The sequence below is a fragment of the Ranitomeya imitator genome, chromosome 5 (assembly GCF_032444005.1).
Source record: "Ranitomeya imitator isolate aRanImi1 chromosome 5, aRanImi1.pri, whole genome shotgun sequence".
Classification (NCBI taxonomy): domain Eukaryota; kingdom Metazoa; phylum Chordata; class Amphibia; order Anura; family Dendrobatidae; genus Ranitomeya; species Ranitomeya imitator.
Window position 1 is genome coordinate 560,301,027 of NC_091286.1, and position 283,237 is coordinate 560,584,263.

General features: G+C 45.1%; 2 protein-coding genes across 3 annotated transcripts; one reads left to right on the plus strand and one right to left on the minus strand.

The window, feature by feature from the left end:
* Positions 1-60,374: 60,374 nt before the first annotated feature.
* On the plus strand, positions 60,375-142,308 carry SGPP2 (sphingosine-1-phosphate phosphatase 2). 2 transcript variants are annotated; one of them, XM_069727663.1, is made up of 5 exons: positions 60,376-60,704; positions 110,307-110,465; positions 129,865-130,044; positions 136,517-136,606; positions 140,497-142,308. In XM_069727663.1, exons 1-5 carry the CDS (start codon positions 60,468-60,470, stop codon positions 141,037-141,039), a joined length of 1,209 nt encoding a protein of 402 aa, XP_069583764.1. In that variant the 5' UTR covers positions 60,376-60,467; the 3' UTR covers positions 141,040-142,308. The 2 variants fall into 2 exon arrangements, with proteins under 2 accessions (XP_069583765.1, XP_069583764.1); XM_069727664.1 differs by lacking the exon at positions 110,307-110,465 and having other exon boundaries at positions 60,375-60,704.
* Positions 142,309-144,916: 2,608 nt separating this feature from the next.
* FARSB (phenylalanyl-tRNA synthetase subunit beta) lies at positions 144,917-231,201 on the minus strand. The gene is made up of 17 exons (XM_069727662.1): positions 231,074-231,201; positions 230,329-230,384; positions 228,111-228,265; positions 226,248-226,320; positions 222,494-222,609; positions 221,890-222,040; positions 221,641-221,749; positions 219,534-219,604; positions 219,388-219,449; positions 216,349-216,400; positions 215,793-215,854; positions 214,453-214,660; positions 206,909-206,989; positions 206,721-206,813; positions 202,780-202,897; positions 188,139-188,291; positions 144,917-145,141 (listed from the first exon to the last, which is right to left on the minus strand). The coding sequence occupies exons 1-17, from the start codon at positions 231,129-231,131 to the stop codon at positions 144,990-144,992; spliced, it is 1,770 nt and encodes a 589-aa protein (XP_069583763.1). The 5' UTR covers positions 231,132-231,201; the 3' UTR covers positions 144,917-144,989.
* Between the last annotated feature and the right edge of the window lie 52,036 nt (positions 231,202-283,237).

A 283,237-nucleotide genomic window follows, 5' to 3' on the forward strand; every position in this document is an offset into this window, starting at 1 on the left:
GTTGGGAAAGGGAGATGGCAGCCATGAAATTCCTTCCGTTATCACTCACTACCTTGCCTGCCTCAAGATCTACAGTGCCCAGCCACGACTGCGTTTCTTGCTGCAAGAACTCGGACAGAACTTCCGCGGTGTGTCTATTGTCGCCCAAACACTTCATAGCCAATACAGCCTGCTGACGTATGCCAGTAGCTGCCCCATAATGGGAGACCTGGTGTGCAACAGTGGCAGGTGCGGATGGAGTGTTTGTGCGACTGCGGTCTGTGGACGAGCTCTTGCTTCTGCAGGAGGACGAGGAGGAGGAGGAGGAGGGGGTGCGAACGGCTACAGACAACTGTTTACTAGACCGTGGGCTAGGCAGAACTGTCCCAAACTTGCTGTCCCCTGTGGACCCTGAATCCACCACATTTACCCAGTGTGCCGTGATGGACACGTAACGTCCCTGGCCATGCCTACTGGTCCATGCATCTGTTGTCAGGTGCACCTTTGTGCTCACAGATTGCCTGAGTGCATGGACGATGCGCTCTTTAACATGCTGGTGGAGGGCTGGGATGGCTTTTCTGGAAAAAAAGTGTCGACTGGGTAGCTCGTAGCGTGGTACAGCGTAGTCCATCAGGTCTTTGAAAGCTTCGCTTTCAACTAACCGGTAGGGCATCATCTCTAACGAGATTAGTCTAGCTATGTGGGCGTTCAAACCCTGTGTACGCGGATGCGAGGCTAAGTATTTCCTTTTTCTAACCATAGTCTCATGTAGGGTGAGCTGGACTGGAGAGCTGGAGATCGTGGAACTAGCGGGGGTGCCGGTGGACATGGCAGACTGAGAGACGGTGGGAGATGGTATTGTTGCCGCCGGTGCCCTAGATGCAGTGTTTCCTACTACGAAACTGGTGATTCCCTGACCCTGACTGCTTTGGCCTGGCAAAGATACCTGCACAGATACAGCAGGTGGTGCGCTAAATGGTGGTCCTACACTGCCGGAAGGGATGTTGCGTTGATGACTAGCTTCATTGGCCGAGGGTGCAACAACCTTAAGGGACGTTTGGTAGTTAGTCCAAGCTTTCAAATGCATGGTGGTTAAATGTCTATGCATGCAACTAGTATTGAGACTTTTCAGATTCTGACCTCTGCTTAAGGAAGTAGAACATTTTTGACAGATGACTTTGCGCTGATCAATTGGATGTTGTTTAAAAAAATGCCAGACTGCACTCTTTCTAGCATCGGATACCTTTTCAGGCATTGCAGACTGAGCTTTAACCGGATGGCCACGCTGTCCTCCACCAGGTTTTGGCTTTGCCACGCGTTTTGGGCAAGATACGGGCCCGGCAGATGGAACCTGTGGCGATGTTGATGCCTGCTGCGGCCCCTCCTCCTCCTCTGCTTCAGAACTGCTGCCGCCTGCACCCTGTTCCCCCAATGGCTGCCAATCGGGGTCAAGAACTGGGTCATCTAATAACTCTTCTTGTACCTCCTGCGCAACTTCGTCTGTGTCACCGTGTCGTTCGGTGGTATAGCGTTCGTGATGGGGCAACATAGTCTCATCAGGGTCTGATTCTTGATCAGCACCCTGCGAGGGCAATGTTGTGGTCTGAGTCAAAGGACCAGCATAGTAGTCTGGCTGTGGCTGTGCGTCAGTGCACTCCATGTCAGATTCAATTTGTAATGGGCATGGACTGTTAACTGCTTCACTTTCTAAGCCAGGGACGGTATGTGTAAAGAGCTCCATGGAGTAACCCGTTGTGTCGCCTGCTGCATTCTTCTCTGTTGTTGTTTTTGCTGAAGAGGACAAGGAAGTGACTTGTCCCTGACCGTGAACATCCACTAACGACGCGCTGCTTTTACTTTTACCAGTTTCACGAGATGAGGCAAAAGAGCTAGAGGCTGAGTCAGCAAGATAAGCCAAAACTTGCTCTTGCTGCTCCGGCTTTAAAAGCGGTTTTCCTAATCCCAGAAAAGGGAGCGTTCGAGGCCTTGTGTAGCCGGACGACGAACCTGGCTCCACAGCTCCAGACTTAGGTGCAATATTTTTTCCCCCACGACCACCTGATGCTCCACCACTACCACTACCCTCATTACCAGCTGACAATGAACGCCCCCGGCCACGACCTCTTCCACTAGACTTCCTCATTGTTTTAAAAACGTAACCAAACTAACGTTATTTGTTGCAGTCACACAACTTACACGGTGAGCTATAACTTCTGTATGATTTAGCTACCCCTTTACAGGTTGGTGAGACCACAGCGAAAATCAGGCCCAATGTTACACACTCTTTTTTTGGTGGCTGCAAATTAGAGAGATGCCCCACACGCAGGACTGTCACTGAAGCACAAATGTTAATATTAATGTCACACTATTATTTTTTTTTTATTTTTATTTTTTTCAGGAACACTTTAGAAACCCCCCAAAAAAAAAAAAATAGATTTTTGCAGGGAGAATTTAGAAAACAAATGTAACAAACTATATGCTTTCTATGGGCCACTGAGTGAGAGATGACGCACACAGGAATCAGGAGTGGCACACAAGCCCAGAGGCCAATATTTTTCTACCAATGATTGATGGAGTTATTTTCTCTGGTAGATTTTGGAACCCAAATCAAGGAAAAAAAATGTAGGCTTTCTATGGACCACAATTGGAGAGAGAGAGAGAGAGAGATGGCACACCCAGGAGTCAAGACTGGCACACAAGCAGAAAGGCCAATATTAATCTCCCACTGTTTTTTTTGGTTGTTTTTTTTTTTTTTTTTTTCAGGGAGACTTTAGAAAAAAAAATAATAAAAAAATATGATTTTATCAGGAAGAATTTAGAAACCAAATAAAATAAAATGATTTTTTCAGGGAGAATTTAGAAAACAAATAAAACCAAAAATAGGCGTTCTATGGCCCACTGACTGAGAGATGACGCACCCAGGAGTCAAGACTGGCACACAAGCAGAAAGGCCAATATTAATCTCCCACTGTTTTTTTTGGTTGTTTTTTTTTTTTTTTTTTTCAGGGAGACTTTAGAAAAAAAAATAATAAAAAAAATATGATTTTATCAGGAAGAATTTAGAAACCAAATAAAATAAAATGATTTTTTCAGGGAGAATTTAGAAAACAAATAAAACCAAAAATAGGCGTTCTATGGCCCACTGACTGAGAGATGACGCACCCAGGAGTCAAGACTGGCACACAAGCAGAAAGGCCAATATTAATCTCCCACTGTTTTTTTGGTTGTTTTTTTTTTTTTTTTTTCAGGGAGACTTTAGAAAAAAAAATAATAAAAAAAATATGATTTTATCAGGAAGAATTTAGAAACCAAATAAAATAAAATGATTTTTTCAGGGAGAATTTATAAAACAAATAAAACCAAAAATAGGCGTTCTATGGCCCACTGACTGAGAGATGACGCACCCAGGAGTCAAGACTGGCACACAAGCAGAAAGGCCAATATTAATCTCCCACTGTTTTTTTTGGTTGTTTTTTTTTTTTTTTTTTTCAGGGAGACTTTAGAAAAAAAAATAATAAAAAAAATATGATTTTATCAGGAAGAATTTAGAAACCAAATAAAATAAAATGATTTTTTCAGGGAGAATTTAGAAAACAAATAAAACCAAAAATAGGCGTTCTATGGCCCACTGACTGAGAGATGACGCACCCAGGAGTCAAGACTGGCACACAAGCAGAAAGGCCAATATTAATCTCCCACTGTTTTTTTTGGTTGTTTTTTTTTTTTTTTTTTCAGGGAGACTTTAGAAAAAAAAATAATAAAAAAAATATGATTTTATCAGGAAGAATTTAGAAACCAAATAAAATAAAATGATTTTTTCAGGGAGAATTTATAAAACAAATAAAACCAAAAATAGGCGTTCTATGGCCCACTGACTGAGAGATGACGCACCCAGGAGTCAAGACTGGCACACAAGCAGAAAGGCCAATATTAATCTCCCACTGTTTTTTTTTTTTTTTTTCAGGGAGACTTTAGAAAAAAAAATAATAAAAAAAATATGATTTTATCAGGAAGAATTTAGAAACCAAATAAAATAAAATAATTTTTTCAGGGAGAATTTAGAAAACAAATAAAACCAAAAATAGGCGTTCTATGGCCCACTGACTGAGAGATGACGCACACAGGAGTCAGGAGTGGCACACAAACCCAGAGGCCAATATTTTTCTACCAATGATTGATGTAGTTATTTTCTCTGGTAGATTTTAGAACCCAAATCAAGGAAAAAAAATATAGGCTTTCTATGGACCACAATTGGAGAGAGAGAGAGAGAGAGAGAGAGAGAGAGAGAGAGAGAGAGAGATGGCACACCCAGGAGTCAAGACTGGCACACAAGCAGAAAGGCCAATATTAATCTCCCACTGTTTTTTTGGTTGTTTTTTTTTTTTTTTTTTTTCAGGGAGACTTTAGAAATAAAAATAATAAAAAAAATATGATTTTATCAGGAAGAATTTAGAAACCAAATAAAATAAAATGATTTTTTCAGGGAGAATTTAGAAAACAAATAAAACCAAAAATATGCGTTCTATGGCCCACTGACTGAGAGAGAGAGAGAGATGGAACGCTTAGTACTGGCACACAAGCCCAAAGGGCAATATTAATCTCCCTTTTTTTTTCCAGGGAGAATTTCTGAAACCCAAAAAAAAAATAAAATAGGCTTTCTATGGCCCACTATTTGTGAGAGAGATGGGACGCTCAGGACTGGCACAGATGGCACGCTCAGGACTGGCACAGAAGCCCAGAGGCCAATATTAATCTCCCTTTTTTTCTGGGAGAATTTATAAAACCAAAAAAATATTTAAATAGGCTTTCTATGGCCCACTATTTGTGAGAGAGATGGCACGCTCAGGACTGGCACAGATGGCACGCTCACAACTGGCACAGAAGCCCAGAGGCCAATATTAATCTCCCTTTTTTTCTGGGAGAATTTATAAAACCAAAAAAATATTTAAATAGGCTTTCTATGGCCCACTATTTGTGAGAGAGATGGCACGCTCAGGACTGGCACAGATGGCACGCTCACAACTGGCACACAAGCCCAGAGGCCAATATTAATCTCCCTTTTTTCAGGGAAAATTTATAAAACCAAAAAAAAAATTAAATAGGCTTTCTATGGCCCACTATTTGTGAGAGAGATGGCACGCTCAGGACTGGCACAGATGGCACGCTCACAACTGGCACACAAGCCCAGAGGCCAATATTAATCTCCCTTTTTTCAGGGAAAATTTATAAAACCAAAAAAAAAATTAAATAGGCTTTCTATGGCCCACTATTTGTGAGAGAGATGGGACGCTCAGGACTGGCACAGATGGCACGCTCAGGACTGGCACAGAAGCCCAGAGGCCAATATTAATCTCCCTTTTTTTCAGGGAGAATTTATAAAACCCAAAAAAAAATAAAATAGGCTTTCTATGGCCCACTATTTGTGAGAGAGATGGCACACTCAGGACTGGCACACAAGCCCAAAGGCCAATATTAATCTCCCACTGTATTTTTATCAGGGAGAATTTATACACCCCACAAAAAAAAATACAGAAAAATGAAAAGGCTTTCTATGGCCCACTATGTGAGAGAGATGGCACACACAGGGATGGCACTCTAGCAGAAATGCCAAATTGCCAATCTTAATCTCCCACCAAAAAAAAAAAAAAAAAAAAAACAGGGAATGTCCTACAATTACTATCTCCCTGCCTGCAGTAATCTCAGCCAGGTATGGCAGGCAGCTACTATCTCCCTGCCTGCAGTAATCTCAGCCAGGTATGGCAGGCAGCAATAAGGAGTGGACTGATGCACAAATGAAATAAAAAGTGTGGACAAACAAAAAAGATAGCTGTGCAGAAAGGAAGGAACAAGAGGATTTGTGCTTTGAAAAAAGCAGTTGGTTTGCACAGCGGCGTACACACAGCAATGCAGCTATCAGGGAGCCTTCTAGGGCAGCCCAATGAGCTACAGCGCTGAGGGGAAAAAAAAAAAAAAAAAAAATTCCACTGTCCCTGCACACCGAGGGTGGTGTTGGACAGTGCAAATCGCTGCAGCACAAGCGGTTTTGTGGTTAATGGACCCTGCCTAACGCTATCCCTGCTTCTGACAAAGCGGCAGCAACCTCTCCCTAAGCTCAGATCAGCAGCAGTAAGATGGCGGTCGGCGGGAACGCCTCTTTATAGCCCCTGTGACGTCGCAGACAGCAAGCCAATCACTGCAATGCCCTTCTCTAAGATGGTGGGGACCAGGACCTATGTCATCACGCTGCCCACACTCTGCGTTTACCTTCATTGGCTGAGAAATGGCGCTTTTCGCGTCATTGAAACGCGACTTTGGCGCGAAAGTCGCGTACCGCATGGCCGACCCCGCACAGGGGTCGGATCGGGTTTCATGAAACCCCGACTTAGCCAAAAGTCGGCGACTTTTGAAAATGTTCGACCCGTTTCGCTCAACCCTACTTGGGACCACTTAGCAACAGTCCAGTGCTGCTTCTCTGCAGCCCAGGTCAGGCGCCTCTGCCGCTGTTTATGGTTCAAAAGTGGCTTTACCTGGGGAATGCGGCACCTGTAGCCCATTTCCTGCACACGCCTGTGCACGGTGGCTCTGGATGTTTCCACACCAGACTCAGTCCACTGCTTCCTCAGGTTCCCCAAGGTCTGGAATCGGTCCTTCTCCACAATCTTCCTCAGGGTCCGGTCTCCTCTTCTCGTTGTACAGCGTTTTCTGCCACATTGTTTACTTCCAACAGACTTACCATTGAGGTGCCTTGATACAGCACTCTGGGAACAGCCTATTTGTTGAGAAATTTCTTTCTGGGTCTTACCCTCTTGCTTGAGGGTGTCAATGATGGCCTTCTTGACATCTGTCAGGTCGCTAGTCTTACCCATGATGGGGGTTTTGAGTAATGAACCAGGCAGGGAGTTTATAAAAGCCTCAGGTATCTTTTGCATGTGTTTAGAGTTAATTAGTTGATTCAGAAGATTAGGGTAATAGGTCGTTTAGAGAACCTTTTCTTGATATGCTAATTTATTGAGACAGGTTTTTTGGGTTATCAGGAGTTGAATGCCAAAATCATCAGTATTTAAACAATAAAAGACCTGACAAATTTCAGTTGGTGGATAATGAATCTATAATATATGAAAGTTTAATTGTAATCATTACATTATGGTAAATAATGACATTTAACACTATATGCTAATTTTTTGAGAAGGACCTGTATATTTCATACAGAGCTAGATAGCAGAATAGCCGATAATTCATTTGTCGGCTTTTGCTAAATCATTACAGAACCCGAAAGGATATGACACATGGTTTACATGCAGTAAACCATTGCATATCAATTAGATTTTTATATATCCCTCACTAATAATGTTAGTAGTGTGTGTGTAAAATTTTGGAGCTATAGGTATTAAATTGATGGATTAATTCACGGAAAAAATTGTTGTGGGCTCCGGCTCAATTTTCTCCGCCAGAGAGGGAAAGCCAGTGACTGAGGGCAGATATTAATAGTCTAGAGAGGGACCATGGTTATTGCCCCCCTCCCCCCCGTGGCAAAAAAATCTGCCCCCAGCCACCCAAGAAAAGGCGCATCTGTAAGATGTGTCTATTCCAGCACTTAGCCAAGTAGCGGTGGTATGTGGGGTAATAAGAGGTTAGTGTCACCTTGCTATTGCAAGGTGACATTAAGTCCGGTTAATAATGGAGAGTTGTCAATAAGACACCTATCCATTATTAATCCAATAGTATGAAAGGGTTAAAAATGCACACACATTAAGAATAATGTATTTTAATGAAATACACAAAGGTTTAACTTCTTTATTGTGTAATGTGTGTAAATGGGTTAGTAACTGGCTTAGTGATAGAAAGCAGAGGGTGGTTATAAATGGTATAGTCTCTAACTGGGTCGCTGTGACCAGTGGGGTACCGCAGGGGTCAGTATTGGGACCTGTTCTCTTCAACATATTCATTAATGATCTGGTAGAAGGTTTACACAGTAAAATATCGATATTTGCAGATGATACAAAACTATGTAAAGCAGTTAATACAAGAGAAGATAGTATTCTGCTACAGATGGATCTGGATATGTTGGAAACTTGGGCTGAAAGGTGGCAGATGAGGTTTAACAATGATAAATGTAAGGTTATACACATGGGAAGAGGGAATCAATATCACCATTACACACTGAATGGGAAACCACTGGGTAAATCTGACAGGGAGAAGGACTTGGGGATCCTAGTTAATAATAAACTTACCTGGAGCAGCCAGTGCCAGGCAGCAGCTGCCAAGGCAAACAGGATCATGGGGTGCATTAAAAGAGGTCTGGATACACATGATGAGAGCATTATACTGCCTCTGTACAAATCCCTAGTTAGACCGCACATGGAGTACTGTGTCCAGTTTTGGGCACCGGTGCTGAGGAAGGATATAATGGAACTAGAGAGAGTACAAAGGAGGGCAACAAAATTAATAAAGGGGATGGGAGAACTACAATACCCAGATAGATTAGCGAAATTAGGATTATTTAGTCTAGAAAAAAGACGACTGAGGGGCGATCTAATAACCATGTATAAGTATATAAGGGGACAATACAAATATCTCGCTGAGGATCTGTTTATACCAAGGAAGGTGACGGGCACAAGGGGGCATTCTTTGCGTCTGGAGGAGAGAAGGTTTTTCCACCAACATAGAAGAGGATTCTTTACTGTTAGGGCAGTGAGAATCTGGAATTGCTTGCCTGAGGAGGTGGTGATGGCGAACTCAGTCGAGGGGTTCAAGAGAGGCCTGGATGTCTTCCTGGAGCAGAACAATATTGTATCATACAATTATTAGGTTCTGTAGAAGGACGTAGATCTGGGTATTTATTATGATGGAATATAGGCTGAACTGGATGGACAAATGTCTTTTTTCGGCCTTACTAACTATGTTACTATGTTACTATGTATGTTACTATTACACTCTCAATCCAAGCGAAGCCCTCGTTCTTCTGTAAAAAAAAAAAAGATCCAAAATATAAAAGGAACAATATCCCATACCTGTCCACCGTACAGTTAAGTCCCACGCTGCAATCCATCTCAAAGGGTTAAATAGTTTACAACCGGGAGCGATGCTAATGCTACCGGCCGGGCTGTAAACCACGGAGGAATGAATTAAATGCTGCGTGCGCAGCCTCCGCGCTTATCCGGACATGAACTCATTAGCGTGGGAAAGTTTCTGCACATTTTCCCATGCTGTCAGTTCATCGCGGGTCAGGCAGGGAGTATGCACAGCCTCAGTGACGTCAGCGGTAGTCACTGAGGCTGCTCAGTCACTCCTGCCCCAACACTAACGGTTGCTATAAAATCCTAAGAACCTTTTTACTTGTCAGTCTTTGCTCCAATAAAATGAATGAAGAGTCCTATTTTACCTTATACAATGGCTTGTAAAAGTATTCACCCCTATTGTTTTTTTAACCTATTTTGTTACATTACAACCTGTGTTTAAATATTTTTGTAATCTGATTTGTGTGTGATGCATCAGCACTAAATAGTCTAAATTAGTGAAGTGAGAAAAATATAGGCATAAATTAAATTTATGGGATTGAATACCTAAAAATTGTCATGTGCATATAAATTCACCCCTTTTGCTATGAAGCCCCTAAAAATTTTGGGTGCAAGCAGAACCTTCCTAAGCCACATGCTTAGTGACAGAACGTCCCCCCATTGACACTTCCACCTCAGCTGCCTCTAAACTTTTATCACTGACTGCCTCCTTTGGCCTCACTCAATGGTCCTCTGATGCCACTCACAAAGATAGCCACACGCTGGACCTCGTCTTCACCCGCCTCTGCTCCCTTACTAATCTCACTAAGTCACCCCTCCCCCATCTGACCACAACCTACTGACATTCTCTTCCCTCTCCTCTCCTAGTGTGCAACCCCCACCCACAAACTCACTCACCCTCGCAGAAATCTCAAACACCTTAATTTACAATCACTCTCTGAGTCCCTTCTCCCTATTACAGACATAGCCTCCCTTCATGACACAGATGCTGCTGCCACTTTTTATAACACCACAATAACAGCAACGCTCGATTTGGCCACCCCGCTCATGCATAGCAAAACCCATACACTCAACAGGCAGCCCTGGCTGACCAGCCTAATGAAAGAACTGAGATGGGCTTCCAGGATCGCTGAGCGGAGATGGAAGTGATCCCGCTATGCCGACCACTTCACTGCATACAAACAGTCCCTTGCCAGCTTCAAGTCCACGCTCAGTGGCGCAAAACAAACTTCTCATCTCTCATATCCTCCCTGTCTCACAACCCTAAACAGCTTTCCTTCACCACTTTCAATTCACTACTCCGTCACCCGCATGCCCTCCCTCCCCCTCATTTCTGCTAAAGAATTTGCCTCTTTCTTTAACCAGAAGATCGATATGATCAGAGAAAGCTTTGATACAGCATCCAATGCCCCTCTTAGCTGCTCAACCCTGTTCCTCCAAAACCAGCTTCTCCAGCATTGCAGAACATCAGCTCTCCACCCTCCTTTCAAGATCACACCTCACCACTTGCACGCTTGACCCACTCCAGTCCCATCTCATCCCTAACCTTACCACGGTCTTCATCCCAACCCTAACACACATCTTCAACCTCTCACTCACAACAGGTGTCTTCCCCTCATCCTTCAAACATGCCAAGATCACACCCATCCTCAAAAAGCCCTCCCTCGACCTATCCTCTGTGTCTAGCTATCGCCCGATATCTCTTCTCCCTTATGCCTCAAAATTACTGGAACAACATGTCCACCTTGAACTGTCCTCCCACCTCTCCTTCTGCTCCCTGTTTGACCAGTTACAATCTGGCTTCCGACCCCATCACTCAACTGAAACTGCCCTAACTAAGGTCACCAATGACCTACTAACTGCCAAGAGCAAACGACACTACTCTGTCCTCCTTCTCCTGGACCTGTCTTCTGCTTTTGACACTGTGGACCACTCCCTTCTGCTACAGATCCTCTCATCTATTGGCATCACAGACTTGGCCCTATCCTGGATCTCGTCATATCTGACAGACCGAACATTCAGTGTCTTCCCCCCACCACCTCCTCACTCCGCCCCTTGTCTGTCGGTGTTCCTCAAGGCTCTACTCTAGGACCCCTACTCTTCTCCATGTACACCTTCGGCCTGGGACAGCTCATAGAATCCCACGGTATGCAGTATCATCTCTACGCCGATGACAAGCAGATCTACCTATCCGGACCTGACCTCATCTCCTTACCAAAATCCCACACTGTCTGCCTGCTATCTCGACCTGCTTTTCTGCTCGCTTTCTAAAACTGAACATGGAAAAAACAGAATTCATCATCTTTTCCCATCTCACTCTACCCCTCCACCAGACCTATCTATCAATGTCAATGGCTGCTCACTTTCCCCAGTCCCACATGCCCGTTGCCTCTGGGTGATCCTTGACTCTGCCCTCTCTTTCAAGCCACATATCCAAGCCCTTGCCTCCTCCTGCCATCTCAAACTCAAAAATATCTCCCAGATCCGGCATTCCTTGACCGCGACACCACAAAAACACTAGTGCATGCCCTTATCATCTCCCGCCTTGACTACTGCAACCTCCTACTCTCTGACCTCCTCTCTAGCACTCTGGCACCACTCCAATCCATCCTACACTCTGCTGCCTGACTACCTGTCTCCCCGCTATTCCGCAGCCTCTCCCCTATGCCAAGCCGTTCACTGGCTTCCTATCGCCCAGAGACTCCAGTTCAAAACCCTTACAATGACATACAAAGCCATCCACAACCTGTCTCCTCCATATGTATGTGACATGGTCTCCCAGTACTTACCTATATGCAACCTCCAATCCTCTCAAGATCTCCTTCTCTACTCCCCTCTCATCTCTTCTTCCCACAACCGAATCCCAGACTTCTCCCGTGCTTTCCCCATACTCTGGAAATCTCTACCACAACACATCAGACTCTCACCTACCATAGAAACCTTCAAAAATAACCTGAAGACTCACCTCTTCTGACAAGCCTCCAGCCTGCAGTGATCCTCAAACTACTGAACCGCCGCACAACAAGCTCTACCCTCTCCTAGTGTATCCTCACCCATCCCGTGCAGACTATGAGCCCTTGCGGGCAGGGTCCTCCCTCCTTAAGTACATGTGTCCCTTGTTTTTTGCTCATGTTTAATTGTATTTGTCTATATTTGCCCCCTTTTCACATGTAAAGCGCCATGGAATTTTTGGCGCTATAAAAATGTATAATAATAATGCAACAGGTGGCAGACTCCAATCTGGCCATTTTGTTGCTGTGCTTGTGTTGGTGTATTGGTGCTTTGTTGGCAACATGTCAGACACACTTAGGTTCACCCCAACTGAGTGTGTTCTATATAACTGGGTTTTGTCACACCGCTTTGGGCAGCCATACTTACTGATAGTGGATCCGAGGAGGAGGAGACGAATGTGGGTCCATCCGCTTTTGAGGCAAAGCCTCAATAAAGGCCGTTTCCACCATCTCTATGCATCTCTTCGGACACATCCAGACAAGTTTTACCAATATTATCGCATGAGCCTTGCCGCCTTTGATCTTTTGTTGGAGACAGTGCGCTCTGGGATTACCTTTCAGGACACCAGGATGCGCAAATGTATATCTGCTGAGGAGCGTCTTCTCCTTACGTTACAGTATGTCTTCCTCCTCCTCATACTCTATGTTGATGATGTGTCTCTAAATGTCTTATCTAGTTCTGCTTACCAGCTTCTGTTATTTTATACTTAATATATCTCAGATCTCTACTCTTAGTAATAAGAATATGTTAATAATGTGAAATTCACATAGCCAGTGTTAATTTTTTTAAGGTAGTGATAGCTGGCTTGTTAGTTCCGCACAGTACTTGTGTTCTGTATGAATTGTTTAAAACCTTGAACCAGTTTTAATGTTTTTTTTAAACATTTGTTTTAGCTTCCTTAGAACTGGTCTATCATATGCAGCACTCCATCATGAATTTTTGATTGTGAGGTCTACAATCTGAGGCATAGTCCGGTCTACTTGTTCAGTAACCTGGTCCCGACTTCATCAAGTGGTAATGCCTGAACCTAAGATGGAAGACTGGTTGCGGATTGCCTGGGGATTTGAAGAGCACTGCCAATTTCCCAATTGTATTGGAGCCCTTGATGGGAAGCACATCCGTGTACGTAAGCCGCCGAACTCAGGGTCCCAATTCTATAACTATAAACAATATTTTTCTGTAGTGTTTGCTCTGGTTGACAGTCACTACAGGTTTATAATTGTAGACATTGGGGCCTATGGGAGAACTGGAGACTCTAGAGTCTTCAATTCTTCCATTATGGGTCGGCGGCTGTGCAATAACCTGTTGGACCTACCATCACCTTGTCAGCTTCCAGGCTCCAATCAAGATTCTGTGCCTTACGTCCTTGTTGCAGATGAGACCTTTCAATTAACCAGGCATGTAATGAGGCCATATCCCCGTCGAAACCTGGACCACCTGCTTAGGATCTTTAACTTGCGCCTATCACGTGCACGGCATCTGGTGGAGTGCGCCTTTGGCATTTTTTGTGCCAAATGGCGGTCCTCCATTCAGCCATTGAGCTGAGTGAAACCAACGTAAATTAGGTCATTAAAGCATGTGGTCCTACATAACTTCACCCAACTTCATGAATGCTAATCATCTGATGGTGCTGAAGGTGTGTTTGGCAATGTGGATAGGCGTAGACCACATGTGATTCCTCAGCATCGTCCGCTTTCCGGACTGAAAGTATGTGATATTTTCACTAATTATTTTGTGACACCTCAGGGTGCTACTCCCTGGCAAGAGCATGCTGTATCTATGTTATAAGTTTAAAATGTGTATATAAATATACTTTTTTCATTTAAGTTGTGTGTGCTCATTTGATTTATGTAATAGATGTTTTTTATTTTCATTTTGTATCTTGTATTAATTATTGTAAAAAGAGACAAAAATTGGAATTTTTAATTTTTTTTATAAAGCTAAAACATAACTTTTTGTGCTTAAAGGGACACTGTCACCTGATTTTGGAGGGAACAATCTTCAGCCATGGAGGCGGGGTTTTGGGGTTTTTGATTCACCCTTTCCTTACACGCTGGCTGCATGCTGGCTGCAATATTGGATTGAAGTTCATTCTCTGTCCTCCGTAGTACACGCCTGCACAAGGTAATCTTGCCTTGCACAGGCGTGTACTATGGAGGACAGAGAATGAACTTCAATCCAATATTGCAGCCAGCATGCAGCCAGCGGGTAAGGAAAGGGTGAATCAAAAACCCCAAAACCCCACCTCCATGGCTGAAGATTGTTCCCTCCAAATCCAGGTGACAGTGTCCCTTTAAAACCATATTTAAGTCATATGGCTTTTTTTAGCCATAGAAATTTGGCCATACCATTTTTTCAAATGTTGTAAAACATAACAATGAAACATAAACATTATTTTGCTATAGCAAAATCACATATCAAAATATATTATAAATTATAGAACGTTCATTGAGGTAATGGCGGGAGTCCAGCCTCTCTTGCTGGCTTTGGTGTCCAACTTGCCCTTCACCCTGTGTGGGTGCATAATCTTGGCCATGATGTATGTTGATGCCAGGGTCAGATTGGTGAGCGGCAAAGTGTTCATAGGGAAAATAGAGATTAGACTCCTGGAGATTCTGGAAGCCACGTGACTCATACCCCCCCCCCCCCAATATGGCCATGTTGTCCAAAGCCAGGCTGGGACAAACCTCCAACACCGGGTCTGTACAAGTGGCCATATTGGGCAGGTTGGTTATAGGATGCCATTTGGGCCTGTTGTGCCCAAAGTTGGTTTTGGGGGGGAATGGGTTGAGGTGTAGGCACCCGTGGAGGAGGTGCGTCAGATCCATATTGCCCATGCACTTCTGGGTTTGGGTTAACTCAGAGCAGGTTACAGGGTGACAGCTGCCACCTCTCCAAGATCTGAAATACCTCATATGGGGTATTGGGGGGTGTGCATGCATATATGAGGATCTGTATAGATCCTCGCACACATAACCTCACCTCACGGGGTAGGGGATGGAGGTACTGGGCCAGACTGCGGGAATATGCCTCCTCACCCTCATGCTGGGCAGCCCTGGACAGGTAATTGAGCAGCCCCGTGTCAACATGCCTCCTGGTATCAGAGGCAGGGATCTCTCGCCTTCGTCGCCCACGGCGGGATATGACAACAGGCTGGGGGGAGGCCTCGAGAGGAACAGTAGGGCTGCTGCTGTTGCCTTGTTCATCAAGGCTGCCATGTGCTGCTGCAGCTGCTGGTCCAGGTCCTGTTGCAGCTACTGGTGCTGGTGCAGGTGGAGCTTGGGTGATGCAGCTGCAAGGCTGAGAAGATGGGCCAGCCACATCTTCACCTTCCCCGACCGGATCAATAATGGCCTCGGAATTCGACCCTGTCTCCCTCTCAGTGAGGTTGGACTGAGTTCTGTTAGGGAATTTAATTCTGCAATAAATTTTTTTTAGACATATGACCCTAAAAAGCATATGTGTAATGTGGTGTGATGTATGTACTTATGGTCTGAGATCCATAATAGGAGCCAGAAATGCCAGGCGGTCAAAATATATGTATTTTCTCTTGGTCGGTACTGCATCTCCACTCCTGGGCCGCTGCTGACGTTCCCGCCTATATTGGTAGCGGATGCTGCGCCAGCGTCTCAACATCTTCCACTGCAATGACAGACAATAATAATGTATGAGGACATTGCGCACACTGGATCCACAAGTGTATTGACATTTTACATAGTCATGTGGCCTAGTAAGGAGTAATTTATAAACCTAATCTATATTACTCATAATGGTTTAAAAAACAAACAATAGGTTTTAAGCGGATAGTGTGAAAACGTGTTATTTAGTGCAGTTAATATGATTTTAAAAAACATGAATGAACTTCTAATTTGTTGCTGTCCATCACGTGGACGGTCTGCAAAATCGCCAAAAAGTAGCCCACAGATCCTCCTCCATGCCGCCTCTTTTTTGGCCCGGTCGGAGTATTGTGCATCCCTTTAGTCCCAAATTTCAGGCCTTTCTTGGACCAGAACGATTAGCATCTCTACATTTATGTATGTAGACATGCTGCAGGACTCCGTGGAGGCGTTCTTCCGGGATGTTTGGAGCAGTTTTTGAGCTAATTAGCGTGTCTAAGCTTCCTGATAATTGATTGGCCCATTTCCTGTCACCTGGAAAAGTCTTGCGTATTTCTTGCAAGTCACACTAATAGTCCGTGTGTAATCCGTATTTTTCTCGCCCCCATAGACTTGCATTGGCGTATTTTTTGTAGGAATACGCTGACAAACGCAGCATGCTGTGATTTTCTCAGCCCGTAAAATACGGCTGAGAAATATACGGCTGATGGGTGCTGCCCCATAGAGAAACATTTGTCCGAGTGCAATGCGTTGTTTTTGCGCCTCTCACTCGTCCGTATTTCTCTCTAGTGTGACCCCGGCCTTAGTGTCACATGTCATGTCTATATACGCACCTTTTCTGAAAGGCCACAGAGACAACGACACCATTAACCCCTTCACCACCTTAGGATTTTCATTTTTGCATTTTCGTTTGTTGCTCCCATTCTTGCCAGAGCCATAACTTTTTTATGTTTCCTTCAATATGGCCGTGTGAAGGCTTGTTTTTTTGGGATGAGTTGTACTTTTGAACAACACAATTGACTTTACCATACAGTGTACTGGAAACGGCAAAAAAATCCACGTGCGGTGAAATTGCAAAAAAGGGCAATTCCACAATTGTTTTGTTTGGTTTTTTTACCATGTTCGCTAAATGATAAAACTGACCTGCCATTATGAATCCCCAGGTCATTGCGAATTTGCAGATACCAAACATATAGGTTATTTTTTTTACTTAAGTGGCGAAAAAATATCCAAAGATTGTAAAATAAAAAAATTGGCGCCATTTTCTGAGACCCGTAGCGTCTCCATTTTTCGTGATCTGGGGTTGGGTGAGGGCTTATTATTTGTGCACCAAACTGACATTATTGGTACCATTTTGGGGGAGATACGAATTGCAATCTCATGATCGCTCATTCTACACTTTGTGTGGCACAATTGATCATCAGCTAACAATACCGGCCACGGGGCACTTATACTACAGTAGATTTGCAATGACATGCAAGGGGATCTCTCCTGCAGACCCCAGGTTGTCATGTGAACCCATCAGTGTCCCACGATCAGGTGACGGTGAGCTGATCGATGGTCGTGGCTTGTGACATGCATCCAGCGTGCTTATGTTAAATGTCGCTGCCAGAGATTGACTGCAGCATTTAACATGTTAACAGCCGCGGGTGGATCACAATTCTGCCTGCAGCTGTTAGAGGCACGTCAGCTGATCAGATCAACTGTCATGCGTCTGATAAGATGCAGGTTGAGCGCGCTGGAGCCCGCATCAAAAGAGAAGGAGGTCAACTGACGTACCTGTAAAGGGGTTAAGCAACAGGCACCACTAACCAAACAACACAATGAAGACAAATGAGATCTACAAACAAGTCTGGGACAAAATTTTTGAGAAGTACAAGTCAGAGTTGGGTTATGGTTCTAAAAAAAACAAAAAAAAAATATCCCAATCTCTGATGAAGCCCCAGAGTACTATCAAATACATTATCATCAAATGGAGGGCCGCCCACCAAAAGTCTGAGTCCCAGCAAGCAGGACATTAATCAGAGAGGAAGCACAGAGACCAAAGATAACCCTGAAGTAGCTGCAGAGTTTCCAAGCAGAGACTGGAGTATCTGTCCACATGACCACAATACAGTACACTCCACTGATATGGTCTCTATGGAAGAGTGGGGAGAAAAAAAGCCTTTACTTACACACAAAAATTGGAAAGCTCATTTTGAATTTGACATGTGGGAGACTCTTCAAATGTATGGAGGAAGAGCCTGTGGTAAGATGAGACCAAAATTAAACTTTTTAGCTACCAAGGTAAATGCTATGTCTGACACCAAACCAACACAGCTAATCACCCCCAAAACACCATCCCTACAGTGAAACATGGTGGTGGCAGCATTATGCTGTAGGTATGTTTTTTGGCAAAAGATGGCTCTACAAAGTACTGACTTTAGGGGGGTGAATAGTTTTCAGTTATTTTGTCCTACTTGTTGTTTGCTTCACAATAAAAAGAAAACCAAATGTTCACAGTTGTAGGCATGTTAATTACATGAACTGATGCAAACCCTTAAAAAAACAGCAAAATTCCAGGTTGTAAGGTAGCAAAACACGAAAAATGCCAAGGGAGTGAATACTTTGGCAAACCACTGTGTCTAGCAGGCTAAGTTACATATCTCTTGTAATAGTTCAGCATTGTATACCTAATATCAATACAAACCAAAAATGCACACAAAGCTCTATCACTTACACCAGACATATAGGAAGTATAGGTCAAGAGTATTCTTTGACACATACTTCCAAAAGAAGGTTACCAAGTGTTATTGCTACATATGATGGGAAAAGATATGTTGATGTATATTGACTTAGTGTGTGCTAAAAGGATATTATTTCACCACCTAATCTGAGAGCAGCATAATGTAGAGACAAAGACCCTGATTCTAGCGGTGTCACTTACTGAGCAGCTTGCTGTAGTTTTCATAAAATCACTCTTATCAACAGGAGATTATCACTAGAGAACTAGTAAACCTGCTTCTATGTAGTCCTCCATATTCCTAAGCACTGTATAACCTCGCCCCAACCATTGATTGTCAACTTTTTTGCCTATGCACAGTGTACACAGAAAGCTGCCAATCAGGGGTGTGGGCGGGGACTTACAGAACTCGGCATTCAGAGAATCGGGAGATCTGCAGCAGATAAAACAGGAATGTTATCAAAACTGCAGCAAGCAGCCCAGTAAGTGACACATCGCTGGGATCAGGGTCTCTGCCCCTACATCATACTGCTTTCAGATGTAGTAGCAAAAACCTGGTGACAGATTTCCTTCAACCATACTGTCCCTGTCCAGTGTATGAAAGCCATATGTATTGCCTACAGCTCTGCGGCTTACAATGAACTGTCACAATAAGGTTATGTTATTATTATTATTTATTTACAGTATATAGCACCAATAATTCCATGGTCACATGTTATGTTCACACAAAACTACGAGTATTTCAGCTGGAAAAATGTTCCTTGTTTGGAAGAATTTTTCTTTTCTTGTAGAGGTGTTGAAGAGTTTTGAAAAATCCTTTTTTAATTTTTCAAACATTTGCAGTCTTATGATTTGACAGTTCATAGTTTAGAGAAAATTCCATAAGGATTCTCTTCAAAGAATTGGCATACACTTTTTTTTTTCTTTACCAGCAGGTGTTGTTCAGAAACTCTTCATAAAAAAAATTCTCCATGTGAACAGCAAAGTGGATTTCCCATGGTAATGAGTAGAAGGGTATTCTGAGCGGTTTTCAAGTGGTTTTTGGGAAAGATTTTTTCAGCACAATCCAAGGAACTTTTATATAAATAACATTTTTAAATTGACTGTTTTAAGGCAGAGGGGCATATTAGCATAGTTTTCCATGAACTTCTCTAGTGTACCGCAATAGTAATGTTATACGGAGGTGTTCAGGATGAATTGTCCGGCTCTGAAGAGCAAGCCACTCGTAGTGACAAGTGAATCTATAGAGGCCTTCCTAACCCCGCACAATGCACGTGAATGAGACCTTGACCTGGCCGGTTTGAAGACTCATGTTTTCACTGCTTTGAGCACAACACTTTGAGGAGCTCTTTGGTAATTAAGGTGGAAATCAGGAACTTACCAAATAGCCTTGAATCGGGGTCTTTATACTATTAGAACAATGAAAAATGTGACTGAACTGAATAACTTAACCTTGTATTGGGGGAAATAAAATTATTTTTATCGTCACTTGTGTTATTTCATATGTTTGTTTGGGGAGTAGCGAGGAGAGAGGTGGATTAGCCGGGTAGCAAAGTTGAGGACAGACTGGAGCGTTGCAAGAGAGTTAGCGGGGAGGCCACAGAAGAGGGTGTTGCAGTAATCGAGGCAGGAGGGCATGCACAACAGTGTGGGTAGATTGTGGGCTGAGGAAGGGACGGATTCTGGCAATATTTTTGAGTAGGAGGTCACAGGAGGTGGCAAGAGTTTAGACGTGCGGTTTGAAGGACAGGGCAGAGTCGAGAGTTACCCCGAGGCAGCGGATTTCAGGTGTGGGAGAGAGCGTGTTGCCGTTTGCCATAATAGATAGATCAGGTAGGGGGGATAAACGAGATCGGGAAAAGATGATGACTTTGGTTTTGTCTACATTGAGTTTTAGGAAGCGAGAGGTGAAGAAGGTGGATATGGCTGACAGACACTCCGGGATTCTGGACAGTAGAGAGGTGACATCTGGGCCAGAGAGATAGATCTGAGTGTCGTCCGCATACAGGTGGTACTGGAAGCCATGGGACGTTGAGTTGTCCTAGGCCAAGGGTATAGATGGAAAAAAGTAGGGGCCCTAGGACAGAGCCTTGAGGGACTCCAACAGAGAGAGGGTGGGATGAGGAGGTGGTGTGGGAATGGGAAACGCTAAATGTGCGGTCGGAAAGGTATGAGGCAATCTAGGACAGGGAAAGGTCTTTGATACCAAGGGAAGAAAGAATCTAGCAGTAAGCAGTGGTCGACTGTGTCAAAGGCAGATCACAGGTCGAGAAGGAGGAGGATGGAGAACTTTTAGTTTTGGCTGTAAGTCATTAGTAATTTTTGTCAGGGTAGTTTTGGTGGAGTGATGGGGGCAGAAGCCAGATTGGAGGTTGTCAAGGAGAGAGTTAGATGAGAGGTGAGAGGAAAGTTGAGCATGGAGATGCTGCTCAAGGAGTTTTGAAGCAAATGGGAGCAGTGATATGGGGCGATAGCTGGGCATAGCAGTTGGGTCAAGGTTAGTTTTTTGAGGATGGGTGTGATGGTGGCATGTTTGAAGGCAGAGGGGAAGGTACCAGAAGAGAGCGATAGGTTGAAGAGATAGGTTAGGGCTTAAATGAGCATGTTAGTTAGGTTGGGGAGCAGGTGGGAAGGGATGGGATCAAGTGCACAGGTGGTAAGGTGTGATTTGGAAAGGAGGCGAGTAAGCACTCCTTCAGTGATGTTGGAGAGGGAGGTTAATAGGGTAGGGCAGAGGTCTGGTATATGGAGTGGTTGGGGTGGTGGAACAGTAAGGGTTTGCCTTGTTTGATCAATCTTGTTTTTGAAGTAGATGGCAAAGTCCTCGGAAGAGATGAGGGGAGTTGGAGGTGGAAGTCATGGGCGAAGGAAAGAGATAAACGTACTGAACAGTTGTTTTGGGTTGTAGGATAATGAAGATACAAAGTTTGTGAAATAGGTCTGTTTAGCAGAGGTGAGGGCTAATTTGAAGGCAAGTGTAGCTTGTTTGAAAGCAGTGAAGTCGTCTGGCAGGCGTGTTTTCTTCCAACGCCGCTCCATGACCCTGGATGCTTGTCAAAGTTTTTTGGTGACATTGTTATGCCAGGGTTCCCTCACTAATTAAGGTTAATTAGTTGTTGGAAAAATGAATACGCCCCACATCAAAAACTAATGCATCTAGCATTTTGTATGACCCCCAGAATTTATAATGACAGCACCAAGTGTTCTAGGCATGAAATGAACAAGTTGGTTTTGTAAAGTGCCCAAGGGAGGTAGTCGTGGGTGAGCTGCTGCTCTCACTCGCTCTGGCACTCTACAGACAATACATGTCCCCGTCCCATTGTGCTGCTGTGTGTGGTGTGCATCACACTTCAGGCCTACAGGCCTGCATTGGTTCTAGGTTTTCCTCTTCTGGAACCTCAGCAGCAATGAATTCAGGGGACACAACTTTTACTTAAAGAATGGCAGACTTTACAAGCAGGCATACAGGATAAGCCTCAATGGATTGTCATCCTTCCTCAGGTACTGGACACAACTTTTGCCCTGGTTCTAGGTGATGGTGAGGTGTTACTCTTCTCTTGATCTTCTCTAACACTAGGAATTCTTCTCTACACTAGCAGTGCACCCAAATGCTGTGGCATCAATTTGTATAGCACAAAGGATCAGATGATAACAGCATCAAGTCCACTTATTGAAAACAGTGAAAATTAAAAAAAAAATGAAAAAAAAGTTCAAATCACCCCTTTCCTCATTGAAAATAAAGATATTTTTTAAAAGTCCACATATGTGGTAATGCGGCATTATGAAAGGTTAGATCTATCAAAATGTAAATGAAAAAAATTCAAGAACATCAAAATAGTTTTTTTGGTCTCTGCAATTTCACAAAAAATGCTGTAACAAGCGATCAAAACTTCAATCTATCCCAAAAATGGTATCAATAAAAATGAAGTCTCGCCTGCAAAATATAAACCATCACACAGCTTCATCAACCAAAAAGTGAAAACATTACAGATCTCAGAAGAAGGTGACAAAACCCAAGTTCTGATTTTTTTTTTCACACCTAAAATAATAAAAATACTGGACATGTTTGGTATCGCCATAATCATACTGATTAGCAGAATCATATTGTATGGTCATTTTTACCACAAAATGTACACTGTAAAAGAATCCCAAAATAACAATATCAGAATTGCATTTTTTCACAATTTGTCCCCACTTTGATTTTTTTTCCCCATTTTCCAGTACACTATATGGTAAAGTGAATGCTGTCATTTAACAGCAAAAAAATCAGTATAATCTAACTTGTTTTTCTCCTCTTTCAGGTTACATCGGGGGCTTATCTACAGCATTACGGAATGCTGTAGATAACCCCTGATGGCAGTGGCCTTAAGGTACCGTTACACTAACCTGGCCGTGATCGTTGGTAAGTCGTTGTGTGGTCGCTGGGGAGCTGTCACACAGACAGCTCTCTCCAGCGACCAACGATCAGGGGAACGACTTCGGCATCATTGAAACTGTCTTCAACGATGCCGAAGTCCCCGGGTAACCAGGGTATACATCGGGTTACTAAGTGCAGGGCCGCGCTTAGTAGCCCGATATTTACCCTGGTTACCATTGTAAAAGTTAAAAAAAAAAACACTACATACTCACATTCCGATGTCTGTCACGTCCCCCGCCGTCAGCTTCCCTGCACTGACTGTGTCAGCGCCGGCCGTAAAGCAGAGCACAGCGGTGACGTCACCGCTGTGCTCTGCTTTACGGCCGGCGCTGACAGTCAGTGCAGGGAAGCTGATGGCGGGGGACGTGACAGACATGGGAATGTGAGTATGTAGTGTTTTTATTTTTTTTACTTTTACAATGGTAACCAGGGTAAATATTGGGTTACTAAGCGCGGCCCTGCGCTTAGTTACCCTGGTTACAAGTGCACACATCGTTGGATCGGCGCCACACACGCCGATCATTCCCCAGCGACCAACGATCTCCCAGCAGGGGCCTGATCGTTGGTCGCTATCACACATAACGAGATAGTTAGCGGGATCGTTGCAACGTCACAAAAAGCGTGACGTTGCGACGATATCCTTAACGATATCGTTATGTGTGAAGGTACCTTTAGCTTATAGGCGAAAAATTGGGTGACAGATTCCCTTTAATATCAAAGACCATTTTTAAAACCTTTGTTAATGCGCTTTAAATTTTTCCATTCACTATATTTAAAATGTTCTAGAATCTTACAATTTTCATTCTGGCCTCTGGCCCTCATAATAGATTGACAGATTCTTTTCTCTATAGATTTGTTTTCATCAGTCATCATAATATCATCACAGACAGAATTACAATGTAAGGTAAGCCCTGTATGGGCGGCATGTTGGCTCAGTGGTTAGAATATGTTGGCACGATGTAAGCAAGCATAATACATCCATCAATGTTTGGTGTTATTAATCACACCATTGACAACAGGTGAGATTCACACCTCACCTTCTCCACCTCCCTGCACAAACTCTGTACAGATCACACAAGATTCCTAAAGTGCTCTCCCATAGAAGTCAGTGAAGCAGATGCCAACCATGGCTTTTTATGGTCCAGGTGACTACTGTAACGGATATTTCTAAATGCTATAAACCGAAGCTCAGACAACATGGCTGCCCCTATAGTCTTGTGCAGAAAATAAATCTAGTTTTAATCATTAAAATACAATATACTGTAGGTGATACGTTTCCGTTAATTTGAGCTGATCATCTTTTCTCTAATCTCGCACAATACATATTCTGTGCCACCACAGTACACTGAGGAAAATGTTCTCCACTACTATCACTATCATTCATTTGACTACGACCAGAGAATTCCTGCAGCATTGGAACCATGCATTTATAGCTGGCTTTTTAAGATTTGTGCCCCCTACTGTTTACAACGAGAAATTACCTAGTGGTGAATTTCACCAAGGTAAAAATGAATTACAAATTCCTCTATAAAACATAATAATTTAATTAATTTAATTCTTATAAAATCAAATTAAAATAGAAAAGTGTTGAAAAAAAGAGAACAAAGAGGGACGCTAATCCATGGTACATTCTCTTTTCTAGAAAGGTCTGAGAGATTTTTGGACATGGTATTTTATATATGTTTATATGCCCCACCTTGTTCCCCCTTGTCCCAGATCTATTAAAGCCAGATATTGCAAGTTCCTAGAAATGTATGCAACTGGTTCACTGCCCTAGAGCACATGGCACTGCATAGATGGTATGGTGGCATTCAGTGGCGTAACTACAAAGTTAGGGGCCCCGGTGCGAACTTCCAAATGGGGCCCCCCCCCCTGCAGCCCTGTCATACAACTCAATGTAACCCCCATAGAATAATGGCCACACATGATGCTCAATACTGTATAACGGCCACCACACATGATGCTGCATACTGTATAATGGCCACACATGATGCTGCATACTGTATAATGGCCACACATGATGCTCCATAGTGTATAATGGCCACACATGATGCTCCATAGTGTATAATGGCCACACATTGCTCCATACTGTATAATGGCCAGACAGTGCTCCATACTGTATAATGACCACCCACACATAGTGCTCCATAGTGTATAACGGCCACACAGTTCTCCATACTGTATAATGATCCCACATAATGCTCAATACTGTATAATGACCACAAATGATGCTCCATACTGTATAACGGCCACACATGATGCTCAATACTGTATAATGACCCCCCTCCTGTATGCATGGCTCATCTCCCTCCTATCCCATATACATAGCTCATATTACCCCTCCTGCATGCATGACTCATATCTCCCCATGTATGCATGGCTCATATTCCGCCCCTGTATGCATGGCTCATATTCCACCCCTGTATGCATGGCTTATATTCCCCCCTGTATGCATGGCTCATATTCCCCCCCCTCCCTGTATGCATGGCTTATATTCCCCCCTGCATGGCTTATATTCCCCCCTGCATGGCTCATATTCCCCCCTGCATGGCTCATATTCCCCCCTGCATGGCTCATATTCCCCCCTGCATGGCTCATATTCCCCCCTGCATGGCTCATATTCCCCCCTGCATGGCTCATATTCCCCCCTGCATGGCTCATATTCCCCCCTGCATGGCTCATATTCCCCCCTGCATGGCTCATATCCCCCCCTGCATGGCTTATATTCCCCCCTGCATGGCTCATATCCCCCCCTGCATGGCTTATATTCCCCCCTGCATGGCTTATATTCCCCCCTGTATGCAGGCTTATCTCTCCGCTCCTGCTCGGCGCGCCGGCTTATGTCCTCCTTCATCCCCCGTCCCCCCGGCCCTCATACTCACCTGTCTTCCCACTGCACGGCCGTGCCGACATCCCTCGCGCTCTGTCCCGACTCCAGGCGGCGGCGCCGGCGCAGCACCTTCTTCCTGCTTGTGCGGTCATGTGACACCGTTCATTAAGATCATGAATATGCGCATATTCATGATCTTAATGAGCGGTGTCACGTGACCGCTCAAGCAGGAACGAGCTGCAGTGCAGACGCCGAGACCATCGCTGGAGCAGGGTGAGTATTCAAGGCAGCGGCAGCGGCGGCGGCGGCGGGCCCTGGAGCGGGGGGAGGCACTGCCAGTCCGAGCCTGCCTGCCGGGCCCGGGCCCCTGACCTGCCGGGCCCGGTCGCACTGGCGACCGCTGCGACCGCGGTAGTTACGCCACTGGTGGCATTATTTGGAAACCAAACTGCAGTATATTCAGTGGCTGCATTTTCAGTCCGATCTGATCAAACATCACATTGCATTCAGACCAATGTTATTCTATGGGGACGTGCACATGTCCAAAAATGTCCTGCCTGTCCGAGTTGGATTTGATATTCAGATGGCATTTGGCCATGCAAGTCAATGAGTCAGAGAAAACAACGGACTGTACTTGGATGACATCTGAGTGTAGTCCAATTTTCACGGACTGACAGAATGGAGAAGATGGAGAATTTTTTTTTCTCCATCTTTTCCTCATCCGGGAGAATCGGATCAGCCTATGATCACTCTGATCACACTGATCAAAGCTTGATGAGAGACCTGTTACTGGAAATAAAACAGATCCTAATGTCTGTTTCGCAGATCCTTGTGTGACGCCCAGGAGACCGGGGTACCCAGCACCGGACCAATGGAGTCTGTCTCTTGAGGGGGATGTCACGGGTGGCTTGACCCGGTGCTGTGGCCTCAGGCAATGCACAGTGTAAGGGGTATCATGAGGGGACAGGCACTTACTTGATCAGCAGCAGGTTCTCCCAGCGGTGACGATCCCGATCCTGGATAGATGGCTATTGTCCAAATGAAAGACTGAGGCACTGAAACGTTTAACCAGTTTACTTTAACATAAAAGGATTTACAACCAGTCCTGTCACCGGAGTCTGTATGGGAACTCTGAGTTACTTTGACCCTGCCGGGGTCTTCGCCTCTTATTGTGCGCAATTTCTGTGTGGCCCTGCTGCTGTATGTGAACTGGCTGCCGGCCCAATCTGTCCCCTCCGGGTCCTGGTTCGACGGGCAACCCGAGTCCTTTTATCGGTTTACCCCCTCTGGGAGTACCGCTGAACTCTGTGTCTGTTGCTGCGTCCGGCCCTAGTGAAGCTGATATCACCTCACGTTTTTCCGGTTGCTGTATTATATATAATGAATACAGCCACGGATCCGGTATCCGTCTTTGCGCCTGTTCTGGGTAGTGATTAATGCTACCCGGTTCTCACAATGTCCTTTTTCTCTATCCCTCTTCTCCTCAGGCCGGTGATTTAGGCCTGGTAACAGTCACAGGGCTGTTAGAGATTCAACTGTATGACCTCTCACTTTCAGCTCCTTAGCCCAACTGCCATTTCTTCTCTCAGACCAGAATGGATCAAGGGGAGTCTCTGGAGCTCCCCCTTCTGGCCGGAGGTGGTAGTGCAGTCTTGCTATTTTAGTATTTGTACTTACTGTCAGTAACTATTTTTGTGGCAAATACCCCTAGGGGTGCCACATTCCCCCTTAGTTAAGAACAGTACTCCGGGACTGTGGGACAATAACATTTTGAAATAACAATTAATATGTACAGAGTCTTAAAAATGAAAAGTTACAAAAACCACTCAAGGAAACAAAAATAGAGTTCTGTAAAAAGTCACTTCAAATAGCGTCCATTAATACAGTTCTATCCTTGAAGGTATTAGGAAAGGCACTGTACTTAGTGTCCAGGAATTTAGTTCCATTTTTCCAACGGAGTTATCAATATAAAGTCTAAAGAAAGTTCAAAAAGAGCAAAAAGCAAAGTTCAAAAAGCAGTCTTTCCGGAGCTTTGATTTAGTGCCTCCGGGCTGATAAAAAGTTCAAAAATATGCAATAAGTTCATACAGACAAGTCTCTGTAGGCACTGGGCTTAAACGTTGCAGACTGATAACAATGACTATACTACATTTTCTGTTTAACTATATATGGCATAACATATATACAATTCACATTATGAGCTTTATAGTTGGTAATCTGCATACCTGGCCGGTAATTGGCCCTGGGTACTACGCTGTGATCTACGTAATAGCGGTATCTCTTCATGTGGTGTACTACTGTCTACTGCGGATGTAGTATCTGCCCGCTCTGCTAAAGATAATTCCATGACTATGGAGTTGGCAAGTCCACCGTGAATGAGATTACTCTGATCAGGAATCTGTTCTTCCTGGCCTGGAACCTCCTGTAGTACGGGGTCAGCCTCTTCCTGTCTTGGGACTTCTGGTATTGGGTTCGGTGTTGGGTAAAAGGCCACCATGGGAACCACTACTGCACCATGGTATGTTAGTAGGGTTTTGGGAAAGTCTCCTATACAGGTGTGGTACATTTCCTCTTCTTTTTCCTTTACTGGTTGAACCTGTATGGGTTGAATAACTTCTGGTTCTGGCTGGACAACTTCTGGCTCTTTCAATACTTCCGGACACAATTTAAGATTGTCTCTTGACACTAGTACAGATGTTAAGCCTCCGTTTTTGCTAATGAGACACATTTTAGGATTATCCATTCTTGTTGGTAAAACTGTGTAGGGTACGGCTTCCCACTGATTGTCTAGTTTATTGGTTCGACGATTTCTCTTGAGCACTTGGTCACCCGGTCTTAATGGGGTCGCTGGAGCATTCTGGTTGAAAGTTCGCTCTTGTCTTTCTCTAGTTTGCTGAAGGCTTCTTTCCACACTCTCTTGCACTTGGCGATACTGCTTTTGCCGTATGATATCCCAATTGGAGTCTTGAACTTCTGCGTCTGGTTTCAGAATTCCCATTTCTAGATCGATTGGTAATTGGCCGGGTCTTGCACGCATAAGGTAAGCTGGGGTGCAGTTGGTGGAGCTCACCGGGACATGATTATACAGATCCACCAAGTCAGGCAATTTCTCTGGCCATTGATTCCTATCTGTCTCAGGTAAAGTCTTTAGTAGGTCTATTACAATATGGTTCATCTTCTCGCATAAGCCGTTTGTTTGTGGATGAAAGGCCGTCGTCCGGATCTTTTTGCAACCATACATATTACAGAATTCTCTGAAGATCTCTGATTCAAAGGCTGTACCTTGGTCGGTGAGAACCTGTTCCGGATATCCATGGGGTCTATAAAAGTACGTTTGGAACGCTTTGGCTGCTGTTTTTGCTGTCAGATCTTTTACGGGTACTACTACCAAGAAACGTGAATAATGGTCCACGATGGTCAAGGCATAGACATAGCCGGACGGGCTTGGTGTCAACTTCACGTGGTCCATGGCTACAAGTTCAAGTGGTTGTTTGGTGATTATGGGCTGCAGTGGTGCTCTTTGGTTCTTTTGATCGTTTCTTCTGAGGTTGCACGGGCCACAATTTCTGCACCACTGTTCGATTGATTTTCTCATCCCGACCCAATAAAATCTTTCTCTTAGAAGTACTTCTAACTTTTTCCAACCGAAGTGACCAGCACCATTATGGTAAGCTTCGAGGACCATCTTCACATCTTGTTTAGGCACAATAATCTGCCAAACCAATTCATGTGTTTTCGGATTGGTGTATCTTCTACAGAGCTTCCCTTGATACAGGAACATTTTGCCTCTCTCTTTCCAGAGTTGATGCGTCTCTTCTGGGGCATCCTCATCGGGATATGCACTTTGCTCAGTCAACAGTTCCTTCACCAACTTCACAGCCGGATTGCTGTCTTGGGTGTCAGCCCATCTATGGTGTGCAAACGGATTAAAATTCACCTCTTGTTGTTTCTGATAGGTACTTGACTGATGATGTTTTCCCTTGGGACGATGGAAGGCTGGTAGTTCAATTTCTTCAAGCTCCCCCGTTTCCTCTTCTACATCTCTCAAGTGTGGCATCCGGGATAGGGCATCGGCATTTCCATTCTTGCGACCTGCTCGATACTTGATTATGAAGTTGTAATTAGATAACCGGGCTATCCATCGCTGTTCTAACGCACCTAATTTGGCTGTGTCCAGGTGGGTCAACGGATTGTTGTCAGTATAGACAATAAATTCTGCAGCGGCCAGATAGTGTTTGAAACGCTCCGTCACAGCCCAAACTACTGCCAGTAGTTCCAATTTGAAGGAGCTGTAATTTTCTGAATTTCTTTCAGTAGGCCGGAGCTTTCTACTTGCAAAGGCGATGACTTTCTCCCGACCTTCTTGCTTTTGTGACAGCACCGCTCCTAGCCCCACATTACTGGCATCGGTGTAGAGGATGAAAGGTTGATGGTAATCTGGGTATGCCAGAACCTCTTCTCCGGTTAGTGCCTTCTTTAGTTGTTCAAAGGAGTCTTCCCTTTCGTCGTTCCACTGAAAAGGAGGGTTTCGGTTTGAAGGTTTCTTCGTCTGCCCTACCAAGGTGTCTTGCAAGGGTGCTGCCAACTTGGTAAATCCTTTTATAAATCTGCGATAGTAACCCACCAATCCCAGGAATTGTCTCACTTCTTTTGCGCTGGTAGGTCTTGGCCAATCCCTTATGGCGCTTATTTTCTCGGGATCTGGTGCTACTCCCTCCGAACTCACGATGTGTCCCAGGTACTGTACCTTTGGCTTGAGAAGGTGACATTTGGATGGCTTGACTTTCATGCCATACCTGGATAAGGCTTCGAACACTTCTGCCAGGTCTATTAAGTGTTGTTCGTAAGTCTTCGAGTAGACGATCACATCATCTAGGTACAGGAGGACGGTCTCGAAGTTCTTGTGTCCGAGGCAGCATTCCATCAGCCGCTGGAAGGTACCGGATGCGTTGCAGAGTCCGAACGGCATGCGATTAAATTCACATAGACCCATTGGTGTGGTGAATGCCGTCTTTTCCTTATCTCTCTCAGCCACAGGGACTTGCCAATACCCGCTTGTTAAGTCTAAGGTGGAAAAATAATTAGCAGATTTCAAAGCAGTTAAGGACTCTTCTATCCTAGGCAAGGGGTAGGCGTCTTTATGGGTGATGTTATTAATCTTCCGGTAGTCTACGCACATTCTCATGGTTCCGTCCTTTTTTTTGACAATCACTAGAGGGGCCGCCCAGGGGCTACAGCTGTCTCTTATTACCCCGGCCTGTTTCATTTCCCTCAGCATATCTTTTGCACATTGATAGTGAGCGGGCGGTATGGGTCTATATCTTTCTTTTATTGGGGGATGGTCACCTGTGGGGATTGTGTGTTCTACCCCTTCTATCCGTCCGAAGTCCAATGGGTGTTTACTGAAGACTTGTTCATATTCCGTCACTAGCCTATACACCCCTTGTTTTTGATGGGTAGGTGTTGAATTTATGCCCACGTGTAGCTGTTGGCACCAATCCTCCATTTCTCCATCTGAGCCATTGCCTTCCACCTGACAGGTTGGTTCTAAGGGCTCAATGGTTGTGATGGCATTGTTGTCAACAGTATATAGCTTTGCCATTGTAGCATACCTTGGCAAAGTGACCTCTTCCTCTCCACAGTTCAAAAGTCGTACTGGCACTCGTCCCCCGTGTACCTCGACTATCCCTCGTGCTGTGAGTATAGTGGGCCTGCTGTCGGTGTACACTGGTTCTATTAAGGCTTGATAATCTCGTCCCTTAGTACCAATGGCTGCTCTACACCATACCAGCATTTCTGTTTTTGGTGGGATTACAATAGATGTTGGATCACTTACCCTCACACTGCCGATTTCTCCACCTGCAACTTCTACCTGTTGCCTTAACATCAATACTTTTATTTCCCTCCGGAGAACTCTCTGCTGGCAGGATTGGGCAGTTTCAGCAATTTGCTGTAAGACAGAAATGACTTCGGAAAAGCAGTTCTCTAACACATTCATTCCTATCAATACAGTTGGTTCACAGTTCCGCCGGTCAACATCAACAACAATTATACCCTGTTTCTTCAGTTCTACTTTACCAATCTTTATGGTCATCTCCCTGAATCCTAGTTTCGGTACCAACTTACCATTACTGGCCCATATATCTAGTTCAACATCAGAGGGCCCTTTATCAATATCTGCATCAGCCCAGTACCTCTTATAAAGGATATACGGTATAGATGAAATCTGGGAACCTGTGTCCAGCAAAGCGTTGAGGGGAATTCCGTCCAGCACGATAGGGATAATGGGTCGTCCTCCGATGTACCTGTCGTGCCAGGGTGTTGGGCCTTGAAAGTTCATTCCTGCGAAGCGGCCCGCATTCCCAGGGGATTCCCGTTTAAATCACAATCTCGTGCAAAGTGGCCCGGCTGCTGGCAACGGCGGCAAATGGGCTGTCCATCCGGTTGGTAGCGGTCGCGGGGTCGTCCTCTCCATGTCGGGTATCTCCGGGGTCTCATCCATGGAACATCCTCTCTACAGTTTGCCAACTCCATCTTGTGTCCTCTCATCTCCTGCATGGTTTTAGCCATTGAAGCAACAACATCAGCTAAAGAGTCAAGCTTTTGTTGAAGAGCCTCATTAGTACTGGGCCCCAGGGGCTTAGCAATGGCCCCAGACATAGCTGATGTCACTGGCACTCCCTGTTGTTGAGGTGCCTCTGCCAGCTGGAGACGTATAGCGCTCTCCTTTAATTGGGCAAATGTCAATTCAGGGTTCTTAAAAACAAGCATGCTCACATGCCCCCGGTGAGAAGGGGTGTAGAGTCCCTCAATAAATTGATCTCTTAGTAGTTTATCCGCTCCGGTGTTAAAAATGGGTTCAGCCAGTGTAAGTGATTTAAGGGCTTCCTGCAGGTTTAAGGCAAAGTCTCTCACGCCCTCATTAGCTTTTTGTTTGCAATTAAAGAATCGTATTTTAGCTTTGCTGCTGGCCGTGGTTTCAAATGTAGCTTTTAATCCAGCAAATATGCGTTCAACAGTGCCTTTTAGATCAGCTGCCCATGCTGTGACTTCTCGCTTAGCATGGCCACTTAACTGCATCATCAGGAGACTAACACGCTGAACTTCACCCACAGGGAACATGTCAAAATGGGCCAGCATCTTTTCTCTGAAATCGTCAAGGGTATTAGGCTCACCTTCATACATTGGAAGCCATGGGCCACCCGGGGTATATGGCATCAGCACCGGCATGATGGGCGCCACTCCTTGCACCGCTGTGCTACCGGACTCTCTATTGACACTCTGTCTTTCAGCTGCATTAGCGTTGCCGGGTGCTGCGGCGTCTCCGTGCTGCGACATACTGTGCCCCCTTAGTTAATCCGGACCCTTCCGGTCCTCCGCTTCCGTCGGGATAGTGTAGATTCGTTCCGCTGTGCAGCAGGATCGATTTTCCCCTTGCTCTGATGTCAGAGCGCTCAGCTTGGTGCTGCCCACAATAACACGCCCCCTGCTGCTCCCGCCCGCCGCGCGCTCAGTAATGGCGGATTCTGAAGTTTTTCAGTTAGACTGGGGCTCAGGTAATGGCGTAGCTCAATTAACAGTCTCGTGCCTAACGGTTATGAAGTGATTACCTCAGGGGATGGCGGCCATCTTTACTCCATTATAACCAATGGGGAAAAGTCACTTTCAATAGTTTTCAATGGGGAATGGATTTTTCTTTAATAAAGTCAATTTTCAAGATTTTTCATCCCAGTTTTCCCAGTTTTGGGCTCCAATCACGGCACACAATACCCGGTATACGGGCTGGCTAGATCCTGTTCGTGACGCCAATTGTGACGCCCAGGAGACCGGGGTACCCAGCACCGGACCAATGGAGTCTGTCTCTTGAGGGGGATGTCACGGGTGGCTTGACCCGGTGCTGTGGCCTCAGGCAATGCACAGTGTAAGGGGTATCATGAGGGGACAGGCACTTACTTGATCAGCAGCAGGTTCTCCCAGCGGTGACGATCCCGATCCTGGATAGATGGCTATTGTCCAAATGAAAGACTGAGGCACTGAAACGTTTAACCAGTTTACTTTAACATAAAAGGATTTACAACCAGTCCTGTCACCGGAGTCTGTATGGGAACTCTGAGTTACTTTGACCCTGCCGGGGTCTTCGCCTCTTATTGTGCGCAATTTCTGTGTGGCCCTGCTGCTGTATGTGAACTGGCTGCCGGCCCAATCTGTCCCCTCCGGGTCCTGGTTCGACGGGCAACCCGAGTCCTTTTATCGGTTTACCCCCTCTGGGAGTACCGCTGAACTCTGTGTCTGTTGCTGCGTCCGGCCCTAGTGAAGCTGATATCACCTCACGTTTTTCCGGTTGCTGTATTATATATAATGAATACAGCCACGGATCCGGTATCCGTCTTTGCGCCTGTTCTGGGTAGTGATTAATGCTACCCGGTTCTCACAATGTCCTTTTTCTCTATCCCTCTTCTCCTCAGGCCGGTGATTTAGGCCTGGTAACAGTCACAGGGCTGTTAGAGATTCAACTGTATGACCTCTCACTTTCAGCTCCTTAGCCTAACTGCCATTTCTTCTCTCAGACCAGAATGGATCAAGGGGAGTCTCTGGAGCTCCCCCTTCTGGCCGGAGGTGGTAGTGCAGTCTTGCTATTTTAGTATTTGTACTTACTGTCAGTAACTATTTTTGTGGCAAATACCCCTAGGGGTGCCACACTTGTTTCACGGTCCAAGCATAGACCATGATATATAGACTAGATATGGATCTTCTGACCCAAACTCAAAAGCTTCTTATGCCTATGTAAGGAGATGGACATATTGCCCATGATCGTCCTTGAAGACCCATGTGTTGCTGTGATTTGATGTGATGCATTATAATGTTTGCCTGTTTAATGTTTTGCATTGTCATGCGATAAAGCTGTTTCTGCCCAGCAACAGGTAGAAGCAGCCATCGATACAGTTAAGGGCTTGTGCGGTCTAAAATGATAATTCTGCCGTCACTCTGTGTGGATGCATGCTTATGAGGATGAGGATTCACCGGTTTCTGAACCGGGACTGGCAGGTACGTATGCGTTATACATACTCTCAGCCAGAACCCAACTAAAGGGTGCAGCTTTGCTCCATACACTTGTATTTAGTGAGGCTGCACCCACTGAACAACCGTGCCCACTGGAGGGCCCCGTCACTAGAGTATGCAAGTGCATGGAGAGAGGCCATGCTTACTAGTCAGGTTCTAGCCGGAAGTTTGCATAGCACATATGTACCTACTGGTCCTGGCTCAGAAACTGGTGAATCCTCACAGCATACAGTGCATGAGCTGGGGGGATTCATAAGTCTGCAGTCACACAGAGAGAGACTGCGGAATTGTCATTTTAGACCGGACAACCCCTTTAAGAGTTGGGACTAACCCAGAGAAGGAGGGGCTAGACCAGAGAGGACTTCTTGGAAGAGAGTCAGATAGGGCCTGGAGTGCATAGAAAGAGGACCATATTTTGGTGTGTCCCTAAAGTGAGAGGAGACCGAAGGAAAGAGAGAGCGTGATCTGAAGCAGAAGTGACTAAGAGACAGAATGATCTACCAGAGATTGGTTTGGGGAGAGGACGCCTAGGAGAAAGCCCCCGAGTAGCTTACAGCTCTTGAAGGTAACTGTCCTTGACAGGACTGAGTGAGATGAATAGATTGCCCTGAGCAAGAGTCCCGGAGCGTCAGCGCTACGGAATATAAGGACCGGCCATATTGGCACCCTGAGGAGAAAGAAGAAGAGTTGTAGTGAAGTAGTGAGAAACAATGGATGCCTACAGAGGACAAGTAGAGTAAAGAGGAAAGGTGAATATAATGAAAAATGAAAGAAAGAAACTGAGTGTAAAATGCTTTGAGTTGTAAAGGAAACGTTCGTAAGATTTTGTACGCTCTATCGCCTTTATATATTTCCTACCAAGTTCCTGTTCAGTAAAGAGTTAATTATTGAATGGTGGTCTCCCTCATTGATGTGTGAAACATCTGGTCCTGGCAAACCAGCAACATCAGTTACATGTAGCCTGCATGTGCGTAGCATCCTCACAGCATAAGTCCACACACCCAGCCAGGACTCCCACTTTTATGTAACGTACCAGGGCATGGAAGATGAGATCTTTGCCCACGGCCACTGTCCCATGCCATGATACGCACATATGGCTGTTGAGTTGGGGTCTGAAGACCTGCAGTCAGTCTGTGCCTCATGGTCCATACTCTGACCGTGAAACAAGGATGTGCAAAACTGGACTAAATCAAAATAAAGGATTACCATATATACTCGTGTATAAGCTGAGATTTTCAGCACAGCTTTTTGTGCTGAAAATGCCCCCCTCGGCTTATACACGAGTCATTGTCCAGGAAGCCAGCGAGGGAGTGGGAGCGGCGAAGCAGCGGCAGGAGTTGGATGCAGCGCCCCAGAGTCCTGGTCGTTGCAGTAATGTCGCTCTGCCACTAAGGGGAGTGATGTTACGTCTGATTGCACTAAAGAAGTTGACCTGACCAGGTATCACAGTCAAACACTACACTTCACACTCCGGCCACCAGGGGGAGAAAAGGGTTCTATGTATTAGGCCACTCCTCACACTTGGGTAAAACTGGGGGTTGGATAGGAAGAGAGAGAAAAGCTGACTGGGTTTTGCCCAGGTGACATCCTGGAGCAGAGGGTGTTGCGGGAAAGATTCAGGGGGGTCCCTGTCAGGGGTGGGATCCTGGCAGTGACCTAGCGAAAAGGACAGATCGTTACGGAGCCGCGCCTGCACTACCTTGCGGCGGCATCTTAAGGAAGGACACAAAGTGAAGTATATTGTGGAGAAGTGAGAAACGAGATCACAGCAAAAAGGCGATAGAACCAGTAGGAGTTGTGCCCCGAGATCGGCAACATCCTACTGAGGCGCGTAGCCGGTGGCCGGAACGCCGAGGAAGTATTGGGCTCCAAGCCTTACTTCAAACAGCAGCAGGACAGTTAATTATAGGTTGGCTGTCTCACCTAAATCACCTAAGCAGACATAGGAGGCAAATTGTGGGAGAGGGGCGTCTCTAGGGTCCCAGAATAACTCCAGGCCTACCCGTCATACGGGTGCGTCCTAGCCAAATCATTGGGGGACAGAGAGAGAAAGAACATCAGAACAAATACGACAGTTGTGAGGACTATCCCGTGGTGCTCAGCAGGGAAGGACTACAACACTCAGGCGCTAGTAGGTAGGCATTGATCTCCACCTGCAAAGGGAACTCTGGATGTGCCTTCGGACTGGCCGGTCTCAGCCAGCCCTGTTAGCAGTGCTCTGGATTGCGGATCCCGAAGTCTTCAGTAAAGAGGTAAAGAGACTGCAACCCGGTGTCCTCGTTATTAACTGCGCCTTACATCATCACCATCTACTCTACTGGGAAGCCCTGGAGAAACACTTCACCTGTGGGAAGGTATTCCATCTAGCTGCCATAACATCACCCCAGTGGACCCCTAAGCAGCGTCGGTCACCCTGACCGAATACCACAGGTGGCGTCACGAACACTTGACAAACTTGCACCATCTTTAATTGGGCGCCCCTTAGCAGGGTCACGGACTGGGTCGGGCCACCGTGACATCCCCAGAAGGAAGGGACCGAAGGACCCGGTACCGAGTACCCCGCGGCCCTGCATCTGGGGGCGATCCAACTTGGCGTCACGAACAGGATGTACTTAAGCCTGAAGAATCGGGTCATGTGTGCCTTGGAACTGTGTCAGAATTGTGCTTGAACTGTGATTTATTGCCAAGACTGTGTATTGCAAAAGACCGACAAGATTCCCGATGAGGAGCGCAGGAGAAGAAGAAGGGCGTGGAGTTGTGGGTGTGAGCAAACTGAAGAGCGCGAAAGAAAATGGCCGCCCAGTCTAAATATCTCTGTACCTTGAGGACGTGTCCATCAGCAGCCGAGATCCGCCTCCTGATCCTCAATGGTGGGCGGAGGCAAAGAAAACGAAACCGCCCAAGAAGAGGAGAGCGGGAAAAGGACAAAGAGGACAGCAGCTACGTGGAGGACGCCATGACAAGTCACCCGGAGCCGGAGCGTGGGGTTGGAGCAGGAGACTCCCCCAGCTACCCGGAGGAGGACCACGGCCCAGCCTTCACTGCTGATGCTGATTCCCTGCAGCTTGGAATGGAGGAGCTGATAGATCAACTCCTACAGCTGCAGGTGAAGACCAAGTCCTCACACCAGTTGGCGCCTGCGGGAGATCTATCGACGCTGATGCCACCATCGCGGAGCCCGTCACCATTGGAGCCCGCCGACACCCAGGACACTGTGGTGACGGGTAGGGACGCTGACCCTGCCCCAATGACCGGGGACCTGTTAGTGGGCCCTGTCGCAGCGCCACCTTCCCACAGTACTCATCGCCTCCAGCGCCTTCAGGCCACGGGTATGGAGCAGTTCCTAAAGGCCCCGATCGCGCCCACCACCCTGCCGGGTGAGATCTACGCTGAGCAGACCGTATACCGCTGGGTGAACCCCGGGTCGGATTTCATGGGGTTCCCCGGGGCCGAAAAGCAAGAGGGAGAGAAAGTGGAGGTCCTCAGCTGGGAAGAGTATCAGGCCCAACTTGCCCGGAAGTGGGAAGAAAAGGAGGCCAAATACCAGGCCCAGCGTCAGGCCTACGACCAGAAAGACCTGGCGGTCAAGGCCAAGGCCCGCAAGGGCCGCAGTACTCACCCAGCCCCGCGAAAGCAGGGCGAAGTCGTAACCTTCAGGCTCCGTGGAGGTTGGGGCTTTATTAAGGAGCCCGGGCTGTGCGCGGAGGTGTTCGTCAACCGCCGGGATGTAGAGTCGCATCTCTTGGAGGGACACCCTGACCGAGATCTTTACCCGGGAGACACCGTTACCTACACTAGACACTTCAGTGAGAAGGTTTGGTTTGCCTTAAATGTGCACAAAAAGAGAGACCCTGTGGTGCACCGGGCCAAGGCCCCAGCCCAACCGTCTCCTGTGGCGACAGTGTCCCCTTGCGGCCAGACTTCTGCGGTTACAAAGACCACCATAGTCACCCCGACATGTACAATCGTCAGGACCACCACCTGTACCGTCGCCACCTTTACCACCGTAGTTGCCAAGCAGTTGACCGCCGTGTTGACTGGTGCTCCAGCTGCTCCTAAACAGAGAACAGTGGGTACACAGACCCCTGTATGGAGTGAGGGAGCCCCTTATGTAGCACCTGGTAGCCGCCAGTGTCCGGCTGGGCTACCTCCACCTGTGCTACCCCCAGAACTCCAATAAACCTCGAAACCCCGAAAAATGTAAATAGTTAACTGTTTGTTCCTGCTCTTTTGCTGCTTAAACCCGTCTAGGGTTAACCCTTAAAGGGATCCCTTTGTTGACCCGGGATCCCTATTGTTTTACGTTTTTGCACAAGTTCATCATTGTTTCAAGAGACTACCGAATCATGGATGGTGAATGATTCACAAACTGTTCCTGTAAATAGTTTGCACCTTCTTAAAGGTGCTCTCTACTGGTTTTACAAAGAAAGAAGACTTTGCGAAGAAACTGTTCATGATAACGATGTGAAAGTTTCTATGGTCTTAAAGTTTATTACTGACTTCTTGATTATTAGTGCTACCTCAGAAAAGACTGATTTTCCCTCTTAAAGGGGAATGTTCACGTGTTGCACTTAAGTGTAATGTTGCCTTAAGAAAGTTAAAAAAGTGATAGAAACTGTTTAATGATGCTACTAGAGATTGAGGACAGGAAAGAGTTGAAAGCCGAATTTCAATCAAGTGAACCCGTAGGGGTTAGTGAGTCATTCTGAAAGCCATAGAGAGATGGTTGATAGATCTTATTCTGTGAATAAAAATTGAGCTCATAGATGAAGAGATGCAGTAGGCATGGGGGAGCCATGCATACAGCGACGTGACCGGGGGGAGCATTGCATACAACAGGGGGGCGCCACACATACCAGGACAGGGGAGCCGTGCATAGCAGGACAGGGATGAGGGGATAATGCATACCCAGCTTATACTCGAGTCAATAAGCTTACCCAGCTTTCCGTGGCAAAATTTGGTGCCTCGGCTTATCCTCAAGTATATACGCTAATATTGTAGCTTTTCCATAAAATAAATTAGCAAGGACCCTGCTAACCTTTGTGTAGTACTGAATTTAATACAATAAAGGGAAATAAACTGCAATATATAATACATAGTATACGTGCTGACTGATGACAAATGTGACATCATCACTGTGTGACATCATCAGTGTAAAGATTTATAAGGGGAGGTCACTGAAACTTAGTTTGATTCCCGGGAGGTAAAGGCCATAAACTTATTAAGGATTAAGGACACGCCTGCGCAAGGCAAGATTGCCTTGTGCAGGCATGTACTACGGAGGACAGAGAATGAACTTCAATCCAATATTGCAGCCAGCATGCAGCCGGCGGGTAAGGAAAGGGTGAATCAAACACCCAAAAACCCCGCCTCCATGGCTGAAGATTGTTCCCTCCAAATTCAGGTGACAGTGTCCCTTTAAATAGATCCCTTAGTCTGTTTCAGTCAGCTCCACGATCATGGGGAAGACTGCTGACTTGACAGATGTCCAGAAGGCAGTCATTGACACACTCTACAAGGAGGTTAAGCCACAAAAGTCATTGCTAAAGAAGCTGGCTGTACACAGAGTGCTGAATCCATGCATATGAATGGAAGGTTGAGTGGAAAGAAAAAGTGTGGTAGAAAAAGGTGCACAAGAAACCAGGATAACTGCAGCCTTGAAAGGATTGTTAAGAAAAGGCCATTCAAAAATTTGGAGAAATTCACAAGGAGTGGACTGCTGCTGGAGTCATTGCTTCAAGAGCCACCACACACAGACGTATCCAGGACATGGGCTAAAAGTGTCTCATTCCTTGTGTCAAACCACTCATGACCAATAGACAACACCAGAAGCGTCTTACCTGGGCCAAGGAGAAAAAGAACTCAACTGTTGCTCAGTGGTCCAAGGTGTTGTTTTCAGATTAAAGTAAATTTTGCATTTCATTTGGAAATCAAGGTCCCAGAGTCTAGAGGAAGAGTGGAGAGGCCACAATCCAAGCTGCTTGAGGTCAATTGTGAAGTTTCCAAAATCAGGGATGGTTTGGGGAGCCATGTCATCTGCTGGTGTAGGTCCACTGTGTTTTATCAAAACCAAAGTCAGTGCAGCCATCTACCAGAAAATTTTAGAGCACTTCATGCTTCCCTCTGCCGACAAGCTTTTTGGAGATGGAGATTTCATTCTCCACCAGGACTTGGCACCTGTCCACACTGCCAAATACCAGTACCTGGTATAAAAACAACAGTATCACGGCGGCGCAATGATACACTGCGGGAGCGATTACCTCCTGTCAATGTATCGCCGGCGGACAGATAGAGCAGTCACATCTCTTGATGTGACTGTTCTACACATGAGATTGCCATGGCACACTCGGTATTAAATGGACTACAACAGAAAGGTGAGTATATGTTGGTTTATTATTTTTGATTGTTTGCAGGAGACACCGGCATCGGGGATTAGGTGTTCGGTAAGTATGTATTTTGTATGTGAATATGTAAATGTTTTGATTTTTTTTTTACAATTGAACCCAAGCGCCAGATGCTGAGACTATTCTCCCATCATCGGCTCATGCTGTCTCTGTTTTATGTGACAAAACACATAGCCGGATGGGAGTAGTACTCCCTTCAGATGACGCCTGTGTACACACACACACAGACAGACACACACTGACACGCACATATTCTCCGCCCACATACACAGACACATGCACATATTCTCCGCCCACACACATATTCTCCTCCCACACACTCTTCCTCCTTCTGACATCATTTCCCTTTGACAAATTGCAGCGTTTTTGGCAGCAAATACACAGAAAATACGCAAACCTTTCTACACCTGCATTTTTGCTGCAGATTTGAGTGACTCAGTTGAAGTCAATGAGCCAAAAACACTGCAGAAACGCAAAAAGAATTGACTTGCTGCAGAAAATAAAATGCTGCAAATATGGACAAAAATGTACTGATCGTGGTACCTTGCTGTAATAACGTCCCCCATCTTGACCCCCATGTGTCTCATTCCTGGCCCCCATGTGTCTCCATCCAGGTCCCATATGTCCTACAATCCTTGCGCCATGTGTTCTCCAATCATGGCCCCATATGTCCTCCTACCCTGCCCTCTCCCCCATATGTTCTCCCATCCTTGTCCCATATGTTCTCCCATCCTGGCCCTATTTGTCTCCATCCAGCCCCCCACACACACACATTTCTCCAGCCTGCTACCCCCTATATTTTTCCATCCTGCCCCCATATATGTTTCCATTCTGTCCCCCATATGTTTCTATCCTGCCTCCATATACATATACAGTGCTGGCAAAAATTAAGAGACCACTGCAAAATTTCAGTTTGTCTGATTTTTCTTTTTATAGGTATATTTTTGAGTAAAATGTAAATTGCTCTTTTATTCTATAAACTACTGACGACATGTCTTCGAATTTCCAAGCACTAAATTTTGTGTTTATTTTCAGTAAAAGAGAAATGGTCAAAATAACAAAAAAAATGCAGTGCTTTCAGACCTCAAATAATGAAAAGAAAACAAGTTCATAATCATTTATAAACAACAATACTAAAGAGGGGGGGCTGTATGGGGCGCAGCTGAAAGGAAGCCCCCACATGACTGTGTTGCCATAGGGAGCAGTGCAGTAGGTTTTTAAAATAGGAGAAAGGGGTCCCGGGATTGGTAGAGTAGGATTGGGGGCGTAGATTTATGCAAAAGGGAGGTGGGGGCTTGGGAAAATGCGGGAAAAGGGGGATCAGTTACCTTTAGACGGGCGATGTGAGTGGACCTGCTGCCACAGCTACTCACCATGTCTACCGTGGACAGCTTGGTCGCTCAGCTTCGCCGGGAGGCTAGATCCAGGAGGGCCGAATGGCTGGAGGAGCAGCTCACTGGGCTGCTCGGCGACGGTGGGAGCCAGGACAGCGGGAGCCGGGGCAGCAGGACCAGGCGGACGAGGCCGCCCGAGAGGCTGTCCCCCGACGTTACACCGCGCGGCAGGCGCAGGCCGCGGAGCCCCTCCCGGGACCCTGCAGGGGCTGGGGGACGCGGCGGATCCACCTTGCCCGCCCCCCCCCCTCCGGCAGGAATCCACCTGGCGGCCCTGCCGACGCGAGGCGGCGCGGTGCTGGGAGAGCGGTGCAGACGCGGCAGGATGCCGGCGCTGCACAGGATGGCAGGGCAGCACTTCCGGTGCGGCCTAGCAGAGGGCGTGGGGGCGCCGCAGCAGTGGGAACTGCAGCCTCTACCCGCCGGGGAGCATCTCCTGCGGTGGCGGCAATGCAAGCGACGGGACGGTGGAGGAGCCCAGCAGCGGCGGCAGCATACACGAGGCAGGAGCCGGGGAGGATTGCGGCGGGTGCACCTGGATCCCATCCCCCCGGTGCACCTGGCTCTGGGACCGGACGGCAGAGCAGGTTATCGGGCAGGACAGCGGCGGCATCACGGCAGGGAGCGGGTCGCGGTCGTGCCGCAGGAGCGGCGTCCAGAGGAGACAGTCCAGCTGCAGGAAACAGAGGACCCACGGAGCCGGATAGATCCAGATCCAGCAGGAGGTCGAGGGACCGGTCGCCTTCGCCAGTCTCGGTCCCCCCTGGTGACGCGGAGGCCAGGGGCGCGGGCCTGGGGCAGATGAGCGGCAGCGACGATTCCGGGAATGAACATCGCGACGAAAGGGACCGGCAGGATTCAGGAAGCACGGCTGGTGGGGACACAGCACCTGCGCAGCCCCGTGAGTATATGTCCAGTCTTTTTCCAGTGCCGGGTGTTTCGGGTGTAGTTGAGAGGGGTGGGGGCAGTAGTGAGGTTCCGGGTGTTAGAGAGCTTTTAGCGGGTATGTCGCAGATTTTGCGTAGATTGGATGGGGGCGGGGGTAATTCAGTTGCTGATAGTGTGGGATCGTCGCCCGCTGGGGCTTGGGTGTCTGTTGCTGCGGGTGTAGCAGGGGGTGCGAGCGAGATTGCAAGCTCGGGTAGCGGGCCGCCTGCTTCTGCGGCTGGGGTGTCGGTGTCGGTGCAAACGGAAACGGGAAAAGGTGATACCGTTAAGTTAGACGATAGGGCAAAAGGCGAGGTATATGTGTGTTTTGAGGGCCCGCTGGGGGCCCATTTGAAGAAGGAGGTGAAGGAAAGGATTTGGAAAGACGAATATGTAAAGATTTTCTCTCTCCTTCCTTTAGAAAAATGTAATTTGGATAAAGGAAAGAAAGACGACAGCAAAAAGGAGGAGGAAGAAAAGAGGCGTTGGCGCCTTATTCCTCAGACGTTCGTTAGCTGGCAGCAGGCCTTTGCCATTCTAGCGATTGTTATAGGGGAGAAATTCCCCGAGAATTGCTCAGGCCTGTTTTGTTATTTGGATGCTATTGGAGAAGCACATCGTACCTACGGGGGCCAGGCCTGGCTGCGATACGATGAACAGTTCAGGCAGCGAAAAGCGGTGAGGCCTCAGATAAGGTGGGATCAAAAAGACATCAGATTGTGGTTGAAGGTGATGGCTCCGGTGCGATATGGGCAGTCCTTTCAAGGGGGTGGGGGGGTAGCAGTCAGCAGTCAGGACAAGGCGGAGGACACGGGTCTCAGGGCGCAAAGGAAAAAACGGGGACATGCTGGCAGTTTAACGAGGGCCAGTGCAAGTATGGCACCACCTGTAAATTTAAACACGTGTGCTCCCACTGTAACGGGGCCTCTCACAGGGCCGCTAAATGTTTCAAGAAATCACGGGGTAAGCCATCAGTGGGTGGCGGTCAAGGGGGTGACTCCGGTGAGGCTTCAAAGGATGGCCCCCTTTCTAAGTAGATACCCGGATGGTAAAAAGGCAGAGGTTATTAGGGATGGTTTTCTTGAAGGGTTTAAGATCCCTCACCCGATGCATGTTGTTCCTTTTTCTACAAAAAATTTGAGATCGGCTAGTTTGCATTCGGAGGTTGTTTCGGCTAAATTGGCAAAAGAGGTTGAATTGGGAAGAATGGCGGGGCCGTTTAGTTCGTTGCCCATGGCTGGCGTAATTGTTTCCCTGCTTGGGGTGGTGCCCAAGAAGGAGCCGAACAAGTTCCGGTTAATTCAGCACCTGTCGTATCCCAAAGGATCCTCAGTTAATGATGGGATTGTGGAGGAGTTGTGCTCCGTTGTTTACACATCGTTTGATGCGGCTGTTCAGTGGGTGCGAAAGTACGGGCCTGGGGCATTGTTGGCAAAAACGGACATCGAGTCGGCCTTTAGGCTTTTGCCGGTGCACCCGCAGAGCATTCCTTTGTTAGGTTGTTGGTGGGAGGGTGGTTTTTACTTGGATAGGTGTTTGCCTATGGGATGTTCGATTTCTTGTGCATTGTTTGAGACTTTCAGTACCTTTTTGGAATGGGTAGTGAGAGACGTTTTGGCCGTTCCTTCGGTCATTCACTACTTGGATGACTTTCTGTTTGTTGGTCCACCGGATTCGGCAGTGTGTGGTCATCTACTTGCTTCCATGGAATGGGTGGCCGGACAGTTTGGTGTTCCTTTGGCACAGGATAAAACGGAGGGCCCCTGCAAGGTCTTGAGTTTCTTAGGGATTCTCATTGATTCTGAAAAAATGGAGTGTAGGTTGCCGGATGATAAGTTGATGTTGCTTAAGCAAGAGGTGAGTAGGATCGGAAAATTACGGAAGACATCTTTAAAGGAGTTGCAGTCGTTGCTGGGCCGCCTGAATTTTGCTTGCCATATTATGCCAATGGGCAGGATATTTTGCCGCAGATTGTCCAGGGCGACGGCTGGAGTCCGGTCGGCTCATCATTTTATCCGTTTGGGTAGAGAGCATAAGGACGACCTTCTTGTTTGGCAACGTTTTTTGGAAGGCTATAACGGCAGGTCGCTTATTCAGCAGGAGGATCTGAATGCTTTTGATTGCGAGATCTACACAGACGCAGCGGGTGGAGTTGGTTATGGGGCCTACTGTGGAGGAAAATGGAGCGTTGGGGTGTGGCCTGAGGATTGGCGAAAGAAGGGGCTACCAAGAATTTGGCATTGTTAGAGTTGTTCCCTATTGTGGTGTCAGTGTTTGTTTGGGGTGACAATTTTCGTGACCGGCGAGTACGTTTTCATTGCGATAACTCGAGCGTGGTGTCCGTGATCAACAGCCTATCTTCTTCCTCCCCCCAGTAATTAGGCTGGTCAGGGAGTTGGTCTTGAGATGCTTGGAGTTGAATGCATGGATTTTGGCGGTGCACGTGCCTGGAGTTCAAAACAATATAGCTGACGCTTTGTCTCGTTTGCAGTGGGACCGATTCCGGGAATTGGCTCCAGATTCGGAGGCGGCAGGAGCAGCATGTCCTTTGCATCTGTGGCAGGTGGTTACGGAAGGGGAGGCCGATTGATCCAAGCTTCGGTGTCAACCAGGACATGGTCAGATTATGCGGCGTCATGGGCCATGTGGGAAAGTTGGTTGTCCCAATGCGGCTTGGCTGAGTCAGATAGCGACAGGACAATGGCGTTGTTGGCACTGGTAGGTAAGGTCGTGGAGTGGGGTTGGTCCGTGTCTAGGTTAAACAAGTTTATAGCAGGTTTGGCTTTCGGTTTTCAGCTGCAAGGATTGAGGGACATCACAAAAGACTTTGTTATACTGCAGGCGTTGAAGGGTTTTCGTAAGAGTAATTCGACTTTTGACAAACGTAGGCCCATTTCTTTTGGGATGTTGCAGCGGTTAGGTGAGGCCTTGGGTGTCATTTGTTCATCTCAGTTCGAGGTTGTACTGTTTCTGTTGGCCTTTTCTTTAGCATTTTTTGGTGCTTTGCGTCTGGGAGAATTGATTTCCCCGAGCAAGAACAGGTTGGGTGGTCTTTTGGCGGAAGATGTGGTTTTTTGGGACGGGGGAATTGCTTTTTGGATAAGGCGTTCAAAGACGGATCAGCTAGGTAGGGGAAAGAAAGTAGTGCTAGGAAGGGTGGCTGGTAGCGGGATGTGTCCGCAACGCTGTTTAGAGGCATATTGGAATTTGTCATCAGTCAGGTCAGGCCCTTTGTTGCAACACCAAGAAGGGGATTTCTTGTCACGTTTCCAGTTTGTAGCCATTTTGAAGAAAGGCTTGGGTTTACTGGGTGTTAACCCGGAAAATTTCGGCTCGCACTCTTTTAGGATTGGGGCCGCGTCCGAGGCCGATGGTTTGGGCCTCGGGCCGGAGGTGATCAAGAAAATAGGCAGGTGGAGTTCTAATCGTTACCTGTCTTATGTGCGGCATTAAATCAACGAGGCTGGAGGGAGGTGCGTTTTTTGCGTATTGTTAATTGTGGTTATGTTTTTCAGGTCGTGCCCCCTTTTTGGCGTGGATTGTCGGACACTCTTTCGTATATTGGGGCGCCCTCCGGGCTGATGCTCGTGCGAATGGTAGGCAACTGGGTTTCGGTCGTGAGGCAGTGATCTTCCGTTGGATGGGGATTCGTGGTATGTCGTGGCGTAGCTTCTTGCCGGAATTCTCCCGCGCCGCCCGTTTGGATCGCCCCCCCGGACATCCTGGTGGTTCACCTGGGGGGTAACGATTTGGGGGCAAAACCGGTGAGGGAACTCATTCGGGATATCCGTTACGACTTGTTGAGGCTGTGGGTATCTTTTCCCGGTATGCTGACGGTGTGGTCGGACATTGTGCCACGGAAGACGTGGCGGGAGGCCCGTTCCCATAAAGGGATTAACAGAGCTAGGGTAAAATTGAACAGGATGGTGGCGAGTTTTGTGTCCCGGAATGGGGGTATTGCGGTGAGACATTTCGAGCTAGAGGCCGGGGTAGGCAATTTCTGGAGGGATGATGGAGTGCATCTTAACGAGATCGGGATGGACTTATGGACGCTCGGTCTACAGGAAGGAATAGAAAGAGCTTTGGCGGTGGTGGGGCACTCACAAGCCTGAGGTGGTCAGGGCTGTTCGTGTGTGGTGGGGGGTGGGGTTCTTGGAGTTGGTGATGATGCTTATAGGGTTGATCTGGCTTTTGTTACGGGCTCTGGACGGGGTGTTTACCTCGGGAGCTTTGTGGTTGGTTTGCCCGAAATGGGTTACATGGTGGCCTCGAGCTCGTGGTTACGGCTGAGGGTAAATACGTGTTTTTGGTTAAAGTTTTGGGTAGGCTCTCTGCCTATTATGAGCCAGATTTTTTAGCTCCAAGAGCCCCCCCCTCGAGGTTTTTTACATTTACAATGTTTACATGTTGTTATTTATGTTTTTGTTTGTTAATAAAAATGGCCGCTGTGGCCAAATTATCCAAAAAGAAATTATTGTGGTGGTGTGTTTTTCTTGGGTAATAAACGGAGGTTTTAAGAGGGAGCAAGGTAGTTGGGGGTTGGGGGATGCCTGACGGAAAGCATCCTTTATTGGCCATACGCGGTCATGTTTTAACTCAGGAAGAGTTCAGAAATCAATATTTTGTGGAATAACCATGATTTTGTTTAATCACAGCCATCATGCATCTTGGCATGCTTTCCACCTGTCTTTCACACTGCTTTTGGGTGACCTTATGCCACTCCTGGTGCAAAAATTTAAGCAGTTATTCTTTGTTTGATGGCTTGTGAATATCCATGTTCCTCTTGATTACATTCCAAAGGTTTTCAATGGGGTTCATGTCTGGAGATTGGGCTGCCCATGACAAGGATTTGATGTGGTGGTCCTTCATCCACACATTGATTGACCTTGCTGTGAGGAGCATTGTCCTGCTAGAAAAAAAGAGTCCTCAGAGTTGAGGAACATTGCCTGAGCAGAAGGAATCAACTGTTTTTATTATTATCTGCATCTCAAAAACATTTCTAGAATTCGCCCTTTTCTTACTTTCGACTCTGCAAAAACTCTTACTGTCTCACTTATTCATTCTCGTCTGGACTATTGTAACTCTCTACTAATCGGCCTCCCTCTTACCAAACTCTCCCCGCTCCAATCTGTCCTGAATGCTGCTGCCAGGATCATATTCCTCACCAACCGTTGCACCGATGCCTCTACCTTGTGCCAGTCATTACACTGGCTACCCATCCACTCCAGAATCCAGTACAAAACTACTACCCTCATCCACAAAGCACTCCATGGCTCAGCACCACCCTACATCTCCTCTCTGGTCTCAGTCTACCACCCTACGCGTGCCCTCCGCTCCGCTAATGACCTCAGGTTAGCATCCTCAATAATCAGAACCTCCCATTCCCGTCTCCAAGACTTTACACGTGCTGCGCCGATTCTTTGGAATGCACTACCTAGGTTAATACGATTAATCCCCAATCCCCACAGTTTTAAGTGTGCCCTAAAAACTCATTTGTTCAGACTGGCCTACCGCCTCAATGCATTAACCTAACGATCCCTGTATGGCCTATTTAAAAAAAAACAAAAAAAACACAGAACATAATCAGGTTCCTCGCATCATGTTCTCATTCACTTTATGCGGTTAATAGCCCTCTGTGTCTGTACTGCTAAATACTTAGGCAGTTAAGTGGTTCATGCAGATTTACATGATCACCTGAGCCTTACACTATGGCTGGTCCGAATAACTATAGCAATTGTTACCATCCACCTCTCGTGTCTCCCCTTTTCCTCATAGCTTGTAAGCTTGCGAGCAGGGCCCTCATTCCTCCTGGTATCTGTCTTGAACTGTATTTCTGTTATGCTGTAATGTCTATTGTCTGTACAAGTCCCCTCCATAATTTGTAAAGCGCTGCGGAATATGTTGGCGCTATATAAATAAAAATTATTATTATTATTATAATATTATTATTTATTTATATAGCACCATTAGTTCCATGGTGCTGTACATGAGAAAGGGGTTACATATAGAGTTGTAGATATCGTTTACAGTAAACAAATTTACAGTGACAGACTGGTACGGAGGGGAGAGGACCCTGTCCTTGTGGACTTACATTCTATGGGATAGTGGGGAAGAGACAGAAGGTAGGGGCGAGGCGGCGGCTCTGGCGATGGCAAGGCGGCGGCTCTGGCGATGGCAAGGCGGCGGCTCTGGCAATGGCGAGGCAGCAGAATGGTTATTGCAGGCTGTAGGCTTTCTTGAAGAGATGGGTTTTCAGGTTCCGTCTGAAGGAGCCGAGGGTGGTGGATAGTCGGACGTGTTGAGGGATGGAATTCCAGAGGATGGGGGATATTCGGGAGAAATCTTGGAGCCGGTTGTTTGAGGAACGAATAAGTGTGGAGGAGAGTAGGAGGTCTTGGGAGGATCGGAGATTACGTGAGGAAAGATATTGGGAGATTAGTTCAGAGATATAGGGAGGGGACAGGTTGTGGATGGCTTTGTAGATCAGTGTTAGTAGTTTGAACTGGATTTGTTGGGGAATTGGGAGCCAGTGGAGGGATTCGCAGAAGGGAGAAGCAGGGGAGTAGCGAGGAGAGAGATGGATTAGCCGGGCAGCAGAGTTGAGGACAGACTGGAGTGGTGCAAGAGAGTTAGCGGGGAGGCCACAGAGGAGGGTGTTGCAGTAGTCGAGGCGGGAGATGATGAGGGCATGCACAAGAGTTTTGGTAGATTGTGGGCTGGGGAAGGAACGGATTCTGGCAATATTTTTGAGTTGGAGGCGACAGGAGGTGCCAAGAGTTTGGACGTGCGGTTTGAAGGACAGGGCAGAGTCGAGAGTGACCCCAAGGCAGGGCCGGACTGGCCATCAGGCAGTTCTGGCAAATGCCAGAAGGGCCGGTGGCAGTAGTGGGCCACTCGAGTGTGCCGCTGTCAGCACACTCCCCCCGCTGTCGGCACACTCCCGGCCCCGCATTCAACTATACCGGCGTCATAGATGCCGGTACAGTTGAATGCAATGATGGAGGAGAGAGAGCATCTGCTGTAGCTCTCTCTCCCATCATTCCCCGCTCTGCCTGCCGCTGACACTGTGGGTGCGCGATGACGTCATATCATCGCGCACCTGCTGGGTGACCGGACGGGCAGAATGCAGCTGCTGAGACCGGAGGCTGGAGCAGCGCGGGGCAAGAGGAAAGGTAAGTAGAGTATTTTTTTTTATTAATATTATTATTATTATTATTATTATATATCAATGAGTGATAGCTGGATTGTGGGGCTATTGGGGGGCTGCATTACATTCTATGGAGCTGGGCTGCATTATATTTTATGGTGGCTGTGCTGCATTACATTCTATGGGGCTGTGCTGTATTACATTCTATGGAGCTGTGCTGTATTACATTCTATGGGGGCTGTGCTGTATTACATTCTATGGGGGCTGTGCTGTATTACATTCTATGGGGACTGGCTGCATTACATTCTATGGGGGCTGTGCTGCATTACATTCTATGAGGCCTGTGTTGTATTACATTCTATGGGGCTGGGCTGCATTACATTATATGGGGCTGTGCTGCATTACATTCTGTGGGGGCTGGATGCATTACATTCTATGGGGCTGGGCTGCATTACATTCTATGGGGCTGGGCTGCATTACATTCTATGGGGTCTGTGCTGCATTACATTCTATGGGGTCTGTGCTGCATTACATTCTATGGGGGATGTGCTGTATTACATTCTATGGGGGCTGTGCTGCATTACATTCTATGGGGCTGTGCTGCATTACATTCTATGGGGACTGGCTGCATTACATTCTATTGGAACTGGCTGCATTACATTCTATTGGAACTGGCTGCATTATATTATATGGGGACTGAGCTGTAATGCTGGATACAGCTGTAATTATATGTTATATAGTCGTGTTACACTCCCCTCACTTCTTGTAACCTACAAGTGTACAAAGTTATTATACAGTCACCATGTGACAAGTGGACCTGTGTGACTTCAAATGCCAGGGCTGAATTTTAGCCCCTGTCCGGCCCTGCCCCGAGGCAGCGGATTTCAGGTGCGGGAGAGAGCGTGATGCCGTTTACCATAATAGATAGGTCATGTAGGGGGGATGCGTGAGATGAGGGAAAGATGATGAGTTCGGTTTTGTCTACATTGAGTTTTAGGAAGCGAGAGGTGAAGAATGAGGATATGGCTGACAGACACTTCGGGATTCTTGACAGCAGAGAGATGACATCTGGGCCAGAGAGGTAGATCTGAGTGTTGTCCTCATACAGGTGGTACTGGAAGCCGTGGGACTTTATGAGTTGTCCTAGGCCAAGAGTATAGATGGAAAAAAGTAGGGGCCCTAGGACAGAGCCCTGAGGGACTCCAACAGAGAGAGGGTAGGATGAGGAGGTAGTGTGGGAGTGGGAAATGCTAAATGTGCGGTCGGAAAGGTATGAGGCAATCCAGGACAGGGCAAGTTCTTTGATGCCAAGGGAAGAAAGAATCTGTAGCAGTAGGCAGTGATCGACTATGTCGAAAGCAGAGGACAGGTCAAGAAGGAGGAGGATGGAGAACTGTCTGTTATCTTTGGCTGTGAGTAAGTCATTAGTAATTTTTGTCAGGGCAGTTTCGGTGGAGTGGTGGGGGCGGAAGCCAGATTGAAGGTTGTCAAGGAGAGAGTTAGATGAGAGGTGGGAGGAAATTTGAGCATGGACATGCTGCTCAGGGAGTTTTGAAGCAAACGGGAGCAGTGATATGGGGCAGTAGCTGGGCATAGCAGTTGGGTCAAGGTTAGTTTTTTTGAGGATGGGTGTGATGGTGGCATGTTTGAAGGCCGAGGGGAAGGTACCAGAAGATAGCGATAGGTTGAAGAAATGGGTTAGGGCTAGAATGAGCATGTTAGTGATGTTGGGGAGCAGGTGGGAGAGGATGAGGTCAAGTGCACAGGTGGTGAGGTGCGATTTGGAGAAGAGGCGAGTAAGCTCTCCTTCAGTGATGTTGGAGAGGGAGGTAATTAGGGAAGGGCAGAGGTCTGGTATATGGAGTGGTTGGGGTGATGGAACTGTAAAGGTTTGCCTTGTTTGGTCGATCTTGTTTTTGAAGTAGGTGGCAAAGTCCTCGGAGGAGATGAGGGGAGTTGGAGGTGGCAGTGGTGGGCGGAGGAGGGAGGTAAATGTGCTGAATAGTTGTTTTGGGTTGTAGGATATTGAAGATACAAGGTTAGTGAAATAGGTCTGTTTAGCGGAGGTGAGGGCTAATTTGAAGTCAAATGAAGCTTGTTTGAAAGCAGTGAAGTCGTCTGGCAGGCGTGTTTTCTTCCAACACCACTCCGCAACCCTGGATGCTTGTCGAAGTTTTTTTGTGAGATTGCTATGCCAAGGTTGCCTATTGGTTCGTCGCACTGTGCCATGCATGAGAGGGGTGACTGAGTCTATGGCTGATGTGAGGGTGGAGTTATAGAAAGCAGTGGCACTGTCCGTGTCATGGAGTGAAGATATGGAGGACAGGGGTAGGAGAGAGTCTGAGAGTCTGTGAATGTCTAGATGTGCAAGGTTTCTGTGAGGATGTGGTAATGGCTGGACATGGGGGGCAGGTGAGGAGGACAAGGATGAGAAGGTGAGTAGATGGTGGTCAGATAGGGGGAAGGGAGAGGTTGAGAGATTAGATAAGGAACAGAGGCGGGTGAATATGAGGTCTAGTGTATGTCCGTCTGTGTGGGTGGCTGTGGAGGACCACTGAGTGAGTCCAAAGGATGAAGTAAGGGCCAGTAGCTTGGAGGCTGCTGGCTGGCTGGTGTCAGTAGGGATATTAAAGTCACCCATGATGATGGTGGGGATGTTAGCAGAGAGAAAGTGAAGGAGCCAGGTGGAGAATTGGTCGATGAAGGCAGTGGCTGAGCCCGGTGGTCGGTATATGACAGCCATTTGGAGATTGGAGGGAGAGTAGATACGGACAGAGTGAACCTCGAAAGAAGGGAGGATAAGGGAGGGTGGGGGTTGGATAGGGTTGAAGGAACAGTTTTTAGAAAGAAGGATACCCACTCCTCCACCATGTCTGTTGCCAGAGCGAGGAGTGTGGGTAAATTGGAAGCCACCGTAGCTAAGTGCTGCAGGCGAGGCCGTGTCAGGGGGCGTCAGCCAGGTCTCAGTGAGCGCCAGGAAGGAAAGGTTTCAGGAAGTGAAGAGATCATAGGCCATGTGGAGCTTGTTGCATATAGAGCGGGCATTCCAAAGTGCCCCAGAGAGAGGAAGCAGGGGGGGAGTCAATGGCACAGATTTTAAGTGTGAGGTGTTGCGATAGTCTCTAATAGTGTGAGAAGGATAGGGGTGAGGATTAGTGATGAATGAGGCGGGGGGGGGGCAGGAATGAGGGATGTGTTGCCAGCAATGAGAATAAGCAGGGAAAGGGAAACAGGTGGGTGAAGGAGAGTGATTGGCTTATATTATATTTTGGTGGTAGAGGTCTGAGGTTAGAGAGCAGGTCTGCAGATGAAGCGAGGTGGGGGGTAAGAGAGAGGGGGAGATAGTTATGTGGTTTGAGGGTGCAAGGGTATGGGGTTAGTGGAGGAGAGTGCGGATTAGTGGAGAAGAAACAGTGGGGGAAATGTGAGCATGGTTAAAGAGCAGGGGAGAAAAGGAAAGGCAAGTAAAATTAGAAGACAGTGTTTAGTCTTATCGTCTGGCTGATTTCTGGACTATTTCTGGTATATTTCAGATGACACACTTAAAATATGTCACTTGAAATTTCCAGTATAATCTTGTATGCGGCTTGATTCATACGTCCTTCACAAAGATTAACCTACCCAATTCCAGCCTTGCTGAAGCATCCTCAGATCATCACCAATCCTCCAGAAAATATCACAGTGGATGCAAGACACTGTGGCTTGTACGCCTCTCCAGGTCTTTGTCTAACCATTAGATGACCAGGTTTGGGGCAAAGTTGAAAATTAGATTCATCAGAGAAGATTTCCTTACTCCCGTCTTATATGGTCCAATCCTTATGGTCTTTGGCAAACTTCAGCCTGCCTCTCCTTTGCTTCTCATTGATGAAAGGCTTTTTTCTAGCTTTACATGACTTGAGCCGTGCCTCTAGAAGCCTGTTACGAACTGTTCTTGCCATGCACTTCGCCCAGCTGCCATTTGCTATTCCTTTTGTAGGTCACTTGATGTCATCCTGAGGTTGCTGAGTGACATTCGAAAAAGATGACGGTCATCCCGGTCAGTGGAGAGTCGTTTTTGCCCTCTGCCGGTCTGTAGCTTTGTTGTCCCCAATGTTGGCTGCTTGACCTTGTTGTAATGGACTGTTGTCTTAGGCTACTTTCACATTTCCGTCGGTACGGGCCCATCGCAATGCGTCGGGCCGATGGATGTGGTGAAATTACTGCACGACATAGGCATCAGCTGCAGTTTTTCAACGCATCAGCTGCCCATTCTGCAATCTGGGGAGGAGGGGGCGGAGTTTCGGCCGCGCATGCACGGTCGAAAATGGCGGACGCGTCGCACAAAAAAAGTTACATTGAAGGTTTTTTTGTGCGTCGCGTCCGCCAAAACACGACGGATCCGTCACACGACGGACGCGACGTGTCCCCATCCGTCGTGATCCGCCGCTAATACAAGTCTATGGGCAAAAAACGCATCCTGCAAGCACATTTGCAGGAACCGTTTTTTGCCCAAACCGACGGATTGCGACGGAGGACAAAAGACAGAAGTGTGAAAGTAGCCTTAGAAATTTTAAGGATGGATAGTAACATAGTAACATAGTAACATAGTTAGTAAGGCCGAAAAAAGACATTTGTCCATCCAGTTCAGCCTATATTCCATCATAATAAATACCCAGATCTACGTCCTTCTACAGAACCTAATAATTGTATGATACAATATTGTTCTGCTCCAGGAAGACATCCAGGCCTCTCTTGAACCCCTCGACTGAGTTCGCCATCACCACCTCCTCAGGCAAGCAATTCCAGATTCTCACTGCCCTAACAGTAAAGAATCCTCTTCTATGTTGGTGGAAAAACCTTCTCTCCTCCAGACGCAAAGAATGCCCCCTTGTGCCCGTCACCTTCCTTGGTATAAACAGATCCTCAGCGAGATATTTGTATTGTCCCCTTATATACTTATACATGGTTATTAGATCGCCCCTCAGTCGTCTTTTTTCTAGACTAAATAATCCTAATTTCGCTAATCTATCTGGGTATTGTAGTTCTCCCATCCCCTTTATTAATTTTGTTGCCCTCCTTTGTACTCTCTCTAGTTCCATTATATCCTTCCTGAGCACCGGTGCCCAAAACTGGACACAGTACTCCATGTGCGGTCTAACTAGGGATTTGTACAGAGGCAGTATAATGCTCTCATCATGTGTATCCAGACCTCTTTTAATGCACCCCATGATCCTGTTTGCCTTGGCAGCTGCTGCCTGGCACTGGCTGCTCCAGGTAAGTTTATCATTAACTAGGATCCCCAAGTCCTTCTCCCTGTCAGATTTACCCAGTGGTTTCCCGTTCAGTGTGTAATGGTGATATTGATTCCCTCTTCCCATGTGTATAACCTTACATTTATCATTGTTAAACCTCATCTGCCACCTTTCAGCCCAAGTTTCCAACTTATCCAGATCCATCTGTAGCAGAATACTATCTTCTCTTGTATTAACTGCTTTACATAGTTTTGTATCATCTGCAAATATCGATATTTTACTGTGTAAACCTTCAACCAGATCATTAATGAATATGTTGAAGAGAACAGGTCCCAATACTGACCCCTGCGGTACCCCACTGGTCACAGCGACCCAGTTAGAGACTATACCATTTATAACCACCCTCTGCTTTCTATCACTAAGCCAGTTACTAACCCATTTACACACATTTTCCCCCAGACCAAGCATTCTCATTTTGTGTACCAACCTCTTGTGCGGCACGGTATCAAACGCTTTGGAAAAATCGAGATATACCACGTCCAATGACTCACCGTGGTCCAGCCTATAGCTTACCTCTTCATAAAAACTGATTAGATTGGTTTGACAGGAGCGATTTCTCATAAACCCATGCTGATATGGAGTTAAACAGTTATTCTCATTGAGATAATCCAGAATAACATCCCTCAGAAACCCTTCAAATATTTTACCAACAATAGAGGTTAGACTTACTGGCCTATAATTTCCAGGTTCACTTTTAGAGCCCTTTTTGAATATTGGCACCACATTTGCTATGCGCCAGTCCTGCGGAACAGACCCTGTCGCTATAGAGTCACTAAAAATAAGAAATAATGGTTTATCTATTACATTACTTAGTTCTCTTAGTACTCGTGGGTGTATGCCATCCGGACCCGGAGATTTATCTATTTTAATCTTATTTAGCCGGTTTCGCACCTCTTCTTGGGTTAGATTGGTGACCCTTAGTATAGGGGGTATAGGGGATACAACATGACTCTCACTGTATCCCTCTGCTAGTAAAGCCAGAATTGACCCCTTCTTTTCCTCACTCAAGACTTTTCTTTTCAACTCCTTTGGCATGGTTAAAAGTTTTTTTTTTTCATTCCTATAACTTTTGGGATAGTACTAGCACTTGTTTTGCCATCCAGCTTGTCCTATTGCAAGATGATTGTGAACACCACAGCAGGGTTCTTTGTACTTTCCTTCGCTAAATAAGATTTGGTTCAGGTGATCACTTAATCAGAAGCACATTAAGTAGAATGAGGTGTACTCTGGTTGGAATTCAACTGACACTGGAATGGAATGGCTGTCAGACATGTAGAGAAGCTGATTTTTATAAAACTGTGCAGTGGTCTCATAATTTTTGCCAGAGCTGTATGTCATCTTTATCATGGCCCCATATATCTCCATCCTGCCCCCCGTATGTATCCATCCTCCCCCCACATAGGTTCTAGGGAAATGTGTAAATGTTTTGGCGTGGCCCCGTCAAAGTCCAGAGCTTAATCCAATTGAGAATCTGTGGCCAGACTTGAAGATTGCTGTTCACCAGAGGAAACCATCTAACTGGAAGGAGCTGGAGCAGTTTTGCTCTGAGGAATGGGCAAAAATCCCAGTTGTAAGATGTGGAAACCTCATAGAGACTTATCCAAAGCGACTTGTAGCTGTAATTGCTGCAAAAGAAGGCTCAAAGGACTGACTTTATGGGAGTGAATAGTTATCCACACTGACGTTTTCAGTGAATTTGTCCTATTTGTTGTTTGTTTCACAATAAAATAAAAAATCAAATGTTCACAGTTGTAAGCATGTTCTTTACATGAACTGATGCAAACCCTCAAAAAAACAGTGACATTTCAGATTGTGAGGTAGCAAAACACGAAGGGGGTGAATACTTTCGCAAGTCACTATACGTATACTTGGGAGGATGTTTTGAAGTGTTTTTTTTTCAGGATGCCATTTTTTCAGCGCCCAATTTATTTCCATAGGAAATTTTAAAAAATGAGGAAAGAAACCTCACCATGTATACTATAGGCACATTTTGCCATAGTGGTAGATTTGAAGGAGACTTTTGCATGGATTTGTTGCCATACTCTTTGCCAAAATATTCCATGTAGCCATAGATTAAGACCACATTCAGATATTCAGTATTTGGTCAGTATTAGGCCGGCCTCACACTAGCGAGTTTTACGGACGTATGAGCGCATAAAATACGTCCGTAAAACACGCATTACACACGGCCCAATTATTCTCTATGACCCAGCTCCTATCTGCCGTATTTTACTGATCCGTATTATACAGCTTTCTACGGCCGTAGAAAATCGCAGCATGCTGCGTTTGTCACCGTATTGCACAAAAAATCGCCAATGAAAGTCTATGGAAGCCAGAAAAATACGGATTACACACGGACCAGCAGTGTGACTTGCGAGAAATACGCAGCGGTGTTAGAGAGAAAAGCCGGCAATTCAGTGCGGTGTACAGTAAAATCACACTGACAGCTTACAATAGAATAGGTAGAATAAATGTGTACACATAGAATAGGTATATATATATATATATATATATATATATATACAGTATATACAGCAGAGGGCGCATCACCGCGACTGAAGGTAACTGCAGGTCATTGACCTAGTTTCCATTAATTCGCTGGGGTTTTACAGTCAGGAGCACAGCTGCATTATAGCAGAGCTCCTGGCTGTAAAAAAAATTAACCCCTTCGGTTAACATCGTGGGACGTGACAGATCCTCGGAAGGTATGTATATTGTTGGTTTATTATTTTTTCTTTGTCACAGAGCGAGGGTCTTCAGGTGGATTACCAGAATAATAAAATATTCAAACAACCTGTGTTTTTGTTTCATTAAAATACTTTTTAATAATGTGTTTGTGTTTCTTTTAACCATTTCAGACTATTGGATTAATAATGGAAAGGTGTCATAATTGACGCCTCTCCATTATTAATCTGGCTTAATGTCACCTTACAATAGCAAGGTGACATTAACCCTTCATTACCCCATATCCCACCGCTACACGGGAATGGGAAGAGAGTGGCCAAGTGCCAGAATAGGCGCATCTTCCAGATGTGCCTTTTCTCGGGTAGCTGGGGGCAGATGTTTTTAGCCAGGGGGGGCCAATAACCGTGGACCCTCTCCAGGCTATTAATATCTGCCCTCAGTCACTGGCTTTACTACTCTGGCGGAGAAAATTGCGTGGGAGCCAATTTTTTCCGCAATTTAACCCTTTAGCCAAATTTTGCACATACACACTACTAACATTAGTAGTGTGGAATATGCAAAAAAAATGGGAATATGACATGGTTTACTGTATGTAAACCATGTCACATATCATGTCGGGTTTTGGAAGGAGATCGCAAAAGCCGGCAATTGAATTACCGGCTTTTAAGCTATCTCGCGCTGGATGAAATATTAATATATATATATATATATGTGTCTCACTAACATATATATATATATATATATATAGCCAGTATTTATGTTTTTATTATTTTTTGAGCACATGGATCCCTTGTATATCCGTATGTCGGTTTTGCAAGCCTGCGAGAAAATCTCGCAGTACGGATGCCATATGGATTACATACGGAGGATGCCATGCGCAAAATACGCTGACACACCCTGCCTACGGAGGAGATATGGACCACTATTTTGGGGACTTTCAGCGTATTACGGCCGTAAATTACAGACCGTATTTTTCTACGCTGAGTGTGACGCCGACCTTAGAAAGCCAAAACCAGGAGTGGGCGATAAATACAGAAGAGGTGATGTGTTTCTATTATACTTTTCTTCTGATTGTTAAACTCTGGGTTTTGGCTTACAAATACTGATGTAAAATACTGACCAAATACTCAACATGTGAACATGGCCTAATGCAGGTGCATATCTGGACTAATATAATGACCTCTCCCAGCCCAACTGAAGGTCTCAGGACCCAAACTAGGAATTTATTATGCTGCCAGTTGAGTACATTAGACCCGTGGCCGTTATAAGAGCACAGATATTACACCCATATTAAATTGGCCTTTGGTCACTTTCACATTTTCATCAGTATTTTTAAGCTAAACCTAGACGTGAAGCCCACAGAAAAAAAATTGTCTAATGGAAACATTTGCAGCTGTTCTGAGTTCTGGATACTCTCCTGGTTTTGGCGTACAAATTTTGATGCAAAATACTGACCAAATTCTGCAGCGTGAACTTGACCTCAGGCTGATAAATTGCATTTAATTATCTTTTTAATTTTGATGAAATGCTCCTAAGACGATTGTAACGACTCATATACTAAACCTACATTATAATAAAAGTTGCGCAAAAAATCAAATGCTGTCAAACTTTAACAAGTCTCAGCAATTTGATGGTCTTGAAATGAAGTAGATGTGCCAGTTTGATCTGTATCTGACCTGCTCTGGTATAAGAGTAGAACAGGTTAGACTTGTCGCTACAAGGAGCTTAAAGAAGACAGTTGTTACCGCACTGACATATGTGAGGAAACCTTCAAGTATTTGGCAATGAATGTGTTACCGCTGCAGAATAATGTGCAAGGTGAGTAAGGTGTGTGCAGGCACTAGGACCGCCTTGTACACCTGATTCCCACGGTGTGTACTCTATGATGTATCTATGCTGATCAAAGGGCAAGGTAAGGTCTGGATCTATTCTGTTGCCTCCTATCCAGTTTCACTTACATAGAGCATGGCCCTGGCACTTCTGGAAACTCTACAGGACCATCAGCTGGTGGCCCAATTCCAAAGGTTTTGTGGTTTGACCCTAAAGCCAAAGGGTGAAGCTAATGGAGCAGCTTCAGGGACTAGCTCTCCAAAGAATCTTCAGAAAGGCAGAGAAAAGACTGCAGAGGTCAATGGTGTTCTCCAAGAAAATGGCCACAAGCCCCACATCAATGGATCATATACAAATGGAAGACATAGACAGGTAAGAAGAGGATCTTCAATGCTGAATCCGTGTTATATTGAGCTAAGGTGCTTCTTACAAATTGTGCAGACTATTCTGACATTGCACTTAGGTTTTGTAGCCGGCTTCTAACATTAGGCGCTGTGTCATTTTCCGAGTGTTGGAATGTCACCAGAGTGACTGGAGCCGGTTCCCTGCAGCCATCAGACGCTTATTTTATATTGACACATTTTGCTACTTTGTAGCAGACGTTGAGTCCTCGTGCCATGGGTGGGGCACAGCGGCAACCTTGGCTGAGTACTCTGTATCCTAAACAAAAGATATAACGAGGTTTGCTTGTTGTCGATCTCTTCGCATAGCTGTAATTAGGATTATATGTCAGCATAATAAACGGTGGCTCAGTCAGTTTTCCCACTGTAAATATTACTTCCTATATGTCAATAAGTAAAAGCGGATGTCTGTAAAATACTCCCAGCGACAAACTGCAGCTCCGGCCCTGTACTAAAGCCATAACAGATAAAGGCTTATCCAGTCTTAGACTTCTATCTGTAGTCACTCTAGGGGGCTGCAGACTTGTAAATCTTCACATCGTGCACACTGTGAGGATTCCCCGACACTGGGAGTGGTGGGCGCATGACCGCAAGTATGCAATTTGCCAACTATACATATACGGGCATCACTCAATGTACGGGCATCACTCAATGCAAGTATATTGAGTAAGGCCGGACACGTCTAGTCAGAACGTGGCTGGAAGTATGCAAACCACATACTTGCGGTGATATGACCACCTAGTGTCGGCATCGGAGAATCCTGACAGTGCGCAGTGCTCACGATGTGAGGATACACAAGACTGCAGACACATAGTTACTGCAGACTTGCACCCTAAGGCCGGACAAACCTTTTAAGGGGGGCATTGACCAGGTTCTTCATGTGTATCAGTTTTACAAAAAAAAGGCTACGTTCACATTAGCGTTTTGCGTGTTTGCGTCGGGCGACGCAGCGGCGACTCATGTGCCCCTATATTTAACATGGGGGACGCATGGACATGCGTTGTGCTGCGTTGTGCGATGCATGCGTTTTTTTTGCCGCAAGCGTCGGGCGCAGAAAACGCAACAAGTTTTGGTGCATTTTTGTTTGCGTTGTGCGTTGCGTCGCCGACGCAGCGGCGCACAACGCAAATGTGAACGTAGCCAAAAAGAGTTGGATTGTACTAGAGGAAAGAAATAACGCACAACCATGAGGTTGTGACCTATCAGCTAGTCACCTCATCAGTCACAATACGTGATGCTACATACAGAATATTGAAATTAGGCACCCACTGTCATGGTGAGATAACTGTCCAGAGGAGACATGCACAACAGATCCTGATGATTCCGCTATAAACACTTCCAAAACTGTTCAAAATGGCCTCAAGAAAAGAAAAACTCCCATAAGGGTAGGTTCACACATGCATATAAAAAAAAATATTCAAAGTTTCATCCAAGAGAGTGGGTAATTTTTTTTCCCTCTCCTCGCGTGTCATCATCACTTGTCATAATTTATAAGACCATTTACAGTTTCCTGTGATACAGAACTACAACGTATGGCCGGGGTCACACTTACGAGTTCAATGCGAGAAACTCGCATCAAGTCCTGGCACTGCCGCCGGCACTTGGGACCGGAGCATGTGACTCCATGTATTTCTATGCAACCGCACACTCCGGTCCCGAGTGCCGGTGGCAGTGCCGATACTTGATGCAAGAGACTCGCGCTGAACTCGCAGATGTGAACCCGGCCATACGTAATAATTGGATGCTATTCTGTGGCTCCGTATGGCATCTGATTTATTTTTTTTTGGGCACCCATAGGCCAGCGTCACACTAGAGAGTTTTACGGACGTATGAGAGGCGCAAAAACAACGCATTGCACACGGACCAATGATTCTCTATGGGGCAGCTCCTATCTGCTGTATATTTCTCATCTGTATTTTACGGGCGTAGAAAATCGCAGCATGCTGCGTTTGTCAGCGTATTGCGGAAAAAATCCACCAATGAAAGTCTATGGGCGCGATAAAAAAATGGATTACACACGGACCATCAGTGTGAATTGAGAGAAATACGCAGCGGTACTCGAAACTCGAGCGTGAGAAAATATTCAGAAAAATTCCCACACTCGAGTTCATATGAGGTTATGCCAGCAGGGGGTGCAGCACCGCAAGTCTAGCTAGCTACATTACCTGCTTTCCATTCATTCCCCAGATTTTACAGTCAGGAGCACAGCTGCATTAGCAGACTCCTGGTTGTAAAATTATTTAACCCCTTCAGATGGATTTACAGCGTGGGACGTGACTGAGCGCGAGAAAGGTATGGGATATTGTTGTTTTTTTTATTTTTCCTTTTTTACAGAACGAGGGTAGTCATTTGGATTGAGAGTATAATAATCTATTACAACACCCTGTGTATTTATTTCAATAAAATACTTTTTTCTAATGTGTGCGTGTTTTATTAACCATTTACTACTATTGGATTAATAATGGATAGGTGTCTTATTGACATCTCTCCATTATTAACCTGGCTTAATGTCACCTTACAATAGCAAGGTGATATTAACCCCTTATTACCCCATATCCCACCGCTACTCAGGAGTGGGAAGAGAGGCTAAGTGCCAGAATAGGCGCATCTTTACAGATGTGCCTTTTCTGGGGTGGCTGGGGGCAGATGTTTTTAGCCGGGGGGGGGGGGGGGAGGGCAATATCCATGGTTCCTCTCTAGGCTATTAATATCTGCCCTCAGTCACTGGCTTTCCCACTCTGGCGGAGAAAATTGCGTGGGATCCTACGCCAGGTTTTTCCACAATTTAACCGTTTGTTTTAACAGCTAGAGCCCCCAAATTTTGCACACACTCTACTAACATTATTAGTGAGGAATTTGCAAAAAAAAAGGGATATGAAATGGTTTACTGTAAGTAAACCATGCCTCATATCGTGTCGGGTTTGGGAAGGAGATAGCAAAATCCGGCATTTGAATTACTGGCTTTTCTGCTATCTAGTGCTGTATGAAATATAAATAAATAAATATAAATATATATATATGGTATATATTTTAGATGGTGGCCCGATTCTAACGCATCGGGTATTCTAGAATATGTATGTATATAGCAGCCACATAGTATACAGCAGAGGTCACGTAGTATATAGCAAATACTACGTGGCCTGTGGTATATACTATGTGGCTGCTACATACATACATACATACATACATACATACATACATACATACATACATACATACATACATACATACATATTGTAGAGTACCCGATGTGTTAATACAGGCCACACAGTATATAACAGTGGCCACGCAGTATATAACACAGCCCAAACAGTATATAACACAGCCCACATACTATATAACACAACCCACGCAGTATATAACAGAAACGCAGTATCTAACACAGGGCACGTAGTATATAGCACAGCCCACGGAGTATATAACACAGTCCATGTACTATATAACACAGCCGACGCAGTATATAACACAGGCGGCGCAGTATATAACACAGCCCACGTAACATATAACACAGGGCACGTAGTATATAGCACAGCCCACGGAGCATATCACACAGCCCACGGAGTATATAACACTGCCCATGTAGTATATAGCAGCCACGCGGTATATAACACTGCCCACGCAGTATTTAGCAGTGTGTGCACCATATCCCTGTTAAAAAAATAATTAAAATAAAAAATAGTTATATACTCACCCCCTGAGATCCAGCGAAACTCTGGCGATGGGCGCATGGCTGCCGCCATCTTCTGTTCCCAGGATGCATTGCTAAATTACCCAGATGACTTAGTGGTGCCGCGAGACCGCTAAGTCTTCTGGGTAATTTCGCAATGCATCTCTGGGAACGGAAGATGGCGGCCGGTGCGAGCACATTGTTGGACGACGGAAGGTGAGAATAGCAGGTTTTTTGTTTTTTTATTATTTTTAACATTAGATCTTTTTACTATTGATGCTGCATAGGCATCATCAATAGTAAAAAAGTTGGTGACACACAGGGTTAATAGCAGCGGTAACTGAGTGCGGTACCCGCGGCCCGTTACCACTGGCATTAACCCTGTGTGAGCGGTGACTGGAGGGGATTACGGAGCGGGCGCCGGGCACTGACTGTAGGGGAGGGACTAATCGGACTGTGCCCGTCGCTGATTGGTCGCGGCAGCCATGACAGGTAGCTGGCGAGACCAATCAGCGACGCGGAATTTACGGTACGGAAGTTGCCGACAGAAAGACGGAAGCACCCCTTAGGCAATTAAATATATATACACTTTATATATGTTTTCACGGATATTTGAGGCCATGGATCCAATCTATGTCCATTTTGCAAGCTGGCGAGAAAATCTCGCCGTATGGATGCCATACGGATTACATACAGAGGTTTACATGCGCAAAATACGCAGCCACACCCTGCCTACGGATGACATATGGATCACTGTTTTGGGATCATTTCTGTGTATTGCGCATGTAAAATACAGACCGTATCTCCCTACGCCTAATGTGACGCTGGCCATAGACTTGAATGGGTGAGTCTCATCCGATTTATGTGATAAACTAGCAAGTGCTACAACTTTTTTCACATGTAGTGCTGATTCAGTCAGTGAAAAAAAATTGCTTATCTGCACTGCCCCACTGAAGAACATTGGTCCGAGTGTAGTTCAATTTATTTATTTTTTTTCTTCCCTGAGTTCTGAATTCAGGAATGAAGTGGTATCTGCTTTAAAGACTCGTCATTTTTTTTAATGCCCCAGAAAAGTCAGTTTGAACATAGTCTTGCCCTATGTTCTTTAGTATTGTTGTTAATTCTGCCAACCTGTGAATAAAGAACACACAAACAGGTCTCTATTTCCAGATTTGCAACAATCCGTTCCAGTTTGAATTACAGCCTGACCATGAGGCTATGTGCACACGCTGCGGATTTTGCTGCGGATTGGCCGCTGCAGATTCACAGCAGTTTTCCATGAGTTTACAGTACCATGTAAACCTATGGAAAACAAAATCCACAGTGCACATGCTGCGGAAAAAAACGCGCGGAAACATAGCATTTCGCAACATGTCAATTCTTTGTGCGGATTCCGCAGCGCTTTACACCTGCTCCATAATAGTAATCCGCAGGTGGAATCCGCCCAAAATCCGCAAAAAAATTGCAGTAATTCCGCAGGAAATCCGCAATGCGGTTTACCTGCGGATTTACCAAAATCAGTCTGGAAAAATCTGCAGAGTAATCCGCAGCGTGTGCACATACCCTAATTGTTGTTTCTCTGGTTAGGTGTTATTGTGTTTTCTATTATTTTTCTTATTGGCTAACTCTTTATTATTATACCTAGACACACACACCAGAACTGTGCTCATTTACTTCTGTTCCATCCTTTGCAAGTTGCAAAAAAACAAAAAAAAAGACTCCAGCAAGTCTGGAATTGCAAGAAAATGAAGGGTACCTGCACACAATGCCTATTAGACGTGTGCGAACCTGACAATTTTTTATGGAAGAAGAGTCTTCAGGACACACCAGCGTCTTTTGTTCGGAAGCATCTTTTTCTGGAGTCTTCTCGGTTAGTTTTTGCAACATCTTTTGCATCTTGAAGTTCTTTTTAGCTTGTATTGAGCAAACTAGTGAAGAATGGTCAGTTTGTTTGTTTTTTCGTTTTAGCTGTTTGGCTTCTTTTGAAATCAGAAGTGGTGTTAACCCCTTCACAACCAAACCAGTTTGGCCAAATTTGACGTTCTGACTAGGGTTGAGCGAAACGGATCGGACAATTTCAAAAGTCGCTATATATATATATATATATATATATATATATACTTCAGCGCGATATAGCAGAAAAGCCGGTAATTCAATTGCCGGCTTTTCATTTCTCCTTCCTAAACCCGACATGATATGAGACATGGTTTACATACAGTAAACCATGTCATATTCCCATTTTGTTTTGCATATTACACACTACTAATGTTAGTAGTGTGTATGTGCAAAATTTGGGCGCTGTAGCTATTAAATTTAAGAGTTAAATCGCGGAAAAAATTGGCCAGAGTAGTAAAGCCAGTGATTGAGGGCAGATATTAATAGCCTAGAGAGGGTACACGGTTATTGGCCCCCCTGGCTAAAAACATCTGCCCCCAGCCACCCCAGAAAAGGCACATCTGGAAGATGTGCCTATTCTGGCACTTGGCCACTCTCTTCCCACTCCTGTGTAGCAGTGGGATATGGGGTAATGAAGGGTTAATGTCACCTTGCTATTGTAAGGTGACATTAAGCCAGATTAATAATGGAGAGGCGTCAACTATGACACTTATCCATTATTAATCCAATTGTATGAAATGGTTAAAAAAACACACACACAATATTGCAAAGTATTTTAATGAAATAAACACACAGGTTGTTGTAATATTTTATTGCACTCTCAATCCACCTAAAGACCCTCGACCTGTAACAAATTAAAAATAATAAACCAACAATATCTCATACCTTCCGTCGATATGTCCCACGATGTAAATCCATCTGAAAGGGTTAAATTGTTTTACAGGCAGGAGCTCTGCTATAATGCAGCTGTGCTCGTGCCTGTAAATCCCCAGCGAATGAATGGAATGTAGGTCAATGACCTGTAGTTACCTTCATTCGCGGTGATGCGCCCTCTGCTGGATGTCCTCATATGAACTCGAGCCTGGGAACTTTTCTGAATACTTTCCCACGCTCGAGGTCATATGAGGACATCCAGCAGAGGGCGCATCACCGCGAATGAAGGTAACTACAGGTCATTGACCTACTTTCCATTCATTCGCTGGGGTTTTACAGCCACGAGCACAGCTGCATTAGCAGAGCTCCTGGGTGTAAAATTATTTAACCCCTTCAGATGGATTTACAGCGTGGGACATGACAGATCATCGGAAGGTATGGGATATTGTTTTTTTTTTTTTTTTTCCTTTGTTACAGAGCGAGGGTCTTCAGGTGGATTAAGAGTCTAATAAAATATTACAACAACCTGTGTCTTTATTTCATAAAAAGACTTTGTAATAATGTGTTTTTTTGTTTGTTTTTTTTGTTTTTTTTTTTAACCATTTCAGACTATTGGATTAATAATGGAAAGGTGTCATAATTGACGCCTCTCCATTATTAATCTGGCTTAATGTCACCTTACAATAGCAAGGTGACCTTAACCCTTCATTACCCCATATCCCACCGCTACACGGGAATGGGAAGAGAGTGGCCAAGTGCCAGAATAGGCGCATCTTCCAGATGTGCCTTTTCTTGGGTGGCTGGGGGCAGATGTTTTTAGCCGGGGGGGGGCAATAACCATGGACCCTCTCCAGGCTATTAATATCTGCCCTCAGTCACTGGCTTTACCACTCTGGCGGAGAAAATTGCGCGGGAGCCCACGCCAATTATTTCCGCGATTTAACCCTTAAATTTAATAGCTACAGCACCCAAATTTTGCACATGCACACTACTAACATTAGTAGTGTGGAATATGCAAAAAAAAATGGGAATATGACATGGTTTACTGTATGTAAACCATGTCTCATATCCTGTCGGGTTTAGGAAGGAGAAATGAAAAGCCGGCAATTAAATTACCGGCTTTTCTGCTATATCGCGCTGAAGTAAATATAAATATATGGAGATTTCCCATTGACTTGCATTGGGTTTCGTGTTTCGACCGATCCCCCGGCCCCGACTTTTCAAGATAATCGGCCGATTTCACTCAACTCGACTTTTGAGAAAGTCGGGTTTTGCGAAACCCGACGCGACCTCAGAGAAGGAAAAGTCGCTCAACCCTAGTTCTGACCACTATCCTTTTGTGTGGCACTAACTCTGTAACGCTTCTACGGATCCCAGTGATTCTGAGACTGTTTTCTCGTGACATATTGTGACATATTGTATTTCATGACAGTGGTAAAACTTGTTCGATATGACTTGCGTTTATTTGTGAAAACATCGAATATTTGGCAAAAATATTAAAAATTTTGCAATTTTCAAACTTTTAATTCTTATGCCCTTAAACCAGAGAGTTATGTCACACAAAATAGTTAATAAATAACATTTCCCACATGTCTACTTTACATCAGCAACATTTTTCAAACATGATTTTTTTTTTTGTTAGGAAGTTAAAAAGGTTTGAAAGTTGATCAGCAATTTCTCATTTTTCCATCAAAATTTACAAAACCATTTTTTTAGGGACCATATCACATTTGAAGTGACTTTGGGGAGCCTATATGACAGAAAATACCAAAAAGTGACACCATTGTAAAAACTGCACCCCTCAAGGTGCTCAAAACCACATTCAAGAAGCGTATTAACCCTTCAGGTGCATCATAGAAATTAATGCAATGTGAAAGTAAAAATTTTACTTTAGCCCCAACTTTTGTATTTTCACAAGGGTAAAAGGAGAAAATGAATCCCCAAGATTTGTTGTGCAATTTCTACACCGATACCTCATATGTGAGAGAAATTACTGTTTGGGCATTTGGAAGGGCTCAGAAGGGAAGGAGCACTCAAAAATGGCTGGAATCAAGAGCGGACTCCATGACGCGTTTAGAGAGCCTCTTGTGTGCCTAAACGGGAAAAAACCTCAAGTAACAAAAAATTTTGGAAACAACACTTCTCATGGAACTTATCTAGATGTGTGGTGAAGACTTTGAACTTCCCAGTGCTTCACAGAATTTTACAGCGTTGATCTGTGAAAATGAAATTTTTTTTTTCACACAAAAATGTTGTTTTTGTCCCAAAGTTTTCATTTTCACAAGGGTAACAGGATCAAAATGGACTATACAATTTGTTGTGAAAATTCTCCTGAGTACACCGATACTCCATATATTGTTGAAAATGACTGAGGCCCAGTGCAAAGCTCCGAAGGGAAGAAACGCCATATTGGAGTTCAGATTTTACTGGTTTGAGAGTGACATTTCACATTGGCAGAACCCCTGAGGTGCCAGAACAGTGAGATTTTACAAACTACACCTCTCAATGAATTCATCAAATAGGGGTGCAGTGAGAATGTTGACACCTCATGTCCCTCACTGAAATTTATACCAGTGGGCGGTGAAGAAAGAATAATTACACTTTTACAGCTAAAATGTTTTTGCCCAAGAGTTTTCATTTCCACATGGGGAAAAAGGCCTCAAAATTTGTCACACAATTTCTGCTTAACGTGGCAATAGCCCATATGTGGCTGTACAGTACTGTTTAGCCACATGGCGAGACTCTGGAGGGACAGAGTGCTATTTGCCTCCTAGAGTGCAGTTTTTTCTAGGCACCCACATAGAGGAGATAATGACAAGCTTAGGAAGCTGACAGTCCATTGAGGTACATGGCCAGGTAACCTGATTGTCCCAACCTGACTTCTCTGAATGTCTCCATGGTGCCAGTGCCAAGAGACCTGATTGTCCCAAACTTGATTCTCCGAAAGTTGGGTTCAGTGATGGTTAATGGTGCAGATCTCTATTCCTCCAACTAGGGCTGTGGTCCCTTAAGCTGGCATCATGTAGAATTTCTCTGAGAAGAGAGGCAGACCCCCGCCACCGTTTAAAGTTCACAACTGTCCTTCAGGCCATCATTCACACTTCAAGGGGAAAGTGGGATGAGGTCAACTCTCATTGTTTTGAGTATTCAATCAATTTGCATAGTTTGTCTGTCAATATTTGCAGGTCAACAAGCTGCATTGACTTATAGACTGGATAATCAACTCATTACTAGCACACATCAATTGTTTAATGACCCTGCATCCCTGTCCTCCAAGGATAGCAGCACAATAAACTCTAGGAGCTTATATAATGGGTAAACATCAGCCCTTCAACAAACATCAATTCAAGAGTCAACATCAAGGCTCATATGAACAATGATGTCCCTGGTTTACAGCAACAGGAGCCAGAAGACTGCAGCATCTAATTTTTTGTATTCCTGCACTGATTAGAAGCACTTCACCTTCATATTAAACAGTGTAAATTTCCTTTAGCAGTGTAGGGGTTAATCTGCTCAGTTGAGAGCTCCTGGAAGCTTTCCTGCATTAAGGCTCAGCTGTGCACTGTTAGCCACTGCCATCGCCTAAATAAACTGGACCCTGGCTAGCACTCATTGTCATAGTTGCTTTTGTTGGTGGTTGTTATTGGAGAAGGCGTTTTGGATTTATCTTTGACTGTTCCGAGGTTTTGAGTGTGTGATAATTCCCTTTCTTCTCCTACTTTGGTTTAACCCCCATCCTCCTCTCCCCAATGCATTCCTCTGTTGTTTGTGTATTTTCCTTTATCCCTGTTCATATTAACTTGTTTGTCTGGTTGGTGTATTACGGTACACTACTGCTCTTCTCTTCCCTTAGTCGGGGAAGGATACAGATTCAGGGCGGATTCAGGAGCTAAGGCAAGGTACGTGGCCCCAGTATCTTCACCATCAGAAGTAATCCGAGGAACAAGACATGCTAAGTTACCCCTAGTGTTAGGGACAGGGAAGGAGCCCCTGGTCCTGAGACACCTGACAACAGAGTCGTGACAAATGGCTTATGTCTGAACTACTGGAAAATGTATCTGGCATAATTGAGAATATATTGTGTCGTCACAGGTTGTTTTTGACGTGACGATATCAAATATTTTTAGAAAACATCAGTGATTGTCTTACCGCTGTCTCTGACATCATGTCCTCCCTCTATCTGAAACTGAACCTGTCAAAAACTGAACTCCTCATGTTCTCTCCCTCTACTAACCTATCTTTGCCTGACATTGCCATCTCCGTGTGTGGTTCCACCATTACTCCCAAGCAATATGCCCGCTGCCTTGGGGTCATACTTGATTCCAAGCTTTCCTTCACCCCCCACATCCGATCATTGGCTCGCTCTTATCTGCATCTCAAAAACATTTCTAGAATTTGCCCTTTTCTTACTTTCGACTCTGCAAAAACTCTTACTGTTTCACTCATTCATTCTCGTTTGGACTATTGTAACTCCCTCCTAAACTGCCTCCCTCCTACCAAACTCTCCCCACTCCAATATGTCCTGAATGCTGCTGCCAGGATTATATTGCTCACCAACCGTTACACCGATGCCTCTACCCTGTGCTAGCCATTACACTGGTTACCCATCCGTTCCAGAATCCAGTACAAAACTATTACCCTCATTCACAAAGTGCTCTATGGCTCAGGCCCACCCTACATCTCCTCCCTGGTCTCAACCTAATACCCTACCCATGCTCTCCGTTCTGCTAATGACCTGAGATTAGCATCCTCAATAATCAGAACCTCCCACTTCCATCACTAAGACTTTTCACGTGCTTCGCCAATTCTTTGGAATGCACTACCCAGGTTAATATGATTAATCTCCAACCCCCACAGTTTTAAGCGTGCCCTAAATACGCATTTGTTCAGACTGGCCTACCACCTCAATGCATTAACCTAACGATCCCTGTGTGGCCCATTCATATAAGTTAAACCAAATTCAGGTTCCTCGCATCATGTTCTGATACAATTCATGCAGTTAATAGCCCTCTGTGTCTGTACTGCTACATACTTAAGCTGTTAACTGGTTCATGCAGCTTTACATGAACACTCGATCCTTACTCTATGGCTGGTCTGAACAACGAAAGCAATTGTTACCATCCACCTCTTGTGTCTCCACTTTTTCCTCATAGTTTGTAAGCTTGCGAGCAGTGCCCTCAGTCCTCTTGGTATCTATTTTGAACTGTGATTTTTGTTATGCTGTAATGTCTATTGTCTGTACAAATCCCCTCTATAATTTGTAAAGCGCTGCGGAATATGTTGGCGCTATATAAATAATATAATAATAATATGTGTTGTTGTTTTGTTTGTTTTTTTACATGAAAATACTTTTATTTATGGGTAATATATATTTTACATTTTTTTTGTAGTAATTTTTAAATTTACTTTTTTAGTCCCTTTATGTCACTTTTACTACCAGCAGTCCGATTTGCTGTAATAAAGCTTTGCAATGCACAAGGATTGCAATAGTCATAACTACCTAGGGTCACCATGCAACCATCGGGCCCTAGTGGGGGCACCAATCAGGTGGGAGAGGGAGCCCCCTCTTACTGCCTTCTAAATGGTGCAATCGATGTTCATTGGCTGTGAACTCCCAGGACCTGTCTGATGGCACTGCGAGCAGGAGAACTTGCTTGAGGTGCACTCAGACAGGGAATAGGAGTTCACAGGGAGACACTGAGCACACGCTGCTCAGTGTCTCTCCTGTATGACAGGCTGTATGGTTGCATCCTGCAGCCATGCAGCCTGCCATCTAGATATAGCAGAGCTAGACCCGTCATGGCACAAAATGGATAAGCAGCATCTCCGCGGAAAGATGAGGAATCTTGTTGTTTTTTTATTTTTAACTCTTTTGCAGATGACAAGGGTGTTGGTGAAATAGCCGAGGTTGTAAGTATGGTTTAATTAAGATTTATTAAAAGAGTCTGTGTCATTCTTTCAATTGAAGGACTTTATTCTGTGTGTGCGTGTTTTCACACAATGTGACTATGCAGTTAGTAATTGGGGTGTCTTATTGACGCCTCTCCATTACTAACCTTGGGGCTTGATGTCACTTGACAAAACAAAGGTGAAATCTCCCCCCCAACTATCACCCCACTTGCCACCATTACAGGGCAAGTGGGAAGAGTGAAGTTAAGTGCCAGAATTGGTGCATCTTAGAGAAACCCTTTTTCTGGGGTGGCTGAGAGCTGATGGTTTTATCCTGGGGGGGGGGGGGGCAGTATCTATGACCCCTTACTAGGCTATTATTATCAGCCCACAGCTGTCTGCATAGCCTTTGCTGGTTATTAATTATAGGGGGACCCTACGTCATATTTTTTTTTTTTTAGGGTCCCCCATTTTAATAGCCAGTAAAGGCTAAGTATACAGTTGTGCGCTGATATTAATAGCCTGGGAAGCTCCATGGGTATTAGCCCCTTTACAGGCTATAAAGATTGGTCCCCAGCTGTTGGCTTTCCCTCTGCTGGTTACGAAAATTACGCCACGCCATTTTTTCAGAAAAAATATATTTTATTAATATATAGTAAATATATATAGTAATAGTAAACCGCACATACACTGTACTAATTGTACTTGTCACAGACATCTGTATATCTACCTATTCTATGTGTACCTACTGTATGTAATCCATCTATTCTATCCTGTCGGCTCCTGCTGTTATTTTACACTACGCAGCTGCTGAATTGTCGGCTTTTTGTCTATCTATCCATCTGTGTTATCCATCTGTGTAATATATATATATATATTAGTGTTTCACTGTCATCTATATATCTATGTATCTATGTATTCTATGTGTATATATCTGTTCTATTCTAACCTGTGAGTCTGTGATTTTAATGTATGCAGCACATAAATTGGCTTTTCAAAGGACACTGGTGTTTAAAAATGAGACAGCACTCGCATGGTTCGAGTGCTGTGCAATTTTTTTTTTCTCGCACCCATAGGCTTGCATTGGCAAGTCTCAGCCGAGTTTCTGTGTCAATCGCAGCATGCTGTGATTTTAGGCTACGTTCACACTAGCGTTGCGCCGCCCTGCGTCGGCGACGCAACGCGCGACGCACGAAAAAACGCGCGCAAACGCGCGCAAAAACGCGCGCGTTTTGCGACGCGTGCGTCGTTTTTTGACCAAAATCAGACGCACAGAAAATGCAACTTGTTGCATTTTCTTGCGTCCGACGCTAGCGTCGGAAACGACGCAAGTGTCGAAAAACGCCACCCTAAAAACGCACGCGTCCCCTATGTTAAACATAGGGGCGCGTCGCCGCTGCGTCGCCGCTGCGTCGCCGGCGCAACAGCGACGCACATTGGCGGAACGCCAATGTGAACGTAGCCTTACACACACCCTGAATACAGCTGAGAAAATAAACACTGATGTCATGTGAGCTGCCTCATAGATTAACACTGGGCCAAGTGATATGCAATGTTTTCTTGCATAGCACTTGGCAGTATTCTAGGTAGTGTGACTCCGGCCTAATACTCCTTTATGAGGTTGAACTTTACATTTTTCTTGCTCTCTATGGTGTTCTTTACATACTGTATCTGTGCTAGTTGCATACTTTGTTGCAAGAGATAGTTTTACGAGTTTTTCGTATTTTATGGCCGATATTACTAGTTAGTGATTTCATGATGTACTGTAGGAACATGTAGTAAATTATGGTAATTTCGAAGTCCCACATTTATCTTGTCAATGGATCATCTGTTTATCAAGTCAAATCTAATGGTTTTTTTTTATGTGATCCTAATGAAGACATTGGAACTGATTTCAATCAGACTAGTATAGCGTACACTCGCTGAACGGCTCACTGGAATACAATGGATTGAATTGATTAAGAGGCGAAAGAGCGCATAATGAATTCGGTGCATCTTCAAATGGCGAGCACCTCTTTGTGCCTCACCATAAATGCTACTGCAGCACAAAGCACTGATATTTTTAACAAATTAGTTTGGCAAGTGTTGACACACCCACAATTGCTAATTTTGTGCAACTCTGCATTGTGCAAAACATTTATGACTTTTCAAAGCTTTTACCAGTTTTCTGGCATGAAAGCTTTTGATAAATTGGCACCAATACTTTATTTTACTATAGCGTTGCCTCTCCTGATGGTAGGGTTGATGTTATGGTTAGCATCATATTTGGAAGATTAAGGTCACGTTCACGTGTTCTGTATTTTGATCAGTATTTTACCTCCGTATCTGTAAGCTAAAACCAGGAGTGGAACAATCAGGTGAAAAGTATAATAGAAACACGTCATCACTTTTGCATTTTATACCCACTTCTGGTTTTGGCTTTCAAATACTGAGATAAAAATCTCACCATATACGGTACTCAACGTGTGCACATGGTCTAATAGGAAATGTCTTACACTTTTTGGGATTCCATAGAATAGAGGAAATCCTTATTTCTGTAAATAAAGAGGTTTTGTATAATGTTGTCATGTTGCAATGCCGCCCACCGAGTGGTCTCCTCCTGTCTGCCACATTCTAACTTTGCCAGAGGACAACAAATTGTCTCCATTCACATAAATGAGGATAGTGTTTTATGAGGCAGACGGCACAATATCCTTTTCACAATGAGATCTACAAGAATGTCACACACCATTGCATGGTAATGGGCATAGAACAGAGGCTCCATGATTGCCACACTCCCCTTGAAGTCCTGGAAGTCTGGTCTGGAATTGATCAGATGATGGCCCTCCTGTCTTTGTGAACTCACTCCATCTCCTTGGAGTGAATGTCATTTGGACATTTCATCTCGCTTGACTGAGGCGCCAGGAGTTATTTCTATTACAGTTTCTATCAGTTTCCTGATTCCGTGCTTGGTAGATTAACATTATATATTTGTTCAAAGTCATGGATTGTGCCTTGGGATTAATAATTCGGAGAGATTATAGCTTTATTATTATCATTATTATTTATTTATATAGCACCATTGATTCCATGAGAAGGGGTTACATAGAAATTACAGATCACTTACAGTAAGCAAACTAACAATTACAGACTGATACAGAGGGGCAATGACTCTGCCCTTGCGGGCTTACATTCTACAGGATGGTGGGGAAGGAGACAATAGGTTGAGGGTTGCAGGAGCTCTGGTGATAGTGAGACGGTAACTCTGGTAGTGGTGAGGAGGCTGCGGAGTCAGTACAGGCTGTAAGCTTTCCTGAAGAGGTGGGTTTTCAGGTTCCATCTGAACGATCCGAATGTGGTTGATAGTCGGAAATGTTGGGGCAAAGAATTCCAGAGGATGGGGGATATTTGGGAGAAGTCTTGGAGGTAGTTGGGTGTGGAGCGAATAAGTGTGGAGGAGAGAAGGATGTCTTTGGAGGCCCGGAGATTATGTGAGGGACGATATCGGGAGGTTAGTTCAGAGATATATGGAGGAGACAGGTTTTGGATGGCTTTGTAGGTCAGTATTAGTAATTTGAACTGGATACGCTGAGGGAATGGGAGCCAGTGAAGAGATTTGCAGAGGGGGAAAGTGGAGGAGGAGAGAGATGATTTAGTCGGGCAGCAGAGTTAAGGATGGACTGGAGAAGTGCAAGGGTGTTAGAAGGGAGGCCACAGAAAAAGATGCTGCAGTAGTCGAGGCTGGAGATGATGAGAGCACGCATAAGCATTTTAGTAAGTTGAAAGTTGAGGAAAGAACAGATTCTTGAGATATTCTTGAGCTGGAGGCAACAGGAGGTGGAAAGAGCTTGGATGTGCGGTTTGAAGGACAGGGCAGAGTTGAGAGTTATTCCAAGGCAGCGGACTTCCAGTACGGGGGGAAGCATCATGTCCTTAATTGCGATAGGTCAGGTAAGGAAGATCTATGAGATGGAGGAAAGATGATGAGTTCAGATTTGTCCACATTGAGTTTGAGGAAGCGAGAGGAGAAGGAGGAGAATATGGCTGATAGACACTCCGGGATTCTGGGCCAGAGAGGTAGATCTGAGTGTAATCAGCATAAAGGTGGTACTGGAATCCATGGGACTATGAGTTCTCCCAGGCCAAGTGTATAGATTGAGAAGAGTAAAGGTCCTAGAACAGAGCCTTGGGGAACTCCAACACAGAGAGGGTGGGATGAGGAGGTAATGTGGGAGTGAGAGACGCTGAATGTGCGGTTGAAAAGGTATGAGGAGATCCAGGATAGGGCGAGGTCTTTGATGCCAAAGGAGGAGAGGATCTGTAGTAGGAGGCAGTGGCCAACGGTGTCGAAAGCAGAGGCAGGTCTAGGAGGAGGAGTATAGAGTATTGTCTGTTTGCTTTGCCTGTAAAGTAGGTCAATAGTATTTTTGGTCAGGGCTGTCTCAATTGATTGATGGGGGCGGAAACCAGATTGTAGATTGTCAAAGAGCAAGTTAGATGAGAGGTGGGAGGAAAGTTCAGAGGACGTGCTGCTCCAGGAGTTTGGAAGTGAATGGGAACAGCGATATTGAGCGATAGCTGGACATAGCAGTTGGATCGAGGGTTGGCTTTTTAAGGATAAGTAAATAAGGCAGCACACTGCAGCGCTAGAACATGCAAACTTGAAATACGAAATTTGAACTGCATTACTGCACTAGAAATATGAAAAATGAGAGTGTTTAGCGCATAAAAATGGCCAATTTTATGTGTACCTGGTAGCCCCTTTACGGCATCTCTCTTATACCAGGTCCTACACTTGCCTTACCTCACTGAGAATAAACGTCTCCATCTGAATGGGTACATGTGAAACCTCTTCCTAGACTAAAATTCTCTCTCTGTGGAGGGGTATTGGACCTGCTGTAATTAAAACACCTGAAGCTAGGAGGCGGAGTGCACGATCAGAAGGCTAGAGAATACATTTCAAAAACCTGACCGGCACATCCAAACATAGACTAAGTGTGAACAGGTGCTGAACCTAGAGTCGCCAACTCGTACTCGTTTTGAAATGTATTCTCTAGCCTTCTGATCGTGCACTCCGCCTCCTAGCCACAGGTGTTTAATTACAGCAGGTCCAATACCCCTCCACAGAGAGAGAGAATTTTAGTCTAGGAAGAGGTTTCACATGTACCCATTCAGATGGAGACGTTTATTCTCAGTGAGGTAAGGCAAGTGTAGGACCTGGTATAAGAGAGATGCCGTAAAGGGGCTACCAGGTACACATAAAATTGGCCATTTTTATGCGCTAAACGCTCTCATTTTTCATATTTCTAGTGCAGTAATGCAGTTCAAATTTCGTATTTCAAGTTTGCATGTTCTAGCGCTGCAGTGTGCTGCCTTATTTACTTAACTATATACGAGTTGGCGACTCTAGGTTCAGCACCTGTTCACACTTAGTCTATGTTTGGATGTGCCGGTCAGGTTTTTGAAATGGCTTTTTAAGGATAGGCATGATTGTGGCATGTTTGAAAGTGGAAGGTACCAGAAGTTTGTGATAGGTTGAAGAGGTGGGTTAAAGATGGGATAAGAGTGGCGGTGAGGTTGGGGAGGAGATGGGATGGGGTTGAGCGCACAAATGGTGAGGTGCAATTTGGAGAGGAGAAGGCGACAATTAAGCTGCCCTTCAGTGATGTTGGATAGAGGGGTTATGGAGTTTGGGTATTGGTCTGGTTTACAAAGGGGTTGTGATGGTTGAACAATGAAGACTTTCCTTGTTTGGTCGCTCTTCTTATTTTTGTGTGTGTCAAAGTCCTCAGCAGAGATGAGGGAGGTTAGAGGAGGCAGTGGGGGGCGGAGGAGGGAGTTAAAAGGTTTGAATAACTGGGGTTGTAGGTTAGGGAGATACAAGGGTTGTGAAGTAGGCCTGTTTAGCAGAGGTGAGAGCACATTTGAAAGCAAGTGTTGCCTGTTTGAATGCAGTGAAGTTGTCTTGCGAATGTGTTTTCTTCCCACGCCGCTCTGCAACCCTGGACACTTGCCAGAACTTTTTAGTGGTGTTATTGTGCCAGGGTTGTCTGTTGATATGTCATACTCTGCCATGAACAAAAGGGGCAACAGAGTCAATAGCTGAAGCGAGAGTGGCATTGTAGAAAGTAGAAGCACTGTCTGTGTCGTGGAGTGAGGATATGGATGCCAGTGGTAGAAAAGTCAGCGAGCGTGTGGGTGTCTAGGTATTGTAGCGTAGCTAAAGGTTGTATAGTCAACGGGAGATATGTGTCACATAGGTGGCTTGTCGCTGTGACATAACCATGCCTATCTATGTGTTATGACCTGGTGGTCAGGACAACAATGGACCTGGTGGTTAAGAGCCAACGGAATGACCTGATAGTTACTGATAATAAAGGACGAGCTCTGGGACGTGGGAACTCTGCTGACCGCAATCCCTAATCCTATCAAACACACTAGAAATAGCCGTGGATTGCGCCTAACGCTCCCTATTCAACTCGGCACAGCCTAAGAAACTAGCTAGCCCTGAAGATAGAAAAATAAAGCCTACCTTGCCTCAGAGAAATTCCCCAAAGGAAAAGGCAGCCCCCCACATATAATGACTGTGAGTAAAGATGAAAATACAAACACAGAGATGAAATAGATTTAGCAAAGTGAGGCCCGACTTACTGAACAGACCAAGGATAGGAAAGGTTACTTTGTGGTCAGCACAAAAACCTACAAAAAGACCACGCAGAGGGCGCAAAAAGACCCTCCGCACCGACTCACGGTGCGGAGGCGCTCCCTCTGCGTCCCAGAGCTTCCAGCAAGCAAGACAACAATAAAAATAGCAAGCTGGACAGAAAAATAGCAAACCAAAGAAATACAAGCTGGAACTTAGCTTCTGCTGGGAAGACAGGTCACTGGAACGATCCAGGAGTGAACTAGACCAATACTGGAACATTGACAGGTGGCATGGAGCAAAGATCTAAGTGGAGTTAAATAGAGCAGCTGCTAACGCATTAACCTCGTCACATGTGGAAGGAAACTCAGAAACACCGACCAGAGGAAGTCCATGGACAGAACCAGCCGAAGTACCATTCATGACCACAGGAGGGAGCCCGACAACAGAATTCACAACATCTATGGGTGTTTCAGGACCTGTGGTAATGTCATAACCACATGTCTATTCATGTGATGGGTTCCTGGGTGTGGTTAGACCTATAAAAGAAAGGCTAATGTTTAACACAGGATGTATATGTGTGGAGGTGTTAGCCTCCAGAGTGTGTTAAGGCTCCAGGACTGAGCCTGAAGGACTGGACGCTTGTTTTCCCTTTTCCTGAGCTAAAGGCTATTTGTTTTCTGTTTTGCTATGTGGTTTATGGAGCAATAAACCCTGCGAACTTTTAATGGAACGTGCCTCCTGAGTGTCAGCCATCGCACCTGAGCGAGTGAAACCCCTACAGTATGCAAGATTTCTGTGGGGGTGTGCATGTTGCTGGACATGGGTGACAGGTGAGGAGGACAGGGATTAGAAAGTGAGTAGATGGTGGTCGGATAGAGGGAGAGGGGAAGTAGTGAAGTGGTGATATCTCTGACTTCACAATTTTTCCGTTGTGCATGTTGCATTCAGTTCTCCTGCTGGGTGGTAGTATTAATGCTTAATTTTGCCACTCTAGATAGCAATTCCTTTTGGGTACCTTACAATGCAATGTGCACAAATGCTTCTTGGTCCTGTGGAATGTGGTTGAAAACTGACCGTTCTGTTTTGACCAGACATAGATTTCCTCTTTATGTTGGCTAGGTGTGTACCTTGTACAAATTGTACAAATGCAGTATTTCCATTTTGTTTCTGTATAGCCTTGTACAGTTGTAAGGGGGGAAACTGGCCAACACTTACAGTATATCCTCTCCCCTAAAAGCCTTACATAGGGGTCCCTGGGTGTGTGTGATTGTGGTTCTGTGTTCAACACCTTCAGATTTAATTCTTGCACCAATTGCGTGACATCGTACCCCTTTAAAGTTACAGTGAAGAAACCAGAAGAGTTTTTCCTTTTTGCTAACAATAGTTAGTATATTAGTCCACTACTTGACTGGGTACAGATTGTGGAGCTGAGATGTTAGGTACTTCTGTTTACCCACACTGCAATTCACGTAGACATTATCTCTGGTACCTTCTTCCTCCAAGAACCCACACCCACGGGCGATGTGAAAATTGATGACATGCTTCTTGGTCTGCGCTTCTTCTGCTGTGAAGTGCGGCTTCCATTCGATCAGGGTCGGACATATCATTGGTGCAACCTGTGCAGCGGCATCGGGGCCCCAGAGGTAAGGGAGCTATTTCTACCTACAAAGCAGGTTCAATTTTGCATTTTTAGGAGCTCTTGGGCTGCAATGGCCCATATATCGTTCTTGCACAGTGGTCCTTTTCTGTCTGTGTTCGCCAGTACATTCCACCACCCCATTACAAAGGTGTGTGCCCATTTTTGCTCCCCTATCCCATCGTCTTCCTTGTACCTGAAGTCCAGGAGGTCCTTCAGCAGGCGGTGAGAAGTGTAGCATTCCCCAATTTACCTCGACATCCAGGGAATCCTGGGTAGGACTGGTGATTTCGGCTGTCAGTCTGGCCCTCAATGTCAGCCTTCTCTGCAGTAGGCGGAGTGTTCCTAGCTGGTGATGACACACTATCGCCATCACCTGGGAGTGTTAACACTGTGGTGACATCAGTGAAACTGGTCACAACTGTGGCTGACTAGGCAGCCAATGGGGTTAGTACTGACAGCCGGCTGCCCCCAAGGGTGGTGGTGTCATTCTTTGGCATGGATCTGCACTCTCTGATATCAAACCTCCACTCCATAAGTGAAGCTCCCTGAAGTCTAATCCGAATTCTGGCTGCGTGGTCTCACTCCACTGTAGCAGTACCTGTCCTGTCAGATTCGGTCCTCCCGCTGCTCTCCTTCGCTGCTCTCACCCCAGGGGTAATGATGTGTGCAAGGCCATGAGCACCAGCCTCGAACGTATCTTCAACTGATAATCTGATCAGTCCGTGCTCGATCTCGTCCCTCCTTGCCGGGAGCAAGAACTGACAAAAATGTGATGGAAGAGTGGCTCAGGTACATCCTGTATTAGACATAAAGGAGGGCCTCGTACACATTTTGTTCACATTGCCATGTAGTGGTACTTCTAGACTTATAAAGGCTATGCACCAAGTTCAAAGCCTGCCAAAAATTACAAGCAGGGTCATCCATAGACCCTTGAAGGCAATAATGGACAGATCTTATTCAAATATTGAAGATTAAAAACACCGTGTTGCTGTCATCTGGTGGTGTGAAAAAGTTGGGGCTAATCCAAGCTTTGTTCATTTTTATCAGAGTGAGCCTGTCAGCACTTTCTGATGACATGCGAAAGCACCTGTTTTGACACCCCCAGCCGCACCAAAAACCCGCTCAGTCAAGACTGTAGCAACAGGGCAGCACAACACCTCCAAGGTATAGAGGGATCGTTCATGCCAAGTTACCAGCTTAGAGACCCAATAGCTGAAGGTTGCAAAGGAGTTAGGGAGTATGCTGGTTTTGTCGGTCAAGTATTTCTTGACCATCTTTAAAACTTTTTCCCTCCCTGTCAAAAATACCCGGTCATCAGGGCCTGGAGGCTGTGATGGTGTCATGAAATTGGCCCAGGCCTTTCACAGTTTACTCCCGCCTCTGTTGTGTGTCTCTCTTGCCTCTCCTCCTTGGTTGAGCAAGGAAGCTTACCCCGTGCCACTAGCGTTTGTCTGACGGGAATTTTTCCAACATATTTTCCACAATGGCCTTTTGGTATAGCACCATTTTAGTAAACTTCTCCGCCTCAGGAAGGAGAGATGTAAGATTCTCCTTGTAGCATGGTGTAGCAGGATGAACAACCATTACTCTTTTTGGCCAAGATAACTGTAACATGAGGGTCACAGGAAAGGCAGTGGTACATAAAGTCTATCATATGTGCCAAGGTCCCTACAGCCAACACTTCCCTGTCTACACTTTGATAACTGCTCTTCATCTCCTCCTACATCTCTTCCTCAGCCCATCCATGTAAGAGAGACAGGACGAAGCTTGTGTGGGTACTAGCCTCAGTTGCGGTATCTGCCAGCTCCTGTTACTTACCTCCACCATACCCTCATTGTTGCCCAATCCTTGCTGAGCAGATGAGGTGAGGCTGGGCTGCGTAGTACCTGTCTCATGTCTTCCTCCATCTCCACGTGGTCTGCATGCAAAGCTTCATGTTTGTCATCAACGACTGTTTATGTAGAGACAGAAGCCGGATTGTTGCACTGATGATGGCATCATCGCCGTTCACCCTTTTTGTGGAGTCCTGAAAGTCTTGGAGAACTGCACAAATGTCAGACATCCATCCCCACTCTTCAGCTATGTGCGGAGGCTGACCAGAATATCGATGGGCGTGTTGGAACTGGTAATCCACAACTGGCCTCTGCTGCTCACAAAGCCTTGCTAGTGAAACTGAGGCCAGGGAGGTAGTCGTGGTTGAGGGTGGCAGTACTGGCACAACCTGGCCCTCCGTCATATTAACACATTGTAAGTCAGGGTCCATTCCACACTACCGGGGTTCCTTTTCTTCCAACACGACACAATGACAGTCAGAGTTCAGGGTCATCTTCAACATAACAATTTTACTCAGCTCGTCCAGATTAGTCACAGAAACAGCACAAGAGTCTTCACAGAATATCACCATTCCGTTCCCTGTACTGCCCCTCACTCCTCCAGAAATATCCGCCGATGCCACAGCTTCCTGACTGGTCAGACTAACCCACTTCAGAAGTTCCCCGTCCGCTTCCCTTTCCAAGGGTGAAGTAGAAGAATGGCTCTTCCATTCCTTACAAGGCTGTATGACTCGCACATTAAGGGTTGTTCCCACGAAGTTAGCTGCTACCATCTTTATGCTGCCCTGATATTCCTCCACTACTGTGTGACTGTCAGCTCTTAGGCCCTGGACCGCTGGGCTCTTCTGCTTGAACGTTCCTCTGGACATGACTGTCCTCTCCCTGTTCCCAGCTCACACTAACTCCAGGAAGCTCCCAACTATTTTCCTAGCCTCTCCTAACCAGACAAAATCCTATTGGTCTAACTAATCCCTATTCTATTCTACTGTGCTCCCCCTACTGGTCTAAGTTCTACACTATCCCTATATCTTTACAACACATGAACATAAGTACAATGCAATACATAATATATAAACATTACATGACATATGAAATATACCAGGGACATATGCAAGGAGGGCAGGGCATTAAACTGGCCCCCCGCACCCCTTACACCAGCACGTGCATTGTGGAGCTCCAGCACTTGGTGACATTGCACACCAGTCGGTGAGCTGGCACTTGCATGCACTGCTGCAGCACTGTCAGAGCTGTAGCAGCTATAGCTGACTTGCGGAAATGGCCGCTGATGTGGTGTACATTGACCAGAAGCTCTGGCAAATATGGGTAGGTTTTCAGAAACTGCTGAACTACCAAGTTGAGTACGTGGGTCAAGCATGGTATGTGTGTGAGCTTGCCAAGCTTCACAGCCTCGCTGCACAACCAGGCCTGGTGGTAGTTTTAGTGGCGAAAGCCACAAATCTGTCTGGTATGTTATTCCTTTCAAGAACTGTGCCATGGTGTGCGGTTTTTATCCTAGACAAATTAGCTTCCGCAGAGCCTGTTGCTGCTTCGCTGAGGCAGTGCTGCAGAGCTCCCAGCTGATGTGTGCTCTGTGATAGCACATCGGAGAGGGAGAATGAGCAGGAGGGGGTGAAGGAGGTGGTGGAAACCTTCGAGGAGCCTATCCCAGTCCCGTTCATTCCTCAAGAAGGGTTCATCCAACACTTCCTTCTTGGATCAGACCCACTGCATACCATCGATGTTGCCCCTCCATTTTTAGGATCGTAATCCTGGTTCCAGCGGTCAGCTCTTGCAGCCTTCGAGGCAAGTGTTCCATTTCAACTGCCTGCTGGTAGAATGAGATATGATGACTCTTCGATGGATCCCCATCTCCGCTGCTGTTCATACAAAACCACCTCACCCAGGATGACAACTTTAGGTATCTTGCGGCTAAAAGGCCCGCTAGCATTTTCTCCAGCCAAAGTCCAGGCTCGCCTGCTTGTCTCTTTCGACCAGCCTAGGCCCCTAGTTCCTGGATCTTGACTTTCCCATCCACAGTCCGCAAGAACCCCAGTGGTGAAGGCTGCGGCTTGGGTTCTGGCTGTGGTGGTTCTGGGAAAGTGGCCGGTTCTGGACCACAGGCTCCTGCCACCTGCTCTGTCATGCCACCTTGGTGTGGCTCCAATATTCCTCCAGTCACTCCTTCAAGAGTTTTGTGTGTTTTTGCCATTTTTATCACCAACAAAGCATGTTGCACTGTGTAAAATATGTTCGAGTTCCTGCAGCTGCATGTCTAACGTATGTTCAACAGCCGCAACGCATGCAAGGATTGCATGTTTGTTTGCAATCCCTGTATGTGTTGCAGCTGTCAAACAGCTACAAGACATGCATCCGTGGGTGCCCAAAAATATTGTTCGAGCACGCCGAAGACACTCGATTAGCACATGAGTATGCTCGGATAGCACCTTATCCGAGCACGTTTGCTCATCACTAGTTGATAGTCATCTTCTCCACATTTTACACAGTTAAAGGACTAGTGAGTCTAAAATTGTAGGTACGGTACTTAAAGGGGTAATCCAGACTTGAGACAAAAGTTTACAGTCCCTATATGACTGGCTGCCAATTCATAAGTTTGTTAATACAGCCTTCCTCACAGACATACAGTAGGTTTCCTATTCTCCAAATTGTAGTTGAAGAATGCATTTTGCCATCCTCAGGAGTGGGATTCAGATGTTCTCTGAGATGGTTTTTAAACTGATGGTCAACTGTGGTACAAGTAAAAAGCAAGTCCTCTGCTATCAATAGTACTCACATCTTTTAAAGGGAACCTGTCACCACCAAAATGGAAGGTGAGCTAAGCCCACAGGCATCAGGGGCTTATCTACAGCCTTCTGTAATGCTGTAGATAAGCCCTCGTTCCGATGGGCATCGCGGTCCGGTCCGGGGCCTACCATTTTCTTACGATGACGTCCTCTTCTTGTCTTCATGCTCTGGCGCAGGCGTACTTTGTCTGCCCTGTTGAGGGCAGAGCAAAGTACTGCAGTGCGCAGGCGCTGGGAAAGGTCAGAGAGGCCCGGCACCTGCGCACTGCAGTACTTTGCTGTGCCCTCAACAGGGCAGACAAAGTACGCCTGCGCCGGAGCATGAAGACAAGAAGAGGACATCATCGTAAGAAGATGGTAGGCCCCGGACCGGACCGCGATGCCTATCGGACCGGACTGCAGCGGTACCGCCCCTGGGTGAGTATAATCTAACCTCTTTTTCTCATCTTTCAGGATACATCAAGGGCTTATCTACAGCATTACAGAATGCCCCTGATGCCGGTGGGCTTAGCTCACCTTCCATTTTGGGGGTGACAGGTTCCCTTTAACCCCTTAGCGACCGCCGATACGCCTTTTAACGGCGGTCGCTAAGGGTACTTAAACCACAGCGCCGTTAATTAACGGCGCTGTGGAAAAAGTGAATAGCGCCCCCCAGAGTCGGATTTTCTCCGGGGTCTCAGCTGCCGGGGGTAGCCGAGACCCCAGAGAACATGATTCGGGGGGTTTTTAACCGACCCCGCATTTGCGATCGCCGGTAATTAACCGTTTACCGGTGATCGCAAAAAAAAAGCGATCTCTTTTTAATTTCTCTGTCCTCCGATGTGATCGCACATCAGAGGACAGAGAAAAGGGGTCCCAGGTAGCCCCCCAATACTCACCTATCTCCCCCGATGCTCCTCGTGTCTCCCGGTGGGCGCTGCCATCTTCAAAATGGCGGGCGCATGCGCAGTGCGCCCGCCGGCCGGCACCGGGAGAATCTTTGGGGTCTCGGCTGCTGGGGGTAGCCGAGACCCCAAAGAACATGATCGGGGTCGGTTTTACCGACCCCTGTTTTGCGATCGCCGGTAATTAACTGTTTACCGGCGATCGCAAAAAAAAAAAAGTAAAGTGTAATTCTCTGTCCTCTGATGTGATCGCACATCAGAGGACAGAGAAATAGGGGGATTCGGGGACCCTAGCATACTCACCTGTGTCCCTGGGTCCTCCTGCTGCTCCTGCTGGCTGCCGGGGAAAAGAAAATGGCGGGCGCATGGCAGTGCGCCCGCCATCTGTCTCCATCTGCTGGCCAGCAGGAGAACAGCAGTTGGGGCTAAAATTAGGGTTAGGGGTAGGGGTAGGGTTAGGGCTAGGGTTAGGGCTAGGGCTAAATTTAGGGTTAGGGTTGGGGCTAAATTTAGGGTTAGGCTTCTTTCACACTTACGTCGGTACGGGGCCGTCGCAATGCGTCGGCCCGACATACCGACGCACGTTGTGAAAATTGTGCACAACGTGGGCAGCGGATGTAGTTTTTCAACGCAGCCGCTGCCCAATCTATGTCCTGGGGAGGAGGGGGCGGAGTTACGGCAACGCATGCGCGGTCAGAAATGGCGAATGCGACGTACAAAAAAACGCCAAAACACAACTGATCCAGTGCACGACGGACGCGACGTGGAGCCATCCGTCACGATCCGTCGGCAATACAAGTCTATGGGCAAAAAACGCATCCTGCGGGCACATTTGCAGGATCCGTTTCTTGTCCAAAACTACGGATTGCGACGGATGCCAAACGACGCAAGTGTGAAAGTAGCCTTAGGGTTGGGGCTAAAGTTAGGGCTAGGGTTGGGGCTAAAGTTAGGGTTAGAGTTGGGATTAGGGTTAGGGTTTGGATTAGGGTTGGTATTAGGGTTAGGGTTGGCATTAGGGTTACGCTTGGGATTAGGGTTAGGTTTGGGATTAGGGTTAAGGTTAGGGTTGAGATTAGGGGTGTATTGGGATTAGGGTTAGGTTTGAGGTTAGGGTTGAGATTAGGATTAGGGGTGTGTTGGATTTAGGGTTTTGATTAGGGTTATGGTTAGGGTTGTTTTGGGGTAAGGGTTGTGATTATCGCTAGGGTTAGTGATTAGGATTATGGATCAGGTTGGGATTAGGGTTAGGGGTGTGCTGGAGTTGGGTTGGAGCTAGAATTGGGGGGTTTCCACTGTTTAGGTACATCAGGGGGTCTCCAAACACGACAGCCAATTTTGCGCTCCAAAAGTCAAATGGTGCTCCCTCCCTTCTGAGCTCTGCCGTGCGCCCAAACAGTGGGTTACCCCCACATATGGGGCATCAGCGTACTCGGGATAAATTGGACAACAACTTCTGGGGTCCAATTTCTCTTGTTACCCTTGTGAAAATAAAAACTTGGGGGCTACAAAATCTTTTTTGTGGAAAAATATATATATATTTTTTTTTTATGACTCTGCATTCTAAACTTCTGTGAAGCACTTGGGCATTCAAAGTTCTCACCACACATCTAGATAAGTTCCTTGGGGGGTCTAGTTTCCAAAATGGGGTCACTTGTGGAGGGTTTCTACTGGTTAGGTACATCAGGGGCTCTGCAAACGCAACATAATGCTCGCAGACCATTCTATCAAAGTCTGCATTCCAAAACGGCGCTCCTTCCTTCCGAGCTCTGCCGTGCGCCTAAACAGTGGTTTACCCCACATATGGGGTACCAGCATACTCAGGACAAATTGGACAACAACCTTTGGGGTCCAATTTTTCTTGTTACCCTTGTGAAAATAAAAACTTGGGGGCTAAAAAATCTTTTTTGTGGAAAAAAAAAATATTTTTTATTTTCACGACTCTGCATTCTAAACTTCTGTGAAGCACTTGGGCATTCAAAGTTCTCACCACGCATCTAGATAAGTTCCATGGGGGGTCTAGTTTCCAAAATGGGGTCACTTGTGGGGGATTTCTACTGTTTAGGCACATCAGGGGCTCTCCAAACGCGACATGGCGTCCGATCTCAATTCCAGCCAATTCTACATTGAAAAAGTAAAACGGCACTCCTTCTCTTTCAAGCTCTGCGGTGGGCCCAAACAGTGGTTTACCCCCACATATTGGGTATCGACGTACTCAGGAGAAATTGCACAACAACTCTTGTGGTCTAATTTCTCCTGTTACCCTTGTGAAAATTAAAATTTGTGGGCAAAAAGATCATTTTTGTAGAAAAAATGCGATTTTTTTTTTTTTTTTTTTTTTTTTTTTTTTTTTTTTTTTTTTTTCAGGGCTCTACGTTATAAACTTCTGTGAAGCACATGGGGGTTCAAAGTGCTCACCACACATCTAGATAAGTTCCTTAAGGGGTCTAGTTTCCAAAATGGTGTCACTTGTGGGGAGTTTCCACTGTTTAGGCACATTAGGGGCTCTCTAAATGTGACATGGCGTCCCATCTCAATTCCAGCCAATTCTGCATTGAAAAAGTCAAACGGCGCTCCTTCACTTCTAAGTTCTGCGGTGCGTCCAAAAAGTGGTTTACCCCCACATATGGGGTATTGGCGTATTCAGGAGAAATTGCATAACAAAATTTATGGTTACATTTCTGTTTTTACACATGTGAAAATAAAAAAAAATGGTTCTGAATTAAGATGTTTGCAAAACAAAGTTAAATGTTCATTTTTTTCCTTCCACATTGTTTCAGTTCCTGTGAAGCACGTAAAGGGTTAATAAACTTCTTGAATGTGGTTTTGAGAACCTTGAGGGGTGTAGTTTTTAGAATGGTGTCACACTTCATTATTTTCTATCATATAGACCCCTCAAAATGACTTCAAATGTGATGTGGTCCCTAAAAAAAAAATGGTGTTGTAAAAATGAGAAATTTCTGGTCAACTTTTAACCCTTATAACTCCCTAACAAAAAAAAATTTTGTTTCCAAAATTGTGCTGATGTAAAGTAGACATGTGGGAAATGTTATTTATTAACTATTTTTCATGACATATCTCTCTGATTTAAGGGCATAAAAATACAAAGTTTGAAAATTGCAAAATTTTAAAAATTTTCGCCATATTTCCGTTTTTTCCATAAATAATCGCAAGTAATATCGAAGAAATGTTACCACTAACATGAAGTACAATATGTCACGAAAAAACAATCTCAGAATCAGCGGGATCCGTTGAAGCGTTCCAGAGTTATAACCTCATAAAGTGACAGTGGTCAGAATTGCAAAAATTGGCTCGGTCATTAAGTACCAAATTGGCTCTGTCACTAAGGGGTTAAATGTGCATACTATTGAACCTCTAACTGCAAGCACTTACGGCAGGGGTGAGGAATCTTTTTTTCTGCCAAGGGCCATTTGGATATTTATACCATCCTTTGGGGGCCATACAAACTCCGCTCACAAAATATGTCCTGACACCAGTGCCAGAGTCAGGATGTAATCTTTCATTGCATGCCCTTCAGTTTTCAGTAGTGAACACTGCATGTGTGTGCTAACAGAGCAAGAAGAAATTTAGTGAGCTTGTGGCAATCAAAATACAACTCCCTGCCCAAGAATGCGGTCCCTAAGAATCTGCTCGGGGGGCCTGATAAAAGGTCATAGAGGGCCGTAAATGGCCATGGGGCCTGAGGTTCCCAACCCCTGACTTATGGGGTCAAGGCGATGTGCAGCAGCGTGATGAGGTCACCTGATCACAATCTTGACATCATTGCTTCGAGTGCAAAGTCAAGCGCTCCAATTGAGCCAAAGATACAGAGAAGTTTTATTGGGGGCAATTAGTGTGAGGGGACAGCATGAAGGGGGTAAAAGTGAGAGAAAGAGGCACAGTATAGAGATTGGGCAGTGTGGAGAAGGAGATAGTATGAGGGACAGTATAGAGAGGGGGCCATGTAGGGACAGTGTGGGAGGACAGCGTGCAAAGAGGGGGAGCTTAAGGAGGAGGAGGCACAGTATAGAGACTGGGCAGTATGAAAGCGAATTTTTAAAGAAAGAGGGCAGCGTGGGGGCAACACTAAAGGTTTGGACAATGATTCATGCAGCCCTTGGCTTTGGCAGCATGAATTGACTGACAGGTTCCCTATACATTAAATGGAACCTGTCATGTAAAAGAACACTGTTAATCTGCAGATTAATAGCGTTCTCAAGCCGTGCAGGCGCCACACTGAAAGCCCTGCTGCCTTGAGGAAATTAACTTTTTTCCTCACTGCAGTCTTCGACTTCCAGTTACATAGGCACCATTTCAGCACTGATGCACTGTAGAGCGTAAACTGGAGAAAACTGCAATTGGTGAATATACAACCCCTGGCAAAAGTTATGGAATCACTGGCCTTGGAGGATGTTCATTCAATTCATTCAGTTGTTTTAATTTTGTAGAAAAAAAGCAGATCACAGACATGGCACAAAACTAAAGTCATTTCATATGGCATCTTTCTGGCTTTAAGAAACACTAAAAGAAATCAAGAACAAAAAATGTGGTAGTCAGTAATGGTTACCTTTTTTAACCAAGCATAGGGGAAAAATTATGGAATCACTCAATTCTGAGGACAAAAAATCATGAAAAACAAACAAAAAAAACACTCCAACACTTTACTAGTATTTTGTTGCAACACCACTGGCTTTTATTACAGCTTGCAGTCTCTGAGGTATGGACTTAATGAATGTCAAACCGTATTCTTCATCCATCTGGCTCCAATTTCTCTGATTGCTGTTGCCAGATCAGCTTTGCAGGTTGGAGCCTTGTCATGGACCATTTTCTTCAACTTCCACCAAAGATTTTCAATTGGATCGAGATCCGGACTATTTGCAGGCCATAACATTGACCTTATGCATCTTTTTTCAAGGAATGTTTTCACAGTTTTTGCTCTATTTCAGGATGCATTATCATCTTGAAAAATAATTTCATCATCCCCAAACATCCTTTCAATTGATGGGATAATAAAAGTGTCCAAAATATAAACATAAACTTGTGCATTTATTGAAGATGTAACAACAGCCATCTCCCCAGTGCCTTTACCTGACATGCAGCCCCATATCATCAATGACTGTGGAAATTTGCATGTTCTCTTCAGGCAGTCATCTTTATAAATCTCATTGTAACGGCACCAAACAAAAGTTCCAGCATCATCACCTTGCCCAATGCAGATTCACGATTCATCACTGAATATGACGTTCATCCAGTCATCCACAGTCCACGATTGCTTTTCCTTAGCCCATTGTAACTTTTTTTTTTTTTCTTTCTGTTTAGGTGTTAATGATGGCTTTCACTTAGCTTTTCTGTATGTAAATCCCATTTCCTTTAGGCGGTTTCTTACAGTTCGGTCACAGACATTGACTCCAGTTTCCTCCCATTCATTCCTCATTTGTTTTGTTGTGCATTTCCTGTTTTGGGGACATATTGCTTTAAGTTTCTGGTTTTGACACTTTGATGTCTTCCTTGGTGTACCAGTATGTTTGCCTTTAACAACCTTCCCATGTAGTTTGTATTTGGTCCAGATTTAAGACACAGCTGACTGTGAACAATCAACATCTTTTGCAACATTGCGTGATGATTTACCCTCTTTTAAGAGTTTGATAATCCTCTCCTGTGTTTTAATTGACATCTTTCGTGTTGGAGCCATGATTCATGTCAGTCCACTTGGTGCATCAGCTCTCCAAGCTGTGATCACTCCTTTTTAGATGCAGACTAACGAGCAGATCTCATTTGATGCAGGTGTTATTTTTGGGTATGAGAGCTTACAGGTTGATTCCATAATTTTTTCCTCAGAATTGAGTGATTCCATAATTTTTCCCCTATGCTTGGTTAAAAATAGTAACCGTTACTGACTACCACATTTGTTCTTGATTTCTTTTAGTGTTTCTTAAAGCCAGAAAGTTGCAATTTGAAATTACTTTAGTTTTGTGCCATGTCTGTGATCTGCTTTTTTTTCTACAACTGGATGAACATCTTCCAAGGCCAGTGATTCCATAATTTTTGCCAGGGGTTGTATTAAAGTGAAACTGTCATGTCTCAAAATGCTATTAACTTTCAGATTTTGGGTTGTTAGCGTTCTAAAGTCGTGTGGCCACTGTACTGAAAGCACAGCTATCAGGAGCAAATAAGATTTATTCCTCCTGGAAACCCCCAGCTTTCAGTCTTAAAGGCGTGACTTCAGACGCCGCTCAATACATAGTGAGCAGCAGCTGTAGCCATGTCCCGGCACTGACTAACAGCCGGCTCTGCAGTGCATCAGTAGAGAGCCAGCTATCCGTCACACCCATATGGTTTGTGCTTAAGTTTGTATCCTCTGTTACAAGTTTGTGAATAAAGAAACCTTTTTTTTTCATGGATTCGGTGAAGCTGGACATTTTCTTATTTTGGATCAGTCAAGTGTGACCAACCTGTCAGTCAGTTTTCCAAGCGATGCTACAGATCGCTTGGAAAACTTTAGCATTCTGGAAGCTAATTTCGCTTGCAAAATGCTAAGAAAAACGTGAAAAAAATGCAAAAAAAAAAAAAAAAAGCGAATTTCTTGCAGAAAATTTCCGGTTTTCTTCAGGAAATTTCTGCAAGAAATCCGGACGTGTGCACATACCCTTACTCTTTGAACTTTTAGCGGTAAATTTAGGTCGAATTTTTTTTTTTCGTTTATTGGTGAAAATTTGGAAAATGTCACAATTTTTAAACTTTCAATTTTTATATCCTAAAATCCGTTAGTCACGCAGTACAAAATAATTTAAAATAACATTTCCCACGTACTTTACACATGCATGATTTTTTAAACGTTATTTTTTTTATTAGAGGAGTTTAAATTGATCATCAATTTCTTATTTTTCCAACAAAATTTACAAAACCATTATTTTTTAGGGACTACATCACGTTTGAAGTGACTTTAGGGGCTTATATGACAGAAAATACCCAAAAGTGATGCCATTTTTTTTTTTAAATGTGCCCTACCAAAATGCTCAAAACGACTTTCAAGAATTATATTAACCCTGTAAGTGTTTCACAGGACTTAATGCAATGTCAAAGGAAAATATTAACATTTTAATTTTTCTCACCAAAATGTTCATTTAGCCTCAAATTTTCCATTTTTACAATGGTAACAGGAGAAAATTAATCCTACAATTTGTTGTATAATTTCTTCTGAGTACACAGAGATCTCAATATGTGGACAAAGACTACTGTTTGGGTGCCCGGCAGAGCTCGGAAAGGAAGGTGCGTCAATTGCCTTTTGGAACGCAAAGTTGGCTGGAATAGATGGCGGCACCATGTCGCATTTGCAGAACCCCTGATGTGCCCAAACAGTGGAAACCCCCAACAAGTGACCCTATTTTTGAAACTACACAACACCCCACAAGGAACTTATCTAGAAGCTACTTGAATCCATAGGTGCTTCATAGAATTTAATAACGTTGAGCCGTGAAATTGAAACAATGTTTCAGTCCAAAATGTTGCTTCAGCCCTGCATTTTTCATTTTCACAAGGGTTACAGGAGAAAATGGACTGAAATTTTACCTGAGTATGGCGATACTCTATATGTAGTGGAAAACTACTATTTGGGCACACGGCTCTGAAGGGAAGGAGAGCCAATTGAACCCTGGAGAGCACTTTTGGCTGGAACATGCCAAACGGGAATTAATGGGAAACATTCCCACGCTACAGAGGACATATGAGTTCATGCCGCCAGGGGGCGCAGCTTCGGTGACAGCACCCAAGTTTTATGGTTGGTGAGGAAGGGGGGTGTTTTTTGTGTTGCTTTTTTTTTTTAATTGTATTTGTTAGTCCCTTTAAGGGACTTAAACCTGCAGTTATCCAACAGGCTGGATTTTAATGGAGGTTTTCAACAGACCCACAGCTGTTGTTTGCAATCCATCGGCGCCCTGCAATCATAATGTGGCAACCAAAAAGCACATGTAATGACGTGCCCCCATACCGGTACAGACTGCCAACTGCATTTAACAGGTTAACAACCACAGGCAATGTGCCACAGCCATTTTCTGCCAGTTGAGGGATGGGCTGGCCCCATGAGCCTGCTCCATACACCAGTTTCCAACTTGCGTTGTACATGTAGGTGGATGTAGGAAAGGGGTTACAATCATGGCAGATATATCTTTGTTCCACAAAATAATTTACATGTGCTGTGCATGTGTAGTGACCAGGAAAGCCATTACTAATGTATGTTATATATCATATGGTAAGTGTGTTCTCTATTCCTTACGTGATTACACTTGCGACACTGGCTCCTTGTCTTGCTTTGGGAGGAGGTAAACTAGTTAATTCTATGCTGCCCTCTCCTGCCTTGTCCCGATTACCAACCTCTTCAGATCCCCTGCCAGATGAAGATCACTAGTTGGAAGTGGAGAATCCGAACTTTTACACATACTCAGTATACTTCCAGCATATAAGCCAAATATATCTACTGACCCCAATTCACCCGACAGCAGTCATGGTCCAAAATTTTGAGACTGACAACGGTATGGTTTTCATAAAGCTTGCTGCTCCAGTGTTTATAGACCTTTTTTTGTTACTGGAGAAATTTTGTCACGACGTGAGCAGCTGATGCAGTTTTTCAACGCATCCGCTGCCCATTCTAAAGTCCAGGGAGAAGGGGGCGGAGTTCCGGCTGTGCATGCGCTGTAGGAAATGGCAGATCCGACGTACGAAAAAATGTTACATTGAACGTTTTTTTCATGCCGATGGTCCGCCAAAACACAATGGATCAGTGCACGATGGATGCTCAAACATCGCGATCCGTCGGCAATACAAGTCTATGGGAAAAAACGCATCCTGCAGGCACATTTGCAGGATCCGTTTTTTCCCAAAACGACAGATTGCAACGTAAGTCACACGACGCAAGTGTGAAAGAAGCCTTAGAGGAAAAGAAGAAACGCACCTTCCCGGTCAACGCTAAGGTCCAGGTTCTCAATTGCAGAGAGTGGAGGAGACCGAAGAAATCTGGTGGCACTGCCCTCATCCTCAAAAAGGAGATATCCTTTTGAGGAAAAGGATGCAGAGTTGTGGGACAAGGTTCCTAGGATCGATGGCACTGTGTCTAGGTCATCTAAGAAATTAGCACTTCCCTTTGAAGATTCGGGGGTACTCTGGGACCCATTCGATAAGAAGGCGGACATGGGAAGCAGCAGCGGGAGGTCTGAAATCTGCAATCGCCAGAACTTGTACCACAAATTCCATTATGATTTGGCTACAACAGCTGGAGGAACAGCTTCAGTCCAAGGTGCCAAGATATAGGATCTTGTCCAACATGCTTCTATTGCACGGAGCTGCAGCATTCCTGGCATACACATCTGCTGACTCTGCGAAACTAGCAGATAGGTCTGCCAGTCTATCGAACGCAGCAAGACTGGCCTTTTGGCATTTTTTGTCCCTTTTAGTACTTCACATATGTGGAGCAGAAAACATTGAGGCAGATTTTCTAAGCCACAACAGGGTGAAACTGTGAGAATGGGCCCTGAACCCCATAGTGTTCCAGCAGATAGTCCATCTTTGGGGGTTGCCGGATATAGATACAAATCTACAAATAGACACAAAAAGGTTCTGTTCTCAGAACCCCAGGGAAAGCCCGTTTGCAGTAGACTCACTTCAGATTCCCTGGGACTTCAGGATTGCTTACGCCTTTCCTTCCATAGAGATGGTTCCAGCAATCGTGAAAAAAATCAGGGAGGATCAGGCGAAAGTGATTGATTGCCCCCTTCTGGCCAAAAAGGCCAAAGTTTTCCCAGCTAAGGACAATGTCACTGTCAAATCCATGGATCCTGTCGGAGATCCCAGACCTTCTTATTCAGAGGCTAATACTCCCCACTCAAGTGAAGAGCTTCCATCTAGCAGCATGGAATTTGAAAGGTCAGTACTGAGTAACAGGAGGTTTTCGCCAGGGTTAGTTTTCACCTTGCTAAAAAGTAGAAAAACCAATGAGAATCTAGGGAAGGCGATAGGTCAAAAGCCTCCAATCGGTCCCATCCTAGAGTTCCTTCATTCGACGTTTGAACTGGGAATAGCTACTAGTACTCTTAAGGTCCAGGTGTCTGCTTTGGGTGTATTGTATAGTTGTGGCAGCTAATACTTGGATAGCAAGGTTTATAAAATTCTGTGATCGATCCAGACCAGTCCCAATCGCGAGGGTTCCCCTATGGGATCTGAACAAACCTGGTACTAGAGGCTTTGACCAAAGAGCCCTTTGAACTCGTACAGGAATTATCAGCAAAATATCTTACCCTCAAAACAATCATATCAGAAGCTCTGACATCAGCCAGTAGGGTGAGTAATTCGCAGGCCCTTTCTATAAACCCTTCTCATACACAAATATATGAGGATAGACTCATGTTAAGACCTGGTCCGACTTGTCTATCTAAGGTAGCATTGAAGTTTCATCGAATCGTCAAGAGATTGTCCTACCCTCATTCTGTTATAACCCTAAGAATTCGGAGGAAAAGAAGTTTCATAATCTTGATGTTGGAAGGGCAATTTTACAGTATTTATCCATGACTAGCCATTGGAGGAAAGCCCAGTCCATGTTTGTAGCCTTCCAGAGTAGTAGGAAGGGTTACGGGGTAACAAAAGGTACCATTGCCAGATGGATTAGGGAGGCCATTAGTTTAGCTTACTCTGCTAGTGGTGCTCTGATCCTAGACGGCATCAAGACTCATTCCACCAGAACCGTAGCGACCTCCTGGGCAGAGAAAGCTGAGGTATCAATTTAGCAAATTTCTAACACCATTACCTGGTCCTCACCATCCACCTTCTTTAGGCACTATAGATTGTATCTAATTTCCCCGCTGACTTAACCTTTGGTAGAAAGGTGCTGCAAGCGGCGGTGCCTCCCTAAGTCGCTTCAAATTCTCCAGAAGTCTCTCAGGTACCCTGCCATGGGTGAAGGGAAAACGCCACGGCTACTTACTGGTAGCTGTTTTTTACAAAACCCATGACAGCACCCATGCATCCTCCTAATCCCCCCCCCCCCCCCCCCCGCTTTTTCACCTTATGGGCGTGCACTATAATTTGGGTGTTTTATAATGTGGTGTTGGATATATGTATAAATTAACCGGGAGGTCCCCTCATGCTCTGTAACCAACTGAAGTGGGGGAGCTGTACCGCCCTTTTATTTCAGTAGGTTCTTGTCCTGGCTGGGCAAATCCCTCTCTCAGGTGTGCTGTCATGAGTTCTGGAATAACTGGCTACTGGTAAGTAACCTTGTAGTTTTTCAAGAATTTTGCCTTGGCAGCTGGATATCAGTTTCTGGAGTAAATTCTGACCAATGACAGCCATTTGTTGTCTAATCAGTTCTTGGAGCTTATCACAATTTGTGTTTTTGTTTGTCCACCTGCTTATTAGGGAGTTTCCTGACCATGGACCTAAAATTTTAATGTTTTGTGCACCAAGCCACTTATTGATCATATGTTTCTTGTGACATGGTCACCATCAGGAGAGAAGAAAAACATTGTTCCTCACCGAATTACTCCAGTATCATTGAGAGAAGTTGCTCTTGGAGGATGTTTATGTAACGTAGCACAGGGCTGTAGCCATGGGCAAGATGTTCGTTTTTTTTCACCCAGCAGATTACACGAAGGTGGGGGTCCTGGCTGGTTGTGTGAGCTTCGCCTAGAAGGGCGCTGCTCCCTTGCAGGCCGCATGATGCCGGTGACTTTGGCTAGCCAGGACCAGATGTTGAATAGTTCAATGAGGGAGACCGCCAGTTCAAAATAGTCTTTTACTAAATGTCCAGTTGGTGGGAAAGATGCACAGTAGATAGCAGGTGCATAATTTCACAAACGTCTCCATAACCACATGGAGCATTTTCACACAGAGTGTCTTTACTACTTCCAAATGTACTTGTTTCTGCCTCATCTAGTCCCTTTTCCTTCACCACACCCCAACTCGATACTATAATCCAGTGTGAGTTCTATTTTCAATCCGCGGTTCTGCGTCCTATCTTCCTCTTAAAGAAACTAGTCTGCCACTGTTTCCGGTACTTAGCTTCCCGGCTTTTGACGCCTTGGAACTCACTCCTGGGGCACTCTCTGCATCTCATGTTCCCTGTTCCATCCTGACCCCTTACCTCTCTGAGTTATAAACTCGGGGCTGTACTGCAAGGCTTCCTGTCAAAGGACCTGTCTTCAGTTGATCACTCTATCCTTCTGTCAGTCTTCCTTTCTTTTTACTGAGAATCACACTATCCACTGTCTGTTTCTTCTCACTTCAGTGGCACCCACGTAGTGCGGGTCTGCTAACTGTCCAGAGCTTAGGTCTGCTTTTACTACACGCGGTGCCCTATCTGATGCCTTGACGGGAAACTTTTTCTTTCCCTTCAGCTTAACCCCTCCCATTCTGGGCTAGTCCTAATTATTATTTCTAACTCTCCCTACTCTCGAGCAGAACAACACCAACACTATTAACGCATATCGCAATATACATTATACTCAAAATACTTCAAAATGAGATCAAAATACTTCTGCAACAATACACATGTCTTCAAGGGGGAACGTGGTCAGCATGTCCATCTCCTTACATTTAGATCCTATTCTTCATTCATATCTGTGTTCTTAGGCAAAATTGTGAGTGGGTTCACTCTGTTGGATGATGCGCAACCCAACATATGGTTGCTTTGAAGTTCTTGATGATCCAATAAATAATTGATTTAGAGGCAATCTTACAAGCATCAATGTCATTGCCTGTAAAGCCTTTTTGATGCACAGTAATGATGACTGCACATTTTTTCTTGGAGGTAGCCATGTTTAATATAAGAATGCAATGATTTTACACATCAGCCCCTTTTTTTTTAAAGCAACCAGTCTGCTCTTGTAATTCAATCAGTATGAGAAAGTGATATCAGCTGCCTTGTCTTTGTTTTTTTCTTTCTTCTGAGTTAATGAGAAGATCAATGAAATTATGTCATTTTGTGGCAGGGGTGAAATTAAGTGGAAATAAGGCTTTTTTGATTAAGTAAATTTTTATGACAAGGAATTATTTTGCAATTCATCTGATTACTGTTGATAATCTTGTTGCCAACATAAAAACTGAAGCAGCAAACTCTGAATAATAAAACTTGTATCGGTCCCTAAACTTTTGGTCATGACTGTATATGACGCGTTTTTTTTTTTCTGCATAGAATAGTATGGTGAGCTAAACTAGGAGCTTACGGGAAACCTGTAAGAAAATGACTATAATGTGGCATATGCCACGGGAATCTGGAAGAGGAGGCATGCATTGGGAAATCCCAACATATAGTTCCTCCGTGAAAATACAACCAAGGCTGACACTGCTATATTACATATGGTTATGGTTTTCGTTTCTAATTTTTTCTCTACAAGGCTAACACTTGCATTTGAAGTTGCATTTTCTGTTCCATAACATAAAAAAAACAAAAACAACTCCGTAAGAAACTGGTCCATCCTATGAGGACTGCCAGACAGACCCCATTTGCTATAATGGGGTCTGGTAAGATTCTTTTTTGGCTGACCATCATTTTATGAGAAAAAATAGCGCAGCATGCATTAATGGAGGTAATGATACAAGTGTGAATTTACGCTAACGTGAGATTCCTACATCGATACCACTCTGGGTATGTCCACACTACACAAGGCAGGCTTATTGCAGAATTTTCTATATATCTACATGGGGTTTGGCTTCCTTCCCATTGTGTTTCTATTTCTTAGAGATGATGTTGCTAATGCTTTTAGAGCTGGACATTAAAAGTAGAGCACTGTGCATGTTACTGCTGCTGTTGGCTTTTATTAAGATCGATGCAGTCTACAAATTGTGCGCTTACATGATTTTCTTGTGGTTAAATGGAATAAGGACCTCCTCTCATGTTCCACACCTACCGAATCTGTATTTCTCCATGACCAGCCATGTAATCAAAATGCACTTAGAAAAAAAAAATCATTGAGACCAGACCCACGTAAATGAAATTACAGATGATCTGGCTGCAGATGATCAAGTCAGGAGGACAGACACAAACCTGAAAATGATTGGGGTGACACCGCTAATCGCGGCATGCTTGCTAACGAGTGTAATGCATTTCGGCTATCAAGCGCCTAGGTACGGTATGTTCTACTAGGAACACGAGGGACAAGGGGGCGGCAGATGTGGAGAATCTGGTTAGATGCTCCTTTCTATTTGTGCCGTCCACTATCCCCTTATTCTATGGGTGTGACCATTTGGCCGTGCACATAAGGAGGCCGCTAGGAGTGATTACAATGGCGTTCCCTGTATGCAATTAATACACATGGGTTATTTGGCGACAAGGGCCGTGCTGTGGAGCTGGGGAAATTCATATGACTGTCAATGAGCTAATCCACTGTCTGAAGATAATACAGCTCTGTGCTGCTCTGTGCAACATTCATTATGTACCATTAAATCTCATCTGTCATCCTAAGTATAAGATAACAGTGCAATTATTAGGCTGACTTCAGCATGTTCTTGCACTAGTCCATTCTCTTCTGATACAGCATCCACTTCAATTAACCCCTTCTGTGCTGTTTGAGTAAAAAAGAAAAAAAAAAAAGGAACTCTTTTCTATATTTTTAAAAAATAAATAATCAAGGAGAATTGGAGTCAATTATCCCATTAAAAATCAATACACAATTTTATTATAATATAAACACGTAACAGTTACAAGAATTTTATGGGTACATGTATAGATCCATGGGAAACTGGGCCAATGTCCAGGCAAGACACATATCATGGGTAAATACCATAAATAACGCTAATACTTTCCTTCTTCTCTTTCAAGCATGGGTTCTTGGTAACTTGTCTATGTCCCACTTTATCAGCACGGAAGGTATGATGCCCACTAGGACAACATAGGTCAAATTATCAATTTTGGGGCAATTTATGTCTCTATTAATACAAATCACATTCTTTGATATATATCAGCTATATTATTTATTAGTTTGACACAAACTGTCTTGTCCTTGCCTTATCCTCTGCCTTTTTCACCTTGGGTCATGATCATGGATCTGTACATGTACCCATAAAATTCTTGTAACTGTTACGTGTTTAATATCGTTGTACTTTTACATCAATTTTTAATGGCATAATTGACTCCAATTCTCCTTGTTTATTCATATTGTAATGAGACGCTAATATATGGGTACATTCATAATGGGAAACTGGTACATCTGTTCTATTCTTTTCTATATCTTTGAATGCTTTCTCAAGATTGTAGATAACAGGAGTCCAGAAACAGCGCCACAACTGTCAGTGGGTTGTGTCTGGTATTGCGGATTTGCTTCAATGATTTGCAATAGGATTCCAAAAATAACAAGAAATGCCCAAAGCGGTGAAAGTTTTTCTTCAATGACCATTTATATCCATCTTCCAAGTACAAACATAATTGAAAGTAAAAAAAAAATTGAAACCTAATATTCACCCTGATCAGACGACAAGTACTGAGTCTTTGTAGAAGATCGTCATCAGCTCCGGACTTCTGCAGTCGGGGTAGATGATGGAGATACAGGAGGAAGTTTCAATGTGTAACAACACGAGATACAATGTTGGGGGGACAGCACTGCAGTACCACCACATCAATAGACAAGTGTACTTGTGGAAGAACGTCGCCCCGTGTTTTCTAGCTCTAAAAGAAAACTTTTAATTAAAAGACATAAAAGCTGAAATGCAAGAGACTATCAGCTTCACCATTATGGGATCTATTGCACTATGGATTTGGCTCTTGGCATCATGGCTCATGAGATAATACCAGTGTAAACAGAACCTTATAAATGTTCTATTTCGTTGAGTCATTAGATCCTATGCCAGTCGTACCCTGGGCATAGTCCACTACACAAATCAAAGGGAGACCAGGATTCCAACTCTTGTGTCACTTATGTCTCTTTTAGACAGGCTGATCCCGGCTTGCTCCATGCAGGCCAATCTGCGTCACTTACTGGCCTATTCTACACACACAGCATTCATTAACCCCTTAATGACCGTCAATACATCTTTTAACTGACCTGAGATATAAGAGAATAGCCTCCCCATACAGGTGACAATCCAGCAGCTGTCAGCTGTCCACTATAGTTGACAACTTGCTGTATCAGCCACGATCAGTATTTGCACCTTTCAAATCTGTTTAACCCCTTAGATGCTGCTGTCAATAGTGACTACATCATTATAAATGGTTAACAGAGTGTGGGGGCTTCCTCTTTATCCAAATCGGTGCCCTCAGATCATGATTGTGTGGTCCTGATGTTTGCCATGGCAATTCATGACCAAATAGCGGCCTTAGAGTCTGACGGCTGTAGTAATCTGTTCAGAAGTTAGAGGCATTTAGGTGGTAAAAATACACATTTTCATTTCTGTCATGCCACTTTGCATTAATTCCTGTAAAGCACCTGAAGGGTTAATAAACTACCTGACAGCAGTTTTTGATATGTCAGAGGGTGCTGTTTTTAAAATGGTATCACGTTTGGGGGTTTCCCAATATATGAGACCCCTAAAGTCACTTCAAACATGGATAAGTCCCTAAAAAAATAAATGTAGTAAATTCCCTTGAAAAAATGAAAAATTGCTGCTACATTTTTAAACCTCCTAAAATGCTAACAAAGTAAAATAACATTTTACAAATGGTGCTGATGTAAAGCAGACATGTGGGAAATGTTATTTATTAATGGTTTGCTGTGGTATGACCATCTGGATTAAAGGGATAATCATTTAAATTTAGAAAATTGCAAACTTTTTAACATTTTAATTTTTGACATTTTTTATAAATAAACACAAAACATATTGACCTAAATTTACCATTATCATAAAGTATAATGTGTCACGAAAAAACAATCTCAAAATCACTGGGATTTGTTGAAGCGTTCCAGAGTTATTACACATAAAGTGACACTGGTCAGATTTCAAAAATTTGGCTCTGTCACTAAGAAAGTGCATTTTGATCAATAGATCTTGGAATAATAATAATTTCCACAATTGGATGTGTTTAAATAAGATGTTCATGTGCTGAGATAATCTTATAAATGTGCCCCTGCTGTGTACTGTGTAATGGCCGTGTGTGACCGTACAGGACCATGGTCTGATCATACCACAGCTCCTGGGGCAGGGGAGGAAGAAAAGAAAATACAGACATTACAGCATGGGATCACAGATGATTCTTTTTGTGAGGTAAAACATTTTCCAGTCTTTTTAAACAATGTTTTATTTCAAAGAAAGAATCAGCTGTGCTCCTGTGCTGTCCTGTCAGTATACTCTTTTGCTTCCTCCCCTGCCCAGGAGATTTGGTATGAGCAAACCATGTTCCTGCAGGGCCATTACACAGTACACAGCAGGGCACAGTTATAAGATTATCTCAGCACAGGAACATTTTATTTAAACACATCCAATTATGGAAATTATTATTATTCCAAGATCTATTGATTAAAATGAGCTTTTGTTAGTGGCAAAACCCCTTTAATGTGATGGTTCTGTGCCCATAGAATTTCATGGTATTGGCAGCACATTCCCTGTTTACATAGGACTGTGTTCTCCTAATAAAAATCCGATAACACTAGTCCAATTAATACAGTAGTGTGAGCAAGCTCTATGGCTAGGGTCACACCACTGTATATTTTCTCATCTGAGAGAATCAGGGTGATTATGTTAAGCATCAGTGAGATCCAATTTTCTCAGATTAGGAGAAAATGAGTAAAAAAAAATTCTCCATCTTTTTTCCATTCTGTCAGTCTGTGAAAATCAGATCACACTCAGATGTCATTCGAGTGTAGTCTGATTTTTTTTTTTTTTGACAAACCCATTGCATTGCTGAGTGTGACCCTAATATTGGATGCAAATCGTGCACACTGGGACTTCATTCCTCAGACAGACTCTGTCAAGGAACAAAATCAGACATGTGTACGGCATGTTAGAATAACACTGGTCTGAGTGAGATCTGATGCTTTGTCGGATCGCGCTAGGAGCAAAAACACGGCCGTCTGCACAAGCCCTTATGGTCATAAAACCTAGTAAGAAATCTTTTGAGTGACAGCACTGGAATCAGGGGTCTCTGTCACTTATCTATGCTGCCATATTTGAGGGCAGCATAAGGAAATACCGCCTGAGGTTCTGATGGGTTTGACTGGCCCAACAACATAACAGAGGGTCTTTTAATGAGCTCTGATACAAGAAAACTCCTCTGAAGCAGATTTCGTCTCAGCCTGTTGCTTCTAGCAATAATGCATTTCTGGTAATTCACAAGTAACTCATAATACCTTACTGATACATGTGTTGTGCTTAGTAGATAAGAGTAGAAACATTCAAAAAGGATACACAAAACAGGGAAAATCAAAAACCATGTGACATATACTCCCCTTAAAAAATATATATTTTATTCAAATATTCTTAAAAATACCACTTCCCAGTGAAAACAGAAAAAAATATAAATATGTACTTGAATCTACTAGGTGCACCTGTCCTGATACAATAACCCTGCGCTCGCCTGCTGTCCCTTCCTATCAGTGGAGGTTGGCACCCTGATAGATAATTTGGCGCCCCCACTCCGCGACGGCTGACACCTGCTAGCCCTGTTAAGTAGTTAATCAGCTATAGGGGGGAAAACAATGAGCAATTGAAAGAGATGAAGAAAGCGTAGGGTAAAAGAAAACTAAGGTGCACACAAGACAAAAAATATATATCAACCTCCTATATTAAAGTCCGATAGAATACTATAGATATGCATTTAGGACACACAGATAATTATGCTCATGGCGTGTTTTTTGGTGGTATAGCGATCATATTGCACTGCTGAGAAAAAACAACTATGTGCATAGATAATAAGGAATTCAAATAGGAGGAAAGATATAACATAACAACTGACCTGGTTCAGTCTAAGTAAAATACCTGTGCATGACAGCACCCCCCTGTTGAAAATAAACAGTACTTATAGTCTGTGTATTTAAACAAATATGATGAACTGGAGGTCACAGATGCAGGTGCCCTGATGCTGAGGCAATGCTGAGGCAGGTCTGCATCTGTGACCTCCAGTTCATCATCTTTGTTGCCCCCTGAGGAACCGTATGACAGGGAAACGCGTCGGGGCGTTTTACTGACAGCTAAGTGTCTGTTTTGGGGTTAACACCCCCTTTCACCAGCTGTTTTTTGTAACCATTTACTCTGGTCTATTGTACTGTGCATGCATTTATAGGCACCTACCACTAGTTATGTATTTTTAGTTGTGTCTGCATATCATTCCATCCAATGTGCAGCTGAGTACTTTTTGTTCACTGTTCCCTCTTATCCAGTACTGCATGAGGAGACTATTGCGGGCCTATAGGGACCAGTACTTACATTGAGATATGCAATATTTGTTGAACAATATTTAAATACACAGACTATAAGTACTGTTTATTTTCAACAGTGGAGTGCTGTCATGCACAGGTATTTTACTTAGACTGAACCAGGTCAGTTGTTATGTTATATCTTTCCTCCTATTTGAATTCCTTATTATCTATGCACATAGTTGTTTTTTCTCAGCAGTGCAATAGGATCGCTATACCACCAAAAAACACGCCATGAGCATAATTATCTGTGTGTCCTAAATGCATATCTATAGTATTCTATCGTCCTATATAGGACTTTAATATAGGAGGTTGATATATATTTTTTGTCTTGTGTGCACCTTAGTTTTCTTTTACCCTACGCTTTCTTCACCTCTTTCAATTGCTCATTGTTTTCCCCCCTATAGCTGATTAGCTACTTAACAGGGCTAGCAGGTGTCAGCCGTCGCGGAGTGGGGGCGCCAAATTATCTATCAGGGTGCCAACCTCCACTGATAGGAAGGGACAGCAGGCGAGCGCAGGGTTATTGTATCAGGACAGGTGCACCTAGTAGATTCAAGTATATATTTATATTTTTTTCTGTTTTCAATGGGAAGTGGTATTTTTAAGAATATTTGAATAAAATATATATATATTTAAGGGGAGTATATGTCACATGGCTTAGTAGATAAGACCATCTAAGCACCCGCGACCAATCAGCGATATTGGCGCGGGATTCAAACACCGCTACATACATATTCTAGAATACCCGATGCGTTAGAATTGGGCCAACATCTAGTGCTATATAAGCGAGGTGGCCAAATGCACTCTGGGCCCACACTGTTTTCTTGGGGGATCTTTCCAAACTAGCAGCACATCACATCTATTCCATATATGGCTGACACATATTAATAACTGCCCTTTTCTATGTTTCTCAATACTCCTGATCGACACCAAGTCCTCTTTACATTGTGCTTCTGAGTCTAATAAGTGACATTTCTAAGGCTATGTGCACACGATGCGGATTTTGCTGCGAATCTGCAGCGTTTCTGCAGCTGCGGATCCGCAGCAGTTTCCCATGAGTTTACAGTTCAATGTAAACCTATGGGAAACAAAAAACGCTGTGCACATGCTGCGGAAAAAACTGCGCGGAAACGCAGCGGTTTACATTCCGCGGCATGTCACTTCTTTCTGCGGATTCCGTAGCGATTTTACAACTGCTCCAATACAAATCCGCAGCTGTAAAACCGCAGTGAAATCCGCAGAAAAACCACAGAAAAACCACGAACCGCTGTGGATTTATCAAATCTGCTGCGAAAAAATCCGCAGTAGACCAGAATACGTGTGCACATAGCCTAAACATTCATGGTTTTCCACCATTATGATGGGTGTCATTCTATTTTCTGCACATGCGTGTGAATGCAGTGATTGAGCAATGGTTATTCAGGAAAGGTTTATCCATCAGGATCCTGGAAAAGATGGGTTACAACCGGTTTGTATTCATCACCTGAAAAAAATAGGATGACTCACGGACAAGTAATCTTAGAGAGCATTACTCTTCCTATATTAAGGCCATTACATTTATGTCCCTATCTACTATTTTAATAGGTGATATGAAGTGTCCATGCCCCATCTAGTATTTTAATAGCTTGTATGTATCGCTGTTGAATTAATAACACTATATAAGTGAGTATAATAAAGAAAAAATATATAGATCCAAATCTTATAAAACAGTACTAGTGTTCAAATGTGTTTGTGATAATATTCAATAATTTACTATTTTTAAGTGAGATTTTAATGCCAATGTTCCTTTCCAAGTCAAGGTTTTGCATCTGAAATTCACAAGTGTTTTTTTCATAAGTTTATTCTCTTATATTGCTATGAATTATTGCAGTAAGGCAGCTGCGTTACCACATTCAGCCACAAGGGGCACACAGTGTGACCCGCACGGACAAATATTTATTATTTATTTGGTATATTTAATTTATAGCAATAATGTTTATGGAGTTGGTAAATGGTTTTGTAAAGTGTTTGCTTTATGCAGCCGGTATTCTTTTTTAAGCCTGGTGTTAAATGTCATTAGCTTTGCTCTGACAATGAGCCGCTTTATCCGAGCCTCTGTGGTATGGCGCTGGCACCAGTTATGCTCATCTGCCATGCTCCTCCACCCTTCCCCATAGATCCTCGTTATCTCTAATGTCTTAAAATGATCCCGAGACTTCCTGCCTATTTGTTCAGCAATTTAGATGAAGTCTAGGAAAGGAAGGATTTAATGTGCCAGCAGCTGACACTGTGCTTCCTGGGTTAATATGGATGGTTCTAAAGCATTAAGGATGCCTATTAATTCAGCGGCATCACATGTCACCAAGAACTTAACTAGGGCACAGGCCAAAGTCATTGATGACAATACCAGAGATTCATGTCATAACCAGAACACACTGTCACCATTTACTAATAGTCCTTTCAACTCTTCAAATCTAATGGCAACCTGTTCCACATCACCAGCATGGAGCCTTCCTTCTTACGAGACGAGAGGTTCAAACATGTTTATCAGTATGGCTGTTGTAAAAAAATTAGGTTCAAATTCTAGAATGGGGGATTCTCATTATCCTGATTGTTATCCTTAGGCTATGTTCACACTGAGTTGCTCATATTGTTTTTTTTTCTTGTGGCGTTCAAAAAAAAATAAGTTTTTCAAGCAGGAACCACTTTAGGAAACAATATCAGATGGATATCCTTTTTTGGGGGGAGGGGGTAAGGTTTTGGAAGCGTTTTTATTTTTCACGAAATTGTTTTGAAGAGTTTTTTTTTTTTTTTTAATTAGAATCTTGGAACTATTTTCTACAGGTGTTTTTTAAAACCTTTTTAGAAAAAAAAAACTTAAAAAAACTTAAAAAAACTCCTAATATCAGCAAAGCAAATTTCCAATAGAACTGAATGGGAATCGTTTTCTACGTGTTTTTTAATGAGGATTTTAGAGTAGATTCGCTCATAAAAATTCAGTGTGAGCATAATTTACGGAGTCTACTGAGAAGATTTACAGATGGATCTTTTTTTACCTTTCTCTCTTGATTCCAGATATTATGAGATGAGTGGCCCTACAAGATAATCAGTATTCTTTTATGTTATTCTGTGAGCAAAAAGGTTTCTTTTTTTTTCTTTAATGCTCGATGTCTTGTCAATCATTTTAGGATGTGTTGAGCAATAAGGAAAAGTAAAGGAACTATCTGTATATGAGAATCTGACTGTGCTTTAAAGGGAAATGTTGGGGGCAAGCCGTTCTGATAATTATAACTTTAATGAGGACCTCTCACCATTTTGAGCATGGTAAACTGGCCACATCATGAAATTAGTAGCTGCAGAAGTGAGTAAAGGGTGGCTGTATATATGTTTTGACGCCTGATTACTCTGTTGCAATGTAGGACATTGGATTATGATTTATATTTATATACTACCATCCTTCATGATGTGATATATTGTATATACATTTGTCCATGCACCTGTCTTGTGCGTTCCTGCTTTTTTCCCCTCACGTGTGTATTTCCCCCTTTTCCCTTACCTTGATATTTGACCAATATCTGGGAATGGCGTCTTTTCTGCCTCTGTATGTATACTTTAATGACTTTTTGTCGCTACCTAATCACAACTCCCATTACAGCAATAGCATGTCGGAGTCCATCGACGAAGCTGTGCTGTGCAGTTCTGGCCTCCGCCAACACCGGGGACAGTTGAGCGGCAGGGGAGCCATCCCCCACCGATCAGACATTGATGACTTATACGAAGGCTAGGCCATCAATGGTCAAGTCTCTGCCTGCCCCCTTAATGTATGAACACAAGCCTTTATATACTGTAAAGTTGTAAACCATGAGTTGCTGTAACTGTATGTGGCTCAGCCCAGGTCTCTGCAGCATGTCATCGAGGCAAACGAGGATTATTACATTATTAATATTATACGATGGGCAGAAGACTACCCCAAATGTAATGGGGAAAAATACCTTGTAGTTTGTGAGCACAAAGACCAACCTGTCATGTGAGAATTTGCTATAAGGAAGGTAACCATGCGCAGTGCAGGACCAGAGAGCGCCACCATGAGATATCAAGGTTAGTCATATAGAGTCACAGTTTTCCAGATCTTCTTATAATTTCTCTGTTGTTTTTCTTTGCAGGGTCCGAAGAGAAATTATGTGGTCAGCAACTATTTACTGTATTACCTCTTCAGATTTGCTGCTGCACTCGGCCAGGAAATATTCTATATCACATTCCTTCCTTTTACATTATGGAATATAGATTCTTTTATTGCGAGACGACTGATCATTGTCTGGTTTGTAAGTATCAATCGGTTCTGAAACTCACAACTTGAAATTCATGTTGGTAAAAAAAAATATCAGTGTCTGACCCAAGTAATGGACATAAATCACTAATCTCTGGCTCCAAAGCTGCTACCTATATTTAAAGGGGGTTGTCCGAGACTATAACATTAATGGCCTATCCTTAGCATAGGTAATCAATGTCTGATTGTGGGGGAGCGACATCTGGCATCCCCGCTAACCAGCTGTCCCTGATGTTGGTCGGCCGTAATGCTCAGTTACGGAGCTACACAGTACCGTTGACTGACTGTATAGTGACCACGGTCTGGTACTGCACATCTACAACCTATACAAATATATAGGAGGTGAATGTGCATTAACAGGCCGCAGCCACTATTCTGTTGACTGAGCTGCTCTGTGCAGCTCCGCAACTGAGCAGTTCAGATGACACCAACACCGGGAGCAGATAATTGCCAGATATGCTGGGTGTCGCAACACCACCAATCAGGCCATCAATGTTAAAGTCCTGGACAACCCCTTTTAAAGAGTTATTACAAAATTGGTTGGCTACCCCCGGTGATGGCTCTGTTATCCAATCTCCTTCTCTTCACTGAAAAAGGGATTAATGTGGTTCTTTATACAGGAGCTCGCTTAGTCTTTTGTATACCTAGAAAATCTTGCAACCCATACATCACAAGAGTGGCTAGCTACTGTAACACCCCAGGTTCCTGGTTGTTACAGTGGCATTGCTTTCCTCACAGGGAGAGTGATGTCACGCTTGGAAGTGAGAAAGGATCTCTTTTATCAGGTAATCACATGCATGCAACATGTTCATACTCCAGGCCAGAAGGGGGAGCTCTGATGCAGCTTGTCGGTGGCTCCCCTATATATACTCTGGGCTGCAGGGGAAGTTAGGGAGTGAGTGCCAGACAACAAACTGGGACAGTCTGTCAGAGAGACAGAGGAGAAGGGACGAGAGGGGCCGTGCAGCCACGAGAGTGCTGCAGGTCCTGGAAAGAGACAGAAAAGAAAGCAGAACAAGCTATAGAGAGCGTGTAGTGGAAGTGAAGCGCAGGAGAGTGAAGAACTGGGGGGGTTAGCTGCGACTGAGCTACCTCCCTACTGAGAGCAGACACTGGTAGCCGGAAGACCGGGGTTTGGAAGGACTCCACGTCTCACAGCAGAAACCGGCAGGACAGCTGGATTACAAGTCACCTGTCCGCCCTTACACCTGAGGACACAGTAGCGCATAGAGCCCGGGTCGTGATAGAGATCCTCTAAAAAGGCTCGATCTACCTGTTGCACTGGTAGTGTCCTACCAACCTGGAGGACAGAAAGAACGTGAGGACCTTGTGAGAGGCCTAAGGCAGCAAGGGACTACACCACAGCACTAGAAGGAAGGCTGCCATAACATCACCCCATTGGACCCCTTTAAACAGTGTCAGTCACCCTTTACCGAGTACCACAGGTGGCGTCACAAACTTTTATTACCTTACAAATACCTTTTGGCCGGAGTCACACATGCGAGAAACACGTCCGTGTCTCGCATGTGAAAAGCTAGCTCTGGCGCCGGCACTTGGGAGCGGAGCGTGCGGCTCCATGTGTTGCTATGCGGCCGCACGCGCCGCTCCGAAGTTCCGGCGCCAGAGCTTGCTTTTCACATGCGAGACACGGACGTGTTTCTCGCATGTGTGACTCCGGCCTTAAAGACATTTCCTTAACATGGGCGCCCAGGGCCACGGACCGGGTCACCCCCGCAGTGACACATCCCTTTAAGTACTGGACCCGGTATCAAGTACCCTACGGGCGTTCCACTACTCTTTCCAAAATACTCAAAATGGAGGACCTCATCACCCAGGAACAAGACTGGGTTGACAAACTTCTTGGAACATGAAGCTCTCGCTTCCTGTTAAAGAAATCTAATTAATCTTTTTCTTGTTCTGAGAACAAACCAATACCTTTTTAAGGACCTCCCTTTCTACCTCCCTAGCTCACTTCTACCCCATATGATTGGATTTGTGGAAATTCTGACATTTCATGCACAATTGCTAATAAAAATTGAACCATAAAATGTTCACATCTATGTTATCCCCTATCTCTAGGAACCACCTAGTAATCCCAAGTGCTGGGTTTTGTTTGATTGGACCGGAGGTACACTTCCTCCAGCTCCTCTCCATTCATTAACTATGGGATTGCTGGAAAATTAGGAAAATGATTAGGACTAATGGAAATATTCTCTGTTGCTATAGGGTAATGTTGTTAGCAAAGCAATTATTCATTTATTGTACAGAAAAATGCAAGCACAATAATGTATGGGAGCTGAATTTTCAAGGATTAGAAGAATTTTCCTGATCATGTCAAGATGATTTGGTTGGATCGAAGACAAATTGACCCATATATGTGCTTTTTTTTTTTAGAATAGGTAACACACATGGCAAAACAACTTTTTAATTCATGGAGTGATTTAACCTTTTTATATAAGATGGTTTAATACAATTAAGATTGACATCATTTTATTTTGTGAGTTTACATAATATTAAGGCAAAAACTTATAAATTGAAATGTATAAATTGAGATTTTGTGGGTAATATGAAAAATGATTCCTGCGCTAAACTCTAACAATAGTGTTATATAAAACCTCAGGGAATGTCCACAGGTCAGGCCAATGGTATGGAGGTGATATGATACACACTGGGCAGCTCTTGGGACTTGTGGGTCTGCCCGTCCTTTCCCACTGTGCTTTTGGGATTTCTCTTTTTCTGAATACTTGTGGTTTTGATAACATCATATTACACAGATGATTGTTTTCTTGGATTATAGAAGATTGGCAGCAGTAATGGAGATATATAATACATGAGGTTTTTTTCATGTAGATGGACACAACACATGCTCAACATTTTGAGTTTGTTGTGCAGAGCATATGATTTATACTACACTAGATGGTGGCCCGATTCTAACGCATCGGGTATTCTAGAATATGCATGTCCACGTAGTATATTGCACAGCCCACGTAGTATATTGCCCAGTCACGTAGTATATTGCCCATGCATGTAGAAAAGCCGCGGAGACACCATCACATGTCTCTCAACGCAAGCAATAAATAGCCAGGTCTTTCACTGGGAAGGAACAACCACGGGAAGGGCAGCATCCAAAAGGAAAACCACCTATGCGAAGACATGGTATCCATCCACAGACAGCTGTTTCGGGGTATTTGCCCCTCATCAGTGTGGAGTAGGAAACTGGCTATTAGGAGCAGTGCCTGGTAAAAGGACTATAAACATAAGGATGAATGACCTCGGGGAGATCAAAACATCCAACACCGCGGAGACACCATCACGTGTTTCTCAACGCAGTGATCCAGAACACTGCCCCCATCCCTTATGGGAAATATGCAAATGCATGTAGAAAAGCCGCGGAGACGCCATCACGTGTTTCTCAACGCAAGCAATAAATAGCCAGGTCTTTCACTGGGAAGGAACAACCAAGGGAAGGGCAGCATTCAAAAGGAATGGCATAGGTGGTTTTCCTATTGGATGCTACCCTTCCCGTGGTTGTTCCTTCCCGGTGAAAGACCTGGCTATTTATTGCTTGCATTGAGAAACATGTGATGGTGTCTCCGCGGCTTTTCTACATGCATTTGCATATTTCCCATAAGGGATGGGGGCAGTGTTCTGGATCACTGCGTTGAGAAACACGTGATGGTGTCTCCGCGGTGTTGGATGTTTTGATCTCCCCGAGGTCATTCATCCTTATGTTTATAGTAGTATATTGCCCAGTGACGTAGTATATTGCCCAGTGACGTAGTATACAGTTAGGGCCAGAAATATTTGGACAGTGACACAAGTTTTGTTATTTTAGCTGTTTACAAAAACATGTTCAGAAATACAATTATATATATAATATGGGCTGAAAGTGCACACTCCCAGCTGCAATATGATAGTTTCCACATCCAAATCGGAGAAAGGGTTTAGGAATCATGGCTCTGTAATGCATAGCGTCCTCTTTTTCAAGGGACCAAAAGTAATTGGACAATGGACTCTAAGGGCTGCAATTAACTCTGAAGGCGTCTCCCTCGTTAACCTGTAATCAATGAAGTAGTTAAAAGGTCAGGGGTGGATTCCAGGTGTGTGGTTTTGCATTTGGAAGCTGTTGCTGTGAGCAGACAACATGCGGTCAAAGGAACTCTCAATTGAGGTGAAGCAGAACATCCTGAGGCTGAAAAAAAGAAAAAATCCATCAGAGAGATAGCAGACATGTTTGGAGTAGCAAAATCAACAGTTGGGTACATTCTGAGAAAAAAGGAATTGACTGGTGAGCTTGGGAACTCAAAAAGGCCTGGGCGTCCACGGATGACAACAGTGGTGGATGATCGCCGCATACTTAATTTGGTGAAGAAGAATCCGTTCACAACATCAACTGAAGTCCAGAACACTCTCAGTGAAGTAGGTGTATCTGTCTCTAAGTCAACAGCAAAGAGAAGACTCCATGACAGTAAATACAAAGGGTTCACATCTAGATGCAAACCATTCATCAATACCAAAAATAGACAGGCCAGAGTTAAATTTGCAGAAAAACACCTCAAGAAGCCAGCTCAGTTCTGGAAAAGTATTCTATGGACAGATGAGACAAAGATCAACCTGTACCAGAATGATGGGAAGAAAAAAGTTTGGAGAAGAAAGGGAACGGCACATGATCCAAGGCACACCACATCCTCTGTAAAACATGGTGGAGGCAACGTGATGGCATGGGCATGCATGGCTTTCAATGGCACTGGGTCACTTGTGTTTATTGATGACATAAGAGCAGACGAGTAGCCGGATGAATTCTGAAGTGTACCGGGATATACTTTCAGCCCAGATTCAGCCAAATGCTGCAAAGTTGATTGGACGGCGCTTCATAGTACAGATGGACAATGACCCCAAGCATACAGCCAAAGCTACCCAGGAGTTCATGAGTGCCAAAAAGTGGAACATTCTGCAATGGCCAAGTCAATCTCCAGATCTAAACCCAATTGAGCATGCATTTCACTTGCTCAAATCCAGACTTAAGACGGAAAGACCCACAAACAAGCAAGACCTGAAGGCTGCGGCTGTAAAGGCCTGGCAAAGCATTAAGAAGGAGGAAACCCAGCGTTTGGTGATGTCCATGGGTTCCAGACTTAAGGCAGTGATTGCCTCCAAAGGATTTGCAACAAAATATTGAAAATAAAAATATTTTGTTTGGGTTATGTTTATTTGTCCAATTACTTTTGACCTCCTAAAATGTGGAGTGTTTGTAAAGAAATGTGTACAATTCCTACATTTTCTATCAGATATTTTTGTTCAACCCTTCAAATTAAACGTTACAATCTGCACTTGAATTCTGTTGCAGAGGTTTCATTTCAAATCCAATGTGGTGGCATGCAGAGCCCAAATCGCGAAAATTGTGTCACTGTCCAAATATTTCTGGCCCTAACTGTATTGTCCAGCCACATAGTATATTGCCCAGTGACGTAGTATATTGCCCAGTGACGTAGTATATTGCCCAGCCACGTAGTATATTGCCCAGTCACGTAGTATATTGCCCAGTCACGTAGTATATTGCCCAGTCACGTAGTATATTGCCCAGTCACGTAGTATATCGCACAGCCACGTAGTATATTGCCCAGTTACGTAGTATATTGCCGAGTGATGTAGTATACAGCACAGAGCCACATAGTATATTGCACAGCGAAGTAGTATACAGCACAGAGCCACGTAGTATATTGGCCAGTCACGTAGTATATTGCCCAGCCACGTAGTATATTGCCCAGTCACGTAGTATATTGCACAGCGAAGTAGTATACATCACAAAGCCACGTAGTATATCGGCCAGTCACATAGTATATTGCCCAGCTACGTAGTATATTGCCCAGCCAGGTTTGTCACAGGTGAAAAAATAAAAAATAAACATATACTCACCTTTCCGAAGGCCCCTTGTAGTCCACGGCAGCTTCCGGTCCCAGCGTTAGTATGAGCGCAGGACCTGTGATAACGTCGCGGTCACATGACCGTGACGTCATGGCAGGTCCTTCTGCCATACCATCTTTGCCACCGGAAACTGCAGCGGAAGATGGCGGCCGGCGGGAGCGGCTCAGCGGACTACAGAGGGTGAGTATAGCAGGTTTATTTTTTTTAAATTATTTTTAACATTACATTTTTTACTATTGATGCCGCATAGGCAGCGTCAATAGTAAAAAGTTGGTGACACACAGGGTTAATAGCGGCGGTAACGGAGTGCGTTACCCGCGGCATAACGCGGTCCGTTACCGCCGGCATTAACCCTGTGTTAGCGGTGACTGGAGGGGAGTATGCGGGCGACAGGCACTGACTGCGGGGACTAGGGGGCGGCCATTTTTTTCCAGACTGTGCCCGTCGCTGATTGGTCCCGGCAGCCATGACAGGCAGCTGGCGAGACCAATCAGCAAATAAATAACCGTGACAGAAAGAAAGAAGGACAGACGGAAGTGACCCTTAGACAATTATAGTATCATAGTAGATGGTTCATAGAAAGTAGATGATTATTATCTATCAGAATTATATGTATGTTTTCTATGTCCAGAATATTGATCCATTTACTCCGATTATATTGTTGTATCAGAAGGCAGTAACCACCTACAATCTGGTCCAAACCCATCAATATCAGATTTGTGGAGGTCTGACTAGCTGGTCGATTGAGAGGCTAGGATACCACGTGAAGTGGCACAGCTCTGTGCTTTGTGTACTGGCCGATATTGGTACTGCCGCACTCATCGCCCTCCCATTCCAGTGACCTGGAGTACCAATCGTGGCCACAACACAAAGTACAAAGATGTGCCAGTTCCTAAGAATAGCTGATCAATATTAAGGACCTGTAAAATCACTTTTACCCCCAATATTGATATACTATCTAATATTATGGCTCTTCAATTTCGGGCATAAGGATAGTCAAACCAGAAATCTGCGCCTGCTATTGGGACTAATTGCTAGTGCAATTAACCAGTCATCCCAGAACCTACTCTTGAATAGTGGCGAAACGTGGAAATAGTTGCACTATTTATCCGACTTATGATGCCAGGAAAATGGCACAAAGCAGCCAATAATAAATTGAACCTCTTAAAAAAAAAAAAAAAACCCACCTGTCACCAGGTTTTTCCCATGTAAAGTAGGGCCAGCCCTCGTAAGCCCGATTTCACAGCATTCTATAAGGCTGCATATAAGTCTGCATAACACAAGAAATAGCTTTTATTACATTCTCCTATGTGGTCGTCACTGGTCTTCTTGATCTCTTCTTGGAATTGCTGTACTTCCATGCTTTGTGTGGATGTTGCGTCCTACGTCATCCACATAGGGTCACGCACCTGCCCAGGCACACCTCTCTTTTTGCCCTGCTGAGGGCAGAGCAAAGTATTGTAATGAGCATGCACTGGGAAAGGTCGAAGAGCGCCGGCGCATGCGCTCTGCAATACTTTGCTCTGCCCTTGGCAGGGCATAGAGAAGTTCGCCTGCGCAGGTGCATGATGGAGGTGGTGAGGTAGGATGTGTCATCCACATGAAGCAAGGAGGAGGATGGCGATCGCAAGAAGAGAAGAGGCGCTTGATCAAGACCAGAGATGCTCATTGGACCGGACCGCCGCATGGGTGACTATAATAGAAGTTACTTTTTGTGTTATGGAGCGCGAAATGGGGACTTGTATACAGCTTTATAGTACGCTATAGCATAGGGCTTACAGGGGCTGGTCCTACTTTACATGCGGAAAACTGCTCTGATGGCTGGACCTGACCAGCTTTAAAGTCTCTTCGGACCTCCCAATGCGCTAGTGGAAAAGCTGTTTTAGGTCATATTCACACTTTATGTTTTTGCAGCATTTTTTGTGGCTTTTTACACAAATTAAAAGCTGTTTTTTACAATATTAGCAAATGCAGTAAGAATTCAGAAAGTTCCTGCACATGATTGCTTTTTTTGTTTTTTTTCCTGAGTGAATAGAAAAACAGCTGTGTTTTTTTCAAAACTGAAGCGTGTCACTTATTTCAAGATTTTTGCAGTGTCTTTTTCACCACTGAGAAATTGGGAAGCAATGAGAATGCAAAACTGCTGCAAAAACGAAGCCATGCCTTTTGCTGAATAAAATGAACATTATTAAACATGTACTGTAGAAAATGACACAAATAATGAGCAGCAAAACCTTCTTTTTCTAAGCATCTTCTTTAGGGCAAACAGAACAGGTTTTGCCTGCAGAGAAAAATGCATCAAAAACACAACGTGTGAACATGGCCTTACACAGCAACATTGGAGAACGCTCATTTTGGGCCGCCCATGGTCTGGATGGTCAGTCATTTAGCTGCACAGAGGTCCCCAACTCCAGTCCTCAAGGCCCACCAACATGTCATGTTTTCAGGATTTCCTTTGCATTGCACAGGTGATGCAATTATTACCTGGGCAAGACTAAGGAAATCCTGAAAACATGACATGTTGGTGGGCCTTGAGGACTGGAGTTGGGGACCCCTGATTTAGCAGCACACCGCCCATCAACAAGCAGAAAATAATCAGACATGGGAGTGAAGCGTTCCTCAGCACAGCATGAAGCAACCTTGAAATTTGAATAGTTTTAAGTGTTTTCTGTTTTTTTTTGTTTTATGGAATTATATACAGGAAATAAAAATAAAACAAAGAGAGAAAAGTTCTACAATACAAACCCTTCTGAATTTCCTAATTTTCTACTGAGTATATTTAGTATGGAATCTACTAGTGTACCTGCCTATTTCCTATCGTGACCGTCTGCCCGTGGCTGCAGAATCCTTTTCTAATGCTTCTCATGTCCTTGTGCACGCACAGCTATGGGCACGCCAGGTCGCCCCATACCTACGCCATTACCACGCACACAGGGATGCGGCCGTCTGCTTTCCAGTCTATGCCTGATCTCCCTCGCTTCCTATGTTTCTCCTTCTACAGCCAGACTTATTTTTAGCCACTTCGTCAGCCCAGAGTCTTCTCTGGTTCTGTTACCATAGAAACGTCTGTTGGAGGTACCGGAGTCGCAGCCAAAGGCTTCTTCCTATGCGTTCTATGCAGGGAATATGCTCGTCTCGCTGTGAATTGCCCATCTCTTGAATCCAGCTAAGGTTAAAGATGGACGAATAAATGTGGCAATGAGCTAATGATCATCTGGCATAGAATTGCCCTGCTAATGAGCTCGTGACTGTATACAGTATGTGTATTGTTCATGTAGTGTCGACAAATTGGCAATTCTTGGATTATTTGTGACATCAATAGATCTATAGAGGCATCATAGCATTTATTCATCCACTAATGCGAAGCCTATTACTCCTCCCTGTGCCACAGAGGATGCCTCATTGAAGGGAAACTGCCAGCAGGTTTTTGTACTTCATCTGAGAGCAGCCTGATGTAGGCAGACAGACCCTGAATCCAACCATATATCACTTACATTACTGGGTGCAGCCGTTTTCACACAGAGCTCTTAGAGTTATCATGCAGCAGAGCTGAGAAAGCTGCCCCCAGGCTCTGTATATGCATTGTTTATAGACAGTGAGCTGCTTATCACAGGAGGGGTTGGAGTCAGACCAACATGCATATGCTGATGTAGTCCAGACAATGATGCTCACCAGGTGATAAAACCTTCAGCGTTTGTAAACACCACACAGCTGGACATGTGACACATCGCTGAAACTTGTGCTTTAACCCCTACCTCATGCTGTCCCCAGATTACCTAGCAAAAGCCTGCTGATATATTCTCTTTAAATATAACCTAAATTGATTTTTGTTTCTTTAGAGACTTCACTCTTAAAAGAAAATACAATTTGTAGTGTTTTATTTGCTTTTTACACTTGCCAATGTTTCCTGCTATTTTATTTTTCTCAAGGAAATGGTGACACCCAGTTGTCAATTTAATTATAAATGTCTAAGGAAAATAACTGAGAAATGACATGATGTAGAAAATTATTGTTAGAGCAGCATCTGCACGATTTTTCCTGAATTTTCTCAGTAGGGGCACCGGCGTGCTCCCTCACATGTCCACCCTGCTCCGATCCCCACAGCGTCTATTTCCTTCTATGGCCTGCATATGATGCCTAGGTCTCCTGGGAGTGTTCTTAGAGAACGCGCACTCCCCGCCTTTTAAAGGTGCAGTGCGCACTTCTGAAAAATGTCTCCAGCCAATGGCTGAGAGATATCATGTATTTAAGGCACGCTCCCCTATAGGAAGGTGCCTTAGCAACTTCAGCCTCTAGTTTGTTACAAGTGTGCCTAGCTGTAAGGTCCCTGTATCCGTGCTTCCTGATCCTGTTTCAGTGCGTGCTGCCTGTATCTACATCTGTTTTCCCGTCCATCCTCCTGATCCTGAGTCTGTTCGTCCTGTCTGAGCCTGTTCCTGATTCCATCCTGCCTATACCAAGTCCCGGTCCCGATCCACCTTGTCCACACCTGTTCCGCGGCCCTCACCTGTCCAGTCTGGGCCTGCTCCTGTGAGCCCGCACCTGTCCGTTTTGCGTTCCTGACATTTGCTCTCTCTGTTCCTGTATTCCAGCACCGTTCTGTTAATCAGCCGTGCAGTATCCGTCCTGCAGCTATCCAGTTTTTGGCTGTCCTGACTCTCCAAATCCATCCCTGCTTCCCCACACCCCTTTTGGGGGTCAGCTGTTACAGCTCTGGGGCCTGTCCTGGAGTGGTACCTGGCGTCCACTGGGGCTCTAGTGAAGAACTAGGTGGTCGCTTAGTCATGCCGCTCCAGGCTCTCCTCACACAGTGGCACTGTGGTTCCACGACCACGTACTTGACAGTTATAAAAGATTGTCATTAATTATAGATGAATAGCAGGGGCTGAAAGGACCATTCTATTTATTCTATAAACTCCTGACATGTCTCCGAATATCCAAGCAATACATTTTGTGTATTTTTTTTTTCTGAAAAGGAGAAATGGTCAAAACAAAAAAAACAAAAAAAAACAAAAACGCAGTGCTTTCAGACCTCCAATAATGCAAAGAAAACAAGTTCATAATCATTTAGAAACAACAATACTAATGTTTTAACTCAGGAAGAGTTCAGAAATCAATATTTTGTGGAATAACCATGATTTTTAATCCCAGCTTTCATGTGTCTTGGCATGCTTTCCACCAGTCTTTCACGCTGCTTCTGGTGCAAAAATGTAAGCAATTCTTTGTTTGATGGCTTGTGACGATCCATCATCCTCTTGATTACATTCCAGAGGTTTTCAATGGGGTTCCGGTCTGGACATTGGGCTGCCCATGACAGGGTTTTGATGTGATGGTCTCTTAATTTTTGCCAGAGCTGCATGTATCAAATAGGTTCCCTCCATATATACAGGTCCTTCTCAAAAAATTAGCATATAGTGTTAAATTTCATTATTTACCATAATGTAATCATTACAATTAAACTTTCATATATTATAGATTCATTATCCACCAACTGAAATTTGTCAGGTCTTTTATTGTTTTAATACTGATGATTTTGGCATACAACTCCTGATAACCCAAAAAACCTGTCTCAATAAATTAGCATATCAAGAAAAGGTTCTCTAAACGACCTATTACCCTAATCTTCTGAATCAACTAATTAACTCTAAACACATGCAAAAGATACCTGAGGCTTTTATAAACTCCCTGCCTGGTTCATTAATCAAAACCCCCATCATGGGTAAGACTAGCGACCTGACAGATGTCAAGAAGGCCATCATTGACACCCTCAAGCAAGAGGGTAAGACCCAGAAAGAAATTTCTCAACAAATAGGCTGTTCCCAGAGTGCTGTATCAAGGCACCTCAATGGTAAGTCTGTTGGAAGGAAACAATGTGGCAGAAAACGCTGTACAACGAGAAGAGGAGACCGGACCCTGAGGAAGATTGTGGAGAAGGACCGATTCCAGACCTTGGGGAACCTGAGGAAGCAGTGGACTGAGTCTGGTGTGGAAACATCCAGAGCCACCGTGCACAGGCGTGTGCAGGAAATGGGCTACAGGTGCCGCATTCCCCAGGTAAAGCCACTTTTGAACCATAAACAGCGGCAGAGGCGCCTGACCTGGGCTACAGAGAAGCAGCACTGGACTGTTGCTAAGTGGTCCCAAGTACTTTTTTCTGATGAAAGCAAATTTTGCATGTCATTCGGAAATCAAGGTGCCAGAGTCTGGAGGAAGACTGGGGAGAAGGAAATGCCAAAATGCCTGAAGTCCAGTGTCAAGTACCCACAGTCAGTGATGGTGTGGGGTGCCATGTCAGCTGCTGGTGTTGGTCCACTGTGTTTCATCAAGGGCAGGGTCAATGCAGCTAGCTATCAGGAGATTTTGGAGCACTTCATGCTTCCATCGGCTGAAATGCTTTATGGAGATGAAGATTTCATTTTTCAGCACGACCTGGCACCTGCTCACAGTGCCAAAACCACTGGTAAATGGTTTACTGACCATGGTATTACTGTGCTCAATTGGCCTGCCAACTCTCCTGACCTGAACCCCATAGAGAATCTGTGGGATATTGTGAAGAGAAAGTTGAGAGACGCAAGACCCAACACTCTGGATGAGCTTAAGGCCGCTATTGAAGCATCCTGGGCCTCCATAACATCTCAGCAGTGTCACAGGCTGATTGCCTCCATGCCACGCCGCATTGAAGCAGTCATTTCTGCCAAAGGATTCCCGACCAAGTATTGAGTGCATAACTGAACATTATTATTTGTTGGTTTTTTTGTTTGTTATTAAAAAACACTTTTATTTGATTGGATGGGTGAAATATGCTAATTTATTGAGACAGGTTTTTTGGGTTATCAGGAGTTGTATGCCAAAATCATCAGTATTAAAACAATAAAAGACCTGACAAATTTCAGTTGGTGGATAATGAATCTATAATATATGAAAGTTTAATTGTAATCATTACATTATGGTAAATAATGAAATTTAACACTATATGCTAATTTTTTGAGAAGGACCTGTACAATCTTTTATCATTTTACATTTGTAAACCCTCATAGACTGATATAATTTTTCATAAAGGGGGTCGGTCCCCCCAAAAACTAAAAATGTATACATTTATATAGAGAACTTGACCCCTATAAAAATCATACCTAATGTATATAAAATTAGTATAGGCAGCACTCCAGGTAGATAAAGTGGAAAAGCGATTGATATTTATTGGTCCGTGTGCAAGCATTTTAGTTCATAGTTAGTGATGAGCGAATACTCGTTACTGGAGATTTCTCGAGCATGCTCTGGGGTCCTCTGAGTATTTTTTAGTGCTCGGAGTTTTAGTTTTTCTTGCCGCAGCTGAATGATTTACATCTGTTAGCCAGTATAAGTACATGTGGGGGTTGCCTGGTTGCTCGGGAAATCTCGAGTAACAAGTATATTCGCTCATCACTATTCATAGTGTGAACCAAAAAGTTGCCTTGGGTCCAATAAATATCAATCATTTCAGATTTTACACTGAGTGCTGCCTCTAGTTATTTTTATACACAGTACAAGTATCATTTTTATTCGGGGCTATGGTTTTGCAAATACCTTTGATGCTTGGCTCCTATACATTTTTTTTGCTAGTTCAACTGATTTCTATTTTGGTTTATACTTATACCTGTAAATTTTATTTATCTTGTTTTATGCAAAAAAAAATTGCTTATGTAAATGAGGGCTCCTCAGTGCACCCTTGGTGTGGCCAAGTGCTCGGTGCACGGTTTTGCCTGCTAAATTGCCCTCCTTCGCTCCTCCCCTTATTATTGATGGCACTCCAAGGAGCACTGTCTGTATTGAATCCTCATCCCTGCAGGAGCTGAGAGCTCACATAATGTCATTGTGTGTGGGCACTGTCTGATCCCCCGATTCTGTCTGCAGCAGCCGCTTGCAGCACACAGGACCGCACAGCAAAGGGCAACCGATGACCAGACAGCACCCACACTCTGACATTGTGGATGTTTTTTCTGCTCCTGCAGTGTTGGCATGAGCAGGATGCATGGGTGTCAATCACCACAACGGGAGAAGAGATCATTGGTATTTTGATCCGATGAAAGTACACCGAGCTCCTGTCACTCTGAGGGTACACCAAATTCCCTTCATTTGTTTGTGTAATAAACTTTTTTTTTTTTTTTTACATAAAACAAAATTAAAATCTGTATCACAATGATGATTTTCATAGTGTCCAAGTCCCTTTATATGAATGTAACCTCTGTTTTCGGGGAGACAGATCCCCGTTAATAGAAAAAATAATGGTGGGAGTTGGCTATCCTGACCATGTGTAACATTATGTACATGGATAAAAGTGGTTGGAGAGAGAGTCTTTCTTGGCGACTGATACGTACACCCTGCATTTGTGAATTTCTACTCCTGTTATAATAAATTTAATACAATCTGCTGAACCATCTGCTGTTAGTTATAATCTTCTGTCTGTTGACCACATGTCTTATTAAACCTGTAGGCACCTTGTATTAATTGGCAGTAGGGTTTGGCCACACAGAAGGCGAAGTGGCCCAGTCATTATGGTTACGTAGGATATTTGTCACCTTCACATCACAATTGCAGATAAATATCCTTTGGAAATCAATAGAAAGTATTGATCAGAACAGAGAAATGTGGTCAAAGGGAAACCTATATGAACAAGCGTACTCAGGTCATAATAAGGTTAGAAGTGATCTGGCCACTTGACCTTCTCTAAGAATCGAATGGAGAAAATGATAAACATTAAAAAAATGTCGTGTATTTGGATCATCAAGCTCTTTAAACCTATGGTCAATAAATGCTGGTTATAACAATGGTAAGGATTCTTCTTGATCATCTAAGTTCCATATCTTAGATGAATCAAGATAGTATTGATCTCCACCTGCTTAAATGTGGTGATTTTCCAGAATTACAATTATTGTGTTATTTTTGGGTCATTAATTTTTGCATCAATCCATTTCTATCAAACAATCAAAGGAAAAGAAAAACATCTTCTCAAAAAACTGTGATGAAATGTCCATGGATTCGGGGAGTGTCCAGTGTAAGGATCTTCGGGGTCGGCATCCCCGAGCAAATAATGTGGGAAAAGGTGATGAGATCCAACATCGGAAACAAGAAATGAAAAAAAACTATTTTATAACACGTAAGGTGTTACATGTCCCATTTGGCTTGTTTTATTCCTGGTGTTAACTCTGAGCTAAGAAATAATTCATTTTTTATGATTCCAGGGCCAGATCTCACCATTGGGCACAGAGGTCACATTTACTGAAATCTAAAGTTTTTTTTCAATCAAAAACCTCTTAACAGGCCAAGTTACATGTTAACATAGAACCCTTCATTGATGTCACCTTCACAATTCTTGCATTCATTTAACTTATAGAATCATAGAATCACAGAATGTTAGAGTTGTAAGGGACCTCCTGGGTCATTGTGTCCAACCCCCCCACTCAATGCAGGATTCACTAAACCATCTCAGACAGATGTCTGTCCAACCTCTGTTTGAAGACTTCCATTGAAGGAGAACTCGCCACTTCTCGTGGCAGCCTGTTTGACTTATTGATCACCCTCACTGTCAAAAAGTTTTTTTCTAATATTCTAATCTGTATCTTCTCCCTTTGAGTTTCATCCCATTGCTTCTAGTCTTTCTTTGTACAAATGAAAATGAAGCTGATCCCGCTACAATGTGACAGCCCTTGAGATATTTGTAGACAGATATTAAGTATCCTCTGTCTTCTCTTTTGCAAGTTAAACATTCTCAAATCCTCTAACCATTCATCATGTGATATTGTTTGCAGTTTGATCACCATTCTGGTAGCTCTTCTCTGAACTTGCTACAATTTGTTCATGTCATTTTTAAAATGTGGTGCCCAGAACTGGACACAGTATTCCTTAAGAGGTCTGACCAAGGAGGAGTAGAGGGGGTAATTACTTCACGTGTTCTAGACTGTATGCTTCTGTTAATACATCCCAGAACGGTTTGCCTTTTTTGCTGCAGCATCACACTGTTGACTCATGTGCAATCTGTGATCTATTAGTGTACCCAAATCTTTTTCCCTCGTGCTGTTGCTGCTCCTCCCATTCTGTATATGCTTTTTTTTTTGCCCAGATGTAGGAATTTGCATTTCTCCTGGTTAAAAACCATTCTGTTAGTTGCTGCGCACAGTTCCATTTTGCTTAGATCTTTTTCATCCTCTCTCTTCTCTAGTATTGGCTGTCCCTACTACCTTTGTGTCATTAGCAAATTTAATCAGTTTACCTTCAATTCCTTAATCTACATAATTTGATAAAGATGTTGAAAACTTCAGTTTTTGGATAGTTTCTGCTTGAATTTCTTTGCAGGATGTCAGAATAGCCTCCAGGAGCTTCTTTTCTGATGTGAACTGTCTCATACCCTCATGGATCTTTAGCTTGAGGGTATGAGATAGGGTTGAGGTCAGGGTGGCCAAGCCATGACTTTCTCTTCTTTTATGCCCATATCAGCTAATGACGCAGAGGTAGATGATTTTGCTACTGATGGCACGGTTCTTCTTTTTGTACTATGGAAGAAAGTGGTCAATAAGAAACTCTATATATCCTTAGCCAAATTCATTCTCACACCTTCAGGGACCGTAAACATGGCTCCAAAACCTCCTTACTGACGTCTCATCCCTGCTCGCAAATGGTGGCCATCCACCACTCAATCCATCTGGACCATCCAGGGTAGCACAGCACTCATCAGTAAATAAGACTGCTTTTAAAATTAGTCTTCAAGTATGTCTGGGTTGACTGCAACTGTTTCTGCTTGTGAGAACTGTTTAGGGGTGGCCGAATAGTAGATAGATTTATGCACAAGTGCAAACCTCTGGAGGATTCTGCACCTTGAGGTTTGCAGAACTCCAGAGGCACCAGCAGATTCAATTACTGTAACTGTTTGCTGCTTTGTAATGGTAGTTTAGTAGCTGCTCTCTTAATTTGATAAATTAGTCTGGCAGAAATCTTTCTCATTATGCCTTTATCTGCATGAACCCATCTGTGCTCTGTATCCACCACAAACCTCTTCACAATATGATGATCACGCATAAGTTTTCATGAAATATCTAAGGAATTTAGCTATTTGATGAATTCGGCTGCAGAGAGATCCTTTTTCTTTCTCATATTGTTTGAAGCTTGTGGCCTGCTTGATAACATGGAACATCCTTCTTAAAGGGAATCTGTCACTAGGTTTTTGCCAGCTAATCTGAGAGTAGCCTAATGTAGAGCCATAGATCCTGATTCCATAAATACATCACTTATTGGGCTGTTTAGTGTAGATTAGATAAAATCACTGCTTCCGCAGCAGTAGGTCACTAGAGGACTAGTAAACCTGTTGCCAGGAAGTCCTTCATATTCATGAGCTCTGTATAACCCCGCCAAACCAATGATTGGCTGCTTTCTGCCCATGTACAGTGTAAACAGGAAGCAGCAAATCAGAAGTATAGGTGGGGTTATACAGAGCTCAGCATCCAGAGAACTGATAGAGCTGCAGCTGATAAATCCATGATTTTATCAAAAGGACAGCAAGCAGCTCAGTAAGTGACGCATCACTGGAATTGTGGTCTATCCTCCTACATTATGCTGCTCTCATATGGAGCAAAAATCTGGTGAAAGATTCCCATTAAAGGTACCTTCACACATAACGATATTGTTAACGATATCGTTGCTATTTGTGATGTAGCAACGATATCGTTAATGAAATCGTTATGTGTGACAGCGACCAACGATCAGGCCCCTGCTGGGAGATCGTTGGTCGCTGAATAAAGTCCAGAACTTTATTTGGTCGCTGGACTCCCCGCAGACATCGCTGGATCGGCGTGTGTGACACCGATCCAGCGATGTCTTCACTGGTAACCAGGGTAAACATCGGGTAACTAAGCGCAGGGCCGCGCTTAGTAACCCGATGTTTACCCTGGTTACCATGCTAAAAGTAAAAAAAAACAAACACTACATACTTACCTACCGCTGTCTGTCCTCCAGCGCTGTGCTCTGCACTCCTCCTGTACTGTCTGTGAGCCGGAAAGCAGAGCGGTGACGTCACCGCTCTGCTTTCCGGCTCACAGACAGTACAGGAGGAGAGCAGAGAAGCAGAGCGCAGCGCTGGAGGACAGACAGCGGTAGGTAAGTATGTAGTGTTTGTTTTTTTTTTACTTTTAGCATGGTAACCAGGGTAAACATCGGGTTACTAAGCGCGGCCCTGCGCTTAGTTACCCGATGTTTACCCTGGTTACCGGCATCGTTGGTCGCTGGAGAGCGGTCTGTGTGACAGCTCTCCAGCGACCAAACAGCGACGCTGCAGCGATCCGGATCGTTGTCTGTATCGCTGCAGCGTCGCTTAATGTGAAGGGGCCTTTAGTTGTTTTTCTTTAATTGGGCTCTCCTGGCAAACTAATTACCAAGAGTGTTTGAGATTGATTTTAGTGATCCAAAGCGTTTATTTGTAAAGCAAAAAATAACATCTTTATGACACCTAAATCCAATATCCTATGGAAATCCTAATCTTTTAATGTCTATGACCCAAAACTAAAACATTATGTGGCTAGATAAAATGTATTCGGCTATAGGCTTAAGGCCACTTCACATTAAGCGACGCTGCAGCGATACCGACAACGATCCGGATCGCTGCAGCGTCGCTGTTTGGTCGCTGGAGAGCTGTCACACAGACCGCTCTCCAGCGACCAACGATGCCGGTAACCAGGGTAAACATCGGGTAACTAAGCGCAGGGCCGCGCTTAGTAACCCGATGTTTACCCTGGTTACCATCCTAAAAGTAAAAAAAAACAAACACTAGATACTTACCTACCGCTGTCTGTCCTCCAGCGCTGCGCTCTGCTTCTCTGCTCTCCTCCTGTACTGTCTGGGAGCCGGAAAGCAGAGCGGTGACGTCACCGCTCTGCTTTCCGGCTCACAGCCAGTACAGGAGGAGTGCAGAGCACAGCGCTGGAGGACAGACAGCGGTAGGTAAGTATCTAGTGTTTGTTATTTTTTACTTTTAGCATGGTAACCAGGGTAAACATCGGGTTACTAAGCGCGGCCCTGCGCTTAGTTACCCGATGTTTACCCTGGTTACCAGTGAAGACATCGCTGGATCGGTGTCACACACGCCGATCCAGCGATGTCTCCAGGGAGTCCAGCGACGAAATAAAGTTCTGGACTTTATTCAGCGACCAACGATCTCCCAGCAGGGGCCTGATCGTTGGTCGCTGTCACACATAACGATTTCATTAACGATATCGTTGCTACGTCACAAATAGCAACGATATCGTTAACAATATCGTTATGTGTGAAGGTACCTTTAGGGATATATTTGCACTCACTCAATACAATATTGAGGTTGGTCTGCAGGTTCATCTTTGGACCACTAATATTTACATATAGGCTATAGTTTTCCCTGTGTACATTTTATCTAATGGTTGGCAGCTAATCGTATGTTTCTGTAGGGTTAACATGTGAATTTTGTCTTTCAGATTGTCATGTACATAGGTCAAGCTTCTAAAGATCTTCTAAAGTGGCCTCGACCCTCCTGTCCTCCAGTGGTGAAGCTGGAGACTAGAGTAGAAGCTGAATATGGCATGCCGTCAACTCATGCCATTGCTGCCACTGCTATCTCTTTTACTTTTTTGTTGGCCGCCATGGAACGATACCAGGTTGGAGACTGTTTCATAGTTGTTTGAATAAAGATGGATTAATGTCCACATTGAAACAGTAGAAAATCGTATCTGATATCAGTAGTAAACTACACAACAGTCTATAACTGTGAATAGGATCTAGACCATGTATGTATTTGGATGAAACTATTCTTCATAGGCCATATCTGTGTGACTAGATATGCCATAAATGTAAAATAAGTTGAAAATCAGATCACTATTAGGATAAAGGTACCGTTACACTAAACGACTTACCAACGATCACGACCAGCGATACGACCTGGCCGTGATCGTTGGTAAGTCGTTGTGTGGTCGCTGGTGTAACGGTACCTTAAGACTTGAGGTGTCTAATCATGTCGCTGTTTCCATATCTCCCCTTGACTTTAATGGAGGGTGATCGGAGATAAAAGCTCAAAGGTGTCGGTAACCACTTGTATCTGTTGTGCTCTTGGCAACTTGTATTCCCTCTGCAATGAGAACAGAGCAGGGTGTCATTACATCTCACACAGGAGGAGCCTGTCCTGAGCTATCATGGGGCGTGCTCTTTCTCTAGTGTTATTATGCTGTGTAGCCAATTTAACATTGTGTCTACAGTTCAACGTGAAACATTTTGTTTAATTCAACTGGATTTTTTTTTTTAAATGTACATTCCATTTATGAGAATGAAACCTGGAACCAAATGGCCAAATACGAATTGATCAATTCTGAAAAACAGGGATACCAGTTACCCAGAGCATGTTTGATGGGCCAATACAGGTACATTTAGGGCAGCATCAAGTAGGCATCACTAATCTTTGGGAACCAATGGCGAATGCAGATTATGTAGGCTACATTTACACATGCCAAGACTAGAGTTGAGCAAATTTTTCAAAATTCGGTTCCGATGACGATCAGTGGCGGATATTGTTTTTGCAATATTCACCGAATGTCATTGGAGTCTGTGGGAGTAGAAATGACCAAATATGTTCGGAATCGAGCATCAAACATAAATTCGACATGAATAGGGTAACAATATGGCACGAATATGGCAAATTCATATTCGGCGACCAAATCCAAACATATTTGCTCAACTCTAGCCAAGACCAATATCTGTAAAAAAAAAGCAAACAAAACGATTTGTTTCTATTGGACAGTGACTTCAGCAAATAATTATAAATTATATACATTTATTTGTAGTGAAAAAAGTCCATAAACACAAGGTACAATGGCCTACAAACTTGCTGAAGTAGGCATCTAGCAGATATGTCTAAGGGGAAACTGAAGTCAGTGACGGGGGGTCCCTTAGCATGATTGGGTCTTGCTATTGATACATCTGTATTTCCATATAGATTAGAGGGCTGATGTGAAATAGCTGTTAGTGATTCACATTGTGGAAGACCAGTGAAGAAAAAAAAATATATATTTTTTTATGTTTACTAAAAATGTTCCTATGGGTCAGTGTTGGGCAATGTCATTTTCCCAAGGTACAGAGCGTGACTGTTGTGGAGGGCCAAACCAATAGGCTGAAATTAGTTCTGCTCAATATGGATTTATTAATTATTTTATATTTAATATCGTTTCACTTAATATTGAGCAGACTTAAGTATGCTGACACCCCCTATATATTGTATGAGCTAGCACACAGCCTCTATATACCACATGAGCCCACACACAGCCCCTATATACAATTAAAGCCCCCACATAACCTCTCTATATGAGCTGTCACACAACCCCTGTATACAGTATGAACCCAACATAGCCTCCTACATACAGTAACATAGTAACATAGTAACATAGTTAGTAAGGCCGAAAAAAGACATTTGTCCATCCAGTTCAGCCTATATTCCATCATAATAAATACCCAGATCTACGTCCTTCTACAGAACCTAATAATTGTATGATACAATATTGTTCTGCTCCAGGAAGACATCCAGGCCTCTCTTGAACCCCTCGACTGAGTTCGCCATCACCACCTCCTCAGGCAAGCAATTCCAGATTCTCACTGCCCTAACAGTAAAGAATCCTCTTCTATGTTGGTGGAAAAACCTTCTCTCCTCCAGACGCAAAGAATGCCCCCTTGTGCCCGTCACCTTCCTTGGTATAAACAGATCCTCAGCGAGATATTTGTATTGTCCCCTTATATACTTATACATGGTTATTAGATCGCCCCTCAGTCGTCTTTTTTCTAGACTAAATAATCCTAATTTCGCTAATCTATCTGGGTATTGTAGTTCTCCCATCCCCTTTATTAATTTTGTTGCCCTCCTTTGTACTCTCTCTAGTTCCATTATATCCTTCCTGAGCACCGGTGCCCAAAACTGGACACAGTACTCCATGTGCGGTCTAACTAGGGATTTGTACAGAGGCAGTATAATGCTCTCATCATGTGTATCCAGACCTCTTTTAATGCACCCCATGATCCTGTTTGCCTTGGCAGCTGCTGCCTGGCACTGGCTGCTCCAGGTAAGTTTATCATTAACTAGGATCCCCAAGTCCTTCTCCCTGTCAGATTTACCCAGTGGTTTCCCGTTCAGTGTGTAATGGTGATATTGATTCCCTCTTCCCATGTGTATAACCTTACATTTATCATTGTTAAACCTCATCTGCCACCTTTCAGCCCAAGTTTCCAACTTATCCAGATCCATCTGTAGCAGAATACTATCTTCTCTTGTATTAACTGCTTTACATAGTTTTGTATCATCTGCAAATATCGATATTTTACTGTGTAAACCTTCTACCAGATCATTAATGAATATGTTGAAGAGAACAGGTCCCAATACTGACCCCTGCGGTACCCCACTGGTCACAGCGACCCAGTTAGAGACTATACCATTTATAACCACCCTCTGCTTTCTATCACTAAGCCAGTTACTAACCCATTTACACACATTTTCCCCCAGACCAAGCATTCTCATTTTGTGTACCAACCTCTTGTGCGGCACGGTATCAAACGCTTTGGAAAAATCGAGATATACCACGTCCAATGACTCACCGTGGTCCAGTCTATAGCTTACCTCTTCATAAAAACTGATTAGATTGGTTTGACAGGAGCGATTTCTCATAAACCCATGCTGATATGGAGTTAAACAGTTATTCTCATTGAGATAATCCAGAATAACATCCCTCAGAAACCCTTCAAATATTTTACCAACAATAGAGGTTAGACTTACTGGCCTATAATTTCCAGGTTCACTTTTAGAGCCCTTTTTGAATATTGGCACCACATTTGCTATGCGCCAGTGAGCTCACATAACCTCCTATACACAGTATGAGACCCCACATAGCCTCCTATAGACAATATGAGCTCCCACATAGTCTCCTGCAGAAAATTAGTCCCCACATAGCCTCCTTATATACAGTGTGTGCCTCACATAGCCACCCTATATACAGCTTGAGCTCCCATATAGCCTCCTAGTACAGTACAGACCAAAAGTTTGGACACACCTTCTCATTTAAAGATTTTTCTGTATTTTCATGACTATGAAAATTGTACATTCACACTAAGGCATCAAAACTAATATGAATTAACACATGTGGAATTATATACTTAATTTCAGTTTCACACGTTTTTGTTAGGTCTTATATTCTAGGTTCTTCAAAGTAGCCACCTTTTGCTTTGATGACTGCTTTGCACACTCTTGGCATTCTCTTGATGAGCTTCAAGAGGTAGTCCCCGGGAATGGTTTTCACTTCACAGGTGTGCCCTGCCAGGTTTAATAAGTGGGATTTCTTGCCTTATAAATGGTGTTGGGACCATCAGTTGTGTTGTGCAGAAGTCTGGTGGAAACACAGCTGATAGTGCTACTGAATATACTGTTAGAATTTGTATTATGGCAAGAAAAAAGCAACTATGTAAAGAAAAGCGAGTGGCCATCATTACTTTAAGAAATGAAGGTCAGTCAGTCTGAAAAATTGGGAAAACTTTGAAAGTGTCTCCAAGTGCAGTTTCAAAAACCATCAAGCGCTACAAAGAAACTGGCTCACATAAGGACCGTCCCAGGAAAGGAAGACCAAGAGTCACCTCTGCTTCTGAGGATAAGTTTATCCAAGTCACCAGTCTCAGAAATCACAGGTTAACAGCAGCTCAGATTAGAGACCAGGTCAATGCTACACAGAGTTCTAGCAACAGACACATCTCTACAACAACTGTTAAGAGGAGACTTTGTGCAGCAGGCCTTCATGGTAAAATAGCTGCTAGGAAACCACTGCTAAGGACAGGCAACAAGCAGAAGAGACTTGTTTGGGCTAAAGAACACAAGGAATGCACATTACACCAGTGGAAATCTGTGCTTTAGTCTGATGAGTCCAAATTTGAGATCTTTTGTTCCAACCACCGTGACTTTGTGCGATGCAGAAAAGGTGAATGGATGGACTCTACATGCCTGGTTCCCACCGTGAAGCATGGAGGAGGAGGTGTGATGGTGTGGGGGTGCTTTGCTGGTGACACTGTTGGGGATTTATTCAAAATTGAAGGCATACTGAACCAGCATGGCTACCTACCACCGCATCTTGTAGCGGCATGCTATTCCATCCGGTTTGCGTTTAGTTGGAACATCATTTATTTTTCAACAGGACAATGACCCCAATCACACCTCCAGGCTTTGTAAGGGTTATTTGACCAAGAAGGAGAGTGATGGGGTGCTACGCCAGATGACCTGGCCTCCACAGTCACCAGACCTGAACCCAATCAAGATGGTTTGGGGTGAGCTGGACGCAGAGTGAAGGCAAAAGGGCCAACAAGTGCTAAGCATCTCTGGGAACTCCTTCAAGAATGTTGGAAGACCATTCCCGGTTACTACCGTACCTCTTGAGGCTCATCTATAGAATGCCATGAGTGTGCAAAGCAGTCATCAAAGCAAAAGGTTCAACCTAAAAAACCCACTTGAAAAAGAATATATATACCAAAATAAATCACAAACAAAAAATGTATTCAAAATATAGATAAGTTTATTAAGGACACCAATCCAATTAGACACACACAATAAAAAACATATATGACAAGTCTAAAAACTAAGGGAAACAGAGCACCATCAGTAATCAGGACAAATTGCCTAAAATAAGCATATACTTTGATACAAATCCAGCTATCATAAGTAGGGAAATATGTATTTCATGTCATCATTCACATATTAATTAAATAAGAATCCTAAGGTCTGATCAGTATATCATAAAGTGCCTTAAGTCACAGGGTACATATAGCCCCAAATAGTTTATAAAGTGCACATACTAGGATTATAAATAGTAATCCCCAATGGGAAACTTAGCCAAGATAACATGAATACATATACCAACCGGGATTCATTTCCCTCGTGGCGCTGCTGCTGTCCCGCACTCCAACGCGCGTTTCACACGTTGCTTCTTCAGGGAGTAAAGTACTTCGTCAGGGAGTAGAAATGAATCCCGGTTGGTATATGTATTCATTTTATCTTGGCTAAGTTTCCCATTGGGGATTACTATTTATAATTCTAGTATGTGCACTTTATAAACTATATGTACCCTGTGACTTGTCATATATGTTTTTTTATTGTGTGTGTCTAATTGGATTGGTGTCCTTAATAAACTTATCTATATTTTGAATACATTTTTTGTTTGTGATTTATTTTGGTATATATATTCTTTTTCAAGTGGTTTTTTTAGGTTGATTCTGTTGTTGTCTACTTGAATTCTACTATATTATGTGATTGGTTCGATTTTTTTGCTCCTATTTTTTTGGTTTAAAATCAAAGCAAAAGGTGGCTACTTTGAAGAACCTAGAATATAAGACATAATTTCAGTTGTTTCACACTTTTTTGTTAAGTATATAATTCCACATGTGTTAATTCATAGTTTTGATGCCTTCAGTGTGAATGTACAATTTTCATAGTCATGAAAATACAGAAAAATCTTTAAATGAGGTGTGTCCAAACTTTTGGTCTGAACTGTACATGTAAACATCCTATACACATGAAAAAAAAAAATACCACATAGTCACCTCGCTCCCGGTCACCTGGCGCTCTGCTCCTGTGCACTGAGTTTCAGCAGTGCACAACTGATGTGATAAAATGATGCCATTACATCTGCTGTCTCACATGCTGATTGGTGGAGGACTGAGCCGTCGTCTTCCTCAAATGTATTCACCGCTGTCTGCATCCCGACGATGCAGGTAGCAGTGACAGAGAGCGGCAGCGGGAAAGGGCATGTTGCGGCCTGTGGGTCACTGTTTTAGCCCTTCAGCTAACTCTGTTTTCCCAGGTCTGCTATAAGAAATAATGCTAAAATAATATATGGCGTACATGATGCAACAAATTTCCAGAATTACAATTATCACATTATTTTTGGGCCATTCATTTTCACATCAATTGGTGGTGATTTCTGAATCATCATTCAATTTGTACTATGTATGATAAAAAATAAATAAAAATAAGCCTATTTTGAAAGTCATTAAAATTACATGAAGTTAGCAAAGCTGATGTATCGAGCGCTCATTTAATTATTTTGTTTTTGTTTCCTGCAGTTCCCCTTTGTGCTCGGATTTGTGGCTGCTTTTTGCCTCTCCACCCTAGTGTCCCTCAGCCGGCTATATACAGGAATGCACACCGTGCTGGTAAGATGTTAGCCATAAGATACTAGGCTCTAGTATTCATGGACCCCATACATGCAGATGGTTACAATACAGGTCAAGCAACCATTTTTAGATCTTGTGATTGGCATGGTACCAGCTGACAACTGGACAGAATGAAAAATGTGTACTATGGAAATAGCATCCACGAAGTGTAGATGTAGAAGCCATATCGTGACTATGAACACATTGGATAAATATTTGCTAAGTATCTGACTGTTGAGACCGGCCCGATCTCAGCCAGTGCAAAGCAGTCATAGACCGCTCATTCCAGCGACTAAGCTGCTTTTACTGACGTCACATTGACGAAGCAGCGGATGCTTTTCTGCCAGTCAGCCAGCTCTCTGCTGCCAATCTGTGGAAAGCTGGATGTCTATCAGCTTGAGGTCAAAAGTCAAGCCCCAGCAACAGAGCAGCCTGAAAGAAGAAGAGCTGCTCTGTTGAGGTGCAGCAGCTGAATCGCCAGCAGGAGCGGTCAGTGAATGCTCTGTGCTGGGTACGACAGCAAGGTAGTTAATAACTCCCTGCCTGTTAGGTTTTAGGCCTATAAAAAAAAGGCCTGGACAACCTCTAAGTTGTTTTATCAATTGCATGACATTTTGGCAATACAGTGACTATAGATGAGCAAGTACAGATCCCACTCAATCGTCTTTCCATATTCATTCAGAACCTGTAAGATATGAATGCTCCTCAAAAATTACATTGACAAATGATTATATAGTTCATAGACAGTGTACTATATATGAACATAATTGTAATATATGCTATATTATAGTCTTTCCACCAGTCCATACATACTTTGACAGTGTTACATGGGACTGACAAATAAAGTCAATCAGGTCACAGTCATCATTGTTAAGATATGTGACAACTCTCTGTCTATATTCTTGACCCTGTTGCTTCTCTTCTAAATGCTGGTAGGGCGATTTGCTAACTTTAAAGAATATCCCTCATCCATACCTCTATAGCGTGCCTTGTCCATTGCCATTTAAAGCCTTGGGCAAAAGAAGCGCATAATGAGAGTACCACGGATGTTTCAATGGAAATGATTGCTCCGAGAGGAACAATGGCATTCATTGGACCCTTCACAGCAGGGGAGCCGGGTAATATAGTAAAATCCAGTGATTTGCTGCCTTTTCCAGCAGGGAGCGGATTAAACTTCAGAGACACATACATTACCATAGTTCGTGTGGCTACCAGGCAATTGGAAATCGTCAATAAGTCTTGAAAGCAATGCTGGAGGAGTCATATAAAGGATTTTTAAGAGGGAATCATGTGAAGGTCTCGTGAGATTGTTTCCATGAAATCTGAGCTTTGAAAGTCAGATGGGAATGCTTACTAGAATTACAGTATTGTTATAATGTCAGCCACTAGACGGCATGTCAAAAGACAAGCCCAATGAGAGTTGTGAGGAGGTTCATGGAGAAATCATGTTTTATCATTCCTGCACACTCGCTGCAACATTGAAGCCCCTCTCTAGCGCTAGAATACATCACATTACCAAAAACAGATTTAAAAAATCAGATATTTTTCCGGAAAAGGGTTATGTTTCTGTACATTAAAGCATTAGGCTCAGTATCATTTTACACATTTTTCCAAACTGTTCAAATAGTGACCAGTGCAGGACAGTAGGCCAGCAATCAGCAAGTTATCACCTATGATCCAAGAACGGTGCCCTTAACGGGGCGGTGACAATGGATGTCAATAAATGGGAATATCAATTTAGTTGCATTTCTAAAAAAGCATATATTTGGATGTCTCCTAACTTTCCAGGCTTCTGAATTATATCTTCGTATTCACACTTGGATATTAGCATAAGGGAATGTATTATTTGCTGAAAGGTTATGTTACGCACTATAGGTAGTCCATGTGCTGTTGTTGGGTGCCATATTACAGATCTAAACTGAACGTCTTCTGCTCCCACCAGCTTCTGACCTCCCTAAAGCTGACATCTCCCTCTCCATGTGTGGCACCACAATAATGACCTGGCAGCAGGTGCGCTGTTTCAGTGTTATGTTTGACATAAGCTTTCCTTCGCCTCCCATATACAATCTCTTGCCGCTTACACCTAAAGAACATCTCTAGAATCCGCCCTTTCTCACCATGAAAACAACAAAGACCCTCACGGTTGCCCTGATCCACTCCCGCCTGGACTACTGCAATGCTCTATTAATTGGCCTCCCCCTCACTCGACTTTCCCCTCTCCAGTCCATCCTTAATGCAGCAGCCAGGGTTGTCCATGTAGCTAATCATTACTCGGACGTGTTCGCTCTTATAGGATCCAATTTAAACTACTGTTCTCACCCACAAAGCCCATTATGGTTCTGTGCTCTATGGATCTATAATAGAGTAGCATGGAGGAGTCCAACTGCAGACTGGAGCTTCAGCTTTTTATTTTTACAATACAACAACACACTGACTAGCAATTATTGTATTTTTTATCTGTAATAAATCTGATCTAAATAATATTAAACAACATTAATTGGCTGCTGACTGGTGGAGATAACGTTAAAAAAATACAGCAACAGACACATATGGAAAGGCCACCAGGCCCGAATGTGTAGCTACAATTCCTAGATACCTCGCTTAGCACAATGTTGTTAAAGCAATGGTGACTATCATATAACTGAACGTTTAACATCTAAAGATAAAAAAACAAAGTAGGTATCACATACTCAGATTAAAAATGCCTATATGTTCCTATAGATCGGGTACCGACTGTAGGACCACAGTGGTGGACAGTAAGTCAAAGGAGGTATAAAGCACTCAGCAGTGGCCACACCAGCCTCTTATCATGAAGGGTCACTAGTGGGCAGCGGACACTGGGCCCACTGATACAATACGTGCCTATGCTATCCCGAGGACCTATTAAGGGAGCAACGTATCGGGAGGCACATAGGGCCAGTATAGGGCAGGTCCAGCACAGGGCAAGCTGTGGACGGCCCATGTAAGGCCGGGGTCACACAAGCGTATATCTGATGCAAAATGCTAATGACATTCCACTCCAGCTCTGCTGCAAGCTGGAGCTGAGTGTCAGTGCTCTGATCCTATCGCATAAGAGAATCTCAGCACAGCTGCGGGGGAAACGGAGAAAGTAATTTCTCCATCTTATCCATTGCCGGCATTCGCGTGAATCACACTGCACTCGGGTGACATCTGAGTGCAGTGCAATGTTTAACACACACCCATAGAGTTGTACGGGTGCGATCCGATTCTCGCAGCAAATCACACCATGCTGCAATTGGTTTCCCATGCCAAAGCAGCATGAAAGAAATCGCAGATGTGCAAAGTGCAACCTGATTTTTTTTATCAGATAGCACTAGTCCAATTTTTGCTCATGTGAGCCCTAAGGGCGGGAGTCATTGGGGTTGGGGCGACACGGCTACCTTGTTATAGGGCCAACTCCGGGCTCTGCCTTCCTCGGACCAGATGGAGATCCACTCAATGATGTTACCAAAGAAGGATCTCCATTTTTTTCTTGTGGATGAAACAGATGAATGTGATGATTCCATTTATATCATACCCACATAGCTTGTTTATCCACATATAGGTTTTTTGTATACTACAGTCCTACAGAAAATCCTGTGCCGATAGCCTCTGCCATATGGGCCGTGTATGTATATTGGGTCTGGTCTTGAGTGTTTTTGTTTCCTTTGACTTACTGTCCACCACTGTGGTCCTATAGTCGATACCCGATATATGGGAACATAGTATTTTAATTTGATTATGTGATACTGGTTTAGACAATAAAACCAGATGATAAAGTTCTCATGTTCCAATATCAAAACAAAACCTGTTCTTTACAATAAATCCATCCACTGCACTTATGATTGATGTGGTCACTTGGGAATCTTACCTTCTCTTTTTTCTTGCAGGATGTGATTTGTGGAGTTCTGATCGCCTTGTTATTTATAGCAGTGACTTTTCCAGTATGGGATTTTATGGACCAACTGATTATGACCAACCCAATATGTCCTGTATTTGCCGTCATTGCTGCTTTTCTTCTGAGCTACAACTACCCAAGGTTAGACCACTACAGCACCACTCGGGCTGACACCACCGTGATGCTCAGCGCGGGAGCAGGGACCTGTGTAGGTGTTTGGATCATCAATCGCATAGGACTGACTTATGTGCCCTCTGGAGAATTCCCGCTTGGCATCCCTCCAATAACATATCCCATGCTGATACAGCACGTATTGAGGTTTGTTCTTGGCGTTACACTGTTGGTGATCGTACGGTTTATTGCGAAGACGCTGTCTCTCAAAGCTCTGGGTTCATGGTACAAAGTCTCAACACAGGACATACTGGTTAGGCAAAGGCTGGAGATTGAGGTGCCCTATAAATTTGTGACTTATTTATCGATTGGTGTGGTTGCCACGTCAATGGTTCCTTGGCTTTATTATCTAGTGGGCTTATGAGTGTCCTCAGAAGAGCAGAACTGGGAGGCTAATGGCAAACATAAATCGGTCAGAAGTGTCCAGTCCTGTGCCAGACACACACATACAGACGTTTTGGATGCCCATGCTGAACATGGATATCGGACATTAAGGTTTCATGATTTCCAGTCATCGGCTGACATCCGGACCAAGGCAGGGGGCTCCACCACTATTTATAATGGACACTTCCACACGCCAGCAGTTCTGTTCTTCACAAACATTAAGACTGGACTCCAATATGTTGGCCAAGAAAGACTGTATGAAATAGACATGCTTTTTTTCCAGACAATCTTTTTGATGCATTTGTATCCTACATTCGGATCACTTTCCTAAGTAAAATAAACTTTTCAAGGGTTATTCCTATGACCGAGATGGGAATACCCGCGTCTATGTCCTGGCCACCAGAAGCGAGGTTACAAAAACAGCTGCGTTCCGCTGCCCATACAGTTCATGTAATGCCTATAGAAAGGAATGGGAGTAAGAGAAACGGCACAGCAATGCAAGTTATGTGGTTGGTGTAACTCCCGAATTGCTGAAAAAGTGTCGCTCTTTTCATCTAGCTGTTTTCTTAGCATTTCGATAGACCAGTGTTCCCCAACTCTGGTCCTCAAGAGCCACCCACAGGTCATGTTTTCAGGATTTCCTTCGTATTGCACAGGTGATTGAATTCTTGCCTGTCCAGGTGATGCAATTATCACCTGTGCAAAACTAAGGAAATCCTGAAAACATGACCTGTGGGTGGCTCTTGAGGACCGGAGTTGGGGAACACTGAGATAGGAGTGTGGCTGCTGTCAGCTGTTTCTGTAAGCTAGCCTCCGGTGGCCAGGGGCTAGAAGCCGTTATACCAGTCTTGCCCATGAATGGCAGAGTTGGACATACGCCTTTTAAGATTGGATCCCTGCAGGAAGAAAAAAAAAGTCACAAACATTCTCCTTCCAGAATAATAAGAGTGAGCACCCTGGATAATTTATATGTACAAAGTGAAGGTTTACAGTATTTATACTGCACTGATTCTGTATTGTCTGCCTGACGCCGTGTAGGTTACTGATGGTGATGTAACATGCGGCTTATGAAGCAGCAGTATATCGTCTGTCTGATTATGTCCTCAGATCTGATCTGAATGTATCCAAAGCAGCGTATAAACCAGAGGCTGAGAGTGTGATCACCGTCAGGGCGACTGTACACATGACCCCCATGGTGAGTTGTATGTCCGCATTGTACCTGCTCCAATAAAAGAGATTGCACACACAACTGGGGAAGAGCACTGTAATATGCACTGATGAAAGAGGAAGATGGACTTGCTGCAGCCATGTCTAGACATTTGACTTAGGACAAAGCTTGAGCCATCGTTATGTAAGGACCTGGGTTCTGACAGTGAAGATTTACACTACCGAGTGATCTGAAGCCGAAAATTAACTCAACCCATAATGTGAATACCAAGACTGGGGAAGAGGATTAAACGGAATCTGTTAGTAGGACCAACCCCTCCAAGTGGTCTATAAAGGAGGAAGATCAGGGTCCGGCCCATAGATCTCAGCAGCACATTAGTTGTGAGTGAACGTGCTTGGATAAGGTGTTACCTCAGTAACTTGGGTGAGCTTGGATAATATGCTGAAGTCCCCGAGGCTGCATCATTTATAAAAAAAAAAAAAAAAGTGAATTTTTCTGGAATAAAACCTCTGATCCCAGATATGAAGGTATCATTTTATTCAGCTTCCGAAGACCTACATGTCCATATAGACAATGCTGGCAGTGATCCTATTGACAGATTCCTTAGAAGCTGTCAACATAACTACGTTTTGTTGTCACAAATGGCCGATTTTGTTGGTATTGGCCAGCCATGTCACTGTCGCCTGCAGCTCTATGTGATTGTTGGAAGGGAAAAACTGATGTTAAGCGTCAAAGAAAATTCAGAAATTAAAAAGTAAGTATACTTGGACATTACAGATTTTCTGGGTTTGCAGAAACTGTCCCACTCAGATGTATAAAAGGTTTCAATAATTTCTGCACAATTCTGTCGTGTGAATATAACCTAACAATTACTTGCCACATCAGCGTGGTGGTCACCAGCATTGTGTATCCGTTCCTTAAATGCAGACAGTCACACAGGGCCATTGTACAATACCTAACCTATATTATGTTTACATACCCCTGGCATAGTGACATTGTTCCGCCTGATGTCCCTTCATGATTCGAGTGATAAGTCCATTATAGGATGCCATATAACCCGCACTAGATGTCACAAATGTGCTGTATTGTGCAGCACCTAGGCTCATGTACAGGAATAAATACAAAACTGCTCTAGGTCAGGGTCGCTCAGCCTTAAAAATGTTACCCCATCGCCCAGACAATGTGTATGAGTTGTAAAGATCCTAAATTACAGCTTCAGTGTTCCTACTAAGCAAACACAGAACTTATAAAGCTGCAGGTGGCGCCCCCGGTGGTCATATGCATAGTGCTGCTGTGGAGACTGGTCAGGGCCTCCTTTGTTTACAGGCCACAACAGTGATGACGCCATGATTAATCCCCACCGCAGCACGCCCAGATGACTACTGGAGATCGGAGCTTGCAAGCTTACCCCCCCATACACAATCGATCTGACCGCTCTCCTCTGCTTCCCGTATGCAGGAACGCTCGGCCCAGTATTTTGTATGAGCGGGCCGCTGTCATATTCCTGTGGAAGACGCTCACCGCCCAGAGAATAAATGCATCGGCCTACCAAAATGGGACTTGCTTAATCTTTCTTCCCCCTGACATCGGTCGGGTGTGAGCCTGTCGGCCAACCCCACAGATATCGGTGGATTTGGCCAATGTTGTTCTATTGTGTATGATGGCCTAAACGGTTACACCGAGACATCAAAGTGTTATGGTTAGGCTAGGATTACCAAACGTGACAGCTGCAGGCAAGTTTTTTTCTCAGGTGCCAAATTCCCTTTAAGAGAAAAACTGAAAAAATCCTTTGACAGAAACCCACAACCTCCTCCAAACGCTATGTCTATCTTACTGTGTGAACACGGCCATACACATGAGATTTGGAGGCCCCAGGTAGCAGGATACTGGCTGATCTCATCAAAGTTGGTAGGATTTTCCATGGCAGTAGAAAGATATGGAGCTAAAGGAATGGTGCAATCCATTCTTTGAAATGAAGTGAATTCTGGAATTGCCAAATACGACCTGATAATATTCCTAGCCTTAGGCCGGGGTCACACTTGCGAGTGCGATGCGAGACCCTCGCGCATCAATACCCGGCACTGCCACCGGCACTCAGGACCGGAGTGTGCGGCTGCATGTATTTCTATGCTTCTGAACGCTCCGGTCCCAAGTATTGATGCGCAAGTTTCTCACATCGCACTCGAAAGTGTGACCCCGGCCTTAGGGTGCATTCACACTGGTCAACCCGCAGCTGGCTATATACAACCAGATTGCGGGTCATTTACTAGACTGTTTAGGCGCAGGCCTTATGCGCCCAGAACGATCGCTAACACAATTGTTCTGTGCGCAGTTTTCCATTGCGCTCGATGACACTGGACGATGTGCTGCCGAGAGCCAGGATTCTGAAAAGAGCTGAAAAGTTTTACTCGCTCGTCAGGTGACTGGCCGCCTGTTCAGACAAGCCAATAATTGTGCACATGCTTGTTCCCGATCAGCCAGTGGAAATGCAGTTAGAGAAAGTCTTATCACTTTTTCTAGGGCAGAGAGGAGATTTTATAGCAGTCTGTTAAAATTCAACCCATGTATGACGACGCTTGTCAAAGTCCACGGTAAGTAATAGAGAACATAAACTGGAGAGCAGACAGATATAAGGCTGATTGTGCTCTCCGGGTAAGCTCACCATGATGGAACAACAGTCACAACTCGCTGAACAGAATACATTTTTTATAACCCATTTCTGTTTATCCTTTGAGATCGCAATTTCAACAGCTAATTTCACATCACAAAAATTGCTCCACATTTATTTCCAAGGCTGAGCAAGGCAGAGTCAAATCAAATTTTGTGATGACATCAGGGTGCAGAACGCCCAGTTTTCCTATGGTTTTGCCATCAGCCAGTATTTCCGCACAGCGACCAGGAAAGAAAGCTGGATCTGTAAAAGAAAAAGAAAAACAATGTCCGATAAGCGCAGCGTCATACATGCAAACACTACTATACACCCATGTACAATATAGACCTATTTTACTCACTTACAAAGCGCCATTAATTCCACAACGTTTCACAGGCATCATCACTGTCCCCGTTGGGGCTCACAATCTAAATTCCCTATCAGTATGTCTTTGGAGTGTGGGAGGAAACCGGAGAACCTGGAGGAAACCCACGCAAACACAGGGAGAACATACAAACTCCTTGCAGATGTTGTCCTTGGTGGGATTTGAACCCAGGACCCCAGAAGCTGCAAAGCATCAGTGCTAACCACTGAGCCACCGTGCTGCCCTGTGTATCTATTTCTACATGGCTGTGAGCTAGAACGTCATTGAAAGAGCAATTTATCACAGTAGAAAGTAATCACCAGCAGATAAGTCCTTACTGAAGTAATAAAGACGCACTTATGGCTACCACAGCGATAGTCACCCAACGCCTGAATCACAATCAGTCATTGATTACTGCTGTCATATCGATATGTCTGATTGGCAGCAGCACAGAGGAAAGGAACGTCTCCATTTATAACCTGACAGATAAGCCAATCTGAACCCGCAGAAACTGGGAACTGCCCTATTGGTTTTCTCTAAGCTTTCCCAGAAACCTGTAATTGGGCGGGCACTACCTCGATGATCTGAGCTCCCCCTCCTAGTCTCTTGCCATACATCATTTTCTCAGAAGTAACTCTAAAGGCTGTAGCCACTCAGCAGTGTTTGATTGGCTGCAGTGGTTATGTGGCATTGTTTGTCAGCAGACCAGCTGGGGGACAAAGCACTTAAAGCAGGGGTCAACATGAGATACCATGACTGTTGTCGAGGGCCGAACCAATAGGCCGAAATAAATTCTACTCAATATTATATTATTGATAATTATATCACATAATATTAAGTATGCTGACATTCTCCTAAATATCATTTGAACCCAAGTACAGCCCTTTGTGTATACCATATGAGCCCCCTTATATACTGTAAGAGCCCCCACACAGTCTCCATGTATACAGCATGAGCCCCACACAGCCTCCTCATATCTTTTTAACTACCATTATTTTTTTATAGCGCTAACATATTCCGCAGCGCTTTACAGGTTGCACACATTATCATCACTGTCCCCGATGGGGCTCACAATCTAAATTCCCTATCAGTATGTCTTTGGAATGTGAGAGGAAACCGGAGAACCCATAGGAAACCCACGCAAACACGGGAAGAACATACAAACTTCTTACAGATGTTGTCCTTTGTGGGATTTGAACCCAGTACTCCAGCGCTACAAGGCCGGAGTGCTAACCACTGAGCCACCGTGCTGCCCTAAATATACTACATGAGCTCCACATAGCCTCTCTCTCTCTATACATATATATACCCGTATATACTCGGGTATAATCCGACCCCCCTAATTTTGCCACAAAAAACTGGGAAAACTTTATGACTCGAGTATAAGCCTAGGGTGGAAATGCAGCAACTACTGGTAAATTTCAAAAGTAAAAATAGATACCAATAAAAGTAAAATTAATTGAGACATCAGTAGGTTAAGTGTTTTTGAATATCCATATTGGAGCCCCATATAATGCTCCATACAGTTTATGATGGGCCCCATTAGATGCTCCATATTAAAATATGCCCCATATAATGCTGTATAAAGGGTAATAAGGGCCCCATAAGATGCTCCATAGAGATATTTGCCTTTTATAGTGCTGCACAAACGTTATGGCCCCATAAAATGCTCCATACAGATAATTGCCCCATATAATGCTGCACAAGCGTTATGTCCCCATAAGATCATCCATACAGTCACTTGCCCCATATAGTGCTGCACGAGTGTTATGGCCCCATAAGATGCTCCATACAGTCACTTTCCCCTTAGTGCTGCCCAAGCGTTATGGCCCCATAAGATGCTCCATACAGACACTTGCCTCATATGCGTTTGCTGCGATAAAAAAAAAAAAAAATCACATACTCACCTCTCCGGCGCTCAGGACCCCTGGCACTTTTACCTGCTCCTCGTTCGGGTGCGGCTGCGTCCTCAGCACTGACGTTCACGCAGAGTGCGCGCACTGACCACGTCACCGCGCCCTCTGACCTGAGCGTCACAGCCAGAGGACGCTGAAGACGGAGCCGCACCGGAACGAGGAGCGGTGAATATCACGCAGCGCAGCGCTCCCCTCCCCGTACTCACCTACTCCTGGCGCGGTCCCTGCTTCTTCCAGCACTGCAGCTTCTTCCTGTACTGAGCAGTCACAGTTACCGATCATTACAGTAATGAATATGCGGCTCCACCTCTAATGAGCGGTACCATGTGACCGCTCAGTACATTAAGAAGATGCAGCGCTGGAAGAAGCAGGGACCGCGCCAAGAGTAGGTGAGTATAATTAGACATCCTCCGCTCTCCCTCCCCTGCCGACCCCTGGGTATGACTCGAGTATAAGCCGAGAGGGGGACTTTCAGCCCCCAAAAATGGGCTGAAAATCTCGGCTTATACTCGAGTATATACGGTACATTTATAAAAAAAAAGAGTTTTTGGCAAAGCCAGCTCACTGCTTTGAAGAAACAGGAATACATCCAATCTGTGGTTACATTTTGCACGGAAAACGGATTGGGACAAATCCCCACATGTACATAAAACTTTTTGTTTCTCCAGTGGTCAGTCCAATGGTAGAGTAAAATATACCTTTTATTTATCCATTAAAAAGTTCCAGATTTCTTCAGTAACAATATTGCATACATTCAATCCCTTATGGATGACATGTTTCGACACCACATGTGTCTTCCCCCAGGTCCACTGGAGAAACAAAAAGTATATTATATATACGTATATATGTACATATATACACATACATACATACATATATACAGTGGGGCAAAAAAGTATTTAGTCAGTCAGCAATAGTGCAAGTTCCACTACTTAAAAAGATGAGAGGCGTCTGTAATTTACATCATAGGTAGACCTCAACTATGGGAGACAAACTGAGAAAAAAAAATCCAGAAAATCACATTGTCTGTTTTTTTAACATTTTATTTGCATATTATGGTGGAAAATAAGTATTTGGTCAGAAACAAAATTTCATCTCAATACTTTGTAATATATCCTTTGTTGGCAATGACAGAGGTCAAACGTTTTCTGTAAGTCTTCACAAGGTTGCCACACACTGTTGTTGGTATGTTGGCCCATTCCTCCATGCAGATCTCCTCTAGAGCAGTGATGTTTTTGGCTTTTCGCTTAGCAAAACGGACTTTCAACTCCCTCCAAAGGTTTTCTATAGGGTTGAGATCTGGAGACTGGCTAGGCCACTCCAGGACCTTGAAATGCTTCTTACGAAGCCACTCTTTCGTTGCCCTGGCGGTGTGCTTTGGATCATTGTCATGTTGAAAGACCCAGCCACGTTTCATCTTCAATGCCCTTGCTGATGGAAGGAGGTTTGCACTCAAAATCTCACGATACATGGCCCCATTCATTTTTTCATGTACCCGGATCAGTCGTCCTGGCCCCTTTGCAGAGAAACAGCCCCAAAGCATGATGTTTCCACCACCATGCTTTACAGTAGGTATGGTGTTTGATGGATGCAACTCAGTATTCTTTTTCCTCCAAACACTACAAGTTGTGTTTCTACCAAACAGTTCCAGTTTGGTTTCATCAGACCATAGGACATTCTCCCAAAACTCCTCTGGATCATCCAAATGCTCTCTAGCAAACTTCAGATGGGCCCGGACATGTACTGGCTTAAGCAGTGGGACACGTCTGGCACTGCAGGATCTGAGTCCATGGTGGCATAGTGTGTTACTTATGGTAGGCCTTGTTACATTGGTCCCAGCTCTCTGCAGTTCATTCACTGGGTCCCCCCGCGTGGTTCTGGGATTTTTGATCACCGTTCTTGTGACCATTCTGACCCCACGGGGTGGGATTTTGCGTGGAGCCCCAGATCGAGGGAGATTATCAGTGGTCTTGTATGTCTTCCATTTTCTAATTATTGCTCCCACTATTGATTTCTTCACTCCAAGCTGGTTGGCTATTGCAGATTCAGTCTTCCCAGCCTGGTGCAGGGCTACAATTTTGTTTCTGGTGTCCTTTGACAGCTCTTTGGTCTTCACCATAGTGGAGTTTGGAGTCAGACTGTTTGAGGGTGTGCACAGGTGTCTTTTTATACTGATAACAAGTTTAAACAGGTGCCATTACTACAGGTAATGAGTGGAGGAAAGAGGAGACTCTTAAAGAAGAAGTTACAGGTCTGTGAGAGCCAGAAATCTTGATTGTTTGTTTCTGACCAAATACTTATTTTCCACCATAATATGCAAAAAAAATGATAAAAAAACAGACAATGTGATTTTCTGGATTTTTTTTTCTCAGTTTGTCTCCCATAGTTGAGGTCTACCTATGATGTAAATTACAGACGCCTCTCATCTTTTTAAGTGGTGGAACTTGCACTATTGCTGACTGACTAAATACTTTTTTGCCCCACTGTATATACACATATATATATATACATACATACATTAGTGGCCAAAAGTATTGACACCCCTGCAATTCTGCCAGATAATACTCAGTTTCTCCCTGAAAATGATTGCAATCACAAATTCTTTGGTATTATTATCTTCAATTAATTTGTCTTAAATGAAAAAACACAAAAGAGAATGAAGCAAAAAGCAAAACATTGATAATTTCACACAAAACTCCAAAAATGGGCCAGACAAAAGTATTGGCACCCCCAGCCTAATACTTGGTTGCACAACCTTTAGCCAAAATAACTGCGACCAACCGCTTCCGGTAACCATCAATGAGTTTCTTACAATGCTCTGCCGGAATTTTTCTTTGGCAAACTGCTCCAGGTCCCTGATATTCTCCAAACTTCCATTTTTAGATCTCTCCACAGGTGTTCTATGGGATTCAGGTCTGGACTCATTGCTGGCCACCTTAGAAGTCTCCAGTGCTTTCTCTCAAACCATTTTCTAGTGCTTTTTGAAGTGTGTTTTGGGTCATTGTCCTGCTGGAAGACCCATGAACTCTGAGGGAGACCCAGCTTTCTCACACTGGGCCCTACATTATGCTGCAAGATTTGTTGGTAGTCTTCAGACTTCATAATGCCATGCACACGGTCAAGCAGTCCAGTGCCAGAGGCAGCAAAGCAACCCCAAAACATCAGGGAACCTTCGCCATGTTTGACTGTGGGGACCGTGTTCTTTTCTTTGAAAGCCTCTTTTTTTCTCCTGTAAACTCTATGTTGATGCCTTTGCCCCAAAAGCTCTACTTTTGTCTCATCTGACCAGAGAACATTCTTCCAAAACGTTTTAGGCTTTTTCAGGTATGTTTTGGCCAACTCCAGCCTGGCTTTTTTATGTCTCGGGGTAAGATGTGGGGTCTTCCTTGGTCTCCTACCATACAGTCCCTTTTCATTCAGACGCCGACGGATAGTACGGGTTGACACTGTTGTACCCTCAGACTGCAGGGCAGCTTGAACTTGTTTGGATGTTAGTCGAGGTTCTTTATCCAACATCTGCACAATCTTGCGTTGAAATCTCTTGTCAATTTTTCTTTTCCGTCCACATCTAGGGAGGTTAGCCACAGTGCCATGGGCTTTAAACTTCTTGATGACACTGCGCACGGTAGACACAGGAACATTCAGGTCTTTGGAGATGGACTTGTAGCATTGAGATTGCTCATGCTTCCTCACAATTTGGTTTCTCAAGTCCTCAGACAGTTCTTTGGTCTTCTTTCTTTTCTCCATGCTCAATGTGGTACACACAAGGACACAGGACAGAGGTTGAGTCAACTTTAATCCATGTCAACTGGCTGCAAGTGTGATTTAGTTATTGACAACACCTGTTAGGTGCCACAGGTAAGTTACAGGTGCTGTTAATTACACAAATTAGAGAAGCATCATATGATTTTTCGAACAGTGCCAATACTTTTGTCCACCCCCTTTTTTACGTTTGGTGTGGAATTATATCCAATTTGGCTTTAGGACAATTCTTTTTGTGTTTTTTCATTTAAGACAAATTAAATGAAGATAATACCAAAGAATTTGTGTTTGCAATCATTTTCAGGAAGAAAATAAGTATTATCTGACAGAATTGAAGGGGTGTCAACACTTTTGGCCACAACTGTATGTGTGTATATATATATATATATATATATATATATATATATATATATATATATATATATATATATATATATATATATATATATATATATATATATATATATATATATATATATATATATATATATATACTAGCTATTGAACCCGTTCTACGCCCGGGTGGTGAGCATTTATATTGGTATATGGTCTCCATCCTGTCATGTGCTGCTCCATCCTGCGTCCCCATCCTGTCATGTGCTGCTCCATCCTGCGTCCCCATCCTGTCATGTGCTGCTCCATCCTGCGTCCCCATCCTGCGTCCCCATCCTGTCATGTGCGGCACCCATCCTGCGTCCCCATCCTGTCATGTGCTGCACCCATCATGCGTCCCCATCCTGTCATGTGCTGCTCCATCCTGCGTCCCCATCCTGTCATGTGCTGCTCCATCCTGCGTCCCCATCCTGTCATGTGCTGCTCCATCCTGCGTCCCCATCCTGTCATGTGCTGCTCCATCCTGCGTCCCCATCCTGTCATGTGCTGCTCCATCCTGCGTCCCCATCCTGTCATGTGCTGCTCCATCCTGCGCTGCTCCCATCCTGCGCCCCGTTCTGTCATGTGCTGCTGCCATCCTGCACCCCCGTTCTGTCATGTGCTGCCTTATTCTGTCATGTGCTACTCCCATCCTGCGCCCCCGTTCTGTCATGTGCTGCTCCCATCCTGCGCCCCGTTCTGTCATGTGCTGCTCCCATCCTGCGCCCCCGTTCTGTCATGTGCTGCTCCCATCCTGCGCCACCGTTCTGTAATTTGCTGCTCCCATCCATATACCCTGTACACTGCTCCATAAAGGTTTATGGCCCCCATAAGATGCTCCATATTATATGCCCCGTACACTGCTCCATAAAGGTTTATGGCCGCCATAAGATGCTCCATATTATATGCCCCCCATAAGATGCTCCATATTATATGCCCCGTACACTGCTCCATAAAGGTTTATGGCCCCCATAAGATGCTCCATAGTATATGCACCGAACACTGCTCCATTATGGTTGATGGTCCCATAAGATGCTCCATAATATATGCCCCGTATACTGCTCCATTATGGTGTATGGCCCCCATAAGATGCTCCATAGTATATGCCCTCGTACTCTGCTCCATTATGGTTTATGGCCCCCATAAGATGCTCCATAGTATATGCCCCGTACGCTGTTTCATAAAGGTTTATGGCCCCCATAACATGCTCCATAGTATTATATGCCCCCGTACACTGCTCCATTATGGTTGATGGCCCCATAAGATGCTCCATAGTGTATGCCCCGTATGCTGCTACAATATATAAAAAAAAAAATACCATACTCACCTATCGTCGCTGGGCGCCGAGTGCTGGGGGGCCTGAGCAGGCGGGGACACCGGCGCGCTGTGAGGGTCAGGTGCCGGTATCGCCGCTAGCTCAGGCCCCCCGACACTTGCTATATTCACCTGTCTGTCCCGTTCCAGCGCTGCGTGCCGATCCGTGTTCTGGCTCCTCTGGCTGTGACTGTTCAGTCAGAGGGCGGCGCGCATTAAGCGCGTCATCGTGCCCTCTGAACTGTGAACGTCACAAACAGAGGACACGGAACATGGAGCCGCACGCAGCGCTGGAATGGGACAGACAGGTGAATATAGCATACAGTGGGGCAAAAAAGTATTTAGTCAGTCAGCAATAGTGCAAGTTCCACCACTTAAAAAGATGAGAGGCGTCTGTAATTTACATCATAGGTAGACCTCAACTATGGGAGACAAACTGAGAAAAAAAAATCCAGAAAATCCCATTGTCTGTTTTTTTTAACATTTTATTTGCATATTATGGTGGAAAATAAGTATTTGGTCAGAAACAAACAATCCAGATTTCTGGCTCTCACAGACCTGTAACTTCTTCTTTAAGAGTCTCCTCTTTCCTCCACTCATTACCTGTAGTAATGGCACCTGTTTAAACTTGTTATCAGTTTAAAAAGACACCTGTGCACACCCTCAAACAGTCTGACTCCAAACTCCACTATGGTGAAGACCAAAGAGCTGTCAAAGGACACCAGAAACAAAATTGTAGCCCTGCACCAGGCTGGGAAGACTGAATCTGCAATAGCCAACCAGCTTGGAGTGAAGAAATCACCAGTGGGAGCAATAATTAGAAAATGGAAGACATACAAGACCACTGATAATCTCCCTCGATCTGGGGCTGCACGCAAAATCCCACCCTGTGGGGTCAGAATGATCACAAGAACGGTGAGCAAAAATCCCAGAACCACGCGGGGGGACCTAGTGAATGAACTGCAGAGAGCTGGGACCAATGTAACGAGGCCTACCATAAGTAACACACTACGCGACCATGGACTCAGATCTTGCAGTGCCAGACGTGTCCCACTGCTTAAGCCAGCACATGTCCGGGCCCGTCTGAAGATTGCTAGAGAGCATTTGGATGATCCAGAGGAGTTTTGGGAGAATGTCCTATGGTCTGATGAAACCAAACTGGAACTGTTTGGTAGAAACACAACTTGTCGTGTTTGGAGGAAAAAGAATACTGAGTTGCATCCATCAAACACCATACCTACTGTAAAGCATGGTGGTTGAAACATCATGCTTTGGGGCTGTTTCTCTGCAAAGGGGCCAGGACGACTGATCCGGGTACATGAAAGAATGAATGGGGCCATGTATCGTGAGATTTTGAGTGCAAACCTCCTTCCATCAGCAAGGGCATTGAAGATGAAACGTGGCTGGGTCTTTCAACATGACAATGATCCAAAGCACACTGCCAGGGCAACGAAGGAATGGCTTCGTAAGAAGCATTTCAAGGTCCTGGAGTGGCCTAGCCAGTCTCCAGATCTCAACCTTATAGAAAACCTTTGGAGGGAGTTGAAAGTCCGTGTTGCCAAGTGAAAAGCCAAAAACATCACTGCTCTAGAGGAGATCTGCATGGAGGAATGGGCCAACATACCAACAACAGTGTGTGGCAACCTTGTGAAGACTTACAGAAAACGTTTGACCTCTGTCATTGCCAACAAAGGATATATTACAAAGTATTGAGATGAAATTTTGTTTCTGACCAAATACTTATTTTCCACCATAATATGCAAATAAAATGTTAAAAAAACAGACAATGTGATTTTCTGGATTTTTTTTTCTCAGTTTGTCTCCCATAGTTGAGGTCTACCTATGATGTAAATTACAGACGCCTCTCATCTTTTTAAGTGGTGGAACTTGCACTATTGCTGACTGACTAAATACTTTTTTGCCCCACTGTACTTACCCTCCTGGCGCGTCCCTGCTGCTCCGCTGGAGATCGCGGTGTGCGTTCAGTGTTTACGCATACCGCAATCTCCTGGGAGCGTCACTCTGTGCTGTCCAGACTGCGCCGGTGCTTGCGCAGTCTATAAAGGCTTCGGACAGAGTGACGCTCCCAGCGTTATATTATAGATATATACACCGCTCTGGCAAAAATTAAGAAATCACTGCAAAATGTTTAGTTTGTCTGATTTTTTTCTTTATAGGTATATTTTTGAGTAAAATGTAAATTGTTCTTTTAGTCTATAACCTTCTGCCTACGTCTCCGAATTTCCAAGCAATACATTTTGTATTTTATTTCTGAAAAGGAGAAATGCTCAAAATAAAAACAGCAAGTGCTTTCAGACCTCAAATAATGCAAAAAAACAAGTTCATAATCATTTAGAAACAACACTAATATGTTAACTCAGGAAAAGTTCAGAAATCAATATTTTGTGGAATAACCATGTTCTTTAATCACAGCTTTCATAGAATCATAAAATGTTAGAGTTGGAAGGGACCTCCTGGGTCATCTGGTCCAACCCCCTGCTCAAAGCAGGATTCACTAAACCATCCCAGACAGAGGTCTGTCCAGCCTCTGTTTGAAGACTTCCATTGAAGGAGAACTCACCACCTCTCGTGGCAGCCTGTTCCACTCATTGATCACCCTAACTGTCAAAAAGTTTTTTCTAATATCTAATCTGTGTCTCCTCCCATTCCTTCTATTCTTTCCTTGTGCAAATAAGAATAAAGATGATCCTTCTACAATGTGACAGCCCTTGAGATATTTGTAGACAGATATTAAGTCTCCTCTCAGTCTTCTTTTTTGCAAGCTAAACATTCCCAAATCCTGTAACTGTTCCAGATAGGACATGGTTTGCAGACCATTCTGGTCGCTCTTCCAGTGGCGTAGGAAGGGGGGTGCGGGGGAGGCGGTCCGCCCCGGGCGGCACAATGCTGGGGGCGGCCGGCGCTGCAGGAGAAGAAGATAAAAAAAAAAAAAGACGCCCCTTTAAATCTTCGGGCGGCGCCGTCCGCCGCCACGACCAGGGCCAGCTCCCCCCACCCCCGGGTCCCGCCCCCGCCCCCCGCTCTAATACTCACCTCTCCTGGTTCCTGCGGCTTCAGCGTCCTCTGACTCTGCGACGTCTCAGAGCAGAGGGCGCGATGACGTCACTACTGTGCGCGCCGCTCTGCCTCTCTGTCCTGAGCGTCGCAGAGCCGGAGAGACGCTGACTGCACCGGACCTGCGCTGGGAACGGGAGAGGTGAGGATTTTACTTTTTTTTTTTTTTTTCTTTATGTCTGACTGTCTGGGGCTGGGGCAATGCTGGAGACCATGGGGCAGATTGCTGGACACACTGGGGCAGTACTGGAGACCATGGGGCAGAATGCTGGACACACTGGGGCAATACAGGAGACCATGGGGCAGATTGCTGGACACACTGGGGCAATACAGGAGACTATGGGGCAGATTGCTGGACACACTGGGGCAATACAGGAGACCATGGGGCAGATTGCTGGACACACTGGGGCAATACAGGAGACCATGGGGCAGATTGCTGGACACGCTGGGGCAATACAGGAGACCATGGGGCAGATTGCTGGACACACTGGGGCAATACTGGAGACCATGGGGCAGAGTGCTGGACACACTGGGGCAGTACAGGAGACTATGGGGCAGAATGCTGGACACACTGAATACTGGAGACCATGGGGCAGATTTCAGGACACATTGAGGCAATGCTGGAGACCCTGGGGCAGACTTCTGGACATACTGGGGCAATACTGGAGACCATGGGGCAGATTGCTGGACACACCGGGGCAATACTGGAGACCATGGGGCAGAATGCTGGACACACTGGGGCAATACAGGAGACCATGGGGCAGATTGCTGGACACACTGGGGCAATACTGGAGACCCTGGGGCAGATTGCTGGACACACTGGGGCAATACTGGAGACCCTGGGGCAGATTTCTGGACACATTGAGGCAATGCTGGAGACCCTGGGGCAGACTTCTGGACACACTGGGGCAATGCTGGACACTGGGGCAGATTGCTGGACACACTGGGGGTAATATACTGGACACACTGGGGCAATGCTGGACACTGGGGGTAATATGCTGGACACACTGGGGCAGACTGCTGGACACACTGGGGAAAGGCTGGACACTGGGGCAGATTGCTGGACACACTGAGGGCAGATTGCTGGACACACTGGGGGTAATATGCTGGACATACTGGGGCAGATTGCTGGACACACTGGGGGTAATATGCTGAACACACTGGGGCAGATTGCTGGACAACATGGGGGTAATATGCTGGACACACTGGGGCAGATTGCTGGACAACATGGGGGTAATATGCTGGACACACTGGGGGCAGGACTTGAGGCATGGGCAGAATGTAGATACGGGGCATGATTGGAGACATGGGGCAGGATTGGATCATGGGGCAGGACAGATACGATGGAGGCTGGTGGGGCAGGATGGGGAGATCATATGGGGTAGAATGGATACTCATGAGGGCAGGATACGACAACATATGGCAGGAGCCAGGAATGAGATAAACGGGGCCAGGGTGGGGAATATTATTACCATAGGGGATAATTAAGGGATATTGTTACTGCAGCGATGTATTTATTTTATTTTTTGAGTATACTGTTTTAAATGGGGGGGCGGTCCTGTTACTGTGCAGAGTGACACTATCACCTTTTTTTCTTCATGTGGTGTAATGTAGAAGTTGTGAAAAATTAAGTAATGTGTTCTGCAAGCGGAGCTCGAGATAACTGTGTTATTTCCTGCAGAAACGAGTCCTGGTTGGAAGGAATGATGGCGGTCTGTGCTGGATGAAAGATGAAGGACTTCACCTAGAGACGTCACTGGTGAGTCAGTGTTACCTATACACTGACACTATACACTGTATACTATATAGAGGTCCTGTGTATAATGTCACCAGTGATCTCTGTATTACCTCTACACAGACACTGCATACTAAGTACAGATCTCCTGTGAATACTGGCACTTATGGTGATAGTATTGTGGTTTTTTTTTTATTACTGATCAGTATTGTAGTATTCAGTCACTATGTGGTGGTAATATGTGGTCTGGAAATGGTGCGGTGGTATTTGTCCCTTGTATGTAGTATTATTCGGTCACTATGTGGCCTGGTCATGGTGTGGTGGTATTAAGTCACAGGTGTGGCATGTGGGGGTGACACCATTAGGCCCAGTTTAAGTTCTACAAAACAGGAAAACCATTTTTGGTAACCTTTGTGTGTATTGAGATGGGGGGGGGGGGGGGGGGCGCCAAACTCGGGATCAGCCCCGGGCGGCAAAAGCTCTAGCTACGCCTCTGCGCTCTTCTCTGAACACTGCCCACTGCTCCAGTTTATTTACATCCTTTTGAATCCTCTCTCTTCTCTAGTATTAGCTATCCCTCCAGCAAATTTAATCAGATTACCTTCAATTCCTTTGTCTAAATCATTGATAAAGATGTTGAACAATACAGGGCTCAGGACTGAACCCTGTGGTACCTCACATTCTTCCAACTGGATGTGCAGCCATTTACGACCACTCTTTGGGTCCGATCACTAAGCCGATTATGAATCCACCTAACAGTTGCCTTGTCAATTCCATACTTAGTCATTTTTTCAATAAGGATGGTGTGAGATACTTTGTCAAATGCTTTGCTGAAGTCAAGATATACAGGTCCTTCTCAAAAAATTAGCATATAGTGTTAAATTTCATTATTTACCATAATGTAATGATTACAATTAAACTTTCATATATTATAGATTCATTATCCACCAACTGAAATTTGTCAGGTCTTTTATTGTTTTAATACTGATGATTTTGGCATACAACTCCTGATAACCCAAAAAACCTGTCTCAATAAATTAGCATATCAAGAAAAGGTTCTCTAAACGACCTATTACCCTAATCTTCTGAATCAACTAATTAACTCTAAACACATGCAAAAGATACCTGAGGCTTTTATAAACTCCCTGCCTGGTTCATTACTCAAAACCCCCATCATGGGTAAAGGTACTGTCACACTAGACGATATCGCTAGCGATCCGTGACGTTGCAGCGTCCTCGCTAGCGATATCGTCCAGTGTGACAGGCAGCAGCGATCAGGCCCCTGCTGGGAGATCGCTGGTCGGGGAAGAAAGTCCAGAACTTTATTTCGTCGCTGGACTCCCCGTAGACATCGCTGAATCGGCGTGTGTGACACCGATTCAGCGATGTCTTTGCTGGTAACCAGGGTAAACATCGGGTAACTAAGCGCAGGGCCGCGCTTAGTAACCCGATGTTTACCCTGGTTACCATCCTAAAAGTAAAAAAACAAACACTACATACTTACCTACAGCCGTCTGTCCTCCAGCGCTGCGCTCTGCTCTCCTCCTGCTCTGGCTGTGAGCGTCGGTCAGCCGGAAAGCAGAGTGGTGACGTCACCGCTCTGCTTTCTGGCTGCCCGGCGCTCACAGCCAGACCAGAGAAGCAGAGCGCCGAGGACAGACAGCAGAAGGTAAGTATGTAGCGTTTGTTTTTTTACTTTTTAGGATGGTAACCAGGGTAAACATCGGGTTACTAAGCGCGGCCCTGCGCTTAGTTACCCGATGTTTACCCTGGTTACCGGGGACCTCGGGATCGTTGGTCGCTGGAGAGCTGTCTGTGTGACAGCTCTCCAGCGACCAAACAGCGACGCTGCAGCGATCCGGATCGTTGTCGGTATCGCTGCAGCGTCGCTATGTGTGACGGTACCTTAAGACTAGCGACCTGACAGATGTCAAGAAGGCCATCATTGACACCCTCAAGCAAGAGGGTAAGACCCAGAAAGAAATTTCTCAACAAATAGGCTGTTCCCAGAGTGCTGTATCAAGGCACCTCAATGGTAAGTCTGTTGGAAGGAAACAATGTGGCAGAAAACGCTGTACAACGAGAAGAGGAGACCGGACCCTGAGGAAGATTGTGGAGAAGGACCGATTCCAGACCTTGGGGAACCTGAGGAAGCAGTGGACTGAGTCTGGTGTGGAAACATCCAGAGCCACCGTGCACAGGCGTGTGCAGGAAATGGGCTACAGGTGCCGCATTCCCCAGGTTAAGCCACTTTTGAGCTACAGAGAAGCAGCACTGGACTGTTGCTAAGTGGTCCCAAGTACTTTTTTCTGATGAAAGCAAATTTTGCATGTCATTCGGAAATCAAGGTGCCAGAGTCTGGAGGAAGACTGGGGAGAAGGAAATGCCAAAATGCCTGAAGTCCAGTGTCAAGTACCCACAGTCAGTGATGGTGTGGGGTGCCATGTCAGCTGCTGGTGTTGGTCCACTGTGTTTCATCAAGGGCAGGGTCAATGCAGCTAGCTATCAGGAGATTTTGGAGCACTTCATGCTTCCATCGGCTGAAATGCTTTATGGAGATGAAGATTTCATTTTTCAGCACGACCTGGCACCTGCTCACAGTGCCAAAACCACTGGTAAATGGTTTACTGACCATGGTATTACTGTGCTCAATTGGCCTGCCAACTCTCCTGACCTGAACCCCATAGAGAATCTGTGGGATATTGTGAAGAGAAAGTTGAGAGACGCAAGACCCAACACTCTGGATGAGCTTAAGGCCGCTATTGAAGCATCCTGGGCCTCCATAACATCTCAGCAGTGTCACAGGCTGATTGCCTCCATGCCACGCCGCATTGAAGCAGTCATTTCTGCCAAAGGATTCCCGACCAAGTATTGAGTGCATAACTGAACATTATTATTTGTTGTTTTTTTTGTTTGTTATTAAAAAACACTTTTATTTGATTGGATGGGTGAAATATGCTAATTTATTGAGACAGGTTTTTTGGGTTATCAGGAGTTGTATGCCAAAATCATCAGTATTAAAACAATAAAAGACCTGACAAATTTCAGTTGGTGGATAATGAATCTATAATATATGAAAGTTTAATTGTAATCATTACATTATGGTAAATAATGAAATTTAACACTATATGCTAATTTTTTGAGAAGGACCTGTACTATATCTACAGCATTTCTCTAATCCACCCAGTCAGTAATTCTGTCATAGAAGGAAATTAAATTAGTCTGACATGACTTATTAGTTACAAACCCATGCGGACTCTGGTTAATCACTTCATTCTTATCCAGGTACTTACATACATGTTTTTTAATAATTTGTTCAAAGATCTTTCCTGGTATAGACGTTAGACTCACTGGCCTATAGTTCCCTGGGTCCACCTTCTTCCCCTTTTTGAAGACAGGAACAACATTTGCTCTTCTCCAATCTTCTGGGACTTCTCCTGTTCTCCAAGAATTTTCAAAGATTATGGAGAGTGGTTCAAAAATTTCTTCTGCTATCTCCTTCAGTACTCTGGGGTGTAATTCATCTAGACCTGGAGACTTGAATTTATTTATGTAAGATAAGTGTTTCCTCACTATCTTTCTATTTATAGATATCCTGGGGTTTTCTATTCCTTTAATAGGACAGTGAAGATCAGTTGATGTTACATTTCTTTTCTGAGAGAAAACAGATTCAAAATAGGAATTTAAAAGATCAGGCTTCTCATGCGTCTTGGCCTGCTTTCCACCAGTCTTTCACACTGCTCCTGGGGCAAAAATGTAAGCAGTTCTTCTTTGTTTGATGGCTTGTGACTATCCGTCATCCTCTTGATTACATTCCAGAGCTTTTCAATGGGGTTCAGGTCTGGAGATAGGGCTGCCCATGACAGGGTTTTGATGTGGTGGTCTCTTCATTTTTGCCAGAGCTGTATATACAGCATGAACCCCACACAGCCTCCCCACATATACAGCATGAGTCCCACACAGCCTCCCTATACACTGCATGAGCCCCACACAGCCTACCTATACACTGCATGAGCCCCACACAGCCTCCCCATATATACAGCATGAGCCCCACACAGCCTCCCCATATATACAGCATGAGCCCCACACAGCCTCCCCATATATACAGCATGAGCCCCACACAGCCTCCCCATATATACAGCATGAGCCCCACACAGCCTCCCCATATATACAGCATGAGCCCCACACAGCCTCCCCATATATACAGCATGAGCCCCACACAGCCTCCCCATATATACAGCATGAGCCCCACACAGCCTCCCCATATATACAGCATGAGCCCCACACAGCCTCCCCATATATACAGCATGAGCCCCACACAGCCTCCCCATATATACAGCATGAGCCCCACACAGCCTCCCCATATATACAGCATGAGCCCCACAAAGCCTCCCCATATATACAGCATGAGCCCCACACAGCCTCCCCATATATACAGCATGAGCCCCACACAGCCTCCCCATATATACAGCATGAGCCCCACACAGCCTCCCCATATATACAGCATGAGCCCCACACAGCCTCCCCATATATACAGCATGAGCCCCACACAGCCTCCCCATATACAGCATGAGCCCCACACAGCCTCCCCATATACATCATGAGCCCCACACAGCCTCCCCATATACAGCATGAGCCCCACACAGCCTCCCCATATATACATCATGAGCCCCACACAGCCTCCCCATATACAGCATGAGCCCCACACAGCCTCCCAATATACAGCATGAGCCCCACACAGCCTCCCCATATATACAGCATGAGCCCCACACAGCCTCCCCATATATACAGCATGAGCCCCACACAGCCTCCCCATATATACAGCATAAGCCCCACACAGCCTCCCCATATATACAGCATGAGCCCCACACAGCCTCCCCATATATACAGCATGAGCCCCACACAGCCTCCCCATAAATACAGCATGAGCCCCACACAGCCTCCCCATATATACAGCATGAGCCCCCGCACAGCCTCTCCATAAATACAGCATGAACCCCACACAGGCTCACCATATATACAGCATGAGCCCCGCACAGCCTCCCCATATAATGCACAAGCCCCACACAGCCTCCCAATGTGCCACATAAGGCCTCCATAGCCTGCCCTTGTGCAAGGATGATGCCCCCGTAGCCGCCTCCCCATGTGTACCATGTCACCCCCATAGCCTCCCCTTGTGCAGCACAACACCCCCATAGACTCTCCATGTCCACCCAAACATTCCATACACATGAAAAAAAAAAGTGAACACCACATACTCACCTCGGTCCCGTTCCCCGGCGCTCTGCTTCTCTCCTTGCCTCCGGTGTGCTGACTCTCCACAGTACACATATGTCGCGATGAAATTACGTCATCACGTCAGCTGTTTCACATGCTGATTGGCGGAGTCAGCGCAGATGGAGACAGCGAGCGGACGGGCACGGTGTGGACTGTGGACCTCAGTTTTCCAGACCCCCGGCTGTCTCAGTCCTTTGCCCAAGTCTGGCTTAGAGCATAGACGCAATGCTGGACTGGGCAGTTACATATAGAATTTTTTTCCCCCTAAAACATCACTGCTTCCAATAGGTGGCGCTAGAGTTAGTCCTCTTCATCTCTGTCTGAAGAGACAATTTGCATATTTAATTTCCCAGAGGAGCATGCATGGCTTGTCTCCTTACTCTGACATGCCAGGCTTGGACTACTAGCCAGAAAGAAACCTGTTTGTAGGAAGCCTGAAGAGGAAGATACTTGGCAATGAAATGCCCAGAGAGTAGTAAGCTGGAACACAGACATTACACATTTATGGGGTCTGACAAAGCTGGTACTGAGAGTATAGAGATGGGGCGGACATTGTGGATTCAGTCCATGTGTTGCGTTTCCTCTGGAGAGCTGCGCGGCCCTACAAGAACCTGCTCTACCTCTTTCCTTTGACGTTGTCAGCACTTGGGTGCAGAATTAGGGAGCGCGGGGTGAACGGTGCAGTGTGTACGGGAACTTACGTCTTGACTGCGGTACACTAATGGCTCCACTCGAGGCCGGTAATTAGCATCTCATGGTAATAAAAGACAGCCCAGTATGAAGCCGCTATGTGCCGCCGCGCTGCTACAAGAGTCACACGCCAGGAGGGCAAGTAGAAATCATTGGAGCAAAAGGAAAGGACATGGCACTATGAAGCCTGACACCAGGCCAGGGCCGGCTCCAGAAACGCTGCTTTTTGGGGATATTCATCTTGGAAAGAAGTGTGAAATTGGTGCATGGGAGACGCAGCAGTCAATAGCCTTGTAATGGGCTTAGGGTGCACCAGCAATAAAGGGTTTAGGGTAATACCAATTCAGCCCACGGCTCCTCTGCGAAGCTATCCTGATAATTAAAGCATTGTTCTAATTACCCCGTGAAAAAGGGAGGGTTTAATTTAGTGGGAAAACCACAGGAGCCGCGTCACCCTGCACCAGAGTGGTCACCCTGTATACTGAGTACGGACATTAGCCAGACACCGCAGCATTCACCCAAAAACGCGGCAGTCACATCCGCAAACTGCACAGCAAACATCTGCTATTCCTATGGATTAGTCTGGTCCACATGGATCACTGGTGTGCACTGGCCCATAAGTTACTACCGGATCAGTGCACTGTCCGCTGTGCGCCTAGATCTAAGATACAACCGTCTGTGGTCTACAATAAATAGGAAAAAAAGAAAATTAAAGTCCAGGAGAAAACCCCGCGCTCTCAGTTGTGTCGCAGGTCTCCTGTACTTGCCCAGAAACTGCCATAATTTAGCGGGAATTGTGCCACAATGGGACCTGAATGGATCTGAACGCGACAAAATAGTTTTTCACAACTGTACAATGATACAACACGTCGGGGCCGCGTTATTTTCGCGTGCAGTACACACGGCATACATTTTTCAGCAAATTGGGGTGGACTTTTTGTCAATGTAAAATAAAAAAAAGTTATATATATATAAAAAAAGATATAGCTTTAGTAGTTAAAAAAAAGAAATATAATTTCATTCTACCCACAAAGCTAAAAAACTGAATATATTTAAGCCAACATTCACACATCCGTCATACACGTCCACGTGCTGAATGATGTTTTCACAAACAGGACATTGATCCATAGGGTTTCATTAATCCACATGTCCTGTCCGTGAGACTCGGCCATTAAAATGTATGGGGATCTGTATAAAACAGAGGAAACACGGAAGATGTACTTTGTCACCTCTAAGTGCAGTGATTGGCTGCAGCGGTCATGTGCTGTGGTCAGGACATTTCATTACCACAGTCTGCCAACAAAGACCAGGGACAGCTGAGAAGCAGAGGTGGCTGATTACAGCTCAGTTTACTATTTGTAACCTTGGTAAGGCTTAGGAATATATATATTTTCTTTAAAAAAAAAACTTTTTAAGTATAGGCAATAGTTGAGTGGAATTTGTTCATGTCATTCATAGGGATAGCATGTCTCATGAGTGGGCTAGCGTATCACATGAATGGGTAGGCATACAACAATGGCTCACACAATGCCACAGTTGCTAATGATTTGCCGGCCCACTGACATGATAGTCATCAACCAGGTAAGAACACTGGTAATTAGTAACTTTATTAGAAAAAGGCAAAACCTCCTTTAAAGGAAATTAGTCATCAGGTTTCTTTCTATCTAATCTGACAGCAGCATAATGTTGGGACAGAGAGCCTGATTCCAGCGATGTGTCACTTACTGTCAGAGCTGTGGAGTCGGTGTTGTGAAGTCAGTGTTGTGAAGTCAGTATAAAATGGACCAACCAACTCGTAAAAAATATAATACATTTGGTACAGTAGTACAATGCAGGATGTGCTGTAAATGTTTATGAAATGTCCTATAAATGTCTGTTCTTTTCCTGATCTAAGGATCTCGGCTTTTAGTTGAGATGAATCTGTGCTGCACTTTATGTACATGCTCAGTAGTGATCATTGCTGTGGAGTCATAGATGAGATGAATCTGTGCTGCACTTTATGTACATGCTCAGTAGTGATCAGCGCTGTGGAGTCGTAGATGATATGAATCTGTGCTGCACTTTATGCACATGCTCAGTAGTGACCAGTGCTGTGGAATCGTAGTTGAGATGAATCTGTGCTGCACTTTATGCACATGCTCAGTAGTGTCCAGTGCTGTGGAATCGTAGTTGAGATGAATCTGTGCTGCACTTTATGCACATGCTCAGTAGTGAGGCCATGCTGTGGAGTCGTAGATGATATGAATCTGTGCTGCACTTTATGCACATGCTCAGTAGTGTCCAGTGCTGCGGAGTCAGAGGATATGAATCTGTGCTGCACTTTATGCACATGCTCAGTAGTGTCCAGTGCTGTGGAGTCGTAGAGGATATGAACCTGTGCTGCACTTTATGCACATGCTTAGTAGTGATCAGTGCTGTGGGGTCGAAGTCAGGAAATTGAGGAGTCGGAGGTTTGGCTTACTGACTCCACAGTCCTGAATACTGTGCTGCTTGCTATACTTTTTTTTTTTTTAAAGTCACAGTTTTATCAGTAGGAGATTATCATAAAGGTCTAGCAAACCTTCAATTCATGATCTCTGCATAATCTCGCCCCCACCACTGATTGGCTGCTTTCTGTCTATGCAGTGTACACAGAAAGCTACATATCAGTGCTGTGGGCTGGGGTTAAACAGGGCTTAGTATTCTAAGCCCTGCTAGATCTGAAGCAGATAAAACAATGATTTTATAAAAAAAAAAAACAACAACATGTAGCCCAGTAAGTGAAACATCGCTGGAATCAGTGTCTCTTATGCGGCTCTCAGATGGGACAGCAAAAACATGGTGACAAATTTCCTTTAATACAAACTGTTGGTAAAAAAAAAAAAGAAAGTAATGTCTACATCCCATTTATACACAGGCTCATGGGATTGTACATTTCTGGTGCTCTCACTGCAGACCTGTCAGCGAAATACAGCAGCCTGTATTCTGTCTATAGAGCGCAGAGAATGGGGCCCAGCATTAAAAAGCCCAATAATACCAATAAATCGTACAATACAATTAAGGATAAATTTACAAAAATAAATAAAAATCAGCTAGAAGGAGCTCTGCTGCCATGAGGCGGCCTTCCACCTCACAGCTAGGATTCCTGCCTCCCCCGACACGCGGTGCCCTGACAGCTGTGTCTGCAGATCACAGGCTCTCCACACTGGCCCGGTATGAACAGATGTGTCCTGACGGCTGCACTTCACAGGGGGATAGACGCTCATTTCCCTAAAGCCATATATGTCACCTCTTTTTCCAAAGTCCACTGGGCTGTGAGTAATCGCATAATTACAGCCTCTGCAGCCAGTCCTAGGACTTCTGTACTTTGAAAGACAGGGCCACTTTAACCCATGAGTGGTGGATGCCTGAACACAGGGGAGTCTCTGCCGCCACTGACCCCCGGGCACTAAGAGTTAAGAGCCGGAGGCGGCCAAATGTCATTTGTATCGACTAATCTTTATCACATTTTATGGACCATTAAATATCAAAGGGACGGTTCTTCTTATCCGCTGGAATCGCGCATTTCAGTCTCTTTCTTGTGTGAGCTTCAGAATGAAACTGGGAATAAAAAAAAACCTTGAAGGTAATATTATAGGCTTAGACATACCTTCGCAGTCCTATAATTTGATAGGATGTGCGGAAGTGAGGGCTTACAGGCAGCAATTGAGAAGCCGCTTGAAAGGCTAAAACCTAAGAAACACTTAAAATGTGCTTTCATCTGCAGCTGAGCCTCGCTGGTAACATTTCATGTCTGATCTGCAGCCACCCTCGCCGAGTCAGACTGCGCCATTGTTGTGCACAGTCATCAGTAAGGGTATGGGGTGAGGAAAAGTCACTGGGAACGGAATTCTTATCTTAAAGGAGTTTTCCTACTTAAGGGCTGTCCCTAAAACGATGGTACAGATGACAACTGTATGATGGCTGGGGTTCCAGCTACTGTAACCTCCACCGCCAAGAATAAGGGAGGAAAAATCCAGAATGAATGAAGAGCTGAGCATGTGTGACCACAACTCCATTAACCATATAATGGCCAGGGGTCCGGCTACTGTAACCTCCACCGCCAAGAATAAGGGAGAAAAAATACAGAATGAATGAAGAGCTGAGCATGTGTGACCACAACTCCATTAACCATATGATGGCTGGGGGTCCGGCTACTGTAACCTCCACCGCCAAGAATAAGGGAGAAAAAATACAGAATGAATGAAGAGCTGAGCATGTGTGACCACAACTCCATTAACCATATGATGGCTGGGGGTCCGGCTACTGTAACCTCCACCGCCAAGAATAAGGGAGAAAAAATGCAGAATGAATGAAGCGTTGAGCATGTGTGATCACAACTCCATTAACCATATGATGGCTGGGGGTCCGGCTACTGCAACCTCCACCGCCAAGAATAAGGGAGGAAAAATCCAGAATGAATGAAGCATTGAGCATGAGTGACCACAACTCCATTAACCATAAGATGGCTGGGGGCCCGGCTACTGTAACCTCCACCGCCAAGAATAAGGGAGGAAAAATCCAGAATGAATGAAGCGTTGAGCATGAGTGACCACAACTCCATTAACCATATAATGGCCGGGGGTCCGGCTACTGTAACCTCCACCGCCAAGAGTAAGGGAGAAAAAATCCAGAATGAATGAAGCGTTGAGCATGAGTGACCACAACTCCATTAACCATATAATGGCTGGGGTCCGGCTACTGTAACCTCCACCGCCAAGAATAAGGGAGGAAAAATCCAGAATGAATGAAGAGCTGAGCATGTGTGACCACAACTCCATTAACCATATGATGGCTGGGGGTCCAACTGATGTAAACTCCACCGCCAAGAATAAGGGAGGAAAAATCCAGAAAGAATGAAGAGTTGAGCATATGTCACCACAACTCCATTAACCATATAATGGTTCTTCTATCCTTCCAGTAGATGGGCATGGCACCAGGAGATGGAACAGGATCCTTGATGCAAACAACTGGCTAAGACGATGGTGCAGACAACAAGGATTCGGATTCCTGGACCACGGTGTGAATTACTTGTACGATGGACTCCTCGCCAGAGACGGACTACACCTCAACAAACCTGGGAAACACACATTCGCCAGAAGACTCGCTACACTCATCAGGAGGGCGTTAAACTAGAAGAAGAGGGGACGGGAAGAAAAACATTAGACTTGAACAAAGAAGATCCAGGAAAACATACTCAGAAGGGAGGTAAGAACATTTCTAAAACAATCCACAGCGAGGAGATTGGAACAAAACAAAATCCTCTAAACTGCATGCTTGCAAACGCCAGAAGCCTGACAAACAAGATGGAAGAACTAGAAGCAGAAATATCTACAGGTAACTTTGACATAGTGGGAATAACCGAGACATGGTTAGATGAAAGCTATGACTGGGCAGTTAACTTACAGGGTTACAGTCTGTTTAGAAAGGATCGTAAAAATCGGAGAGGAGGAGGGGTTTGTCTCTATGTAAAGTCTTGTCTAAAGTCCACTTTAAGGGAGGATATTAGCGAAGGAAATGAGGATGTCGAGTCCATATGGGTCGAAATTCATGGAGGGAAAAATGGTAACAAAATTCTCATTGGGGTCTGTTACAAACCCCCAAATATAACAGAAACCATGGAAAGTCTACTTCTAAAGCAGATAGATGAAGCTGCAACCCATAATGAGGTCCTGGTTATGGGGGACTTTAACTACCCGGATATTAACTGGGAAACAGAAACCTGTGAAACCCATTAAGGCAACAGGTTTCTGCTAATAACCAAGAAAAATTATCTTTCACAATTGGTGCAGAATCCAACCAGAGGAGCAGCACTTTTAGACCTAATACTATCTAATAGACCTGACAGAATAACAAATCTGCAGGTGGTCGGGCATCTAGGAAATAGCGACCACAATATTGTACAGTTTCACCTGTCTTTCACTAGGGGGACTTGTCAGGGAGTCACAAAAACGCTGAACTTTAGGAAGGCAAAGTTTGACCAGCTTAGAGATGCCCTTAATCTGGTAGACTGGGACAATATCCTCAGAACTAATAATACAGATAATAAATGGGAAATGTTTAAGAACATCCTAAATAGGCAGTGTAAGCGGTTTATACCTTGTGGGAATAAAAGGACTAGAAATAGGAAAAACCCAATGTGGCTAAACAAAGAAGTAAGACAGGCAATTAACAGTAAAAAGAAAGCATTTGCACTACTAAAGCAGGATGGCACCATTGAAGCTCTAAAAAACTATAGGGAGAAAAATACTTTATCTAAAAAACTAATTAAAGCTGCCAAAAAGGAAACAGAGAAGCACATTGCTAAGGAGAGTAAAACTAATCCCAAACTGTTCTTCAACTATATCAATAGTAAAAGAATAAAAACTGAAAATGTAGGCCCCTTAAAAAATAGTGAGGAAAGAATGGTTGTAGATGACGAGGAAAAAGCTAACATATTAAACACCTTCTTCTCCACGGTATTCACGGTGGAAAATGAAATGCTAGGTGAAATCCCAAGAAACAATGAAAACCCTATATTAAGGGTCACCAATCTAACCCAAGAAGAGGTGCGAAACCGGCTAAATAAGATTAAAATAGATAAATCTCCGGGTCCGGATGGCATACACCCACGAGTACTAAGAGAACTAAGTAATGTAATAGATAAACCATTATTTCTTATTTTTAGGGACTCTATAGCGACAGGGTCTGTTCCGCAGGATTGGCGCATAGCAAATGTGGTGCCAATATTCAAAAAGGGCTCTAAAAGTGAACCTGGAAATTATAGGCCAGTAAGTCTAACCTCTATTGTTGGTAAAATATTTGAAGGGTTTCTGAGGGATGTTATTCTGGATTATCTCAATGAGAATAACTGTTTAACTCCATATCAGCATGGGTTTATGAGAAATCGCTCCTGTCAAACCAATCTAATCAGTTTTTATGAAGAGGTAAGCTATAGGCTGGACCACGGTGAGTCATTGGACGTGGTATATCTCGATTTTTCCAAAGCGTTTGATACCGTGCCGCACAAGAGGTTGGTACACAAAATGAGAATGCTTGGTCTGGGGGAAATTGTGTGTAAATGGGTTAGTAACTGGCTTAGTGATAGAAAGCAGAGGGTGGTTATAAATGGTATAGTCTCTAACTGGGTCGCTGTGACCAGTGGGGTACCGCAGGGGTCAGTATTGGGACCTGTTCTCTTCAACATATTCATTAATGATCTGGTAGAAGGTTTACACAGTAAAATATCGATATTTGCAGATGATACAAAACTATGTAAAGCAGTTAATACAAGAGAAGATAGTATTCTGCTACAGATGGATCTGGATAAGTTGGAAACTTGGGCTGAAAGGTGGCAGATGAGGTTTAACAATGATAAATGTAAGGTTATACACATGGGAAGAAGGAATCAATGTCACCATTACACACTGAATGGGAAACCACTGGGTAAATCTGACAGGGAGAAGGACTTGGGGATCCTAGTTAATGATAAACTTACCTGGAGCAGCCAGTGCCAGGCAGCAGCTGCCAAGGCAAACAGGATCATGGGGTGCATTAAAAGAGGTCTGGATACACATGATGAGAGCATTATACTGCCTCTGTACAAATCCCTAGTTAGACCGCACATGGAGTACTGTGTCCAGTTTTGGGCACCGGTGCTCAGGAAGGATATAATGGAACTAGAGAGAGTACAAAGGAGGGCAACAAAATTAATAAAGGGGATGGGAGAACTACAATACCCAGATAGATTAGCGAAATTAGGATTATTTAGTCTAGAAAAAAGACGACTGAGGGGCGATCTAATAACCATGTATAAGTATATAAGGGGACAATACAAATATCTTGCTGAGGATCTGTTTATACCAAGGAAGGTGACGGGCACAAGGGGGCATTCTTTGCGTCTGGAGGAGAGAAGGTTTTTCCACCAACATAGAAGAGGATTCTTTACTGTTAGGGCAGTGAGAATCTGGAATTGCTTGCCTGAGGAGGTGGTGATGGCGAACTCAGTCGAGGGGTTCAAGAGAGGCCTGGATGTCTTCCTGGAGCAGAACAATATTGTATCATACAATTAGGTTCTGTAGAAGGACGTAGATCTGGGGATTTATTATGATGGAATATAGGCTGAACTGGATGGACAAATGTCTTTTTTCGGCCTTACTAACAATGTTACTATGTTACTATAATGGCTGGGGGTCCGGCTACTGTAACCTCCACTGCCAAGAATAAGGGAGAAAAAATGCAGACTGAATGAAGCATTGAGCATGAGTGACCACAACTCCATTAACCATATAATGGCTGGGGGTCCGACTACTGTACCCTCCACCGCCAAGAATAAGGGAGAAAAAATGCAGAATGAATGAAGCGTTGAGCATGAGTGACCACAACTCCATTAACCATATAATGGCTGGGGGTCCGACTACTGTACCCTCCACCGCCAAGAATAAGGGAGAAAAAATGCAGAATGAATGAAGCATTGAGCATGAGTGACCACAACTCCATTAACCATATAATGGCTGGGGGTCCGGCTACTGTAACCTCCACCGCCAAGAATAAGGGAGAAAAAATGCAGAATGAATGAAGCGTTGAGCATGAGTGACCACAACTCCATTAACCATATAATGGCTGGGGGTCCGGCTACTGTACCCTCCACCGCCAAGAATAAGGGAGAAAAAATACAGAATGAATGAAGCATTGAGCATGAGTGACCACAACTCCATTATCCATATAATGGCTGGGGGTCCAGCTACTGTAACCTCCACCGCCAAGAATAAGGGAGAAAAAATGCAGAATGAATGAAGCGTTGAGCATGAGTGACCACAACTCCTGTAGGTTAATTATGGACTTTTAGGGCTCGATTCTTCAAATGCTTTCAGGCCAATATTCTGGCGTAAAACGCTTTGCAAAATCGCACAATTTCCTCACAACGCGATAGTGCGCCAGGATGTTGTGACTTATGGAATTCTTACGCTATATTTTAACAGGTTCGACAAAGTCAACAGAGCTGGGGCCAGACGGGGCGTAGCAAGCCCTGCTCTTCAAATTCATGACGAACGACATGTTCCTTACGCTGCACAAATCTTACTCCAGTCTTGGACTGGAGTAAGAATTGTGGCGAGGACCACACTGAGGAGCAAACCTCTAAATGAATCAGGTGTGTGACACCTGCAACACAGCTGGTCATGAATGAGACCTGCCCACGTCACGCCCCAGCGCAACACATTTTGGCAAAACTGGGAGAAACTGGTGTAAATACGACAAAAGTTACAAAATTTTGCAGAAACTAATTGAGAGTGGCTAATTTTGTTTTAACTTTTTTCAAAGCTTTATGTCAAAATTCTAGGGTGAAAGTTTAGAGAAGGCTTTTGGAGCGGGTTGACTCTGAAAAACACACTCAAACCACTCAAAAGACTCTTCCCATTTATTTTTCTTGTAGAATCACTGTGCTGTTCATATGTTCAGTACTGTGACAGTTTTACCCTCTTGAGGGGTTGAAAAAAACACCTGAAGGGAGAAAGGAAATTGCGTATCACTTCTTTTAATCACCTGATGGAAAATGCTCCTAACTAGGCTCCGTCCAATCAGAAAGCTAAAAATAAAAAATACCTTTGGGGAATATTTTGAGGAGTTTTTTTTTAATGTCCTTAAAAAACTCGTAAAGAATTAGTAAAGTGTGGTTACTAATGCTGTTTCCTAAAAACATAAATTCAATTTCACTTACCTTTAAGGAGTCCTCACTGGTAAAGAACATAAAATTAGTAATAAACACAATGGCTCAAATCCTTGGGAACAATATGGTGGATATAAAAAAAATCAACAATACAAATAACAGCAAAAACTGGACTCTCTAGAACTGGTGAGCGGTCCTCTTTAATGGAGCAGTGGTCACACATGCTCAGTAGTGAAGAGTGAACGTGTGGTAAGGTGTTATCTGAGCATGCTCGGTCGTTATCAGAGTGACTTCTGCATGCTCGAATAATATATTCAACTCCCCGCGGCTGCATGTCTTGAGGCTGTTTGGCAATCTGCTGCGAGACATGGAGCCGCAGGGACTAGAACATATTTGACAGCGCTGAAGACACTTAGCACCCGCGCATGCTCAGATACCCTCTTATCCGAGCAGTCACTCATCACTAATGCTCAGCAACGCTTCGTCCACACAGTGGACTTCTGCTCCCTCATTCATGGGACTGTGAGGGTCACAGTACAGCCGAGCCCCTAGCAGTCAGACTTTTATCATCTATCCTGTGGATAAGTGATATATGTTGATTAAGGAGTAAGACATCAGTAAGCTATGGCATCAATCAATGATGGATGGAATCTGACGGCTGGGACCCTACAATCCTTAGAATGTAGGAAATGCACTGCTAGTTACAGAAGTCATCCGCGGTATCCGTATACACAGGTTGGGTGACGTATGATCATGGGGAATGGCAGCGTGTGGAAGCCCCATGTAAATGCAGCAGCTGCGCACAAGTGTTACCACACTCCATTCATATATGAGGGACTGGTAGTGGGGACCCCTAGACGGCGAACAGAGCGGAGGTCACTCATGAGGATATGGGATACCCACTCACAGGATCGGTGGGGGTCCATATGGTGAAAGCCCCACTGATCATACATGTAATACCTATCTTGTGACGATCTGTAAGAGAGCGACCGTTCGGTGCACGTAAGGCTACTTTCACACACAATGCGTCATTTTGGAGAAAAAACCCATCCTGCAAATGTGCCCACAGGATGCGTTTTTTCTCCATAGGCTTGCATTAGCCGACGCATTGCGACGTATGGCCACACGTCGCATCCGTCGTGCGTCGGATGCGTCGTGTTTTGGCGAACACTCGGCACAAAAAAACGTTCCATGTAACTTTTTTTGTGCGTCGAGTCCGCCATTTGCGACCACCGATGCGCGGCCGAAACCCCGCCACTCCTCCCCGGAACTCACAATGGGCAGCAGATGTGTTGTAAAACTGCATCCGCTGCCCACGTTGTGCTAATTTAACACACTGTCCATCGGTACGTCGGGCTGACGGTTTGCGATGGCCCGTACCGATGGACTAGTGTGAAAGTAACCCAAGCGATCATCATTCTCGGCAGCACAGAAGATCATTGCACCCGACGAACAATTGTTTTGTTTGTTCGTTAGGTGAGTGGCAGTCTGCTTACACGGGAAGACTAATGTGAAGCGGGCGTCCAAAGGAATGCTCAGTGTAAATGGCCGCTAACTGTAATGGATTTACTAATTTATGATAAGGCTTCAACTCAGCTTAGCTATCGGACGAATGATAGTTTGGACAATAGCCATCTCCCCCAACTGACCCGTATACATATGTCTTCGTCTTGGCCGGTCGGTACTGGGTTTTCTCCGAGTGGGCCAATGACGGACTCCTATGGTGGCAGCATAGCTCCTTGATAACTTAGGGATCAGCCTTTGGAAATCCAACAGGATGGATCCTTCTCTACCCCAACATCATAGGTCAGGAGACCCCCTCCATATTACACAGTCAGACGCTCCCACCGATATCAACTTTAGTCTGTGTATGACTGTATTTATTATTTTTGGTGCAAAACTTTAAAAGTTTTTTGCACTTTCATTCTTCAGGTACGCAGCGCTCCCCCGCCTCCCTGATGGCCAGGGGCAGTGTGCTCCTGATAATAGAGTCCGGACCATCCGCCAACCTGAACTGTGCGCTCTGGGATGTCGCTAGCAGAGGCGACTTTGAACACAAAGTAGAAAAGTGCTTGTAATCCGTGAGCTCCTTCCCTAGGAGACCGGTCTCCTATGATAGGCTGCAGAGGTGGTGGGAACCTAGGTAGCAAGTTGTAACCAATTGCTGCGTGGGCTATGCTATATACTACATGGCTGTTGTATATACTACATGGGCTGTGTTATATACTATGTGGTTGTGCTATATACTATATAGGCTGTTATATGCTGCGTGGGCTGTGCTATATACTACATGGCTGTTGTATATACTACATGGGCTATGTTATATACTATGTGGCTGTGCTATATACTATATGGGCTGTTATATGCTGCATGGGCTGTGCTATATACTACATGGCTGTTCTCTATACTACGTGGGCCATGGCCAGAATTAAAAGTCCCTCCATTGTTGAGCAGTGAGGAATTTTAATATTGTTAATACAAAGTAAATTGCAAAATTGCTTATATGTAAAGCACTTTGCAATTTTACCTAATTATGGTGAGGCGGACATACATGTCTCACAGGACTAATACGTTGAGCCAAATATATGAACTATTGATAAATTTGGCATTTTGCCTCCTCAGAAATTCAGACCTCCTACGGCACTATGGCCCGGAGTTTTGCCTCTGGTCTTGATGAAGAGTGCACAGAAGTTTATTAAGATGCCCGTGCCACTTAATGAAATTGGCACATCTTCCATCAGCCGGATGCTACCGCAATGTATGTGACCGACTCCGAGACTGGAGGACATCTATGCTGTAATCAATGACACTTTAGTGGCGTAAATTCGGAATATTTTTGGGCTGCATTCATCTTAGTGAAGCTCTGCCCACTTTCAGAAAATTAGCAGATCTAGCCAGGATTGGGGTAAAAAGGCCAAAAGTCAGTAAATATTTGCACAACTACAGGTGGCAAAACCGTTTTGTGTCAGAGTTCTGGTGAAAACATTCTGATGAATCCGTCTTATGGATCCTGCCCACTTGTTTGGGCCATTTTGTAGACACCGTGTCCATTGTTTCGCTACCAGAAGGATTGTTCAAAACTAAAATAACAATGGTAGCTTATTAATTCTTAGTTAATTAATGTATTATTTAATTAACTGGTTACATGCTGCAACACTCTGGAGGCACCGATATTTCTTACACTGTAATTACAGAATGTAAATGAAGCCGCCACAATACAAGGCAGCGAAACTGTAATGGATAAGGGGGCTAATAGCTGGGGGGCGTTATACACAGCAGGGGAAGGGCGGGGAATAAGAGAATAACAAGATTGGTATTAATGTAATATACAATGCAGATCAAAGGGCTGGAATCTACAAGAGACCCCACAGGGAGCGGGGAATAATTACCCAGGAAACTGTACCTACTGTCACTGATGTATTATCAGAGCCGGCTCTCCCGCTGGGTCTCCATAACAGACTGCTTTAAATCTCATTTACTTTTCTATTCTGAGTTTCACCAGCTTCTCCTAATTATTATTTAACACGCTGTCTGCATTTCATGGCTGCTTAAAGACCCAGAAACACACGGATTTCTTCCAGTGGCCACCAGCCATTACAGGTGCGGCCAGTGTAATTGTGCCTGCTGGCTCCTAAACACTGTGACACGCTTAATTCGCCAGGAGGGTGCCACCCAGCCCGCGGACTGCACCTTGCTTGCTGGCCTAGGGTGGAGGCTAGGAGCAGGTGCACGCACCTTACCCGCCTGACCATGGAGAATCACTTAGGTGACACTTTACATATCTGGTCATAACGCAATCCTTCCCCCCCATCCACACCTATCATTTCCAGATACTAAGATAAAGGGATCGTCTTACCACTCAACCCTATGTGCCTTTGCCTCATTAGGACATTTACATGACATACTACGGTGGGATCCTGCTTTGGACGCTGTTGGACTTGGTGGATTAGATGGGTAACTATTCATCTAAATGGCTGGTATATAATGCCACATGGCCCATACAGCGGAAACAAGTGGCTAGTCGTGGCTTTCCTCCTATCCAGATAACAGCTTACCATTAAGACGTAGAGAAGCCGGAGCCACATCGATCCACCAACTTCTTTCTAAAATGGGGTTTTCTCCATGATCCAGTCTTTCTTTAATTTGCCAAGTCAATTGTCAGTAAAGAATGAATCGGACTAGAAGCACACAAAGTTTTTACTGGAGTATCTTGACTCCTCAAAAAAAACACTTGGGGGAAAAAAAAAAAAAAAAAAAAAAAAAAAAATCGCTCAAAAAACCACTTGCAAGATGATTCCTATCCATCTCTATTATAAAACACCTGGTGGGGAAAAAGCAAGTGTGTGTGTATCACTTCTTTGAAGCATCTCCTGATAGAAAACACTCCAACCTAGGCATTGTTCAATCAAAAGGTTGAAAAAAATGCTTCAGGGGAAAAAAAGGAAAAAGCTCCAAAAACTCCCCAAAGAAGGAGCGTTTCTAGAAGTGATATGCACTAGAAAAGTTGACGTTTCTAAGCGCCTCAAAAACCTCAGTGTGCACATAACCTAAGGAAAGCAGGCCACTGGTAGAGGATAATATACAGGTCACAGAGAAAGATCATCCCAACCATGTCATGATGAGACAGAGGCACGGTGGAGTTTTGGATGGCCGGTTTACTATTCTCCAGTCTGGACACCAAGTAATCCCCGTAAAGAAAGGCTTCGGCGATGTAGATCGGGTAACCTGGTATTCTCTAAGGCCATGTTCATATGACACTAATTTGTCGTCGGTAGATCCACTGAATTTTTCAGAAAATCTGAAGCCGACACTTGGATCTCTACCACATGCAGATTAGCCTCATTGTAATTCAGTACCGCTAATCCACTGCTGGTGAATCCTTGCCAAAAATGAAGAGGTTGTGGATTTTAAAATTGACAGCATGTTCCTTATTCTACAGTGAATATGACCCAAAAAAAGCAGAACATCAATTCACCTCCAGTAAAGTGGTGGCTCTATTGACAAGATCGGCTGGTTGTATCCTCTAGTGTCGGTCCCACACCCCTCAGAATCCTTGCCGGCCAAACACTCCTTCAGCCAAAAGGTCTCTCCAGACTGCTCTATACAAGTGCATGCCGACTGGGCACAAGTAAGGGGCGATGAGACTGGAGTAAGGGGCGATGAGACTGGAGTAAGGGGCGATGAGACTGGAGTAAGGGGCGATGAGACTGGAGTAAGGGGCGATGAGACTGGAGTAAGGGGCGATGAGACTGGAGTAAGGGGCGATGAGACTGGAGTAAGGGGCGATGAGACTGGAGTAAGGGGCGATGAGACTGGAGTAAGGGGCGATGAGACTGGAGTAAGGGGCGATGAGACTGGAGTAAGGGGCGATGAGACTGGAGTAAGGGGCGATGAGACTGGAGTAAGGGGCGATGAGACTGGAGTAAGGGGCGATGAGACTGGAGTAAGGGGCGATGAGACTGGAGTAAGGGGCGATGAGACTGGAGTTAGGGGCGATGAGACTGGAGTAAGGGGCGATGAGACTGGAGTAAGGGGCGATGAGACTGGAGTAAAGGGCGATGAGACTGGAGTAAGGGGCGATGAGACTGGAGTAAGGGGCGATGAGACTGGAGTAAGGGGCGATGAGACTGGAGTAAGGGGCGATGAGACTGGAGTAAGGGGCGATGAGACTGGAGTAAGGGGAGATGAGACTGGAGTAATGGGCGATGAGACTGGAGTAAGGGGCGATGAGACTGGAGTAAGGGGCGATGAGACTGGAGTAAGGGGCGATGAGACTGGAGTAAGGGACGATGAGACTGGAGTAAGGGGCGATTAGAATGAGAAAGCAGCAGCTCCTCTCTCTGGAGAATAAATGGACTGGGTGTTGAAATTTCACATGTCTGAAACTTTTCTCTTCCTGCCATCATCTGAGAGTCGGGAGGCACTAAATGCAACATTTTCAGTGGCCGAAATAGACAGGTTTCCCCGACTTTTCTCTGTGCATCACCATCTTATCTCCAGTACAGAGGGTTTGGACACATGGCTGGTCTAGTGTTTCACATCACTACATCTCAGGAAGAACATCTAATTCACAGTGATGACAGGGTCTGGTGGACCAGGTAGAAGGTCCAATATTCTCTTTTACCAGTCTTACAGGCAGAGCAGCAGGCCATCCCCAATAAAGAGAAGGCAAAGTGCGGCTCATCACATCTGCCAGTCTATACCATGACTTACAGCAGAGGGTCAGCAATGCACCCTTCATAGAACAATGGGGCTAAATAATCCAAAAATACATCCCGGTCATAAATTTGTTTGCTCCATTTGTTGTCTAAATTTTTTCTGGAAATTAGTAATGGCCTAAATCCACAGAGACAAGTTCTCATCACAACCACGGAGCTCGTAAAAGAATTGGCAATGAATTTGTTATTTTTCTCAACATCAAAAAGAAATTGAAGACCCACCTCTTCCGACAAGCCTATAACCTGCAGTAACCACCGATCGACCAAACCGCTGAACGACCAGCTCTATCCTCACCTACTGTATTCTCACCCATCCCTTGTAGATTGTGAGCCTTCGCGGGCAGGGTCCTCACTCCTCCTGTACCAGTTATGACTTGTATTGTTTAAGATTATTGTACTTGTTTTTTATTATGTATACCCCTCCTCCCATGTAAAGCGCCATGGAATAAATGGCACTATAACAATAAATAATAATAATAACATCAGGAAGATGAGATTTTGTAGAGGATTTGTAGTTCCCAGGATTATCCAGTCATTATTTTCCATATAAATCTATAATTTTTGCCAAATCTTAAAATCGTATAGTTACGATTCACTGTGTATCTGCCAGGAATACGGCTTCTGATGCTCCGTGCACTACATGCTGTCCTGAGTGTGAATGCAAAGGAAATCAGATCATTTCTAAGAGACTGTTCCTGGAGACCTCGGCCTCGAATCAGACAGCAGCTAATACCTGGCTTGGGTTACAATGACTGATCCTGTAACACTAGCACCAAAACAGCACAACTCCACCGTGATAATTTTCAGAGCTCCCATCCCATAGAGAGGAGCAGAGGTTATGACCCAGGTTGGGTGGACGCTCCATAAGTATGTTAAAGGGACAGAAGGTGCGTGAAAAGCCAACTATTACACATATGCTCAGAAAGGAGGACACAACTGTTTACACATGGAGAGAGGCCGCAGTCGATTTAGTCCTTAAGTCTACAGATAATCTAATGCATGGGAGAATCCAGCATGTGAGGACCAGACCTGGCACCATCAATCTGAAATAGTAATCTACTAAAGGGTCATGCCCATTACAGACATTTATGGTGTATTCTGAGGATGTTCTAACAATGTCCAACCGAGGTGTGTGTCCCACATCTAAGAGCCATGCAGAATAATACGATCAGACTATAGGATCACCCCGTCATGACTTGCACCCTGCTTATGATATGGACACCTCCCAATATATGCACCAAATGTAAAATCCAATGCAGTGTGAAAACAGCCTAATGGCTCTGTCAGACGTTTATGATCCAGAATCGAAACGCATGGACTGGCTGCACGTCTCCTGACCCTATGAGGCAGTCCACTTGGTTAGGAAGACGTGAATTCCCTAAATGATTAATAATGGGTTCTCTCTGCACTACCTAAGTCTTCATTGTATTCACCTACCAACACCTGACAGATCTTCCCTATATTATTTGTCTTTTTATTGCAAATTTAATCAAAACAGAAACAAGTATAATAAACCCAACAATCCATTCATACAGTTTCACCACAATTTTGTTGTGGGTTTTCTCTTAAAATGCAGTTTAATGAGATGCTCCTGCAAACAATCCTGTGAACCACATCACGATGCTAAATGTAAAACTGCAAATGGGAAAAAGAAACTGTGAAACAACATGAGGAACCGGACATGGTGAGGTTTTTTTTAACCCCTTCATGACCCAGCCTATTTTGACCTTAAAGACCTTGCCGTTTTTTGCAATTCTGACCAGTGTCCCTTTATGAGGTAATAACTCAGGAACGCTTCAACGGATCCTATCGGTTCTGAGATTGTTTTTTCGTGACATATTGGGCTTCATGTTAGTGGTAAATTTAGGTCAATAAATTCTGCGTTTATTTGTGATAAAAACGGAAATTTGGCGAAAATTTTGAAAATTTCGCAATTTTTACATTTTGAATTTTTATTCTGTTAAACCAGAGAGTTATGTGACACAAAATAGTTAATAAATAACATTTCCCACATGTATACTTTACATCAGCACAATTTTGGAAACAAAATTTTTTTTGCTAGGAAGTTGTAAGGGTTAAAATTTGACCAGCGATTCCTCATTTTTACAACGAAATTTACAAAACCATTTTTTTTAGGGACCACCTCACATTTGAAGTTAGTTTGAGGGGTCTATATGGCTGAAAATATCCAAAAGTGACACCATTCTAAAAAATGCACCCCTCAAGGTACTCAAAACCACATTCAAGAAGTTTATTAACCCTTCAGGTGCTTCACAGCAGCAGAAGCAACATGGAAGGAAAAAATGAACATTTAACTTTTTAGTCACAAAAATTATCTTTTAGCAACAATTTTTTTATTTTCCCAATGGTAAAAGGAGAAACTGAACCACGAAAGTTGTTGTCCAATTTGTCCTGAGTACGCTGATACCTCATATGTGGGGGTAAACCACTGTTTGGGTGCACGGCAGGGCTTGGAAGGGAAGGAGCGCCATTTGACTTTTTGAATGAAAAATTGGCTCCACTCTTTAGCGGACACCATGTCACGTTTGGAGAGCCCCCGTGTGCCTAAAAATTGGAGCTCCCCCACAAGTGACCCCATTTTGGAAACTAGACGCCCCAAGGAACTTATCTAGATGCATAGTGAGCCCTTTAAACCCCCAGGTGCTTCACAAATTGATCCGTAAAAATGAAAAAGTACTTTTTTTTTTCACAAAAAAATTCTTTTAGCCTCAATTTTTTCATTTTCACATGGGCAACAGGATATAATGGATCCTAAAATTTGTTGGGCAATTTCTCGCGAGTACGCCGATACCTCATATGTGGGGGTAAACCACTGTTTGGGCACACGGCAGGGCTCGGAAGGGAAGACGCGCCATTTGACTTTTTGAATGGAAAATTAGCTCCAATTGTTAGCGGACACCATGTCGCGTTTGGAGAGCCCCTGTGTGCCTAAACATTGGAGCTCCCCCACAAGTGACCCCATTTTGGAAACTAGACCCCCCAAGGAACTTATCTAGATGCATATTGAGCACTTTAAACCCCCAGGTGCTTCACAGAAGTTTATAACACAGAGCCATGAAAATAAAAAATAATTTTTCTTTCCTCAAAAATGATTTTTTAGCCTGGAATTTCCTATTTTGCCAAGGGTAAAAGGAGAAATTGGACCCCAAATGTTGTTGTCCAGTTTGTCCTGAGTACGCTGATACCCCATATGTGGGGGTAAACCACTGTTTGGGCGCACGGCAGGGCTCGGAAGGGAAGGCACGCCATTTGGCTTTTTAAATGGAAAATTAGCTCCAATCATTAGCGGACACCATGTCACGTTTGGAGAGCCCCTGTGTGCCTAAACATTGGAGATCCCCCACAAATGACCCCATTTTGGAAACTAGACCCCCAAATGAACTAATCTAGATGTGTGGCGAGGACTTTGAACCCCCAAGTGATTCACAGAAGTTTATAACGCAGAGCCATGAAAATAAAAAAAAAATTTATTTTCTCAAAAATGATCTTTTAGCCTGCAATTTTTTATTTTCCCAAGGGTTACAGAAGAAACTGGACCCCAAAAGTTGTTGTCCAGTTTCTCCTGAGTACGGTGATACCCCATATGTGGGGGTAAACCACTGTTTGGGCACATGCCGGGGCTCGGAAGTGAAGTAGTGACGTTTTGAAATGCAGACTTTGATGGAATGCTTTGCGGGCATCACGTTGCGTTTGCAGAGCCCCTGATGTGGCTTAACAGTAGAAACCCCCCACAAGTGACCCCATTTTGGAAACGAGACCCCGAAAGTAACTTATCTAGATGTGTGGTGAGCACTTTGAACCCCCAAGTGCTTCACAGAAGTTTATAATGCAGAGCCGTGAAAATAATAAATACGTTTTCTTTCCTCAAAAATAATTATTATTTAGCCCAGAATTTTTTAATTTTCCCAAGGGTAACAGGAGAAATTTGACCCCAATATTTGTTGTCCAGTTTCTCCTGAGTACGGTGATACCCCATATGTGGGGGTAAACTACTGTTTGGGTACATGCCGGGGCTCAGAAGGGAAGTAGTGACTTTTGAAATGCAGACTTTGATGGAATGGTCTGCGGGCGTCACGTTGAGTTTGCAGAGCCCCTGGTGTGCCTAAACAGTAGAAACCACCCACAAGTGACCCCATTTTAGAAACTAGACCCCCCAATGAACTTATCTAGATATGTGGTGAGCACTTTGAACCCCCAAGTGCTTCACAGACGTTTTACAACGCAGAGCCGTGAAAATAAAAAATTGCTTGCTAAAACATCATTTTTGAGGAAAGAAAAATGATTTTTTATTTTCACGGCTCTGCGTTGTAAAACGTCTGTGAAGCACTTGGGGGTTCAAAGTGCTCACCACATATCTAGATAAGTTCATTGGGGGGTCTAGTTTCTAAAATGGGGTCACTTGTGGGGGGTTTCTACTGTTTAGGCACACCAGGGGCTCTGCAAACTCAACGTGACGCCCGCAGACCATTCCATCAAAGTCTGCATTTCAAAAGTCACTACTTCCCTTCTGAGCCCCGACGTGTGCCCAAACAGTGGTTTACCCCCACATATGGGGTATCAGTGTACTCAGGACAAACTGCGCAACAATTACTGGGGTCCAATTTCTCCTGTTACCCTTGTGAAAATAAAAAATTGCTTGCTAAAACATCATTTTTGAGGAAAGAAAAATGATTTTTTATTTTCACAAGGGTAACAGGAGAAATTGGACCCCAGTAATTGTTGCGCAGTTTGTCCTGAGTACACTGATACCCCATATGTGGGGGTAAACCACTGTTTGGGCGCACGTCGGGGCTCGGAAGTGAGGGAGCACCATTTGACTTTGGAACACTGCTGCGAATCCGCAACGGCCAATCCGCTGCGGATCCGCAGCCAAATCCGCACCGTGTGCACAAAGCCTAATTCTAAAGGTATGTGCACACGCTGCGGAAAACGCTGCGGATCCGCAGCAGTTTCCCATGAGTTTACAGTTCAATGTAAACCTATGTGAAACAAAAATCGCTGTACACATGCTGCAGAAAAACTGCACGGAAACGCAGCTGTTTACATTCTGCAGCATGTCACTTGTTTCTGCGGATTCCGCAGCGGTTTTACAACTGCTCCAATAGAAAATCGCAGTTGTAAAACCGCAGTGAAATGCGCAGAAAAACCGCGGTAAATCCACCATGAATCCGCAGCGGTTTAGCACTGTGGATTTATCAAATCCGCAGCGGAACAGAATACGTGTGCACATACCGAAACCCTAACCCTATTCTAACCTTAGTGGAAAAAAAAAAAATTCTTTATTTTTTTATTGTCCCTACCTATGGGGGTGACAAAGATGGGGGGGGGGGGGGGTGGTCATTTATAATTTTTTTTATTTTGATCACTGTGATAGATTATATCTCAGTGATCAAAATGCACTTTGGAACGAATCTGCCGGCCGGCAGATTCGGCGGGAGCACTGCGCATGCGCCCGCCATTTTGGAAGATGGCGGCGCCCAGGGAGAAGACAGACGGACCCCGGCAGGATCGGTAAGTATGATGGGGTGGGGGGGGATCGGAGCAAGGGGGGGTGGAACGGAGCAAGGGGGGTGGAACGGAGCACGGGGGGGTGGTTCGGAGCATGGGGGGGAAGATCAGAGCACGGGGGGGGGGTGGATCGGAGTGCAGGGGGGTTGGATCGGAGTGCACGGGGGTTGGATCGGAGCACGGGGGTTGGATCGGAGCACGGGGGGAGCAGACAAGAGCACGGGGGGAGCGGAGCACATGACGGAGGGGAGCCGGAGCAGTGTACCGGACAGATCGGTGCCTTGGGGGGGCGATCGGTGGGGTGGGGGCACATTAGTGTTTCCAGTCATGGCCGATGATATTGCAGCATCGGCCATGGCTGGATTGTAATATTTCACCAGTTTTAATAGGTGAAATATTACAAATCGCTCTGATTGGCAGTTTCACTTTCAACAGCCAATCAGAGCGATCGTAGCCACTGAAGGGTGAAGCCACCCCCCCTGGGCTAAACTACCACTCCCCCTGTCCCTGCAGATCGGGTGAAATGGGAGTTAACCCTTTCACCCGATCTGCAGGGACGCGATCTTTCCATGACGCCACATAGGCTTCATGGGTCGGATTGGCACCGACTTTCATGACACCTACGTGGCGTCATGGGTCGGGAAGGGGTTAAATACAAATAGTTTAATGTGTAAGCAGGTTGTCACTTAAAAAAGAGCCGTCCCCAGCCCTCATTGCATGACATGCACCAGGAAACTCTATGGAACCTATGGGAACAGCCAAATGCAGGCAGTGACAGAGTGACTGCAGCAGCCACGAGCACGCTCAACCACTGTGCATGGAGGTATGATGGGTGGACTATTTTGGTCTTAAACCATTTAAAGCGCTTTACTCACAGAAAAAATCCTGTCCATAGGAGTCATCAGAGAAAGTGTACATTATGTAGGAACTTCCAGCTACACACAAAAACAGAGAGCTGATAAAAAAAAAGCAACCATTGTGGCATACCCAACCAAAAATATGTATTCCACGGGCAAACAAGGTAGAGGGGGTCCTGAATCCGAACAAAGACAATAGCAAGTTCTTTTCCAGACAACCAAAATGCATTTAGTCACTTTTGTATTTTGACATTGCTCTGACCCCTAGAGGTACTGTACAGTAGCATGAGGCGATGTGTATCGTACAACCCACAGAAGTTGCCAGGCAGTACAGATCATCCAGGATGGCACATCAATGCGAGCTGTGACAAGAAGGGAAGCTGTGTCTGTCCAGATCACCAAGCAGATACCAGGATTCAGGCCAGTAACCAGGAGATGGGGAGGGGGACGTAGAAGGGCAACAATCCAGCAGCAGGACTGCTACCGCCTCTTTTGTTCAAGGAGGTACATGAGGAGCAGTGCCAGAGCCCTGCAAAATGACCTCCACTAACATCCATGTGTCTGCTCAAATTATCAGAAACAGACTCCATGAGGGTGGTACAAGAGTCCATGTTATGCTTACATCCCAACACCGTGCAGGGCATTTGCCATTTGCTAGAGAATGCCAAGAATGGCAGATTCGCCACTGGCGCCCTGTGCTCTTCACAGATGAAAGCAGGTTCACACAGAGCACATGTGACAGAGTCCGGAGACGCCTTGCAGAGCGATCTGCTGCCTGCAACATCCTTCAGCATGACTGGTTTGGCAGTGTGTCAGTAATGGTGTGGGGTGGCATTTCTTTGGAGGACCGCACAGCCCTCCATGTGCTCGCCAGAGGTAGCCTGACTGCCATTAGGTACCGAGATGAGATCCTCAGACCCCTTGTGAGACCATATGCAGGTGCGGTTAGATAGACAGACAGACAGACAGATAGATAGATAGATATGTAATTATATAGCAATCAATTAATGTACCTATCAAACTCATTATGTTTCATCAGCTTATATGCTATTTGGTGTCTGGTGAATCCTATAATAAGTAGCCCTATATCTATATACATATATCTCCCCTGATTCCTATCTTAGTATCTGGCCAGCTAGTAAATTAATCTTCATGATATATTTTAATACATTGGTGGCAAAGAGGGATTGAAATCATTATTGTATCATGGCTAGTGCTAAATTTCCTCCGGGGGCTGCGTTGCTATGTTCGGCGGCGATTTCCTCTTCTTTATGAGCGCTCCCACACTGGTCCTCTGAACACAGAGGGCGGCGAATGTGCAGATTGAGAGAATTCCTTCCCCGCTGCCATTGTGTTGTAGCAAAAAGAAAAATGGCACCACCTGCACGGTAGCTTTATCGGAATGCGATAGATGCTATTGCTACAGGCCGCTGGCGCCATTTTGATGAATGTAATATTTTTTTTTTTTTTTTAAACCCACAATAAGATATGCAGTATGTAAAATAGGGGATAGGTCACTGAAGGACCATGGACCTGTCATAAGCCCATACAGATGAATATCTAATCGGAGCACCTTATAAGGCCGCCACGGAGCACGAGCATATCATTAAAGGGAACGTGTCACCTGTTTCGGCTGCTATAAGATGCGGCCACCGCTTTTCAGGGCTCATCTACATTCCATAATGCTGTAGATAAGCCCCGCTCCGACCTGCAAGTGAAGAAAAATACATTTTTTTTTATACTCATCCGGGGGGGTCTGGTCTGATGGGTGTCGCAGGTCCTGGTCCGGCACCTCCCATCTTCTTGCGCCGCCGCCCTCATGTTGCGTCATCCCTCCCTGGCATCGCGCTCATGCACAGGCGTACTTATCTGCCCTGTTGAGGGCTGCCCAAAGTACTGCAGTGCGCAGGGCCTCTCTGACCTTTTCTGGCGCCTGCGCACTCCAGTACTTGGCTCAGTCCTCAGCAGGACAGATAAGTACGCCTGTGCAGGAGTGCGATGCCAGGGAGAGATGAAGCAACACGAGGGCAGCATTGCAAGAAGATGGGAGGCACCGGACCAGGACCTGCGACACCCATCAGACAGGACTGCACCCTGGGTGAGTATAATAAAACGTATTTTTCTTCACTTGCAGGTTGGAGCAGGAGGCTTGTCTACAGCATTATGGAATGCTGAATATCAGCCCTGAAAGGCGGTGGCCGCAGCTTATAGGGCAAAATCTGCTGACAGGTTCCCTTTAACTGAAAACTGCAAATAAAGATTAAACAACAACCACAAGATGAATTTTATCACCCAAGGTATCATTTTAGTCAGTATAATGGCGCCGTCCTGACACTGTGTAGGTTACTGAGCACAATCCTGCTGACAGGTTCACTTTGTTAAGTAGCTGAAACTTTTTGGGAATTTTTTTTTTTCTTTATGCCACAAATCTACCCATGACATGTACTGCAGACACTTCTATACACATATATACCGAACACCCGCTTACCTTCCGCAGCTTTGATCCGGTATCCGCTCTCTGTGCCAGGGCAGACCGCTAATAGCTGCATGATGCGGTCCAGCAGGCCATGTATCACCTCAAACCCTGGGTTCTTGTTGTAATACACTGCACAGAGGTGTCGATGATTCCTCGCCCCAACATCTTAAAGAGTAAAAAAAAAAAAAAAAGACACATTAGTCGACCCGCTACCTTATCATCTAAAAAGAGTGAAGCCAGTGATACTATGCAGAAAAAACAAAAAAGCCAGACGGCATTTTTTGTGCATCGTTTCGAGGAGCTGTTAATTTTTGCATCCCCGATATCATCATATATTATTAATAATGGCTTCAGTATCAATGACCATGTGAAAATATGTGTCACCAGATCAGGGGATGAGAAGATCTAATTCGTCCAAACATTTTCCAAAGGGGTTCACCACCCAGTATGTATTGGGGCGCACCAGCATTTGGATCTACACAGACTTCAAAAGAGGAGAAGCGGAAAAAAAAAAAAAATGGAGGCGAGCATGACAAGTGGCAATCACCAAGATTAAGAATGAGAGACGAAAATAACAGGAGAACGGCGTAAACGGTAGACAAACAAGATAAGGCAAATCCCAAATCAGCTGCAGACGCGCTCTTTGTAGAAGTAAGGGGAGAAATTGGGAACAGACGGCGGAGTCTCGGACCCCAGCTGCACATTGTCAGCATCAAACTCTCGGTATCTGCCGCGCACCCGCCATGTCCGGAGGATGGAGGCCCCAACCACTCGATCTGTTCTCCTAACAACCCCTGCAGTGAACAGCAATTATACCACACGTCACATCTACCCATGACAGGAGGCTCCGCGAGCATCAGGCGTATAATGGAGGGCGCACATGTAAGCTCCGCACTCCAAACTCACAACACCACATACATCCATTATCCGCACACTACAAAGTCACAATGCCCAGGAATCAAAGAAAGATGAAAAGAGTTATTACATATCTACATAGTGCCGCAGGCCACGGAGGGGAAAGGCAAGGGTTAACTGCTGGCCGGAGGCTTTGGCTATGCTTTTCTTGCTGATTAAGAACAGACAGGTTGTCAGGGGGTCTTACAGATTAGTAAGGAGGGCTGTCAGGTGGGGGGGCTGTTAGCAACCCATTAGGGTACGTGCACACGGAAAGGATTGGCCACAGCGAAATATCAGCACTAAATTGCAGGGATATCGTGGTAAACGTGCGCGGCATGAATGCTCAGGCTCTGGGTGTTAAAGATGGCGGGAAAATCCGGTTTTGTGCAGGGAATGGAGTAGGATTTGTGGCGAGGCACACGGAGGTGATGGCCACTCATCCTGCACTCCCAATTCACGAGGCGTATGCTTCTTCATGAATCAGGAGTGTCTGACTCCAGTCCATCTCCTCATCAACACCAGCGTGAACAACGCTTGTCCTGATGTATAGTCCCATAGGGTCCTAATTTTATATTTTTTGACCATCCCCCGAGACAAGGTGTACCCAATCCGGATGGCCCCTACCCTGGTAAGTCACCTCGCTATGTGGCCGCAGGCCTCAGAATGGAGGGAGGCAGAGCTGGACTCGGGCCTGACTGTGCCTCACTTCTACCTGCGGAAGGCTGGATATATAGGGTGCACAGACCAAGGGGGCGGACACATCCCCAAATGTGCGACCTATTAGAAACACCAAACATGGGCCAGCACACCTCTTGGTACAAGTAATATGTAGGTGGAAATACACTGTGGCCATTAACACACAAATATCACAAATACATAGAGACCCTCCAGTAGACAAGCAGTGACACGGGTAGAAAACAGGGGACTAAGTTAACTTTTTTTTTTAATCAGAAATACTAACAGTTCTTTGTAGTCAGTACATTTGGGGACGTGGCCGCCCCTTGGTCTGTACACCTCATATATTCAGCTTTCCATAGGCAGGTGAAGCACGCAGGCAGGTACTAGTCCAGCTCTGCCCCCCATCTATTTTGAGGCCCGTTCACACATAGCGAGGGGCGTTAGAGTAGGAACCATTTTCGTTTGTTTTTTTTTTAACAAAAAATGTTAACCAAGAACTCCAAGTTTTTAGATGTCACACTATTTACTCCCTTACTGCCGTGCCGTTCTATGCATTGTATTACTCCAGGATATTTGTCTTTTAGGGTACTTTAACATTGCGTCCTCTGTCCCCGGCAGGGCAAACATCCAAAATCTCTGGCAAAAATGGGGTTCGGACTCGTGCACCCACGGGGCCATGGACTGTAATGGTGCCGGCAGAGCCAACATGTGCATTATTTTTGGGAATGTACAGGAGGTGGATGCTCAGACATAGTGGCCTCTGACCCTGCTGTATCTCCGCACACTTGTCTTTACATACAACATGCCGCTGTGGCTCCCCGTACAGAGGAAAGAAAGTTTCTTCATCAACAAAGAAGATTCTTTACGGTAAGAGCACTGAGCCTATAGTAAACTCTGCCGAAGATTTCCATCTGTAATAAGTAGCAAGAATTTAGCAGTATTCCAACATACCAAATCTGACAGGTGTGAATTGGATCTGGGCCTGAATAACCTAGTGAGCAGAATATTACAGGTTACGGGTACTACATTACACAGATGGGTCGGTGATCTAGGGATTAAGGGCTCGTACAGATGTCTGGAATCATCGGTCCGATCTCGGATCACAATGCATGGTCTGGCCGCGCATCTCCTGACAGCCTCATAGAAGTACATGAAGCGGTCTCTCGGGTCAGGAGACGCTCGGCCAGTCCGTGCATTGTGATCAGAGATCGGTCCGATGATTCCAGACATCTGTACGAGCCCTAATTCTGATTACCATATACTCCATAAGTCATGCTTTACCCAATATGAGGACAACTATCATACTCGGGGTGCTTTCTTCCTTCCTCTGAATTGACGGCATTATAGGTTGACCTGGATGGCGGCAGGTTGTTTTTAGCCTCGCATTAGATCTTCGGGTGTTTTTTAGCTGTTTACTCGGTGACCTAAATGAGTCAGATCTCAGACCACTTGTGTGACTGCAGCGTGTCCAAGATAAAAGAAAAAATCATTTACTAACATATGATTCAGCTTTGCTCTAGAAAGACATCCATGTAGGGTTTCCTGGAAGCCAAAGTAGAAGGAGTCTGCCAACGATGCCAAAGTGATTCACAGATTACACAGATGATTATCCTCCCGGCTCGTGACCAAATACCGGCTTATTCCACTGTTAGGAAAGAAAAACGACCCGCTCTTTCAATACTACAAGCTTCTGAAGATGTTGTTCTAACTACAAGTCCCAGAATGCCTTCATTAGTTACCTTACAGCAATATATTTACTAAACCAGGCGGGCACAAGTTCAGGCCCAGGGGCGGCATGCTGTCCACGATGCTGCACATTGTGGCCCCCAACCACCATGGTATAGACAGCCTGGTACATGGCGAGAGCAGCACGTGCCAGCACCGGCGGGTATGTGCCAATGGTGGCCTGTATTTGTATAGCCGGCGCTACCCATAGACATGACTGCCAATAATAGGGGTCCGTCTCTGACTGGCATTACTGGTGGAGGGGGAAACTGTGCAGCTGGCACTATGAAAGGGGCACATGGCCAAGGGGAGTGGTGAAATAATCGGCTGTAAGTGGGCGCTCCCCTATAGGTAAAACTCATAGGAGGTCAATGAAAAGTTGGTGGCCGCTCTGCTGGACAAAAGGATGGAATCTGGATACTGCTCCTTCTTGCACACAAGTCCCTACAGTTCCCAGAAATAATTGTACCAAATACATTTTACTGGGACTGGCCCATAAACATTGGTCACATAATCACAAGATAGGTGATCAATTGAGATTACTTGGGGTCCGACTGTTGGGATATCACCGACCACGAGAACAAAGGTCTCAAAGTCCGCTGTGAGACTGGAGTGGTAGTGAGGACGTGTGCCCACCACGCCATCACCCGGCTATAGTAGGTGTCAAGCATGCTCACTACTGCTCCACTTATACAATCCTGGGTTCTCAGAAGCCGGACCCCCAGAGACCATACATCTAGCCTGTGGACAGCAGATAATTGGTGTTCATGGGACAACCCCTCTAAGAAGATGACAGATCCAGATGTATGGGGTTTGTTCAAAATCTAGTGAGATTCTTGTATTATTCTGGATGGGCTCCTTTAGTGAGAAATGCTGCGGTGAGGAGCCATGGCCGTCCTGACTTCTAGCACATCATGTCCACAAGGACTAAAGTCTCCACCCTCACTGATGAAGACAAACTGATACGATCAATACTGACCATACGACCACTGATGGACGCCGAAGCCCTAACACTTGTGTGATGCTTATATTCTCCTGCCCCCTGCTGGTAAGCCGTGGTAAGACCAGATGACATGAAAATCAGTTATGTACACCAATGACTTAGGAAGTGCAGCTACCTATCAGCCAGCAAAGGTAAAGAGACTGCTGGGAGCTGAATATTAGCATCTGCTTCTTCACACTGCCGCTTTCATTCCTGCTGTCCGTCAGTCCATTATTTTCATTTACCCATGAGGCTCTGTGCACACAGCATCTTTTTCAGACAGATTCCAACTGAAATCCACCAAAAAAAACACTGAAGAACAGCCTCAGAAAATGAACACATTGTACAGCAATGTCAAAACGACCTTGCTGTGCACGATCCGCCCCATGTCACTCCTTCTAGCCACTTCAGGGTCCAAAAACCCAGAAACACTTAAAAGAAGTAAAACGCTCATTCGTTGGGCGGCTTCCACTGGTAATCTGGCACTCTCTATACTTACAGCATGGGGTGAAAGCCACCGGAGAAGCCTCCGCAGGAAGATGAACGCTGGCACACGGATTACACAGTGATGAGAAATGGTTCTTTTTCTGCAGTATGGTATAAATGACTGATGTATGAAATAGGCCCAAAGTATCAGAGTGCCCTCCTCAGCTTTCTGCCAGTCCTATAGACTTCATATAGAGTGGGATCAGGTATATACAACCATTGCTCCATGCAGGAAGACATTACACCCACACTGATCATTAAAGTGGTAATTCCAGTTATAACTTGTCTCCCACTACCTGAACGCTGTCCTTGATTAAATGGAGAGGTGACAACACATGTGCCCTGCCAATCTATCCAGTGTCTACCGGAGTGACGAAGATGACCAAGCGCAATCCTCCACTATCTACGTCAGTCCTATGGAGTGACAGCACACAAGTGTGACCAGCGCTCTATTTATAAGGAGACATGAGACCCCCTGTTCTGGTGATCAGGTCTGAGCAGTTATCTAGCAACTCATCTATCTTTGGGGTGCTCCATTAATATATGTTCGAGCCAACGTGGCGGCACATGCAGGGATGACCTGTTTATTAGGCAGACCCTGCATGTGATGCGGCTGTCGAACAGCTACAAGACGGGCAGCCACGAGACGGGCAGCCACGGTGACTTGAACATAGTATTCGAGCACGCCGAAGATACTCTATTTACGCACGAGCATGGGATAACACCTATCCGTGCACACTCGCTCATCACTACTAGAGTTTTTCCAGGGTTTGGATGACATATTCCTAGGAAGGTCATCAATATCTGATCCATGGGGGTCCAATACATCTGGCTACTGCCTGAGCCGAAAAGTCTTAGTTACTCACCGGTTAACGGTGTTTTTCGGAGTCCATGACAGCACTACGGAGAGAGGGGATCCGCCCTTCAGGAACAGGAAACCTACAGATACATAAGGGCGGCACCTCTCCCACGCATCAGTTGGTTTACAGAGCACAAGAGGACCACCAAGGTTAATAGCATACATAATAAACAATAATACAATAACTAACTATTCACTACCCGTGAATTATATATAAACAAAGGAAGAGGTGTACACCCAGAACTTAAGAAGACAGGAGGGTATGTACAGGTGCTGTCATGGACTCCGAAAAACACCGTTAACCGGTGAGTAACTAAGACTTTATCGGTCGTCCATGACAGCACTACGGAGAGAATTACAGAGAGTAACTAACTAAGGAGGGACTACAGCTTGCAGCACCCTTACACCAAAAGAGAGGTCAGAAGAGGCACCCAGGTTCAATCTATAGTGGTTATAGACCGTGTTTTGGGAAGACCAAGTAGCAGCCTTACAAATTTGGTCGATCGACACCTCCAATCTTTCCGCCCACGAAGCCGCCATAGCTCTAGTGGAATGTGCTTTAAGACCTTCAGGCGCCGGCTTGCCCTTTGATATGTATGCCAGCGAGATAGCCTCCCTGATCCATCTAGCTAAAGTAGATTTCGATGCTCTATGCCCTTTCCTACTACCCTGATAGGACACGAATAGGGCGTTATCTATCTTCCAGGGATCAGTTACTGCTAGATATTCCAGGATACATCTTCTTACATCTAAAGTGTGTAACTTCCTTTCCTTATCGTTAGTAGGATTGGGGAGGAAAGATGGAAGAACTATTTCCTGTGTTCTGTGGAAACTGGACACTACTTTAGGGAGATATACTGGATCAGGGGATAGTATCACTCTATCATCCCTAAGCTGCATGTAAGGAGGAACCCTGGATAATGCCTGGATGTCGCCTATCCTACGCGCCGATGTTATGGCCACCAGGAAGGCTACCTTAACCCCTTCACCCCAAAGCCTGTTTTCACCTAAGTGACAGGGCCAATTTTTACAATTCTGACCATTGTCACTTTATGAGGTTATAACTCTGAAACGCTTCAACGGATCCTGGTGATTCTGACACTGTTTTCTCGTGACATATTGTACTTCATGATAGTGGTAAAACTTCTTCGATATGACTTGCATTTATTTGTGAAAAAAACAAAAATTTGTCGGAAATTATGAAAATTTAGCAATTTTCAAACTCTTAGTTTTTATGCCCTTAAATTAGAGAGTTATATCACATAATATAGTTAATAAACAACATTTCCCACATGTCTGCTTTACATCAGCACAATTTTGGAAACATAATTTTTTTTTGTTAGGACGTTATAAGGGTTAAAAGTTGACCAGCGATTTCTCATTTTTGCAACAAAATTTGCAAAACCATTTTTTTACGGACCACCTCACACTTGAAGTGACTTTGAGGGGTCTATATGACAGAAAATGCCCAAAAGTGACACCATTCTAAAAACTGCACCCCTCAAGGTACTCAAAACCACATTCAAAAAGTTTATTAACCCTTCAGGTGCTTCACAGGAATTTTTTGAATGTTTAAAAAAATTGAACATTTAACTTTTTTTTCACAAAATTTTTACTTCAGGTCCAATTTGTTTCATTTTACCAAGGGTAACAGGAGAAATTGGACCACAAAAGTCGTTGTACAATTTGTCCTGAGTACGCCGATACCCCATATGTGGGGGTAAACCACTGTTTGGGCACATGGCAGAGCTCGGAAGGGAAGGAGCGCTATTTGACTTTTCAATGCAAGATTTGCTGGAATTGAGATCGGAGCCCATGTCATGATTGGAGAGCCCCTGATGTGCCTAAACAGTGGAAACCCCCACAGGTGACACCATTTTGGAAAGTAGACCCCCTAAGGAACTTATCTAGATGTGTGGTGAGCACTTTGAACCTCCAAGTGCTTCACAGAAGTTTATAATGTAGAGCCGTAAAAAAAATTTTTTTATTAATTTTCACAAAAAATGATCTTTTTGCCCCAAATTTTTTATTTTCCCAAGGGTAAAAGGATAAATTGGACCCCAAAAGTTGTTGTGCAATTTGTCCTGAGTACGTCGATACTTCATATATGGGGATAAACCACTGTTTGAGCGCATGGCAGAGCTCGGAAGGGAAGGAGTGCCATTTGACTTTTCAATGCAAAATTGGCTGGAATTGAGATCGGACGCCATGTCGCATTTGGAGAGCCCCTGACGTGCCTTAACAGTGGAAACCCCCCACAAGTGACCCCATTTTGGAAAGAAGACCCCCTAAGGAACTTATCTAGATGTGTGGTGAGCACTTTTAACCCCCAATTGTTTCACTAAAGTTTAGAATGTAGCATTGTGAAAATTAAAAAATCATTTTTTCTTTCCACAAAATGATGTTTTAGCCCGCAATTTTTTTTCCCCAAGGGTAACAGGAGAAATTGGACCACAAATGTTATTGTCCAATTTGTCCTGAGTACGCTGATACCCCACATGTTGGGGGGAACCACTGTTTGAGTGCATGGCAGAGCTCGGAAGGGAAGGAGCACCGTTTGAAATGCAGACTTAGATGGAATGGACTGCAGGTGTCATGTTGCATTTGCAGAGCCCCTGATGTACCTAAACAGTAGAAACCCCCCACAAGTGACCCCATATTGGAAACTAGACCCCCCAAGGAACTTATCTAGATGTGTTGTGAGAGCTTTGAACCAACAAGTGTTTCACTACAGTTTATAACGCAGAGCCGTGAAAATAAAAAATATTTTTTTTTCCACGAAAATGATATTTTATCCCCTATGTTTTTATTTTCCCAAGGGTAACAGGACAAATTGGACCCCAAAAGTTGTTGTCCAACTTGTCCTGAGAACGCTGATACCCCATATGTTGGGGGGAACCACTGTTTGGGCACACAGGAGAACTCGGAAGGGAAGGAGCCCTGTTTTACTTTTTCAAAGCAGAATTGGCTGGAATTGAGATCGGACGCCATGTCGCGTTTGGAGAGCCCCTGATGTGCCTAAACAGTGGAAACCCCCAATTATAACTGAAACCCTAACCCCAACCCTAACCCTAGCCCTAGCCCTAACCCTAGCCCTAGCACTAATGGGAAAATGGAAATAAATACATTTTTTTACATTTTATTATTTTTCCCTAACTAAGGGGGTGATGAAGGGGGGTTTGATTTACTTTTATAGCGTTTTTTTTGGCGGATTTTTATGATTGGCAGCTGTCACACACTAAAAGACGCTTTTTATTGCAAAAAATAGTTTTTGCATCACCACATTTTGAGAGCTATAATTTATCCATATTTTGGCCCACAGAGTCATATGAGGTCTTGTTTTTTGCGGGACGAGTTGACGTTTTTATTGGTAACATTTTCGGGCAGATGACATTTTTTGATCGCTTTTTATTCCGATTTTTGGGAGGCGGAATGAACAAAAACCAGCTATTCATGAATTTCTTTTGGGGTAGGCGTTTATACCGTTCCACGTGTGGTAAAATGGATAAAGCAGTTTTATTCTTCGGGTCAGTACGATTACAGCGATACCTCATTTATGTAATTTTTTTTATGTTTTGGCGCTTTTACACAATAAAAACTATTTTATATAAAAAAATAATTGTTTTTGCATCGCATTATTCTGAGAGCTATAACTTTTTTATTTTTCTGCTGATGATGCTGTATGGCGGCTTTTTTTTTGCGGGACAAGATGACGTTTTCAGCGGTACCATGGTTATTTATATCCGTCGTTTTGATCGCGTGTTATTCCACTTTTTGTTCGCCTGTATGATAATAAAGCGTTGTTTTTTGCCTTGTTTTTTTTTTTTTTGCGGTGTTCACTGAAGGGGTTAACTAGTGGGATAGTTTTATAGAGCGGGTCGTTACGGACGCGGCGATACCAAATATGTGTACATTTATTGTTTTGTTTTTTTTTTTACATAAATAAATGGATTTATTGGGAAATGTTTTTTTTTTTTTTATTTGGGGATTTTTTTTTATTTTTTTTTACACATTCTATTTTTTTTTTTTTTTACTTTCTAACATTGTCCCAGGGTGGGACATCTCTGTATTAGATCAGATCGTTGATCTGACACTGTGCATAGCACACTGTCAGATCAACGATCTGACAGGCAGCTTACCTGGCTTTCCAGCGCCTGCTCTCAGCAGGCGCCGGCTAGCCAGGTCACTTCATGACCCGGAAGGAGTCCGGCGGCCATCTTGGATCCGGGGACTCCTTCCGGGTCACCGGAGCAACGCGATCTCATTGCGTTGCTCCGGTGGGAGAGCGCAGGGAGCCCCCGTCCCTGCGCGATCCCCCTCTATGCCGCTGTCACTACTGACAGCGGCATCAGAGGGGTTAAATGCCCGCGATCGGCGATAGCGCCGATCGTGGGCATTGCTGCGGGGTGTCAGCTGTCATATACAGCTGACACCCGCACCCGATCACCGCGGCGCTCAGCGCGAGACCGCGGTGATCGGTGCGCCGTACTAGTACTGCTGCTGGCACTAATGCAGTGCCGGCAGCGCAGTACTAGTACGGCGCGTGTCGCGAAGGGGTTAAGAGATACATTTTTAATAGAGGCTGAAGTAATTGGCTCAAATGGGGCCTCTGTCAAGGCTGAGAGGACTAGGTTCAGGTCCCAAGGCATGACTCTATTCTTCACAATTGGCCTAGACCGTTTTGTTGCCCTGATGAATCTGCTGACCCAGTGATTCTCAGCAATGTTGCAGCCAAAGAGGGCCCCCAAGGCTGATACCTGCACTTTAAGAGTATTTGGGGATAACCCCATATCTAACCCCTTCTGTAAGAATTCCAAAATCTGGTCTATTGGTATTGACTGACCAGCTATTACCCCCGAGTTCTGAAGAAATCTCTTCCAGATTCTGACATAGATTTTTGTGGTTATCACTTTCCTGCTTTTCAGCAGCGTGTTAATGAGGGCCGGCGAGAACCCCCTATCTTTTAGCAGCGCCCGCTCAAAATCCACGCCGTCAGATGAAGGCCAACCGCTCGAGGATGGTAGACTGGGCCCTGGGATAGGAGATCCGGGATGTCTGGCAAGACCCATGGATCGGACATCGACATAGCCCTCAGGCATGGAAACCACGTCCTTCTGGGCCAGAAGGGGGCAATTAATATTACTGTGGCTCTGTCCTTCCTGATTTTCCTCACGACCAGAGGAAGTAGAGACAGGGGAGGAAAGGCGTAGGATAGCCTGAAGTCCCAGTTTATGAGGAGGGCGTCTACTGACAGGGGATTTTCTCTGGGGTTCAGAGAGCAGAATTGTGCCACTTTCCTGTTTTCTTTTGTGGCAAACAGGTCTACCTCTGGTTGTCCCCACCTTTCCACGATAAGGTCGAAGATGGTGCCGTTCAGGGACCACTCTCCCTGCCTTAATGTGTTGCGACTTAAGAAATCCGCTGTAGTGTTTTCTGCCCCTTTTATGTGTAGAGCCGTCAACGAGAGAAGATGTTGCTCTGCTAGATGAAACAGACGATCTGCTACACACATCAGGGATCCGGAACGAGTCCCGCCTTGGTGATTTATGTATGCCACTGTGACTCGATTGTCCGAGAATACCCGCACGTGGTGGCCCTGTAGATAGACAAGGAGTGTTTTAACCGCCTGTTCCACAGCCGTTAACTCCTTTAGATTGGAAGACATTTCCATCTGATCACGATCCCAAAGCCCCTGGACCAATGTATCCCCCATGTGAGCCCCCCACCCAGAAGGGCTAGCATCCGAGGTGACAATACGAGTTATATTATATTCCCAGGGGACCCCTGTGGACAGATTCTCTTGATCTAACCACCACCCGAGGGATACAATAGCGTCTTGGGATAGGGTCAGCAGGCTCTCCAGACATCCCCCCAACCTTTTTTGATGTAACAGCACCTCGCCCTAAAGTATCCTCGTATGATACTGAGCCCATCGGACCGCTGGAATACAGGACGAGAGAGAGCCTAGCAGAGACATGGCTTTTCATAGGGACATGGTGGGGTTTTTTGAGGCATTCAGCACCTGAAGGTGCAGGCGATTAATTTTTTCTTGAGGCAAACGGCATTCCTGAACCTGGGAATCCAGGGTCAGGCCTAAAAATCGCTGCACAGTCATGGGCTGTAACCGTGATTTTTTAACGTTTAGCATCCACCCCAGACGCTCCAGAGCCGACATCACTTTATGTAACTGTTCCAGACAGTGATCCGCCGTTTTACCTACGATAAGGAGATCGTCCAGGTAGGGGATTATTAGAATGTTGGACTCATGCAGGTGTGCCATAACTTCCGCCATTACTTTGGTAAATACCCGAGGGGCGACCGAAATCCCAAAGGGAAGGGCCCTATACTGGAAGTGTTTTACTACCCCATCCAACCGTACCGCCACCCTCAGGTATCGTTGGTGACCTGCATAAATAGGGATATGGTAATAGGCGTCCTTCAAATCCAATACTACCATAAAGCAGTTTTTAAACAGCAGCTTTATTGCGGTGTTTATAGTTTCCATTTTAAATGGTTGAACGGTCAGAAAATTATTCAGCGCTCTAAGGTTAATGATTGTTCTGAAGGAGCCGTCTGGTTTACTTATTAGGAATAGAGGAGAGTAGAATCCACTACCCTGTTCTCCTTCCGGAACCTCAGATAGGACATTTTTATTGAGCAGATCGTGAACTTCCGCTTCCAGGGCCGCCTGTTCCGCTGGAGAGGATCTGAAAGGGGTGATTCTGAAGAAGTTCTGAGGGATAGAGGAGAATTCTAGCCGCAGACCCGTAGCTATCAACCCCAAAATCCAATCACTACTGGAGACCTTGGACCAGGCCGGGTAGAAGGCAGATAGTCTACCTCCCACCGGGGCGACTAGTCATTGGGGTGGTTTTTTGATTTCACAGGGTGGCTCCTGACGTCCTCCACCAAACATGAACCCAGTACCTCTCTTCTTTTTATCGTCCCATCTGCTCTGGTCTCTGGCTGGTCTTTTCCGAAAGAATCTTTTCCCTGCGAAGGGGCGCCTGTAAGAAGTAGTTGGTAGATTAGGAAACTTCTTCTTCTCATCTCCGGCTTTCTCTAGCAGCTCATCTAGGACTGGCCCAAACAGGTATTCCCCTTCGCATGGGATAGAGCACAGACGAGATCTGGATTGAAGGTCACCCGGCCAACATTTCAGCCATAGGGCCCTGCGTGCTGCGTTCGATAATCCTGCCGCTCTAGCCGCCATTCTTGCCGAATCCGCAGAAGCGTCTGCGAGAAAGGTAGCAGCATTTTGGATTGTTGGCAGGAATTTCAACATGGAATCTCTGGAAACACCTTCTTCCAATTTAGACCCTAGCTGATCCAGCCAGACCATCATCGATCTAGCTGCGCATGTCGCAGCCACAGCAGGTCTCAAGGCACCAGCCGACATCTCCCATGTCCCTTTAAGGAACAAGTCAGCCTTTTTATCTAGAGGATCCTTTAGGGAAGCCATGTCATCCAAGGGGATAGATGATCTCTTAGATGCCTTAGACACCGCCGTGTCTAATTTTGGCGCCTTATCCCAGGTGTTCACCATGGGGTCCTCAAAGGGGTATCTTCATTTAAAGGCCGGTGGAAAAGAGCCTTTTTTCTCTGGCTTCTTCCATTCTCTTTTGATGAGGTTCTGCACCTTGTCATTGAGCGGAAAAGTCCTACGTTTTTTAGGGTCTAGACGGCCAAACATTAGGTCCTGCGTTGAACGTTCTGGCCTTTCGTCCGCCCCCCCCATGGTGGATCTAACTGATTTAATTAGTTTGTCCATTTGGTCCAACGGGAAACAGAAACGGTTAGACTCTTCTTCCGAAGAGGACGCTGAGGAGACAGAGGCGTCTGAATCAATCTCCCTACTTGGGCCAGCGGACGAATCTGAATTTGAGGCGCTAGGCTCCCTTCTTCTCTTGGAAGGCTCTGCCCGGGATAGGGATTTCAGGGAACCCTTCACCTCCTTCCTGATAATCTCCCTAAGATTTGAAGTGAAATCGGAAGACTCCTCCGCCACCTATGGGAGCGGAGAAAAGGCTATGTCACTTATCCGGTGCTACCGCTATACAGTATCCTATTCAACTATTTCCTGCCGCACACACGACTGACAAAGTCTTTTAGGGTAGGCGTCTGACAAAGGGCAAGCGCATAGCGCGCACTCCTTGTTTTTGGATTTACCAGCGCTTTTTTTCCCCTACGGAAATAAACATAGGAAAAGACTGCATCAGGGTACATTCACGAAGATCTCTTACCCAGGCAGTAGCGGTAGGTACCGGATCACTGGGGGGTCGGTCCAGATCCTTCTTACGACATACTCACCTCACTGACCCCAGAGACAGACCTCCTCCGGACGCTGCTCCCCTCTGCACCGCTCACTGACGTGGAGCCCTACCCGGGCCCACCGTGGCGCTTCCAGGGACCCGCACTGCCCGAGGTAGGAGACCCCCTCGCTACCTGGGTCGGACAGACGGCCTGGGTGCTTGATAGATGACTGAAGAAAATCTGTAGGGAATCCTGTCCTCCAGGAACAGGAAACCAACTGATGCGTGGGAGAGGTGCCGCCCTTATGTATCTGTAGGTTTCCTGTTCCTGAAGGGCGGATCCCCTCTCTCCGTAGTGCTGTCATGGACGACCGAATAAACAACGATTAAAGGGGGGTAGCGGGTGTGAGTCCCCACAGATCAGATCTTGAGGGCCCATCCTAAGGATAGATCATCAAGGTCTTAACCCTGGAAACCTCTTTTAAAACTAGACCGCTGACCAGGCTCAACAACGAAACTCTAAACCCTGATGTGAAGACATGCCTTCCATCTGTACTCCGCAGCCTACATAGTTTGGACAGTAACAGGCGACTGCTCTAATAACACTTGTCTGACAAATCCGTGACATGATGGCGCTCTTATTATTCTCCGTGGTCTACCACTGACACCATACGACACCTGTCCCCAAATATCAGCCCGATTCTGGCCACATAAAGCGCCCCACTATATACACGTGTTGGGACGCCGGAGAGTTCACTGGGTAGTAGGCATTACCTTTACAGTTGTCCTTTGTCACCACGTCAGATATTTCAAAAAGTTTTAACGGGAGTGGCATTTTGCGGTTGGCCGCAATAGTTTTCAACAAGCCGGGCAGTAAAGATGTGCGAGCCACCTGAGGAAAGAGAGAAGGCAGAGGTGAAACACAAAGAACCTCAGCTGGAAATTAGCTTAAAGGAAAGACATTGATAGTCTATCTAAAGGCTATGGCATAAATGTCTGAGAGATGCAGGTGCCCAAATCTCCTGGCATCTGACCAGCGGTGAGGGCAGTGGTGGCTGCGCAGGTGTCGGCGCTCGCGGCTGTATCAGGAGCCCCAGTCTAATGACTGGAGAGACGGCTCCTGTGCGACCACATCTTCACTCACTGCTGGTCAGATACCAACAGGAACAAGGGATTGACGGACCCCATTCCCGTCCCAGTCAGCTAAAGAAACTCATGGACAGATATTTCCTAAGTAAAAGCTAGAAAGGTCCCTTATAATCACAGTACAGCGCTAAGTCCAGGCTCAGCTAATCTACAAGCATTTCTATGTTCCGACATTTATATGACAAATGGCTGTGCTGCTGACCGACAAGGACTTTCAGGCCCACATGAAAAGATACTGCTGGAAGACATGCTCACACGGGGCAATGGTCAGGATGTAAGGACCTACAAAAGGGCTTTAAATCGAAATCTGCAGAACATGTAACGTGCTCTGCAATTGGAAAACCACAATACGTGTCTACAGAACCAGTTCGTATTTTAGGGGCGTCATCAGATTTATTGCCCCTTTCTAATACAGGCTTCCAAATGTCTAAACTAACAAATTCGGTGGTGTCTCACTCTCCGCAGGTCCAGAGAGGCCTCTCGGCTACTACCCCCGTCTTTGATAACGGGCGACTAAATGACTGTCCACTGCAGCCAAATCACTGGGCTCAGCGGCTCATGCAGTCCGTATCTGCAGAGCTGTTAAGACCAGTGATTGGCTGCAGCGGTCACGTGAGCTGTAGTCTGTAAACAAAGAAAGCAGGAGCAACGGAGAAGAGGTGTCACTGGACCTGCGGGGGGTGAATGACAGATGTGCTATTTAAGAGCACTGCAAACCCAGAATAAGAGAAATTAAACCAAACACACTGTTTAAAGGGGAAGAAAAAAAGCTCAATTTACAGGTGGTCACTGACTGCCAGAGCCCACCTGAGACGTCATCACTTAACACCACCACATATTCTGTGACGTCACCACGTCCACCATAACACACGTGTGCATTTCCCCCTCTGAAGTAGATATCACCACGGTGCAGACACCGACTCCCCACAATGCCGGCGGTGACGTCACTCACTGGATCACAATAAAGTAAGACAAGCCAGTAATTTTACCTGCCAGCTCTGGGTCTATTTATAAGGTCTGCACCCCTTGTTATGCCACTGCACTCCACGCCTCCACCTGTGACATCAGTAATGTGGATTTTTTTTTTTTGTTTGATTTTTTTAAGGGAATCAGTCAGTAAGATCAACCCCACAAACTGTATATATGGGCACGCAAGTATTTGAAATGTAAATCCATCAACACTTTAATATCTTCAATCTGTTGCTCCTTTCCCGAGAAAGCAGAATTTTCATTCATAAGCAAACAAGGTGTTAAGTGGTCTGGGCTTGACTAAGCAGTTAAGGATCCACTGCCTCCGGATGTTGTTTCCCCACCAAGCACCGGCTTCTTTAGCTCACTGTCTGATTTTCTTGCCTGATGTCTGACGTCACTAGACAGTGAGCTAACAATCTAGCTAAAGAGGCTGCTGCTGAGCAGGGAAATAAGCTCGGGAAGGAGTGGCTTAGGAATGCAGCAACAGATAGAAGATATAAAAGCGTTGATGGATTTACATTTCAAAGACCTGCATGCCCACAATTGCGGTTTGGGTGGGTTGAGCTTACTGACAACTTCCCTTTCTGGAAGATTAAATTACTGTTTCATATATGAATAATATAATGTTTTCTATGAAGACAGTCATGACTATAGGGGCAACAGAGGCTAGAAATACAAATAAGCATTGCTGAGAGACCATGCGGAGGCAGGCTTTAGAGTCATTCAGATGGTTTAGAAGTGGCAATTATAATTTTCATGTGGATTTTATGATGATTCTGCCGCAAAATAGGCTTCTGTTACTTATGTATTTTGTTCCAGATTTTTAGATTATTCTGCTAAAAAGTAAATTGTGCAGATATTTGGTAGAGAATGTGTCTATGACAGGCCTACAAATCTCCTAAATGCACCTTATTTGATAATAAAACGTTGAATAAAGTGGTGCTTTGAGCAAAATAGCCATACTCTAGATAAATCCACATTTTTCTTATTTTGTAAGTGCACTCTTAAGAATAGGGCAGACACAGATCTCCCTGAGAATCTACCTCCACAGCTTATTTTAAATGAAAGAGGTGTGTTACCAGTGTGAGACATATGACTGACAGTCTGCCCTCCTGATTCCATAGCAGGGCTTAGTGTGATTATAATTATCACACAACAGCAAAACGGAGCTTTGTCTCCTTATAAACACATTTGCAGCTGCAGCTCTAGTATCAGAGCTGTCAGCTCAGCTGTACCGCCCTCCTCCCACACTTGGCTGTCTGTAATGGAAGCTGAAGAATTGTTAGTTGTAATTATACACAGCTCTGGAGCAGAACGGACAGCACTACGAGAGAGCTACAACTGCAGATGTGTTTGTAATAAGACAAAGAAACGTTCTGCTGTAATGCCCCTTAAGCCCACACTTGCTGCCAGTTAGGTGGAAGTTGAAGAAGTATTAATTGTAGTCAAACGCAGCCCTATAGCCGAGTTGACAGCACTCTGACAACCACTGAAAATGTGTTTGTAATTTGACAAAGTTCAGCTCTGCTGTACTGTGTTAGTTGCAATCACACATAGCTCTGCTGTGAAATCAGGAGATCAGACTGTCAGTCATTAAATGTCTCACACTGATAACACCCTCTTTCATTTAATAAAAGCCCTGGAGGCAAATTCCCAGAGATTTTAAGAGCTCATTTATATATTAAGAAAAACTTGGATTTCTTTGGAATAAGACATCGACTTACATATAACAAGTTATCAATTTATTCAGCTTCCTATGATCTACAAGCCCATCTAGATGGATTAGGAGGTTTCATCCTTCTGACAGATTCCTTTAAATCAGCTAAAAGGAGTTCAGGAAAAGCCCTAAAGTCACAAACTCCCTGTCAGACTGTAATAACAGGCTCACACACTCACTTCAGCCAACAGACAGTGTAACAGAGAAGCCATACAAGACAAAAAATTCTTAATGGAACACAACTGAAGAAATTATTTTTAGTCAATAATACATGCAACAAAGAAGTCCACTCACGAGTTTGAGCTTGATGAACTGGCCACATCATGGAACAGTGGCTGCATAACTGAGTAAAACGTAGTTTTTGTATTTTTTAATTTCTCCTATCTGCTGCCGATATTTATCCCTCTAAAGTTTGAGTTACAATTTATGTTATAGTTCAACTGGGCGTTACCAGAGAATTGCCTCTGGGGGTGTGTACTTCTTCTCCTGCATGAACTTGGCCAATCATAAGCAGGGAGCAACATACAAGGGAGAAAAGAACACTCCCTCTTCTCCTCATGGATCTCTGTAGCTACTGTGTAGAGATACATAACTCAGCTCTGCTGTAGCTATACCCTGAAGCTGCAGAGATCAGCGAGGAGGTCATGTTCTTTTCTCCCGTGCATGAAGATGCATGGTTATGATTGGTCAACCTCATGCAGGAGTTATCTCTGGTAACACCCAGTTGAACTAGAACATAAATTACAACCCACACATTACAAGCTAATATCTCCAGAATGGAGAAAAGAGAGAAAATATGGTTGCCCACATCAATTCCTTCCTCTTTTTATGAAGAAAGGTGATCCAGGTGGACTATATGTTCAGTATTCCCACAACTGACCTGAAATTCTGCAGTCTTGGGATTTGCAATATGTGCTGCGTTGGTCGCAGAGACAGGAATGCCCAGTTTATCTGCAATATCATCAACTGAACACTGTGGGCACAAAGCACAGAGAAGGCGTCAGGGTCATTTCACAAAGTATTAAAAAGGCAAAGGGCAGATGTGAAATTGGCAATGAGAGGGCTCACCAAGGCGAACGTCAGCGCTTCAGTAAAGCCGGCAGCAGCCAAGTCCTGGCGCAGCAGCTCCGTCAGCTTATTTATAGAAAGCTGGAGATAACGACAAAAAGAGTAGAGGCCGATCACTATAACCGTATGGCAGGTGCTAAACAGGGGAACTTTACCTTTAACTTACATTTACTTGATGAAGAATATCTACAGTACGTGATTTATTCTCATGCTCAATAGTCATTTATTACAATCATACTCCTTGTAAGTTACTACAAATTATTCCTTAATCAGAACTACCAAAAATATAAGAGAAGCTTCAAGTCATTTTTATTAAGATTTAAGTCAATGAAAACACTAACCACAATAAACATAACATCACTTATAAGAAAATGTACTTAGAAAGGGGTTTCATATATATTCTCAAGGGAAGAAATAAGCCAGTTCTTCCCAACAACATAAGTACCTATAACTCTATAATTGTATAGTGCTGTGGAATATGTTGCCGCTATATAAATAAAATTATTATTATTAAGTACCTGAGGGTCTTAATGGAGGTGAGGGGCAAATCCATTGGCTGTAATGTGCTTCATAGCTTGATATACGACTCGTGAAATCCCCATTTGTACAGGGTTAAATTTTTCTACCATGTACGGGAGCGAAAGTGAATTTTTTGGAAAAAAAAATGCAGAGATCAAGATGGGGGAATTATGTAGAATATATAAAAGTGGAGGCATTAAGATCATTTTTGGTAGATTCCCTCTACCCACAGCTGATAGCGGAGGTCTACACCATACACCTATTGTCAGCTTAAAACCTTTCCAGTAGAGGAGATACATTTATGGATATGTATTCCTGAGGACTTTTTGGAATAATTATTCCTAGGTACTAGAATTTCTTGACAATTTGGATTTGGGTGTGAGCCAACGAGGCAGAGCTTGGGAGGGTGACGACTGGTAATAAGAACGACTTGTCCCAATTAATAGCGAGACCTGACCATTTTCCAAACGACTCATATTGGGGTCAATTGACCTCTGGACGTCTCCAATATAAAGCTATAAAGCAACAATAGAGATACCCATCTGTCCAGATTATCATACTTAAACCCTACTATATCTGGGCTGGCATGTAAAAGGCAAACTTAGGGTAAGTTCACACAGGGTGTTTATTTGCTGCTTTTTTATAATACTTTTCAGCTGCTTTTTACAGTACCAGCAAAGCCTATGAGATTTCAGAAATCTCATGCACACTCACTGATTTTTTTGTGTCATCAGGATTTTGTGCTTTGCTGCTTTTTTGGACATAGAGCATGTCACTTCTTTCAGCGTTTTTGCAGCGTTTTTCACCCATTGGCTTGAATGGGTATTGAAAAAACACAGCAAAAAAGCAGGCATCATTATTTGCAGCGTTTTTACTGCAGAAAGTCAATGGACATTAGCATGGACAAAGAGAAAAAACACACAACAAAAACGCACCAAAACCTGCGTTTTTGCCGCAGGTTCTCTCCTGCCAAGACCAGGTTTTGCTGCAGAAAAATAAAAACAGCAAAAACGCCCTGTGTGACCCTAAAAGGTCAATAGCAACTGTAAAAAGGAGGGGAGCCAGAGGACATCCCTGTTGTGTGATACTACCCAACGCGATCGGATCAGAAAGAAGGCCGCTGCAACCTATTTTAGCTTGAGGTTTATAATATAAAAGTTCTATGTAGGGTAGGAAGATGGGGCCCAATCCTAATCGTCTAAGGACCGACCATAAGTATCTACACTCTACACTGTCAAATGCCTGGCAGCATGAAGAGAAAGGATAGCCTAATGACCAATTATTGTATTTGATTTGTATAAATTTAAGAATAATCTTCTACTTTGAAGCTGTGGATCTACTTGACATCAAGCCTTAGTGGTCTTGATGAATGACTTCAGTAATAATTTGCAATAATCTATTTGCCATAGCCTTTGGTATCATTTTGTGATCAACTGAAAGAAGAGAAATGGGCTATGATTCAGGGCATAGTTTCCAGGATCTTTTCCTGGTTTTAAAAGGAAAACTACAATTGCCGACTCAGAGTTTAGCAGAACGTAGGGCATCGATGAAGGTCTCTAACAGATTAGGAATCCATAGATGACTATATCTTTTGTAAAACTCACATGGTAATCCATCAGAGCCAGGTGCCTTCTCAGTACACAAGGATTGCAAGGCTTCCTCCAGTTCAGCCCCAGTCATAAAAGGGACCTATTATCGGCCATAAACTTAGGAATTAGTGATGAGCGAATACACTCGTTGCTCGGGTTTTCCTGAGCACGCTCGGGTGACCTCCGAGTATTTGTTACTGCTCGGAGATTTAGTTTTCATCGCCACAGCTGAATGACTTACAGCTAGTAGCCAGCTTGATTACATGTGGGAATTCCCTAGCAACCAGGCAACCCCCACATGTACTCAGCCTGGCTACTAGCTGTAAATCATTCAGCTGAGGTGATGAAAATTAAATCTCCAAGCAGTCATAAATACTCGGAGGTCACCCAAGCGTTCTTGGGAAAACCCTAGCAACGAGTATACTCGCTCATCACTATTAGGAATCTCTATTTTACCTAGATATTTTCCCAGGTCCTTCTCATTACCTTGAAACCCACAGCCATATATATCCGGGCAATAAGAATGAAAAACAGTTATTAGATTTGCATTTCCAGATATTGTATCCTCATTTCCCGTGTTTAATTGAGCTTTATGAGATGGACCATCCTGTGTTGGTCTATTGCGACATTAGAAAAACCAAAGTCATGTATCAACCTGTTCCAGGAAAACTGTACAAGGAGCCACGTATCACGGTGAAGGAGCAAAACCTCAAAGCAGTCGAAAACTTCACCTACTTAGGCAGCACACTTTCCTGTGAAGTAACCATAGATGCTGAGGTTAATAACAGAGGTTAATAACAGAATCGCCAAAGCCAGTGCCGCCTTCGGGAGACTGTGTAAGAACGTCTGGGAACGAAGGGGACTCAGCCTTACCACCAAGCTGAAGGTCTACTGCGCGGTGGTCCTCACCACACTTCTCTATGCTAGCGAGACCTGGACAGTGTACAGCCGGCATGCTAAACAGCTTAATCATTTCCACATGAATTGCCTCCGCAGACTCCTCCACATCAGGTGGCAAGACAATGTCCCGGACACGGCAATTCTGGAACAAACTGGGCTCTGCAGCGTTTACACTCTCCTGCTGAAAGTCCAAGCCAGATGGGCTGGACATGTGGTCAGAATGCCTGACAGCCGACTACCGAAACAACTGCTGTACAGAGAACTGTGCCAAGGAAAGCGAGCAGTTGGGGGGCAGAAGAAGCGCTATGAAGACTGCCTTAAAGTATCACTTAAAAACCTGGAAGTCAACACCAATGAATGGGAAGAGCTTGGCCTGGATCGTCCAGGTTGGCGGGGCAGGATCACCTCAGGAGCACGTGCAGCTGAAGATAGGAAAATCTGTGACGCAAAAAGAAAGTGTGCTGTACGCAAGGCACAAGTAGAATCTGGTGTACTGACCACATGTGCTTCCTTGTGTCAAGTATGTTGGCAAACCTTCAGGGCCCGGATTGGACTCATCAGCCACCTCCGGACCCATAACTACTAATTCTCTTCTAACCCTGAAGTCATGGTCATCTTCGAAAACGAAGGACGAACATCATGGCGACACAATACAAAAACCACCAAACTGTATTGACTCCTACTACAGATAAATAGAAATAATCAGCTCTTCGTTTGGTGTTATTGATGTCGAGCCATTGAGCAGCCTCGAGGCGAGTCACGAATGAGCACCTTTCCAAAGGCTGCGACCCCTAAGCGTCCCGGATACCTCATTAAGGAGTATGCTTTTTTTGTGTAAATTGGGCTCTGCATTTTTGCACTTTCGCAGAGAATTCAGAGAAGATGGCCACCTTTGTGTTTTCAATGGACAGACTGGGACAGTCCAATACTTTATGCTGAATTATGTCTCTGTCTTTATAGTGCAGTCGTCTCAGCAATATTGGTCTGAAAGGCACTCCATGAGCCCCTCTATTGCCAACATAGGGGACAGTGCCTCTTTTCCAAAAGCTGCAATGAGCCAGGTTTCTACAAATTCATCCAGATTTTTACCCTCCACTCTCTCAGGGACTCCTATGACATTATTTCTATGGAGTCTATCTTCTAGATAATCCATTTTATTGAACAAGGCATTGATGTTGTGCTTGTACATTTCCCTATCACTTTGCGTAGACAATATTGCTGATCCTTCCCTCTGTTTCCTTGAGTCTTTCATATGCCCTTTGAATGTCCCTTCCTGTAAAGCACTTATATGAGGGGCGACTCTGGCCAGGTTTGTGTTGGATAAATTATCGGCAGATAAAACATCTCTTACTGTGGGTTCCTGCACTGTAGAGTTTGCGGTGATTAGGGCCGAGCCAGTGCGAGTTACCTCACTGGATATCGAAGATGGCTGCTGCTGCGTCACCACCTCTGCATCAGGAGCGATCGTCTTCCTGTTCCTCTCCCATCTGACCTTCAAAGTGATCTGCCAAGGAAGCTTCCAACATCCGGGCAAAGCGTCTTCAACACCTTATCTCCCTGACAGGCCTCCAAGTCAGCGCCATGTTGGGCTGACTGTCGTACTTGCTGGTGTGGCTTTTTTGACAGGTCATTCTCCACCGAATCCCCCGGAAACGGCTCCCCACTGGTACCAGAGTGTCTTAGAAGCCGATAGGTGTAGGTTTTACCAACTTCCTGTCAGTGCAGGCTGGATACTCAGGATTATGAGTGTGAGCTCTCCGCTCATGCGTCTGTTCACATCAACCATCAGGCCACGACCCGCAGCTCGTATTTAACATTGCAAAGTATAAGAGAAGCTCTGTAATGTATTTATCCATCCGTGAAAAACACAGAGGACCACACTGATGGTAAAAAGAAGCACACAGACATACACTGATGGCACACTGATGGTAAAAAGAAGCACACAGACATACACTGATGACACACTGATGGTAAAAAGAAGCACACAGACATACACTGAAGACACACTGATGGTAAAAAGAAGCACACAGACATACATTGAAGACACACTGATGGTAAAAAGAAGCACACAGACATACACTGATGGCACACTGATGGTAAAAAGAAGCACACAGACATACACTGATGACACACTGATGGTAAAAAGAAGCACACAGACATACACTGAAGACACACTGATGGTAAAAAGAAGCACACAGACATACACTGAAGACACACTGATGGTAAAAAGAAGCACACAGACATACACTGATGACACACTGATGGTAAAAAGAAGCACACAGACATACACTGATGACACACTGATGGTAAAAAGAAGCACACAGACATACACTGAAGACACACTGATGGTAAAAAGAAGCACACAGACATACATTGAAGACACACTGATGGTAAAAAGAAGCACACAGACATACACTGATGGCACACTGATGGTAAAAAGAAGCACACAGACATACACTGATGACACACTGATGGTAAAAAGAAGCACACAGACATACACTGAAGACACACTGATGGTAAAAAGAAGCACACAGACATACACTGAAGACACACTGATGGTAAAAAGAAGCACACAGACATACACTGATGACACACTAAAGGTAAAAACCGACACATGAACCAACACTGATGACACACTGAGGCCATGTGCACACGTTCAGGTTTTTTCGCGTGTTTTTCACGCTAAAAACGCTATAAAAACTCATTTAAAAAGCATACATTATGCATTCTATCATTTAGAATGCATTCTGCATGTTTTGTGCACATGGATGCGTTTTTTTCCCGCAAAAAAAACGCATCGCGGTAAAAAAATGTTCATTATTTTTGCAGATTTTCTGCGTTTTTCCCGCAATTCTAAGCATTTGGGAAAAACGCACAAAAAACGCGTGAAAAAATGCGACAAAACGCATGCGGATTTCTGGCAGAAATGTCTGGTTTTTGTCAGGAAAATTTCTGCAAGAAATCCTGACGTGTGCACATACCCTGAAGGTAAAAACCGACACACGAACCAACACTGATGACACACTGATGGTAAACACCAACACAAAAACCAACACGGATGGTAAAAAGAAACACACGGACCATACAGTGATGATACACTGATGGTAAAAACAGACACACGGACCACACACTGATGACACACTGATGGTAAACACCAACACACAAACCAACACGGATGACACACTGATGGTAAAAACAAATACACAGACCATACACTGATGACACACTGATGGTAAAAACAAATACACAGACCACACACTGATGACACACTGATGGTAAAAACAGACTCCCAGATCATACACTGAGGGTATGTGCACACGTCAGGATTTCTTGCAGAAATTTCCTGAAGAAAACCGGAAATTTTCTGCAAGAAATCCGCATTTTTTTTTTTTTTTTTGCGTTTTTCCCCGTTTTTTTCGCGTTTTATTTAAGCATTTTGCAAGCGTAATTAGCTTGCAGAATGCTAAAGTTTTCCAAGCGATCTGTAGCATTGCTTGGAAAACTGACTGACAGGTTGGTCACACTTGTCAAACATAGTGTTTGACAAGTGTGACCAACTTTTTACTATAGATGCAGCCTATGCCGCATCAATAGTAAAAGATAGAATGTTTAAAAATAATAAAAAAAATGGTTATACTCACCCTGCAGACAGCCGATCTCCTCAGCGGCGTCCATTCCTATAGATGCTGTGTGTGTGCAGGATCTTCGATGACGTCACGGTCACGTGAGCGGTCACATGAGCGGTCACGCGACCAATCACAAGACGGCGACGTCATCGCAGGTCCTTCACACAGAGCATCTATAGGAATGGAAGAGAGAGCATGCACCGATGAGAGGTGGGAGCCATCAGAGGGTTATGTATATAACTATTTTTTATTTTAATTCTTTTTTTTTTACCAATTATATGGTGCCCAGTCCGCGGAGTAGAGTTTCCTCTCCTCCACCCTGGGTACCAACCGCACATAATCTGCTTACTTCCCGCATGGTGTGCACAGCCCCATGCGGAAAGTATGTAGATCAATGCACTCCTAGGTGTGCGGAATCCCCGCAATTCCACAAATTTTATGAACATGTTGCTTTTTTTTCCGCAATGCGATTTTTTCGCGGAAAAAAAAGCAACATTTGCACAAGAAATGCGGAATACACTTTAAATAATAGGAGGCATATGTAAGCGTTTTTTTCGCGTTTTTATCACGTTTTTATAGCGAACAAAAACACGAAAAATACTGAACGTGTGCACATGGCCTGATGACACACTGATGGTAAACAGCAACACACGAACCAACACTGATGACACACTGATGGTAAAAACAGGCACTTGGACCATACACTAATGGTAAAAATGAACACACGGACCAAACAATGATGACACGGTACCATTTTTTAACGTAAGTATTTAAACATGGACGTATGAATGAGGCCTTACATTGTCTAATAACAGAAATGTAATAATAAAACCGTTTCAGCATTGGTATTTTATAGAGGTAGTTACTAAAGCAGACATGTCTGCAGTAGAAGAGGACCTCGGGCACTCACCTGGTTAGCAATGGTGTAAGTTTTAGGGATGGTCATTTTGATGTTATTATAACCATAAGCTACAGCGGCATCCTCCACAATGTCACACGCATGAATAATGTCCGCTCTCGTAGGGGGGACCTCAATCTCCAGCCGCGCTCCGTCTTCTAACACATGAGATTTCAGACACATCCGGGTGAGTAGCTTAGCCAACTTGTCTGGGGTCTCTCTGGGGAAATGTAAATGACAAAACTATATGATTATGCTCTATCAGCGGACATTAATTGGGCTGCACAATCTTGTATTATTAGAAAGGTTTTCCAGTAAGAAGAAATTAACACTTATCCACAGAATAGATGATAACTACTAAATCGGGGGAGGAGCGAGGGGGTATCCAACTCCTGAAAACACCAAAATTGGGGTAGGAGTCGGGGATATCCAACTATTGTCTCCCACTGTATGGGGCTGCAGCTGAATATCTGCACGGCTGCTCTGTTCATTCTCTAGGAGTCTGTTGGAGCAGGAGTGCCGGTAGTCCCATAGACAATGAATGAAGCAGCAACGCACATTTTTTGACTGCACAGCCAAAAGTCTGCAGCAGAAACAAGCTTCATATCACAATGGCGCTAATCCTGGCACAGATCTGCACCAGCAGAAAGCCACGAGTCAGTGTTGGATTTCTGGATCATGTAGTAATTATGTGTCAGAAAATGTAATTCCACAAACATTGCACCACTTCATGGAGCAATGACACAGAGGTTCCACCAGTCCCCTTTCTACATACTATAGGACAGAGGTCCCCAACTCCAGTCCTCAAGGCCCACCAACAGGTCATGTTTTCAGGATTTCCTTAGTCTTGCCCAGGTAATAATTGCATCACCTGTGCAATGCAAAGGAAATCCTGAAAACATGACCTGTTGGTGGGCCTTGAGGACTGGAGTTGGGGACCTCTGCTATAGGAGATTCTGAATTTAGGATAACAGTCTCCACAACAGTAAAACATGCCCGTCCTCATTTTAGGAACAAACACAGGGAATTAGTATCCAGAACAGAGGGACCGGATACGATATTATAGGGTCCATCTGGACACCACTGGTTTTTAAAACAGAAAAGAAAGAGCAGCGTGTAGAACCATTCCTAAAAACTGACACGATGTAAACCCGAAGCACCCCACCAAGATAAACAATGGGGTCCCCGCTCCCGTCTGCAGCAGTCACACAATAGATGCATTTTGGAAACGGTTGCATTTCAGGCATAGAAAAATGGAATTAAACTGTGAAAATGCCACATGTGGGAACATAGATGTAGGCTATTGTACAGTCACTAGACTGGCCAATCAGGACACGATCCTCACATCTTACCTGATCCCAATTTTGCTGTTGATTTTCTCTGCAGTCAGAGTCTCCGTCCTGTACGCCAGCTCCTGTATACCGAGAAGGGATATGTTACCAATAACCTACTGCCCCCTACTGGTAGGATCTCAAAATACACACAGGATTTCTGAATGTCCCCTTATCCTATTATACATAGGAAATAGCACGATTACAATAATTACATAATTGAAAAGGGTTTGCTGGTATTTATAAGGTTGTAAAAGTGCAAAATATAAAAGCTTTGCAACCGACGTACGTTAAAGGTTTGGGGATCATTAAGTATAATATACACTTTGTATTTTATGTTGAGCCCATGTCCAGAAATATTGATGTCGTCCGTAGAATAAGGATGGGAATCCCTCAAGTCATGAATACATTGATGACCATTATGTCCATGAAAATAACTAAGTGCAGCCCAAGCATAAAAAAACTATAGTAACATTTTGCACTGACCATTTGTTGGAATATCTCAGCAGTGCAGTAAAGCAGAATACGCACAATGGTCACAAATTTGACTTTTGGGTAAAAATAAATGATTTCTTACTGGGTAGAAGTAACTTTTCCCATCTGGGTAAATCACTTCCGCTGCCTCCACACTGAAAATAGAAAGAAAAAGAAAACGTTTTAGAACAGAAGACAATCTGTAGACGTTTGCTGGCAGAACCTACACCCAGAAGATTAGTTCTCAGTTTTCTGGCAATAAGACAATGACCTGTCCGATTGGAAGCTCAGTGATTATCCTAAACATCTGTGTGTTTCCGACAGTAGGAATGATGTGCAGGTATTATCCATCGAGCACGGCCGTGACGCCTGCTGGGTCCTACTGAATTTATTCCCATTCTTGCACACAAGTCATTTCCTCACCGACAGAGGATATAACTCTAAGCTGATCAAAGTGGATGGCAATGGCCGATTTCAACTGGATAGATGAAAATTAACCATTTCAGTTGACAAATGACTGGTGAACTTTCATAATCGTTCAAGACCCCAGTTGGATTTTTTTTTGTCCGATGATCTGCACAGGTGGAATGCGTATGGGTCACTCAGGCAAATGATGAAGATTGTTCTATAACCCGGCCCATCTTACTGGAAGGACATTCATATGATCATCGGCTAGTTGCTCTCTTAATGGAGCTGCCAGCAGGATTTTGCTATATAATCTGAGAGCACCATTGTGTAGAGAAAGGGAGCCTGATTCCACTCATGCGTCACTTCCTAGGCTGCCTGTTGCTGTTTCAATACAATCAGTGTTTTATCAGCAGGTGGTTATCACTCTGGTCTCATACAGCTTTGTGTCACTATACAGTGTATACAGAAAGTTGTGGTGTAGACCAGTTATTCACATCTCAACAACCGAGCTCTGCCAGATCTTCTGTAGACTAAGTGACACATCGCTGGAATCAGGGGTTCTGTCCCTACATCATGCTGCTCTCAGATAACATAAAGCAACACCAAAAAAATGAGTTGGAACACATGTTGATATAAGTGTAGGTGTACATTCCCATTGTGGCCATTAATAAAAACAACTTAGAATAAAAAACAAATAAATACCCTATAGTAGGTAAATAATAGTACATGTAAATAACAGGGTACTTAGCTGACATTGTTTTGATCAAAAAAGTGTAAAAGCCTTCCCACCGGGAGGTGTACCCAATCAGGATGATCCCATCTCTAAAGTAAAACCTCTCTATGTGCCGGCCGACCTCAATAGGTCTGATCACAAGTGTCAACTAAGTCTCCAATGTTATTTACATGTGCTATTACTATTTACTCACTTACTGCAGGGTGTTTGTTCACTTTGTTTTTATACTAGGTTGTGTTAGATTACTTTAAGGCTTTGGACATGTATGGCTGCACTGAACAGCCCCATTGCCCTATGTAATCTAATTTATATACGGGGCTATCGCAAGAAATTATCAACTTTAGTTCATCAGCACATTTCTATCTCATGTGTATGGTCAACTAAAGAGACCTGATCAATTATCACATGTACAAAAAAGCAGTAATAACCCCCTTTATATCTTCTATCCATTCTGCAATGCTGACAAAGAAGCATTTTAATTCATATGTAAACGAGGCATTAAAGTGACCCTGTAAGCAGGATTTTGCTAAGTAACCTACAGACACTGGGGGGGTGAAGAAATCCGTCTTGTGGTTCTTGTGTAATCAGTGTTAGAAGTTTTCAGGTAATGATATCCCCGTGCTCCGGGGCAGGACTGTAGGCAGGGTCTTATCTTCCTGCTCTAAGTCTGAGAAACCAAGGAGAGATCTTCCCACAGGCCGCCCCGAAGCACAAGCATATTCCTCATCATAGAGACAGTGAGAGAGTCAGACTGATTGTGCTGCGGGGCGGCCTGTGGGCTGTTCTCTCCATGATTTCTCTGGCCTAGAGCAGGAAGATAAGACTCTACCTACAGTCCCGCGCCGGGGTATGGGCATCTCAACACTAACACTGATTACCCAAGAACCACAAGATGGATTTCTTCACCCCAGATATCATTTTAGTCAGTTTAACACTGCCAACCTGACAATGTCTGTAGTTTACTTAGCAAAATCCTGCTGACAGCTTCCCTTTAAGTGCCCTGGGTGTGACAGTGCACTTGCCAATCTTCTGCTGCCCAAGGTTGTTTCTTCGCCCAGCTTCAGCATCTTTAGATTAATATATCATGGTCTGATGTCATACACACAATGAGTTATCAATGAAGTTATAGGGACTGGTGGTGGGATGGGAATCAACTTCGTTAGGCAGTGGCTCCTTAGGTGTTCTGTCATGCCCAGAACACTTAAAGGGAACCCGTCACATGAAAAAAAACTATACCGACTTGCAGATATAGGGCTACTCTGCAGGTTAATAGCGTTTTAAAGAGGCCAGGCTCCCACACTTTGGCGTTCAGTCATGGGGCTGGTGCCGGCGTAGGTTCAGTCATTGCTCTAGAGAGCGGCGTCTGTAACCGGCTCCTGTCAGTGACGTACAGCCGGCCCTAATGCTGAGCTGCTGTCAGTCAGTACCAGGGGTGCGGTTACAGCCTCCACTCCCTATACACAGGACAGTGACAGAACCCGCGCCAGTGCCGCCTCTGTGACTGAACGCAAAACGCTGCTGGGGGAAGAAACTTAATTTCCTCCCAGCAGAAGGGGTCCAAGTGCGGGTGCTGACCTTTCCGGCGCCTGCGCACTGCAGTACTATCCTCTACCCTCAAGAGGGCAGAGCAAAGTACGCCTGCGCCGGAGCCGTGGCTGAAGATCAGAAGAGGACGTCATGGAAAGAAGATAGGAGGCGCCGCAGCGGACCGGAGACGCCCATCCGACCGGACCAGCAGCGGGACCGCCCCTGGGTGTGTATAATATAACGTCTTTTTCTCCTTTTTCAGGTAACATCGGGGGCTTATCTACAGCATTACAGAATGCTGCAGATAAGCCCCTGATGCCGGTGGGCTTACCTCACCCGCGATTTTCGGGGTGACAGGTTCCCTTGAAGGAAAAATCCATTTTTTTATCCTCTAAGACCTTCATGCCCATAAATGCACTTTGTGGGAGGTTGATCTTTACCAGCATTGCTATTACTTTACTGAATGCTACTCACGTGAATGGCTGGCTGCAGTACTCACTGAACATGGTAACCATGATGTCCAGGACTATCTTAGCCTGCAAGAAAAGTCAAGATACTTATTAATGCAAACGATACAAAAGGGATCATCACAGCACAACGGGCTCTGTGCTCGCCATCACCTTCGTGAGATCCGTGGCCGTGCATTCAATAAATACGTTGTGGGTATTCAAGGAGATTTTAGTGTGATCCCCTAAAAGTCAAAAGAGAAATTAGAGGAAAATCAGAAAACAATTACAAAATTGCAGAAAGTGTTACCCTCTTATGCTGTGCATTATTTTCTAGCATAAAAGTAAAGGAGTCTCACCATTTTATTACCTAGGCTTGTGAAAGAGCCACATTGTTTAAATGTGTTCCTACAGAAAAATAGTCCTCAGACAGCGGCTGTGGTGTGTTTACATGCTGCTGACTACCTTATGTCAACATTTTCTAGGTATATACTCTATTATTTTATGTGTGCATTTTACTTCTTTATCGTACACTAAAATGCTGATAAATACAGTATATATATATATATATATATATATATATATATATATATATATATATATATATATATATATATATATATATATACAGTATATATTTTTTTATTATATACACACACACGACTTTACATCTCTCGTATCTAAACAAAAAAATTATATATACCGTATATACTCGGGTATGAGCCGAGGTTTTCAGCCCATTTTTTAGGCTGAAAGTGCCCCTCTCGGCTTATCCTCGAGTCATTGTCCCTGGGGGGGTCGGCGGGGGAGGGGGAGCGGCAGGAGTTGTGGCTGTCATCATACTCACCCTCTCCTGGTGCGGTCTCTGCACCTTTCTGCTTCTCAGATGGTCTCCGGCTCCCGCAGCTCTTCCTGTGTTCAGCGGTCACGTGGTACCGTTCATTAAAGTAATTAATATCGACGCGACTCCATTCCCATAGGTGTGGAGCGCATATTCATTACTTTAATGAGCGGTACCATGTGACCGCTCAGCACTGGAAGGAGCTGCTGCCCCGGGACAACGGAGAAGCAGGGAAGTGTAGAGACCGGGAGAGTGAGTATGACAGGGGAGGGTGAGCCATGTGATATTCACCTGTCCCGGTTCCATCGCCGGGCTGAGTCTTCCGCGTCCTCTGGCTGTGACGTTCAGGTCAGAGGGCGCGATGATGTGGTTAGGCAACGTTCACATTAGCGTTTCCCGACGCTGCGTCATGCGCCCCTATATTTAAAATGGGGGGTGCATGGACATGCGTTGTGCTGCGTTGTGCGACACATGCGTTTTTTTTTGCCGCAAGCGTCGGGCGTGGAAAATGCAACAAGTTGCATTTTTCTTGCGTCCAAATTTCGGCAAAACGCAGCGTTTTTGCGTGCGTTTTGGTGTGTTTTTATTTGCGTTGTGCGTTGCGTCGCCGACGCATGCGGCGCACAACGCAAATCTGAACGTAGCCTAAGTGCGCGGCCGCTGCCTGAACACTCACTGCAGAGAGTCGGAAAACACAGCAGCGTGGGAATAGGGACAGGTGAATACCGCAAGTGCCGGCACCTGGCCCCCAACAACGAGAGGAGAGTATGTCATTTTTTTTTTTTTTTTCCATCGCAGCAGCATATGGAGCATATTATTCTATGGAGCATCTTATGGGGCCAGTATTAACGTTTGTGCAGCATTATGTGGGACTACTGCAATGCCCTGGTCATGGGGTAAGCGACATAGAGAATCAGAAGAACTATTCCGTACTAAATTTTTAATTACAAGCATTTGCTAATATTTTTATTATTATTACATCTACTACATATTGCGATAGGCTCTTGGCAGTGAAAATACCATTTAAATGAAAGGCATTATTGGAAAATAACTATTTAAATTAGATTCATGCGTTAAATGTATTTTTTTTTTAATTGTAGTTTTCTCATGTCATAATCTTTATTTTAAATAGCAAAACTAACAATCTTGCAGTTTTACACTGGCCATATTGGGTCTTTTTTAGACTAGCACTTTTTGTCATTTCAGGAAGGGTAACTAGCAGTCTCCCAAAAGATGGGATCAGGATCTTACCATTGTGGCTATGTACATGTGTTGTTTCCTGAAACATGAAGTTAGAGTCTAAAAAAGCCCCAGTGGCAAATGTGAAAAATGCAAAATTTCTGTTTTTTAATACAAATTGTGATACGTTACAAGAAGCAATAGGTCACATTCTGACGATAGCTTCCATTTGAAAACACACAGAGTTGCAAAATCAATTACCATTGATGATTGGTGGCATGGAAAGCAGCACCCCATTGCTGTCATAGATCGCAGGGTAGACTGGCTTGTCTTCTATTATGTGCAGGAAATGTTTCAGATGGCTGTCAGTCTGAGAAGAAGATGATCATATTAATGTGTATAATATGGCTGGTGAGCATAACAAGAGCAATATTCAATAATATTGTGTGTATGCATTATAGTCACCGGTCTCTATGGGCTACACTACAACCATGTGGGACAAATCCTCACCCTGTACAGATCCATCAGCTCTGGGGCTGTGTACTCTTTCCTTTGGTTCAGTGGCCTAAATCTGATACTAGAAGGGGGCTTTGCAGTATAAATGAAGGGTCCGGTAATGGTGTCTAAATCATGGGTTCCAATTGCGACCAGTGTTCTTCGCCTAAAAGACAAATGGATTACTAATAACATCTTTAAGGGTAGCAAATAGCAAGCAGCACAATTCAGCATCTTCATTAAAAAAAAAAAACGGATCCAGAGGAAAACCCAAACGTGAGCCAAAGTGACACTAGTTCTGGCACTAGTTTGCCACAGAATCAAGTGGAAACAGAACATCTCCTACAATATCTCCCTGGGCTTAAAGTATTTTCTGAAGGGAGAGATAGATGGCTTATCCTGCCACACACATTTGCCTTAAAAGGCTGATAGAGACCTCTCTTACAACAAGCTCTATAACTAAATGCCATTCAAGAGAAGTCAGGGGTGGGCAAATCTATATGCCCTAAACCCGTCACTGGAGGACCCCTTTATGTTGCAACATACTAAAATTGCAATCATAATACTGGATATATATATATAGATTTCCACAAAACATACAGAAAAAAAATGTAGGTACCTGCATATGTTCTGGTGAAGTTTTTCTTGCAGATCAATGAAATTTTCATATCGCTCCTGGGTGAATGTTATGTTCCGGAGCACAGCGGCCACTGCAAAGGGGCGAACTGCAGCCGTCTAAGAACAGAACAGCACAGGTATTACCGCATAGGAGAAGGAAAATATACATCTCGGGTACATATATCAAACTCTGGCCCACGGACCAAATGTGACCTGCAGGGTGAGTATATTTGGCCCTTGACGCCGGGAAGGTAGGCCATTATACTCTAGGGTGCACTACGTGGTGCCATTATACTGCATGGAGCGCTACGTGGCGCCGTTATAGTGCGTGGAGCACTACGTGGCGCCGTTATAGTGCGTGGAGCACTACGTGGCGCCGTTATAGTGCGTGGAGCACTACGTGGCGCCGTTATAGTGCGTGGAGCACTACGTGGCGCCGTTATACTGTATGGAGCAGTATGTGGGGCCATTATAATGCCTTGAGCTCTATGTAGGACGATTATACTGTATAGAGCAGTATGTGGGGGCATTATAATGTATGGATGGCAATGCGGGGCCCCATTACCCTGTATGGAAGACTATGTGGGACCCATTATACTGTATGGAGCACTTTTTATGGCCATTAGAATGTATGGAGGGCTATGTGGGGATTACAATTGGAGAATCATACTGTGATTGGATCACCAATCTTTGCAGGGAGTTAAGAGGGAGAGGGGTACAGTGAGGTCATCATACCGTGTGTGAAGGGTACTGCGGGGGAATTCACTGTGGGGCACTTTTTTTGCATGTAACTTTATTATCTGTGTTATTCAAGGCTTTTTTATCCTTTGTTAATACATATTTAAATTTGGCCATTGGGCCATATGCTTTTTACTGCTCTTACTTAACATGTATTATATTATTCCAATATTTTATTCTGAGATCTATTATTATAATATACTTTGTTCGTGGGACAACCCCTTTAAAGTTTGTTTCCATATGAAAACGTTTTTTGTTATATTTGATGATAAGGAAAAACTTCAATTGTAGACTTTTTTTTTTTTTTTTTAATAAACATGAAGGTTGGCCCCCAAATTTGTCCAAGCTTTTAGTTTTGTCCCTCTGTGTATTTGAGTTTGACATCCCTGATATAAGGGAACGGTAAAAACAAGAAGCTGTTATGACATTGCTGAGGCTGGAGGACTAGCCTTACATTTTACCATTCACAGAGATTTTAACCCCTTCACAACCTTTGACGTATATTTACATCAAAAGTTCTGTCCCTGCCTTTGATGCGGGTTCTGAAGATGAGCCCGCATCTTTCTCTCACTTGATGGCTGATTTAATCAGCCATCAAGTGCCTTTAACAGGAGTGGGTGGAGGGCTGCTCCGGCCACGTCTGTTAACCTGTCAAGTCCTGCTGTCAATTACTGGCAGCAGGATTTAACACACCAGATGGAAAGATATCACAAATTCGGGCCATCGGCACTTGTCATGTGGCGCCGATGGGTTGTTATGACAGCCGAGGGTCTGCAGAAGACCCATGTGCCTGTCATTGTGAATCTCTTGTGATTGCCGGCTCGTGGCCGGCGTTCATAGGAGATATTATACATAGCTGTACTGAAGCACTGCTTTGTGTAGCACAGGCGACCGGACTATCGCAGCTTGAAGACTATTGAAACCAGTCAAAATTATACACTTTTTTTTTTTAAATAGGAAAAAAAATAAAACACACACAAAAGTTAAAACCACGCCTTTTGCTCCACTGAAAATTTTAGGGGAAAAAAAAAAAAAAAACACCCCACAAATGTCATATCACTGCACTCAGAAATGTCTGATCTATCAAAATCTAAAAACAATTAATCCAACTGGTAAACAGCGTAACGAGAAAAAATAAAGGCCAGAATTACGTCGCAACATTGCAATTAAATGCAATAACAGACGATCAAAACATCGTATCTACCTTAAAGGGAACCTGTCACCCCGTTTTTTGAGATTGAGCTATAAATACTGTTAAATAGGGCCTGCGCTGTGTGTTCCTATAGTGTATGTAGTGTACCCCGATTCCCCATGTATGCTGAGAAATAACTTACCAAAGTCGCCGTTTTCGCCTGTCAATCAGGCTGGTCAGGTCGGGAGGGCGTGGTGACATCGCTGGTTCTTCCTCACCTTTACGTTGGTGGCGTAGTGGCGTAGTGGTGAAGACACAGCGCGCGATCTGCGCTGTCATCCCTTTCGTCGGTGGGGGCGGCCATCTTCCTGGGGCCGCGCGTGCGCAGATCGAGTGCTCTGCTGCACGGGGCTTCAGGAAAATGGCCGCGGGATGCCGCGCGTGCGCATTAGAGATCGCGGCGGCCATTTTCCCAAAGCCGAGATGCAAACTCGGCATTGGGAAAATGGCCACCGCGATCTCTAATGCGCACGCGCGGCATCCCGCGGCCATTTTCCTGAAGCCCCGTGCAGCAGAGCACTCGATCTGCGCACGCGCGGCCCCAGGAAGATAGCCGCCCCCACCAACGAAAGGGATGACAGCGCAGATCGCGTGCTGTGTCTTCACCACTACGCCACCAACGTAAAGCTGAGGAAGAACCAGCGATGTCACCACGCCCTCCCGACCTGACCAGCCTGATTGACAGGCGAAAACGGCGACTTTGGTAAGTTATTTCTCAGCATACATGGGGAATCGGGGTACACTACATACACTATAGGAACACACAGCGCAGGCCCTATTTAACAGTATTTATAGCTCAATCTCAAAAAACGGGGTGACAGGTTCCCTTTAAAATGATATCAATAAAAACATCATCTCAAGTTGCAAAAAATAAGCCATCACCCAGCCCTAGCTCCCTCTACGTTACGAGTCTTGAAAAATGTCGCCGAAAGCAAAAAAAAAAAAAAAACAAAGTTTGTTACAAACTTTAGAATTTTTTTTCACCCCTTAAATAAAAAAAAAAAAAAAAACTATACATGTTGGTATCTGCGCACTTATTCCGACCTGGGGAGGAATCATATTGCATTGCCAGGTCAGTTTTGGAATTGAACTTTTTTTTTTTTTTTAGCAATTTCACCGCACTTGAATTTTTTCCCGTTTTCCAGTACAGAATGTAGAATGAATGGTGGCATTCATAAGTACAACTCGTCCTGCAAAGAAAACAAGCCCTCATACAGCTATTGGGATGGAAAAATAAAAAGGTTATGGCTCTTGGAGGAAGGGGAGGAAAAACAAAAATGGAAAATTGCTAGGGTATGAAGGGGTTAAACAAGACTGCATAGCCGGAATCTCCAGCAGATTTCCCGATGTGTCACCTCACCTCTTATTGTTTAAAGCTCACTGCCAAGGAGACTGGCCGCTGTGCCATCTTGGGATGGTGGCCGACCATGCACAGTCCAACTGGCTCCACAATGCGCACCTCTGAATAAAGGAGCCTAGAGGAGCTGCGCATGAGCCGCCATTGTTCTGTGACAGCGGCAGGGGGCGGATTTCCTGGCAAAGAGATTTAAGCAATAAAAGAATCAAAGTGACATATTACACTTAAAATGGAAATCCCCCCATCCATATTCACATGTGATGGTAGGGTCCAGGGACAGTTCTCTGGTGCGGCCACTCGCCCATTTCCCACCAGCTGTGAGAGCTGAAGTTTAGGACTAATGTATTAAAAAAGGGGGCAGCCACAGACGGGTGCGCTAGATCTGGATCTGTATCTTCCAGCTACATCTAACATGCAGCGCTACATACATAGATCATAACTCAGAAGTATAAGTGAAGGAAGCGTTACCTCCTCGGTGATGAACAGTCTTTGGAGCTGACTGTCAGCGGGTGTAATCCTCTTATATCTTGGGGCATCAATCCTATAAAGAAATATTAATACATAAGTATTAAAGGGAATCTGTCAGCAGGTGTTTGCTCCCTCATCTGAGAGCAGTATAATGTAGGGAGAGAGACAACGATTCCAGCGATGCATCACTTAGATTACTGGGAGCAGCGGTTCTGACAGAGTTGTCAGATGTAGCAGAGCCCAGAAAGCTGCCCCAGCCCACACCACAGCTCTCTGTAAACATTGCCTATAGACAGTGAGCTGCTTATCACAGTAGGGGGGGGGGGGGGGTCGGATTACTATGCACCTGCTTCTGTAGCCCAATCAATGATTATGTCCTGCTGATAAAATCTTCATTGTAAGCAAACACAGCCTAATAAGAGACACATTGTTGAGTTCAGTGTTTAACCCCTACCTCTTGGTGTCTTCAGATTACACAGCAAAAACCTGATGACAGATTCCCTTTAACTGATGTGCTGTCTAAATAGATACACACTTGAATTAAAGCCTGTTCACAAAACAAATAATGTATAGAAAGGGACCTGCTGCCAGAAACGTTGTTGTCTACAACTTCACTACCCAACTTACAACATAAACACCATATACTCGCCTCCTGTACCAGCACCGCCCCAGCAACGCCAGCACCGCCCCAGCAACAACACCAACATTGCCCCGGCAACGACACCAGCACCGCCCCGGCAACGACACCAGCACCGCCCCGGCAACGACACCAGCACCGCCCCGCCAACGACACCAGCACCGCCCCGCCAACGACACCAGCACCGCCCCAGCAACAACACCAGCACCGCCCCAGCAACAACACCAGCACCGCCCCAGCAACAACACCAGCACCGCCCCAGCAACAACACCAGCACCGCCCCGGCAACAACACCAGCACCGCCCCGGCAACAACACCAGCACCGTCCCAGAAAAAGCCAACAACGTCCCGGCCTCGCCAGCAGCAGTTCTCTCATGACACTGTGAGCACTGCAGCCAATCAGTGGTCACTATTGGGCTCCTGTGCTGTCACTTTCTTCAGATGAGCCTCAGTACGGGCGGTGAGCATAACGTTTTCATCTTCACTTGGGTAATGCAGTATTTAAAAACAGGCTGGTCCGAATACTGGACAACCCCTTCAATGTTTGGTTAAGAAAGTTCTAGTGGAAAGTCACACAGGTAATGGCAGGCAGGGGGTCCGCGATTACAGACCATCCTGGTGCACAGGCCACAATTCAAAAAACAGCCCCCTGACAAGAGTGGTGCCATATGTGGAGCTAAATTAGGCTTAATGTTTATTTTTTAACCCCTTGGCATCACACCTCCTGTACAGTCACAGCTCAGGTGCTCTATGGATATTACAATATACCAGTATGTAAGGCACGAAGATGGAGCACATACAAGAGCTGCCAGCAGAAACACAGGAGTCATAGTATTCCGAAACGCGTTGAATAAAGCCACTTTTCATCTGAATATCCATTTGGACTTCTATCTTTCTAGCAGCGCAGAGTTAATCCACCTTTTTATCCCATTTTTTTTTCTTTACTCTAGCAGAATCATACAGAGACACTCATCGGCAAGGGCCAGGATCAGAGATAAGTCTAACCCTCGTCATTAGGTCCATTAGCTGCCCCAGTGGATAGAGCAGGAGGAGCTCCGTCTGTCGCCCTACCGCCGGGTCAGCTTAGTCTGTGATGTGTGCCAGCCTATGGATGCCAGGCATTTTACTCTGGCAAGAAAACACTACAATACAAAAGTGCCAAATGATTGAACAGAATGCACACCCCAAAGGCCAGTAAGAAGAGCCGTCATGTATTCCCACTGTACCTTTCCTTAAATACTTGCAGCCCCCGAACCAGTCCCTCCAGGCACAACAGATCATAGCGGTTGGCAGGCACATCGATCTTGAAGAGAATAACATCTGATGCTCCGTCCAACTTTCCATCACCTTTTTCTTTGCTGATGATTTCTCTCTCTGAGGTCTGAAAGGGTAAAAAAAATATACTATTTGCAAAGGTATACCTATAATTGCCTGTGATTCCCACCTCCACATCAATAATACTCACAGAAAAAAAAAAGTTATGTGGATTCACATTACCAGGGAGTAAAACTACGGGGAAAGTATTAACAAATGACCCCCATGCTCAGGCTATGTTAGTTCTGCGCCCCAGATCTCAGGACAGAAGAGCAGGTGGGAGACTGGGCTGCACTACACTCATCACCTTACAGGCTTGCAGGGTGGTTTGCTATACGGTACAGCCAAAAATTATATATATGTATTTTATATTTTAACTGATCTATCTGATGTACAGAATAAGTGGCATTATTGTCCATGGTAATCAATGACAGATTATTTTTCAGAGAGAGTTTCAAAGATTAAAGGGGTATGTCCAGAATTAGATAAGGGATGACTGACTGATTTATGGGGTTCACATGCCGGGAGCCCCAGTGATCCGAAGAACAGGGTTCTGGTTCCATAGAATAGCTTGATCTTGACTGGAGGAGGTCCTCATGACTGACCTCTGCTCCATTCATTGTCTACGGAACTACTGGAAAGAGCGGCAAACTGTAGTCGACTTTCTCTGACGTCCCATCAAGCATGAGCACCTCTGGTTCCATTCTGAGAATCGCTGGGGGTCCCAGTAGTCGGACCGCCAGCCATCAGTAAGTTATACCCTGATCTATGGCTAAGGGATGATTTTCTATTCTGGAAATACCCACAGGGACCTGATTTGTTGCATTGGGCAATTACTACACTCTCCTTTTACCAGTTTCAATACAATAGTTGGCTTTGTACAATTTCTGCCTGTGAAAGACAACGATAAAGAGGATGTCCCATATCAGAAAATCTTGGACCCCTCGGGCAGCTTGAAAAAAAAAAAAAAAACACGCGCCGAGTCTCGCGCTGAACTTCTATTACTGCCCCTTATGGCCAGTATTGGCTGTGGTGCCGAGATTGCATTGACAGCATAGCATGTAATAAGTGAGCTCAGCGGCCCTGACTGTATATGTATAGAAGACAAGACAGGTCAGCCATCTTTGTAGCGGCCCTCCACTCTGGCCAAGAGGAGGATCACGAATTCTCTGATACAGTATAAGAATATGGGTTTATTAATAGTGGTTATCCAGGACTACTTTATTTTTTTACTACAGGCCTAAGAACCAAATCTGGTAGCTGCTAAGAACCTGCCTGAGTGGCCCAGAGCCAATGTCTGCCAGCATAAAGTGGTCACAGACCGCTCCTGCCAGTGGTTCAGCTGCTTCTGCTGACATCACTTACACAGATCAGCAGCTCCTCCTCCATTCTGCTCTGTTGACGTCTTTGCCGATGTCACACTGGTTATAAAACTGGATCTCAGCTGCCTAACTGCGGGGAGCCAGTTGTCAATCAGCATGACTTCAGCAGTCACACTCCGTCAACAGAGCAGCCCAGAAGAACATGAAGAACTGCTTTGTGGACGTGGAGCAGCTGAATCGCCGGCAGGATCAGAGCCGTGGTAGAACAGACAAGTAATTGTCTCTGTTCACAACTACCTGCCTGTTCGTTTTTAGAAAATCGTGCAGGACAACCATGGTTGACCTATGTCTTACAAATTAAACCTACGGTAGATAGCGGGACACATTTCATTGCTCATCTGTTGTTGTGTTCTGATTGCAGACTTTTTTGTAGTTTGGTTTATTAATATATAACATGGGCGGCATACTGTGTAAGCTGATGTAAATGGTAGCTAGAAATAAACTTTATAGAAAACAGCAGACTGGCGATTTCTCATTGACTTCCATGGGAGAGTGGTGTGAGCATGCTCAGTGATGTGTGCAGGCAGGGGAAGAAGAGGAGATTGGGCGTCACTTACTGTAAATGGTGGAATCTGCCAGATCTACATATAGTAAAACCACACAGAATGAATCTCTACCGAACAGGAAGCGTCGGCCTATAATGAGGCCAGAAAACTGCAACATTTCAGGAATATATTGATTTTAATTTAAATAACTTAAAAAAAAAATCATAAAGGCTTAAATATAACAGTAGCAAAAAAATACTTACAATCTCATCTAACTCCAGGCCAAATTCAAAGCAGAGCTCATCAAACTCGTCATCAGCTGGAGAGGTAAAGACAGAGAAGATGATGACGTGCAGCCTCCGACACCAGGAGGTGACAATCTATTACAGCCCGTGCGATGACGAACGACGCCGCCGATCACTGGCAGAAATCGCAGCTTTTCGGCAGCCTTAGAAATATTTGCTGTTATCAGGATGTCTCTGTGCAAAGAGGGAATTTGCTACCAAGGGTCCGTAAGCTGTCTGGGGGCCGAACCGCTGGTACTCAATCTCCCCTGCCTCACAACGCCTCTCCACCGCTGCTCAGCTCTCTAATGATCGGCTGCAGCGGTGATGTCACAAGTCCAGCAGACAACAAACACCATAGCACTGAAATACTGCGCTCAGCGGCTCTGAAGATGTGTCACTAGCTACTGGGACCAGTGATTGGCTGCAGCGGTGATGTAGCTCCACCGCCGCAGCCAATCACTACAGACCTTGGCAGCGGTGGAGTCGCAGTGCCTGGGAGGAGGGTCACGGACTTGTCTGATAATTTAGAAATCTATGAGCAAATTATGGAATATAAATGTATCCCGGGCAAACCCTGGAACGATCGCTCGCCCCGATCCAGCGGCATCACCCGTGAGCCAACATTGGGGATACTGCCGTGGGCAGACGCCTTTACCCTGGCCACACATGATGGCGCTCTAACCAGCACCATCATTGCTCCTCAGTAATGTCCGCCACCTACTGTATGTCCGGCCCAGGGCCTGGTACAGGACGTCTCTCTTCACACTGACAGTCGGCATGGCTCAGCTGCGGCGCCGGCATAGAAGGCAAAGACAGGAGGGGAAACTCTCCTCACACCGGTCTGTCCGCGGCGCCGGAAACACTATAACCGCCTCTACTGACTTTCTACGTCCCGCTTTACTCTTTGTGAGCTATCTACGACGTATGCTGTCTTATGACTGTACACTTAAAAAATATACATGTCCATTAAATGCCGATTTTATTTGCATTCCCTCAGCAGGCATCACCAGGGTCACCCCTACACGCTTTCCTCAGCATTGCATCACTTTCACGTGTGGACCTTCCTTTACCCAATCAGAGTAGATGACTCAGCGCTGGACCAATCACTGGGGGGAGTTGAGTGGAGGCTTGGAACGCACGGCGGGGTCCTGATAATGTAGGATCGGAAAGTGAAGAGCCGGGTGTAATAGAGGAGGTGGCAGAGGAGCTCCGGCATGGTGCCGGCTTCTCCTGCCCTTCTGTCAATGGGGTTGCTAGGTTACACTCTCCCTGTGTATGTAGAGGGCGGGGTTGTGGTAACACTGCAGTCACGTGGTTGTACAGTGTATATATATATATATATATCTATAATATAACGCTGGGAGCGTCACTCTGTCCGAAGCCTCTATAGACTGCGCAAGCGCAAGCGCCGGCGCAGTCTGGGCCTCACAGAGCGACGCTCGCGGGAGATCACGGTGTGCGTTCACACTGAACACACACCGCGATCTCCACCACAGAAGCAGGGACCGCCAGGAGGGTGAGTATCGGCCTATATTCACCTGTCCCCGTTCCATCGCTGAGCGGCGCCATCTTCCCGGTCTTCGGTCTGTGGCCTTCAGTTCAGAGGGCGCGGTGACGCGCTTAATGCGTGCCGGCGCCGCCCTCTGACTGAACAGTCACAGCCAGGAGACCGGGAAGATGGCGGCGCTCAGCGATGGAACGCCGGACAGATGAGTATAGTAAGTGCTGGGGGGCCTGAGCTGGCGGCGATACCGGCACCTGACCCCCACAGCGCGCCGGTGTCCCCGCCTGCTCAGGCCCCCCAGCACTCGGCGCCGAGCGGGTCAGAGGCAGGATGGGGACGCAGGATGCAGCAGCACATAAGGATGGGGACGCAGGATGCAGCAGCACATAAGGATGGGGACGCAGGATGGAGCAGCACATAAGGATGGGGACGCAGGATGGAGCAGCACATAAGGATGGGGACGCAGGATGGAGCAGCACATAAGGATGGGGACGCAGGATGGAGCAGCACATAAGGATGGGGACGCAGGATGGAGCAGCACATAAGGATGGGGACGCAGGATGGAGCAGCACATAAGGATGGGGACGCAGGATGGAGCAGGACATAAGGATGGGGACGCAGGATGGAGCAGCACATAAGGATGGGGACGCAGGATGGAGCAGCACATAAGGATGGGGACGCAGGATGGAGCAGCACATAACAGTATGGGGATGCAGGATGGAGCAGCACATAACAGTATGGGGACGCAGGATGGAGCAGCACATAAGGATGGGGACGCAGGATGGAGCAGCACATAAGGATGGGGACGCAGGATGGAGCAGCACATAAGGATGGGGACGCAGGATGGAGCAGCACATAAGGATGGGGACGCAGGATGGAGCAGCACATAAGGATGGGGACGCAGGATGGAGCAGCACATAAGGATCGGGACGCAGGATGGAGCAGCACATAAGGATGGGGACGCAGGATGGAGCAGCACATAAGGATGGGGACACAGGATGCAGCAGCGCATGACAGGATGGGGACGCAGGATGGAGCAGCACATGACAGGATGGGGACGCAGGATGGGAGCAGCGCATCACAGGATGGGAGCAGCGCATCACAGGATGGGGACGCAGGATGGGAGCAGCGCATGACAGGATGGGGACGCAGGATGGAGGAGCGCATGACAGGATGGGGACGCAGGATGGAGCAGCACATGACAGGATGGGGACGCAGGATGGAGCAGCGCATGACAGGATGGGGACGCAGGATGGAGCAGCACATGACAGGATGGGGACGCAGGATGGAGCAGCACATACCATGATGGAGACAATATACCAATATAAATGCTCGCCACCCGGGCGTAGAACGGGTTCAATAGCTAGTGTATATATATATATATATATATCATAGGTGCTGTTTACACAGGGGCCGGGCAGGTTTTGCTTCTATAGGTCTGTGCTGTGAGATTCCATTTACAGACCCATAAAGCCAATCCCGGGCTCCATCCGCTTGCTACATGGAAACACACGGCACTATAAATACGAATGATAAGACACACAACGCCGCATACCTGGACAGAAATTCCGCTAAAGACGCTTTAGCAAAACGCTGCCGGAGGTTTTTCCCTGCAGCATCGTCTATTATGGCTTTCTAATAGAATTTTGGTTCCGGCATCTTTTTTTTAAAGACTGTATTAGGCTGCCGTCACACTATCAGTATTTGGTCAGTATTTTACCTCAGTATTTGTAAGCCAAAACCAGGAGTGGGTGATAAATGCAGAAGTGGTGCATATGTTTCTATTTGGCCGGGGTCACACTAGACCGTAATACGGACGAGTGCAATGCGATAAAAAATCGCATAGCACTCGTCCCAATGTTAATCTATGGGGCAGCTCCCATCATCCGATATTTTCTCGGCTGTATTCAGGATCCAAGTGAAATCGCAGCATGCTGCGATTGTCAGCGTTTCGCGGCCGAGAATCGCCAATGAAAGTCTATGGAAGCCCCAAAAATACGGATCACACACGGACCAGCAGTGTGACTTGCGAGGAATACGCAGCGCTGTTAGAGAGAAAAGCCGGCAATTCAGTGTGGTGTACAGTAAAATCACACTGACAGCTTACAGTAGAATAGGTCGAATAAATGTGTACACATAGAATAGGTATATATATATATATATATATGTCAGTGAGACACATATATATATATTAATATTTCATCCAGCGCGATATAGCAGAAAGCTGGTAATTTAATTGCCAGCTTCTGCTTTCTCCTTCCTAAAACCCGACATGATTTGAGACCTGGTTTACATACAGTAAACCATGTCTTCTCCCCATTTTTTTTGCATATTCCACACTATTAATGTCAGTAGTGTGTCTATGCAAAATTTGGCCGTTCTAGCTATTAAATTAAGGGGTTAAATGGCGGAAAAAATTGGCGTGGGCTCCCGCACAATTTTCTCCGCCAGAGTAGTAAAACCAGTGACTGAGGGCAGATATTAATAGCCTGGAGAGGGTCCACATTTATTGGCCCCCCCCCTGGCTAAAAACATATGCCCCCAGCCACCCCAGAAAAGGCACATCTGGAAGATGCGCCTATTCTGGCACTTGGCCACTCTCTTCCCATTCCCGTGTAGCGGTGGGATATGGGGTAATGAAGGGTTAATGCCACCTTGCTATTGTAAGGTGACATTAAGCCTAATTAATAATGGAGAGGCGTCAATTATGACACCTATCCATTATTAATCCAATTGAATGAAAGGGTTAAATAAAAGACAAACACAATATTTAAAATTATTTTAATGAAATAAAAACAATGGTTGTTGGAGTATTTTATTCTACGCCCAATCCAGTCACTGAAGACCCTCGTTCTGTAAGTAAAAAAACATAATAAACCAACAATATACTTACCCTCCGCAGATCTGTAAAGTCCAACGATGTAAATCCTTCTGAAGGGGTTAAAACATTTTGCAGCAAGGAGTTCCGCTAATGCAGGCTGCTCCTTGCTGCAAAACCCCGGGGAATGAAGCTAAAAATAGGTCAATGATCTATATTTAGCTTCATTTGCGGTGAGGCGCCCTCTGCTGGATGTTCATAGATCGTGGGAACATCCATTATTAATTAGGCTTAATGTCACCTTACAATAGCAAGGTGGCATTAACCCTTCATTACCCCATATCCCACCGCTACACGGGAATGGGAAGAGAGTGGCCAAGTGCCAGAATAGGCGCATCTTCCAGATGTGCCTTTTCTGGGGTGGCTGGGGGCAGATGTTTTTAGCCAGGGGGGGGCCAATAACCGTGGACCCTCTCCAGGCTATTAATATCTGCCCTCAGTCACTGGCTTTACTACTCTGGCGGAGAAAATTGTGCGGGAGCCCACGCCAATTTTTTCCGCCATTTAACCCCTTAATTTAATAGCTAGAACGGCCAAATTTTGCATAGACACACTACTGACATTAGTAGTGTGGAATATGCAAAAAAAATGGGGAGAAGACATGGTTTACTGTATGTAAACCAGGTCTCAAATCATGTCGGGTTTTAGGAAGGAGAAAGCAGAAGCCGGCAATTAAATTACCGGCTTTCTGCTATATCGCGCTGGATGAAATATTAATATATATACATATATGTGTCTACTGACATATATATATATATATATAGACAGTATATATGTTTGTTTGTTTTTGACACATGGATCCCTTGTATTGGCGTATGTTGGTTTTGCAAGCCTGCGATAAAAACACGCAGTACGGATCATTTGATGCGAGAAAATCGCATCCTCGCACTGCACTCGGATCACTGTTTTGTAAAAATTTTTGCGATTCTCCTCCGTCAAAAACGGACCGTTTTTTTATACGTTGTGTGTGTCCCCGGCCTTATACTTTTCCTCTGATTGTTCCACTCCTGGTTTTGGCTTACAAATACTGAGGTAAAATACTGACCAAATACTGCTAGTGTGACGGCAGCCTAAATGTGATCGTCTTCCAACAGAAGAATGCTCAGGACTTTTTTTAACCACTTTGGAAACCTGGTGCGGTTGTAAGAAACTACAGACTAAACAGGTGTTTTACATAGTTGTGCATATGTTCATTTTTTTCTTTATTTTTTTTCTTTAGTCTTTTTTCACACAGAATCTACCTGAAAAAGACATTGCGTGCACATACCCTAAAGCCACGTTCACACGGTCAGTATTTTACCTCGGTATTTATAAGCCAAAACCAGGAGTGGAGCAATCAGAGGGAAAGTATAATATAAACATATGCACCACTTCTGTATTTATCACCCACTCCTGGTTTTTGCTTACAAATACTCAATGTGTGCACGTGGTCTAAGGGGGGTTTCCATAACTTCGATATTGATGACTTGTCCATACAATATTTTATCAACTGTTCTCATCTCTGGCTGCGGTTGGCTGTAAATGGAGAACAGAGCCAGAGCACCGCAGAGCCCTTCCCTGTGTAGTGGTGACTGCTCAGTAAAGCCGATCATCCCCTATTCTATGAATGTGAGCTGATCTGCAGTAGCCAGCAGTGGACACTATATAGGAGCTATTCATCTTGATTGACAGGACCAAGGCAGGACCCTCGTGGCTTTTCCCCACCACCACATCTCTCCCTATGTATACACATATGAAAAGTCCTGTTAGTCTAGGGCAGCGGGGATGGGATATAGGATGTGAGCTCTAGGTGTATCCAGGGTGCTGCTGTCTTCATTAGCTTATATATCAGAACTGCAGCTATTTCCACTTCATCTGGTTTCCACCTTATCTACAGGCTGTGGAGATCTGTGCACACCCCGCTCCCTCCTGTTATCTCTAAGGGCCCTTTCAGACAGGTGCAAAACTGATAGTATATGGACAGCATACTGACCGATGCAAGTCAATGTGGTTGTTCAAATGAACATTATTATACATAGTTTGATGGTCCACATGTAAGAAATTGCAGCATGCACTATTCCGTTTTGTTATTTGTGATCAGACTCACTGATTATACACTGCTCAAAAAAATAAAGGGAACACTGAAATACCAAATCCTAGATATCACTGAATGAAATATTCCAATTGCAAATCTTTATTCATTACATAGTAGAATGCGTCGAGAACAAAATAAACATAAAAATGATCAATGTAAATCAAAATATCCCATGGAGGTCTGGATTTGGAATGATGCTCAAAATAAAAGTGGAAAATCAAATTACAGGCGTATTCAACTTCAGTGGAAATGCCTTAAGACAAGGAAATGATGCTCAGTAGTGTGTGTGGCCTCGACGTGCCTGTATGACCTCGCTACCATGCCTGGGCATGCTCCTGATAAGGCCATAGATGTTCTACTTAGGGATCTCCTCCCAAACCTGGATTAATGCATCAGTCGGCTCCTGGACGGTCTGTGGTGCAACATGGCATTGGTGGATGGAATGAGACATGATGTCCCAGACGTGCTCGATTGGATTCTGATCTGGGGAAAGGGCTGGCCAGTCCATAGCATCAATGCCTTCATCATGCAGTAACTGCTGACACACTTCAGCCACTTGAGGCCTAGCACTGTTATGCATCAGAGGGAACCCAGGGCCCACTGCACCTGCCTATTGTCTCACAATAGGTCTGACGATCTCATCCTGGTACCTAATGCCAATTGGGTCTGCCAATCTTGGTGTTCTCTGGCAACTGTCAATCGCCTTGCACAGTGTTAGGCTGTAAGCACAACACCCACTCCTGGTCGTCGGACCCTTATTGCTACAGCTCGCATTGATGTGCCACCCTGGACGAGCTGCACTACCTGAGCAACTTCTGTGGGTTGTAGACACAGCCTCATGCTACTGTACAGTACATCTAGGGGTGAGAACAATGACAAAATGCAAAAGTGGATGAGAACAGAGAAATGGTCTATGGTCATCCCTTGCAGAACCACGCCTTTATAGGAGTTATCTTGCTAATTGCCTATCATTTTTATCTGCTGTCTTTTCCATTTGCACAACAGCAGGAGAAATTCATTCACAATCAGTGTTGCTTTATAACTGGACAGGTTGATTTCACAGAAGTGTAATTGACTTGGAGTTACATTGTGTTGTTTAAGTGTTCCTTTTATTTTTTATGCAAATTGCCACTTCTGAGAAAAAGAGGACTTAAACTCTATAGCGCCACCTGTTGGAAGTAGCGATGCTACAAGTCACAATCAACCCTTTAACGAGTCGTGCAATATGACTTAGGATAAAAGCCAAATCAGTATCTCAATTCGCAGACACGGTGTTTCGGGCTGTTGGCCCTCGTCAGTGCGAAGCATGAGAACTGATTTGGCTAGGTGAGAGGCTCTGGACTGGGGTCTAAGGGGTATCGTTTCTCCTTATGGAGAGTGACATACCATCTCTGGCTTGTCAAGGTAAGGGGGCTTATTCGCCGTGCAATGCTCCTCTGGGAAATATAATATGCAAATTGCCACTTCTGAGAAAAAGAGGACTTAAACTCTATAGCTCCACCTGTTGGAAGTAGCGATCCTACAAGTCACAATCAACCCTTTAACGAGTCATGCAATATGACTTAGGATAAAAGCCAAATCAATATCTCAATTCGCAGACACGGTGTTTTGGGCTGTTGGCCCTCGTCAGTGCGAAGCATGAGAACTGATTTGGCTAGGTATTTATTTTTTATTTTTTTTATTTATTTATTATTTTTTAAGCAGTGTACTTAATGGGTGCATTAAAAATACTGATGCCATACAGTCAGTTTTGTTATGGATCCATTATAATTCAAATAGAAAACTATTTGGCCCTTTATTATTTGTTGAAATTGTTGGTGTAAAAACCAGATGTAATTTGGAGGTGAAAACAGACATATGGATAACTGTGGTAGTCCAACTCACGTGGTGGTATACAGAGGTAGAAAATAGGAACACTGTCTCTTTAATACTCTGGTTTCATATAACTGATGCCATTAAGCTCAGTGACACATATTTCCCCTCCAGTACCTTAAAAGTGACTTTGTCACATATCCCCCCCCCCCTTCCCTTTGCCAAAAGCCGGGGGTTTTGGCACCTTCACTCGCTAAGCAGGGGAGTCTGGACAGGGCATCTGCGTTCCCGTGCAACTTTCCTGGCCTATGCTCGACGTGAAAAGTGAAATCTTGGAGGCCGAAGAACCATCTAGTTACCCAAGCAGTTTTACCCTTCTTTTCCCTCAACCATGTCAGAGGGGCATGGCCAGGTACCAGCTTAAACCTACGGCCTAGCAGGTAGTACCTCAGGGTATCTACAGCCCATTCTATGGCTAAGCACTCCTCGACGATGGCATAGTTTCACATGAAGAGAGCTTCCTGCTCAGATATAAGATGGGATGCTCCTCCCCATTCACTTCCTGAGACAGCACAGCTCCCAAGCCGACTTCTGACGCATCTGTCTGGACGATGAACTCCTTGCTGACCGGAGTCGGGTGCGACCGGAGCCGGGTGTTTACATAGAGCCTGCTTCAGTTCCTGGAAAGCCATCTGAGTCTCAGCAGACAATTTGATCAACGACAATCTTGTGCCTTGAAGGAGGTCTGTCAACAGCGTGGCAATCATGGTGAACCTTGGGATAAACCTCCTGTCTTAACCCACAATTCCTTGAAAAGCAATTGTGGCCATTTCGGGATTGCCTCAATCTTGTTCATCTGGGGCTTGATTTCGCCCCTCCCGGCGACATAGACAAGCTATTTGGCCTCCTCCTTCCTGATGGCACTTTTTGGGGGTTTATGGTGAATGCCTCATTCCTCAACGTATCCCGGACTGCCTGTACCTTTGGTAGATGAGCACCCCAGGCAGGGCTGAAGACCACAATGTCATCTAGGTAGGCTGCGGTATACTTCTTATGGGGAGCCAGGACCTGATCCATCGCCCTCTGGAAGGTTGCTGGGGCCTCCTGTAGTCCAAAGGGCATCCTGGTGTATTGGAAACACCCATCAGGCATCGAGAAGGCCGTCTTCTCCTTGGCACTCTGGGACATGGGAATCTGCCAGTAGCCCTTCGTCAGGTTGAGGGTGGTGATGTGCCCTCACAGTTCCCAGTCTCTCAATGAGTTTGTCCACACGGAGCATCAGATATGCATCACATTTGGAGCCCTCATTCAGCTTGCGGTAATCATTGCAAAATCACCACTCACTGTCGGGCTTTGGCACGAGGACAATGGGGCTCAGCCATCCACTTTTCGACTCCTCAATCACCCCAAGGTCTAACATCCTCTTCACCTCATTGGCTATCACCTCCCGATGTGCTTCTAGAATTCTATAGGGCATGAGGTTCACCCTTACGTGTGGCTTTTTCAACACGTCATGCTCGACTACCTGCATATGCCCTGGCAACTCCAAGAACAGGTCAGGGTTCTGCTGCAACAATTCCCGACAGTTTTGTCTCTGGGTCGGTGTTAGCGTCTCTACAATGGTGACATCATCCACTGTGGCTTCCCAGGCAAGGGGTTTCCAGTGACTCCCGATCTCGCCATGGCTTGAGCAAGTTCACATGGTATATTTGGTGCAGCTTCCTTCGGCCTGGCTGGTATACCTTGTAATTCACCTCGCTCAGTTTTTCCACCTCTTCATATGGTGGCTAAGAACTTGCTCTCCACTGTGGGGATAAGCATCAGCATGCGGTCCCCAGGCTGGAACTGACTCATTCTCGCTGAATGGTTATGCACCCTTGCCTGTGACTCCTGTGCCTGGCAAATATGCTCCTTCACGATGGGCTTTACTTTTGCCATCCTCTCCTGCAACTGGGCGACATGCTCTATGACGCTTTGGTGTGGCGTGACCTCAGCTTTCCAGCTCAAATGGCGAGAAGCCAATAAGAGGTTTGTGGAACGTCTCTGAGAAGAACAGAAACGGAAGCAGGTAGTCAAAGTCTCGACCATCCTTTTCAATGACCTTCCTGAGCATCACCTTCAAGGTCTTATTGAAGCGGCCTACTAGGCAATCTGTCTGCGGGTGGTAGACTGAGGTTCACAGCTGGGCAATCTGAAGGACCTTACACAACTCCCTCATTACCTTGCTCATGAAAGGGGTTCCCTGGTCTGTCAAAGTCTTGTTCGGCAGCCCCATCTGTGCAAAAATATGAACAAGTTCCCGGGCGATACTCTTGGCCGAAGAATTTCTTAATAGTACTGCTTCAGGGTACCGGGTCGCATAGTCCATGACAACTAAGATGTATTGGTGTCCTCATGAAGACTTAACTAGAGGATGTAACAACTCTGCTGGCATCACAGCATGGCCTCACATCTCTCACACAATCTTACCCACTGCTCCAGGCCATGATGTGGTTTCTGTTTCATGCCAGCTCCATGTTCTATGTCTCTGCTCTGTGCATGCTTCATGGCTATGTGTGTAGGGGGCCGGCGCCTGAACTCTCTGGTTCTTATAGGAATCAGGTGCATCTGTCTAATCAGTTCCTGACCAATTACCAAGAGGCCTCCTGTATATAGTGCAGCTCCACCCTGTGGTCTGGGCCTGTGCAATGTGTTAGCTCAGTTAGTGCTTAGCTGCTGAGTTTGCCTGGCCTTGCTCTGAGTTACTCCCTCTCTGGAGGCTTTTCTCTGTGCTATTGCCTTGATCTTGTAGTCCGCCCTCCAGGAGGCAGAATATCCTGGTCCCTGTGTCTTTGTCCCTGTGTCTTGTTCCATTGCCTTGTCTGTACTTTGTCTTTTCTCGGTCTCCTTGTCTGTGGCTTCCTTCCCTGCTTTGTCTTTCCTTGTGTTCTCAGTCTGCTTACACTCCGCACTCTTGCGGCTCTGCACTCAGACCTTGCTTCGCACTCTCTGGCTTTGCTCTGTGGCTCCGCTCTTTGCGGTTCTATCTGGCTCCGCTCTTTGCGGTTCTATCTGGCTCCGCCTCCTGTGTTTCTGCACTTGGCTCCGCCTCCAGCATCTCCGCTCTTGGCGTTACCTCCAGCGTCTCCGCTTTTGGTTCCGCCTCCAGCGTCTCCGCTCTTGGCTCCGCCTCCAGCGTCTCCGCTTTTGGTTCCGCCTCCAGCGTCTCCGCTCTTGGCTCCGCCTCCAGCGTCTCCGCTCTTGGCTCCGCCTCCAGTGTCTCCGCTCTTGGCTCCGCCTCCAGCGTCTCCGCTCTTGGCTCCGCCTCCAGCGTCTCCGCTCTTGGCTCCGCCTCCAGCGTCTCTGCTCTTGGCTCCGCCTCCAGCGTCTCCGCTCTTGGCTCCGCCTCCAGCGTCTCCGCTTTTGGTTCCGCCTCCAGCATCTTTGCTCTTGGCTCCGCCTCCAGCGTCTCCGCTCTTGGCTCCGCCTCCAGCGTCTCCGCTCTTGGCTCCGCCTCCAGCATCTCCGCTCTTGGCTCCGCCTCCAGCGTCTCTGCTCTTGGCTCCGCCTCCAGCGTCTCTGCCCTTGGCTCCGCCTCTTGCGGCTCCGCCCTTGGCTCTGCCTTCTCCTTCTCTTCTTTTAGTTCCACCTTCTACTCGTACTCAGCCTCCTGCGTTTCTGTTCTTGGTTCTAGCTCTTGTGCTTTCGCTCTGCATCCGCTCTTGCGGTCTTTCTCTACTTGTTACTTAGTCCTCCTGTCTGAACAGGTTCCAACCTGTTTCACATACCTGCCTGCAGACCGGTTCCTACCGGTTCTTCCTATGTTCCAGCCGTACCCGCCTGCCTACCAGAGAGCCAGCCGTGTCCGCCTGCCCGCCAGTGTCTCTGTTGTACCCGTCTGCCTGCCTGTGTCCCAGCCGTGCCCGCCTGTCAGCCAGAGTGCCAGCCTTGCCCGCTCCGTTCCTTAGTGGGATCAGCAGCCACAGCCAGACATCACCCTGGAGTGGCACCTGGTAGCTTCCTATTGCACAAGTCTGACCTCACCATCAGAGGCTCCAGCGAACACCTAGGAAGCTACTTAGTTACGCCCCTTCCAGGGAAGTTTGGTCTGTGGTCCAGTGGGGCCACACCCCCGTATGCCCGCGCCAAACAGTCTGGGCGCGTGCGTGACAGTTTGCACAGGCCATGGTCCCCGCTGAGTCCCATGTGCCTTCGCTCTCGGAGCAAGATGAACTCTCTTCTTGCCAGTATTGGCCTCCGAGGAAAATGTTTACCCAGTCTGAAAGCCAGTCCTTCACTGCTCCATCCCCAATTGTCATCTCTAATGAGCTGTTTGATCGATTTCAAGCCTGCGCTCCTAATGACGAATCCAAGCCAGCAGATCCTCCATGCTAAAATGTGGACCCAAAGCAATGTCGTGTGTTCCTGGAGCGGTGCTTGCGTTATTTCAAGTGGCATGCTCCCCAATTCCCCACTGACTGGTTGAAAGTAGGTTTCTTAATGGCCTACCTTAGAGGAGATGCTTTGATGTGGTGCGACCCCCTTTGGGAAGCAGGGGACCCCATCATCTCGAATCTGCCGGCCTTCCTGGTGGCCTTCTGTAAAGCCTTCGATGAGCCAAGTACTGCATCTCCTGAAAAGTCTTCCCCTTCAAGCTCACAGAGACGGTCCAGACGAAAGAAACCTGTAGGTAAACCGTCACTTCCATCCATGACCGTCCAAGACTCATTTGTTCCACAACCCGCCAAAACGGCCACCCGAGCAAGATCCAAGAGGTCTAATAAAAGGGGTCTGGCAAATCTGCAGCCTGAATCTGGTGCTGAGATTGAAATACGGTATCCCTGTGGTTGTAAAGAACATTCAGATGGTCTTTGCCCTGTGAAGCCTGTACTCCAAAACCCTGGGCCAGTAGGAGAGGCTGCCCCTGGCGAGAGTACTTCCTCTCCGTCAAAGTTAATGACTGTTTCTCTGCCTTCTGGGAGCTTTGGTGTGTTTAAGCTGCCTATCATTCGGAGTCAGTGTATGGTCTCCGTTCTACAGCTCCAGAACCCGGTGTGGGCGTTGCCTGATAATGGCCGAGCCCTGCTAAAGAGCAGTCTAGTCCTGCAAAGACAACTACAGCTCCAAGTTGGAGCCTTATGCACGAAGAAGTTTGTTTTCCGTATGCTGTCTGTTATGCCCATGGGTCATTCTGAGCCAAGGACTCTACCACCCGCTCTGGTCAAGACTTCCTATAAAGTGCTTCGTTTGAACTTACCCAGTCTTGAGAAGTTTCTGGTTCCCATGCGTCAAAGACACTCAGCAGTGTCATCTTCTTCAGCTGGTCTGCTAGTCGTCGAGTCAAGGTGTGCTGACGTCACCGAAGATGGGGAAACGGTGACGATGTCTCCACACATCTCCAATGACTATACCAGTAAACAGTTAGTCGTCGAGTCAAGGTGTGCTGACGTCACCGAAGATGGGGAAACGGTGACGATGTCTCCACACATCTCCAATGACTATACCAGTAAACAGTTAGTCGTCGAGTCAAGGTGTGCTGACGTCACTGAGGATGGGGAAGCGGTGACTATCTCTCCACACATCTCCCACGACTATTCCTGTAATCTGTTCCTAGGAACATCCCCGCCGTTTGGACGATTTCTTCTTGATAACGGGCAGAAGATGGTTCCTATGTGGATACCTTCAGCGTCCTTGTGGCCGGCTGGTGAAGATTTCAAAACAGAAGTTTGTTCACCTCAATTTCTCTCTGACCCGGTGGAGCTGTTGTTCTCCTCTCTCATCTCTAATGACTTTTCTTGTGTTCCGTATCTAAGAACATCTCTGCTACCTGTCAGGCAAAAGTTGAATCCTATGAGAAGGCTTCCAGTTTCCATGTGTCCGGCTGGTGAAGATGTTAAGACAGCAGCATTCAATTCCCTGTTACCTGTCTACCTGAAGGAGGTGGTCCAGCTCATTGTGGAAGCTAACCCTGTTGAGCACCAAGAGACTTTGTTTTATGAGATTCCTGGTGACCCGCCTGCCTTGTTCTACCCTGAAGATGTCATGTTGGCCTGGACTATGTATGCTCCAATCCTTCATCTACAAGTTATTCTGGCGGGCTTGAAGAAGAGGGGCCGTAAAGGGGGGATACTGTAACAACTCTGCTGGCATCACAGCATGGCCTCACATCTCTCACACAATCTTACCCACTGCTTCAGGCCATGATGTGGTTTCTGTTTCATGCCAGCTCCATGTTCTGTGTCTCTGCTCTGTGCATGCTTCATGGCTATGTGTATAGGGGGCCGGCGCCTGAACTCTCTGGTTCTTATAGGAATCAGGTGCATCTGTCTAATCAGTTCCTGACCAATTACCAAGAGGCCTCCTGTATATAGTGCAGCTCCACCCTGTGGTCTGGGCCTGTGGAATGTGTTAGCTCAGTTAGTGTTTAGCTGCTGAGTTTGCCTGGCCTTGCTCTGAGTTACTCCCTCTCTGGAGGCTTTTCTCTGTGCTATTGCCTTGATCTTGTAGTCCGCCCTCCAGGAGGCAGAATATCCTGGTCCCTGTGTCTTTGTCCCTGTGTCTTGTTCCATTGCCTTGTCTGTACTTTGTCTTTTCTCGGTCTCCTTGTCTGTGGCTTCCTTCCCTGCTTTGTCTTTCCTTGTGTTCTCAGTCTGCTTACACTCCGCACTCTTGCGGCTCTGCACTCAGACCTTGCTTCGCACTCTCTGGCTTTGCTCTGTGGCTCCGCTCTTTGCGGTTCTATCTGGCTCCGCTCTTTGCGGTTCTATCTGGCTCCACCTCCTGTGTTTCTGCACTTGGCTCCGCCTCCAGCGTCTCCGCTCTTGGCGTTACCTCCAGCGTCTCCGCTTTTGGTTCCGCCTCTAGCGTCTCCGCTCTTGGCTCCGCCTCCAGCGCCTCCGCTTTTGGTTCCGCCTCCAGCGTCTCTGCTCTTGGCTCCGCCTCCAGCGTCTCCAATCTTGGCTCCGCCTCCAGCATCTCCGCTCTTGGCTCCGCCTCCAGCGTCTCCGCTCTTGGCTCCGCCTCCAGCGTCTCCGCTCTTGGCTCCGCCTCCAGCGTCTCCGCTCTTGGCTCCGCTTCCAGCGTCTCCGCTCTTGGCTCCGCCTCCAGCGTCTCTGCTCTTGGCTCCGCCTCCAGCGTCTCTGCCCTTGGCTCCGCCTCTTGCGGCTCCGCCCTTGGCTCTGCCTTCTCCTTCTCTTCTCTTAGTTCCACCTTCTACTCGTACTCAGCCTCCTGCGTTTCTGTTCTTGGTTCTAGCTCTTGTGCTTTTGCTCTGCATCCGCTCTTGCGGTCTTTCTCTACTTGTTACTTAGTCCTCCTGTCTGAACAGGTTCCAACCTGTTTCACATACCTGCCTGCAGACCGGTCCCTACCGGTTCTTCCTATGTTTCAGCCGTACCCGCCTGCCTACCAGAGAGCCAGCCGTGTCCGCCTGCCCGCCAGTGTCTCTGTTGTACCCGTCTGCCTGCCTGTGTCCCAGCCGTGCCCGCCTGTCAGCCAGAGTGCCAGCCATGCCCGCTCCGTTCCTTAGTGGGATCAGCAGTCACAGCCAGACATCACCCTGGAGTGGCACCTGGTAGCTTCCTATTGCACAAGTCTGACCTCACCATCAGAGGCTCCAGCGAACACCTAGGAAGCTACTTAGTTACGCCCCTTCCAGGGAAGTTTGGTCTGTGGTCCAGTGGGGCCACACCCCCGTATGCCCGCGCCAACCAGTCTTGGCGCGTGCGTGACAGAGGACCCACTAGATCCATGGCAGTCCTCTCAAATGGGACCTCTATCAAAGGTAACAGAGTTAGGGGATTTCAGACGTGAGTAGAGGGAGCAGTTATGTCAGGTGGGGCAGGACCTACAATAATTTAGGATATCCTGGCAACACCACCGGCCGGTAGAACCTCTGCCTTATTCTTTCCTGTTTTTCTCTACCCTCAGATGTCCCCCCAAAACATGTGAATGGGCCATGTCTAAAACCTTCCGCCGGTAGGGACCTGAAGCCAACAGCTGCTCCACTATCTCCCCTCCCCTTAGTGTGGTCACCCGGTACAGTAAATTGCTATTGACTGCAAAGTGGGAGTACCTAGTGTCAGCCCCCGGCTCTTGAGCAACCCCATCTATCACAGACACATTTTCAAATGCACATTTTAGGGTAAGATCCCGCATTTGAGCAGAGCCAATATTTTCCCCATAAGCCGCCAGATCAGTAACCTCGGCCTTGCTGACCCCCGTCTCATCCTTGTCACCCGCTAGTACACACAAGGGGAATTCCTCCACCATTGGCTGTGGCGGGATTGATCTGGGTTGAGTTGGCTTCTGTCTGAGTCACTTAGCAATCTTGCCTTTCCCAACAAGTCCCAAAACAGGCTGAAGTCCCACCCAATTATCACAGGGTGTAGCACGTCTCTCACAATCCCGATCTCATGAGACTCCGTTCCACAGTTGGTTTTTATATACACTCTGTGTCACGATGCAGAAACAGGAAAACAGGAGATGAGGAATCTGGGCCCCTGAACTGCCCCTCAGGCTAGGGGAAGCCCTGTCTTTCCTTAACTTGGGGGTACCCTTGAAGGTAGGGAGGCCCAAGTCGCTGACCTGTCCCTGTCTCCTGTTAAACCCTGAACTAAATCCCCCACCACCACCCAAGGAGGTGAACAGTCAACACAGCACCACAAAGCAAATAAATAATATAGAGGGGAACACGATACCAAAAGGTGAATGCACAAACTACAAAGGGACAAAGAAACAATAACACCACACTTAGCTTTCTCTGCTGCAATGCACCGCACAGCAGAGTAAGGCACCAGGAATGAGTATTTAGCTGAAGAACAACAACACTCAGCAAGCTCCTTTTCCAGCAAGGTTGGTATCCAAAGGACCTGTATAACCAACAGTCAGCTGAAGCACCAGATGACCTTATAAAGGATGGTGGGAGTGGTCACAAACATCAGCTGACCAGCAGCAATAGAGTGCAATAACACCAGCGGCCACCGGGGGGAGTAAACTGCATTAACCCCCAATGACCAGAAAGGAAAAAAGTTTATATCTGAGGGAAACCAGATCTGCCACAGATCCAAATATGGATCGTAACACTCTGGCAGGGTCATTCTTGGCATTGCCGTGGACACAGCAGATGCCCATGCATTTCCCTCAGATCAACTTGCCTAGGCTGCAAAACGTCTGCACAAAGGGCGGCTATGTTTCCAGGACCGTGACACCGCCAGCAGATCATGTCTTTACCAGCAGTCTTTTGCAAACCACCAATTGCTCCATAGGGACTCGAACTTCCCCCAGTGGTGGCTCTGCTACCCCTCTTTTGGGACTCGGGCTCCCATTGGGTACCCCAGTATGGAGATGCACCACCACCCGGCTTCCTAAGGGATCTCTCGACCACCTGGTACCTTTCTACGAGGCCCACCAGGTCATCCATATTCCGGGGATCCCCCTGGGCAACCCAAGTCTGTACTGGCCTTGGTAGGAAGTAGATAAATTTCTCCATTACAAACCGCTCCATCATCTGGGCTGGGGTGGAGGACTCCAGCTGCAACCATTTCTGCACCAGATGCAGCAAGTTGGACATTTGAGAGCGATGAGGTTTATCCCCACAATACTCCCAGTGACCAACTTTTTGTGCTCTGACAGACATAGTCACCCCCGAGCGTTCCAGTTTTAAGATTGCCATACTCCCAGGCATCTTGTTAGGCCAGGTCATAATAAGCCTTCTGGGGCTCACTGGTTAGATAGGGGACCACCACCTCCACCCAATGGTCTGGCGGCAGTCTCACTACGCTACCCGCTCAAAAACAGTCAGAAATGCCTCTATATCATCACCTGGGGTAATTTTTTTGCATCACTCGTCTTACCACCTTCTGGACGTGCGTGGCATCACCTGGACTTGTGGAACGGGCTTCCAGTCTCCCACGAACTGCCTCGGCAAGCAACTTGATCTGCTGCTGTAGTCTGAACTGGTCCTGATGCTGTTGCTGCTGCTGTTGCATGATAAGCAACTTACTCGTCTTCTGATGTGCCAGCTGTTGATGATGCTGCGCGTTCACCAAATGCTTAATCAGGTCCTTCATCTTGTCTTTCGTCTCCTGGCTTATGGCCGCCTTTACCCAGGACATGCAGTTTGTCCACCGCTGCTACTCGTGTTCCCAGAACGTTGCCTGCATTCTAAACACTTGTGGTAGTCCAACTCACGTGCCAGTATACAGAGGTAGAAAATAGGAACACCGTTTCTTTGAATCTTCAGTTGGTTTATTATATTGTGCCATAAACCACCAGGAAGGGAAAATAAATGCAGCTTTTCCAGCTAAAACATAAAACAAAAAAACAAAAAAACACTGCAACACAGTCCATAGGCATGCGAGTGGCACCCTGCTCTGGAGCAATACAGGTTCAGTCTTTCTTCAGATCACAAAAACCACTGGAGACTCCTCTCTCCAGCCTAGATGAATCCAGACTGCCTGTAGAGCCCATTTATAAAAGGGAACCTGTCAGCAGGATTGTGCACAGTAACCTACACACAGTGTCAGGTCGACGCCATTGTACTGATTAAAATGATACCTTGGTTGATGAAATCCGCCTTATGGTTGTTTTTTAACCCCTTCCTGACATGCGCCGTACTAGTACTGCTCTGTGGGAACTGAGTTCCCGTAAACCGCAGTACTAGTACGGCGGCACGATCGCGCGGCCTCACGCTGAGCGCCGCGGCGATCGCGTGCGGGCGTCAGCAGTATATGACAGCTGACACCCCGCAGCAATGCCCACAATCGGCGCTAGCACCGATCGTGGGCATTTAACCCCTCTGATGCCGCTGTCATTAGTGAAAGCGACATAGAGGGGCATCGCGCAGGGACGGGGGCTCCCTGCGCTCTCCCACCGGTGTTCTGGAAGGAGTCCCCGGATCCAAAATGGCCACGTGGCTGTTCCGGGTCCTGAAGTGAGGTGGCTTCCTGCACTGCCTGTCAGATTGCTGATCTGACATAATGCTATGCAAAGTGTCAGATCAGCGATCTGATCTAATATAGCGATGTCCCACCCTGGGACAATGTTAGAAAGTTTAAAAAAAATAGAATGTATAAAAAATTAAAAAAAACAATAAATCCATTTATTTATGTAAATAATAAAAAAACAATAAAAGTACACATATTTGGTATCGCCGCGTCCGTAACGACCCGCTCTATAAAACTATCCCACTAGTTAACCCCTTCAGTGAACACCGCAAAAAAAAAAACGAGGCAAAAAACAACGCTTTATTATCCTACCGGCGAACAAAAAGTGGAATAACACGCAATCAAAAAGACGGATATAAATAACCATGGTACCGCTGAAAACGTCATCTTCTCCCGCAAAAAAAACCTTCCATACAGCATCATCAGCAGAAAAATAAAAAAGTTATAGCTCTCAGAATAAAGCGATGCAAAAATAATTATTTTTTATATAAAATAGTTTTTATTATGTAAAAGTACCGCTGTAATTGTACTGACCAGAAGAATAAGGCTACTTTATCAATTTTACCACACGTGGAACGGTATAAACTCCTCCCCTAAAAGAATTTCAGGAATTGCTGGTTTTTGTTCATTCTGCCTCCCAAAAATGAGAATAAAAAGCGATCAAAAAATGTCATGTGCCCGAAAATGGTACCAATAAAAACGTCAACTCGTCCCGCAAAAAAACAAGACGTCACATGACTCTGTGAGCCAAAATATGGATAAATTATAGCTCTCAAAATGTGGTGATGCAAAAACTATTTTTGCAATAAAAAGCGTCTTTTAGTGTGTGACGGCTGCCAATCATAAAAATCCGCCAAAAAAAACGCTATAAAAGTAAATCAAACCCCCCTTCATCACCCCCTTAGTTAGGGATAAATAATAAAATTTTAAAAAATGTATTTATTTCCATTTTCCCATTAGGGTTAGGGTTAGGGTTGGGGCTAAAGTTAGGGTTTGGATTACATTTACGGTTGGGATTAGGGTTAGGGGTGTGTCAGGGTTAGGGGTGTGTCTGGGTTAGAGGTGTGGTTAGGGTTACCGTTAGGGTTAGGGGTGTGTTTGGGTTAGGGGTGTGTTTGGGTTAGGTGTTATGACCTGGTGGTTAAGAGGCCACACTGAAATGACCTGGTGGCTAAAACGCAACATGAAACGAGCTCTGAGAAGGTGGTATCTCTACTGACCGCAGTCCCTAATCCTAACAACACAACTAGAAATAGCCGTGGGATGTTCCTGACACTCCCTAGACACCTCGTCACAGCCTCAGATATAACTACCCCTAAAGAAGGAAATAGAAAGCTATCTTGCCTCAGAGAAACCCCCAAAAGGAAAGACAGCCCCCCACAAATATTGACTGTGAAAGGAGAGGGAAATGACGAACACAGAAATGAAATTAGATTTCAGCAAAGGGAGGCCAAAACTAAACTAGATAGACAGAGAGCAAAGGATACTGTGCGGTCAGTATTAAAAACTACAAAATCCACGCAGAGTTTACAAAAATGAACTCCACACCGACTCACGGTGTGGAGGGGCAAATCTGCTTTCCCAGAGCTTCCAGCTAGCCTGAATAAGACATAGTGACAAGCTGGGCAAAGAGACAAAATGCAAAGCAATAGTCCAAGCAAATGGACAAACAAAACTAGCAAAACTTATCTTTTGCAGACAAGGACTGGCCATATGAGAAATCCAAGGGAAGAATCAAATCCAACCAAGAACATTGACAGCAGGCATGGACTAAAGCCCAGAGTAGGTTTAAATAACAAACCCAGGCAAGGCGATTAGTGAAGGCAGCTGCCACAGCTACCTAACGGAGCAGCAGTTCCACTTGAAACCACCAGAGGGAGCCCAAGGGCAGAACTCGCAAAAATACCATTAGTAACCACAGGAGGGAGTTCCAGAACAGAACTCACAACTAGTACCCCCCCTTGAGGAGGGGTCACCGAACCCTCACCAGAGCTCCCAGGCCGATCAGGACGAGCCAAATGGAAAGCATGAACCAAATCAGGAGCATGAACATCGGACGCAACAACCCAAGAATTATCCTCCTGGCCATAACCCTTCCACTTGACCAGATACTGAAGCTTCCGCCTCGAAAAACGAGAATCCAAAATCTTCTCTACCACATATTCCAATTCCCCCTCAACCAACACCGGAGCAGGAGGATCAACGGAGGGAACCATAGGTACCACATATCTCCGCAACAAGGATCTATGGAACACATTATGAATGGAAAAGGAAGCCGGAAGGGCCAAACGAAAAGACACTGGATTGATAATTTCAGAAATCTTATAAGGCCCAATAAAGCGAGGCTTGAACTTAGGGGAAGAAACCTTCATAGGAACATGACGAGAAGACAACCAGACCAAATCCCCAACACGAAGTCGGGGACCAACACACCGACGACGGTTAGCAAAACACTGAGCCTTCTCCTGAGACAACGTCAAATTGTCCACCACATGAGTCCAAATTTGCTGCAACCTGTCCACCACGGAATCCACACCAGGACAGTCAGAAGGCTCAAGCTGCCCTGAAGAAAAACGAGGATGAAAACCAAAGTTACAAAAAAAAGGCGAAACCAAGGTAGCAGAACTAGCCCGATTATTAAGGGCAAACTCGGCCAATGGCAAAAAGGTCACCCAATCATCCTGATCAGCAGACACGAAGCATCTCAAATAGGTTTCCAAGGTCTGATTGGTTCGCTCCGTTTGGCCATTTGTCTGAGGATGGAATGCAGAAGAAAAACACAAATCAATGCCCATTCTAGCACAAAAGGACCGCCAAAACCTAGAAACGAACTGGGAACCTCTGTCAGACACAATATTCTCCGGAATACCATGCAAACGAACCACATGCTGAAAAAATAATGGAACCAAATCAGAAGAGGAAGGCAACTTAGGCAACGGCACCAAATGGACCATCTTAGAAAACCGGTCACAAACCACCCAGATGACAGACATCTTCTGAGAAACAGGAAGATCAGAAATGAAATCCATGGAAATATGCTTCCAGGGTCTCTCAGGAATAGGCAAAGGCAAAAGCAACCCGCTGGCACGGGAACAGCAAGGCTTAGCCCGAGCACAGGTCCCACAGGACTGCACAAACGAACGCACATCCCGCGACAAGGAAGGCCACCAAAAGGACCTAGCCACCAAATCTCTGGTACCGAAAATCCCAGGGTGACCAGCCAACACCGAACAATGAACCTCAGAAATTACCCTACTAGTCCATCTATCAGGAACAAACAATTTCCCCACAGGACAGCGGTCAGGTTTATCAGCCTGAAACTCCTGAAGTACCCGCCGTAAATCAGGGGAGATGGCAGAAAGAATCACCCCCTCCTTGAGGATCCCAGCCGGCTCAAGAACTCCCAGAGAATCAGGCAAAAAACTCCTAGAAAGGGCATCAGCCTTCACATTCTTAGATCCAGGAGTATACGAGACCACAAAATCAAAACGTGAGAAAAACAAAGACCACCGAGCCTGTATAGGATTCAACCGCTTAGCAGACTCGAGGTAAATCAGATTCTTGTGATCAGTCAAGACCACCACGCGATGCTTGGCTCCCTCAAGCCAATGTCGCCACTCCTCAAATGCCCACTTCATAGCCAACAACTCCCGATTGCCGACATCATAATTACGCTCAGAAGACGAAAATTTTCTGGAGAAGAAGGCACAAGGTTTCATCAAAGAGCCATCAGAATTTCTCTGAGACAAAACGGCCCCTGCCCCAATCTCAGAAGCATCAACCTCAACCTGAAAAGGGAGAGAAACATCTGGCTGACGCAACACAGGGGCAGAAGTAAAACAACGTTTAAGCTCCTGAAAGGCCTCAACAGCCGCAGAGGACCAATTCACCACATCAGCACCCTTCCTCGTCAAATCAGTCAGAGGCTTCACCACACTAGAAAAATTAGCAATAAAGCGACGATAAAAATTGACAAAGTCCAAAAATTTCTGAAGGCTCTTTACAGATGTAGGTTGAGTCCAATCATGAATGGCCTGGACTTTAACAGGGTCCATTTCAATAGCCGAGGGAGAAAAAATGAAACCCAAAAAAGAAACCCTCTGAACTCCAAAGAGGCACTTAGACCCCTTCACAAACAACGCATTAGTACGAAGGACCTGAAACACCATCCTAACCTGCTTCACATGAGACTCCCAATCATCAGAGAAAACCAAAATATCATCCAAATACACAATCATAAATTTATCCAGATAATTCCGGAAGATATCATGCATAAAGGACTGAAATACCGATGGAGCATTAGAGAGCCCGAATGGCATCACAAGATATTCAAAATGGCCTTCAGGCGTATTAAATGCTGTTTTCCATTCATCACCTTGTTTAATACGCACAAGATTATACGCCCCTCGGAGGTCGATTTTAGTAAACCAACTAGCACCCTTAATCCGAGCAAACAAATCAGAAAGCAAAGGTAACGGATACTGGAATTTGACAGTGATCTTATTGAGAAGGCGATAATCTATACAGGGTCTCAAGGAACCATCCTTCTTGGCAACAAAAAAAAATCCCGCTCCCAACGGTGACGAAGACGGGCGAATATGCCCTTTCTCCAAGGACTCCTTTACATAACTCCGCATAGCGGCATGCTCTGGCACAGACAGATTGAAAAGTTGGCCCTTAGGGAACTTACAGCCAGGAATCAAATTAATGGCACAATCACAGTCCCTATGAGGAGGCAGGGAACTGGACTTGGGCTCATCAAATACATCCTGGAAATCCGACAAAAACTCAGGAACTTCAGAAGAAGGGGACGAGGAAATGGACATCAAAGGAATATCACTATGTATCCCCTGACAACCCCAACTAGTCACAGACATAGATCTCCAATCCAGCACTGGATTATGTTCCTGTAACCATGGAAAACCCAGCACAACAACATCATGCAAATTATGCAACACCAAAAAACGAATATTTTCCTGATGTGCTGGAGCCATGCACATGGTTAACTGTGTCTAGTACTGAGGTTTATTCTTGGCCAATGGCGTAGCATCAATCCCCCTCAAGGGAAAAGGACTCTGCAAAGGTTCCAAGGAAAAACCACAGCGCTTGGCAAATTCTAAGTCCATTAAGTTCAGGGCAGCGCCAGAATCCACAAATGCCATAACAGAAAAGGACGACAATGAGCAAATCAGGGTAACAGACAAGAGAAATTTAGGCTGCACAGTACTAATGGTAACAGACCTAGGGACCCTCCTAGTACGCTTAGGGCAGTCAGAAATAGCATGAGCTGAATCACCACAGTAAAAACACAGGCCATTCTGACGTCTGAATTTCTGCCTTTCTGCTCTAGTCAAAATCCTATCACATTGCATAGGCTCAGGACTTTGCTCAGAGGACACTGCCATATGGTGCACCGCCTTGCGCTCACGCAAGCACCGATCAATCTGAATAGCTAGAGACATAGATTCGCTCAAACCGGTAGGCGTAGGAAAGCCCACCATAACATCTTTAAGGGTTTCAGAAAGACCTTTTCTGAAAATAGCAGCCAGCGCCTCTTCATTCCATTTAGTGAGCACAGACCATTTTCTAAATTTCTGGCAATATAACTCTGCCACTTCCTGACCCTGACACAGGGCCAACAGTGTTTTCTCAGCATGCTCTACAGAGTTTGGTTCGTCATACAACAATCCGAGCGCCTGAAAGAATGCATCTACATTCAATAATGCCGGATTCCCTGTTTCAAGAGCAAATGCCCAGTCTTGAGGATCACCACGCAGTAAGGATATGATGATTTTCACTTGCTGAATGGGATCACCAGAAGAACGGGGTTTCAAAGCAAAAAACAATTTGCAGCTATTTTTAAAGTTCAAAAACTTGGATCTGTCCCCAAAAAAACAAATCAGGAGTAGGAATTCTAGGCTCTAGAGCCGGAGTCTGGACAATATGATCTTGGATACTCTGGACTCTTGCAGCTAGTTGATCCACACGGGAAAACAAACCCTGAACCTCCATACCAGAGCATATATGCAGCACCACCCAGATATCAAGAGGAAAAAGAAGACAGAACAGAGCACAGAAAAAAAAAATGGTTCAGAACTCTTCTTTTTTCCTTCTTTTGAGATGCATTCAATTCATTCCTGGCCTGCTGTACTGTTATGACCTGGTGATTAAGAGGCCACACTGAAATGACCTGGTGGCTAAAACGCAACATGGAACGAGCTCTGAGAAGGTGGTATCTCTACTGACCGCAGTCCCTAATCTTAACAACACAACTAGAAATAGCCGTGGGATGTTCCTGACACTCCCTAGACACCTCGTCGCAGCCTCAGATATAACTACCCCTAAAGAAGGAAACAGAAAGCTATCTTGCCTCAGAGAAACCCCTAAAAGGAAAGACAGCCCCCGACAAATATTGACTGTGAAAGGAGAGGGAAATGACGAACACAGAAATGAAATTAGATTTCAGCAAAGGGAGGCCAAAACTAAACTAGATAGACAGAGAGCAAAGGATACTGTGCGGTCAGTATTAAAAACTACAAAATCCACGCAGAGTTTACAAAAATGAACTCCACACCGACTCACGGTGTGGAGGGGCAAATCTGCTTTCCCAGAGCTTCCAGCTAGCCTGAATAAGACATAGTGACAAGCTGGACAAAGAGACAAAATGCAAAGCAATAGAGTCCAAGCAAATGGACAAACAAAACTAGCAAAACTTATCTTTTGCAGACAAGGACTGGCCATATGAGAAATCCAAGGGAAGAATCAAATCCAACCAAGAACATTGACAGCAGGCATGGACTAAAGCCCAGAGCAGGTTTAAATAACAAACCCAGGCAAGGCGATTAGTGAAGGCAGCTGCCACAGCTACCTAACGGAGCAGCAGTTCCACTTGAAACCACCAGAGGGAGCCCAAAGGCAGAACTCGCAAAAATACCATTAGCAACCACAGGAGGGAGCTCCAGAACGGAACTCACAACAGTTAGGGTTTCAGTTAGAATTGGGGGGTTTCCACTGTTTAGGCACATCAGGGGCTCTCCAAACGCGACATGGGTTCCTGTTATGACCTGGTGGTTAGGAGCACCCGGAATGACCTGATAGTTAAACCTCATACAGGACGAGCTCTGGGATGTGGGAGCTCTGCTGACCGCATCCCTAATCCTATCACACACACTAAAAATAGCCGTGGAGCGCTCCTGACCAGACCTAGGCGCCTCGTCACAGCCTAAGAACTATCTAGCTCTAGAGATAGAAAATAAAGCCTACCTTGCCTCAGAGAAATTCCCCAACGGTAAAGGAAGCCCCCAACATATATTGACTGTGAGAAAAGATGAAAGTCACAAACGCAGAAATGAAACAGGTTTCAGCAAAGGGAGGCCAGACTTACTAAATAGACAGAGGATAGGAAAGGTAACTTTGCGATCAGCAAAAAAACCTACAAAAGACCACGCAGAGTGTGCAAAAAAGACCTCCGCACCGACTCACGGTGCAGAGGGGCCACTCTGCATCCCAGAGCTTCCAGCTAGCAAGACAAAATCATGAAAACCAGCTGGACAAGAAAACAGCGAACAAATAATGACTATCAGGAACTTAGCTTCTGCAGGAGAAGGCAGGTCACCAGAGAGATCCAGGAGCGAACTGAACCAATGCAAAAACATTGACAGCTGGCATGGAGTAACGATCTGAGAGGAGTTAAATAGAGCAGTCAACCAAAGGATAAACCACGTCACCTGTGTAAGGAACCTCAGAAGAAGCAGCTTCACTCACAGCCACCAGAGGGAGCCCATAGACAGAACTCGCCGAAGTACCATTCACGACCACAGGAGGGAGTTCGACAACAGAATTCACAACAGTACCCCCCTCTTGAGGAGGGGTCACCGAACCCTCACCAGAGCCCCCAGGCCGATCAGGATGAGCCAAACGAAAGGCACGAACAAGATCGGCAGCATGAACATCAGAGGCAAAAACCTAGGAATTATCTTCCTGACCATAACCCTTCCACTTGACCAGGTACTGGAGTTTCCGTCTCGAAACACGAGAATCCAAAATCTTCTCCACCACATACTCCAACTCCCCCTCGACCAACACCGGGGCAGGAGGATCAACGGAGGGAACCATAGCATCTCCGCAACAACGACCTATGGAACACATTATGGATGGCAAAAGAAGCTGGAAGATCCAAACGAAATGACACAGGATTAAGAACTTCAGAAATCTTATATGGTCCAATGAAACGAGGCTTAAACTTAGGAGAGGAAACCTTCATAGGAACGTGACGAGATGACAACCAAACCAAATCCCCAACACGAAGTCGGGGACCAACACAACGCTAGCGGTTAGCGAAACGTTGAGCCTTCTCCTGGGACAATGTCAAATTGTCCACCACATGAGTCCAAATCTGCTGCAACCTGTCCACCACCGCATCCACACCAGGACAGTCCGAAGGCTCAACCTGCCCTGAAGAGAAACGAGGATGGAAACCAGAATTACAGAAAAAAGGAGAAACTAAAGTAGCCGAGCTGGCCCGATTATTAAGGGCGAACTCAGCCAAAGGCAAGAAAGACACCCAATCATCCTGGTCAGCAGAAACAAAGCATCTCAGATATGTCTCCAAAGTCTGAATAGTTCGTTCGGTTTGGCCATTAGTCTGAGGATGGAAAGCCGAAGAAAAAGACAAATCAATGCCCATCTTAGCACAAAAGGACCGCCAAAACCTCGAAACGAACTGGGAACCTCTGTCCGAGACGATGTTCTCTGGAATGCCATGCAAACGAACCACATGCTGGAAAAACAATGGCACCAAATCAGAGGAGGAAGGCAGTTTAGATAAGGGTACCAAATGGACCATCTTAGAGAAGCGATCACAAACCACCCAAATGACCGACATCTTTTGAGAAACAGGGAGATCAGAAATAAAATCCATGGAAATATGCGTCCAGGGCCTCTTCGGGATCGGCAAGGGCAAAAGCAACCCATTGGCACGAGAACAGCAGGGCTTAGCCCGAGCACAAATCCTACAGGACTGCACAAAAGAACGCACATCCCGTGACAAAGAAGGCCACCAAAAGGATCTGGCCACCAAATCTCTGGTACCAAAGATTCCAGGATGACCAGCCAATACTGAACAATGAATCTCCGAGATAACTCTACTAGTCAATCTATCAGGGACAAACAGTTTCTCCGTAGGACAACGGTCAGGTCTATCAGCCTGAAACTTTTGCAGCACACGCCGCAAATCAGGGGAAATGGCAGACAAAATTACCCCTTCTTTAAGAATACCCGCCGGCTCCGGAACACCCGGAGAGTCAGGCACAAAACTCCTTGACAGGGCATCAGCCTTCACATTCTTAGAACCCGGAAGGTATGAAACCACAAAATCAAAACGGGAGAAAAAGAGCGACCATCGAGCCTGTCTAGGATTCAACCGTTTGGTAGACTCGAGATAAGTCAAATTCTTGTGATCCGTCAAGACCACCACGCGATGTTTAGCTCCTTCAAGCCAATGTCGCCACTCCTCGAATGCCCACTTCATGGCCAACAACTCCCGATTGCCCACATCATAATTGCGCTCAGCAGGCGAGAATTTTCTAGAAAAGAAGGCACAGGGTTTCATCACCGAGCCATCAGAACTTCTTTGCGACAAAACAGCCCCTGCTCCAATTTCAGAAGCATCAACCTCCACCTGAAAAGGGAGCAAAACATCTGGCTGGCACAACACAGGGGCAGAAGCAAAACGACGCTTCAACTCCTGAAAAGCCTCTACAGCTGCAGAGGACCAATTGACCACATCAGCACATTTCTTGGTCAAATCAGTCAACGGCTTAGCAACACTGGAAAAGTTAGCGATGAAGCGACGATAAATATTAGCAAAGCCCAGGAACTTCTGCAAGCTCTTCACAGATGTCGGCTGAGTACAATCGTAAATTGCCTGAACTTTAACAGGGTCCATCTCGATAGTAGAAGGGGAAAAAATGAAACCCAAAAATGAAACCTTCTGAACTCCAAAGAGACACTTTGACCCCTTCACAAACAAGGAATTCGCACGAAGGACCTGAAACACCATTCTGACCTGCTTCACATGAGATTCCCAATCATCCGAAAAGACCAAAATGTCATCCAAATATACAATCATGAATCTATCCAGGTACTCTCGGAAGATGTCATGCATAAAGGACTGAAACACAGATGGAGCATTAGAAAGCCCAAATGGCATAACCAGGTACTCAAAATGGCCCTCGGGCGTATTAAATGCCGTCTTCCATTCATCACCCTGTTTAATTTGCACAAGATTATACGCACCACGAAGATCTATCTTGGTGAACCAACTAGCCCCCTTAATCCGAGCAAATAAATCAGACAGCAGTGGCAAAGGATACTGAAATTTGACTGTGATCTTATTAAGAAGGCGGTAATCAATACAAGGTCTCAAAGAACCATCCTTCTTAGCCACAAAAAAGAACCCTGCTCCCAATGGTGATGACGACGGACGAATATGACCCTTCTCCAAGGATTCCTTTATATAACTCCGCATAGCGGCGTGCTCTGGCACAGATAAATTAAACAGACGGCCCTTAGAAAACTTACTACCAGGAATCAAATTAATAGCACAGTCGCAATCCCTATGAGGAGGTAGGGCACCAGATTTGGGCTCTTCAAATACATCCCGGTAATCTGATAAAAACTCAGGGACTTCAGAAGGAGTGGAAGGTGAAATTGAGAGCAATGGAACATCACCATGTACCCCCTGACAACCCCAGCTGGACACAGACATAGATTTCCAATCCAACACTGGATTATGGACCTGTAGCCATGGCAACCCCAAAACGACCACATCATGCAGATTATGCAACACCAAAAAGCGAATATCCTCCTGATGTGCAGGAGTGTTATGAAAAGCAATTCAGAATCACAATGGACATGGAGGTCAGAGCACATACAGTGATCTGACAATAACCCAAAATAATAGAACGAGCTCTGAGACGTGGGAACTCTGCAGACCGCAATCCCTAAACCTATCAAACCACACTAAAGGTAGCCGTGGAGCGCTCCTGACCAGAACCTAGGCGCCTCGTCACAGCCTGAGAAACTAGCTAGTCCTGAAGATAGAAAAATAAGCCTACCTTGCCTCAGAGAAATTCCCCAAAGGAAAAGGCAGCCCCCCACATATAATGACTGTGAGTAAGACGAAAACACAAACATAGAGATGAAACAGATTTAGCAAAGTGAGGCCCGACTAGCTGAACAGAACGAGGATAGGGAAGATAACTTTGCGGTCAGCACAAAAACCTATAAATAACCACGCAGAGGGGACAAAAAGACCCTCCGCACCGACTAACGGTACGGAGGTGGTCCCTCTGCGTCTCAGAGCTTCCAGCAGGCGAGAAAAACCAATAAAGCAAGCTGGACTGAAAAATAGCAACAAAATAACATAAGCAAAACTTAGCTTTGCAGAGCAGCAGGCCACAGGAATGATCCAGGGAAAAAACAAGTCCTACACTGGAACATTGACAGGAAGCATGGATCAAAGCATCAGGTGGAGTTAAGTAGAGAAGAAGCTAACGAGCTCACCAGATCACCTGAGGGAGGAAACTCAGAAGCTGCAGTACCACTTTCCTCCACAAACGGAAGATCCCAGAGAGAATCAGCCGAAGTACCACTTGTGACCACAGGAGTGAACACTGCCACAGAATTCACAACAGTACCCCCCCCCCCTTGAGGAGGGGTCACCGAACCCTCACCAGAGCCCCCAGGCCGACCAGGATGAGCCACATGAAAGGCACGAACAAGATCGGGAGCATGGACATCAGAGGCAAAAACCCAGGAATAATCTTCCTGAGCATAACCCTTCCATTTAACCAGATACTGGAGTTTCCGTCTTGAAACACGAGAATCCAAAATCTTCTCCACAATATACTCCAATTCCCCCTCCACCAAAACCGGGGCAGGAGGCTCAACAGATGGAACCATAGGTGCCACGTATCTCCGCAACAACGACCTATGGAATACGTTATGTATGGAAAAAGAATCTGGAAGGGTCAGACGAAAAGACACAGGATTAAGAACCTCAGAAATCCTATACTGACCAATAAAACGAGGTTTAAACTTAGGAGAGGAAACCTTCATAGGAATATGACGAGAAGATAACCAAACCAGATCCCCAACACGAAGTCGGGGACCCACACGGCGTCTGCGATTAGCGAAAAGTTGAGCCTTCTCCTGGGACAAGGTCAAATTGTCCACTACCTGAGTCCAAATCTGCTGCAACTTGTCCACCACAGTATCCACACCAGGACAGTCCGAAGACTCAACCTGTCCAGAAGAGAAACGAGGATGGAACCCAGAATTGCAGAAAAATGGTGAAACCAAGGTAGCCGAGCTGGCCCGATTATTAAGGGCGAACTCAGCCAAAGGCAAAAAGGACACCCAGTCATCCTGATCAGCAGAAACAAAGCACCTCAGATGTTTCCAAGGTCTGATTGGTTCGCTCGGTCTGGCCATTAGTCTGAGGATGGAAAGCCGAGGAAAAAGACAAGTCAATGCCCATCCTACCACAAAAGGCTCGCCAAAACCTCGAAACAAACTGGGAACCTCTGTCAGAAACAATATTCTCTGGAATGCCATGCAAACGAACCACATGCTGGAAGAACAAAGGCACCAAATCAGAGGAGGAAGGCAATTTAGACAAGGGTACCAGATGGACCATCTTAGAAAAGCGATCACAGACCACCCAAATGACTGACATCTTTTGAGAAACAGGAAGGTCAGAAATAAAATCCATAGAGATATGTGTCCAAGGCCTCTTCGGGACCGGCAAGGGCAAAAGCAACCCACTGGCACGAGAACAGCAGGGCTTAGCCCGAGCACAAATCCCACAGGACGGCACAAAATTACGCACATCCCGCGACAGAGAGGGCCACCAAAAGGATCTAGCCACTAACTCTCTGGTACCAAAGATTCCAGGATGACTAGCCAACACCGAACAATGAAGTTCAGAGATAACTCTATTCGTCCACCTATCAGGGACAAACAGTTTCTTCGCTGGGCAACGATCAGGTTTATTAGCCTGAAATTTTTGCAGCACCCGCCGCAAATCAGGGGAGATGGCAGACACAATTACTCCCTCCCTGAGGATACCCGCCGGCTCAGACAAACCCGGAGAGTCGGGTACAAAACTCCTAGACAGAGCATCCGCCTTCACATTTTTAGAGCCCGGAAGGTACGAAATCACAAAGTCAAAACGGGCAAAAAACAACGACCAACGAGCTTGTCTAGGATTCAAGCGCTTGGCAGACTCGAGATAAGTCAAGTTCTTATGATCAGTCAATACCACCACGCGATGCTTAGCTCCTTCAAGCCAATGACACCACTCCTCGAATGCCCACTTCATGGCCAGCAACTCTCGGTTGCCCACATCATAATTTCGCTCAGCAGGCGAAAACTTCCTGGAAAAGAAAGCGCATGGTTTCATCACTGAGCAACCAGAACCTCTCTGTGACAAAACAGCCCCTGCTCCAATCTCAGAAGCATCAACCTCGACCTGGAACGGAAGAGAAACATCTGGTTGACACAACACAGGGCCAGAAGAAAAACGACGCTTCAACTCTTGAAAAGCTTCCACAGCAGCAGAAGACCAATTGACCACATCAGCACCCTTCTTGGTCAAATCGGTCAATGGTTTAGCAATACTAGAAAAATTGCAGATGAAGCGACGATAAAAATTAGCAAAGCCCAGGAACTTTTGCAGACTTTTCAGAGATGTCGGCTGAGTCCAATCATGGATGGCTTGGACCTTAACAGGATCCATCTCGATAGTAGAAGGGGAAAAGATGAACCCCAAAAATGAAACCTTCTGCACACCAAAGAGACACTTTGATCCCTTCACAAACAAAGAATTAGCACGCAGGACCTGAAAAACCGTTCTGACCTGCTTCACATGAGACTCCCAATCATCCGAGAAGATCAAAATGTCATCCAAGTACACAATCAGGAATTTATCCAGGTACTCTCGGAAGATGTCATGCATAAAGGATTGAAACACTGATGGAGCATTGGCAAGTCCGAACGGCATCACGAGATACTCAAAATGACCCTCGGGCGTATTAAATGCAGTTTTCCATTCATCGCCTTGCTTAATTTGCACCAGATTATACGCACCACGAAGATCTATCTTTGTGAACCAACTAGCCCCCTTAATCCGAGCAAACAGATCAGATAACAATGGCAAGGGGTACTGAAATTTAACCGTGATCTTATTAAGAAGGCGGTAATCTATACAAGGTCTCAGCGAACCATCCTTCTTGGCTACAAAAAAGAACCCTGCTCCTAATGGCGACGATGACGGGCGAATATGCCCCTTCTCCAGGGATTCCTTCACATAACTGCGCATAGCGGTGTGCTCAGGCACGGACAAATTAAACAATCGACCTTTTGGGAATTTACTACCAGGAATCAAATTGATAGCACAATCACAATCCCTATGCGGAGGTAGGGTATTGGACTTGGGCTCATCAAATACATCCCGGTAATCAGACAAGAACTCTGGGACCTCAGAAGGGGTGGATGACGAAATTGACAGAAATGGAACATCACCATGTACCCCCTGACAACCCCAGCTGGACACCGACATGGATTTCCAATCTAATACTGGATTATGGGCTTGTAGCCATGGCAACCCCAACACGACTACATCATGCAGATTATGCAACACCAGAAAGCGAATAACCTCCTGATGTGCAGGAGCCATGCACATGGTCAGCTGGGTCCAGTATTGAGGCTTATTCTTGGCCAAAGGCGTAGCATCAATTCCTCTCAATGGAATAGGACACTGCAAGGGCTCCAAGAAAAACCCACAACGCTTAGCATATTCCAAGTCTATCAAATTCAGGGCAGCGCCTGAATCCACAAATGCCATGACAGAATACGATGACAAAGAGCAGATCAAGGTAACGGACAGAAGAAATTTTGACTGTACAGTACCAATGGTGGCAGACCTAGCGAACCGCTTAGTGCGCTTAGGACAATCGGAGATAGCATGAGTGGAATCACCACAGTAGAAACACAGACCATTCAGACGTCTATGTTCTTGCCGTTCAACTCTGGTCAAGGTCCTATCACACTGCATAGGCTCAGGTTTAAGCTCAGGTAATACCGCCAAATGGTGCACAGATTTACGCTCACGCAAGCGTCGACCGATCTGAATGGCCAAAGACATAGACTCATTCAAACCAGCAGGCATAGGAAATCCCACCATGACATCCTTAAGGGCTTCAGAGAGACCCTTTCTGAATATTGCTGCCAGCACAGATTCATTCCATTGAGTGAGCACTGACCACTTTCTAAATTTCTGACAATATACCTCTATCTCATCCTGAGCCTGACAAAGAGCCAGCAAATTTTTCTCTGCCTGATCCACTGAATTAGGCTCATCGTACAGCAACCCAAGCGCCAGGAAAAACGCATCGATAATACTCAATGCAGGATCTCCTGACGCAAGAGAAAACGCCCAGTCCTGAGGGTCGCCGCGCAAAAAAGAAATGACGATCATAACCTGTTGAATTGGGTCACCAGAAGAGCGAGGTTTCAAAGCCAGAAATAGTTTACAATTATTTTTGAAACTCAGAAATTTAGTTCTATCTCCAAAAAACAAATCTGGAATAGGAATTCTCAGTTCTAGCAAAGAATTCTGAACCACAAAATCTTGAATATTTTGAACTCTTGCCGTGAGCTGATCCACACATGAAGACAGACCTTTAATGTCCATTGCTACACCTGTGTCCTGAACCACCCAAATGTCTAGGGGAAAAAAAAGACAAAACACAGTGCAAAGAAAAAAAAATGGTCTCAGAACTTCTTTTTTCCCTCTATTGAGAATCATTAGCACTTTTGGCTTCCTGTACTGTTATGAAAAGCAATTCAGAATCACAATGGACATGGAGGTCAGAGCACATACAGTGATCTGACAATAACCCAAAATAATAGAACGAGCTCTGAGACGTGGGAACTCTGCAGACCGCAATCCCTAAACCTATCAAACCACACTAAAGGTAGCCGTGGAGCGCTCCTGACCAGAACCTAGGCGCCTCGTCACAGCCTGAGAAACTAGCTCGTCCTGAAGATAGAAAAATAAGCCTACCTTGCCTCAGAGAAATTCCCCAAAGGAAAAGGCAGCCCCCCACATATAATGACTGTGAGTAAGATGAAAACACAAACATAGAGATGAAACAGATTTAGCAAAGTGAGGCCCGACTAGCTGAACAGAATGAGGATAGGGAAGATAACTTTGCGGTCAGCACAAAAACCTATAAATAACCACGCAGAGGGGACAAAAAGACCCTCCGCACTGACTAACGGTACGGAGGTGGTCCCTCTGCGTCTCAGAGCTTCCAGCAGGCGAGAAAAACCAATAAAGCAAGCTGGACTGAAAAATAGCAACAAAATAACATAAGCAAAACTTAGCTTTGCAGAGCAGCAGGCCACAGGAATGATCCAGGGAAAAAACAAGTCCTACACTGGAACATTGACAGGAAGCATGGATCAAAGCATCAGGTGGAGTTAAGTAGAGAAGAAGCTAACGAGCTCACCAGATCACCTGAGGGACGAAACTCAGAAGCTGCAGTACCACTTTCCTCCACAAACGGAAGATCCCAGAGAGAATCAGCCGAAGTACCACTTGTGACCACAGGAGTGAACTCTGCCACAGAATTCACAACACAGGAGCCATGCACATGGTCAATTGAGCCCAGTACTGAGGCTTATTCTTGGCCAAAGGCGTAGCATCAATTCCTCTCAATGGAATAGGATACTGCAAGGGCTCTAAGAAAAAACCACAGCGCCTGGCAAACTCCAAGTCCATCAAATTCAGGGCAGCGCCTGAATCCACAAATGCCATTACAGAATAGGACAACAGAGAGCAAATCAGAGTAACGGACAAAAGAAATTTAGACTGTACCATACCAATGGTGGCAGACCTAGCGAACCGCTTAGTGCGCTTAGGACAATCGGAGATAGCATGAGTGGATTCACCACAGTAAAAACACAGCCCATTCCGACGTCTGTGTTCTTGCCGTTCAGCCCTGGTCAAAGTCCTATCACACTGCATAGGCTCAGGCCTATGCTCAGAGAATACCGCCAGATGGTGCACAGCTTTGCGCTCACGCATGCGTCGATCGATCTGAATGGCCAAAGACATAGACTCATTCAGACCAGCAGGCGTGGGAAATCCCACCATGGCATCCTTAAGGGCTTCAGAAAGACCCTTTCTGAAAATTGCCGCCAGGGCACATTCATTCCACTGAGTAAGCACAGACCACTTTCTAAACTTCTGACAGTACACCTCCGCTTCATCCTGACCCTGACACAAAGCCAGCAAGATTTTCTCTGCCTGATCCACTGAATTTGGTTCATCATAAAGCAATCCAAGCACCAGAAAAAACGCATCAACATCACGCAATGCCGGATCTCCTGGCGCAAGGGAAAATGCCCAGTCTTGAGGGTCACCACGCAACAAAGAAATAATGATTTTTACCTGTTGAACGGGGTCACCAGAGGAGCGGGGTTTCAAAGCTAGAAACAGTTTACAATTATTTTTGAAATTCAAGAACCTAGATCTATCCCCAGAAAATAAGTCAGGAATAGGAATTTTAGGCTCTAACATAGGATTCTGAACCACAAAATCTTGAATGTTTTGTACCCTTGCAGAGAGATGATCCATACAAGAGGACAGACCTTGAATGTCCATATCTACACCTGTGTCCTGAACCACCCAAAGGTCTAGGGGAAAAGAAAGACAAAACACAGTGCAAAGAAAAAAAAATGGTCTCAGAAGTTCTCTTATCCCTCTATTGAGATGCATTAATACTTTTGGCCAGCTGTACTGTTATGACCTGGTGGTTAGGAGCACCCGGAATGACCTAATAGTTAAACCTCATACAGGACGAGCTCTGGGATGTGGGAGCTCTGCTGACCGCAAGCCCTAATCCTATCACACACACTAAAAATAGCCGTGGAGCGCTCCTGACCAGACCTAGGCGCCTCGTCACAGCCTAAGAACTATCTAGCCCTAGAGATAGAAAATAAAGCCTACCTTGCCTCAGAGAAATTCCCCAAAGGTAAAGGAAGCCCCCCACATATATTGACTGTGAGAAAAGATGAAAGTCACAAACGCAGAAATGAAACAGGTTTCAGCAAAGGGAGGCCAGACTTACTAAATAGACAGAGGATAGGAAAGGTAACTTTGTGATCAGCACAAAAACCTACAAAAGACCACGCAGAGTGTGCAAAAAAGACCTCCGCACCGACTCACGGTGCGGAGGGGCCACTCTGCATCCCAGAGCTTCCAGCTAGCAAGACAAAATCATGAAAACCAGCTGCACAAGAAAACAGCGAACAAATAATGACTATCAGGAACTTAGCTTCTGCAGGAGAAGGCAGGTCACCAGAGAGATCCAGGAGCGAACTGAACCAATGCAAAAACATTGACAGCTGGCATGGAGTAACGATCTGAGAGGAGTTAAATAGAGCAGTCAACCAAAAGATAAACCACGTCACCTGTGTAAGGAACCTCAGAAGCAGCAGCTTCACTCACAGCCACCAGAGAGAGCCCATAGACAGAACTCGCCGAAGTACCATTCTCGACCACAGGAGGGAGTTCGAATTCTGCGCTGAAAAGCTAAAACAGTGCTCCTTCCCTTCCGAGCTCTCCCGTGTGCCCAAACAGGGGTTTACTCCAACATATGGAGTATCAGCGTACTCAGGAGAAATTGGACCCCAAAATTTGTTGTCCAATTTGTCCTGTTACCCTTGGGAAAATACAAAACCGAGGGCTAAAAAATAATTTTTGTGGAAAAAAAAAAGAGTTTTTATTTTCACAAATCGTTATAAACTGTAGTGAAACACTTGGGCGTTCAAAGTTCTCACAACACATCTAGATAAGTTCCTTGGTGGGTTTAGTTTCCAATATGGGGTCACTTTGGGAGGTTTCTACTGTTTAGGTACATCAGGGGCTCTGCAAATGCAATGTGACACCTGCAGACCAATCCATCTACACTGTGTTCCAAATTATTATGCAAATTGGATTTAAGTGTCATAAAGATTTAATTGTTTTGTTTTTCAAATAAACTTGTGGATGGTATTGTGTCTCAGGGCTCAATAGATAACTGAAATCAATCCTAAACACATGTGATAATTAGTTTTCCAGGTGATTCTAATTAAAGGAAAACTACTTAAAAATGATGTTCCACATTATTAAGCAGGCCAAAGGTTTCAAGCAATATGAGAAATAAAAAGGATCTCTCTGCTGTTGAAAAGCGTTAAATAGTGCAATGCCTTGGACAAGGTATGAAAAAATTAGATACTTCACAAAAACTTTGTGATCATCATACTGTGAAGAGATTTGTGTCTGAAACAGAGCACAGACAGAGTTCATGCAGATAAAGGCATAATGAGGAAGGTTTCTGCCAGACAAATTTGTGGGATTAAGAGAGCAGCTGCCAAAATACCATTACAAAGCAGCAAACAGTTATTTGAAGCGGCTGGTGCCTCTGGAGTCCCTCGAACCTCAAGATGTATGATCCTTCAAAGGCTTACTGTGGTGCATAAACCTACTTTTCAGCCACCCCTAAACAGTGTTCATGAGCTGAAATGGTTGCAGTGGGCCCAGACACACATGAAGACTAATTTTCAAACAGTCTTGTTTACTGATGAGTGTCGAGCAACCCTGGATGGTCCAGATGGATGGAGTAGTGGATGGTTGGTGGATGGCCACCATGTCTCAACAAGGCTGCGACGTCAGCAAGGAGGTGGAGAAATCATGTTTTGGGCTGGAATCATGGGGAAACAGCTGGTGGGGCCCTTTAAGGTTCCTGAAGATGTGAAAATGACCTCTGTAAAGTAAATAGCGTTTCTGACTGACAACTTTCTTCCATGAGAGTCAAAACAGAAAAAAGTCAAAACCGCACCCTTTTTTTTCTTAAGGTCTCAGCGGACACAGGGGCGCACGTCCAGAGCCAGGGAGCCTATCCCGGACAACGTACCAAGACTTCAGAGAAAAAAGACAGCGCCACAATGGATGGTGAAAAAATAGAGACTCACATTTATTCCGCCTTCTGTAGCGACGTTTCAGTCAACAGACCTTGATAAAGGCGGAATAAATGTGAGTCTCTATTTTTTCACCATCCATTGTGGCGCTGTCTTTTTTCTCTGAAAACTTTCTTCCATGGTCTAAAAGCAGAAACGTGCCATCAGGAGCAAAATCATCTTCTTGAATGACAATGCCCCATCTCATGCTGCAAATAATACCTCAGTCATTGGCTGCTATGGGCATAAAAGGAGATAAACTCATGGTGTGGCCACCATCTTCCCCTGACCTCAACCCTATAGAGAACCTTTGGAGTATCATCCAGCACAAGATCTATGAGGGTGGGAGGCAGTTCACATCAAAACAGCAGCTCTGGGAAGCTATTCTGACTTCATGCAAAGACGTACAAGCAGAAACTCTCCAAAAACTCAAGAATGCAAGAATTGTGAAGGTGATATCAAGGTAGGGTTCCTATGTTAACATGTAACTTGGCCTGTTAAGGAGGTTTTGGAGTTAAATAGCTTTTTTTGTTCAGTGAATGTGACCTCCTGATGCTGCAAATTCCACAAATGAGCATTTTCAGTTCTTTAAAACATATCAATTGTTTAGAAATTCTACTGTGCCTAATAATTTGGAACAGTGCATTTTGAGTTTTTATTCATTTTGGAGATTATACTGTTATCATTGGGAGGTTTCTTCAATAAAATTCGATGTATACTCTAACGGGTGATGAATTTTATTAGACTGACTGTCATTGCACCGACGATTTGGGAAAATCCGAGAAAAATGTAATCTGCATAATAATTTGGAACATAGTGTAAGTCTGCATTGCAAACGACGCTCCTTCCCTTCCGAGCTCTGCCATGCGCCAAAACAGTGGTTCCCTCCCACATATGGGGTATCAGCGTACTCAGGACAAATTGGACAACGAATTTTGGGGTCCAATTTCACCTGTTACCCTTGGGAGAAAAAAAATTGCGGGCTAAAAGATCATTTTGTGGAAAAAAAAATGATTTTTTAATTTTCTCGGCTCTACATTCTAAACTTTAGTGAAACAATTGGGGGTTAAAAGTGCTCACTACACATCTAGATAAGTTCCTTAGGGGGTCTTCTTTCCAAAATGGGGTCACTTCAATTCCAGCCAATTTTGCATTGAAAAGTCAAATGGCGCTCCTTCCCTTCCGAGGTCTGCCATCCGCCCAAACCGTGATTTACCCCCACATATGGGGTATCGGTGTACTCAGGTCAAATTGTACAACGACTTTTGTGGTCCAATTTCTCCTGTTACCTTTGGTAAAATAAAACAAATTGGATCTGAAGTAAAAAAGTTTTGAAAAAAAGTTAAATGCTCAATTTTTCTTAGACTTTCCAAAAATTCCTGTGAAGCACCTGAAGGGTTAATAAACTTTTTGAATGTGGTTTTGAGTACCTTGAGGGGTGCAGTTTTTAGAATGGTGTCACTTTTGGGCATTTTCTGTCATATAGACCAGAGGTCCCCAACTCCAGTCCTCAAGGCCCACCAACAGGTCATGTTTTCAGGATTTCCTTAGGGTACCGTCACACAGTGCCATTTCGATCGCTACGACGGTACGATTCGTGATGTTCCAGCGATATCCATGTGATATCGCTGTGTCTGACACGAAGCAGCGATCAGGGATCCTGCTGCGAATCGTACGTCGTAGCAGATCGTTTGGAACTTTCTTTCATCGCTGGATCTCCCGCTGTCATCGCTAGATCGGTGTGTGTGACACCGATCTAGCGATGCGTTAGCTTGTAACCAGGGTAAACATCGGGTTACTAAGCGCAGGACCGCGCTTAGTAACCCGATGTTTACCCTGGTTACCAGCGTAAATGTAAAAAAAAAAAAAACAGCACATACTTACATTCCGGTGTCCGTCAGGTCCCTTGCCGTCTGCTTCCCGCACTCAGTGACTGCCGGCCGTAAAGTGAAAGCAGAGCACAGCGGTGACGTCACCGCTGTGCTGTGCTTTCACTTTACGGCCGGCAGTCACTGAGTGCGGGAAGCAGACGGCAAGGGACAGACACCGGAATGTAAGTATGTGCTGTTTGTTTGTTTTTTACGCTGGTAACCAGGGTAAACATCGGGTTACTAAGCGCGGCCCTGCGCTTAGTAACCCGATGTTTACCCTGGTTACCCGGGTACCTCGGCATCGTTGGTCGCTGGAGAGCTGTCTGTGTGACAGCTCCCCAGCGACCACACTACGACTTACCTACGATCACGGCCAGGTCGTATCGCTGGTCGTGATCGTAGGTAAATCGTATAGTGTGACGGTACCCTTAGTCTTGCCCAGGTAATAATTGCATTACCTGTGCAATGCAAAGGAAATCCTGAAAACATGACCTGATGGTGGGCCTTGAGGACTGGAGTTGGGGACCTCTGATATAGACCCCTCAAAGTCACTTCAAGTGTGAGGTGGTCCCTAAAAAAATGGTTTTGCAAATTTTGTTGTATAAATGAGAAATCACTGGTCAATTTTTAACCCTTATAACTTCCTAACAAAAAAAATTGTGCTAATGTAAAGCAGACATGCGGGTAATGTTATTTATTAACTATTTTGTATGATATGACTCTCTAATTTAAGGGCATACAAAATAAAAGTTTAAAAATTGCAAAATTTTCATAATTTTCGCCAAATTTCCATTTTTTTCACAAATAAACGCAAGTCAAATCTAAGAAATTTTACCACTATCATAAAGTTCAATATGTCACGAGAAAACAGTCTCAGTATCACCAGGATCTGTTGAAGCGTTTCAGAGTTATGACCTCATAATGTGACAGTGGTCAAAATTGAAAAAAATGGCCTGGTCAGGAAGTTGAAAACAGGCTTCGGGGTGAAGGGGTTAATCTTTATTTTCAGTTTTGTGTTAATGGGATTCTCTGCTCTAAGGCGGGGTTGGGGTATGTGGTGCTCTGATTAGCTATTCATAATGCAGACTGCTGACAGGTCGCTGATCCCTCACTGACCTGCCCCTTAGTTTGCATAATGAATATATGTACATAGTGGAGGGAAAAAAAACACTTCTGCAGGCATGTGTACCTTGCACTTTATCCCTTTTGCCATTTTAATTGAGCGAGGACAAAAAAAAGGCCAATTTGAAAATGATGTCTGCCGCGCCTGCGCTGTAGCAGCTATCGATTTGTATAGATTTGATAGCATCAAAAACTACAAGATAGAACTTCAAGGATATGTGCACATGTTTTTTTCTTTAATCGCTTTTCAAGTGGAACATATTTCGGAAAAACGCTAGCAGCGTTTTCCCTCTTTTTTTCTGACTCCCTTTTTGACGTGTTTGCCATTTTTTTTTATTTATTATTCAATATAGAGCATAGTGGTCTAGATTCAATCAGAAGCCAACAGAAGAATGGTTCGGTCACTTCTTTTAGCCTCCGTACAGTTTTTTGATGTCTGAAGAAATTAACCCCTTCCCAACATGCGCCGTACATGTACTGCACTGCGGGAGCTGCGTTCCTGCAAAGAGCAGTACAGGTAAGGGCAGTCTCACACGTCCAGATAATTCCGGTACCGGAAAAATCGGTACCGGAATTATCCGTGTCCGTGTGCCCGTGCGTTTCTGTGGCACATCAGTGTGGCACACGTGCAGCACACATGTGCCGCCCGTGTGCCCACTGGGTACCACACGCACCGTACTGGGTACCACACGCACCTGCATCTGGTGCTGAAGCCGCCATTGATATCTTCCCTGCAGCAGCGTTTGCTGTAGAGAAGATATGAATATTCCTTTTTTTTTTAAGTTTTTCGTGTTTAAAATAAAGCTCCATGTCCCCACCCCCCTCCCACCCCCTGTGTGCCAAAAACCCGCCCAGCGTGGGGGCGCACAGGAGGTGGGAGGGGGTGGGGACATGGAGCTTTAGTTTAAACATGAGAAACTTTTAAAAAAAAGGAATATTCATATCTTCTCTACAGCAAACGCTGCTGCAGAGAATATATCAATGGCGGCTTCAGCACCAGTGGGGGGGACAGCGCTTACTGTAGCGCTGTCTCCTGCATGGCACACGGACTGCACACGGACATTGACTTTAATGGGTCCGTGTAATCCGTGCGCTCCCACGAACACTGACATGTCTCCGTGTTTGGCACACGGAGACACGGTCTGCAAAAAATCAATGACATCTGCACAGATGCATTGATTTTCATGTGTCTATGTGTGTCAGTGGCTCCGGTACGTGAGGAAACTGTCACCTCACGTACCGGAGCCACTGACGTGTGAAACCGGCCTAAGGCACACCGATCGTGCGGCATCATGCTGAGCACCGCGAAGATTTGGTGCCGGTGTCAGCTCTATATGAGAGCTGACACCCCACAGCAATGCCGACGATTGCGGGAATTTAACCCCTCTGATGCCGCTAGTGACAGCGACATCGAGGAGCATCGCGCAGGGAGTGGGCTCCTGCATGCTTCCACAATGCGATTGCATTGTCCTGATGGTGTCCATGGAGACCCCCGGCTGCAAGATGGCAGCAGAGTCCTATAGGGGGCTTCTCTGTGCCTGCTCATAAGGCTACTTTCACAATTCCGTTGGTACGGGGTCGTCGCAAACTGTCGGCCCAACGGACCGACGGACGTTGTGCTAAATTTAGCACAACGTGGGTAGCGGATGCAGTTTTACAACGCATCCGCTGCCCATTGTGATTAGCGAGGAGGAGGGGGCGGAGTTTCGGCCGTGCATTCGCGGTCGAAAATGGCGGACATGTCACACAAAAAACGTTACATTGAATTTTTTTTTGTGCGTCGCGTCCACCAAAACACGACGGATCCGTCGCGATCAGTCGCTAATACAAGTCTATGGGCAAAAAACGCATCCTGCAAGCACATTTGCAGGATCCGCTTTTTGCCCAAAACGACGGATTGCGACGGAGGAAAAAAGACAGAAGTGTGAAAGTAGCCTAACAGGACCTCAGACGCCTCCTTCCCTGTTGTCAGTCGCTCCTCTGATGTTCTGCAGTTCAGATGTATTGCAGAACATCAGATCTGCGATCTGATGTAGTACAGTGATGTTCCATCCTGGGACAATGTAAAAAAGTTAAAAAAAAATTAGAAAGTGTAAAAATATATTTTTTTAAAATTCCCAAACAAAGAAAAAAACAAACAAATATTTTTCCAATAAATACATTTATGTAAATAAAAAATTAAATAATAAAAGTACACATATTTAGTATTGTCGCGTCCGTAATGACCCACTTTATAAAACTGTACCACTAGTTAACCCATTCAGTGAACACATTAAAAAAGAGGCAAAAAACAATGCCTTATCATTATACCGCCAAACAAAAAGTGCAATAAAGCGCGATTAAAAAAAGACGAATGTAAATAAAAAGGGTACCGCTGAAAAATGTCCCATCTTGTCCCGCCCAAAAAAATGCCACCATACAGCTCCATCAGCAGAAAAATAAAATAATTTTTTCTATAAAATAGTTTTTATTGTGTAACAGCCCCAAAACATAAAAAAACTATATAAATTGGGTATCGCTGTAATTGTACTGAGCCAAACAATAAAGCTGCTTTACCAATTTCACTACACACGGAACAATATACATAAATAAAAAAAAGCAATTTTTGAATTGCTGGTTTTTGTTCATTCTGTCTTCCAAAAATTGGAATAGAAAGCGATCAAAAATGTAATGTGCCCGAAAATGGTACCAATAGAAACGTTAGCTCGTCCCGCAGAAAACAAGCCATAACATGACTCTGTCTGCCAAAATATGTAAAAAATTATAGCTCTCAAAATATGGTGAAGCAAAATCTATTTTTTGCAATAAAAAGCGTCTTTTAGTGTGTGACAGCAGCCAAACATAAAAGCCTGATATTACTCTGGTATCTCTGTAATCGCACCGACCTGATCGCCTAATCACTTATACCGCACGATGAAAAAATAAATAAAACCAATTCTTCACCTGCTGTTGATTTTTTCATTCTACCTCCCAAAGATCACAGTAAGGCTCAGCGCACATTTATCCTGCGCTATGTGCTGAGCCCTGGCATCGGGGTTTCCGTGTAAATCTCTGAAATACATGATTCAGACGGAACCTCTGGCGGAAGATTCCCTGTAATGTGGCAGATGGAAGCACTGTGGGCACCAAAGGTTTGTGATCCAGCGGTGTCCGTCTTTTTAGGATTGCATGAAAGTGCCGTTGGCCACAGTTTTATGCACTTCTGAAAAGAAGGAAACGTGATTTTTTTTATTTTCACGGATTAACATTATATACTTCTGTGAAATACCTGGGGGTTCAAGGTGTTCAATACACATCTAGATAAGTTCCCAAAAGGGTCTAGTTTCCAAAATGGGGGGTTCCCACTGTTTAGGCACATTCCAAACGTAACATGGCATTCGCTTAATTATTCCAGCAAATTGTACATTCAAAAAGTTAAAAAAAATTAGGTCTAAAGGAAAATTTTTGTGAAAGAAAAGTAAATGTTTATTTTCTCCTTCCACATTACAAAAATTCCTGTGAAGCACCTGAGGCCGGCCTCACGGTAGCGTGTTTTACGGACGTAAGAGAGGTGCTGAAAATACGGATTGCATAGGGTACAATGCTTCTCTATGTCCCAGCTCCTATCAGCCGTATTTGACTGATCCGTATTATACGCTGTTCTACGGCCGTAGAAAATCGCAGCATGCTGCATTTGTCACCGTATTGCGCAAAAAATACGCCAATGAAAGTCTATGGGAGCCAGAAAAATACGGATTACACACGGACCAGCAGTGTGACTTGCGAGAAATACGCAGCGGTGTTCTATAGAAAAGCCAGGAAACTACATGCAACCTCTTCCAACTCTGGAATTATAATCATACATTCGTAGAGGCCACATGATGAACATTTATGTGCCGTCAAGGCCCGCTGTACTGTATGTCTTAAGGTACCTTCACACTGAACGATATCGCTAGTGATCCGTGACGTTGCAGCGTCCTGGCTAGCGATATCGTTGAGTTTGACACACAGCAGCGATCTGGATCCTGCTCTGCCATCGTTGGTCGGAGCAGAAAGTCCAGAACTTTATTTCGTCGCTGGATCTCCCGCAGACATCGCTGAATCGGCGTGTGTGACGCCGATTCAGCGATGTCTTCACTGGTAACCAGGGTAAACATCGGGTTACTAAGCGCAGGGCCGCGCTTAGTAACCCGATGTTTACCCTGGTTACCAGCATAAACGTAAAAAAAAACAAACACTACATACTTACATTCTGGTGCCTGTCCCCCGGCGCTCTGCTTCTCTGCACTGTGTAAGCGCCAGCCGGAAAGCAGAGCACAGCGGTGACGTCACCGCTGTGCTTTCCGGCTGGCGCTCACAGTCAGTACAGAGAAGCACAGCGCCGGGGGACAGACACCGGAATGTAAGTATGTACTGTTTTTTTTTTTTTACGTTTACGCTGGTAACCAGGGTAAACATCGGGTTACTAAGCGCAGCCCTGCGCTTAGTAACCCGATGTTTACCCTGGTTACTAGGGGACTTCGCATAGTTGGTCGCTGGAGAGCTGTCTGTGTGACAGCTCTCCAGCGACCACACAGCGACGCTGCAGCGATCGGGATCGTTGTCTAGATTGCTGCAGCGTCGCTAAATGTGACGGTACCTTTAGGCTCTGTTCACATTATGTTTTGCCTACACAAGATAAACTGTGCTTTTGTGCATTCCTAAAAAGACCAAGCCTTCCTTGAACAGAGGCCAGGCAGAGTACAAATGTACTCCGTCTACCTCATTATAGTGCACTAGATGGTGGCCCAATTCTAACGCATCGGGTATTCTAGAATATGCATGCCCACGTAGTATATTGCACAGCCCACGTAGTATATTGCCCAACCACGTAGTATATTGCCCAGTCACGTACTATATTGCCCAGTCACATAGTATATTGCCCAGCCACGTAGTATATTGCACAGCCTGCGTAGTATATTGCCCAGCGCGCATAGTATATTGCACAGCCCTTGTAGTATATTGCCCAGCCCGCGTAGTATATTGCACAGCCCACGTAGTATATTGCCCAGCCCGCGTAGTATATTGCACAGCCCGCGTAGTATATTGCACAGCCCGCGCAGTACATTGTCCAGCCCGCGTAGTATATTGCCCAGCCCGCGTAGTATATTGCCCAGCCAGCGTAGTACATTGCCCACCCCACGTAGTATATTGCACAGCCCGCGTAGTATATTGCCCAGCGCGCGTAGTATATTGCACAGCCCGCGTAGTATATTGCCCAGCCCGCGTAGTATATTGCACAGCCCACGTAGTATATTGCCCAGCCCGCGTAGTATATTGCCCAGCGCGCGTAGTATATTGCACAGCCCACGTAGTACATTGCCCAGCCCGCGTAGTATATTGCCCAGCCACGTAGTATATAGCAATGTGGGCATCATATCCCTATTTAAAAAAAAATAATTAAAATAAAAAATAGTTATATACTCACCTTTCGTTGGCCCCTGGATCCAGGAAGTGTTTACCGACGCTCCTTGCGCGCTCCAGTCTCAAGAGTGCATTGCGGTCTTGCGAGATGATGACATAGCGGTTTCACGAGACCGCTACGTCATCATCTCGCGAGATCGCAATACATGGACCGGTCAGCGGAGCGTCGCGAGTAGCAGGAAAGGAGCCGGAAGGCGAGTATATGATGATTTTTTATTTTTTTATTACTTTTAACTTTAGATCTTTTTACTATTGATGCTGCATAGGCAGCATCAATAGTAAAAAAGTTGGTCACACAGGGTTAATAGCAGCGTTAATGGAGTGCGTTACACTGCGGCATAACGCGGTCCATTAGCGCTGCCATTAACCCTGTGTGAGCGCTGACTGGAGCGGAGTATGGAGCGGGCACTGACTGCGGGGAGGAAGGAGCTGCCATGTTGCCGCCGGACTGCGCCTGTCGCTGATTGGTCGTGGCAATGGTCGTGGGCGTTTTGCCACGACCAATCGCAACTTGTATTTCCATGACAGACAGAGGCCGCGACCAATGAATATCTGTGACAGACAGACAGAGCGACAGACAGATGGAAGTGACCCTAAGGCCGGCATCACACTGGCGTATCGCATCCGATGCGAGATCATCAGATGCAATATGCTAAGGCCGGCGTCACACATGCGAGTTTTACGGACGTAAGAGCGCAGAATCTACGTCCGTAAAACTCGCAAAAAATACGGCACAATTATTCTCTATGCCCCTGCTCCTATTTGCCGTATTTTACTGATCAGTATTATACGGCTTTCTACGGCCGTACAAAATCGCAGCATGCTGCGTTTGTCACCGTACTGCGCAAGAAATACGCCAATGAAAGTCTATGGAAGCGTGAAAAATACGGATTACACACGGACAAGCAGTGTGACTTGCGAGAAATACGCAGCGCTGTTAGAGAGAAAAGCCGGTAATTCAGTGCGGTGTACAGTAAAATCACACTGACAGCTTACAGTAGAATAGGTAGAATAAATGTGTACACATAGAATAGGTATATATATATATATATGTCAGTGAGACACATATATGTATATATATTAATATTTATTCCAGCGCTATACAGCTTGAAAGCCGGTAATTCAATTACCGGCTTTTTCCTTCTCCTTCCTAAAACCCGACATGATTTGAGACATGGTTTACATACAGTAAACCATGTCTTCTCTCCATTTTTTTTGCAGATTCCACACTACTAATGTCAGTAGTGTGTATCTGCAAAATTTGGCCGTTCTAGCTCTTAAAATAAAGGGTTAAATGGCGGAAAAAATTGGCGTGGGCTCCCGCGCAATTTTCTCCGCCAGAGTAGTAAAGCCAGTGACTGAGGGCAGATATTAATAGCCTGGAGAGGGTCCACGGTTATTGGCCCCCCCCTGGCTAAAAATATCTGCCCCCAGCCACCCCAGAAAAGGCACATCTGGAAGATGCGCCTATTCTGGCACTTGGCCACTCTCTTCCCATTCCCGTGTAGCGGTGGGATATGGGGTAATGAAGGGTTAATGCCACCTTGCTATTGTAAGGTGACATTAAGCCTAATTAATAATGGAGAGGCGTCAATTATGACACCTATCCATTATTAATCCAATTGTAGTGAAGGGTTAAATAAAACACAAACACATTATTTAAAATTATTTTAATGAAATAAAAACAATGGGTGTTGCAGTATTTTATTCAACGCCCAATCCAGTCACTGAAGACCCTCGTTCTGTGAGTAAAAAAACATAATAAACCAACAATATACTTACCCTCCGCAGATCTGTAACGTCCAACGATGTAAATCCTTCTGAAGGGGAGCTTTCTAGGTAATTTCCCACGATCTATGAACAGCCAGCAGAGGGCGCCTCACCGCAAATAAAGATAAATATAGATCATTGATCTATTTTTAGCCTCATTCCCTGGGGTTTTGCAGCGAGGAGGAGCAGCCTGCATTAGCACAGCTCCTTGCTGCAAAATGTTTTAACCCCTTCAGAAGGATTTACATCGTTGGACGTTACAGATCTGCGGAGGGTAAGTATATTGTTGGTTTATTATGTTTTTTTACTCACAGAACGAGGGTCTTCAGTGACTGGATTGGGCGTTGAATAAAATACTGCAACACCCATTGTTTTTATTTCATTAAAATAATTTTAAATAATGTGTTTGTGTTTTATTTAACCCTTCACTACAATTGGATTAATAATGGATAGGTGTCATAATTGACGCCTCTCCATTATTAATTAGGCTTAATGTCCCCTTACAATAGCAAGGTGGCATTAACCCTTCATTACCCCATATCCCACCGCTACACGGGAATGGGAAGAGAGTGGCCAAGTGCCAGAATAGGCGCATCTTCCAGATGTGCCTTTTCTGGGGTGGCTGGGGGCAGATATTTTTAGCCAGGGGGGGCCAATAACCGTGGACCCTCTCCAGGCTATTAATATCTGCCCTCAGTCACTGGCTTTACTACTCTGGCGGAGAAAATTGCGCGGGAGCCCACGCCAATTTTTTCCGCCATTTAACCCTTTATTTTAAGAGCTAGAACGGCCAAATTTTGCAGATACACACTACTGACATTAGTAGTGTGGAATCTGCAAAAAAAAATGGAGAGAAGACATGGTTTACTGTATGTAAACCATGTCTCAAATCATGTCGGGTTTTAGGAAGGAGAAGGAAAAAGCCGGTAATTGAATTACCGGCTTTCAAGCTGTATAGCGCTGGAATAAATATTAATATATATACATATATGTGTCTCACTGACATATATATATATATATACCTATTCTATGTGTACACATTCATTCTACCTATTCTACTGTAAGCTGTCAGTGTGATTTTACTGTACACCGCACTGAATTACCGGCTTTTCTCTCTAATATATGTGTCTACTGACACATATATATATATATATATATATATATATATATATATAGACAGTATATATATATTTTCTTTTCTTTTTGGGACACATGGATCACTTCTATAGCGGTATGTTGGTTTTGCTAGCCTGCGAGAAAACCACGCAGTACGGATGCCATACGGATTACATACGGAGGATGCCATGCGCAAAAAACGCTGACACACCCTGCCTACGGAGGAGCTACGGACCACTTTTTTCGGGACTTTTCAGCGTATTACGGCCGTATTATACGGACCGTATTGTTTTACGCTGTGTGTGACGCCGGCCTAATGACCCTCGGCTCCTGCTCGCAGCAGAGCAGGAGCTGAGTGTCATGCTTCTGTTCTCAGATTCTCTCGCACAGGGAGGATCGGAGCACAGCTGCGGAGGAGGCGGAGAAACGAATTTCTCCATCTCCTCCATTGCTGGGGTCCGCTTATAGCGCACATCACTCGGATGATATCCGAGTGGTGTGCGCTGTCTCACTCGCACCCATAGGCTTATATGGGTGAGAGTGAGCCGAGAGTTTTCCTCGGTCCGAGACAATCGCAGCATGCTGCGATTGACTCGGATCGAGGAAAACGGCTGACAAAAAGTCGGCTAGTGGGAGTTGCCCCATAGCTTAACATTCGTCCGAGTCCAATGCGATTTTTTTATCGCTTTGCACTCGGCCGTTTAAAACGCCAGTGTGACACCGGCCTTAGACAATTATATAGTAGATGACTATGATGGGGATTCTATCCTTACTTTTTCAGGGGCTTCACATGAAAAAAAACCCTCATGGAGCCACAACGTGGGCAGGACCTACTATGATCATGGACTCTGCTTAGCCTTTTTCAAGATTGCAATTTGCATTGCTAACATTCTTGTGCGTAAGGCCGGGATCACACATGCGAGAAATACGTCCGAGTCTCGCATGGTAATACCCGGCATTGCCGCCGTCACTCAAGAGCGGAGCGTCGGCCGCAGCATAGAAATACATGCAGCCGCACGCTCCGCTCCTGAGTGACGGCGGGAATGCCGGGTATTACCATGCGAGACTCGGACGTATTTCTCGCATGTGTGACCCCGGCCCTAACGAGTGTCTCAGCCCTCAGGTGGTCCTGGTGGTCTGATAGGACATTTCTATAGCCTCTATCACATGCCATAAGTGAAATCTCCTGCCAATTTGAAAAAGAAATGTCTGCAATGAGCACATTCTGCTAAGTCTGGCAACACATGCAATATATTTACTGACATATTTGTAAGTAGAGGGGCGGTATTAAACTGTTAAAGATCTAGGATTTGGGTGACCTTAATATATAAAAATGCCATACTAGTTCTTTTTTTTTTTTTAATTTCACATACCATTATTGTATATAATTGCCGTGATCTCTGGCCTAATATTGTTAAACAGCTGTGTGTGCAAATAGCAACGTAGCTCTAAACATGAGGTCCTGCCCAACTTCCTGCAGCCTTGCCCTGCAGTGCCATCTCTGTATCTTTTGCATTGCAACACACCTAACCTCATATGACACTGTCTTGTGAAGTAAATGAGGAAGAAACGTGTCACTTAACACTAGACTCAAACGGGCTTCCTTCCTTTTGGTAAAAAAAAATAACATTGTTTTGCAATCTTATCATCCTGATATCATTGTAAACTCATTCTGGGTTTTCTTCGCTTTACAATAGAACAAAATATAGCGGGTTTTTTTCATGTTTCATCCGTTTTGCATCCGTGTTTCTTTTGTTTATTTTCTTATTCGATTTTAAAAACTGAAGACAACAGACTGTGTAAACTTTTTTTTTTATCCATTGACTTTTAGCTATGAAAAAATTCACCTCCAGCTCCTGGGATAAAATTTCCAAATTTCTTTATTCGAAAAAACATTAAAATTCCATTACGGATTCCGGGACAGAAAACATCAGACAGATGAAAGAGCAAAGACTTTTAGCCATGGTTCCGTTAAAAACAGATAAAACAAGCAAAGTTCTACATTTTAGGCCAGTCCCACACGTCCAGATAATTCCGGTACCGGAAAAATCAGTACCGGAATTATCCGTGTCCGTGTGTCCGTGTGCTCACGTAGCACATTAGTGTGGCACACGTGCGGCAGCCGTGTGCCGCCCGTGTGCCGACTGAGGACCACACGGACCATACAGGAGACAGCGCTACAGTTAAGCGCTGTCCCCTGCGTGCGGTGCTGAAGCCAGTATTCATCCCTTCTTCCCAGCAGCGTTCGCTGGAAAGAAGGAATGAATAATCTTTTTTTTTTCTTTCCCCTTAAAAATAAAG

What these genes read in the sequence shown, in the direction of transcription:
- FARSB (XM_069727662.1), bottom strand. Translation starts at nt 231,131, where the DNA reads ATGCCGACTGTCAGTGTGAAGAGAGACGTCCTGTACCAGGCCCTGGGC. An exon ending in CTGCAAGTATTTAAGGAAAG is followed by an intron (nt 226,321 to 228,110) that starts GTACAGTGGGAA and finishes ATTTCTTTATAG; the next exon opens with GATTGATGCCCCAAGATATA. An exon ending in CTTCACCAGAACATATGCAG is followed by an intron (nt 222,041 to 222,493) that starts GTACCTACATTT and finishes TTTGTCTTTTAG; the next exon opens with GCGAAGAACACTGGTCGCAA.
- SGPP2 (XM_069727663.1), top strand. Translation starts at nt 60,468, where the DNA reads ATGGCCCTGGCACTTCTGGAAACTCTACAGGACCATCAGCTGGTGGCC. An exon ending in CAAATGGAAGACATAGACAG is followed by an intron (nt 60,705 to 110,306) that starts GTAAGAAGAGGA and finishes TTTTCTTTGCAG; the next exon opens with GGTCCGAAGAGAAATTATGT. An exon ending in GACTGATCATTGTCTGGTTT is followed by an intron (nt 110,466 to 129,864) that starts GTAAGTATCAAT and finishes TTTGTCTTTCAG; the next exon opens with ATTGTCATGTACATAGGTCA.